Consider the following 263385-nt stretch of genomic DNA (forward strand, 5'->3'; position numbering starts at 1 on the left):
GAATTCTCTTATGTGTAATTCATTGAATTGATGTTAAATGTGCAAATGGAGATGACAGCTGGGTGTTCCAGTGGAACAAATGAAAGGTTTCTTGGAATTCAGGTCTGCTTACGCAGCTTTGGCTGCTAAAACAACATCTAATGATACTAATATTTAAATAGTCATGACTTTGAATAGTCATGGAAATATTTCCACCCATCCTCTTGTATAGTAGCATGCTGCTTTGCTTTCTTACTCAGCAGTCATCCTTAAAACACTCCCACAACCCCTTCATCATGTCTCTTTCATTTCCATTACTTTTCTCCTTCATCTGACTTACGCCCTATCTGCACCTTTTGAAACAAGCTCATACTTTGCTTGTTCACACAAAATGATCTCTGCCACCCTTTTCAATATGCTGGGCAATTACCTGTAAGATAATTTCACAAATGAAAGGAAGGAATGCTGAATGTTACCTCCTTATTGCACAAGATCTTTGGAATGGATGCAAAATTGTGTAGAATGGAAAAGGCACACTGTTAGGTGCCTTAGGGGTGTCTGAGGCACAGACACAGAGCTGGCAAATCTGACCTGGAATGATCCACACCTTTGTGGACTGGGGTAAATTAATTTTGGCATCTAACATTCATTTAGGAACTGAGTCCAAATAATTGTATTGTAAATGATGTTTGAGCATTTTGTTGCAGCAATGTTGTTAACTTCATCTAGCCAAACTATTAAAAAATGGATTTATTCCTTCAGAAAAAAAAAATTAGAAGTGCATTTGAATTTAGGTCTAGATTATCATCATACGTTTTGGTGCTTTGTAGTCGTTGTTCATTGTTCTAAAAATTGAACTCTATTTAACTCTGTATTCTTTCTCCTGGGAACTACCTCTATTTCTGCATTACATTTCTACTTAAGTATGATTCAGTCATTGTCTCTGTGTCACAGCAGTAAGGTATTTCATTTGACTTTTAACCATAAAACTTAACAGACTATGTTAGGATTTTGGAAAATGATTTTATGGTCCTCAGTCCACAGATACAGCATCCCCTTTTTTTTTTTGATCCTAGAAGAAATTGATCAAGTGAAACTAATTGTACTTCTTGGTGACACTACTATAGGGATCAGGAGGACAAACTTCAGAGGTCTTTAGCCAGAGTGTAGAATTTGCATAACAGGTTTACTGTTACAACAGAAATGTGAGCACAGAAATAAAATGAAGTTATGCTTTTCATTTGGTTCCTTTGACATCGACATGTTGAAGATGAAAGAATTTTAAAATAGGAAGTGTATCTTTCATATGAATCAGAAATATGACCAATAGTATTTTGCTGTCACATTCCTATAGTGTGTTCTTCAGAGTGGCGTGTGTTATCAGTGTGCCTTGAAAGGGAGAACCACCCTTTTCAAAAACTGCACTGAATGCAGGCTTAACTCAAAGCATGACAGAGAGCGTATGCTTATGATTGATTTAAATAGGAATGCTTTCCAAAGCAGAATTATATGCTAGGTGGCCCACACTTGCAAAGTTGTAATTTTATATTTAAAGTAAATGTAATAATACTGGCAGCCTTGAGGTTGCTGGGTTGCAGTAGTGACTGGTATTTATACCTGGTTCATTAGCAACCCAGTGAAAAATTTCATGTGACAAAAATCCATTTGGCTAATGAGCCACCTTTTAATTAGGCTCTGAACTTTCAAAAGAATACAGCTTATTTTTTTCCTCAGTAGTGTAATATAACTGCATAAAACACTTGCAAAAGTGGATTGAATGACAGAAATATGTTCTAGTGGATTAAGCAGACCACTTGTTAGATACTTAGACATCTAAGGCTTTGTTTTGCCTGACCAAACTGAGGCCAATCAAAAGATCTAGGTTACATAATGAAGAGTGTTTTCTTTTGTTTTGTAATAGAACACTTTGAGTTCAAGAAAGCCTTTATAAAGCTGCGATGCTTATGGCCTCTTCTGGTTGTTTATACAGTTATTTTGACACACACGTGTTATTGAACATGCACGTACTATCTTGCAGACATTATGCAAACGGCCATACACTAAAAAAATGTCTTTCCCAAAAAGTACTTCAAAGATAATAAAAAGCTGTCTCCAAATTTGACTAATTTTAACATGTAGATGTGTCAGAGTTGAGACTGTGAAATGTTGCTTGTCACTTTGGCAGATACTTGTTAAAATATGAATAAATGCAGACTGTATTAAAAAGAAATGTAGGTGGTAACTAGTAACATTCTAGCTCTTTATATTTTTTTTGCATCATTTCTGCTCTGCAATTTTAAGTTAGCTATAATTAGCCAGTCCTGTACTGAATCACACTGAAAAGTAAAGGAAATTAGTGATGTTGAGAGGTAGTTGTTCTAAAGTAGCCCATATCCTCCTGAGTTCTGAAACCTCCTCCACTGTGCTGTTTGCCTTTCAGTCCCCTCTTTATCCCAAGAGTTAACCAAGTCCTAGTCAGTCTTCATCCCTAGCTGTAAAATCAGTGTTTCTATCCCTGGGGATGCATACCCTAATATCCAGCCTGACCTCTCTGAGGATCAGGAATACTGCTCTAGACAATGAATATCATATCATGATATTTGGGGAGAAGTGCTGTGAAGAACTGTAGAAAGCATTTACTAAGTAGAAAAAGGCAGGTGAACTTAAAGAAAGTAAATAGGAACCCATGCACAAAACCACCTTACAATTTCACTTTATATGTAAAATGAAGCTGGCCATTTTTTCCACCAATGAGAGCTTTGAATCTTGACAGACAGTCCCGTGTAAATGTTTGTTGAAAACTCAATAACTTTCAAAAGAAGCAAATTGGGAATTTTTAGAGAAGAAGTAAGCCCCAAAAACATTATTCTGTGTCATGAGATCTAGTGCTCTCACATTTCCAATATCTTGCAGCTCTCATTCTCTGTCTCAAAAAGTATGTGGTAATACTGGGTCATATATCAGAAAAACGGGATATTTTAAAGAACAAAAATATTGTCTTTAGCCTAGGAGAAAAACCCTAAAGATAACTGACAAGGTGTATGATAGAGATTGTAAAACTGAGTGGCTGAAAAGATTGGATAGGGTTGGATTTTTCTCTCTGTCTTTCCTGTATACCAACCTGAAGTGCTCCAAAGTGTTGACAGTGGAATGAAAATGCTAAAAGTACACCATCTTCTTTGAATGCAGAATTTTCAGTTGGCAAAAGTTTTTAACAGTTGAAGGGAAGTCATTCATGGATGCCACTGTAATTTAATCTTGAGCTCACATGCTATTCATGTAGGGTACATCTCAATACATGTTTACAAAAATACCCAAGATGCCAGGAAAAGCATAAATGTAAAAGAGAAATAGTTTGAACCTTTAATTTATTCAAAAAAAGTTTAAAATACTTTAAGTGATCTATTACCACTTCCACACCCTCGTGTTTTCACAAGTAACAGTGTCTATATAGGTGGCATAATTTATTTTCAGAACTACTGTTCACCTCTCAATTCTTGTGAAATCTGTGAAAGTAAGGAATATTCAACAGCTTTGTAAATGGGAAACACTGTCCAGTGGTTGTGAACTAAATCTGACTTAAAATTTCCTAAGTACCAAGGAAAATGAATAAAGAATTTTAAAAAATTTATTAATTAAGAACAAAGCTGATGGATTGGGTTTTTCAAAACTGATTTATTGTCCAATGTCTAATGCAGTGAGCTTGTGATTAGCTGAAGCAAGTGAAGCTTTGGCATGCCATAAATAAAATAAAAGAGTGGATAATATTAAAAAAAGAAGTCAAGTAGGCCGTTCAGTATTGTCATTTAAGTTTAGAGGTAAGAAGAATACAAGGCAATGTCAGTGACACTCAAATTTTTATACAAGTGCTAACTGGAAATGTGAAAAACACATCTCAGTGCCCCATGAATATGTTTACATTGCTTTCCTCAGGTTTTGGATGAATTGATGCCCATTTGTGAGTCACAGTATGCTACAGTAAAGATAAAACCTATTTAATTCAGAGTTCACTGTGAGTACATACAAAAATTGTATCCTATCCAGAGTCTTTTTCCTTGGCAATAGGACTTGGACATTTGTGAAAACTCAGAAAATTTGCTGGATGGATGATCAACTCCCTTTGCTCAGTCATCCAATTTTCCTAAGACTGTAAAGTTCAGTATATGTCAGTCTGTGCCTGTAAAATTAATTGATTGTGCTTCAAACATCACAAGGATAGTATTTCATTAACAGAAGCATAGCAGGGCTTTGGAGTTTCTGTAAGCTCATGATGCACTAAAAGGCATTTAGAGATACTTGAATTTGAAAAAGGTCAGCTGAATCTTTTGAAAATTTATGTGATGTTGACTGATTTAGGTTCAACATGACCCTGTCAATAGTGACATGGGGTGTACTGATGCCAGACTTAGCAAGAGTGTGAACTAAGGTAATCTTTTTCTGTTTGCTATTGTCCTCATGCTGAGATATTGCCACTCAGAATATTGCCACTCACTCTTTTCCTCTCATAGTAAAGCAGAAAACGTTGCTACAGCACACGTGAAACAACATAGCTGTAGATCTTTGGAACATGAATTATCAAATAATTTTAGATGTCAGACCAACTTCTTTATTTCTTTTATTATTGGATGTAAATATTTATGTGGATGCCTTTGCAGAAGAGGATGGAAATTCCTTAATGACTCAGAACTGTGTGATTCTACAGATACAAATACGGATTTTACTTGTTCTGGATGCAATTTTTCACTTACTAATTTAGAATCACAGAATCAGTTATGTTGAAAAAAAACCCGACTATGAGTCCAACCATTAACCCAGCACTGCCAAGTCCACCACTAAATCATGTCTGTAAGTGCCACATCTACACATTTTTTAAACCTTCCAGGGATGATGACTCAACCACTTTCTTGGGCAGCCCGTGCTGATGCTTAACAACCTTTTCAGTGAAAAATATTTTCCTAATAACCAATCTAAATCTTCCCTGGTACAGCTTCTAGTAATTTTCTCTTGTCCTATTGCTGGTTACTTGTGAGAAGAAGCCCCACCCTGCCAGTACCACCTTTCAGGGAGTTGTAAGGAGCAGAAAGGTCTCCCCTTTTTTTCCCAGGCGAAACGACCCAAATTCCCTCAGCTGCTCCTGACAAGAATTGTACTCCAGACCCTTCACCAGCTTTTTGCCTTTTCCTGGACTCCCTCCAGAGCCTCAATGTCCTTCTTGTTGTGAGGTGCCCAGTACTGAACACAGGGCTTACGGTTCGGTGTCAGTAATGTGGAGTACAGGGGGACAATCACTGCCCTGCTCCTGCTGGCCACACTGTTGCTGATACAGGCCAGGATGCCATTGGCCTTCTTGGCTGCCTGGGCACAGGCTGCATCATGTTCAGGCTGCATCATCATCACTTCATCATGGCTGTCAACCAGTAGGCCAAAATCATTTTCTGCTGGGCAGCTTTCCAGTCACTCTTCTCCAGCCTATAGAGCTGCCTGGGGTTCCTGTGACCCAAGTGCAGGACTGGGCACTTGGCCTTGTTGAACCCCATACCGCTAGTCTCAGCCCATGGATCCAGCCTGTCCAGATCCCTCTGCAGAGCCCTGTTGCCCCTCAGATGATCAACACTCCTGCCCAACTTGGTGTTGCTGTAATCTGTCTGAGAGTGCACTTGATCCCCTCTTCCAGGTTGTTATAAATGTATTTAACAGGACTGGTCCCACTACTGAGCCTGGGAGAGTACCACTGTCACAAGCCATCAGCTGGATGTAATTCCTCCATAATCACTCTGAGCCTGGTCATACAGCCTGTTATTTACCCAGTTATGAGTGCACCCGTCCAAGCCATGGGCTGCCAGTTTTTCCAGGAGAATGCTGTGGGATTCAGTGCCAAAGGCTTTAGTATAGCCTAGGTTGATTCTGCTCATTCACAGAATGTTACCATTCTCACTTGAGGTAATGCATATGTTAAAGCAGTCTGGACAGCATTAGGAATGAGGTTAAAGAGAAAAGGAGACGCTAGCTGTTAAATCCTGACTACATCTCTTAGGTTCTGCTAGACTGGTCATAAAACAGGTGATCCTTTTCCTGTAAAGACTTACGTATTTTATTTTTTAATTAATGTTAAGCAAGGTTGCTGCCTATTTTCCTGGTTTCCTGATTTTCAGTATATTTTGGGCTGTTGTGTGCCTTCCTGTTGGATAAAAGGCAGAAGACTGTCCCACAAAATGCAGTGTTATTCCAAGAGGAGAAGGAAAAGCACAGGCCATGCAGACTGTGTGCATTCTGCTGTTATCACAGTGCAGTCTTTCACTGATGAATCATGGTCTAGTTATAAATAACATGCTCAGTGTTAATTAATTTTGTTGCTGTCGATAATGTCCCTGGTTATACAGGCTGTTCTTTGATTTTTGCTTCTGGCGCTTTTGTATATTTCTATCCATACTTCATTATATCAAATCTTAATATTTGCACTGAAATATTTATGTAATGACATGAATGTAATGTAGATGTGGCTGGCCTAAGTGACCTCTACAAGTAGATGCATTGATGTTAAAGCTTATTTTAGGCAACTTACAAAATTTTGAAGTGGAAGGTAAAAGATGTAAATGATTTAAAATCAATCCTACTATCATTAATTTTTTAATTACCTAATGCCCAAATCAAATCTTTTTGGTGGTGACTTTGCCTTTCTTATGACTAAAAGTGAGAACCAGTGTATAAGGAGAAATATTATAAAAACCACATGAGAAAATATAAAAGTTTTTCGATATGGTTCTTCATTTTCCTTATTACACTAGGTACAGATTTCTAATATTTTCAAAAATGTTTCTTGCAAATTCAAATCTTGCTAGACAAAATAAGGAATAAAAAGTTTAAACATCAGTCTCCTCCTCCACATTCTTTTAGCTAACTGGCAAATATCACAGATGGGAGAACCAGTTGTAAAAAGTCACAGTGAAACACTCCCCATAACAGCAATTTCAGGATTAGGAATGCTTCCGTTTTTGGTAGTTACTTTGGGTGTAATCTATAACAAATATGGTATATGCTCTGATTGCATAGAAATTACTTCAGGTAATGAAGTTGTAAACAGATGTCAACTGATTTTGGAAAATTATCACTATCTATTTTATAGTCCCACAAAATACTTAGCATGTGTTTACATTTTAAGAAAAACATATGTGAATTGTCAGATATTTTAAAGTTTTTTGTAGTATTTAATATTTGTGGCTCACTTGAAATGTTGTATAATTATACATGCTGATTGGCTATTTAACTGTATTTAACTAGATACTTTGAGTATTACCCCCATCTGGAAGTTACTGTGAGCACTGAAGATCTTTGGAATTAAAAATAAGCCTTTCACTAAAAGTTCCTGGCATTGCATCTCAGAACCTTGGCCTGAACATTGATTGTGGCATTTGACTGTGGACATGTGAAGTTTCTTTGGGAATAGTAAAAGATGAAGAGTTTGCACTGAAGTGCCAATTGCTTCCTGTGTTATATCCTCTTGGGGTCTTTGGTATCTTTGGCTCCTTGTTTATTGAGCCAGTTGGGAACACTTGGAGGCCTCTTGCTTGCATCTGAAAGCAAGAGTGGGCTGGCAAGTGACAAGGCAGGTCTTGCTCGTGGCCTGCGCAGTAACTAAACTCGTTAAATTTGAGTATGTGCTAAAGCAGTAGGCTTGTACAGGGCCAAACTGGCTCAGCACCTTTCAGGTCTGTATCCTAATTCAGAAAATATATTCTGTACTTGCTACTAGAGTTCCTGTTCCTCGGGTTTCGCAAGCACATGTTGGATGATACAGCATTGAATCTTGAATATGGTTCTCTCATCTTTCTGCGGATGATCTTGCCTTTTACTTTGTTTTGTTTTTGTTTTGCTTGTTGAGTTGTTTTTTCCCTAATTTAAATTGTTCTAGTTCGTTTACACTAAGTTAGTGATAAGTATTTTTATTTTTTCTGTTAGAGATTGCTCTCTTACAGATTGGAGATTTTTGTCTAGAATAAATAGATTGAGGTGAAGGAGAAAAAGCAGTATAAAGTCTATAAATTACTGTAAATATAAATCCTTAGTATTTAAAACATACATAAATCACATTCAGTGTCAATAAATGAAAATAATAAATGAAAATATATTTTAATACAAACTATTAAAATTTATATAAGGAACTCATAGGATTTGATAGAAATTGCTAACTTTATTAGATTTCTGCTGATTCTGAAGTATTTTTGAAAAGCTTTGAGTGGTATCACAAGCTTTTGTAGTTGATATACTCTGCATTGAGAAGTTGCACAAATGTTTTTTACAAGAAAATAAGTATTTTAGATTTCCTTCATTAGTCTGTGTTTGGTAGTTGCTCAGCCAAGCTTTCTAGGCCAGAGAGCTTTATTTTCACCTTTTTTTGCTGTTCTTTTCTTTTATTGATAGACATTCATGTCAAGTGACATACAGTTTTTCACCTCCTGCAGGAAGATATCCTTCTTCAAGTTCACACTTCAGAATAACAGACTGATTTTTATTTGCTAGCAAGGGAGGGAGGCCTTAATTTTACTTGGCAATAAATCTTTCTGTTAGCAATTGTATGGATTTGAAGCCATTTACACATTTTTTCTCCATTATTAGCTGTACTAAGTTGTACTTGCAAGAAGAAAGAGGACACAAGCAAAAGACATTAAATGGTTGATTGTTTTGGATATTGGCACTTTAGGAGCTTCTAGCTTTCTGAGCACTACAAGGACCTTAATGCCACTGCAGGGTGTTGCTGCTCCAGGGCTTTGTTCCCACACTCACCACTTTAAGAGATTTGATTTAAGGACTAGGCCATTAGATTTAACTTCTTTGTTAGAGCAATATAGCAAGTAGCAGGCTTAACATTTGCTTTTTAAAATCCACAATTTGTCATCATGCAAAAAGAATTTCTATATGTTCTGTGGAAACAGGCAATTTTCATCAAGGATTTCGTTAAACTGCTTATACTGTGAATTGCCCCTACTACAATACAGATTAAATAAACACTATATAAATTAGGGGGAAAGATGACACTTGTCTTCATTCCCAGAGACAGCATTAAGTGTCATTTTCCAGTTTCTCTAGCCTTTCACTATGAGTTTTCCTCATGTAAAAAAGATTTATTCATCTACCTAATGCACAATGTTCACTTTTCTGCACAGGCAGCTACATCTTACGTTCTATCCAATAAAACAGAAAGAACTGTATTGATGCTGAGATTTCAGTCTTCTCTTGGGTCTCAGAGAAAACAGAGCAAACAGGTTTCTTCTATTTGCTTCTTTCCCATTAAGAAAACATGTAAAATTAAAAGGGAGGTAGGAGGACTTCTGTAGCATACCATGAACCCTCTCCTTTTGGTTGATCCCCAAGCCTCCTCCAGGTTTTTAAATCCCCTTTCTACTTCTCTTATTTTTTCCTTACTTATTAATATTCCTTCAACTTCATAGAAGACTTGAACTCCAGAAAATCAAATCTTATTTTCCTCTGTGTCAGCTACATGCATAGGAACACTGAGTGCATAATTTATCTGTTTATACAGAATTAATGTCTTCATATACTAACAGATATGAGGTACTACAGATGGCATGTGGATGGAGCTGTGCAATATCATCTAACCACAGAATCTGAAACTGCTGAGACTGCTTCCAATGCTGTTTTAACTTGAGATTTATTACATTTGTGTATCTAATAACATAAATAAAAGAGGCATTTTTAAGAGGAAAAATCAGAAAGCTTTTACTGCTTAGAAAGGAAAAGGCCAGATCAGAGGGATAGATCATGAAATTTGAGATTCCCACTGCAAAACAAAAAAATTTGGTAGGATCCACATATTTTGTATTTTCATAATTTTAAAAAATATGTTGACTCAGTTTATCTTCATGTTCCACCAATGCTCTTGATAACCGTGGTCAATCCTCATCTATTTGAATAAGGAAGTGTACCAAAGACTCTGTAACATTCTGTGATTTGCTGACTTAAGATCTTGCAAGAGCTAAATCCCTGCAGTAATAACATTGTCTTAAGTCAGTAATACTGTAAACCCTCTAAATGCAGTTCTGATGCTTAGAGTGTTCATTTCTACTGTCAAAATGGTGCCTTTAAATAGGCAACTTCTGAATTAGACTGTTTCAGTTTGGTGGTTCACTTGCTGAAAAACCTATTTGGTCATTTATTTTGTTTGTTAGGGTTTTCTTTGCCTAAAATGTAAGATGCCCAAAACTCTAAAGGTCCACAAAACCTGGCAATCTGAGACTCATTCCCAAATGGTGTACAAATATTTAAATTTTATTCACCTTCTTTGCACTCCTTCCAAGAGGCAAGCAGTGAATACAAGTATGTAATTAACACAATTTCATTAGTCATGCATATAAGAGTACTTATAACATTCAATCAACTAGGCAACAGAATTACATTACAGAGAAATCAACATACAAAGAGACCAAGCATTTTATTTTTATCCTATGTGGTAAAGCAATCTAGAAAGAATGGAGTGTGATTGAAGTATTAATATATAGTGGTCAGGAAACATAACTAAAAGCAATCAGTGTAAACATTGGCCTGAGAGTTGAGTTGTGGTTAAGCAAACCATGTACTGAAGGAAATGGATATCATGACATCTTAATTCCTTGAACTAGCAAAAAAAAAAAAGAAAAAGTTTAAGAAGCTGATTTTTTTTCCCCAAGTTCTTTTTCCCAGACAGCTGAGAAAGCAAAAACAGACAAACAGGTTTTCTATAGAGAGAGTCTGCCCACAGAAACTGTTCCATAGAGTTGTGTATTCCAGAACGGTGACCTAACATAAATGTACTACATGGCATCTAATGTGCCTGCTTGCTAATTTAACAATTTGTGTTTAAAAGACTTTGTATGACAAGAATGGCAATTTGTACAAAAAAAGTCAGATGCAATTACCTTATAATTATATATGTTCAGTATAGGACTAGAGGGCTTAGGAAATCCTGTATGTACCATTTATTGTCACAGTCATGTCTCATGATGAGACCCTGTCTATACCCCTTGAGTTTGAGTGCCTCATCTGTCTTACCTGTGACAATGTAAAAAAGTTGTTTCCTTACACTCACGAAGTCTGCATAGTAAAAATTGCCAAAGAAGCATTAAATATTCAGTATTCCCTTATTTACATTGCTCTGTCTTCCATTCCCTTGGGACAATAGATGGCAGCAAATCTGTATTTGGGCAGTCTTTGTACATACAGTGCACACAGGAGGCACTCCTAAGTGGTATAAACTTTAAAACAGTTTGAATAGCAATCAAACTTTCTTGAAAGCCTTATTTTTTTCAGCAGGAAAAAAAATTATGTCAAATTATTTAGACTGGCTAAAGGGTAAATACGCGTTTTTTAATGGCCTAAATTAAGCCTATGATTCAATGATATATACATGTGTTTGCAAATGCATTTATAAAGTATATATGATATTTTTTTAAAGGCACAATCAGATTACAGTAGTTGATAGTTTTAAAAAGAAAAAGTGTCCTGGATAAATGTAAGTAGCAGTAAAATCCCTCTCTCAGAGCTGACAGAATGGTGAACTTCAGTGCAAAATATGGCTAAACATTTAAGAATTTGCTTAAAATAGAATACTTAGAGGGATGGTTAAAGTTCTCTTTTCATATTCCTCTGTCTGCTGGGTTGCATGGGTCCCTTACCATGGAAGTGGTTGTGTGCTAATGGTGTGTGCAGGTGAGGACTGGATCAGGGAGCAAAGCAATCATCAGCTACTGGCATAAATGCATAGAGAACAGAACATTAAGTAATAATTACACAGAGGGTGGAAAACAGAGGCTTGGTAACAGACTTGGGAGGAGTCTGCCAACAGCAAAAAATACCATAAATTAATATAATGGTGCATAAAATTACATTTGGACAAAAAGTGAATCTCTGCAGCTGAGGGAGGTATTCGTTTTGTTTGTTAGGTTTGTTAACATAATACAAATAATGTCCAATTACCTTAAAAATGGTGATTTTTACTTTCTCCTTTCCACTCACCAGGAACTTCCTGTGTATTTTCCATGTCATAATCATGTAAAGGGGGTTGGCTAGAGGTAACTGGTCTAATTGTTTGGTGCAACAAAAACGAGGTCAAAATTCAACCAATACATTTTATTTAGCTTATTATAGGTGCAATATTTGTATTCAATATTAAAAGAATAATATTTGTATTTCTGATCTTGAAGCTTTCTAAATATCAAAATGACTTAATGAGTAGGTTTTACTTGGGGTAAACTTAATTTTCTTCACAGTGGCTGGTACAGGGCTATGTTTTGGATACATGGTTACTGCATGGTATTTGGTTGCTGACTGAGGTTAAACCACAACAGTTGCATAATGGCATGAGGGCCAACAAATGAAATATTTTATCAAGTGTTTTAAAATAGACAGAAAACCAATGACTCAGAAAGTCAGAAAGCAATTTTCTCATTAGATCCCTGATCTAAAAGATACTACATCTGGACCTGAGAATGTCTTAAAATGTGCTGTCTTCTGTTTGAATATCTTGATACAGTTTAATATATGCAGTGCATAATTTCAAAATGTATAAAGGTATGTGTGATACTCTCTGCAGAAATGATGTATTTTGATAGGATCTCACTCTGAGATTTCATCTGAATAAGATGAAATATGTGTATATTCACTTATACTTTGGATTATTGGCCATTTTATCAAGTACTATACTTTACTATGCTTATTGATACAGGGGGGCACCTAAATTATTTGGAACTGTAAGCTATCAGAAAGTTTGAAAATCATCCTATATTTAAGCAAGCATACAGATTCTGATCCTAGTGCCTCTTTTTAAAATGTCTTTTAAAGTTAGAGAAAAAGGAAATACAACTTTTAAAAATTGAAAAATTGCAAGTGCCATTATTAGAATCAGAGAAGGGCCTGGATTGAACAGGACCATAAAGACCATCAAGTTCCAACCCCCATGTCTGGACAGGGATATCTTTCACCAGGTTCTCAGAGCTCCATCAAATCTGGCCTTAAAGTCTTCCGGGGCTGCTTTTATAATTCTAAGCCATGATATGAAGCCGCCAGGAATTCTGCTAATATCTGAAGTTTCCAGTAAAATGTTCCAAGATGGATGTGTCTGTGTACATGAAAGAGTATATATATAATAGGATATATGTATATATCCTATAGAATGTAAAAAGTGGTTTTATGTATCTCATGTCAGATATTCCACTTCAGAGAACACATTAACTTCATGGAATTCATTGGTTTTCTCCTTGCTAAAGTTGAGGCTACCATGCAGAAACAGACATTTTTGAGGGGGTCTAATAAACCAGCAATGCTGTGAACAGGAGGGACAGTGCTGAGTGGTTGCACAGCATGAAATGCAGGAGTACACCCATGGCTGACAGGTTTTGTTCTTACCTCTCCCATTAAATCTGGCTGTTTGTACCTAAACCATTCCAAAACCAGTCTGACACTATTTTTTAAGCTTACTGGAGAAAGGTAAAATCTTAAGTATCATTTCTGATTGGAAGACCCTGCTTTTTGTGTACCTGGTGTAAGGGACTAAGGGAATTGGCACCATCCCCACTAAAGCTGTGTTCAGCCAATATCTAAAAGCTCATCAAATCAGTTTATGGAGCTTCCTTAGTGTGGTTTTATGCTTCACACCCATCTCTGAAATATGTGTGTCTAATGAGCATATTTAGGATGATCAGTAAGAATGCCTTGGCAGAGGTCGAAACTCAAGCATCTTAAACACAGTCTGTGTCTGTATAAGGGGGAAAGACAAGCAGCCCATTTTTTTTTACGCTAGGTCCGACCTAAAAAATTTAAGGACAAAAAGATTTTTTCTGAGTCAAAACAAAGTTGGTACCCCCATTATACCATTCTGTTGTGCTTTAAACAAACAGGAGAATTTGTACGTGTTGGTAGTGTGTACCAGAGTTTCAAAAAGATACAGAACTTTCTGTATGCAGGGATTATGTGCAGATGCATAGAATTATTTAATTTAATGTAATTTCATTTGGGCCTCCCAGCAGAGTCTGCTTTAAAGGATGACTTCACTGAGCGGCTGACTAGTTTGGATGTGGCAAGCAGAGATGAAGATACGTGGGTTCTGGATTGCAGACTGGGGCAACCAAACTCATTTCCTCATTCAAGTGAGAAGATCAACAGAAGTGTGTTGCATCTGAGCCTGGAACTGAATGTGAGTAGGACTGTATTCATGCTATACTGGATTTCAACAAGCATTTATTATATACAGTTACATTTTTGGTGTGCATTTATTTCAGGTCAGTCTAAAAGCATGTTCCAAAATATCTGACAAACTGCAAAGTTTTGGATGGTATACAGTGTTCCAGATGGTCTGTGAGCCCATATGTCTGTGCAGCTGAGAGCAATTCACATGGAAAATGTTTGAAATTATATAAATTGATTAAGATACATGATGTACTATTTCTAAAATCTGGATGAGTGTTTAGTTTAAATTAGCTGGTTCCTGGAGATGCATTGCAGGAGCAAACTCTGTGTGTGCACCTGTGCACAGATGCATGTGTGTGTGCTCACGTGCATGTGTGCAGCACTGGGAGCCAGGCTGCTGCTTCCCAGAGCTTTGGAGAAGCTGAACTGGCACTGGAGCCAGACTGGCCATGATCTTGACAGGAAAAGTTTCTCAACTTCCTGGGGTATGAAACAATGAAGCTTCAGAGGGCAACTTGAGTTCATCATAAGGTCAGGCCAGCTTAATGTAGCTGGAAATCCTTACAGGCTGCCAGGGTGAGCAGTAAGCAGCCTACAGAGACATGTTTTGGCAGAAGGAAAGGGAACAGAATATAGAAGAAGAAGAAAGAAACATAGGAAGGATTGAATGGTTGGAAGAAGTTGCTTTAAAGACTAGATTGCATAATACATTTTGTGCAAAGAAACACTAAGAAAAATTTGTGTAAGAGTGACATCTATTGGTGGAAATACAAGAATTGACTTAGAAGTACATTTAAAAAGCTTTTTAATGCTTACAATCACCATTGGTATTCTTTTGAGCTTGTTATAAAATTGATTTTTTGTCCTAACTTTCTTTTCTTAAAATAATTATTTAGATTAGTCTTGTATCAGTGGAAAGGTACAGGTTCGTCCTTGTAATAAATTGCTGAGATGAAAACAACAGAACTGAGAGGAACAGTGACATAGCTGTTATGACTGCTATAAATATCTGCTACAACAAGAAGTATATAGTCCTTGAGGATTCTCTGACTGCATTAAAAAGTCCTTGTATAGAGCAGGAGGAGTTACAAATGAAGGCCATTTTAGAACAACATTTTGAGTAAAATAAGAAATATCTGAGATTAGTAAAGTTTGTTTCCACCTTTCTTACTATTTTTAAAGAAATACTTTATTTCTAGAAATCTAAATAATTGCACTATAAAAAATTTAATAATTTCAGTTTCTTGTAGTTGAAAAGGAAGAATATTTTTCCATTATTTTTTAAATACTCAGAACAAAAGTCTTAATTTCTATTTTATAAAGGGTCCTCAACATGGGCTGATGGACTGTTAGGGACCCACTAAGACACTTTATCCTGCAGCTCACTCCCTGTGACTCTCTTTCAGGACAGAATTCTGAGTTGAATTACATAGCCCTTGCATCTCCAAGATTATTTTTCTTCTTCAACATGAGTTCATGGGATTGAAGGAGTTGCCAAAAGAACAATAGTGAGAAGGCTGCTGCAGCAGTTGCTGCCAACAGAATCTCTTTGGACTGCAGCCCTGCTAGAAGTAGCCTGTAAGAAATATAGTGGCCAAAACCAGGCCACATGGGTTGCTCTGGTGACAACAACCCTTGGGTGTTCCCTTCCTCTTCAGGGTGGGACGTTGCACCCAGATATTGTCTTCCCTGTGCACTCATCAGACTGGACAGCAAGACAATTGTGGTAAAAAAACAGCCAGTGTCTGGAGAGCAATTCTGAAGCTAAGATCATGTTCCCAGGAAATAGCATCTAAAATGGACCAATTTATTTATTCTCAGTTGCACTACACCCTGTCATGTTATCTATGGCCCTTTTCTGCTTTTAGAAGAAAACCTTTAGCCTGACTGATCAAAAGTTTGGCACTATTGTTTTAAAATGCAATATATTCATAATAATAACAATATGAAAAAAGCTATTTATTGAAAAACTCTGCTTGCTCTGGATTAGGAGCACCCTAATCAAGGTATGATATAATTGTGTATGTGCATCTGTAGATACAATAGTGTTTGCTTATGGAGTTATAGAGTCATAGAAGGGTTCAGGTTGGAACAGACATTATAAATCATCTAATTACAACTTCCCTGCCATGGGCAGGGACACCTGTCACTAGAGCAGGTTGCACAGGGCCCCATCCAACTTCACCTTGAACACTTCCAGGGATGGAGCATCCAGATCTTCTCTAGGAAGCCTGTTCCAGTGCCTCACCACCATCACAAGCAAAGAATTTCTTCCTAATATCTAATCTAAACCTACTCTCTTTCAGTTTGAAGTCATTATCCCTTGTCCTAGCAATACAGGCCCTTGTAAAAGTCTCTCTCCAGCTTTCTTGTAGCTCCCTTCAGGTACTGAAAGGTGCTGTAATGTCTCCTCAAACCATTATCTTCTCCAAGCTGAACAACCCCAACTCTCTCAGCCTGTTGTCACTGGAGAGGTGCTCCAGCCCTCTAATCATCTTCCTGGCCCTCATCTGGAGTTTCTCCAACAGCTCCATGTCCTTCCTTCTACATTCTGTTCCCTTTCCTTCTGCCAAAACAGCTGGATGCAGCCCTGCAGAGGCTCTCAGCAGAGCAGAGCAGAGGGGCAGAATCCCCTCCCTGGCCCTGCTGCCCACGCTGCTCTGGCTGCAGCCCAGGACACGTTTGGCTCTCTGGGCTGGCAGTGCCCATGGTGCCTCATGTGCAGCCTCTCAGCCAGCAGCACCCCCAAGTCCTTCTCAGCAGGGCTGTCCATCCCCAGCCTGTGTTGATAACAGGGATTGCCCTGAGCCAGGTGCAGCACCTTGCACTTGCTCATGTTTATCCCCATAATATCCCCATTGGCCCACTTCTCCAGCTTGTCCATTACATTGTTGAAAAGATGTTTCTATGTTTATATTAGATGGAAGGCAGTAGATAATCTAGATGAGAGAGAGACAGTGAATGAATTCTACTCTCTACAATCTACACCAGAAGCATGAAAAAAGATCTTGCATTAGGTTTTAAACCTTAGGCGGGGAGAAGATAAAGAGATGTAGAAGGTAATGAAACAAAATAGAAATGAAACCCCACCCTATTTTTATACAGCATTTCATCTCAGATAAAAAGCACATTAGTGAGACATGAAAATGCAGCTAAAATTGCAATTAACAGTTAGTAATTACTTAAGAAATTATGGTAAATTAATGCAACTATGTGGATTTTATTTTATAAAGCTTTTTGTTTAAGCTTTAAACTACTATATCACATTGTAGATGGGGAGTAAAAGGCCTGTTGAAATGAAAAGAAGATGAAAAGAGAGTAACCTATAAAAGGAAAAAGATTAAGAATTCATCTCCATTCTTTGTAACACTAAGTGCTAGCCTTTGTGCCTTAATGTACAAAATCTTCATTAGCTTACTTACACAGTTTATAGTGATCTTCTGTTCCCTGTCTTTTTTACTTGTATGTCTGCTCATATTACCCAGACCCATCAATACATCTTCTTAGAATTTCTGTCTCAGATCTACCACTGCTTTTTCATATGATAGGTTTTACAGGTTAATATTCCATTTATTGATACAGTGTACAGTATGCACTCCTGCAAAATAGTAAACTGAGTTTCTTAATGTGCTTTCTGATTTTATAACTCTATAGCTATTACAGTGCTTTTTCAAATTCTCTGAAGTAGTCCATATCTCAATGTCAATCAGAATTTAGATGAAAATGCTAAAAAACACTTTGCATTTATACAGGTGGATTTATACAGACACCTTCACCAAATGTGTCTGGTGTCCACACATTCTGTTAACATCATGTATTGCTGAATTCTGATAAGAATTATCGTGTCTATATTTCTGTTGCTACATCTAAATTAATTATTAAATTTAAAGCAGTTATGTTGTGATACCCAATTCCATCAAAACTCAGGAAAGCTGCTCACATAATGGTCTAAGTGAGGTAACAAGGCCGAGAATAATGATGAAAATCAAGGCCTTATCATTATTCTTCTATCTTCCCTGCCTCTCCTCTTTTAGAGCATTTAACAGGTAAAAATACTAAGTTTAAAATGAGGTAATCAGCAGGAGAGCAGGAGAGCAGGGGAATGTTCAGACCATTATCAACCTGCACAGTGAAGGTTAGGCTGAGGACAGGGCAGAGGGCAGACTGTGTCAGCTGAACTTCAGATCAGTTCAAGCCACCTGAGCTACAAACAGAGCCTGCTGCTTCCCGTGGCTCTTCTGAAGCCTGATGCAATTGGTCCATATTTGATTCCATGATTATTTTCAAGAAGTTATGCAAACTTTTCTAGATTTGGGGTTCTTAATTTTGAAAAAACAGTAGAATAAATGTTTTCAGTTTAGCAATCTTGCTGTTTTGTAGAATGTCCTTCTGTCCTGTTCATGTTTATCTAGTTTGTTACTACAGTGATCTGAAAAGGCAATCTGAGTAGATAAGGGGTCAGGAAGTGTTGAGCCCTGCCATATGATAGTGGTAGAAATTAGATTACCTTATTCTAGCTTAATGCGTGTTTTCTTCAAAGCCAGTTTTAAAACCTACTCCAGGTGAGCTTTTAGACACCTCAAGAACAGAACTAGAGTGTGTTGTGGGTGTGACTTCTGTCTGTGATGAAATGTAGGTCAAAAAGGGTGTGGACTGTTAAATGTGCTTTAAACTGTAAGGAATGGTTGTCCTTTAGTATAATTAGTGCATCGACTGCCTTGAAAGTTGCTATGACAGGTTTTAAGGGCTTTTCTGAGGCACCACAGAGTTGTCAGTTTTATTAAGTAAAGAGGCTTGTAACATAATTATAACTGATTTTTTCTAAAGATTTTGAAGTTGTTCCTTTAGATGCAGTGTTACAGCCTGTTCAGACCTTCCTTATGAGATAGATCCACCCAGCATTAAAACACTTCTACCAACAAACTGACTCCATCTCATTTTACATCACAATGACTACCTCTTTTTAATATCAGAATTTATAAGGCCACATACTGATGTAGGTATTTTACTCAGAAACACTCTTGAGTAGGTAACCAATATGTATTTCATTGTCAGCTATTCAGTCCCTCAAAAGGCTCTCCACTGGGCTGATCATCAAAATGCAGGAAGAAGGTCTCTACAAAAGCCATATTTTAGGCTGGGAGTTTATGGACTGTGTGGTGAATTTCAGAGACTGGCTGACTCATTCATCACAATGACTTTCAGGTTTTGAGTATTTCTGCAGGCATATATGTGGAGATGAGTTTCCTTGTTAATCCTGGAGCTCAAAAAGCTTGAAAGTTTCCCCACACTTCCTAGAGTTTACTACAAAAAGAGGTACACATAAAGCAGTATTTTCTGCAGGTTTGTGAGATTACCTTTGGTTATATAGAGTATATTTCAGCTTCTGGAATTTTAATTATTCACTGTTCAACTCTGAGATTTCTAGCACCTCAATATATTGTGTTACTTAAGCTTTACACTAAAAGCACCCTTCTTTTCACTTCTAATTTGATCCTGCTCTATTTTGTTGGGATGCTGTTTGGACATAAAGTTTGAGATTCCTGTTTTAAGTCCACTTTTAAACAAAACTTTTTATAAGTCCATTAAAACCTTAAATAGTGGCTGTAATCATCAACCTTCTACTCATAGGATTGTTACAGCTTGGTGACCCTTTTTTATTACAGGGAAGTTTTATTCTAAGTATGGGCTATTGTTAATATAAACAGATGAATAAATATTTTGGCATAATCTGAATCATTAAAAGGTATTATGACCCCAAATAAGCAGGGGCACATAAATAAATAAGCAAGACATAACCATACAATTTATCAGAACAATGAACAATTAATCATGTAGTTGAACATAGAAACAGATGTGCATTTAAATGTAGAAAATTTTGGCCCAGTATTGTCACTTTGCCCCATTTATTTTGCCATTAAAAGGAATATAGAATTGCTTTAGATTTGCCTTGAAGAAATTTTGTCTTGGGGAAAGTCACCAGTGTTGTGGTAGCTTCCTTCCACCTGTTTATAAGTCCTGGAATTTTAAGAATAGGTTGGCATAGGGGGTGGTAAGGACTCTGTCTCTTTCTTTACGTAGAGCTTAATTTTGTGATATTAAGCCTAGAAACCAGGGGAGCCTGTCAGTTGTTTCTGACCTTGGCACCTGATGATTAAGCATAGTGGAGAAGCAAGTCCAGAGCTTGCTAAGGCAATGCCAGGCAACAGGGCAGAAGACATTGCTCCTTTTGAAATCACAGATAAAGATGGGAATGATTTCAATGCCCTTTGTCTATTGGTATGCATGCAACCCTCTAATTGAAAAGGTGTCTGTAAGCTTCATCCAAGCCCTTAGTATTACAATCTGATTTTCAGGAAACCTTGTTCCTGCAGGAGATACCAATGGCTTTTGCTTTTGCTGTTGACAAATGTTATTTGTACAGTCTACATTTTTAAACAGTAAACCAAAAGCTAAATGTGTTGGGATACTTTGTTGTTGCTTGTTGGCTGCAATATTCAGCATTTTAGTAAATGTTTTTTGGTAATCACATACAGCAATGTGATCTGTAGCTAATTTCCCTGCGAAGGACAGCTTTCCCCATGTTGCTTGCTTAAGATTACTCATCACAGCTAAATGTATAACTGTAGAACTACCCTTTAACTTGGGTAAATAAAAAAAAGTAGCGAAACTGGAGACTTGTGATGGAAACCTGCTCCAAATGTTACTGACTTTCTGAATATCAACAGTGCTTCAGAGTATTTTCTATATACTTTCTCCATCTCTATTGATTAAAAAATACATAGTATCCCTGGTAGTTTCAGTCAACGTTGAGTTAGACAGTTTTGTACATTTCAAATGTTCTTGTTCGTTTCAACTAAACAAATCTTACACATAGAGCAGTAAAGTCTGTGAAAATCATCACAGAACATGTCAGCAGAGATTGTTGTGGTTCGGACCCACCCAAGGCTGGTGCCGTGGATGGACAGGGCTGTCCGATTCCTAAACAGTTAATTTGGCCCTGCCGGGCGCTGGCCGCTCTCCCGCCGCCCGGCGCTCCCGGTCCCTGGGCGCGGCCGCAGCCTCTGATAAGTACCTGCGTGCACCTCTCAGCAGGAGCTGTGCAGGGCAAGGACAGTGGTAACATGAAACCAGTCTCGTTGGTTTTTGTTCATGGCCCTGGAGGCTGAAATCTGCATTCCAGATGAAACCTCCAGCAAATCGGAAGAGAGTCTCTTTTTTTCCTACTTTCCTCTGCTTCAAGGGCGCTCACTCGAGTTGGCTCTGCCCGGCCGGGCACTGGGGGCTCTCCAAAGGCTTCAGGAGGGGGCACAGGAAGCTTCAGAGTCCTTAGCTCGGGTTTCCATTTGACATTTTTTGGTGATTATGGATTTACAAAAGAAGTTCTTTGTCCTAGTGGAAAGACTATGCAAAGGAATCCGTCAGGAATTTTCTGCTGAAAACCACCCAGCGCTGGCGCACCGGGACAAGGAAGTAAGGAGCAGCGGCGGCGCGCTCGGCCCGGCGGGACGGCTGCTGTAGCTGCCGGGGGCGCGCAGCCCGTCGGGGTGCGGAGCACCGAGGGACCGCCGGCCGGGCTCCAGCCGAGGTTAGTGCTGGGACAGACCTCTCTCGCGCGAGCGAACAAGCTCCAGACGCCGCCGAGGACTGATTTTTACGGAGGGTCGTTGTGCTGCTCCCTTGGCGGAGCGGGAGCCCCGACGGCGGAAGGAGCGGCGGGGCGGCCCGGCCGGGAGCGCGGGAGGCCGGCGGCCTGCGCGGGCCGGGCCGGGCCGGGCCGCCTGTTGCAGCGCCGGCAGCCGGCCCGCCGGCAGCCTGAATGCGCGCAGTAAGTGTTGGCTCAGCAGTCAGCAGCACTGCTGCGAGCGAACCTATTCTCTACTTCACACAGCATGGAAGAACATAATGGGATGCCTGACTGTAGTCAGCTTTTAGACGTGAAGAACGCAGCAGAAAGCGACTCTAACCCACTCACTACATTTTCTGTGAAAACACTGTTTGGACTTACAACTAAGCTTGAATCTACAGCTCCTACAGAAGAAACAGTGCTTAAAGCATTTCAACCTTTACACAGCAATATAAATACTCACGCTAACACCTGGCATGAGAGGAATGATAATGGATGTAATGAGGACTCAGAAAATCAGCACAGCGTGGATAGTACCAGTGACCAGGCTGACCCAATGTCTGGCATGCAGGCAGGCCTGGAGCTCGACTTAGCTGACCAAAATGAATTACTTCTTCAGCATTTGAGGTTTGTTGAGCCTTCTTTGTCTGAATCTGACAATGATGACAAGGATGTTATTCTCGTACAAGGTACTTTGGTTCATACAACAAGTGACACAGAATCGGACACGGAGAATAAGGACCTAGACACCGATGAGAACAATGCGAGCAAATATGGGCTAAAAAATGCTGCTTTGTCTGCTGAGGCCTTGGACAACAGCAATCAAAATAAGGAAGAGTCAGAATCAGAAGGGCACAGCAACAGTGATGACACTGTGGATACAGACGACATTGAATTACATCCACCATTCTCTAACCAGCTCCCAAAAGAGCTGGATGGTATTCTACAGTATGACTCCAATGGAAAAGACAAAATGTTAATGGATGAGCAATTCACTCATTTGCTTGCTACAGGAGAATGTCCTCAAGAACTTTCAGATGAAGAACAAAGACCTTCCGTTGATAATATATCACTCCAAAAAACAGCACTGGCTGAAAAGACTTTCCAGCTGCCTGCTTTCTTCAGTGGACTACGTGTCAGAAAAAAGGGACTAACCACAGAAGATGGGGAAATTGTTACAGAAATTAAACCAAGGGAGAATGATTTAGCTCTGCTTAAATTACGACAGCCTGTTAAGAAATCCAATATTGCATCAGGTTTGACCATTAAAAAAAAATCATCTGAACCTAAAGCAAATCCCACTTTTCTAGAACAACTCTCGCACTTGTTAAACATAGACGTCTCCAAGAATGAAGATAGAACTGAGGACTCTGCTGAGGGATCTGGGGAGACCGAGGACAGTGATGAAGCTCAAGAGAACAAAGCCTCCAGCAAAAGAGAACCACGATTTCCCTCTGAGGAGATAAAATCAAGCCCTGCTGAATCTGCACTGGATGCCTTTAAAGCCTTATTCACGCGACCTCCCAAGAAAGAAACAACTGCAGATCCTTCAGAGCTGGAAGCCCTGAAACGCAAAATGAGAAATGAAAAAGAGTCCTTGAAAGCTGTATTTGAAAGGTCAAAATCAAAACCTGGGGATGGACCATCAGACAAATCTGTAGGTTGAATTACTTTTTTTTCCTAAGATCTGGAAGTAGAAGGATTAAATATTCTTGTTTAAATATTATTGGTGGGGACTTAAGGTCAAAATGTCAGAATTGCTTCTCTTTTGGAAATCTCAAATTTTGGATTCCCAGCCAAGGAAGTCTTGGGGCTAATTTGTCAGAATTTTTGATCATCTGCAGTTGAAGCAGAATTCAGCCACAACTGATGACAACAGTAAAAGTCTCTCAATTAGAAGTGAGAACTTAACAATCAGTTTCTGATATTAAAAGATCTCTACATGGCAGTTCTCCATATGTTAATTATGGCTTTAAATCATTTTGATGCTGCAGATATTTACTGTAATATTTTTTAAGAGTTTCTGAATCTCGCTCTGTTTTTATTCATTGAGTATTTTATTTTTATAAGTAGTATTTCATTTTACCTGTGGGAATAATTGTATGATAAGAGTTGTTACAAGAAGTTATGGGTGATTTTCAGCTCAAGACATGGAACACGAAGGGTTTTTTTGTCTTGTTTACATGCACATGTTTGGCTTTTCAAATATTGGTAAGCATTTAACCTTATCCGGGTGTAACTTAGTGATTTCAATTAGACAACTCAAGTTTTTGATTAATATAAGTGTTTGCAAGGTTAATGCTCTTAGGCATATGGAGATGTAGTTATTACAGAAAAAAAAATCAATGCAAAGTTTTCATACAATCATAAATGGCTTTGAATATGATTTGAACTCTTTAATTAAATGAGTAACCTTTGGGTTGGCATTCCCCCAACCCAAAGTTCTTACAGCCACATCTCTGGGAGATGTAATCAGCCCAGGAGATTCTTGTTGGCTGAAGGGGGAATTGCTTGAAGGATTATATTTTCAGGATTGTACCTTAAATCTGAAGCTACATGTTAGTTTTCTGGGTTGGTTATACTCTCTTTCAAATTTTAATTCTTACATAATATTAAAAAAAAAAACATGTAAAAATCCTGGTCAACACTTGGGTAAACTGATAATACCAGTTTGTAGTAAATTACCTGTGGGGAGGAGAAAACAGGTATTCATTGGCTGTGGAATGTACAGCAAGGGCAGTCTGAGTGTGCCCTTCCCATCCCTGGCTTGCTCCTTCCTGCTTACACCAGTGGCTGTGCTGGCGTCAGCGTTCCTGTGGCTCTCAGCAAACCTATTTGGGAAGCTGTCATCACACACAGTGAGGGAGGAGGCACAGCAGTCAGCAGGAGTGGCTTTTATAAATGTCTGCTTAATGTCTGCTCTAGTGCAAATGTGTATTTTCCCAGGGCAAAGCCAGAGCCTAGGGGTCTAGCCTTTCCTTGCCCTTGCTCCTGTGGGCCATTTATGAGGCCATTTTCCTACAGGGTTGCACTGTTGTTGCAGTTGTGTCTATGCAATTACTTGTAGTAGCATGTTGAAAATCAGATTACAGAAATATTGGAGATATAAAAAACCACCCAGAAAATCCCTCTAAAAGAGTGCTTCTTTAGTGGGTCATTCCCCCTCCACCCCTTCCCCATTTAAAGAGTTATTTTAGCATTCCAGTTGACAGTGCAGTCCCATTAACAGCTGCAGCATTACTTTGATGTGGCAGTATTACCTGGTATGTGGACTGAGCAATCTGCAGGGGGTGGGGCAGGAATTTCATAAACTAGCTCTGCTTCCAGAAAATTATATTGTCAAATGATGTCTTAGGTGAATTGCTCTAATATTTACTTGTAAGAGGAGCACACTATGGAATATTTAACTCTGGAAGGAAGATATAGGAAAAAACCCTAGTGTTCGTGACCACCTCTGTGGTTCACAAAAGGATAGACAGCTCTCCACAGTGATGTGAACAGTTTCAACAAATCACTGCATATCACATGCATTATACTACTTTCCTCCTCAAAAATATTTTTCTACACTGATTTATTCGTGTCCCTTCCAACCAACTGAGCACTGTTTCAATCAGTAGAATGAGACAAATAATCTTTCTGGAGCACATGTAGAGCTGAGCATGGTAGTTGCTGTTTGGAATCAATTGATACTGCAGAGTTTAATTTTTTCTTGTGTAATTTTAACAGCCTGACCTGAGTCCCTCAGAGCAAGATGACAAGACACCTGGGAGACTCCAGACTGTCTGGCCGCCACCAAAAGCAAATCACGAAGAAGTAAAAGTAGGATTGAAGTACACAGAAGCAGGTAAAACAAAGTGGTGAAGCATTTGCAGAAATTAGTTTCTGACATTTTTAATCTTGTTTTGTACAGAGATGGTGATAAGTCACAGTATTTTCTTATCTGGAGAAACAGACCTTATGTTTCTTATGTGTGGTTTACTGCTATTTGTTAATTCTGCATCTGATTTTTAAATGTGAATGGCTGAATATTGTACAAAATTGCCTGTATAAATTCGTGAGGAAGGAAGTGGGTTTTCTTGGTAAATTTCTAGTGGTATTTTTTTCAAATGAGTGACAGATTGGTGATAGTAGTTGAGTGACTGCCTTTTCTGATGCCTGGGTGCAGGGGGCAGCCACCTGCTGAACTCTGGTCTGGCTGCAGATTTTCTTCAGGTACTGTCCAGAATGAAAACACCATTATTGCAGCATGTGTATGAACAAAGGAGTGCTCATATCCAGCTGGGCCACTTCTGTGGTAGCCACATATATTGTCCTATGCAAGTGTATGAAAGGTTATGTCCAAAGTGCAATGCTAATTATCAGATAAGCTTTTCACAGAAAAATATTTCTTGCGTTTTTTTTGTTATTTAGATATTTACATAACATACTTACAAGGGAGAAAGTGATTATTTTACCCACCAGAACTCTGGTTCAAATTTATATTCTTGAATGTAAAACAGGAAGTCCTTGATATTCAGACATTAACCATAAACTGAGGAATACTCTGAAATATTAAAGTGAAAGCCAATAGGCCATCTCTTTTTCAGGTACCTGGAGATTTTAGAAAATACTACCTAGAAACTATTAAGTGGAACTAAAAAAAAAACTTTTATACCATTTTGCTGTGAGAAATTGTTCAGGGTAATGCTGTGTGGTTCTTTCTAATTCCAGTGGATATCTATCTGATGTATTTGAGAAACAGTACTATTTGTTCTGTCTACTGCTTTTTGTTGTTTAGTTGTTCTCCCTCTTTTTTCAGTTTTCTCTGCATTAATCTTTCTTTATTGTAATGTGGGAATAATAATGGAAGTGTAAAAGTTCTTGGAAGATTGAGAAAACTTGGCTTGACAGAAGCAACATGGTTCTAATATATAGAATTAAATTAAATAGATAGAATTAAATTTATGGTTCATCTGATTGGTCTGAATTTGGGAGTCTATTACTTAGATGACCAGGACAGGTATTCAGCTGTTAGCAAGTTGATGTTACTCTTAGATTTTTATTATAGGCTATATGCTTGCCATATTTTATTTTACCCAAATAAAATTTTTCCGTCTAATGACTGTAATAATCTGTGGCGAAACATATGCTTGAATAAAGAAAACTGAATTAACAAAAGCTCCAGATTCTACTGTTTGTACAGGAATTAGGTCATGCTTTCTTGAAATTTGAATAGGAAAGGCAGACTGGCTTAGAGCCCATGTAAATTGTTACTCTTGTTACTGTGATATTTTGGGTGGTAGTGTCATCAACATGTTGATGGTTTGTTTGCTAAGTCAAATTTTTAAAGACCAGATTCTGTAGTTCATTAGTTGCTCCGGCGTCTGGCAGAGGGATTTGAATGAAAACAAACCGCTGGTGATTCAGCTGGGATGAGATGTAAGCAGTGCTTTTAAAGGAAATAGGCAAAGACTGTGTTTGCATGTTAAGGCTATGTTGAGTCTGCAGTGAAGTTCTAGGTGTGCTGCAGAGATTGGCTGGTTGGTTTCTTTCAGCTACTTAGGGATGCCCAGAAAGCAGTTGTAAGTTGCACATGATGGATCACTTAGGTTGGTTGATCTGAGGACTTGTGCCACTGTTCTAAAGCATTGTGCACAAAAATGAAATTATAGAGTCTCCTACAAGTGGAGCAAGGTGATGTTCATGAGTCGTAGTGATAGAGTTACAGGAATAGGGTTAGTATTCAATGCTGGTCTTATTGCTGGGTTTTGTGGGGTTTTTTATGAATATGAATGTGGCAATACAGCAAAACTTCTAAATTCTCAATCTTCTCTCTGATAGTAATAGGTACCTTTAAAGTGCATGCGTATGCTGGCATTTCCCCTCATGCCCCTTTGCATCCAAAATTCCCTTCCAGCCACCAATACATTAGAAGTGATCTTCTTAAAAATAGGCTATAATGCAAGTTAATCATCTGAATTATTGAAATTGGCTCATCTAAACCAAAAACCCTATTTCTTACCTCAGTGTCTTGTCCTGACTACTGAGATGAAATGAAAATTCTTGATCTCAGAGTTCAAAAATTGTGTTATTAACTTTCAATCAATAATTCCTGTTAGTGCTTTAATTTCTGTGCTTAAGGGTTTCATTTACCAAAACAATAGGAATGTATATGAAAACAATGATAAGAGAATTAATTATGAGGTAAGTATTTATTTAGCACAGCTTTATTTTAGGCTTAGACAAAATATATGTTCGTATCCAAAGATAAATTTGTCAACATTCATCTTTGTACTTCTGACATGGTACACAAATATATACATATATTATGAGGTAGCATATTTGGTTTTTTTCATTTGTCATGATAAAATAGAATTTAAGACTGAAAACTTGAAAGTTGGAATGCAGTAATCTTTTTTTGCAATTCTACACTGTGTCTTTGTTTTACTTTCTTCATCACCATGCACTATGACAACTATGATGGGAAGGTAGGGATATTGAGGGAGAGTATTCCTGTCTTTTTGATCTTTTCTCTCCTCCTTGTCATGTTTTTCCTCATTGTCCTTGTTGCCTAGTGGAAGCAAGAAATTCAGGCTTAATTTGGCCTATGCAGCAGACATCACAATGACTCAGAGCAGCTTGGAGGAGTGGCTAACTCCCTCCTGAGGCTCATAGTCTGGCTTGATGTGTGGGAAAGGAACTGAAAAGCAAAGGGACATAACAAGGAGCACGTGTGTGAGGCTGACTAGGTCTGTTGGGAGTATTAGAAGTGAAAGAAGTTAGGGATAAAACTGAGCATGAGTTTTTTTCATGCATTTGGTAACTGCTTGTGCAGTTATAATATTGTCTCCTGCAGTATCCGAATCTTGAGTTGTTAATTTTGAATTGAATGGATGATGTTGCAATATTTTGGTTTTATTTATGTTTTCCTAATTCTTTAATGCATGTGTTTTCCTAGAGCAAGTGGCTGTGTTGTCAACTGGCTCTCTGTAATTAGCACAAGCTGCTTGCATGGTTCTCTAGAGAAACTGGAACTTCTTTGAAGTGTGTCTAAAATAGCTGAAGTCCAGAAAGTCTGTACTACATTTATGTCCTGGAAGACTAGAAAAAGGGTACTTAAGGTTATAGTTATTCCATGGAAATAATTTCCATCAAAGACATTCCTGTGAATATATTTATGTTCTTAAATTTCTGTTCCTCTGCCTTCATTTTAAGGTTTTTTTTTTGCTTTTCCTCCACAATTCTTGGAGAGACTTCCCCCATTTTTAACCATTAACTCTGACAGAAGGGTAGATAAGTCAGCCATTATGTGTGGTGAAAATATCTAGCCAGACAGAGGAGACAAATTCATGTCTATACTGAAGAAATTGATCTGTGATACTGCATCACATTGAATCCACGTATAATGAATGTCTCAGCTACTGTGTACGACTTGGTCAGCACTTGCAAACACGTGTTCCAGAAAAGGAGTTCAGGCATGGGTTCTGCAGCTCCTGAAACTACTTATGTTTGAAGAACAGTCTCCACATTAAGGTGGCATAGATGTACAGATTCTGTTATTCCTATTAATAATACCATTTTAGTCTTCAGGATCAAACTAGTTCTCTTATATACAACAGAGGGAGTTTAGTCTTTTGCTCAGCAAAACAGAAATGTAAAAAGTAATGAGAGAGAGAAGTATTTGACATTCCTGTGGGCGAAAATGTTTAAAAAGCCATTTGGAAAATCAATTAATTTAGTGAGGTTTTTTCATTTTTTTCATTCAGTGTTTTATTTTAAATTCAAATTGAAAACATTTAAAAAACAAATTTTCTCACAGTCTGTCTGTCCATCATCTTTAAAACTGCAGTGAGGTAATTCTGTCTCCATGGTGCCGCAATTTCTAGAACAGTCTGTGAGGATGTAAGCACAATTTCAAGGTAAATTAGAAAATCAGGAGGTGCCTGATAAAGGTCTTATTAGACAAAAAATACCTGGGTAAACAGTGAATGAAAACAAAATAGTGGCAGAGGATTAATGCTAAGTCTTGAATAAATCAAATCCTTGATCCCCTGTACTCTTAGTTCCCAGCAAGAAAATCACTGTATGGCCATGATGTAGGGCCATATGCCCCAAATGTAGGGAATAACCAGCTTATGTGAGAGAGAGATATAAGGGTTGGAACAAAAGGATGAGAGATAAGAGCATGATTTCTTATCTTCCTTTTACATAGGCTTCCTTTGTGGCCTTGAACAATTTGTCTTTGAGAGAAAGACAATGTTTGATGTCAAGTGTCCTGAAGAAAGTTGTAACAGTGGCTACCAACAGTTGGTTTCATCCTAGGTAAAAAAAAATAAATAGTAATTTAGGTTTATTTCATTTCAGTGTGCTGTTAGTTCTGGGATTCTGTTATAAATTTTACTATAGGGAATTAGATCAAGCAGTAGTATAGCAAACAGGATATTTTGCATTGCTTCAAGGTAGTGCTTTTGTGGTTGATTCACTGATCAATTTGATATGACCTTAGAGTGCATAAAGTTTTTGTAAATTATTTTACTACACTTTACTGCATTATTATTGTGTAGCATGACAGGTGCATGTAATTCAGTGTTTCATGATCAGACAGATACACGTGTGTGTTTTTGAGAAGCTGAGGGTTTTATTACAAGCCAGATTTTGGCAACCATATGGTATTCTAGAGTAACAATGACATTTTTTCCCCTTACTTATGATAGCTAAAGCTATGATTTGATGGATTCAGAAGGTATTGGCTAAGATTTACTTCAAAAATACTAACAAAAAAACCGTGCTCCAAAACAATCAAGCAACAAAAATACCCTTTACTTTTCCCTCCCCACCTCAGCTGACAGTCATTCATACTGTGTCTCTTGAGACAGGAACAACAATATAGGCACCTGTGGAAGATGAATTTTTGTTGTTAAGGCATTTGTGTACAATTTTCAGTCTTTTTTACTACTTTCTGAAATGGCTTCAGGAAACTTTTGGGAACCTTTCCAAGTTACAGTTTATCCATCCGTAAAATTAGGATAAGAATTCTGACCTATTTTTCAAGTCAAATTAAATTCCTTTTCTGTTTATAGGCTCTTAGCATTAGATAGAGATGCAGAATAGGAAAGAATATTGACTTTTCAAACTTAAATCTAAAAAACAAAGCCCAGACCAGCCACACAGTTCCAGAATGGTAACTCTACCTAAGGCCATGGGATAATATGCCCATGCCTTCCCATACACTGAGGATTATATTTTTTCGAGGTGAGAGGGAAGAAGAGTTATGCTCCAGTTTTTCAATAAAAATCGTTGCTTTATTTTTTTTATGCATACTCTCTGTAGAAATGTAGTAATTTTAGGAGACCTATTGTTTTAGAGTCTGGGTGCATGTTTTGCAGCAGGTGCCTAACAAGGACAGGTTTTACAGAATCCAGAGCCATGTCTGGATAGACATACATGTGTAGCCACGGATACAAGCATGCTTGAGATTCACCTACAGAACAGCTTTAGTCCACTTGGATCAGAAAACTGATTTCTAAGTTTAATATTTTCCTAGTGAGAAGATTAATCTCTTGCCTGAATATAATGAAGGCAAATTGTGTGAATTATTTCTTTTACTGTTGTTTTAATTTTGAGATATAGACTGTACTATGCACCTGAGCAATCCAGTTTTGCCAAGACCCAAAAGTCACAGGGTTTTACGAGATGATTCTTGTTATATAATTGAAACACAGTGAAAGAGCCATTGTGTACACAAGAAGAATGACTTTGTATTTTATTTCCATGGTTCTATTTTGAAATATATGAAGCCCTTTGTGTAAAAGAAATGCCTCTGAGTTTTACTGAATTCCCTTTCCTGTTCTTCAGTCTCACTGTTTGCTTGTTGTGATGCTTTCTGAAAATTTGCACCTGCATTTAAAACTGCTGTTTGGATTTTTTTTCAGATAAATTCAATATCAGCCCTGCCAGATTTGCTCCCTCTGCTATGGCACAGACATATACTCTGCAATAAATCTGTTCCTCATGTGTGCTGTTAAAAGAGTTACTTGTTTACCATATTGCATTGGTGAACATGATCCTGTAATAGATTGGTTTTGTAAAAATGAAGCAGGATGTTTATTGAGAAAGAATTCGTGTTGAATGTCCCCAGCAGCAGTACCTGTAGTGTTGCCTTTCTGGGAGGGTGAAATGACAAGCGAAACTATTCATCTCTGCTATCAGGTAAATGAGCTGTAACTGTAACCCCTCACAGCTGAGCAGTGGTCAGGCAGATAAGTTACTCAGGTGACTGCTTTTGAATAGTGCTTTATACTGCTTTGCAATCAGAAAGAGGAGTAACTATTTTCCTCCTTCCCATCACAGACCATAAAGGGGGTGCTGTTTTTCCATAGGAAACTGTTTTTTTGTGGATTCAGTTCTATTATTCTTGGGGAATTCAGTGGCTATTGTTAAGATACTTCAGGTCCTGTGGTAGGCTTACTCTGGTGTTTGTATTATTTAAATATTTGGACCGTATTTGGATACTGGACTATTGGCTTGTTTTGGACTGTTTATTTTTCACAAGTCCCTCTTCATTTGTTTCCTTTCCTCATGTCTGCCATATTTTCACCATACTGGAATCTTTACAGTACTGAGAATTTTTGAAATTTTAGGTTTGGAGGGTTCTTCCTTATCTTAAAAATGAAACAAAAAAAAACCAAAACCAAAACCAAAATTAAGCTCAGGTGAAGGATATCTGCTCATTTTCCACTCTGTGGATTTGGCATCCTTACGTGTTAGGAATTATGGGTCTGTAAAACAGTTCAATTTTACTGTAACTAAAGAAGAGAAGATGGGTAGGAGTAGATAGAATGGGGCTGAGGGAAGGAGGATTAGAATCTTTCAAACAACATGCAGTATTATTTTATCTGATCTTCTATCCCTAAAAAATAGGTAATTTTTTAAATTTCTTTGAGCATAAATAAATTTTAATTTCCTAGTTATAAAAGGATGCTTAAATGCGGCTATGCTTTATAAAAACCAGTCCAAGACGGAACAACTTAGATTTTGAAAGTTTCTTGTGTGTATTTTTATTGAAACAAAAGCCTGAAAATCTGCTGCTGTTTTATGACTGTAGCCTGGGAGAGCCTGGAAAGTTGTATCAATACATCTGTAAAAATAAATGAAAAGTAATTTAACAAGTGTAGCTGTGGTGAGTAGATTCCCTTCTGACACCCGGTGGTTAAAGATGAGAACTACATGGAGAGATAAAGGAGGAAACAAATGCTGTAGTAAAGGGGAGTATTGAAAGTGGGACCAAGGGCTACCAAGGGAGAAAACATTGAGAAACCCTCACTATTCTGAAATTTAATGAATCTGTACAATTATAAGTTAATGATTTTCTTTATACTGCAGGGTGTGGTACAACTCAAGAAAGGTAGATTGCACTCAAGTTTTCTAGCTTTTGTTCTCTAATTACCTTTAAATTGTGTTAACATTATTTTGCATGTTTACACACACCAAGTTTAATATGTATGGCTTTTTACAAAAATGAGTGTACTGACCAGAAGTGGCTATATAGTTCATTTAACTTCAAAGCTTATGCTTTTTACATGAAGTTTTGAGATTATGGTAGAGAAGTTTCCTAAATGGCTGTGTAAATTTTGAGGAGTAACCCATCTACTTGAAATGTGAGTTATGGAGATTTCTGTGGGAAAGGTTTTCATGTAAGATTTTATTTAAAATTATTCAAGTAGGTTAGTTCTTTTATTGCCAAAGAAGAAAAGGTAATTCTTGCATTGCACAGTTGTGAACACAGTAGTATAATACTGAATAATATTTGAATGTGTGTATTTGCTTTTTGCAACAATTTTGAAGAGTGAAAATTTCCCTTTGAAACTTGTGACCCACCCTATCCAGTATTTCTGGGGTTGTAGATTGAATTTTCATGTCACCAGATTGACCAGTGAATGCTTGTATCTTTTCTTTTAGAAATGTTGGTGAAGAATGCAGCACACTCAGTGTTATAAGATTTTCATGAACATGTATTGAGTACATTTATAAACACTGTTGTTGCTTTGTGTGATGATAAAACTGAACATACATAGGCATTTTGATTATGTAGGTTGTCCAAAACATCCAAATTTTATTTCATGTTCAGTTTTCTCTGCATTAGGAAAAGCATGCATGCTTTAGTGTGTATTTTCTTTGCAAAACAGTGAAGCATGTCTCATACTTTACTAATCATGAAGAATATTTTTTTGGTTTATGTTTTATTTCTGCCACCTGGTGGCATATTTTGTCTGTCACATATGTCAGCAATATCAGTCACTACTATTGCACAGTCTAAAACTTTCTTTTTTAAATGCATGTTTTGGAAATGAAAAACAGAATGAGGAATTCTTCAAAGTGTTCCCACCCCAAACTTCTGTCTTCTAATCAGATTGTAAGGAACTAATCTCTTAGAAAAGTCTAAGCTTTCTGATCTGCTTTGGTCTCTTTCCCTTAACACACAACATGAAAATATGATCATGAGTGACCATGGTTGTTATTTCCAATAGTAAGTCTTGAGGAATGAATAAAATCAGCATATGATAATCTGTGTATATATCAAGCTGAGAGCTTTACAGAAATATTTCTAAGTGTATTTGGTTTGTGTGGCCTGTTTTTGGTACTGGGGAGTACTACAGAGGTGGCTTTGTTTTCATGGTGTTGCATGTGACCCATGGTTAACCAAGGGATATTTTATCCATCCATGGGATATTTTTACATGGTAGAAATTTATTTAAGTACTTGCTATTTGATTTTGGTTTTATTTGATAGGCTGAGCTAGTGTTTAGCAACACTTCAGAAATTTGGCAGTTCACAAGCAGTTCATAATTTTTTGCAAGACAAAATAACATAAGGGGGAGCTTCAAATACCAGTTCAGTTATATATTTTTAGTAATGAAATGAAAAGCAGGGGGTGTGCAAGACTACCTGCTAGAACATGAAGCTAATGAGTGTAAAGTACAAGTTCTCTGAATGAAGCTTAAATACCATCTTACTTATGCTTTGTCTCTAGCTCACCTAAAGCTTTACAAGGAGGGACCACCAGGTGGGTGGAACAGTATAATGTTGTCTGTCTCTGTCTACTCTTTGGTGTCTTTTGTTACCATAAAGGTCGTATTTATCTTTCCTTGATGGAATAAAAGTGATAAAGTCTGAGTCTGCTATATCTACCACTGTGAAGAACTAAGAACTTGGTAAGACTACAGAAGTTCTATAAGACATCAGGAACTGTTTTCAGATTTCTATTTCAATGGCTGCCCTCCCACTAAAGTGAGTGGAATTTAGGTTACTTTCTTCTAGTTCTCATATTAGACATGCTGTAATTTGGCAGTAGTTTGTTTGTTTGTTTGTTTTCCTAAAGTCTTTGGAGCAAAGACAGTAGTGAAAATTACATGGTCATAGATCTTAACATTAGAGTTATGGAAAAGTATTTGGACATATACTGATCCTTATTCAGAACAACAGCGCATGTAAGGCTGACAAAGAAATACAGTAAAATCCCATTGACAACCATGTGAGAGTTAATTAAATACTAACTGGTAATGCCATTAGTAATCATAGAATCATAGTATATTGAGGGATTGGAATAGATCTTAAAGATCATCTAGTACCAACACCCCTGCCATGGGCAGGGCTGCCTTCCAGTAATGAATCAGTAGTGTTGCCTTTTGAAGGAAAAGGAGGTTGAATTGTCCTTTAAGAAAAAGAATTCACTATATTAACCTGATATTTGGAAGTTTATTTCACTTAAAACCCCTGCTGTGTCTTTGTTTTCTTACTCGGTTTTATACCCACCAAGAGCAGGACATGCAGAGCATTGGCCTTTTCTGGATTTTAAGGGAAGCTTAAGAAAAACATTTTGAGCAAATACTCATGACTCAGAAGCTCCTTTTAAACAGCTCATTTGAATTATCAGATTATAGAATCATAGAACAGTTTGGGTTGGAAGGGACCTTAAAGATCCTCTAGCTCCAACTCCCCTGTTAGGGCCAGGGACACTTCCCACTAGCCCAGGTAGCTCAGTATCTCATTCAACTGGCCGTATTGCTTTTGCAGTTGTTTGCTGAAGTAACTGGCAATATTGAATAAGGCATGTTTCAAAGCATTTATATTTTTCTGTGTATGTTTATTCATTGGGTAATTTCCTGTTGTCATGCTTTTCATAGAATTACGAAATAGCAACGTACTGACTTAAAACTTTGTTGGGATTAAGATTTGTTTTTGTTTTTCGTTTTTTTTCTTGATCCTTTTTTGTAATTGAGTTAGGAATACTAGATGTTGGTGAGGATTCAGTATGATTATCTTACAAGATTTAAAAACAAACCTTATGACCAGGATAAACTCTTCTTACATTATGTCAGTGAAAAACTACTTCTTAATTCTACCATGAAACACCATTTAGATGATGATGTGAGCAGACATCATATTAGAAGAAATAACTCCGAAGTACTTTGAAGCCTTCCTGTTCCCTTTGAAGTTTCATAATGACAGTCCAATCATGTTTGTCACAGCTACATGGATACTTCGTAGGAAATAAGACAATTTTGCATCAATTAAAGCAACTTGTACTGGAACCTGTTAGAATTTCCCTGCACGTGCCATTAGTGATCTTAGGTTAGGGAAGTTCTGTTGTCTGTATAGACTGACATTAAATGGACTTTTGAGCAGTCTGGTCTGAGACACCTTCCTCCCTCACAGTTCAATTGCAAGCATTTCCTATTTTCCTCATGTCCTAGTTTCACCCAGGACCCCAATGTTATTTGATACCACCTTATATCATTGTTAGGGGTGGGGAGAAAGGGACTCCAGCTTCCAGTCAAAAAAAGCATGGCAGGAGAGGGGAAGCCATGCTCCATTGTTCATTGTCTCAGGATCCAGGGTGAGCATTTTTGCATGTGAATCACCCTCAGTCTTGTATACTTTTGTTATTAATATTGTTGCCATTACTGTTCATTTTCTTATCTCATTGCTGTTTCCAGTAAAGTATTCATATCTCAACCTGTGATCTTCATTTATAACATCTCCAAATCTCAGTGGGAAGTGAGAGGGAAAGGAGGAACAAGATAGCAGTGTGTCATTTGGGGGAGTCTTGGTGGGGGCACTGAACTGGGGAGTGCCATTCCTAAATCTCACTCAAAGTGGGCTCTTCCTCACAGGACTCTGGTGCTGGTGCAGAGTTTTGTAGAAACTCTTAGGTACTTAAAGTTGGAGGCCACTTGTGTTATTTCCTGCCTGCTGGGAAATTTGGCAAGTGGGCAAATTTTATTTGCCTGTCCCATAAAAATCTCATGTTTTTTCCTTCATCCTAATGAAACAAATAAGTAAACAACATCTTAGACTTGTTTGTGAAACAGAAAAAGAAAATCCTAGCACTCATCTCTTCCTGTGTAACTTCTTGAACACAGTTGACAATACTGATCATACAGATAGATGGTTCACATTTTGAAGATCATCTGAATTTGTAAGTAAGAGGATTAGAGGTGTACTTATTTGCAAATTCAATGTGTTTTAAAGAAATCAGCAGAAACTAAACCGTCCATTCAATATCCTTAGCACTTCAGTATTGTAACTCAGCTTTCCCTGTAGAAACCATGGTCCCAAATAGGCTCACAGAAATTACAGGTATGTTGCCTGGAGAGCATGTTTATCCTAAAAGATCAGGAAAAATAATAAAGCTGAGCAGTTGGGGCAATAAATATTGCTCATATTTAGATACCAAAAGCCTATGAATACTAGAATATTCCACTTGTTTAGATACTTGGCTTTTATTATTGTTAAGGGTAGATTCAAGCAGTCCTGTGTTACACATTTTATTTGCAAGATTAGCTTTCAGGGCCAAAATTTTAGAAAATGCACTGCTTCAAAAATTAGCCCAATATATTGAATGTATGTTCCTTTGTTTCAAGTTTTTTGTGTTTAAATTTAAAACTCATGAAGTACACTGACTATTGAAAAGATTGTGCTTTTTGTATAACTTAATCAGGATAAGCTGTTCATTAATGGCAGCTTTCCTGAATTGGACTACTTTTTTCCCTACATGTAAGTTTTGGTATCTGTCAGCTTTCTGGGTTCCAGGTACTTTTTAATTTAAAAGTTGCTATTCAAGAGAACATGAATAAAGCTTCTGGTGCCATACCTATATACCATAGCCCTAATGTTCTCTGTGTATTTGTACAGTTTTCACTCTAGCAGATGTTGGTGTCTATAAGGGTATAGGCATTTGTCCACTGTTTCACAGTGCGTGATACTCTGTTGTTTCACACAGTAGATGTTTGTGATTCTATAACAAACTCCTTGTCTGATGCTGTACAGCTCTTTAAGCTCTTTGTTCACATTGTGTCCATCTTCCTTATTCAACCATTTTGAACTGTTTGGGGTTGCAGCTTCAGTTTTTCCATTGTGCTTCAACAAAAATTATTTATCTGTTCACATACTATGTTTGATGAAATTACAGGACACAGAATTACTTCCTCCTTGCACGTGGTAGCTAGTTAAAACACAATTTTATTTCCTTCTTGCAGTCCATTACTTGTGTAGATGTTAATTCTAGGCTTTAACTGGACTATTTCAAATGTTGTAGTACCTAATGATGAAGAAAATAATGTATGTTCCAGATGGACTGGTTTTAGTCAGTGTTATCTTTATACGATCCATATTGACAATGTACGGTAAAATCATGTAGCAGACTGATAGCAAAGATGACAGGGAAGGAAGGTTATCCTGTTTGCACTGGTTCTGTCTTTGCAATGTTCAATGCTAAGGTAATTTTTTTAAAATCAGATAAAATACAAATTATATTTACTTCTTCCTGCAATTGCACGTAAGCAGAACCAAATATAGCATGACTGGAAGTTATGATACTTTCTAATATTGACTGTATCAACGGGTGGCAGAACAGGATCATAATAATTATGTAGTTCATCACTTCAAAAATCATGGTTTATTTTTTCCCAAGCACCTTATAAGAACGTGCAGTTGAGCAAGGAAATATGAAATATATATGTTACTATCAAAAACCATTTAAAGCTACTCACTAGGAAAAAAGTAAGAGAAAAAACTGTAATAAAAGAATAGAATTGAACTGGAAAAGTAAGACTTGAGACTTTGCAGCTGATGCAAAGTTAGTAGAAGTAGGGAAGACCCAAACACAAATTTAGCATTCTCTCATCAGAATGTTATCTGCTGGCTATGGCAAAACATGCAAGTAAATGGAAATAGATTATATTTTTTTACAATGAATAATTGATTTATTTTTCCAACAACAACATAGAAAAAGGAAATTTTGCATTTTCATGTCTCTATATATCTTTAGTCATCACTGAGTTCTCTATACATTTTCCTATGTACTTTGCCAACTTTCAGATTACTTTCAAAAATGTTTTAGTGAAACATTTTACAATTAAATGATATTATGTTGCTAGCTATCAGCAAATGTAACAAATATTTGTTTAAGGCTTGTTAATGTATTTCTGCTTCATCCCACTATCTTAGAAAAAAATGATCAGTTTTATGAAAGTTTGCCTTAGCTTCAGTGCGTTATACTTATTGATTGCAGGTAGCATCAGGTTCCAAAAATAAAGAGTATGCCCAAGTAGGCAACAGCTTACATGATCTATTACATTTTTCTTGGGATGGCATACTCTGAAAACAAAGGAAAAAGTAGTAAAATAGAAGTAGTAAATAAAAACTGAGACTCCAAGCTGTTTGGAGTGGAATCTGTGCAATGTGATTGTTTACTTTTTAGCTTGAATGCCCTTTGTAAATGAGTGACTTTTAAAATTATTTTCTCAGTAACAAAATCCTAATTTGCATGTGGTAATTTTTTAGGATTGGTGCATTTAGCACTTGCAATCTGATTTGTCTCAAAAGTTCTTAGGAGTAATATTTGCTTAAGGGGAAGATAAATTTATGCTCTACAGCCACTGTCTTCTTGCAGGCACATTGGAGATCAGGCAAGTACAACAGGATATTTGTACAATCAGCCTTCTGTTATGTGTCATAATAAAAGAATTTAAAGCTTCAGCAAATTGACCTTGAGGTGTTTGAGCATGTCCAGGGCAGCAAAACTGATGAAGGATCTGGAATGTAATTCCTATGAGAAGCAGCCGGTGTAGCTGGGGTTGTTTATTCTGGGCTCAGGGGAGATCTATTGCTCATTACCTGCAAGAAAGTAGCAGCCAGGGGTTGGTTTCTTCTCCCAGCCAGCTAGTGATAGGATAAGGTGAAATGGCCTCAAGTTGCACCAGGGGAGGTTCAGTTTGGGTATTAGGAAAGTGTGGTTAAGCACTGAAACAGGTCACCACCCCTGGAGGTATTCAAAAAAATAAGTAGATGTGTCACTTCTTGGTACGGTTCAATGGTCATGGAGATACTTGCTCAAAGGTTGGACTTGATCTTGGAGGTCTTTTCCAACCTTAAGGATTCTTTGATTTTGTGAAAATGCAACCCCCCTGACATTGCACAAACTAGGTAAAGAGTCACCTTGTGACACAAGGATCAGCTTGGACCTATAATGTAGGGTGTAAAAATGAGAGAGCTGGGTATCAGAATCAGTGTGAGCACACATTGAAACACAGAAAGGTCTGACTAAACATCAGGAAATGATTTCTCACTGTGAAGCTGACTGAGAAACTAGCACAGGGTGCCCAGAGAGGATGAGGAGGGTGAAGATTCGTGGAAGAATTTGAAAGCTATTTGGACATGGTCCTGGGTAGCCAGCTCTGGGAGAGGTGGGGGTGCAGACCAGAGGTCCCTTCCAGCCTCAGCCATTCTGTGGTTTGTGATTAGAAGCTTTTCTCCCTGTTGGTCTGGAAGGTCCCTAAGGTAGGGCAGCACCAGGAAGTGGGAGGTGCAGTTCAGCTGCAGCCTTGTGTCTGTGCTAGTGCTGAGACCTGCCCTCAGGTGTTCTTGTGTCTTGGCTCACAAGGCCAAATGAGTTCCAGTGGTTATGTGAGAATCAGGCTGGCTACAGAGCCATATCAGATTTCTTCAACTCTGGCACTGTTAATTTTTAACCTAGACAAATCATCCAGTGATACCTTGGTATTTCTGGATTTTATGTGTAGTCTACATGAATGGTTTTTTTAGTTAAATGGAATTTAAGAATTAAGTAGCTTATAAAGCCTGGTTTATATTTTGTTTCTCCTATAGTTCCTTCTGTTAAAATTTCATTATTGTTTGCTTTGCTGTTTTGATTTTTACCACCCTAAACAGCATTCCAACACCCCTGCATAGTTAAACTTCATTATTCTGTTGCCAGTATGTTAAGGAACTGATTTTTGGAATTGCATGAATGAAATTATTTTTTTTCTAAACAAATTCTTCAACGTTTTAATGATTCTGATTGCCATCTCTGTATACAGGTTGTTTTCTTAAAATGTAAACTATCTGTGTACGATTGTACTAAATTAAGGTGACCTCACAAAACATTGAAAAGGAATGGTCATGAGTTACTTTATATTGTGCAAGGCAATATAATTGTGATGTGATTTGCATTATAATATTTTGTACAGAAAAATAAACATTTGGTTGAGAATTAAAGTACTTTGCTGGGTATCACCTTCTATCCAATAGATAGTTTCTTCTAATTAAAAATAATAAAATTAGAAACTTATGCTGTTGAATGTCAGTTTATATCATCGTAAACAATCTATAGAATCTGTTACAGGATATCAGTTTATGATGCACTTGCTTTTATGCAATAGCTGTGTTTTAAGAAAATAGTTTTTATTATTTATTCTCCTAGCTTAGTACTTTTAAAGCATATTTTTAAGGAATAACAAAATGATAAAAGAATGGCTACTCTCTGTCTTCTGCTTTAGAACAAAGTTTAAACAAAACAATCTCTAGAACTTGTTTCAGAGCTTTCAGCTAGAAGCAATGAAAAACAAGTGCCAGCAATGACATATACTTAATTGTTGTTAAAAAAAATTAAATTCTTGTGCTGTCTTAGATTTCATTCATAGGGGTTCTTCCATCATTCTCTAATTGCGCAAACATTTGTGCCAAGATAAAAAAATAAGCAACAGAGGGTTGGGAATGGGTAGACATGGTGAAAAATCTGCTTCTGGTGCTAGTGCAGGTCTGTGTCATCATAGGTGAATTATGACTCTCTTACCCAAATCTCAAGGAATTTTAATCATTGGGCAACTCCACATAGAAAGTAGATCTTTTGTTAAGATAGATCTGTATCCTTCTGTTAGCTAAACTAAGAACTGATTGTTAGGAGCATTTTCAAAGCCTGTTATTTGCTTCAGTTATCATGTGACCCTAAAGAGCTAACCTTCAAGTTAGGACATTCATAAGGTTCATGCCCTGCGCACTGAGTGCTTAAGGCAGCTCAGGTGCCAGAAGGGTCACAACTTTTTCTGGGGACTTGAGGCAATTGTTTTATATTCTGTTTAGGTGAATGGATATGCAGAGCCTGTATCCACAGGGAATATCAACCAGTCAAAGGAATTAACAGCAGAAAATCTAAAAGTTTGTAGACCTAACCAGTTGTGATTCCAGCAGAGCAGACAGGCAATTCTCTTATGCCTGAAAGCTCTTAAGTAGAGACCTGTTAGAGGGCAAGGAGAAGTTTAGATAGATGCTATAGCTAGCTGGAATCACCAAGGTTTTTCTTTTATGCTGTATAAAATATTGATCCCGTTTCCTTTTGATTTTATGTATCAGTTCAGCTGCTTGATGATAACTTCACCTGTGTTTGGAAAAAATCCACGTATACATGACATGGAAGCTTTACATTAAAAGCTTCCATGTCACGTAGAATTCATGGTGATGATCAAGTTACCTTTTCTTTCCTCTTTCCTTCATGTGCTCTGAAGAGAAAAAGGAAAAAAAAAATAAAGAGCAGATAAGCACTGAAATGTTTTATTTATCTGGTACTTTGGTCCATACTTTGATACTTTAGTGCTATTTTGTTAGTTCTTCTGTTGAATGGGTCACGCAGACTCCTTAGTCTTAGACACCATTGACAATAAAATTTAAATTCTTTGGCCTGTTTTCAAACCTTGTTTAAGTTAGGATTTAGTTGCGGAGGCAGAAGCCAAGCCAGAAAACTGGAAACACGCTTTTGTATAGATTTTGATTTGAAAGCAGATGGAAGTGGGATTTTGGTCATCTAACAACAAACTCCAGTCACTTGTTTAGGAGGGCTGTAGCTTCTGGGCCAGTGTCTTACCAAAGACTCTCTTAAGATCTCTTAAAGCCTTTGACTGGTGCTTTGAAGGAGTTTCTGTTTCTTCATCTGGCCAAATGCAGGCATGGTATGGATTAAGGGGAATCATAGTATTAGTGGTCCTAGAGGTTTTGTAAATCTATGCCATCACTAAACCTGCACGATCAATGCCTGGCCTCCTCATTTTTTCACTGCTGTTTTAAATTTCTCTGGCTTTCAGTTTCATACTCTCAGCCTTTGGATTTTGTTGTATTATTGCTAAATGGCAGAGCTGTCCTGTATGTCATTCACAGGATTCTGTACTTAAACTCTGTGATTGTTCTCCTTATGATAGAATTGAGAGAAAGAATTCTTTGTATGTCACTGTTTGGTACCTTCTGAGGTCTTCATTTGTATTTGTGATTGCTATTTTATCCAGTTTGACTGTGTATAGTGATTGTATGTTTGTCCATTTAAATCACTTTACTTGATGCATGTTGTTTTAGAATTCAGGTGAGGGTGTGTGTATGCATGCATGTGCATGTCATAGTATCCTATCAGTTTCACATTTATTTGCAAAATAAGGCAAAACTATAGTTTCCTTTTGTTATTTCAGTCTGTCATATTTTTTTCCGTATTTTCCCTTCTTAGTGTGGAAGACCTCTGCTTTATGCTCTTCTCTCAGAAGCACCATGGAAAATCTGGTCATGTGGTCTTAGAAAAAAATGCTAATTACTGTGTTCAGATTTTCTTTTCCATCACCACCACAAAAGGTCATTTATTTGAGAGCCTACACCTGCACTCTGGACCCAGTGGTGTTGTATGAAATATTCTATGCTGAAGATGGCCCATTGTTTTCTGACTCTAAGGGAATGTACTTTTTTTATTTCTACAGAGTACCAAGCTGCCATTCTGCATTTGAAGAGGGAACACAAAGAAGAAATTGAAACATTAAAGGTATAGTTTTGTAATTATTATATATTTCCCTGTCTAGTGCATTTTACAGATTTAAGTGGTGCAAATATACACTTTCTATCAAATGTTAAGAATTTAATTCTTTCTTTCAAAAAGTTGTTTTCAGTTGACTGCCAGCTCAGCTAAAATTAATTTTGTTAAAATCTATACCTGCACTCATAAATGATGTCTGAAAGCAGTTTTATTTGTTTCCTCTTTGTAGTTCTCCTTATTGTTGTTCTGTTAAATTCTTCCACCTAACACAGCAATGCAGTATTGGCATTGATGCTTAACTACTTACTCTTTCTCAGTGAAACATTCTTCTATAGAAGCAATTTTCTGTCATTTTAACAGGATAATAAGCATGTGTGAGACTTTCTGAAGTTTAGTATTGAGCACTCTGTATTGATGTCTGCTCTTTTAAAGTGTAAACTTGATCAACTAGTTATCAAAATCAGAAATAACAGTTTAGTATTAGAAGTCACTTTCCCTTGGCTGTGGTAAGTAAAGTGAAATATTAAAATAGAGTGGTTTTATCATAAAAACAGGAATTTAAATGGCAGTATAACTGAATTTGGTGGTCACCCCTAGTTAAAATTACCAGCATCTTCCTTTTCTCACCAGTTATGATATATTCTTAAGTATAGCTGCACTGTGTTCTAATACAGGTTCGCATGCCAAATCATTAGTGGTCATCAATTACAAAACATTCAGTATTTCCTTCATCATCATTAAAATAAATAGAATGGAAAATAAACAGATTTACTAGCATGGCAATTCTGATAATCCAGTACAGTGATACATTAACTGTGTCATTAGGCAGATCACATTGTACAATGCGACGTATTGAAATTTACATTATAAAATTTCAGTGGGAACATAGAATGGGGGAATGAAATGGTGTCATGATTTAATGTTATACTTTGTTGCATTTTATTCTTTAATGGTATAACAGAAAAATACGATGGTAAGTATCCCAACTATAGGAAATTCTTGGGTTAAATCTGATTTTATGCTATGCACTGAAGGAACCTACAGACAGGAATGTCTTTTAAGCAGCTCTTTTGCAAACTAATCCAAATTCCTTATGTGGTGTTTATGAAAAGGTTTGATTATCATACTTTCTCTTCAAAAGGTTAGGAGTAGACCCTTGGTCTTTGTTATTCCTAAAAGGCCTAGAGAAATGTTAAGAATTATGAAGTTTTATGTATGGGAAAGTTCTCAAAATATTACTGAATTGTCCTCTGAAAGTGAAAGTAAGCAACATTATCTAGGTTCTGTTCCTAGAAACCTGTATATAGTGGCTTATAACTGAGTGATACTTTTATTCTTTAGCATTAGAAAGTGCCCTGTACTTTTGTTCTGTTTTTATTGTAGTTTTTTTTTTTTCTTGAGTATGTGAACAGGAATTCCAGATTGTTTTTAATTCTTCAATATTAGTTATCACTGTGTTAATTTCCTATAAACTTTATACAGAATACCCAGAGTGCAGCCAGGGCTTTACTCATTCCACTAGTTTCTGGGAGTTGGTGCTGAATCTATGAGACTGAAGTTTCAGTGAATGCAGCAGTCTTGAAAGATGCGCAACAGTCACTGGGTAGGGAGGGCACATGACTGTACTGTATTTCATTTTGCCATCTTTATGTTATCACCAAAACTTGAAGGATTGTTCCTTTTTTTGATGTCACTTGAATTCAGTTTTTGTCATGTAGTGTATATACTTATTAAGATTATAACATGTATACCACCAAGTCAATTACTTATGAATCTGCACCAGCTCTTCTTGCATGACAATCTGCGCAACACTTAACTCTTGAAGAGTTAATTAATGTATATAATTCAGCTGAATCATCCACATGAATGTCTAATGTCTAAAAGGGTAATGCTATTGCTGCATTCAAAGGACTTCTTGAATTTTTCACTTAATGTTAACAAAATACTGAATAATATAGTTTAAAGACCTGGAACGATTTCTGTTCTGTGCTAAGTGCTTTGCTTTCCCTGCTCTTGCCACTAGATGTCAGCTGAGTCCTTCAGAAGAAGTTCCCAAAAAACGTGTTCATGTTTCATACTTCCTTCTAAACTGAGTGTGGTGACATCCTGCCCACTGTTTATGTATCTGTTTTAGTTTTAGGTCAGAAATTATCTTGCACATTATGAAACTAAATTTAAGTTGCTCAATTGATAAGTCGTAGCTGTCAACACCTTCGTAGTGTTTGTCCAGCAGAACCAAATCTTGAGTACCTAACAACCAACTAAGTAGATGACAACAACATAAATCAAAATAATGTAAATGGACTCCTGACTTGTGAAAGAAAGCAATTTACTTGAAGACAAAATTCTGTCTGCAGTGCTTAATATTTAACCCAACACATAGCTGCACAAGGGTGTGCCGTGCTTTTATTTCCTGTAAGTTAAATTGATAAAATGAGTAAAAATGCAAGCATACATTCAAGCATACTTTTTCCCTGATGTCTCCATGTTGCCTTTAGAACAAACCTACTAAATATCCCTTCATCTTTAGCTATGTGGGAGTTTAAGGCTGTTTTTGAAGATGGAAGAAAAGTCCTTAGCTGTCCTGTAACCCTGTACCCTATGCAGGGATGTTTTTCTCTGACACAGATTGTTAGGCTTCCACCAGCTCACTAGATCTTTTATATATTTCCAAACTGAGAGTATTAGTATCTTCAGGTATTTCTGTTACATAATAGTATTACATAATGCATGTCATATGATATAGTGTAAGAAATATTAATAGGTATTTGATAAAAAATTAGCTATAGCTAGCTTATAAATTGTTCATAAATAAATATTAAAAATTCAGTAAATATCATATAATAAAACCCTGGTTTTACATCTCTTAAAATATCTCATGGCAAATTTTAGAAAGAAGTACCTGTATAGTTGTATCTATCACAGTTATGAATATCTTACTGAAACTTAAGAAATAGTGAATGGCAGTGCAGTTGGTATAAAGCTGCCCGTGGCATTATGAAAGAGCAAGCTGGCCTCATTTAGGGAAGAATGTATCATGAGGTGTTCATAGTGACCTTTGTGGCTTCCATGGTAATGTTTGCATTTTTGCTTTTTTTTGTGAAGGTTCCAAGAGCTGAAATGTAGAAGTGGGTAGAAAGTAATTTCCTTTTCACAGAACTTCCTTAACTTTGAAAACTATTTCATATCATAAATTGAGATTAAAGACTAGTGCCTCAAAGTGTCCCAGAAAACATTGAAAAATGTGGAAGAAAAAGGAATGTGAAAGGAAAAGTCATAGCACCAGTCAAAATTATCTGATAATTTAAAGATAATTTATTTTTATTTTGTTGTGAGACCACAAAGGCATAAAAACATTTAGGGTTTTATTAAGTAGTAAAACTCTAGCTCTATTATGACCATTTCATTCTTTTACAAATTTGTTTTTTCATGTCTAATACTTCCTAAGTTCTTTCATGCCTCTTTGTCTTTTCACCTTCTCATTTGTTTTTCCTTGTGGTCAGTATGCTTCCATTTATGAATGCTTCCATTTTTATTATGACATGAGTACAACAAAAGTTACTGCTTCTCTCTGCAACATTTTGGAATTTTTAATTCAGCTGTGGGAGGGAATGGTGAATAGTGTTAAATGCTCTTTTATGCCAGAATGCTTATCAAAATACCTCTTTATAGAATTGGGTGATCTCAGTTTTATTTTGGCAATTTAAAATGTCTTTTACTTAGATGTCAAAGTAAAATTTAATTTCGGCTTCAGAACATACATCACAAATTGGATGTTTTAACACCAAATCAAAATATCTTACACTATTTTAGTTGGTCTAAATCTTCTTTTTCTATAGGTAGACTATTATAACAGACTGGAATACTTTTGAACAGATTAAATTGAAAGAAATCTGACCTGGATGCTCTTTAGGATTTTTATTATTCCTTTCTGGAGAAAAAGAATTTTCCCCCCACAGTTTTGTTTGTGCATATGTGAATTCTTGCATGGGATAGGAATATCACGATTTGTCAAAGGTCACTATTTTTTGAAATCTGCTATTAGGATATGGGGTCCAATGATTAATAGTGTTGAAAGCTTTAATATGCTACAGTACTTATAAAACCCCAAACTTTTTAATATATTTGGATATATGCTGACTTTGGTAATAAGGTTTTGCTTCAGGATGAGATTGTTGTTTTAACTTTTAAGAGATGAAATGCATCCATAACGTGGCTGGTTGCTTTGAGTGTTCTCTGTTATATTTTTGTATTCCAGCATGCACATACAGAAGAAAATCTGTATCATGTATGCTTCTCTCTCTGCTGGTGCTGCAGCTCAAAGGAGCAGCCAAGGTCAGCAAGGGTTTATTAGTCAGTCTTTCCTAATGAGCTGTTCAGGCTTTTCAGCATTTCCATGTGGTGAACTGATGAAGGTCTCCCAGCTTGTGGTTAATTATTGATACTAATCTTGCCTAACTCGAAATGTTTCAGTCTTTCAACTGCTAAATGTATGGTTGCACCACTGTGTGCATACTGTGTGCCTTTATGAATCTTCTTCTTGGTTACTTCGTCCTCTTGGAGGAATTCTCCCTGTTCACTGCAGAGCCTCTCTGTGATGCAAAAAAGGAAAAAATATCAAGATTTTAAAAAGCATAAAAGTTACGAGAAAAAAGAGACTGAACTTCTGTGAAATTGTATTAAAATACCAATTTCAGAACTCCTAATGCTGCCAGACAATGGCAATTATCTTTGAATTTTGCATTTCCTAAAATAGTAAAATTCCAGCAGGAAAAAAAATTTTCCTGAACTGAAAAATTTGCATAGCCATTGCTATAGAAGGTAAAGTGGCAGACTAGGGAACAAAGGACAGGAGCAATAAAACAGTAACTTTCTACAGCAAACAGCACTAAGTCTCTTTGGAACCACTTGACAATTTCATCTTCATTCAGAAATGAAGCTTGGAATGATTCTTCATGTTGTGTGAAGATATTCCCCAGTTAGTTAATATTTTAAAAATCTGCACATTTCAATTTTAAATCATACTCTATAATAAAATTATTGATGAAATTTTAAGCATTCCTGCTGTGCTCTGATACTTACAGCAAACAAAATTTTCCTATTCTTCTCCTCTATTTGTCATATTTTTGATGCAATGTATGCTTTTCATTATTATTTTCCTTTAACAATATGTTTACATTGATAATATTTTCTTATCAGATAGTTTGAATATCCCAGAAGATTCTTCTTTCATTGTGTTGTGGGTTTTTTTCAGTATGGCCACTTGCCATATTGCCATTCTGTTATTTTCAATGCAATTTCACTGTGAGACTTGGATTGTTTAAACTTCATGTCAGCTGCAGAATGCTGTTAATTCCACATGTTGATCCAAGGATTCTCCTGCTTATTTAAGAAATTACCACAGACCATATTCCCTAGATTGAAAACAGTGAAAATCTCTTTAACTGTATTTCAGCATGTGGACATGGTAGTAGATAGTTAAAATGTGCTTAGAGCAGGACAATTTATAGCATTCGAATGTCAGCAAGAATGAGTTCCTGCTCAAATTTAGACATATTACAAAAAATTCTGCTTAGTTAGGGCTAAAACAAAACTCTTAATATTGCTTATAACCTGCTGCATTTTTCAGAGTTTACAGAAGTTAATTTGTCCCATCACTTTGCCTTGAATAAACATGTTATGTACTCAGGAGAATAAAGCAGAGTACATACTTTGAACAAGAGGACATTTTATTTTCACAGATATTGAAGATCTCTGTAACATAGGAAACAATTGTATACAAGAGAAATTAACTGAAGTGTCATAATGGAATTATAAAAGCCATTAAAAATTAAGTAGTATCTAAATTACCATTTTAGTTTTGAAAACGTGTACCCTATGCTTTCTTGCCAAAATTATCTTCACTTTGAAATTTACTACACCAGATATTTGTTTGAATCTAGTAGTTGTATAGTATTTTTTTTATTAAATGTGTAATATTCTGTTCTTAAAAAATTCCGGCTCTAATATTCCTGATTTTAGCAGGAACAGGGACAGATTTGTCAAGGATGAGCATTTTGCCAATAAGGGAAAATCTGTCTGAAATTGGAGGTTAAATTTTTTAAAATAAAACTATTTTTTCTCATGTTCAGTAAAGACCCGATTTTAGCAGCTTTTGACTTTGCAAATCTGGTGATCACTGATTGCATCTTCTGGTGTTGAAAAAACTTTCAATTGCCATTTCCACAAGGCCACCAAAGTTGTTATAAAATAACACTGGGTCAAAACTAAGTTCCACTGATTAATGGTTAACGCAAGTTACTCTTGATTAGGTGGGGATCACCCTTCAGAGAATGCTTTCAAAATGAAAGTCTGTCTCCTGACCCTCTTATTGATGGTTAGGCAATGAAAGAAAACCCACTGGAAAGCAAAGCAGACAACCAGAGCTGGACATATGTATGGAGATGTGAAAGGTGCAATTTCAGGTAAAAAATAGTGAGTAGAGATACTAGGACTGGCAGTCCTTATAGCATACACTGTACTAGAGGCACTAGACTGGCAAGATGAAGGGCAAAAGAGGTAGCCTGGAAATTAGGTCAGAAAACAGTAGGAGATAGATTGCAAAGACTTTGGTCTGGGCATCACAATACAAGTTTTACTTATATGTGGGCAGTATTCTCCAGAATATGTGTCCTGGAATGAATACAGTCCATTAAGTATTTGATTTTAATTTTGTTGGTCAGTAAGCAATACCCTCCCTTGCTTTATTAGTCAAGATTTGATCTAAATATAAGTAATTTCATTACATTTTTTTCTTACTGTCACAAGTTTTAACTTTAGGATGTTTAAGTATAAACTGGACTTCACAATATATGTTAGCATTGGCATGTAATCTTATTATTCATGGACCTAAGGTTTAACAGATTTATTGGGATGTTTACATTTGCAAAAATGTTCAATCACAGTTCATTTTTAACTTACTTTGCAACTACATGTTGAGTCTCAGAATCTTAAGATAGGTTTTTGTAAAAGAAGATGTATCATTGGTGACTGCTTGAGGAAAACTGACTAAAATGACCTGTGACTCATCTTGCAGCAGGAATTTTGCAGTTCGAACAAGTGTAGAATCTGTTTTTCCAGGTCAGCATTATCAGGCCTTTACTATACTGGTATTGTTTCTCTTTCTGAGGGTCCACACTTTGTTCTTACATACCTTTCAACTTCAGCACACGCAATGCAAAAGCCTTTAAAGCTTGCTGCTTTTCATTATTGATTTTTTAACTTTTGTCTGGAATATCTCCCAACGTGTTCACTGAATGAGGTACTAGTTCTGTCGAAGAGAAAGTTTCTGCATAGCTGCACAACATGGAAGCATTGGTGGAAAGGGATAAAATTAAGATTGTTCTGATTCCTCCCTTTTGAGTAATTGACAAAGGCTGTTTTATCTGAGACTTTTTATTCTGCAATATTTTCTTCAAATTTTATAATTGGAATGTCTAGAATAGTATGGTGAGGCATAATTACTGTGCAGTATATGTTAGTTTAAAATAGGTGTGTCTTTTACACAAATACAGAGTCATTTCCATAATTGATCTTATACTTCTCTTTATCCATGTAGAATCTCTTTTTTTTTTTTTTTTGTTTTGATTGCACATGAGAACACCATTTTGGTAGAGAGACTAATCATCTAAAAATTCTCAAAACTTTCAGACAAAAGTTATGCTCATTATGAAGAATGAAAATTGTTAGTTTGTAAAAGTGTAGTTACTTTTTTTTTCTTCTCATGGCACTATTTGACTGAATAATTCCTGTTGAGAAGTATTCATTGCTGCTCATTTTCTTTCTATAGGTGTGTATTTTTATCTTTGGTTGCTGTTTTCCACGAGCTTTACTAATAATGCTTTTTGCTTCAGCTTTTACTTAATTCAAATAATTGGTTGCAACTTAGCAACATATATCTTTGCTTTCTTATATAGTTACAAAGCTTTGTTATAATGGCTGATCTTGTAGCTTGGTTGCCAAAGAAATTAGCTCTTTATATGGTGAAGCAATGTTGACAGTAAACTCTCCTTTCCATCTCCTCCCCAAAAGAAAAGGAAGAAAAGCAGAGAAAAACAAGGTTGCATTACAATTCTGGCAACATCAGCCACACTAATAAAATCAAATTCAATGTTGGTTTACGACTTTGAATTTATGTGACTGCACAGGATCAAAGGATTTGTATCCCACTGGACTGCAAGGTCTATAGTTCATGGCAAAAAACCTCATCAAAAAGAACATTTTAGTAGTAGGGCTTTTCATTTTAATCAGCCACAGTAATAAAAAAGCTGTTAGGTGTCCAAAAACATTCTCCCAAGATCAGAGACAACTTGCTCTCTACTACAATCAGTTTTCTTATTGGATCCATACTGCCTCTGTAGTTTTTGTCACTGAAACTTCATCTTCAACTTGTTTTCAGCCATTTTTTGCATTGCTTTCACATTTTACATGCCAGATGTAAAATATGCCACATCATCATGTAATTCCCTGGCAATTGAGAAATACTGTGGCTTATCTCAAGTAAATTATCATCAAAACAAATAATTCATATAGCATTTTAATTATCAGTCTATATTTCTACATATTGTATTTTAAAGTATTTTATTTGCAATGTTCAAGGTATTTTTTCCTCATTGCATATAATCTTCTGAACACCACCACAGAGAATAGGTGTCAGTATTTTTGTGTGCATAGTAACTGAGGCTGTCCTAAGACTATGGTAACAGCTGCAAGTGAGAAGTAGAGTAAGATAGTAACTACAAAGTTTCTGATAGGAAGGGAATGTTTGGATTTTGCATGCTAACTGTTCATGGTCCTAGTTCAACAAAAGTTTGAAATTAATTTTTAGCTTATGGTGTGGTTTCATACTTTGATTACCTTTGCCTCAGAGAAATTGCATGCAATATATCATTTACGTTTATTGGCGTGTTGCATTCCTCATTCCATTCTGCAGAATTTAAATGTTTAGCAGAGTTTAACAATATTTAGATATTTTGCCAATTAAATTGTCCACAAAATTAAGTTTTCCTGGAAATTTATAGGTTGGTGTCAATTTAGCTGGGTACCCATTTTTTACATATTATTCAGGATTTATTTTTCCTAGCATAAGCTATCTTGCATTTAGGAGAATCAACACATAGTCACTTTCTATAAGGATTGTTAGCTTTTGAATGGCATGACAGTTAGCTGCTACTTCTTGGCAAATTCTGGTGGGTGTGGTATTCCATTGTCTGGGAATTCACTGCTGCCTGAGATACATGCAGGCTTAAAGTGGGTTTTGTCAGTGAATATTTTCATGGGTTGATTGTTTTTAAAAGCATTCATTCAAATGAGAAACTTTAGTATTGGTGGGAATTTTATAGTTTAGCTACTGAACGTTTAAAATCCACATAAAATGTTAAATTATCCATTGTTAATATTTATTTATTAATAACCTGAAATTTACCCCTTTAAGCATATGTTGCTAACAGTTGGCTGTATTATGTATTATTTCATCTATTTTTTTAGAGTTTTTTATCATTTGTCTCAAGAAATAACATTGTTAAGCAAACGTGCCTGTGGTAAGAAGTTAGTGAATCCAAGGCATTAATAATTTTCTGTTTGATATAAATCAAGAAGAATGTAGATTCCAGTGAGATGTCTCTGTAGGCACAAAGATTCCACAGTAGAGTACATCACTTACTGGGTGGTGAAGTGGACATAATAGGGTTCTTAAATGTGGAGTGTGCTATGGAATACAATGAACATCATTAGAGATGTTTTTCTATGTATTTGGATTCATAATGCTTGCAGGATCTTGAAAGTTTACCAAGAAATTTCAGGGGCACGTCAAGGGCTCTATCTGATTATTTCATTAGAAGTTATGGAGAAGTTATTTACCCTTTTTAATTGGGTTGATCTGAGTAAAGTGGTATGTATGTAGGACAGCTGTAGAAAAAGAACTGGAGATGAGCTGGTGTGAGCTATGTGTTGTATAACAAAGTTCTCCAAGTGATTTAATTTGTGTAATCTTAAATTGTTAGATGGTGGTTCTTAACCATGAAAGGACTGAAGGAAGGATGTGTATATGTGTGGGAAAGAAACAATACCTAGATTAATGTTACTTGACAGAAACATTTACAGAGCAAACACAAGATAATAAGGATGAGGAGCACAAACTTTATGGCATCCTGGAGATAACTCTGTGAAGAGCATGGAGAAGAGCACGGAACATTAATAGATAATGGAAGGTCCACAGAGAGCAGCAAGAGAAGATGCTGGAGCTTAAAAGAATGCAGGACTTTCTGCAGCCCGTAATGAAAGGGGCAGTTTGTATCTTATACAGAATAGTTTCTTAAAATACATAGTCCTGGTCAGCAAATATCTAGAGTGTCCTTGTCTCATAGATGTGCTTTGCATGGCTGTTCATACTCTTTGGGGAGTGATAAAAGTGGAAATGTGTTTGTTACCTTATACTTAGGAGGTCACTGGAAAGTTATCACTAGTGAGAAAGAATCAGAATCCCAGAGTCATAGAATATACTGAGTTGTAGGGACCCATGAGGATCATCGGATTCAGCTCCTGGCCCTGCCTAGAACACCCAAGGGTCATTCCATGTGCCTGATTCAATTCCTGTACCCGCTGTATTCTACTGTCAGCCTTTGGCCAGTTTATTTGTACATATTGAGTTTAGTGGATCTGTAAGGACAATGAGTAGGAAATAGCCAGGGGTTTTGTTTGTTTGTTGTCCCAACTACTTTTGCTTCATTTCCTCTATAAAGCTATATATTTATTATTTTTAAATTGGAAAGAGAATTGGACTCCATATGCATTGGCTACATTAATATTTAGAGATCTGGGATTGTTTGAAAGAGTTCAGTCATTACTTTTTTATTGTGAGGTGTAGGAACAATTCTTACTGTGTGCCCTTGACAGTGATGATATACCATATGTAACTGTTGTTTGTTGAGATATTTGTTAGAGAGGAATTTTCATTTTTATGTAAACTGGCATGGGTTTAACTTTTTTCCCCTGTGGAGAAATCCTTTGCTAAATCTCTGATTGTTGTTAAAATTTAAAACAAATGTATGTTTTTTCAAGGACACAGATTCAACAAACAAGAGCTTCTTTTCTTTTGTAAACACAATAGAAGAATAAAAAAGTGTGAACTCTTCCAAAAACTGAAGATTAAATTACTTAGAATGAACAAAACCAAGTTAGAGGCTCTCTCTGAAAAATTTGCTTTTCCTCTCTTTTCTGTGCACACTACTTGACTGGCCAAAATACTATTAAGAAAAAAAGCTGTAAAGTATTAATATTTAATTGGCAACTCAGTAATTCTTGTCTTTTTTTTCTCTTTTTTTCCTTTTTCCTTTTTTAATATCCTCCTCTCTAGAAAATAGCCATATCTTCTAACTGTATCCCTTGATACTTTGTGTCTTCTTTGTTCCCACTTTTTTTATTTTCATGGCTTGGCATAAGTAACTAATTAGACGTAACAATCACTGTATAAAAGTCAGAGAAGGGAATAAAATCAAGCTCACTTTCTCCTTAATATGTTATTTTTCCACCCTAATTAGAATAAAAACTTGTAAAAGTGTGTGTTTCTCAGTTAAAGAAGAGGTCTGTCTCTGATATACCTAGCACAGCTTTGTTCATTAAATATGTGTCATTTTTACACAGTCACTTTTCAGAGTAGAATTACACTGTAAACACTCGGGGAAAAGTATTAGGCATTGACAGTGAGCATGAACTTGCTAGTTTCAAAGCAAAAGTTATGCATGTTGCTTGTTCTGAACAGTATTTTAGGGAACTTTTTTATGATTTACTGTTAAAATTCTCAGGATTTTTAAACATTTTTGATGCAAATAAGTCTGGACTAATAAGTTAGCAACTGTTTTCTGAATGTAGATGGCTGTAAATTTATATTTTCCTTGTGTTCATACATACAAATTGTTCTACAGCTTTTCATATTAGAGCAGTTCTGTGCCATGGTTAAAAGTTTTTGTTCACATAAAATCACATTATATAAAGCAGTGAAACAACAAAAAATGTACTTCAGTTGATTGCGTTTAATTGACTGTAATTTACTATATTAACCATATGAAATGAGACTGTAATCTTCCTCTCACATATCAGAACACAGTGGAAAGCTGTCACATTGGTATTGAGATTTGTCCTTGTCAATCCACATTTTAATTCTAAAGACATTTAGACAACCTGTTGGTTACATGAATGAGAGGATTTGGTCTTTTTCTTTTGTGATTAATTTATGATTTGTCATCTGATACTTTAATGGTTAATGACAGTATTGTACATGGATTCAATATTTGGAATTTTTCTTCCTTGACCATATGCTTCATCATTTCCTAGGTCCCATGGGACCAAGGCTGAGTTGTTGGCATTGTCAGAAAATATAATTTGCCTCTTTTCTCTGTGTTGTGTCAAGTCACTTAGCAGGTGCAAAAAGGAGGTCACTGGAGACGTACACCAGAGGGATGGGTGTAAAGGGAGAAAACAGGAAGACACTAGACAGCCAATCCAAGCACTCCTGTTGTTTTCCAGGTTACAGTGTATTAGTATTTTTGGATATTTACATAATCCTCTTACATGTATTTTAGTTAAGAGAGGTCTTTATTTTTTTAGGGATGGCTTTTATTTTACCCATTAACAGAAGGAATTTTTTTAGGCAGAGGGTAACACAGGCCTTCTAAACTTAAATATAAATGTCTGTGTTTGAGGGATCTGAGAGTCAGCTGGCATCACTTGCTTGGTGAATTGATTTTACCTAAGGGAAAATGGATCCTGTCCATTTCAATGGAAGATACCAGACAAATCTCGACAAATTAAAGAAACTGATTTGTAAGTACAACTGCACTAGTGAGTCTTGAAAAGCAAAATAGACAAGAACCTTCTTTAGTTAGAATCAGAGGTGCAAAAAAGCCTGCATTTCAAGCAAGAGCAGATTTGGAGGCAAAAGACATTTTATCAAGGAGGATAGACAGAACTGCCTGTTTATTCAGCCTCTTCAAAATGGGTATTGGGTGGAAGCAGAGAGCTATGGAAGAAAGGAAAATGAGGTACATTAGTCAGGAAGGCCAGTTTTAGAATTCAGAATAGAAAAGGGCATTTGACAATACTCAAGCTGAATTACGTCTTGCAAAGGAAATTTAAGGGTTCACTGAAAGTATTTTTCAGCAGTGAAAGCAGAAAGGAACTAAGGAAACAAGGGGAGCATTATCCAGTAAGGGTGAGGTGGAGACAAAAGGCATTGTTGATTTAACATAGAAAATTAAGACCAAATGAGCTGCCCCGAATTTCAATAGCAGTGGTCATGAACACAGGGACAGAATTTCTCTTAAACTGAAAAAACACACAGCTTTTAGTACTGAATAAAGCACAAAGATTACTTCTTTTGCATATGACAATTCTTTTTATCCTAATACAGCATTGACTCAATGAGTCTGTGATGTGCTGTCCTTTGCAGATCTTTTCCCCATAGAATTGCCACACCACTGATCAATCCCTTCTGTGGCTATGTACACTGCAGCCCTCTTTCTTGAATTGCAGCATGTATATTTTCATACTGTTTCCTTGTCTGATAAAATTATTGTGAATTCTGAATTTTGACTGTGTACTTTAGCTTAATAGCATAATATTATTTGCCTATTATTGACAATTAATGCAAGAAAGATTGTGCCAAAGTAAGGAAACTTTTTTCAGTAGCACATTGCTGTGTGAATTAGACTTATGATACTCACAAGGTACTTTCAAATTGATGATTGAAATCTGATTTCAGCACATTAGAGCTTTTTCTTTTAAACTAGCAGTATGAAAAAAAATAGTAATAAGGCTTTATTGAAACATTCATGCTTCAAATATGGTATTTGTAGAAGTAACCTGGCAAAAATATATATCTACTTTCATGGAAATTTAGGCAGCTGTATCAATTCTGTGTGTGTGTACAGGAGAGAGAGTAATATGTCAATGGCTGACTGGCAAGAGTCACTGATACAATGGAAAGCCAGAGAACCTCAATAGACCAGGGCTTGAGGGCTTAATTTGATACTCTCTGAAAAAGCAGATTATTGCTGCAAGAAAATGAAATGGTCAGGGGAATAGAAATACGTTCCTTGCAATAGCTTATTTGGTATTGAATGTAGCTATACAATCCAAATTTCTCAAATGAGTGCTGCTGGGAAGCAAGCAACCAGGCTCCTATACCAGTCAGCAAAGTGGCAAATGCAGTTTTCAAATGAAAAGAAATATATCTAAAGCTTACTGATGAACATCTCCCACATTGTTCTTTGTAGTCTTGCTTTCATTTTAAACAGCAATTTTACAGAAATTTTCTTTGATAGGATTCAAAATCCTCTACCCTTCTTCAGAAATAATGTTCATTCATGTATATAAGCTTTAGTTTCAGCTGCTTTCTATTATCTTCTGCTCCTCCAGCCTTCCTCCCATAACTTCCCTCCATCAAATACCTTGCTTCCTGCTGAAATAGTTCTACATTTCATCTTGCCTAAGATAGTTGTGACCAACTACTGCATTTTGATGATGTTTGCTCTCCATTCGATTTATCATATGACTTTAGAGCATTTTATCTCATTTTAAGAAATATTTTCCAGGAAGCATGCCTTTATTAAGAATATGTATGTATTATTTATGCATGTATATATAAAATAGCACATATGAATATTCATATGCTTGACACTTGTTAAAAGTATTATCATAGCTATATAAGGTAATCTTACTTTGGTGAAGAAGACTTACTTTGAGATGAAAAGTAATTAAAATAAAATTTGTTTCTTATTACTAAATAGAAATATTACTTATTTTTTGTTATTACTAATGCTTAGTGTTTTTAGCTTTAATTCTTGTTTATAGGGTTTTTTCAAGTTACAGAAAATAATTCTGAAAACATGCAAGTTTTATGCTTTTTCTTGCTTTTCATTCTTTCACCTCAAATATCATTTTGACTTTAAACTACCAATTTTGTATTGTAAATTAAAACTGGAGATCTGTATTTGGAGATGCTTATAATACTAACACAGTTGCTTTTATGCCCATTTAAATGTAATAAATAGTTTTGTTAGATACTGTGCTTCTTTTACATTGTGTTTTTAAGGTGGCTTCAGATTTACTGCTGGGAAAATCTTTAACGTTCAAAGTAGATTGTTCTGTGAGGCAGGGTTTGATGTCCAATAGGAGCAAAGCACTATGATAAAAAAACTCCAGTTAAATTCCTTAAGGCAAACTTATTTCATTACCTCATTTATGGATCAGTATGCCAAGTTTAAAAAGAAAGGCAATTTCTTTGGAGCAATTCAAATGGCAGAAAATCTTGTGATAGTTGAATTGAACTAATAATAAAGATGAGTGCCAATAGATTAATAGTAGGAAAAGGAAGAAAGCTAAGTAAATTTATTGTTATAATATTTGTTGTGAGTCATCTATAAAACTAACCAAAATTGGGTTGTTTCCAATGCAGATCTGTTTGATTCTCTCTGTAAGACTTCAAACTTGATTTCCCACCTTTACACTTGCCAGTGTAAAGGAGCATTTTATACCCAGTGTGTTCAGATTGTTTACTTTGGATTTTGTCCTACAAAATTGATTAGAATCCAAACTGATCATACTCCTGTAAGTATGCGTATCTTGTTTGCATATCTAGTCAAACTTCATTTCACAATATAAACCCACAACTATTACATTATATTTTCCATGTTGAGCTACAGCTATGTGACTTGGATGCACATTACTTAATGCTGTAAACTAGTAGCTCTGCCCTAATACTCAAGTTGGAATGGTAAATAGGGAGTTCTGTGTTGCCACTTCTGACAAGCACTTCATGGGAATTTTAAGTGTAAATTCCTGTGCGTGTAGGAATTTGGGAAAATCACAGTTTATTAGCTGTTTCTGTTATGAGGTTGGCTTCCCTTTTGTAGAGGGATCCTGGAAGAACCATGAAAACTCTCTTTCAGGAGTCATTGCCTTGCAAAGAATCATGGTAATATCAGCTGTCTGATTGTATCATGGCATAACAGAAAATAACTTGTAGGGACCTGATAACCTGAAATAGCAGTATTGGATTGTATTGGATTTTTTAAAGGAGGTATTTCTGTGCCAAATGTTTTGTATCTTTCTCATATATAGTAAGAAAAGTGGGTTTTTTTCCTTACTTACTTAGTTATCCAGTGAAATTGTCTTTATTCTCTTGGTTCTAATGTTTATTTTCCTGAATTGTAGATTAAAATATATCTAGAAGAAATGAAATTTTAATCTAATTGCAGAGATAAACTTCAAGAATTTATGTGTACCTCTGTGAATTTTATTGATGATAACACTTAAATAGATTAAGATATTGTTTTATTTAATGTTTTATCTTGAATGAATTTCAATCTCTGTTGTGTTTAATCTATTTTTTACTTCCTAACATGTTATCTCTCTATATATGTTTATATAACATATATATGAAATGAAATAAGCAATAAACTCATGTCATTAAATAGAATAATGTTTGAAAAAGCTACCTTTTTTCTAATATACCATTAATTATTGCATTCAATTAAAAACTGGTAAGTCTGCTTAAAGATAAGGTACAACTTAAAATTTGCCCAAATTGATGTTCTGGATTTTTCCTTACAAAATATATTTTGTTGAAAGACATCCTGCTTACATTTCTTTAAAGATTAGTAATTGTCCAGTTATATGATAGCTTGCAATAGAACCATTTAGAACTGGGAAAGAGAAGTATTTCCCACTTTGATTAAGAACATAGCTCAAATGTGAAGATTTTTAACAAACTACGAAATAAACACTTAAAAAAATATTTGCACTAACGATGTTTTTTTATTGTTGCTCTGCAGTCTCAGTTTGAACTCAGGGTATTCCATATTCGTGGAGAACATGCTGTCTCAACTGCTCAGCTTGAGGAAACCATTGCACATCTGAAGAATGAACTTGATAATAAATTAAACAGAAGAAATGAAAAAGCAAAGGATATTGGTGTTTCTACTGAAGATGATAACCCACCAAAGGCATACCGAAATGTATGTATACAGACTGACAGAGAAACTTTTATAAAGCCTAGTGAAGAAGAAAACAGAGCTGTGAAAAATAACCAAATAGTACCCAAAAAGCTTAATATTTCTTCTTTGACACATAGTATATCTGCCCAAAGTGAAAATAAGGACAATTACAATGTACAGTCATCAGAAAGTGTCTTGTCTTGTCAACCAAAACAAATGCTGCCTCCACCACCACCACCTCCTCCCCTTCCTGATTCTTCACTGTCTGCTGTAGTTCCTCCACCACCACCTTTGCCAATGGGTCCAGCTTCACTGACATCTCAGTTTGGATTGGGTCCACCGCTGCCACCTCCACTTTCTGAAGGCTGTAGGAATTTTCAAGCACCACCACCACCGCCACCCCCACCGCTTCCGGGGCTGGGACCTCCTGTTCCTCCTCCACTGCCTGGATCTGGGTTACCTCCACCCCCTCCACCTCCTGGGCCTGGGTTGTTTTTTAATAGCACTTTATCTTCAAACCAAGGTCCTCGAAAACCTGCCATTGAACCTGGCCGTCCCATGAAGCCTTTGTACTGGACACGAATACAATTGCAAGATAACAGGTAAAATATACTTACTTGGACTTGAGCTGCTGCTTACAGGTCAGTGTAGAGACAGGGAATTTACATAATTCTAGAAAAAAACCTGAATCAGTTCTAGAAGTCTGAAAAAATAAGTTGTTCTAAAATATCATATTTAAATTAAAATTGTATGTATTATAAATGAAAACTTTTTGCATCATAACAAAAGCATGTTTTATTTGGGCTTTTTCTCCTAATAATTCAAGCGCTGAATGGATAACTATAGTGACAGAGTGCTTCCCAGATTTAGCACTAAAGCATAAAAGGGTAGCCAAGAGATTAGAAAGATTTTTTTTATTTTCTTAAAATTAAGTCTGTGTTTGCAGTAGAATTGAAATGTTAAAGTTTGGTCAGATGAGAATTTAGTTTCGTTTTTGTTTTCCAGTCACTTTGTGATCCATTCTCCAGAGAACTATATTGTGTCCTCCTCTGTGATTCCAGTTCTAGAAACTGGAAACAGTTAAACTGGAACCTAACCTCTGTGCATAATTCTGTCAGAGCAGGAAGAATAAAGCATGTGTGTAAATATATGCAGCTAAGCTACCTGCAGCATGAAGTGTCCATTATGGACAAGTCTCAGTACTGATAGAGACCTCTACAGCTTTTAAAAAAATAGATATAAAATTTTGAAAAGAATATCCCCCTTACTGTGATGTAGTGCAGGGATAGAATCCCAGATGTGTTTGAGGGAGGGATGCCATCCAGAGGGACCCTGATATGCTTGAGTAGTGGGACTGCAAACAAGTCCAAGTGCAAGATCTTGTACTGAGCTGGGGCAACTCCCAGTATCAGTAAAATCTGTGATTAGAGGAGGTAGATTTGGGTAGAGTATAAGGAAGAAATTCTTTACTGTGGGAGTGGAGAGGCACTGAAAGGTTTCCAAGAGGAGCTGCAGATTCCTCTTTCCTGAAAGTGTTCAAGCCCAGATTGGATGGGGCCCTGCAGAGGCTGGTCTACTACAAAATACACTGTTTTGTCAATTAGTTTGGAAGGGGTCATTTTGTGAACAGGCATAAATAAACAATTTTTGGCCAGGTTTGTTTGAAATTATCCTACCATCTTTTTTTATGCTACCTGTTTATTTAGCTGACAGGAGAAAAGCAGTTCTCCCAGTCACACTTTCTGAAACAGCATTAGGACCTTACTGCCACAGTTACGCAGCTGCTCTTTTTGGATTTGACTGATACTGACTTTCCTTCCTGTGTTTATTACTGTAATACAGAGCTCATTAGGAGGCATGGATCAAAAAGAATTTTTGGGGGATGCTTAAGTGACACAGACTTTTATTTTAATGAAGAGTTGTTCCTTAATTCAGGTCCCGTATTAATGCAGATAATGAAATTACATTATTATTGGGATCTTAAAGTTCAAACCATTATTATCTGTGTTCAACATTGTTAGCCTAGCAGCAGTTACCAAGATGCTAAATTTAAATATTTTAATAAGCTAAATTATATTACTATAGCCATAATGCATCATAATATGTGCTATACAGTATATACACACAGTATGTTACTTATTATTATATTATTATCGTTACATTATATTATTAATATAATGTTAATTTTTAGAAATTATTATAATTTATTCTGTAACAATGATTTTTATAAATTATGTATTTATTTAAATTTTTTAGTATTATAATATTTTATTTTCAAGTTTTTCTATTATATTTAAACACGTTTGAAGTAAATAACTTCATAGCAATTAAGTGAATTTAAATATGACTTTTATTTTACTTTACAGCTCTGAATTTATTTTGATGAGAAAGTACCATTATTCTGGTGTAATAAAACATTGTAAGATGTCAATATTTTATATAAAATATCTGACAAGAACAAAGAAATTACTGAAATGTCAGTTGTATAGTCTTAGTTTTTCAGAATTAAAAAGAATTGAAATTTTTTAGAATTGAAATATTTTGGAGCAGGAATCTTGAACATTTCGTTTTTACTTTCCCAGTATTTCTTTGGCATAATTGTTTCATAGTGTATAAATAGTTAGTCCATAAATAAACTTTATTGAAATTCTTCCCATTGAATCAATTAAATAAAAGTTTTCTTTCTGAGACAGTGCTGGTTCACCAAGTTTTTGCAAGGTAAGGGATAATTCATAGCATTCTGATGAACTGCTAGTTACCAGATGTAATGGTCCAGCATTTTCCTGGTCTGTATTAGAACTGGAAATTTCTTCAAGGATTTGCTGCTCAGATCAGAACCTGTCCCGGACTTCTGTTTGCAGAGCCAGAAAGAATCCTTCATTCTTCAGTATTGCTAGCACAACTGTCCTGGTGCAGGGACGAAAACTAATATCAGGAAGCATGAAGCTGTGGAGCTCTAAGCATGTCCTGTGACATAGAATATGCTGCGTCAGCAGATGTTAATAAAAAAAAAATGAAAAGTTCCTTATACGTTCATGACAGTAGACAGTTGAGCATTAAGTAGAAAATAAATCCTGAATTTAAGTAAAAAAAATTGGCTCCTTTTGAATTGGTAGGTATTCAGTTTTGTTGCATATTACATCTATGTTTAGTGAAACCAGCCATTTGTATTTTGTAGTGGTTTTCTTCACTTTTTTTTAATTGCAAATAATTTCACTGCCTTTTAGTGACATCTGCTGGAAGATGTGGTCCCACCTTCTACTGATAAACAGACAAGAACACTCAGAAGTTTTGTCCCACATATTTTCCTGAAATTGAATATTTTGAAACAAGGCCCTTTCAGAATTGATGTGCAGTGTTTGTAGCACTACATATTATTTTCCCCTATTCCAGATAAAACTGGAGGATTGTGTAAACAAGCTCCCAGCTGATCCAAAACTAAATCTGGTCTTGGAAGGCAAAAAAAGAAAGATAATCCACATTTAAAATTTGCAGTTGGTTGAATGGAGAAGAATACTGGCTAGTCTCCCAAAATATAAGCCACACAATTACTCTAGTTTCTCTGAACTACAACAAGGATAAATATGAGCATACAACATCTATGGATAACATGAAGTAAATCAGGTCCTATACAAATTTCCCCAAACACACTTAAAATATGCTTGAATAAAGTTTGTTCACTATTTGTTGATATTGTTTATTTTTATAGGTCTAGATAGATTACTGGGAATTTCTCAAAAAAGCTGACATTGGAGTACTTCTAATCCTAGTTGAAGTGGCAGAAATCTCTTGACATGTATTTGCACAAGTTGCCATTGTTGCACCAAGAACGGTGCTATGCGAATGATGCATAGTCTAGCAGGCATGGACTAAGTAGCTCAAACTAATAACTAAAACTCATAGGAAAACTTTTAACTCCTTACAAGAGCAAGGTATAGGAAAGGAATGCTCTGTGTGTTGCTTTGAGTTTAAATCTATCATGGATTTTCATCTATTATGGTTAGATCTATTATCGTTTCTCATAAGGTTTTGAAATTTTATTATTACCTCCCTTTATAGGAAAACTGCTATGCCAACATTATGGGAATCACTGGAAGAACCTGATATACTTGACACTACTGAGTTTGAATATTTATTCTCCAAAGACATCACTCAGGAAAAAAGAAAACCATTATCAGAGACTTATGAAAAAAAAACCAAGGCCAAAAAGGTATTTATTGTTTCTTTGTCTTTTTTTTTTTTTTTTTTTTTTTTTTTTTTTGTGTGTGTGGTACTGTTTAGTCTTTCATTTTGAGAAAACTCCTTTTTAATTTTTGGATTTTTTGTGAATGAGCAAGAAATAAAACTATGGATTGCTGATTCAATCTCAAATCTTTTGCTTGAGAATGCAGGGCTATTATTTACCTTGGAAAATCTTTTACCTTTGCTAATGAAAGTTCCCCATCCTAATGAGGTAGAAAAATACTGTACAGGAGAATAGAATTAAAGTTCTAATTAGTATCTGAAAGTTACAGTATTTTGGCCATTATTTGCCCTTGAGCTGATGTATAATTAATGCCTGTCTTTAGTTACTCCAGCAAACCTCTCTTCCACTGAGATTAATTTTGTTAGAAAAATGAAATTTAAAGCAAAATTTTAAATAAGGAATGCCAAATTTTTTTCAATATAGCTAAGGAGTTGTGTCAGGAAGGGGAAGGACAATCATGTCTTTGATGGCCAAAGCTACGTGCAGTAGCTGTGTCATTGCCATAGCATTTAGACATGATCCATTAGAGAGGCAGCTGGCACTTGCCAATTGGGACATGCAGATGGGAAAAACAAATGCCATTAGTAGTATTTACTGCCAGAAAAATTCTAGACTGAGTAATAATCAATACTATTTTCCTAAACCAGTGTGATTATACATCAGAAACTACTGAAACATTTGTGTTTTAAATTTCTTTGAGTTGACCTGCTGGGAACCACAAGAGGGCACTTTGCATGTGAGCTGTGCTTGCTACCTTCAATTTTATAATTCATAGAGCGTGAAATATGTATACATGTTGGGGCTTTCAGATCTTTCAGAACATCTTTCATCATAAATTCCGTGTATTGTGTCTTAATGTAACAGCTAATGAGAAGTATCAGTAAGGCTGTAGAATTTATAGAACTCAAATTCATGCGATGCAAAAGGTAAATAATATAAAATGGGGCCTGGATGGGGACATGCTGGCATTTGTAAATGCACACCAAAGAAATAATAGTTACAGTCTTTCAAATATTAGACTGACGCTGGGCATGAACATCTCTGTGAAAAATATTTTTATATATTTTACTTGGCAAATGCTTGAAATGAATGTGATATGTAGCAGCAGCTGTATCCATAAATTCAATTAGTTCACATATCTTATGCCTTCTTTCTAATATTTATTTTTACATTTCATTAATTTACCTTTTTTCAGAAAGAATTATGTAATAGGAAATACAGGTTTCTAAAGAACTTTGAAGTATTTAATCACTGTAATTTAATGGGGAATTAATATGCATAAGTAGTTGCCTTTGTATTTCAAAATCTCAGTAATTATGGGAGTATATCTACTTTTCCAAGGGGGTGACAGCAAACCAGGCACAGAATTAGGCCTGTATACTGAAAGATGAAATTATGCTTTTCTCTTTCCTTGCTGCTTTGCAAACTAACTTACTTGTTTGAGCAGCATGATTTTTTAGTGATCTCTCTTGGCTTATCCAAAATTGAATTGGGTAGTACTTACAGAACATATTGTTATAATAATATGCATTATTTCTCATGAGCAACCAGTGTATTCTCATACCAAGACATCCTTTTTATTTCTATCAACGTTTTAATTATTCTGCTTTGGTATTAGAGGCAATAAGATATTTTAATACAATGGGTATTTTACTGAAATTAAAGAAATTAAAAAGGTTCCTTTAAAGTACTGTGGAAACTACAAAAGTAAACCCTCTTAGAAATAAATTCAAAATTACATATATTACTATGTCTTTAGTTTTCAAAACCGATGGGAATGTAATGGTGTCACGAACCATGGGAACTGTAGGATTTTCTGTGAGAATTTACCAAAGTCATGGTCAGTAGTGTGAAATTCCATCATTGGGTCAAATTAAAAATTAAAAATAAATCCACTTTTAGAATTCAAAGAAAATGTTCATTGAGTACAGAAGCATTTTCTTATCTTGTATCCTATCTTTTCACCTTTCTCAGTTAAATGACTCATAGTAGCAGCTGAATGTTTTTACAGACAGTTGGGCCTCTTAGATGGTCCTGTGTTTTTCTTTGTCTCTCTGAAATCCCAGATATGTCCAGTGGGTCAATCTTGGTGGGCTGCAAATGTTACAGTAGTAGAGAGGCATTTTATTTACTTCATTTACTTAGGAGGATTTATTAGTAGATAATAACAGAGAACTCCTGTAGATCAATATAAAATTGTCAGTTTGACTGGTTTCATTTCTGATTTCTTATGCTTCTTTTGGCTCTCAACGTTTCTTGCCTTTTTCCTAACAATTATATCTACTATGGTTTTAGCAGGAATTTTTTCTTTGCTTCAGTACATAAATTTCTGCTTGTCTGATCTTAAAAATGGTACTCGTGTCACATTATAGGAAATTGTATAGTCTGGTAAAAGATGCTTTCTACAGACATTACGAAACACAAATCTTATATGAGGCTCACCATATAGATGTAGTTGACACCATGTCGTTATGTACTTACTTATAAATTCCTTTTTCATGTTCACTAAAAAGGCCTTCAGAGCAAGTTATAGGTACAGTAGTGAAGCTGTAGTTTGTGTTTGAAATAGTTAAGCTGTTTTATTTAGTGATACCTGGTAAGACTGACCCACTCCCTGCACTAACCCTCTTCTCTGCACAAACTATGCCTTATTTCATAGCATCTTACACAAACTAAGTTCAGCTTCTTTGGTTTTGAGGGAAATGACAGACCAATAGATGGTGCAGGTCAGCTTATTAAAATATGATTGTTCAATACTTTGCTCCTTAAATGAGAGTTACATCAGTGCCTCACAGTCAAGTTCCTTTTTCAATTGGAATTAAGATTTTATCTTTTTAATTAGAGGGTAATTGTTTCTCATTTAACTCTTTTGCAATTCCAAATAAAACAATATTACTCAGTTTATTCTCAGAATTATTAGTTTTGTGAAACCAGTTGGAATAATCTGTGTGCTTAGGCTGTGAAATAAATGCTTCTGTGGAAAGCCTATAGAAATTTCAGTTCTGCTCTTACCCATTTTCCCAGTAGTAGACACTGTATGGCAACACAGATTAAAAAATTCACTGTATGCTCTGCTTTCTTTTACTTACAGCTGATAGACACCTGCCATTTTCAGCCAGAAATGTCTAAATGTCCTATATAAGCTGCACCAGGGAGATTTAGGTTGGACATGGAGGAATTTCTTCACAGAAAGGGTGATTAGCCTTAGGAATGGACTCTTCAGGGAGGTGGCAGTCACCATCCCTGGAGGTATTTAAGGAAGCACTGACTGTGGCACTCAGTGCTGTGGTCTGGTTGACGTGGTGGCGTTCAGTCATAGGTTGGATGTCAGAAATCTTTTTCAACCTGATTGATTCTGTGATTAAGATAAATGGAATGGCTGGTCTATTTTCCAGTACCATTTAGCAAGTTATGCTCAGAAAGGAAACTTCTGAGTATATATATGAATATATACATATATATTTATAGTCATATATATTATATAATTACAGTATAATAAAATGTTTCGTAGAATGAATATTTATAATATATCAATAATATTTCAATATATCATCAATAATATTTCTGTTCATGCATATATATACTCACTGTCAAAATAGAAGAATACACTGGGGACTCTGTGGACTTCTCTGCTGGTTGTAGTTACTTTGTATTTTCACTTATTTCTTGAATAGCAAAATGCTAGCTCTGCAGCCACCACCTATTTGTGAGAGGCTTCAAATGTACTGAAATAGATCCTTCACAAGGCTTTCATATGTCTGAGATCTCATCTTACAGACAAAGATAAGCACAAAGCTAATGCAATTAACCACAAGGTTAACACGATTAAGAATATTCAGCTACCTAAAAAAGAAGATGGGGTACAGCTGACTAACTGACTAGTAATAGTTCAGCAGAAAGAGTCTTGGCATTATAGTGGCTCACAAGACGAATATGAATTGTCAAATCATGGTAATACTAAAAATGCAAAGCATAACTCTGATAGATCAAGAAGTATTGCTTGCAAGATGCTACTCAGCCATGTCTCAGTTAAGATCTGTATCTACATTTAGGCACTACAACCGTTCATTAAAAATTTGCTAACTGTAAAGAGTCAAGAAGAGGGAGAATAATGAAAAGTGAAGTAGTCTCTAAGGAAAGAATCAAATTATTATGATTGTTTAGTCTAGAAAGGAGAAGGTTGATTGGGACACACAGTATAAGTGTAATCAAGTGCATGCAGCTGCTGCAAAGAAAAATTATGAAAAGCTTTCTAAGAGCAAGGATGCCGAAGGAATGCAGAAAAATTTTGGCTAGGGAAATTGTGTTTCTGTATTTGCAGATCTTTAGGAAAGTTTGTTTGGAGTGGTACACATATAATTGATAACTATCTTGAAGTGCAGAAATGTTGTCTTGTTGGGCAGAATGACATTTCGAGTGCCTTTTCAACATCTTCATTCTGTTAATCAGTTAAAAGACATAAAGTTCACCTTCTGCCCATTGTCATATGGGTTGAAACAGCTGGCTATACTTTTTTCAAAAATACTTTGATGATTCCCAAATTTGTTGCATTCATGCCAGATAGAAATGGCTTATTGGGTTACACTGATTTCTAGAGGCTTCTGATAAGTGTGTGGGGGAAGAAAGGAATGGAAATTAGGAATCTTAGCAGCAATGGTAATACAACTTAAAGGACTGCATAAAAGGTCATTTTACTTATTTTTAGAAATATAATAATTTATTTTGGAAAAATATAGTTCATTCACTTGATGGTGATACAATGTAAATCCCATATAGGCTAAGCAAAGGTCAGGTGTACCTTTCTAGTACACAAATATATATACATAAGACTGGAATTTTTTTATTGTAATGTTTATCTGGGCTTAGAAGCTCTGCAAACTGGCTCTGGCTGCTCGTGCTTCTTTGATCTTGAAGCCCTTTGGAAAATGTAGCACCTTTGGAAGAACTTTAAGGTTTTTTTCCAATTGTACACCCTCTGAAATAATGCAGGAAACTCTTGTTCTTGCATTTATTTTCTCTGCAAGTATGCAATATTTTATTTAATGTTCTATGTATTATGTAGATAATGATAAAAATTAGTATTCTGAGGCTTTGATATTATGTCTTGACAATGGAATTTGGTTTTTTCTGGTTGGGAGAATTTACTGGCTAGATGAATATATTAGTTATGTCCCAGTATTAGAACAAAATACTGTGCAAGATATATAAACATTAAAAATATAATTATTCTCGCATAAAAATGTTTTTTAATTAAGACTAGATGCATTATAATCTTATATGAAGTAATGTAATGCAGTAAATGTTTGGAGTTGATGTCCATGAAATGGAGATGATTGCTGATGTTCCCAGGGACTCTAGGTAGATAAATAATATACAGAAGGAGTGGGATTTATTTCATAGTTATTTTATATTTCTGAAATGGTTGAATCTGCAGCAGGAAAAGTTCAAATTATTGGAGGAAAACAAAAGTCCCTTAGCTCCTGAATATGAATCAAATAAATCGAAGACGTATTCATTATATATTAACCTAATATTCTGAAATCTTGAAAAAGAGATATTTAAAAAAGATGTATTTGCTGCGATTTTTTCCATGTGTATTTTGTAGCTCTATTGCTAGATTTAGCACATATTTTGACGTTATGTTAGTTTTTCTAATATATTTGAGCACTTGTTAGTAATTTATCCTCAAAAACTCAAGTATTTTCTATACTTTTTCAAGAAACAGGATAGTTGGGTATTTGTGATGCCACTCTGTCTTCATCTTACAAAAAAAAAAGAAGAGCAAATGTCAAGTAATTTGTGTCAGGTGTATGCTCCAAATGAAAGTCCATCAATCATTTTTGGCCCTTTAGTGCAATGATTATAATTTCAAAGACGCAGGAGGACATTAAAGATAATGGCTTTTCTGTTGTCTATTATCTCTAACAGACTTCACATAATTATTAACATGTGTTCTCATTTACGAAGAGTGTCAATATTTTGAGTGAATTGCATTTTTTTAACTGAAAGGGATATGCCTGTCAGCAAGTTTTTTGTCCATCTAACTAAATGAGGAATTACAATTAATAAATTTTGTGTTTCCGCAAGAAGGGCAGATATTGCAGAAAATGTTGGAAGCTTTGCAGGGGTGAAACACAATGACTGTCTTCAGCTGTCTGCATAAGATAATAAACAGTGTTCAAACTTAAGCAGAAGTACTAAAATGCTAGTGCATGTTCATCCGAGGCACTCTCACTTTCTTTTTATATTCTGTTCTGAGAAAAATAATGGCATTCCTTGTTTATCACAAAGCCCTGAAGTCATGTTGAATATAGAAATTATCCACAGGGTGAACATCTACTTTGTGGTTTGTCTAATTTTTGCAGTTCTGATAGGAGTAAAGACATTGAGAAATGTTTCTTACTAGCTCATTCACACCTCCTATTTGAACCTGATATATTGCCATTTGTGTGTACTTTAGAAAAAGGCTAAAAGTAGTGGTGTTTTCAAGCTAATAAAATTGTAAATAGGCTTTAAAAAATATAAAGCTATGGTTCACCCACATTAAGGAAAACATAGTTAAATTTGGCTCTCCCTTGAGTAGGAATATAAGAGATAATGTCTAGTCTTAAGCTTCTGAAATTTCATTGGTAACTCTTGGATTGTTTATGCAGAATGGTTTGAGGGACATACTTTGGCTTCTTGTGCAGAATATTCTTCCTGTGTTTGCACAGAGTTTCAGCAATCCAAACATGGGTCCAGGCTGTTGATTTGCTGTAAAAGTTGGTGAGTGGGAATGGAGGGAAATGCTGTAATGTGCAGGACAGCTTTTTAGCTTATGGCTTTTCTCAATAAATTTAAATATTATGGAAGGAATCCATGCACCACCAGGAGGAAGGATTTAACTTTTAATCACTAAAGTAAACTGAATCTCTTCAGATTTCAGCACCAGTAAGTGTCCTGGTCAGAATGTAGGCATTGCAGTTTGACAGAACAGTAAAGTCTGCTGTACAATATTTAATGAAATAAATTTCTGGCTACATTAGAGGAACACCTTCTAATGGGAATGACAGAATAATTTATTAGTGTATTCAAGCTTTGGTATATCTTCACTTTTTAATTAGATTATAAAGATTTGAAAGATGTAGATGCGACACTTGTGTACAGCAAATGAGCTAACTTAACATTAAAAAATAGGGGAAAAACAGCAAAATCAAGTAATGCTATGGATCAGTGAAATAAAGGAATTATCACCAGCAGTCACAATTTTGTCACTAAGCCAGAAGATGCTGCATCCATTACAACAATGCATTTGTAGTCTGGAGAAGCAACAGGCAGCTGGCAAACCCCACCAGCTGGCACAGCAGCATCAGCTGGCTTGTAGCTGCTTACCTGTCACTGCCAGCTACAAGCAAGTCCCAATATGCTGAGAGGTGAACAGTGATTTGTCTTTTAAAAGCATAGACTAAATAGTTCAACACAGTCTTTACAAACTTTCCTTTTATTTGCCTTATGTTTTTACTGAACTGAAAAAGTGTTGATTTTTTTGTGTCTCCTTTCTATTTGGAATTCACACACATATGTAATTCCCCCTTAGTGACAGAATAACCATCATTTGGGACAAAGTTAGTGTCTTTGAAAATTAATTCTCTGTTTTACTACTGATTATATATTTTAACTGCAAAATCTTTCAAGTTCCACATTGATTCTAAAAATCTATGACAAAATTTCAGTACAATACTTAGCATTGTAACTATGGGTTTGAAGTAGGTTTATGCTTAATGTAAGCTATTCTGTCGTCATGGTCCTCCATTTTTGCTCTCTAATGAATTAATTATTAGCTTTCAGTTACTTGGTTGAAGCTACTTTAGGTAGTCTGCATCTAGCTTGATGCCTGGCAATTGTGACCATGTGTACATTTGGCTAAAATGCAAGTGAATATACAGTCAGTTGCTGTTTCAAATCATTAATCTCTGGTTTAACTTTTAAAATTATATAGGGTTTTCTTTAAGGATTTTCTCACAAATTGTTTAGGGGGGAGGTCTTGCTTAGTGATGTGGGCTAGTTTGATCATATCTTGAGGATATAGTAGCACTTACAAATACTTCAGTGGAATGATTTAAAATGTCATGTTGTCTACAACAGCTGTAGTCTGGAAAGGTTTTGCCTCAAACTAGGCATGTCTAATGGGGTTTATGACAACCTATGAATTTGCCCTGAGCAAGGTCAGCTTGGAGGTCAGTGAATGCTGTACAAATTGCATACTGCTCAAACCTGTAATTATCCCTGTAAGAAGTTAATGTGCTGTGGAGTTCAGCAAATTCATGTAAAGCTTCAGAGATGACCATGATAAACCAGGCAGTTACTTACATTTGCTCAGAAGAATCAGTCAGCAGGATGTGATGCTTCCACAGCGTTCAATTAAGGTAACTTGGAGCAAAATCATCTTGTCTGCTTGTGTACTCACGAGGTAAAGAGCCTGAATATTTTGTCATTTGAACAAAACACCTTCCACGGTATTAATTTCTTAATATCCATCATATGTGCTGTACATATAGGCAGAAAAAAAATCTCAGCATAGATTTTTTCAAATTTTGGCAGAAAATATACAGTATCTACTTTAACATAAATTTATTATTGAGTACCTACAAGAGGGACCTAAAATATCTGTCAGCTCTTTGTTGAAGAGAGCATTTGTTCCAACTTGTGCATATATTATCCAGTTTCAGTACTCTAAATAATTGTAAGAATTCATAAAAATCAGAAGGTTTACTATCTAAATAAGTATTTTCATAGGCAAATATTTGTAAATCACATAAAACACAGGAAACATTTTTATGAGTTAATATAAATTTTGTCAGTTAACTGTCTTTGAGTATCACTAAAAGCATTCTAGCAATCAAGAATAATAATTGTTTTAAGTTCTTACTATGATTAAATATCCAAATATAAGTGCCACCTTTAATTTAAATAATAAAATTAAATTTGGAGAAATATAGATTAAATATTCAAATACTAAAAATATAAATTTTGGAAAAAACATAGCTATTAGTTTTAGTTTTGCATAGGAGTTAGTATTTTTGATAGTTCTTGTACATCAACACTATGAAGTAAGCCATCTGCTTGGATCAGAACATTTTGTATTTTTGAAGAATTTGTGTCTGTATTGCATTTTGTGATGTGCTCCTGTCATATCTTTCTTATGAAATAAATCAAAATCACAAATACCAATATCCCAGACATTGTGGGAAATAAGTTTTTTACATTTGTAACATCTGAGCAACACTGATCCCTTTCTTTATAAGTAATTTCAACCAGCCAAAATAACATAAAGGCTTCTCTTCCTCCTTTCTTCCTCTCCCCCTAAACTCTCATCAGAAAGTATTACAGTCTGAATGTCAGTATATTATACTCTCAAATATCTGTACCCAAATGTGAAAAAAATCCTGAAATCACTGTGGAGTGTCAACAGTGTGGAATAAGCACATTCAGACATGAGCAAAAGAAATACTTTGGGTAGTGCCCAGTGTTCCAGAAGTAGTGCTGAGAGGACATAAAAAGACAATTCTTCAATTCTTCTTGGTCAGAAATTGATTCTTTGCTGAAAAAAATAGACATAAGCCTGTTTACACTGAAATGTAAACTACCAGACAAACTCAGGAACTTGTGGTGTACTCAGTGTCTTTAATAGTTCATATTTGTCATTTAAAGAAAAAGGTGGGGGGAAAGCATATTCCAGAATAAATATTTGATGTGCCTTTTTCTTTTCCTATGTAACAGCATCCTACAAGTAAGAGGTGATGTTCTTTGGTAGAACTGGTGAGAATTCAGTCTTAAAATTCATTTCTTAAAATTCATTGTCAATTCGCAAATTAGCTTCTGTTATAAAAGTGGCTGAATCCTTTCTAGAGTGTTCCCTTGATCTCAGATCATTTTGCATCACCTTTCTAGATTATCAAATTGCTGGATGGAAAGCGATCTCAAACTGTAGGAATTTTAATATCGAGTTTGCACTTGGAGATGAAGGATATTCAACAAGGTAAGTCTTTTTCTCACACTTAATGTATTGTGCATGGATACTTTATCATAGCCCTCCGATATTTTATCATACCCCTCAGTATGTGTATTGAATAGTCTCCTAAACTACCAGAAGAATCATTCTTCCAATATATTCTAGTTTATGTAAAAGTTTCACCTAAAAACTAGAATTAAATTTAGGTACAACTCTTTCTGTACCTTTAGAGTTAGCATAACACTTTCAGTACAGTGTTTCCATATTCCTCCCCTGCAGCTGCCTGCTTTTTCTAAAGCAAGTCGTCCACCAACAGGAATGAAATGGAGGGCTTATGCATAAATCTTTCAGGCTTCAAGCATGCAGTCAGTATTTTTTAATATTTACATTTTGCTTCATTAACAGTATAAGAAGTACATCCCAAACTGATGTTACCATGTAAGAATCAGAAAGAGAATTACTGGATGGCATTTTTCAAAGCATAGGGCTAGTCAGTTGTAAATTCCATTACTGGTAGAAATTATTTGAGTTTGCCAATACAACTGTAGAGAAATACAGATTTTTCAGAACACTGGGGTGATTGAGAGTCTGCTTATGTTCTGGATTTAAAAAGATATTGTTTAAGGATATTGTTTATTTCTTTTTCACATTAAGAAAAGGAAAATATTCACCATTTAAAACAACTGCTGGAACAACTCAAGTTGATGTCTCCTTTTTTGCTATTGTTTTCCCTCCATCACATGCAAATACTGGGTAGGGTGTTGAGATGCTGCTGGCATTGATTATTATTAATTTCAAAAGAGCCTTTGAGCATCTAGCACTTTAAAAGCACAAGGGCTTACAGATGTCTCTTGGGATGCAGAGGAATAAGGAAAAGAAGGAATAAGTTTGTGTCTGCCAGTATTGTGTGAAAGGTATCAGAATGAGATGGAAAAAACCCACTATTACTAAAGGTCTAAATAATTTGCTGGCAGAAGTGTCAGCAGCACAGGGATAGGATAGAAGCTTTATTACAAAAACTGGGTAATATTCTTAAAAATCTTTAGAGACTGGTTTTCTTTTTATTTTCCATGCCATGACATTCTACTAAAATAGAGCATCTCTATCTTTCTCAGTTGTTCACTGTACTTGTGTAGCTTTTGAAATATTCTGGCCAATTTATACCAACTCTGAGAAACCATAATGATCCAAATATCCAGGTATATATCCAATAGCATTTTTAACTTGAGGCAGCAGTGCGCTTTTGAATCACATGTATCAGTTGTCCCCTTGGCTGTGCTTGCATTGCATGGCAGTCTCAGAGTGCACAAACGTGCTTCACAATCAAATTAAATGAGAAGATTTGCTTTAGGGGCATGCCATCAGTCTCCATGTATAGCAGTCTCTAAATTCCCCAGGATAAGATCAGAGATAGTTAGAGCACCCTGAAACATCTATAGTGTGAACTGTTGCTGTCTACACATCCATTTTAAGACTACACTACTTGCAGTTGTAGATGCAGCTAATGTAGTTCTAGAAGTTTAATGAAAACTAGAGTGTTGGTAGAAGAAAGACACCAAAACAAATGCTGTCACTGAAGAAAAGTTTAGTACTCATCGCCCTTTCTTGTCTGAGGTAGCAAATGACTGGCCTGTCACCACATGTGTTGTTCAAGAGAGCAATAGGATATGCTGCCTCTTGCTTATGGAAACAGCTAGGAGCTACCATCAGGATTTGGGAATACCATTAGTAGAACTTCTAAAAAATATACTAACAAGGCAGTCTGACTGATTCTCAGCAAAATCTGTGTTCAGAGACTATCTAGGATGAAAAACCAGTTCACAAAACTCAGGGAAAACATTGTTCTGTAGAGAGGACCTTTAGAAATGTACATTACTCTGAAAACAACATTAGAATTATGCTTGTCTCTCTTTTAATGTCTGTTTATTTCATAGTATTTTGTGTAATTTAAATCTGTGGGCAGTCCTACCTCCCAGCAGACAAATTATTTAAAGACTGCTGTAGTCAATGCACTGGATGGAAAAAATTCATAGTAGGCTAAATGGTGCATGAGAACACCTAACCAAAAAAAGCATGTGGTCATTGGGTCATGAATGTCAACTTTATTTTTTTTTTTTTAAGAGGAGTTGCAAAGAGCTACCTCTAAAAGCTTGCAGATTAAGCACTCATCCCTTTTTTCATGCCAATTTCCATGGCATAATTCAGTACGTGAAAAACAGGGAAAAGTTTATAGCCTTCGACCACTTACAACACAGAATGTAGAAGTCTGAAGCAAAAGAAAGTCAGAAATGAAAAAAAATCTAATTTTTACTTCAAACTTTTATGACCATGTTTGTTGTAAAGTCATGTACAAATTAATGTATGGTCTATGTGTGATGTACTGCTTAGTCTACCTTAGGTAGCAGTTATAGAATGCAGGTAGAGAAATTCTCAGATGAACTGCCCTGTGCATACAGATGCATGCAAAATTGTAGAGAAGACAAAAGAGTAACCACAAGAAAAATTGCATCTTCCTTTAAAATAGTGTGAGATTTCTGCATCCACAGGATTATCCTCTCAAGTCAAAGTACATAGCTTCACAGCATATTCTGTAGAGAACGCAGCAGAGCAAAACAAGCAAGTGATAATATCTGGCATCCAGATGTTTGAGTTTGCATTTGATAATGTGCCAGCCACCACACTTCAGGAGGGGGATCTCCCACACATATTTGTTTAAGAGAATGTCTATCCTTTGCAGATAAATTTATATCCATACTGCTTCTGAGTATGGTCTAAGGACAAGACAGCGTAAAACTAATTAATTATTTTGGGTACTGTTGGTGTTAAATGATGCACAGGGAAAGTTAACATTGTCATGCTGCACCTGTCCTAAGACTCAGCTTTTTGTACAGTGGGAGAGAACAAATCCAGATATTTCAATGTTCTGAGCACTGGTGAATCTGGTAATAAAGTTTTTTGTTAGACCACTATTAATAATACTCATTTCCTGAGCAGAAGAAGCAAGCAGAAAATCTGTCTGACTCAGTATGCTATATAGGATCTGTATATTGAAAAGACAAATAGCAGTAATCAAATTGTGCATAGGTTTGAGATTATTTTTAAGGCTGCTTCTCTACATTTTTTAAAAACATTTATGAAAGGAGATGAGGAATAGCAGATATCACTTGTTAGGTATGCTGTAAGCATCCTCACTTAAAGAAGTAATCTCCATTTCATATCAATCCATTTCTGTCTTCTCCTATTGTTGTTTAGCTGAAATACTACAACTTGAGACAAACTTGTGGATCAACACTATTTATGTGGTTTTGCTGTTGCAATACTACAACTTGCTCTACAGCAAGGTGTTTCAGTTTTGTTTGTAATGGGGATTATAGCTGTATGTGAAAATACTGTGTGGGTCTTTGTCCCAGCTTTTAACAGGGCAATATTCCTCTCACTGAGACAATTCCAAAATAGTAGCTGGCAATAGCAATGCACTGGAAAAGACATAATAATACTCCTTTCTGCAGTGTATGTTGTCTGTACTGGCTTTCCATGGGCTACTGAGATCCTTGTTCAAGAGTTACCTGGCAAAATTGTGTGGCAGCCCAGATGAAAAACTTTTAGTTACAGAAAATAGGATGTAGAAAAAACGTAGATATCTTATGTTCAAAAGAGTGATTATCCCAAATCCCTCCCTACATTCATAGTACCTGCGTATTGCCACTAAAACTGTAGAGCACCAGAAGTTCTTCTTCTTTACATTGGGGAAATATTTCACTGTCAAATATTGCTGGTTGCTGTCAGAGCGCATTACCTAGATGGTCTCCTGGTATATATGCTGGTGTATTTTCCATGATATTAAGTCTTTGAGATGTGGTGGATCACATCAGATGCACAGTTAATAGCTTTTTGCACCCTTTGTGGTAGTAAAGTGCAGTATGTTCCCCCCAGAAGAGCTGCAGAGTTCGCTGCTACATTTACCAAAACCATGGTAGCTGTGCTGTAGCACTACAATGCTGACTGAATATAGCCTGTAGGAAAAAGGGGAGAACTTAACATTTATCCTTAGCATAGAGATTATTTCTAATGCTAAAAGTGAAGCATCTGACTCTTTGCCTTCAACTTTGTGATTTCCCCTTCATTTCAGCATATAGGAGTAAAAATTGGAAGAATGTGAACTGTAGATTAACACAACCAGACTAATGATCAGTCTAATAACCATTCTGATTCAGTATTATATTTCTAGTCATCCTGGGATTGCTCTAATAGGAGCACACAGAAGGTTTATAAATAGGTTTGCATTGTCTTGGTTCAAGTTATGCGTTATGGCACATCTAAACTGTTGTTCCAAAGTTTTGTGACTTTCCCACCTACCCAAAATATTACATGTATGTATTCTATATATTCTGTATACTGTGCATGAAGTATAAAGATAGCTGCATACCCATCTCAGAAGTTGGAAAACTATTTTATTTAAAATAAAATGTTTTTCTCTTTTTTTGGGAAAATTCACAACATATATTTTTGTTAATATGTTTTGGATATCCATTGCATGTGGGTAGGTTAACATTAGTGCCAGAATCTTTTGTTCAAGACTTCTTGCAGGATTCGAGCTTTCTTAGTCTTCTAAGCCTCCGTTGTGCCCACAGTGCTTCTTTTTTACGTATATTTTTTTGGGGTTGCATGGCAATTAATACTGGAGAAAACCTTTAAATAAGTTGGTAACATATCAATTTGTCAGAAGTAAACCAGAGGGATTTGGATATTACAGGGAGATTTGCCAAGTATTTAAGAGTCATTGTCTAATTGACTAGGTCAGTCACAATTTTATTTAAGTTTCCCAATGATGGGCTGCATATTCCCATGAAATCAAGCCTTACTCAACAGAATGCAGTACCTAAAACAACTAAGTACTTCCAAGTCAAATAAATGAAGCTTTGGCAAGCACCTTCTATTTAAATAATGTACTTCTGTTTTATTATTTGGGAGCAGTTAAGGTGATTTCTTCATATTTCATAGTCTAATTGTCACATTAAAATGTTTGATACTGGGGAGTACATGTAAGCTCTGTCAGCAGGACTTAAATCCTGGTTTAGCCAAAATGTGTTCAGTAGGAGTGAGGCTGTAGATCAGATTCTGCCTTAAGACTGTTGGTATTTAAGCTTATTTAGAGGAGGTAAGTATATTTTTCACAATAAACTCTAAGTTCTAAAGTTGTATTTGCACTGCACACATGATGCTTTAAATTCTCAGCTTTTTTTTGCTTTACATTTTTAAATTGATCAGAATATGTGAAAAATCTGTGCAGCAGGGAATCTGTTAGATTCATTTTTTAGAAGTTAGCATGTTAAAAACCTTTGGTATAAGTTTATATTTGAAACAATGCTCTTAGTATGTGAAATGTAGCTGGCAAGTATTTTTATGTGTGCCTGTTAGTTTGAATGCATGATGCTGATCTGTTTTTTGTCCTAGCTGACGGTTATTATATCCTAATGGGTGCAACCTTGCACTAATGATCCTTGTGTGTATAAATTCTTCTTCTTGTGAGCAGACACCATAGACAACATAAAAATGTTTGCCTCAATTTCCCTGCAAAAAAGGATCTCAGAAACCAGACTTGGCCAAGTAACAGATTTTTTAAAGGTAGAGGAACCCAATAAAATTACCAGCTTTTCACAGCATGAGTCTACTTCCTTTTGACATATTGTGAGGTGTAGGTGAAATATTCTAACTGAACTGACAGTGTAAGGAAGACAGCTAACTAGAAAGCCAGATGAAAGTAAAAACCACCAATGATGATTGATATTGTAATAGCTATTTATTATTTTGGAGCCTCTTTTGTGGATTTATGTGATTTCACCTATATTACTTACACTTACGTAAGCAGATATAATGAGATTTAATGCAGTAAATTATCATGGTTAAATTCACTGTATCAGGAAGAGCTTTTTGAAAAACATACCAAGGTTTGTATTAATTTTGGTGAAGTTAATATACATATGATCAAAAGTGGGGTTTGTTTTTCATAGAAAATTTAAAAGCTTTTGTTATTTTAAGTGAAAATCAAAATAATTGCTTTCTTTGATCTAGTCCAGTGGGGTTTTTTTAAGCTGCCGCAATTCAAGCTAATTTGCACAAAATACTGTGAATGTATTTGCGTGTGGCATATTTTAAGAATAAGAATATGAAGACACCTGTGAATTTGGGGATTTCTTCTAGCTTTTCAAAATAAATGCTTTTTTTCAAAAAATGGGCCCATCGTAAATTTGCATGTTTTCATTTTTGTCTTCTGCTCCAAGTGTGTATGGCATAAAATGTATAAAGATGAAATAAAGGAGGTTATGTGGATTTTGGCAATGTGTCTCTATATACATTGACATCCTAAGATGTCCAGCTGTATGGCTTGATTTTTAACAGCAGTTGTCTGTCTGTGCATCCATTGCTAATAATAGCAGTACAGGTTGTATAGAAAGTAAATCAGAAAATATTTTCTGAGTACTTTTATATAATCACGTGCTCTCTCCAAGAGAGATAACTCATGTCAATATCTCTTAGAATTTATTATTATTAATTCTATTAAATATGTGGTTTAGCAGATTGTATTTCATTAGTTTTATCACAAACACTTTTTGTTTTATCATGTCACTTCAAAACAATGCTGATTTGTTAGATCTGATGTTGACTACAGAAACATGGATAACACAATAGAGCATTAAAAATCACTTTATGATTCTGGGGCCTTTTTGCTGACAAATATCTGGCTGAAATATTCAGCTAGTGATGTAACACTTGATATTCTTATTACAGTGAGTTTTTACCAAACTACTTCCTGTCATCGTAATAGATTTGTACATAAAAATTTGACTATCAATTACGTGTTTTGCATTTCAACTCCAATAAGTTGCTTTTTCTAGATAGCTTTGGACATTTCTCCTTGTAAGCAGATTTCAGAATATGTTAAAATAGCATAAAAGTTAAACCGCAAGAGAAAGTTTCTGAACTCAATATGCATATTGTTAATCTTAACAATTAAATATATTGGACTGTGAAACCAGTCTTCCAAGAGATTTTCCATCTTTAGGTTCTTTTGAAATTTTATTGGATGATACAGAAGATAGTGCAACTCTTTGAACTGTTTTGCAGGAGATAAGAGAGAATCTTATAAATTCAAACCTTAAGGAATTTCCTTTAAACAAAGATTTTTGCCAGTCTCAGTGGTTCAGGCTTTACATTTGGTTGCAGTCTTGAGGGTTTTGAATCTTCCAGTAAGACAAAAATGGTTGGAAATACTGGGTATTTTTCATTGATACTGTCTTCTGTGTAATTCTTTACTTCTAACCTAGGTGTAATGTCAACAGATGGAATAATAATTGACAGGCAGAATTTTAAAGCATTCTAAATGTCACTGGACCTTTTAATAAAATTAATTAGCCTGCCACAGAGAAAATTTACTAGCCTGCTGGTTAATTTCACAATGTAAAATCATGGGGTAGGTGGTAGAGCAGGTGAAAGCTTATTACTTTTTAATAATTATTTAAAGATGTGTGCCTTGCCCCTTTCAAGCATGGATTACAAATGCAGCAAGAGCTTTTAAAATCCTCTAAGTTCATAAGCAGCCAAGGATCATTTCAGGAAATATAATACAGTTGAATTAAAAGTTATCAGGTAGTAACTAATAACATCTCACTGGTTATGCCCTTGATTCTTTTGGGATTAATGTTTTCAGTAATATATAAGCATAAGCCATGAGTTTAAGAATTGTGCCTAGTCCCCTTATGAATCTTGAGGAAAAGCTGATTTCAGAAAATTTAAACATCCACAGTTACTTCCATTCCACTGTGCATCTCTCAGCGTACTGGAATTTAACATTAGAGTGTGTTAGAAAGCACCATGAAGCAATCCCATTTAGTTTTCAGAAGAGTTCCAATACCAGTATTCCTATAGCAAGAATTTCCAATACCAATATCAATTGCCTAAATTGTAATGGGATTTGCAAATGTTGGAAGCACCAATTTCATATATTCCAAACACAGTAATATTTGGAACTAAGATAGGAAACATTTTGAGAGTTCCCATTTTTAGTAATGAAGCATGATTAATCACTTAAGAGTATGCTGCATGTGTGTCTGTGTGGTGTTGAGAAGGATTTTTCTGTAAATTGTCATGTAGATAGTTTTCTATTGGATAAAGCTGACTTAAATGTGAACTTGTTGAGGATGACTTAAAAACTGTAGCACAGTCTTTTCTGCTTGCAAATTTATATAGCTTGTAAACTTTGAAAGTTGGTCTACTTCTCTACTTACCAAGATTGCTAGCTCCTAGACAAGCATATCTCATTGATTTCCTGTGCACACAGGGAGACTTAAATATCCTCACTCTCAATTCCTTCCTATCCAGCCTTCTAAGCTAACATAAAATCTGTGCTGTTCGTTGTTTGGTATCAGTTGTCTCATGTTCTTCTGCCTGGGCAGCTGCACAATCAGCTGGCTACTTGACTGGTCACATCTTTGTTGATTATATTGGAGAGAAAAAGTAGAACTCTACTCTCCTGAAACTGAGTTTATAGAACATTCTTGCAGGAGTGCTGTGATTTGACATTAGAACAAAAAAAATTAACTGGAAACATAAATGTCCTGTATCTAGGTTAGAACCCTTTGGTACATTTCACAGGAAAAGAACTGAAGTTTTAATCCAGTGTCTAATTTGTGTTTGTATTCTATACAGCTATATTGTGTGTCGATGACTCTGTAGTAGATCTGGAGACACTGGAAGCCCTATATGAAAATGTAAGTAAAGGTGGGGTAAAAATGTGTTTAATCACCAAAGTATTTTGGATACAGACTTTAGGCTGCTCAGGGATGTAGTGAGTAAGGTCCCCTGAGAAAATGCTTGTGAAGGTTCTGGGGTCCATCAGTGCAGATTATTTTTTCAAATACCATTTTATGAAGGCCACAGGAGCAGGAAATTCCTAAATGTAAGTATTCAAGCAGATGAAGCAGAAGGTTGGCTTATCTGAGCTGGGATCTTTTGGAGCCAAGGCAAGAAAAGAATGTGTATGCCCAGTGAAGGCAAGGTCAGCTGATGTGGGAGGAGTACAGAGATGCTGCTTGCAACTCTGGGGAGAAAATTTGTGCAGCCCAAAGCTCAGTTGGAGTTGAAGTGGACAGAACTGTGGGTGCCATCTGTGTCCTGGGGAGCATCAGGCACAGCATCACAGCCAGGAATGGGAGGGGACTGTCCCCTCTGCTCTGAGCTGGGGTGGTCTCACCTCCAGTGCTGGGGCAGTTCTGAGATCCACAGTATAAAAAATATACAAGATGTTATAGAGCATCGGAAGGAGGGCTATGAAGTTGGTGAAAGACCTTGAAGGCAAGACATACAAGGAGCAGCTGAGGTCACTTGGCCTGTCAGCTTGAAGGAAACAGAGAAGACCTCGTGGCTGCCTGCAGCTTCTTCACAAGGGGAAGAGGGGAAGATCTTCTGTTTGTGGTGACGGTGATAGGATCTAAGGGAATGGCCTGAAGTCATGTCAGGGGACATTTAGGTTAGGTATTAGGAAAAGGTTCTTCACCCTGAGGGTGTTTGGGCACTGGAAGAGACTCCCCAGAGAAGTGGTCATGGAATCAGCCTGATAGAATTTAAGAAGTATTTGGAAAATACTCTTGGGCATGGTAATGTGCCGTAAATGGCATATAAGGCACTGAAGGAATTTATCATAGATCTTAAAGCATCACTCTTTTGCATAGTCTAAATGTTTCTCAGTTAAAAAAACATAATTGCTGGCTTGCAGGCAAACAGGTAAAGTAGTAATTTATTAATTTCTTACTAATTAGTAACTAATTAGTTTATGTTAATTCACTCAGAGAGCACAAAAGGATGAACTGGAGAAAATCAAGCAATATTACCAGACTTCAAAAGAGGAGGAACTGAAGCTTCTGGATAAACCAGAACAGTAAGTTGTTGGGGTTTTTAAATACTTTTTCATTACATAATGTAGTCCTTTGATTATATGTTGAAAGCAGTTTTGATGCATAATTCTTGGTAATTATAAGCTTTTCTAAAACTATAAACTTTGTGTATTTCAAGACATGATAAAAAATTTGCCCTTATCACAAAACTTTTTTCAGACATAGCAGAGTTTACTACATCAACTTTGACCACCAGAACTGATAAAATATGTCACCTTGAATCAGTAAGAATTTTGTTCCCATTCTCACGTTTTTAAGAGGCTTTTCCTTCCCTTAGAGCATTTGTGGCTTAATTAGCATTACATAAAGCAAGGCCTAACTGATTTTGGTTGTTAATTGTTTGAAGAAGCTGCATGAACAGAGGATTTGGGTTGATCCTGTGGTCAAAGACACCTTGGATACTCTGGTCTGATACTTTAGGTTCAGTGTAAACCTAAAAGACTGATGCCACAGTTCTCCTGGAACTGTTGTGGCCAGTGACAACTGTTAGGATGAAAAAGTTAAATGTTGCTCCTTGTGTTGTAATACACCTTAGACTGATGTGAAAGAATCATCAAGAATTTTTGAGCAGAACAGTGAAACTGAATTTTATATTTGTGTAGACATTTGATTTCAGACATTGGCCTATCAGTGTTTTTTTGTCTTCTGCTACTTCACTGCTTTTTTCTTTTGTACTCTTATCCTTTTCAATTCTTCCTTCCCAGAGGCCTCTCTGTTGTCTCTTTTCCTTTTCCATTTTGTCTGTTCTGCTGTCTCTGGTGTAAGAAAGGGTAGGGGGCGGAAGAACTCAAACACAGATGGTATATGATGGTTAATGTCAGAATTAATGCATTTTCATACCTTTTTTTCCCATTAAAATGTAAGTGCTGAAGAACAGATTATTTTTTTTCTTTTGCTCCTTACATGAGGCAGCTAAATATTCACTTGTAACTGCACACTAATATTAGGAGATAAGGCTATTATCTTACTCTTGATGAAGAGAGGCTGTTGTTCTTTAGTAAGTCTTAAGAAGACAAATATCTGTAAAGTTTATATACTAGCTTACTTTTGCATCCCACGTCCATGGTTTTCATTGCCTTGGCTTGGGGCATAAGGATACATTGTGTGACTAGCTGATGTTTTCCAGAGCTTGAATCTTTGGCAGTCTGTTTGCTGTATGTCCAAGTTAAATAAATATGAATGCATTTTGTCTTCTGGAGAATACGAATCTTGTAGAGCTCTAGAGTTATAGGAGGTTGTCTTTTTTGTAACTTATAGTGGAGAGAGGTTAATCTTAATTAAATGCAAAGTCGGATTTATACTATCATTGTTCCATAATTAAGAACTGTAAATGAAGCAGTTATGCCTGGTGGTTCAGAGTGAAATAGTAGTATCAAAGACAAAAGCTATTTTTTTATCAATTATTACTCAATGCTCTTTCTGCAAGTCTTAAGTATCCCATTTTTGCCCTATAGTTAAACTGCATAGGTTAAGAAAAGTAGCTTTTAAAAAGGTAGCTTAAATGGCAAACAATTTGCTTTCTGCACTTCTGTAAATTTTGTTGGACCTTCAAAATAATGTGCTTTCTGAAAACTCAGTAGATCATGTGCCCCTGACTTTGTTGTCTCTGTCAGTCTCTAAGTCAGCCTAACTGCAGAATAGGAGATTTGTTGGAGCTGTGCTTTACTTATTAGCCCCATAAAAGGTTAAAGACAGAAAAGTTCTAAATTTCTGTGTGATTATGCTGTGGGGCATAAGCCTCAGTATTGTCTTTAATGAGAATCAGAACAAAAGTGTACATGAAATAATTTATCAAATGATTGCACGTACTAACAGTTGTCATTCATATAGTGAAACCTTTGAATTGAATTCACTGAAGTCTAAAGGAAACTCTTACATGTTTGGATTACCGGACAGATAAAAAGCTTTAGTGGTATCACTGACGTTCTTCTCCACATGTGATGTTAAATTTGGCACACACTGTAAGGATGACAGCAACATAACAATACCCCCCTAAATTATTCTTCATGATAATAGCTGTTAAAATGCTAATATTAATTGGCATGATAAAGATTTATATGCAAAATTGGCCACAGCTCGAGACTTTCCTAGCAGGATACAGATGCTATAGCTACTTTCCAAGAGACTCCATTTAGTTGTAGTATAATGTCTGTGTAGGCTTCTCCACTGTGAAATAAGTAGTAATGAAGGAAATAGTAACAATATGGTACTGGTTTGAATGTAGTTTGATTCAGGAAGTAGGGAGTGATTTATAATCCCTGTCCCAGTAATGCCACTGGCTTCTCTTTGAAGACAGCTCTGCTTGGACTTCAGTTTAAATCCTGCTGTCATACTTAGAGGCTTGCAGGATTAGATACACCTTTTTCCCAAGAAATCGCTTCTAAATTTTATATTCTTCAAATGCAGATAAATGTCATCTGGAAATTAGTTTACCTCCTTAGACTAATCAGCCTTCCTTGTCCATCTTCTGCAAGAATGTTCTCTTACACTAACACCATAACAATATGCCTGGCTTGAAAGTTCTCTCAAGTCCTTAACTACAAGATTCTGGTAGGCTAAAGGAGTTTTCAAGTAAAAGCATTTTTTTTTTTCACGGTTTCTGAAAGAGAGGAGTACGATCTACCTCATGGAGAGGTACAGCATATTTTCTGTGTTTATTTTAGGCCATCAGAATTGCAGTAATGAGAAACCCATCCAAAAGCCACGTCGCAGCCATGTCATCATTATTTTAAGTAAAAAACCTACTTTTCTCAGAGTAAAATTGAAATAAGGAGGTTTCTTTCTCTTCTAAAGTTTTGTCCATCTGAATTGGTGGTTTATTTGTGACAGTCATAGTTTTCATGCTATGACTTTTTGATTAGTTGCTACATTTGTAGTCACTAAGATTCCTTTTTGTGACAGATTTCAGTTATAAGTGTTCTGTCTGGGTATTTACTTTGAATACTCTGAATTCCAGAAGCTGAAGACATCTTCTTTTTACACTGATGCTCTTTTAACTCTTAGCACAATGACATTGTATTCGATGGTCAGCCATGTGGGAAATAGTTCTCTTTTCACAGGAAGGCAAGAATATGTGTCATTTGACTTTTTAAATTTAAACTTTTTAATTGTATGTATGTTAGAACTTTAATGAAGGAGTTTGGTTTTTCTTTCCTTTGTTTCTCTCACACAAAGTGCAAAATACCCTGTTTTTTTTTCCCTGGCAATACCATTCATTCCCAATAGGAAGCATTTTTATTAGTACCAGCTTGGCATTTCTTTTTTCCCACTTCTTAAGTCTAAGAGCCAAGCTGGGCCTCCCTGATCCTTCTCTCACAATGGGTTTTTTCATCAGGCAAGGAAGAAAAAGAAACAAAAAGAAACAAAAAAATGGTCCAATTAAAACATAGTATTTCACACCAGCCACAGGTGAATTCTGCTAGTTTTTTAAACAGTCACTATGTACTCAGCAAAGCCTAGCATCCATGAGAAACATCTAAAGCAGATTTAAACATACTGGTTTTATTTATTGTGAAAAATAAATAATTTGGAAAAATAAGGTCTATTGGCTTAAATAATTAAAATTAAGTTAAGAATAATTCAAGCTAATAAGTTGAATACTGAATTTCCTGTAATTCAGTGAGGGAGAAAAAAATCTTTACAGCGTTGCATTAAGGGGAATCTGAGGATATCTGTAGACAGGAGATTAGAAGAATGATGCTACAGTGATATTGGAGCAAAAGACAAGCTTGCTTCTGGATTTCAAGAAAGCTTTTGTATCTCTGAAGTCTTGAATTAAAAACCCAAGAGCAAATTATTGTTATTAATATTGTTATTATAATAAATTCTAGAGCTTCTTGTCTAATTAGCCAAGCTCTTTTATTTTAAATTGATGAAAAGGGAGGAATTACTCGTGCTTTGACATGCTCTTATTTTGTGACGTCTGAGCTACAGTTGTTGAATATGCCTCCATTTATTGTTATTTACCAAGAGTTAACAGATGAAAAGCTACAATAGAGTCATGAGGAATATATATATATATATCTGTGAGAACAGATATAGAGCAGATGAAGGCTTAGTAACTTTGCTGAGCAGTGACTGGAGGCAGATATGCTATGCAAGTATTTTAGAGCTAAATACACAGCTAGGTGTGTTCCCATGGAACATGCTGCTATATGATTGAAAGTGTGGTGCAAATTAGAAAAGGAAAATTGATGCTAAGAATCACAAGAAGGCTGTTGGGAGAAATTTTATATTATGAAATAAATTTGTAGGAATATATTGAGTTCTGTATTTCTGTATTTTTAAGGGAAACAAGACTGCATAAGTTGGTATGTAGGTAGCACTATGTAGATTTTCTTTTATTCCAAAAGGATGATTTAAGTTTGAGATTCCTCTGTTTATTACTATGCAGCTATGATAGTTAATGGTTGATATGATACTGATTAATGTCTTGCCTTTTTCTTGACATTAATAAGATTTTTAATGCATTCTTACCATAAAGAATATAACAATTATAAATTCTGACAGATTTGATTCAAAAATGAAAGAATGCATGTATATTTCATGATACTGTAGGCTTTGATCCATTATGTAATCCACTGAGAAGAATTATAAAGATTCATTAATAGTCCTTTTTTCCCCACAGATTTCTGTATGAGTTGTCTCAAATCCCCAACTTTGCAGAGCGAGCTCAGTGTATTATCTTCCAGTCGGTTTTCCTTGAAGGGATAACGTCAGTGCACCGGAAGGTCGATATTGTGACTCGTGTTTCCAAGGTGAGTCCTCATGAAAGCTAAATTAAAACTTAAGTTAATTTTAATTTTGTCTTAGAGTATTTAGGCTTCTTTTTTACCATAAGTGAAGAACTTTGATCTTGCTTACTGGCTTTTTAGGAAATAAATGTAGTAGTAAATTTTTAGTTGCTTAAAAGAAGGAAGAGGGAAGCGAATTGCATGTGATGTCCCGTGGAGTATGTAGAAATTTATTTGTATTTAAATGGTAGATTTTTATTACTTTGCATAATGTAATAGATAATCTCCATAAACTAGGAATTAAATATAAGGCAAGCTTAATACAGGACCTTGCAAAATGCTTTTTATTTGCATAGCACTGTTGATGCCAGTAGATTCTTATCATGTTCATTATCTTATTACTTTCCCTTGGCATCTATTAATTTCTGGTAACCCTGATACAGCATAATTTTTACTATGGGGCAAAGTCTACCTAATATCTACACAATATGAAAGACTAAGGACAAGATTTTTAAATTATAACAAATAAATTATGAAAAGTAGAACAAGGTGAAAATTAGGAGAGAAATTAAATAGTGGCCTAAAGGTCTAACTTCCTAACCAGAGTAGTAGTTAATTTTATTTTTTTTTCTAATTTGAAGATTAGTTCTTGACTTGCTTTGCTTTCACAGAGTACCCATGCTCTACCCCTTTGGATTTCTTTGTAATAGAAATAGTTACTTATTTCCTTCCTTTCCAAAGGGGGTATGAAAAATCAGTGTTGTATGAGATAGGGAAAGCCGTATTGCCTTCAGTTCACTTATGAGGAGTTCACACTGAAACCGATTTATCCAGTGTATAAGTCTACATAGTTAAAAATTATGCCTGTGGCCTCAGATTGTCAACTGACAGATGTCTTTATATGTAACTGAAAATAATTTGCTAGTTCTACACTGTGTTTCTAGAACTGTTTTCTGATCTGAGGCATGTAATTAGTTAGCCCTTAGCTCTCTTATGTCTGGATTAAGTATGGATCCAGGAATGTGAATTTTCAGATCCATGAGAAGCAGACTGGTGACAGCAAAAATAGCACATCCCCATTTAACTGTGCATGATGCAAACTCATGATAAACCACCTCCTTGTGTGTAAGATTTTTTAAGTCTTCTGAGAATGTTTAGAAATCTTCCATTAATCTTTTTGTCATTGACATAGTATTTGATGCCATATAATTTGCTTCATATGGATTACATTAAACATATTTATCTTACAGAGATATAGTGTAAAAATGGTTCTCTTAAAGTTTTGATTATTGCACCAGCTTCAGCTCCCCTTACTTACCAAGGTAAAAACAGACAAGAAAAAAACTTTAGCAAAAATAAAATTAAAAAAATGTTTTATATTTGCAATTAGAATTTTTATGTCAACCAAATTTACAGACCAGTATCCATTTTCCAGGCTTTGCTGAGCATGAAAAGCGTAAAGGAAATTTTGGGCTTGATTCTGGCTTTTGGAAATTATATGAACGGAGGGAATAGGACCCGAGGTCAAGCTGATGGGTTTGGTTTGGAAATACTCCCCAAACTAAAAGATGTCAAAAGCAGAGTAAGTACTTATGTTTGGTTAAAGATAATTTTTCTGAAATGATTTTTTTTTATTGTTTCTTCATCTGATAGGAGTTAATAATTTATTTCTTACCATTCTTCCTTGAAAAAACTAGGTGCTTTGTACAGTTTTCATTCTTTTTTTCTCCTAGCTGTTCACCTCATTCTCTGGAATATGTGTGTGTTTCCTTAATATCTAATTTCTCCTGTTTGGTACTACTAGGATAATTACCTTATCTGAGAACTTCTGTGTGTCTCTTTTATTAGCAGGGACTTAATAGTAGTAGGGTAGAGAAAAGTGAGAGAGCACAGATTGCTAAAGTCTTACACAGTAAATGTCCTCATTCTTTTTTCATGCTCTTAAATGAAGATTGTTCTGTGTAAATGAAAACACTTTAAAAATCAGGTTTAAAATCAAAATATCCGTAATTGTTCATTGTAGTGTATACACTAACAAATTATGTATAAGGGATCAAAGAGATGTCACACCCAACAAGATACTTTCATTATTTTTTTAATTATCAGTTAAATGGATGTGGAATGTGAAATTTGAGTGGCATGCGTGAGAAAATGCTCATAGATGGCAGTAAATTATTTGGTAAAAAATTGAGAAGCACTAGCTGGTTTTTGATTAGTCATGCTAGGATCAAAGTCGGGCTGAAAGGCTAGACACCTTCTGAGATGAGATTACTTTGTTTCTTATTTCAGTAGGGCAGAGCAGGAGGTGTTAGGGAATGTAGGCATTGGGAACACTGCTTGAAGTCATTCTTTGCTAGGACATACTTAGACACCACATGGATACAGGAAGCAGCAAAGAATAGGAGATAATTTTCTGCTGATGTTGGTATAGACTTGGAGTGTGAGGAGAAAACTTTCATGCTCTTCTACTTTTCTTGTGAGACATGCTTTCTTGACTACAAGAGATGTAGACTTTAAGCTTTTGTTCCCTATTATGCTTCATGTACACAGGACTGCATTTGTGAGACAGGAAGTGTCAGCAAAACAGTTTATCTATGGAGCATTTTGTTTTACTTGTTTTACTTTTATCATCATTAACAAAGTGTAGAAACACATTTGATGAATTGCTCAGTGTTTTAATGAAAGCTTTTTCCAAAGGATTTGAGTCCTTTGTCTCCTAAAGATGTTGAGGTGCTGGAGCATGTCCAAAGATAAACAAAACTGATAAAGAGTCTGGAGCACAAGTCTTACAAGGAGCAGCTGAGGAAGCTGGAATAGTTTAGCAGAGGAAAGGAGGCTCAGGTGAAACCTTATCACTCTCTGTAGCTCCCGGAAAGGAGACTGTAACCAGCTGGGGGTTGATGTCCTTTCCTAAGTAACAAACAATAGGATGAGAGGAAGCAGCCTCAAGTTCTTGCACAGGAAGTTTAGTTTGGATATTAGGAAAAATTTCTTCACTGAAAGGGTTATAAGGCGTTGGAACAGGCTGCCCAGAGAGGTGGTGGAATCAACAACCCTGGAGGTGGCACTTAAGAATATAGTTTACTGATGGATTTGGCAGTGCTGGATTTTCAGTTGGACTCAATGATCTTAAAGGTATTTTCTGACTGAAATTATTTCGTGATTCTTCACTGTGATGGTTCAGCTGTTCCATATAACCGCTTTTTCCCAGCCCTACTGCGTGGAGAAGGCACAGTACAAACAGCAGCTTAACTAGAACCAGGCCAAGTTTCCATTACTCAGGCGTTTGTTGGCTGGCTAGCTGCCTTGAAGAAAAATGTAAAACTCAGCTTTGCCTGACTTTTCTCAGTAGAACTGCTAGGCTTAGTGTCACTCTTTTATTTACCTATAAACTTCATAGAGTTTAATAATCTCTGGGACTTTCCAATGTGGCTGAATTTAGCAAGCTCGTTCCAAAATTATGCATTATGAAAAGGAGTAACTGATATAAAAAATAGCTATGAAAGACTTGTTCCTTAGCAAAAGAAGCTAAAAAACCACATTATTTACAGTTTACTGGTAGCCAGAATAAATATGTTATTAGTTTAGATTAGCCTTCAAAATGCATGAAAACTCATAGGGTCCAGGGAGATGTGAAACCTCAGATGTAATTGTTAGTCTGTATTTGAAAAGGAGAAGAATGCAGGGTCTTGTACACTTGAGCATTAAGGTATTCTTCCTTTGTCCTATTATTCCCTTCTCTTGAGTTGCCAGCAAATACATCTTAACTGAGCTGAATTCCATGAGCTAAGGTAAAGAGCCGCTGCTAAATACCTCTTATTTCACATAAAAGTCATTTATTTTCATATGAGCTTAGAAAGTTACTTTTTATAGAGATTTTTTGACCTGTCAGTAATGGCTTCTAAAACTCTTAAACATGCAGGGTGGCTTTTCCTGCATGACAGCAGTGACTTACTTAGTTAAGAATTTTGCTGGTGTATGATACTAATAAAATATAATGTGCTGCAGACTCTCATATAGACAAGGCAGCTCTGTACAGGAAGTCAGACATTGTTCACATACAAATGTTTGTTCTGATACCTGTCAATATAAAATATGAAAACACATCCAAAAAACTTCAAAGGCATTCCAGATATAATTCCCTATATCATGGTTCTTTTATATTGCTGAATGTAATGTATAACTTTTCCTTAGCTCATCTGGCCCATGCTGACCCAATGACATCTAACAAACTAAAATACTGTTTACAGTTGTGCACAGGAACATGGAAATGGTGATTCCATAAAGTGAGAATTAAAATTCATATTTATATGGTAACAGGGCATGAGGGATACTTCTTAGTTGAATGCTATCTGATTTCATACTTAGAATAAAATATGTAAAGTATCTGTGCCTTTTTTGGATCTTTCTTATAGATGATTGAGACTATAGGAATCAAGAAATTCTTTTCACATTATTGTATCTGAGGTGACTGTAATATTTAGTTGATACTATGTTTAAGAGTAGTATTATTGAATAATATTTTTATTTGAGTTAATATTATCATTCTGTAATGCCTTCTGTTATTACATAAAAAGCTTCTCCCATGTATTCTTCTCTGCATGTATTTTTTCTGGTATTTAAAACCAAAATAAACTCTGAATCTAGTAGTGGTACGATGAAGTCGCTGTTGTAAAAGATCAAATTTTTTTGATCAGTAATGCTAAGGCTAAAAAAGTATTGTGAATCCTATTTCTCACAGCAATATAAAATAATAATTCATTTAATTCTAAATAGAGTACATTTTCACACTGAATCAGTGTTAATCACACATTTTTAATTTTTTCTAGGACAATGGTATTAATCTTGTGGATTATGTTGTCATATACTACCTACGCCATTGTGATAAGGTAAAGGATTTGCTCTATCAGCCTCTCCAAAACTTGGTTTCTTTAAGAGATGGTGAAAGGGTTTGTAACAGCTTTATAGAAATCTGAATGTAATACCTCAGATGGGGAAATAAAATCCATTTCTTTTGCTTTCTTATAATAGTTGTGTACCTCAATTGGCATGAAATTTGCTCTAAGTTTCAAGGTAAGACTTGGGAAAATTTGACCTTGGTTGTTGAGAGAACCACTGCAGGCAGTTAGTGGTGACTGATGCAGACTGGACAGGTGGTCTCTCCAGCCCTGCCTTAGTACATCTGGGTGGCTGAAACATTGTAAATTTTCTTCTGATGTCATGATATTGGAAGGCAGAAGCATGATTTCTCTCTCAGGACAAAAAATGCAAGGACAGGTTGGTATTTTAAGATAGGTGGGTCAGCTGATGGGGGTGAAGTTAGGGGTTGAAATGCTGCTGTAAGTTCCATTCTATTGTATATGATACTCCTCTGTACATGCAGTTACATGTATTATATACATTCATTTATTAGATATATTTTTTTGTTGTTTCGTTGGGGTTTTTTTTGTTTTGTTTTTTATTATTGGCAATAGCCAAACTTATTGAGTGGAAAATTTGAACTATTTTATTTTATATGAAAGTGATGCTATTAAATTATTTTAACAATGATTTTCAACAATTTAGGTTTTTTTTTCTCTTCTCTTTCTTTAAATTCTTACATAAGGTTGTTGCATTGATGAGTTAGTAGTCCTCAGATATATAGATCTGTATCAGTATTCTTTCTTTAAGGTTTTTGGCTTTGTTTGTTTCTCTTTCTTTTTTCTTGTGTTTTCTCTCATTGGTATTTTTGTTGGTTTGGGTTTTTTTGGGGTGAACAGGGATTTTTATACTTTCTAAAGAATTTATTAAAATATTTATTTCATTAATTTAGTTTATATTTCTGCAAACTTCCTCCTATGCTGTAATTTTACTTCAGGGAATTTTGTGAAACAAAACAGTGTATCTTCCTTGGGAGTAAATAAACACAGTGTAATTATCATCCATTGCACTTTCTCCACCAAAATGTTTATAATAAAAAAATATTCTTTCCCCATTCACTAAACAATTAGCTCTCCAACCTATGCGTTTTCCTTTATTACAGATTGAAATCCATGCAGGCATATTTCAAACTCAGCAATATATGCTTATACGCAGCTAAGTCATGTTAATACCATTTATACATACTTTACTTCCTAAAATTCCACTGGAGATATTGCTTTGAACCTTATAAAAGTTTTTTGTTGGTTGGTTGCTGGGTCTTTTTTTATTTTGTTTTGTTTTGTATGTGGGGGGGGGTTTCTATTGGCTTTGTTTATTTATTTTACTTCTGATTATTTTTTCTTACTGTGCTAAAAATAAGGTATATACTTAGGGGTTCCATGCAGGCTTTAACCCCTGTTATTTATTTAACCACATAAACGTTCAGCCGTGTATTTTTATCTGTGTGAAGTGCTTCAGGAAATATATGAATAGGGTTTCCAATTTATGCTTATAAAGTGTGTGTGTTTTTAATGAATTGTGAGAGAGTGAAACCACAAACGTTTGGCATAAGATCCCTTCTTGCATTACAATGGGCATTCCTGTTATCTTTTTCTAAGAAACTGCTAATCCCTTATCTAAACCTTTATTAACATAAAATTAACTGAAATGTTCTGTGTTTAATGTTGTTTCAAAGTTTAAATTGAGCACAGTTTGCTTTACAACATCTAAAAGGAAGTTTCAATACTCAGAATGGTCGATATTTAATCTTGAATGAGATGTTGTTTTAGGAAGAATGATTTAAAATATGTGATTTTTGTAATTTTATAACACTGTTGCATAGATGAGAATTTTTTTAAAAGCTACTTATTTCACTTTAAATGCATTCAGTTTTTATAGTGGCTTGTTTGTTTGTTTGTTTAGGAAGCAGGAACAGACAAGAGTATTTTTCCTTTACCAGAACCACAGGATTTTTTCCAGGCCTCCCAAGTTAAATTTGAAGACCTCATAAAAGACTTAAGGAAACTGAGGAGAGATCTAGAAGGTAACTGGGAACTTTCACATTTGTTCTGCTAACAACAAAGTGCCATTTAAAATGTGATCTTTATGAGGTTTTCTTATTGCTAATTAGGTTTATAGTGTTGATTCATTTAGAGGTTTTACACTGTGGCACAAATTACTCACATAAATTAGAAAGAAAAAAAATTTAACTCATGACTTAATAAAAATGAAAGTAGAGATCCTGAAAAGTAATTTTCCCTTTTACAATTGAAAGGCCCCTAAAGAAATCTTTCTGAATATTCCTTCAGTTATATGTGAATTTTTCTCTGGCTTCTCCAGAACTATGTGTTTAACTGTAGATATCTGTTAGCTCCATAACATAAATACTTTCTTCAGTACTTGTATAACAACAATTTAAAAGCTACAAGAAAGAGTTGAATACTATTAATGTAGAAATAAAACACAGCTTGCCAAGGCAGAGCAAAGGGAAATGGAAAGCTCCAGTTCAAAATATTTTCACCCTCGGACATAAAATAAACATTTAAAAATGTTTATTATAAAGTGGGGCTCAGAAACCAAACTCATCTATCAATCAAGGTACTGAGTGGAAATAAAGTAGGAAGGGTTGTGCTCTTAAGTAATTCAAGCAGTTTCTTTTTTATTTTGTGCTGCATGTAATTTTCTAAAATAAATTCAACAAATGATGACTGAATATTTTAAGCCTTTTTCTTGTTATAGGAAAGTTTCTACTTTACTAAGGGAGTTCTGTGTAGAAGATGGAGTTTAAGAAGAGAATCTGCATAAAAACATGTAAAAAGTTTTACATTTAGATTTACACGTTTGCACCAGTCTAGAAGAGTTCTTTTATCATCAGAATTGAACAAGATAATTGTTTTCGAATTTTTTCAATCAAAGGCGCTGAAAACCGTTACAAAATAGTTTATCCTTACAGCTAGGAATTGCTGGATTAGGTCACTGCCATCCTTAGGATAATTTCAAAGGTTAATAGTGGTAGGAAAGTATCAGTTGTTGTTTGTTCGACCCAGGCATAAGTGAGTGCTCTATCTCCTCTCATCGCTTGGCCCTGTAAGCCCCTTGGCCTGCCCTCTTTTGGGCTAGTTTTTGCAGAAACATGATCTGTGTTTGATCTTGTACTTTTTCAGCATGTAGTCCTGCTGTCATACATCTTAGTCGAGCAGGAGCTGCATTGAGGCTGGAGCATTCACATCATATTTGTTCTACATTGCAAAGGCACAAACAGCGAGTAGGAAAAGCTAAGCTCTTTTACTCTTAAAATAAAAACTTCAGCTTTCTTGTAATCACTGATTTCTGTCTTCTAAACCAAATTTTTATAGGTATTTATAGCAAATCTAGAAAAATTGCTATCTTGAGGTTGTTTCCATAATTCTTTGTAAAGGTGTGTGTTAAAGCCAGTCACAGCAATTAGCACACAAAGTTAATGACAGCAAAGATGTGAAACAAAAAAGGTTGTGGAAATGTTTTCAGAATGTTGGTATTTTATCACTTAGAATATGCAACAGACTCTAGCAAGCATTCCTTGTGATTGTTTCTCTTACATTCAAACAAACAATCACTTATATAAGAACTTATCTTTTTTCAAAGATTCCCTTTCAAATTTTTTCTTCAGTTAATGTTCTAGTTAATTTTTAAATCAGAATTTTAATTGAAGAGGTTATAATTTTAACACGTACAACAAAGATTTGATGAGTCTCTGTAGTTTATTGTAGCCATTAAAAAGTTGTGGCTGCTGGCAGAATACCAGTGAAAGTCTAAAGCTGAAACAGATGTGAGTAGCAGAAAGCAAGTCCAGAGAAGCGTCGGGCCCAGCTATCCAGACAGGCGCGGCCCTTCAGATGTAAATAATTTGAACAATATTAACTGGGGCAGCCTGTGTTATAGGGTACATTGGATAGGTTTCACAGTTTGTTGGCTAAGGTAGTCTTGAGCAGATTACCTTGGAAGTGGGATGAGACAAAGGCAATAAATGGGAGAGAGGTTTTCATCGTGTCATTAGGTAATGAACTAATGTTCCTGCTAGTGACTTCCCTTTTTATGAGATTTGTAAGAAATTATTCAAAAAAAGAAGCATATCACTTCTTGCAACTGAAATGGAAATTTTGGTAGTTACTTTTCATATTATTTGTCATTTAGTATTTAAAAATATATTTGACTAGTTTATCAAGGCATTCATTTATGTTTCTAACATGGTTATTAACATAGGAAAGATGGAATTATCATGAGTGTCGAGTCTTATAAACCTCGTGGTATAAGCCTCTAGTTTGAAATACCTAGACACTGTGGAACCAAAAGTTCAAATCTAGATGGAGTACAAACCCTTTCATCCTTTTCAGATAAACAGATTGAGTTCCATACCATTTGCTATTTTTAAATCTTTCAGATTAGACTTTAAAGGTACAAGCTAACTTTACTCTGAAGGGATTAGACTGGAGTTAGACTCAGGAATTCAAAAAGGTTTTTGGAGAACCTTAATCCAACAGGTTTTTAAAACATATTCCAGAACAATCTTTTTAATCTTAGGTGTTTTCAGTTAAAAAGAATGAGAAACGAAAATATGCATTTAACATAGGCTTTAAGGGGAAAAAAGTGAATATTGGATGGTAAGATGAAAATTTTGGAGTTAAATCTGGTTCCACTCTAATATCCAACTAGAAAGAAATTTCTGTAAACTCAGGTTTTCACTCCAGGTCTGTTGGTGTATTTCCAAGGCTTTCAAATATTACATAGTATCATAAGCAAATACATTTATTCATTTAACTCATGCTAGCCTTGCTAGCTTTCCAGTTAATGTAGAGTTATGGAGAGAAACGGTTTTACTTTGCTTCAGTTTGTAAGACTTTTTATTCCTTGTCTAGGGCAGTGAATGATTCCCACATTTTTCTTTTCCTGTGACCAAATATGATTTACCTTCTAATTTTAACAATGTCACTTGGTATTCTTGAAATTGGTATTCTTCTGGAATAAACACAGAATGTTTTAAATACATCATCATAAGAAGATACTCAGAAAGAAAGCCACTTTACCAAAGTTTGATAGACTAGAATAAGTTTTACCATGAATGCTTTTATTAATCTGTGTCTGAAGTTGAACAGTTTTAATTAGTTGCCCTGTAGATTGTTTCCATCTGTCATACTCATTCCTCTTCTTTGTAATACAGTACATAAAATTTTAAAATTTTGTGCTGCCCTGTTCCTCAAAAGAAAGCAATATGAGATGCCTCCTGTAATAGTCTGTGATGTTCATTATAACTTTTTTTTCTATTTTTTACCAATGAAACAGCAAAGGTATTTATTGAACTGTTAAAAATGGAAACCAAGGTAGGCCCATACTAAGGATTTTGAAAAGTCACTTCTTTTTCTCATAATTAATTAAATTTACTATGAGAGAGATTGTAACTTTCTGATTCCCTTGAAAATCCACATACCCTTTACTTTCCCCTCCTTTCATGGCCACCAGTAGAAATAGTGGTTGCAATTTTCATACTAATATTTTTTCAGTACTGTATATAAGTTTTAAATTTTATTAACTTAACTCTCTGTGTGTGTACATATGTACGTGTTTGCAAAGACATATGTGACCAAAAAAATCTAAAATAAAAAGAAGACTTTAAGGATCTGCTATACAATTGTCAGTTTGAGACAGAAGACATGGTTTCATATTGGGCACCTCTTAACCTAGTTGTTGACAGATCTGTACCTTTCATAAGTATGTAACCTCAATTTTTCCCCATTTAAATGGGAGAGCTTCACCAAAACTTAAGTTTATGACAACTCCATTTTATAAAATTGCATAATCCTTATGAAAAGATTAAAAGAGAAGTAAATCTATGCAAGAGAAGTTGAGAAATTACAATGTTGTGTTGGCCATTTTCACACTGGTTTTTATGCAGAAGCATTACAGATATCTTAAAATCTGTAAGATTTTAAGATATCTGTAATGAGAAGAGAAGTGCAGTTTGGTAGGTTGGAATGTACATCTGGAGGTCCTGTGGTGCAGAGCCTTTGAGCAAAAGTAACTTGGTATTTAGATCAGGCTGTACAGGGCCAAAGTCATCTCAGTTTTGAATCTAAGGATGGAAATGGCAGCACCTCTCTGGGCACCTGCTCCAGTGCTTTATTGCCATCTTGAGTACTTTTCTTTATCCCATGTGAGGATTTTCTGTGCTGCAACTTGTGACTATTGCTCAATTTTCTTTAGATGTGCATTCCTGAAAAAGTCTGGCTCTACCTTCTCTCTAGTTTTTCATTAAATAGTTGATATGAAAATCTAGATCTGCAGCCCGCTTTCTCTAAACAGGGCTGAACATACCTGCTTCTCCTACCTCTTCAGGTGCTTCATTTAATTTTCATTCCTAAATGTCATGACAATATAAATAGTTTTTTTCAGGTATTGATATATATTTATATAGTATAAAATATATTCTTGTTCATAGAAACATGTCCAGTGGACTGGATGGCACTAACAAACACCATGCCAGTCATGTCACTCTCTTAACACTGTGTCTCAGCATGGCTGATTAGACCAGACTAAACTGCTGCATCTACACTGCTCTCATTCAGTGCTTCTTCAGGGAGCTGTGTATCACATTTTATTGCAAAGCATGGAAAAGAATTTAGAAAAAAGAAATGGATGGAAGTTGAAAAGGGTCACTCATTTGCCATGCTTTCAGCAACTGCTACTTTAAATAGAGTCAAGGAGGAAACTCCAAAAAGAAAAATAATCAGTTCATGCAGACTAAAACTCTGATTTTCCAAATTTAAAGTACTGAAAAACATCTAGATTTATAAAGGATTAGAAGGGAATATATTTATCAATAGGAAAACATACAAAGGAAGAAAAGTTTTGTTGGTATTATTCAAAAAAGTTAATTTAAAATTCCTAAATGTCTTTTCCCATCAGAGTCCTCAAACTGAGTGAAAAAGTTTTGCAACAAAATGTCCCCCAATTAACTATAGCCTGGTTTTGTTCTAGAGATTAATTGATTTGATGGCTTATCATTTATTTAGGTGGAATTATAGATTTAGTTCATACATAATACAGCCTATGGTAAAGTCTGTTCTGTGGACTAGAGTTTTAGTGAAATTATGATACAGTAATGATCCACAGTGCAAGGATTACAGTGTTGAGGGGTTTTGTCTATTGTTTGACTTGCTTGATAGACAGTAAGTTTACTGGATCACGTCAAGAAAATTCTAAGCATTATACCAATTTTGAGCATTAACTTTGTAAATAATTTGTATAATCAAAAGTTATGTGTTGATAAAGATGATTGCTTATTTATTAGGAGGATAGTATTCCAAAAAGTATCAAACGTACTCTTCTAAAATATTTTCAACCAATTGAAGCCTTAGTCTAATTTAAGTTAAATGTTTTAAGTCAATTTAAAAGAGGGGCTTTTGTCAGAGAAATATCTGTCTAACACACATGTCAAAAAGTCTTCCCAGCAGGAGCAGAGTTGTATGATAATTTACAGGACATACATAATTTAATTCTCATTGTTGGTTATATGTTCTTTAAAATTGTGAAAGTGCAAGCAAACACAAAATTGAACTGGGTGGTGGAACATGAGGAGGCAAATAAGTGCATGTGTTCTTTCTCTGGGCAATAGCATAAAAGAAGCATGTTGTTTTGTATGTGGTTTCACTGTTTTTGCACAGTCCAATATTTACATTATCTGTTTTGAAGCAATGCAAAACTGTGTAAGGAAAAGAGCAAAGCAAATGGCTGTATACAGGAAAGGGGGTTTGGTTTTTTTGCAAGAGTTGGCACTTCTTCATTCTCAGATTTTTCTGATTACTTTTTGAATAGTCTTTTGCCTTAGCAGGATGAAATGTATTTCACTGTGTTTTGATTTAGAAAGATCCAACACAGGCATTTAAAATGCATTTTCTATACCTGCATTGGATTTGATTTTACAATAAAACTAACTTTTTGACAATGTTCCACTGGTAATGTTCATATGTGAATAAATTTAGTATAAATTTTTCTAGGTAGATAATTTCTTAAAATTTCATTAGATTCTTTAGATTTTGATAAAAAGAATAATATGGAATTATTTAAATGGTTTAAGCATTCAAATATATAATAGAGAAGAAAAGCAATTATGTTTTTGAAGACTTTATTCCATGAAAGCAGATGTCTGCATGTGTGCTCAAAGGCACAGGGAGAAGGCTTTCAGTTGGTTAAACAATGGCATGCTGTTAATTTTTTTAGTATATTTTTTCCTTTGGCTGAAGAATTCTCAGAAATTTCTTGTTAAAATCATTCTGCAAATGCTTAGATTCCAAAATGAATCTGGGAAATACCACACTTATGATTTTCTGTGCACTTTTTTGTGTGCCCTTTTAAATAAATAAATAAATACATGTGTGTATGTTAGGCATTAGTTACATAACTATGAAGGATACATCTGGGAGCAGGTAGTGTACATCTGGGAATGGGAGGAATACTGTCCCTATCAATGTGTGTGATGGATAATGAGTTATGTAGTTTGGAGAGTGGTAAATACTGGTGTTGGGAGGAGCTGTGACTTCATGTTTATGGAGCTCATCAGCTTTTCCTCTTTATGGAGGTATGCAGTAAGAGACAGGACAGATTTCTGCTAGAATTGAGACAGTCACTTATCAAAGATTGAAACTGCATTACTTCAGACTGTGGGGTGCTTATTAGTAGTAGTGGGGCTAATAGGCGCTTTGTGAAATGCTAATATTGCTGGTAGTTTATGAATTTACATGATTTTAAATCTAAGCTGAAAGCTCAGCTGAACCAAACTTCACCAACTTGGTGGAAAAATTAATTAGATCCAACTTTATGATCTGTCTTGCACATAAAATCAGAGATCCAGCAATAGAGAGCAAAACAGATCACTTCTCTGGCTTTTACAGTTTCAGCTCATAAGCTGTTTCAGCCATTGGACAATTCTCTTATGTCTGATCCCTTATTCAGTGCAATAAGTGATAAAATGTTTGAAAGGTCTTTTTCTTTCTTAGCATAGTAAAAATCTTAGCTCATCTGATGAAAATATTATTCTTACTTCTTAAAAATATTGTCTCTCTCTCAATTACCCACGCAAGACTCTTCAGTTTCAAAATATTCTCTTTTTTTGTACTGTTCAGAGCGAAGAGAAATGTTTCCGTTTCTGAGCAGATTCTGCTAGCGCACACTTCTACACTCTTGACAGATCTTAATGATGTGTGGAGTTCTGTATGTTTGGATCTTGACACTTAAGAAGTTTCTACCAATCATGTGTACTGGAATCACTTAAAGGAATCTTTCAAAGGCTTGACTGGAAAATTATGAGGCTTTAGTCATTATAATAATTTATATGTACTGTTCTGTCCCTTGCAGTGTGCTTCTCTGCTGAAGGGTGCCCTGAATGTAAACTACTATTTCAGAAGGAGTACATTAAGCAGAGGCTCAGATATGTTGCTATGGTGTGAAAAATATTTAGTTTTACTAGCAGTCTTTTTCATTTTGCTAAATGTATTCCTGGGAAACAATTTTAACAGAAAGGTTTTTAAATGATTTGTATAATATGGTGGTGCCCTTTCACCAAATAAGGAGCTAAAAAAAATTTAGAATAGCTGAAACTAATATAGGCCTGAAAGTTCCTCTGTATGCCATCACTAACTCTAAACGTTCAAAAATGTTGTTGAACTTACAACAAGAAAAGCCCCCTCAAAAGACAAAGGTGGAACATCTGATCAAACTTGTGAGAATTGTCAAGATGTCTGACTCATTCAGAGCAGGTGAACTTTTTAAACTCTTTTGTATGCCACTAATTCAATTATTTCATTTTCCACATCTTAGGACATGTCACTGAAATGTTTTTTCTGTCTCATTTATATGTGACAGCTAGAGCACCTAAACAGATACATGTTTCTGTGTGTCATGAGGAAATGTCTTTCAAAGACTGACTTTTGACTTATCTTCTATCCTCTGGATTATTTTTTTAAGAAAAAGGAATTATTAATTTGTGAAGAAAGAAACTTTATATAGAAGCATTTCTTCTTCTTTATATAGAATATTTCTTCTTTTAAATTAGCTGAAAATATCTTCACAGAACAGTAGCTTTACAAGCAATTAGTAGGTTGGGATGGTGTATTTAGTTTTACATGTTATAACGCTTTTTTGCATTAAATTGTTGACTTTCATTTAAGGCAGTAGAGACTGAGCTTGAGAACAGAGTGCTACCACAGTCTGATGCCCATTTATGCTTTTCTCAGGTAGTTTTGTCTCAGAGAATTTCCCGCTCCACAGCATTTCCATCTCTGCTTTATTCACAGACATCCGTATTAGTCAGCCCTGCTCCGGCTTTGGTGGCAGTGCTTGAACATTTGTGTGTTCCTATTGTTTGTATGTACTGATGATCAATATGGGTCCAAAAGTGCAAATAAAATACTGTCTCTGAAACTTTTCTGAGTCAGTAGCAGCATAGCCTCTTGCAGTTGGAAATTAAAGTTCTTACCACACTCCCACAGAATCAAGATGAATCTGTTGCCTTTTGTACATTATTTAAAATTCTGTCTGAAAAGAAACTTACATGCAAGTTTGTACAGAAATGCAAAAGCTGTAGATAGTGCAAAAGGCATTCACTTAATTCCATGTGAACAGCTCCAGTGAGTAGGTACCTAAGTGCATGTAATAACAGGAGACTGTAACCAGATTCTGCAGTGGTGTCTAATGGGTAAACATGCCTCTGCACCAGTAACTATTTGTTTAGCTTGCAAAGTTGTTTCCAAACAAAAAAGTAATAAAGTAATACCAAAGGAAATAAGTCATGAGAAAATGACATAGCACTTGCTGAATAATATTAATTTATGAAATTTGTCAGAGGTTTATTAGGATTTAATTTGGGCGTGTAGATCCCAGTAGCATAACAGGTTTGTGTGCTGTAAAAGATCATGGATTCTCTCACACAGAAATTTGGGATTATTTAGCCCTACACTGAATTCATTTGCAGTATTATTTCAAATGCTCTTGGAAACAGAAAAGGCAAGGGCTCTAAAAAAGAATTGTCAAATAGTAATCCTTCTGTCAAAGATATGCTTGCGTTGTAGCTGAGTGGAAGAGCGAGCCTGGCAGTGTTACCTGCCATGCTCTGAACAGACAGGAGCAGGGCAACTTCAGCAGCTTTCACAGAGGCATAACTCATAGGGGATAGTGTCACTGACAGGTTTATAGGAATTCATGGTGTTGGTACTTGGTTTTGCTGTCAGACTGATTCCTGTAAATGCTACTGAGGGGTTCTGGTGAGTAAATAGTTAGTAATTTACTGTTATCAGCTTTAAACTATTTCTGGTTTTGCATTTACTTTTAAAATGGTGCTTAAAAAATTCCAAATTGTGTCTGATTGACACAGAAATGCTCTTTACATGAAAGTTTGTTTATGAGCCATGATTCGTTTGACAGATTTACAAGTGTCTGTGGAGTTTTAAGACTATTGCCCAATCGGCATTAAGTGAGAGACATTCTATTTTGTAAATATTTTCACTTATATTGGGGATTTTTAAAGAACTTTTTGAGCCAAGTACTGCATTAAATCTGAAGACAGTGGCAAACTGATAATCAGCAGTTTCCAGCTTTGTTTTAATGTTTTGCTAATGCTTTCCATTTCTGTGGCCAAGATTTGTAGTGGGTGAAGCATGATGTACATCCAACAATTTGTAAGGGCTTTCAAATACTTTTGCACCCTTGTATTTTCCTTTTTTTTTTTTCTGCAATAGCTCATTTAGAAATAAACAATTTTCAAAATAGCATATTACATTCAATTCCACTAACATACAGCTCATACCCAGGAAAAGAACCAAAAATTTATTACATTAGTGGAGAATTTGCATCTGTTTGAACTCAGTAATGCTGAAACAGGTTTTTCATTTTCTCAAATGATTATTTTGGAATGGTGAGAGGAGAATTGTATGTATGGTGTGATAGCTGTCAGCTTCCTCAGAATTCCCTCAGATTCCTCAGAATTTCAGAAAAAGACTTTTTTTTCAGAAAGAAGCTTTTCATTATGTATTTAAAAGACGGAATATGATGTGTTTAAATCACCACTCCATTCTGCCTACTTTCTGGCATACAAACAAATATCCATTAACTCTGCTCTGAATCATTTGAAAGGTTTGTCATGTGCTACCGGATAAAAGACCATAGATTAAAGATGAACTTAGAGTGTAGCCCAGGCCATTTTACACAACCTGCAGTTTGAGTTGTGGAGGGTTGCTAAATTAAAATATAGTCTTGGGTGGGAATGGGTATTTTGCTATAAGAATTGACCAAATGTATTTCTGCTCTCAATTAATTGAAAATCTGTGATTGTTTTCAGTACGTCCTGGTGGTCCTAGGGTTTATAAGCACAATACTACTTGCACAGTAAAATGCATCTATTTTCAACCTTCCCTTGACTTTTTACACTACATTGCAAATTTAAATAATGGGACATTTTAATCACACAGGCTCAACTTCCATTTCGACAGTTTTACATTAAATTTTGTTCAATGGTGGTGGCAATATGGTGTGAATACAGTTCATGCAGTCAAACTGTAAGTTTTTGGTTTAACTTCAAAATAAGTTTCCATCTAAGTGTTGCTTCTTGGAAATGAAAAATTGTAGAATAAAAATCTTGTAGCGGTTTATAAATTCAGTTGCTAAATGGAAAGTAATTTCAGTTTGATTTCTGCCTCTTGTCATCTTTAATGTGGAACACTGGAATGCAATAAGTTTATTAGAAGTTCTAGGCCTGTTAAAATTCATTGGCAAATGAAATTAAGTTTTTCAGAAATTGGCATGGCATTGGTTCTTAAAATAGCAGATAGATTAAATAGTGAACAAATTACACTTATATTTAAGTTCACTTTCTTACATACTTCAGCTAATTCATATCATAGTTTGGGGATGGAATACTCAAGTAATGCTGAATTTCTGCATCTGTTTAATGAAAAATGGTTGAGTATGGGATGCCTGACATTGATTGATTAAAATCAATTCAGATACAAAGGATCCTCCACTCACCACAGAAACAGACTTTAAAGCTTTAAATATACCATCTAGAATTAGTGTGTGAGGCAAGCTGTGTTATTAGCAAGCCCAAGCACACTGCAGGAGTTTTAGAACAAATTCCTTACTAAAGACAAATTCTACTCTTTAAACATATATAGAATTTTTTATTTAGTATGCTTGACTAGTATTTGTATTTCTTATTTTAGTGTAATTGCTGTATTTCTTAGTGCTTATTTATAACCTCTAAAGTAAATTCAGGTGAGTATTTAGAGGTAGGCTCCTATGGTGCTGAAATCTACTTTTGGTACATTTCTTCTGTCATAAATATGTCTCATCTTTTTGTAGCCTCTGAAAAGCAGATGAAGTTAGTTTGCAGAGAGTCTTCTGAGGAACATCTCCAGCCCTTCAAGGAGAAATTAGAGGAATTCTTTCAGAAAGGTAACCACATCTGAAAAAAAATCTTACTGCCGAATAGTGTAGTGGTTTTTAAAGTTATGTGTAATGTAAGCTGCATTAAATATCTGTTTCCTCTGAAAATTCCTGTGGATTATGTTCCTAATGGGCCTAATATATGTTCATATATGTTGATATATGTTATACAGATCTTGGACATCACTTGTCAAAGCTAATCACTCCCTTGATCTCACCCATTTCCCACTGGTTATTTTGTGCTTTGTTCTTTATTATTATTTGTAGGCAAAATGAAAAATATATTAATCACAGATGAAATTTATCAGAGGGAATATAAAGCTTCAAAGACTGAAAAAAGACAAGAGTGAAAGACACTCTTTTAGAGAAAGTCCACATGTATACGTGTCATCTTTTCTCCCTAGTGCAGGCTTATGAACTGACTTATTCATATTTAAAGATTTTTGTCTTGCTTGAGACAGAAATAAATATTTAAGAAGTGATTTACCAGGTTAGAGTCTGGAGGCAGTGGGTGAAAACCAAGGTGCAATTTGGTGCTCAGCTGAGGACAATGTAAATGCAGGTTGCTGTTGAAAACAACAGTCCTGCTCCTTCCTGTTTCTCCTGCTGTGTTCCCCATCACCTGCTTCTGCCAGCACCATTGCTTCTGCAGTTGTGGAAGATATATTCAGGAAGAGATTTCCCCCCTCTCCTTGTAGGAGTACAATCTTCTTGGGTAAACAAAAAAACCCTGTATTTTTGACAGAGATATTAGAATTTTTGAGAATTTAATTGTATTTCTCATAGAAATGGTGAACAATTTAACAATTTTCTATCTGAGAAGTCAGTTAAACTACCTTAATCTGCTCATCCAGACAGAATATTGGTGATCATTCAGATTATTGTAGTAATTTATTAATTAGCTTAATCCTTTTTACGAAGGTTGTCCTAAAGTATTTTTAATAACTTTGTTTCATGAGGCTGTCTTGTGTAAATACTTTAACAATTGAAAACAGGCTGTTTCAAAAGTAGCAGTTAAATTGTACTGGTAAATAAGCTGATATTCTCCTTTGCCGTTCTCCCAGGCCATGGTGCAGTGTACTTGGACAGTATTTAAGCAGCAAATTCCTCGCCACAGAATTTTTAAAACAAAAAATGTAATGGAAATCTTGATGTCACTGCAGGACAGTTTCATTGTCTTTCTAATGCATTTAACTGGAAGTTTTCACTTATGATTTAACAATGATATCAAGATTGAATTAGTACTAAATATAAGTGTATATATACATTTTATATATATATATATGTGTGTGTGTGTGTGTGTTTGTATTTCTACAAACCATTCTCCAGCATGTTTCTTGATCTAGCTTGCCAAAATATTGTAATAATCAATTTTGCCCAGGTCTTGCCAGGACCCTGACCAAATGGTGTCTTCCACAATGGTATCACAGATTCTGTAATTCTTGCTGCACCCTGGATCTCACAAGGACTCTCATGGTCTGTGCACTTGGCAGCTTAGCACCACTCAGCTGTTTGCTTGCTGCCCCTCCATTGGGAGACAAGGAGAGGGTGGAAGGTTGAATGAAAGAAAACTAGTGAATTGAAATACAGACAATTTAATAGGGAAAGCAAAAGCTGTGTGAACAAGCAATGCAAAATATGGAATTCAATCAACTCCTTTCCATCAGTGATCAAGTGTTCAGCCATTTCTTAGGATCATTAAGGCTGGAAAAGACTTCTTAAAAATTATCAAGTCCAGCCATTAACCTACCATTGCCAGTTCTACCACTAAACCATGTCCCTATGCACAACATCTACACTCTTTTTGAACTCTTCCAGGGATGGTTATTCCACTACTCTCCTGGGTAGCCTGGATCAGTACTTGATAACCCTTTCAGTGAAGAAATTTTTCCCAACATCCAGTGTGAACCTCCCCTGATACATCTGTCCTGTCACTACCCTAGAGAAGAGACTGACCCCCTGTGCTCTCTGGGAGTTGCAGAGGGTGATAAGGCCCCTCCTGAGCCTCCCTTTCCCCAGGCTAAACACCCCCAGCTCCCTCAGCTGCTGTTTGTTGGACTTGTGCTCCAGACATTTCCCCAGCTCCGCCGCCCTTCTCTGGACACTCCATCACCTCAAGGTCTCTCCTATGTGAGGGGCCTAAAGCTGAACATGGGATTCAAGGTGTGGCCTCACCAGTGCCAAGTACAGTGTGTTTTATCACTTCCTGAATCCTGTTGGCCACAGTATTTCTAAGTTCCATTTAGAACACACATTTCTAAATTTCACATTACCAGGAAGGCAGTATTTCATCACACATAACCCCTACTTAGGAAGACAAGCATCAAAACTCTGAATTTCTCCCTTGCTTCCTCCTTCTTTTCCCAAATTTATTTCTGAGCATGATGTTATGTGCTATGAGTTATCCCTTTGATTGATTTGGCTTGGCCCCTCCCAACTTCTTGTTCATCCCCAGCCTACTTTCTGTATATCAGCATTAGAAATAGAGAAGGCCTGAATGCTGTGCAGGACTGTTCAGCAACAGCTAAAACATGGATGTGTTATCAATGTTCTTTTGGTCACAAATCCAATTTACAGCACCGTACGAGTTCCTGTGAAGTTAGCTCCACACCAGCCAAAACCAGCAGAAGGAATAGCAAATCATATCAACACAGTCTTAAAAAATAAAGATAACCCAGTACCTGGTTTCTCCTGCAATACTGAGCTACCCTTTTTATCATACTCCACTTTCTTATGCGTGGAATATTATAAAAGTACCCAGTTGATATTGAAAGAAGACTAGTTCTGCTTTAGATAAAATTGCAGTTGAATTGTGCATTATCATTTCAAATAGAAAAACATACTCTTCTAAATATTTTCCCTGTTTATGCCTATTGATGTGAAAAGTGAGGTATATTTATCTCTGTCAGTGTGACAGAAAATTTTATCCTTATGTGTGTGAATAATGTATATTTTTTTAAAAAGAGAGAGAGAGAGAATACATTCCTGCAGCTGTCCTAGGACAGTAAGGTCTATATATTACATTTATTGGGACACTTTTTAGTGAGCTCTTTTGTATACTAGAAGGAGAAAAACCACCTGGATTACTCACTTTTCCACTTTTTCTCATTTTCTCTTGTTCTTCTTTTGCTTTATAATGTTATCCTTTATGGTATCTAATCAGACACACCTAATTTTATATCATTTACTTCTCATCTTTTGACATCTTAATTCTACCTTATTCTGAGATGAATTTTCAGTAGGTTGTCAGATTCTACAATGATTGACTCTGTCAATGATTTTCTGTCAGTTACCTGATTGATTTGAATCTTTATAATGGTGGATGGTACTTTCTGGGGCATTAGAATGGAAATCCTATAGAATTCCACATTAAAGATAGGGAAAAATAACACAGAAATCCATCTTGATTAATGGCACTAGAATAGGCGTTGGACAAATGTCAAGGTCAGAGGTGTCTGCAAACTCAGCCGCTTCTCTGAAATTAGCTGATAATACTGAGCATCCAATAAGCATCTGTTTTCAGTTTTATTTGTTTAAAAACGAGTTGTGGCTGGTTTAGCAAACGTAAGAAAAAATTGTCTGTTATCTTTCTGCCAGCTCACAGCAAGTATTCAAAACTCAGATGCTTTTCTGAAACTTGTGGCTTGAAAATACGGCTGGAACTCATAGATATTGAGGTTTTTCCCACGCGCGCAATTCCCATCATTGCTAGCCAATGTGAAATTGGAAATACTGTAGGGGAAAAAAATCCTGGTTTGCTTATACTGAAGTGTTTACATTTCCTAATTATAATTAATACCAATTAAATCTAATACTTGCTGTGTTGTAACAAAAAACACTGAGAGTGTTATGGAGACTGACATTCTAAAATGCTAGAGGGGATAAACTGTACTTCTGCTGATGTCAGTGCTGGTTTGTATAACTGCATGTAATGTAGCCCAGGGCCTTCAGCAGGGAATTAGGTGCCAGAAGCTTTGGGTTCTATTCCCAGTTTAGCTACTTTATATGTGACGGTAGCAGTTGGTTAATATCCTTTTCAGAGAGTGCCCCTCTTTCCTGATACACAGAATGTTAAATAAAGATTCTTGCTAGGTATTGTAGTGAAAGATAATCTTTTTCAAGTACTTAGTGAATCCCACATTAAAGACATCTTGTGTAAACTGTCTTAATGCTTCACTAGCTGTATTTGATATGCCTATGCTTTTTGGAAAAGGCTTAGATTATTCACAAAGTTGAAATAATCTTTAGTAAATCTAATTGTGTGCAACAATTATATTAGTTATCCTATAGTATGGAGAACTACTGATTATTATAAATTAGTATTCACTTACTGTATTTCCATTGAAATTACCGTGTGGGGTGGTTAAAAATATGTTCATAATTATTTTCCTTTTAAATTGCCATGATATGCAAGGTCTTTGAAAGTATGAAATTATTGTGTGGTCTGGAATGCTCTTTAGTTCATTGAATTCTTGCTCAGAATTTCTTAGAAAAAAACTCCTCTTTTCATATGAAACTATCTCTCACCAAAAAGAAATCAGAATACTTAGATGACTATGAGAAAGATGCAAACTACTCTATTTTGAAAAGGAGAAAAAATTATTTTTGTTACTGCAACTGTGCAGCTCACTAGAAGGGCTATTATTGGGGTTTTCCATGGTGTTTCGTATTCTCCTTGTGCATTCCCTCAAGAATAATACAAATGAGAAAGTAAATGACATACAGGAGTAGGTGACTAATGTTAATTAAATTTATTTCTTATTTTGCCACCTGACTATTTCATCTTGTTTATCCATTCTAGTAAATGTAGAAATAAATAGCACACATTCATGCAGGATCTTGCAAAATATGTTTCCAAATTCTTCTTCATTGGGTCCGGGTCAGAAAGCATGCAAAATCTTTAATCTGGGCTTGGGGTCTCCCTCATTAACTGGAATGTGAAAATGAAGTCTTTATGCTTTGTAGCAGTTAGGGTGGGAAAAGTGTATCTGCTTCTCTGCATTTCTCTAAGAATAAAGCATCTTGATGATGAAGACTCTGCCACTACAGGAATTCATTTAATTTAGAACAGAGTCAGGGAAGTGAGTAGTCTGATGTCGAAACAGAACAATTTTTGAATTTCATTAGTAGTGGAAAGTAAAGCTATTTGGGAAAGGTGCATGATACACTGATGTGACCAAGGTAACAAGCAAGATGGAGAGGGAGTGATTTGTAAAATAGAGTCATCTATTGAGATTAATCCCAAACAAAAAGAAATTGTCCTATCTTTAGAATTCTAGCCTAACATTTGGGAAACATTGGTTAGATTAATTGCTTTGCTACAACTGCTGTGTGTTATATACTACATAAAAGGTCAACATTGTGCTATCTATGGGACTATGCAATAGAAAAACAGTCATAGACCAAACTAGTCACCACAGCATTATGTCAGGAGCTAGTGAGTTTTTCAGACAAACTTAGCAACCATATGGAAACAGTCCACAAATCCACTTTTAACTGCTGAGTGATTTCATCTTAATAATTTTAGCCAGGCTGCAGTAGCTACCTGGGCATGCATCCAGTCCAATGCACTTTCAAATGGATTTCTGGTATAGAACAGGAATTTTGAGCCACATTTACTTATCTGCCTGTTGATGTGCACCACAGAGGATTATTGAGGTAGTCCATTGAGAAAGAAGATAATAAATAAATTCTATTAAGAAGGCCATGAAGGCTGGACCTGAGTTGAGGCTGTTCAGCCAGGAGAAGAGAAAGCTCTGGGGACACCTTATAGCATCTAAATCTGCCTTCCAGTATCTAAATCTAGAGCTGGAGAGGGACTTCTCATGAAGATATGTAGAGAGAGGACAAGGGAGAATGGCTTGAAACTGAAAAAAAATGTAAGTTTAGATTAGAAAATAAGAGAGAAATTCTTCACAGTAAGGTTGGTGAGGCACAGGAACAATTTGCCCAGAGAAACTGTGATTTGCCCCATTCCTGGAAGTGTTCAAGGCCAGGTTGGATGGGGCTCTGAGCACTTGGTTTACTTGTTCCAACCAGCCCATGGAAGTAGAGTTGGAACTAGATGTCCTTTAGGGTCCCATCCAACCCAAACCATTCTATGAGTCTATGGTAAAAGATGGCAGCTGGCCAACTTTGAGTTTCTTGTTCATCATTTCCTACTAGTTCCTCAATATGTAAATTTTCTCTCCAAGATGTTGTTCTTGTGCTATACATGGTGAATTCAGGTGCTCATACATAGTGAATTATCTTCTCATCTAGTAGCATCTATTGTATTAACCCTGGAAAAGCAACCTTTTATTAGTTTATAGCCCTGTACGTATTTTGGGTGTAGGAGGATAATATAATAGTTTTATATTATTTTTTTATTTATATAAAAAGTATTTCCACTCAAAATTGCTGCTTTTCTCTCAAAGCAGTCTATGAAGTATAAAGCAAGATGTTAATGTCATTTAGCAGTAGTGAATCAGAAGTCAAGAACATTCCAAGGCACCATTTTTCCAAGATAAAATAATACTTGTTTTTTCTCTCTTACTATCATCAGGACATAGCTTTATACATCTTACTACAGTCAAAGATTAGGAAGAAAATTGCATTGTCACTTATTTTCTTTCATAGTGTGACAATATTATATTGTTTTTAAGACAGATACAGAGATGATCTTTTAAGTTGTTACTCAAAGCACCTACCTGGTAAAGCTTGTCTGTAATGACATCCCAAAATATCAGAAACCTCTGGGAACTATTTAAAATTCTTGATTCTCTGTAATAAAACTACAGCTTTTCTCTCCAAAAACATTAACAGAAAGAAATAGAAGTATTCTAAAATTGTATATGAAGTTATCACATATTTGTCTTCCCACTTGTGTTGTATTCCTCTGCTCTAAAATACGTCAGATTACAGATTATGGTGCTTGTGTTGCATTTTATTTGTTAAGATCTTGAATGTTTTAATGCTGAACAAGTGAAGTAAGAAAATCAAGAATCATTTTTAAGAACACTGTTACATTTCAGTAACAGCTGTCTGTTAAAATACCATATGTAAACAACAGCAGAAGAGCAATAGCACTTGCAAGGATCTTACAATTGACCAGATTTTTCTTACCTGCAAGTATGAAGCTGCTTCTGTCAGCTAAAAATTTTATCTCTGAACAGATAACCATTCCTACAAAGTACAAGACTCTTCCAGATTGTGTGACTATCCACTCTGCATATCAAATACTGCTCCTTCCTCTTGTGAATAAAATGTCCAGATATGAAGACTTTTAACTTCAAAGCTTTATTTCTGTTCTACTTATTGTAACTTCTTTTTCATTTCATTTGTTTTCACTGAGATGTTTTATTATCTCTGCCACACATATGCATTTCTCACATTAAACAGAGTGGGAGGATATTTATGTCCAGTGTCAAACATGAAAAATATGTCATACTTCCTTGCAGTGATAATGTTTGCTTAAAACTTTTTATGCTTCCCAGCAATGACATTACAGACTAGGCAAAGTTTGTGTTCGGATCTGGAACGCTGTTTCATATGCCAGGAGCAGAATTACTTTAATCTTTCAAACTTTGTGATAGACATAACTGTTTTCATCACTCAAAAGATTGTCATACTTAAACAGATGAAAGAGTGATTTACATAAATTGGCATGAGTCTGCAAAGCACAGAACCTTACTGCTGGGTACTCTGAGATTATATAGTTACACAATAGCCCCAGTCCATAAGACACCAAATAAGTTGTCCTGGAATGTGATTGCATCCATATGCCTCCTAAGTAATGCAGTATTGACAATGAACTGATTCAAAGAACAAGAATTTACTCTGAAGTGAGTATTTTCTCCCACACTGCTAGAAGAACTATCAACTTCAAAGTCCTGAAAATTGGTGTTAATTACAGCTATGACTTTTCAGGAAACTTTCAATTTATTATTTTTGAAGCAGATGTACATCAAATTACTATAGCCGGTTTCACTATATCACTTCTTACTATACAGATTGGAAGATTATTGTGTATTATGAATGTAATTTAGAAGAACTGGTAATTGAAAATGCAATGGTCGTCTCCTCTGAGAAAACAAGGAGGAAATCTCCTATAGAAAACAGTTCCTTCCAACTTCCTTTCAATTTGATTGTGGTATACTGAATTACCATGGCTGTTACAAAGTCACTGGCATGACATGATAGAGAAGGATTAATGGCAGCTAAGTGACGTAATGAATGTTAGTGTTAATACCCTTGATTTAATACAAAATTATTATGTATATGATAGTTATAAAATCTATTCCTAGAATTACTGATGCCTTTACTATAACCACTATCAGCTATCTGGAGTTCAACATCCTCTTTAAATTCTCATTGTAACCTCTATTTGCTGTTAAAATCCACTGTATTTCTTCCATTCTCTTTATCATAGGCTTAAGAGGTAAACAGAACTGTAGGTTATATATGCTGGCTTTGCATAGAGAGCCTATTAGGCTCTTCTTTTTGTCCAGCTGGGTTTTTTCACTATACTCTTAGGAATCTCCTGCTTGATCTCCTATTTATCTTTTTTCCTTTTGTGTCTTCAGGTTCTGATATTCAAAGTCAGAATTGAACAGATAGAATTTAAATCTTGTCAAAGCTTTGTCAAAGGAAATGAAGATGTTCACTGATTCATTACTTTAGATTATATAACTTATGAGCAGTTGTTTACATACATGGAAGATACTGCTGCAAGGAAAGAGCAGAGCCAAGAATTGGAAAGGATTGGATAGAAGAGATTCATGCACTTAAATAATGAAAAGCCCAAACACACTTGGTCTCAAGAGACCCCAGTCTCTCAACCTCACACTGGTCACTCTTACCTTGTGTTTGTCCCCTGTGCTCTGTAATTTCACACCATTAAGCCTGGAAAAGCCCTTCAGTGCACCATATCATACAAACTGATTATGAAAGTAGCATGCTTAATCTGGTATGCAGTTATGTGGAATTTCTCTGTAGACTTCTGTAATTTTGGTATGTTAATACTTTTTCTCAGTCATTTTTTGGACCTGTGCAAGCACATGAATATCCTGTTTTAATGCTTTCCAGCATGATTGATAAAAAATACTAGACACTGAACATTTCATCAAGAAATTGAAGCTCTCTGTGTTAGGTTCTTTTATGGTGTGAGCTCTGATTTCCTTTTTAAGCAATAAGAACAGGTAAAACTTGCAGTCTTGTTGAACAGGATGGACCATTGTTTTGAGAACAGAAATATTAATCACAATGTTCATAGGGCAGTTATCAGAAATTTCAAGCTAGTTAAAGGACATAGCACCAGGTTGCTACTAAGCTCTCAAAATAGAGGAATGACAGAGTAAAACCATATGGATAGTACAGTATTGTGAGATTACAGCTGTGATTAAAGACAGACAGACTTCTCCAAAATGTAAAAAAAGGGTCTGATTTCAGGTCGTCATTCAACCCTTCCTGTAACTTCTCTGATGCTTCTGTATCTAAATACTTCAGATGCCAGGGCAAGATATTTTAAAAGTTACCTTTGCCCTGTGAAGAGCCTTTACCGTGCTTTTGAACACCTTGAGGTGGAGATATCAGAAGTTTTATTTCTCTTAAGAGATGTATGTATGAAATTGATTAGAACAGTACTTCTTTCATGGCATATAAATCAATTCAAACTTTTTAGCATCAGAATTTTTCAGCTATCTAAACATTGTTCCAAGTGAACCATTTTGAAAGTGTCAAAAAATAGCTTTTAAGTACTTCAGCTTCTGAACTGACTTCAGGATATAACTGTTTGTACAAAGCATGTGTATGAAGTCCTGGGAATGTCTTGCAGTCTGAAATGTCCCTCCACAAAGTGTTGCCATCTCTGGAACAGAATGTGGGATTACAGAGGTTGCTGGTGCCCCAGGACAGGCAGGGATACCTGACTAGACACAACAGGGTATCTTCTCTGGCCAAGCAGAAATCTTCAAACATTAAAAAGTATCATGCTAAAAGGAAAAAAAACCTGCTCTATAAAATGTGTTTAGTTTGATTATCTATGGAGTTATCAGTACAGTTTATCAGTAAATCCTAGAGTGTGTTTCCTTAACTTCAGTTTTACACAAAGGGCTTGACCCACCATCGACTTGAAGTGGAATTGGATAGGGCATATGTTAAAGATTATTAAGCTTTATGCTTCAGGAATTCTTTCCTTACATGTATTTGGGCAGCTCCTAGACCAGAGAATCTCCAGGTTTAATGAGGAGAGCTAATTCTATGATGTCTATTTGAAATAATGGTAGGGGAACTTTGACTATGCTCCCTTGACTGTTCTTTCTTTTAAATTCCAGTCATTTTTCATTGTAATGGAATTTGATACAGGTTTGGTTTCATCATGAATGAAGTAAATTTTCTCAGGATTTAAAATTTCTTTCCAAATTTCTGATTTTTTTTTAAAGTAAGTTGTCCTTTTAAATACTTGATGTAAAGAAGATTCTGTGGTTATAGATGCAGTGAACCAAATTCCAGTGTATGTTATTACTTTCACCTACATGTGATTTATTAACTTTTAAATTTTTTTTAATTAATTTAAATTTTAAAACTTTCTTGTTCTAACAGAGACAAAAACTAAGAGAAATTAAGCTTATTATGACTGTTTAATTACAACATAAGAATTTGGATGCAAATTATTCATGTTAATTATCTTTCTCAGAAATAGTGCTTGTGTGGCTCAATAGACAATATCAAATCAAAATGGAAGTTAAATAAAACTTTAACTATGACTACAATTATTGAGTAACAGCCATTTCTAAAAGATAGGAGGTATCTCATAAACACAGAGGTAATAATAAAGGCCTAGAGGTACAGCAAGCACAAAGTCTGCAGTGATGTGCTGAGCTGGTGCACTCACATTCCCTGGTCTTGTTATCCAATACTTATGTCCTCTTCTTTCCTTTTATATGAGAATCAACATATACATATTAAAATATTTCCATACACTGCAGGGAAAAATTCTGTGCTCCCAGCACAGAGTCAATAGAAAATAAGCAAGCTGTAAAACACCAAAATAGATCAGGTAGATGCAGCAATAACTCTTGTTATTTTCCCAGTCTTAAATTAGGCTGAGATTTATTTTTTTATATACACTCTCATTTTTCTCATCATGGTTGTATCTGAGTACTTTCAAAGAATGAATCAAATGACCTGACTAATGTGTCACACATGCTTTACTTTTCCCAAGATCTCCCCATAAGGAGAATAGTAGGTTTCCAGGTTTTTATTTAGAAATAGAGAGATCCTATTTTTAAATACAGTCTTCTAAGTGTTTATCACAGAGAAGACAAGCTCAGAAAAATATCAGTGCCTTGTATTTGAATGCAGTTTGGTGTTTCTTGTTTCTTCATCATTAAAAAGAATCCTAACAAAATACTTTTAATGTTAGTATCCTGTATTTTATTTGTGGTAAGGAGAAATACTCCAGGTCCAAGTTTGCCTCTTTTTTACATTTTATTTCAAATTAAAGGCTTTTCAAACTAATATCTAGATAAATTTTCCTACATAAATTGAAGTTCTAGAAAATCTTCGAGTTAAAAAAAAAGAATTAATGCATTGTAAGTAGGAAACAATTTGACAAATATTTGTTGTTTCATAGAGGAAATTACAATATTTTTGTTTAAGAAAGTATTGAGCCTATAAGTATTTTTAACTAATTGCCATAACTATTTGTTTAGAATTTACATATTTCAACAGAAAGAATTTTTCTATTGTTGTTCTCTTTAATTAGAAGTAATAAGACACCCATGCCTTTTCATAAAAGCATATGTGGTTTGAGAGGAATATATTTTCTTCATTTTTGTTCTTGTTTAATTCTACCTATTTGAACACCATGTTCCTCAAGCTGAATCCTAGTGTTTTACACTAAATATGAATCTTTCTAAACAGTACTGCTGCTGGTTAAAAATGTAGAATTTTATTGAAAGATTTTTACTTTCTTGTTTAATGCATACAAATTTTTTTCTTAAACAAAATCCTGCTAGGTGTTCTTCCAATTCAGTCTTGATTCAGGTGTTGAGAAGACTGAATTAAACTAAAGAGGCCAAACTACATCAGATTTAGTTATATTAATAGATAAATGTGGGTAAGTTTGCTGTATATCTCCTTATAATTAATCTATAGTTTAAGAAGACATTTTCAGAGAAAGGGGTGTTTATTTGACACATTTCACATCATTAAAATGCAGTTACAGATTCTAAAAAAATAGGAAAAATCTACCTTAATAATTTCATCTTGCTTTTAAATGTGAATATCCAATATCAATACTTAGGTTTAATTTGATTTTCATTTTTATTTTATTTACTCTCAAATATGGGTAGCTTTGTATTTGAAAATCTATAGTCTATAAGGCTAAGCAAAAAGGGAAAAGTGATTGTCATACTTACAAGCAACACATTTTTAGAAGGTCAAACTGATTCAATTCATTCTCAATAATGTAGTTTTTCTGCTCATGCTTTTTATTGACAGCCTTTGTTTCTTAAAGAAACTTCATTGCTATTTTTCTGTTTAAAGAGAAACATAGCAAAGAAACAGATGTGTCCCATATAAAATATGCAATAAATCTTGTCTCACAAATTCTTTGCTCTGAACTTTCTGACAGAAACTGTCAAATATCCACTTTAATTCTAGTATAAAATGTTCACTTTGTGTCATGGCGCCAACCACCATATGCTGGAATAAAGTCAGTAAGCAGCAATAAAAAAAGGCAACGTATGCACCTTTGAAACAGTACAAGCAATCAAGAGTGAGAAAGGTCTATATAAATCTGTGGAGAATTAATCTCAGCTTTGCCACTATCCTGCTGTGCATTTACAATGAGACTTTGCTCCCGACCACCAGAAGTGGCCAGCTTTGCAGAGGAGTGTACCCTAATGAGGGGAAAACGCAGGCAAACAAAGCAGCGCTTTTAACCCCCACCCCCGAGGTTTGGATCACCTAGAAGAGCGTGTCCTAGTGTGTTCAAACGTGTGGGGCCACGGCACATCACGGGTTCCTGTACTTTAGCTGATCATGTGAAACCAATCTTGACTGAGCCCAATCAGCAGAAATAACTCGAGCTTCATAAATCGCTGTTATCATTCCACAGAAGGAGGCTTTGCTATGGATTTTCTCTCTTCAGACTTTTCAGGCCACAGATTTCACACAGCTTTTCTGAAATTAGTTTAATTATATTTGTATAATTATTCATGCTTTACCAAACTGATTAGCAGTTGGTTCACTATCAATTAATTTTTTTCCTCAATAGTACTCTTTTTTTTTTTGAGATGACCTACTTCTTATTGGCTTTCAGTAATCATTCAACTATTTAAAAATATGGTCCTTGGTAGATTGTAGTTACAGATAATCTGGATAGTTAGTTTTCCCAGACGCAGAACAGATTGGATTTAACCTTGTTCTGTTTGAAAGGATTAGAACTAATTGTTCAGTTCCGTAAACTCTTTAGCTACATGTAGTCAGAGATTAATCTTGGAATTAAAACACCACTTTACAGGTGTTTATTAGAAAGAAAGTAAAATTAGAAAATGTATCTTTCTAGTGCTGAGTATTACCATGCTTTAAAAAATAGTTATTATCTGGATCACCAAAGTGTGGGAGAATGTGAGATTAATGTCTTGGTTACATTTTAAGAGAATGGAGTTTCAAATAATTTAATTGAATGAATTAAATTGAAAAATGCAATGCTAACTCTTCTTTTGTAATTAATGCCTCCAGAAAAAAGGAAAATAAGATTAGGGTTAGTCCTAGTTTTAATTAAAAAATTACTCTTTTGTATGATAGCTAATTTTTGTTTAGTTTAAAAATCTTCTTTCACAAAATAGAATAGAAGCATCATACCAAGAAACATACATTTTAAGAAATAAAAAAATTTATGAAAATAAATATAACTTTTTTTTTCTTCATGGTTAGCTTTAATGTTCTGGTAAAATGACCTTCAACACTTTGTTCTGGCACATTTATAGACAGCATTATCACTTTAAAAAGAAAACATAATTTCCTAGGTTTTTTATTACCTATGATAATAAACACTTTCTTGAATGTGTTGCTTGAGCATGTTCTGCTGGTATTGTGTGTCTCTCTGTGTGTGCAAGTGTCTGTAATTCATTATGTTTTCATAACATTAAAAATACTGAATCTAATATTTAACAATTTCTATATGGTAAACATTAATTTTTTTCTTGATGCATACCTAATATACAGATTGACAACTTATATTCCTGGTAACTTGTGGGATATTTATTTGTTAAAAAGCTTTTCAAGACTGCTCAGAGACTCTTTGTGCTGTAAGAACATTTATACATTCACATCATTGGATGTGGGTTTCTTAGTTACAAAAAAACTTTTGCACCACTGCAGAAGAAAATAAACTTGTGAGAACTCTTTCAGGGAAGGGTGATTAAGACCTCATGGCAGCAAGTGTTCTGAAGATTGTTTTGAAAGGATTTAAGATGTCTATACCAGTATTTAAACTGTCTAAAAAAAATGGCATAGCTAAATTCCATGTTAAAAATGTGATATATTTTCATTTAAAGAAGAGATAAAAGAAACAAGGCTCATATGATCACACTGCTTTTTGATTATTCCCCTGCCAATAATTTTTAATGCATTGTCCAATTTTTACCAAATGTGACAAGGTCAAAATTGGTTAGAGATCCTGAGATATTAAGCTCTTAAAATCTCAATAAAAATACGTGGCTAAATAGACAAGAGTGACCCTATTAGCCTTCCAGGGAGAGCAAGGCTGTACCATGAACTCACCCCTTAATTAAACATTAATGAATCCATCTGGGAACTAGCTGAAGTACAGACCCACAGTAGACCCAAGTTTCATTGATTCCATTCTCCCAGAGCTTCTTGTTTAACTGAAAGCTTAGAGGAAAAATCTCTCCATGGGCATGGGACTGTTTTATGTCAGGATTTTTTGCATTGTGATAGAAAACTGTATTAGTCATACAGTCAAATACTTCCATAGAATTCCCAGGCTGTCTGTTCAATTCCATGAGTTTATAAAGCCTACCAATTAGAAATCAGTAACTGGCTAAAGACAGTTCATCAAGTAATACATATTAGAAAATTATTTGCTAGGAAGTTGTGTATAGAACATAATTTTTTTTTCACTATTTCTGAAATGCAGCATTTTTATAAGGCAAAAAAACACCAGCATGAGAATGGTGGACTGTAGTCATTGGAAATAATTTGCATTCATATTCAAATTTGAAATTTAATACAGTTCAACAAAAAAAACCCAGAAAATGTTTTACACTGGAGTATTCTCTCATGTTTGCTATGTTTATACATGGAATTAACTAAGTAATAAGAATTATTTTGTTTAGAACTAAATTAAAAGTAATACTGTTTTCCAAAATACAGAGTTGTATTAGAAGTAGCTCAATATAAAAATAAAGAAGTAGGAGAAAATTCAGGTTTTATGTATAGCTCTAGACAGATAGATGTTTCCCGAGAATATCTCTTCCTAGATCAGGATACACAACTCCTTTAGAATTTTTGAAGCATCATAATTTGTGAAAAATTTAAGATTATTCAGAAAACTTGCTCAATAATTAGAATTAAAAGTATAAATATCTGAAATTGCAGAATTATTTTTTACTGTGAGTACCTAATTTCTGAGGACTTCTATACCCTCTGCTGCTAAATTCTTTATTATATAATATGTTTTCAAAAAGTAAAACTCTTCTAAAGTTAGGTTCAATCTGTATGAAATGAAAAACTTCATCCTAGTGGCATATGACACTAGAGTAGAAAATTATTTTCCATGTCTTTAACAATTCCAAGGCCCCAGTTTTCATACTAAGCACCCAGACTCACACTTGTTAGTCATACCATGTTTTTAAAAAGCAATATATTTCCAGGGTTTCAAAATTTTAAAAAATTAAGACAATCCATTTTCTGAATCTACATTCTTTTGCATTCATATGTGGATTTTTGTTAATACTTGTTTATTTGCACTTGACATTTTTAAATTTGTTAGAAAGATACTGATGATTTTATTTCCATTCCTTTAAAATTAGCATTTCAAGAAAGCAGATTCTGGCAGTGTCAGGTATTAAAATACAATTTCACATGTTATATAATATAAACTATTTTATAACATTTCTAATGTATTCTATTCTTGGCCTTTTATGTAGAGCCCAATCTTTTTCTAGACAGTGAGATTACACTAAGAATAAAAAGATTAAATGGGTGTTGATGATACTTATGAACACTTTAATGAATTGTTAGCTACATGCTGTTGGCTTTGCTATCATCAGCAAGAACAATAAAGCTTCATACTGCATTGAAAACTACAGATTGTTTAACATGCTGGACATTGAAAGTTGGACACCTTTACAAGTTGTTGGACACCTTTGCTATAATTTTTTTAAAAAGCACTATAGTCTCGATTGTTATGTATTTAAACAGCCAAATTATCTAATTTGTCTAAACCTCAGGATTCATCTCCATGGCTGTGTGATTACTCTCCATGGCTGTGTGCTGTTGTACTGGGTCCAGCTGGGATGGAGTTAATATTCTTCGTATCAGCTGGTGTGGGATGTGGTTTGGGTTTGTGGCTAAAACAGTGTTGATAGTACAGAAGTGTTTTGGCTATTGTTGAGCAGTACTTGCACATTGTCAGGGTGTTCTCTTTGTCCCATTCTGTCCCCTCAGTGATAGGCATGGGTGGGCAAGAATTGGAAGGGGTCACAACCTGGATGGCTGACTCAAACTCTGCATTCCATGCATGTAATGTCATGGTCAGCAATGAAGAAGGAGAGGAAAGGATTTTGGGAGAGGTAGTATTGCTCCAAAAATGGTGAGGCATCACTCTGCCCTTGCATTGCTTCAGTTTTTTCTTCCCCTTTTCTTCATGTATTGAACTGTGTTTATGTTGACCCATACGTTTTTTCTCACTTTTGCTCTTCCTGTTGTCTCCTCTGTCTGCCTGAGGGGGAAGGGGGAAAAGTGAGTGAGTGGTTGTGGGGTGCATAGCTACTGGCCACAGTTAACCCATAGTGATTCTAACATAGCAGCCCTTGGGAAGGGATTGAGATTCTTTGCGGTAGTTCTTTGCAGCTCAGAGAAATGCCATGTACTAGCAAGGCCATCCTTACGAAAATTTTGTTTTCCATCATGCTACTTTTAGGTCAATATGGCTTGAGTCAAGCATTTCCTAAAAATTAAATCTGTTCAAAAATTTTCCATGTTAACAGATCTATTGAAATCAAAACCAAAGAAGGCTTATTTCATCCTGCTCTAATCCTGCTGGTCGTAGTACAGCCATAGTGCAGTGTGCTAGTAGTTTGAACACATCAAGAATTTTGTTCAGAAACAGAAAAACTGTATAACTGCAGAGCTTTTGATGATCCTCTGTAGTCGTTTTGCCCACCTAGGACACCTTTGAGGTTTTTCTTCCACTCTCCAAAATCCCTGATTACACAGGTTAATTAAACAATTTCTCGTGCATGACAGTTGTACTTGAGGGTAGAAATAGATCTACTACACTTCTAGCCTGGGAGCCTTCTGGGTTCAACTTCTGATACCCAAGTATATCACCAGTGATAATATCTAAGAGATTTGGATCTGTTTTCAAGTGGTGATAATGCTTTCAAAGCATGGGTCACGCTTTACAAAGACTGCGAAAACAAGGTCAATTGTCACTTGTTCTCCTAACTTGATAATGTCATAGAATGTGACTTTCCTCACCTTGGGAAAAGATAACCTCTTGGGGGGTATACTGTGTTTCTAGGATGGGGTTCATGTTTTGGCTACATTTCAACATGCCTACCTAAGAGGTTTTAGTTTTGACTAATGAGGAAGGTGGGTTCCCGTGAGACTAGAAATGTCATAATAACCTTTTGTCACTGTTTTAACAGTCTCTGTCCAGGATGTATAAAGCTCCAAGAGGAATGTCAGTAGGGGTTTTGTTTTGGTTCATTGGTTGGTTTTGTTGTTTACTTTTAAGGTTGAGTTTTGGTTGAGGGTTTTTTTTTTTTGTCTACGTCTTACTATAAATTCTGTCTTAACCTTAACTGTGATTGATTGGAAGACATGAGTCAGAAAAGGCATATGTCCCTCCTCAAGGGAAAAAAAAAAAATCAAATACCTTGTTTTAGGGTGGTGTTTTTTCCTATGCAGAAAACACTGTAATTTACAAAGCAGTCTCCTAAAGTTCTTAAAGCATGTATTTTCGAATCACAGAAACTTGGCCTTGAAATATAAAATTAAGAGTTCTGATATCTCCACCCTAAAGGGTAGTTGTTACAGTTTTCTTGTAATTGTGGAAATTTTCACTGCTCCAAAATGCTTTAAAAAATTGTAAAAACTTTATGCATCAGATCTTTCAATTAGGAAAGTAGTAAAATACTGAAAAAACAAAAGGAAAGCTGTAATGTGTCCAACTAAATCAATACACTTGAGTGAGTTATCATTCTTAAGTGCATTCATATATTTAAGGTCTGAGAGAAATACCAGAAAATTTGTTTAGTCAGACTCAATGACTAGACTTTTTCACTAGAGGGGCAGAATTAACTGAGAGATTTTTGTGTAGTTGTGGCTACTCATTTTTCTTTGTCTTTTTCCATCTTTCCCTGCACTTTTCTTAGTGCATCATCATTCTCTTGTTGCCTCTGTTAGTTACTGACCTTCTCAATTTTCAGTCTGTACTGGTATCCAGCATTTTCTTTCCTTTGCTCTTTAGAGATCTGTTTCACAGTAGCCTGATGCATGAAGAGTATTGGCTCTGTTGTAACTGGAAGCTGATGTGCATACATTAGACCTGTTAAAAAAATATTTTCTGGTAATTTCTCATTTTTTATATAGAGTATTTTATGTACTCTTCCATCCTCAAAAAGTAGAATATTTAGAAAGAATAAATTGGAGAGTTTTTTTACCATTTCACTCTAATACTACTTCATTTTTTAAACTGTTAGAGGATCATGAATCTTCATGTTGACATCTGCATTTCAGTAAAAGGAAGTCATCACAAATATGTGATTCATAAGGCAAATTCATTAGATCATCCATCTCATGTATTCAAAGATGTGTGAAGGCCCAAACGGTATTTTAGTCCTTTTTTCCCTATTAAATATTGGAGTCCATTTGCTGTGGAGCTTCCTGTTTAGTTTCCTCCTAATGGAAATTAGTTTACAAGCACCAAAACCTACCTGCAAACCAAAACAATGCTCATTAAATGGGGAATACTGAGGAAATTTGCTTCAAAAGCATCCTAATCAAAAAGCTCATGCCATTAGACACCATATTGCAGTGTTCACTGCAGTCAGGTTTTCTCTGATACAAGAGGGATATCAGGTGTCCATTTCAAAACAAACAAAATGTGCTGCAAATAGTGGGCTATAGGGCACTTGCCACAGCAGGTCTGGAAGTTAAAAAGCTTCTAAAAGCTTGAGCACAGAATGAGCAGGTTCTTGAAGAAGAATCCACTCAAGCTTACGTTACAATGCCATTCATGCAGGAAACATTTTGGATGAGCTACAGAATCTCAGAGGCAGAGAGTTCACTTAGGAAAGTGTGTTTGTCCTGGTCCATAATTCTAACTGAGCACCTGTCTCAGTGCCTGCCGGGGGCAGGATAATTAGGCTGGATGAATCCCCGTGCCAGTCTGATATGGCTGCTAATGTAGTCTTAACTTGATGAAACTGAAATCAAACACGTGGTCTAAGGGTGGAAGGATTACATCATTCCACTTCTGCAAAAAGCAAATCCTATGCAAGCAAATATGGTGTTGCTAGAGAAATTAAAAAAAAAAAAAAATAGGTTCTTTCACTTATGTAATTCATATGAATTGTCTTCAGTAACTCCACAAATTAGATAAGGATTGGTATCTTGACTATGGGGCTTTGAAGGCTCTCCTGAGGAAATTACATTGTTTCATGGAAACCTATACTGACAGCATTGATTGTGGATTGATTGTGGTAGTCACTGCAGGTTCTGGAGGGGGAGAAAAAGAGCGGGATATTTCAGATTTTGAGTGGAAAATTTGTTAGAAATTTTATGGACAATAAGAGAATTGCTCTAGTTTCTTGTCTTGCACATTGTAGAATTTGTTACATGGAGTTGTTAATTTATTTTTTTAACAAGTCTCAACATATAAATTTCAAATAAATGCTTTTAAACAATTCCTGGGTGGACATATTTACAGTTAAAAATACAGAAAATACTGTTTGCCGTATAATACAGCTATTTTCTTCCTTCCTGTTTTGCCTTTTATTGGTATACAAACACTGTTATATTAATGTAGACTCTGTGTGTTTCTTCCTAAAAGTCACACTTTTTTTTTTTACTTTGTATAAAAAATTTAAACTTCTTTCCACTATCTTTCCTTATCCTGTTCTTGCAGGATTAAAAACAGTAAACCCGGTCTTGCCACCTAGCTATAAATATATAAACATATTGTCCTTGTTAGTTATTGTGTTTCATGTGTAGGGACCTGAAGATACTGTTTCTGTTGTAGCTGGGAATGTAGCTATATTGGGAAATTTGCCGTACTTAATCTTCCATCTCTTCAAAAACCAAGAAGAAATTATTAATGTAATAATGAATTGTACAATTTTATACATAGTTCAGCTTGTGTAATTAATTTTATATCATTATGAATCAGTAGAATGCCAACCTGTGTTTTCTACTTTTAATGGTATAAAATTAAAATAATGAATTAAGTATATTGGGTTAACTTTAGGCAAATTTTGGGACCTTGAGGTGAATGGGATAAATCAGAGCTGCCCTATATATTTCACTTGCAGCTGTCTTGAACCTAATCATATAGAATTAATTGCTTTCCCTGCAAAGGGCACACAACATTGTTTCTGGCCATTGGCCACATTGAAATAATAGGAACAAATATCTCCAACACACTTACCCACGGCAGGGAAATGTATGAGTTGAGGTTAACTTGTTTTGTTAACAGCAGACGTGCTGAAGCAATCAAGTTTTATTTTCCTTTTAAACTATCATAGTAAAAACCTCTTTGTCAGTCGCTTTATAATGAAATGGAGTTGTTCAAGACCGGTTTCTCAATGGCCTTGTCTGTGAACTCAAGTTTGTAACTGTATTTCAGCCAGGCACTCCTGTGGACTGAGATGCAAAAAGATAAAGTTCTTTATCTTTGTATAAAAAATTGTCTGAATTCTGTTTATATTAACGTTACCATTTACAGGATTTTTTTAATATGGAGCAGGAATGACTTTTCAACAGTAGCATTATTTTATATAGGTGGTATTCTGCTGCAGCTGAAGTTGCTCTTCTGTATTAAGAAGACTTGATCAACAAAAACTAATGGTTTTGCTTTGAGTATCCAGGTCAGGAAACCTTTCCAGTAGTCGAGAATGTGTATCTTTTGAAAATCAAATCCTTTTAAGTAGTTCATGTGAGCATTCTGTAATAGAGGGGCTCAGATTCACTACCCATATTTCAAATTCTTGCCTGATTTTTCAAAAAAAATCATGTACATGCCATACATTTAAAACCTACTACATGTGTTTTCACTTTCCAGCTTCCAGAACAAAATGTGATAGCTCTAAGGAGCAGTTTATGCTATGTTTGGTACCTGTTCAATTGCAGTTGAACTTCCAGTCATTTATTGTGAAGAAACACATTTAAATTTATAAGTTCTGACCTGCAACAATAAAGAAACAAACACAAAATATTTTCTTTTCAAAAAAATCTGAAAGTAAAGTTTAATTATTTACATTTTATTCAAATTATGCCTAACACTATATATTATTATATGGATTTTAAATTACTTTCCAATTTCAATACATTTTATTGGTACAGAAGAAACATTCATTGTATACAAGAAATATGTAAAAATTGAAAATTGGCAAGTGTTTCCTACTTTTGTTATGCTTACTATACAAACTGTGCAGTTTTGAAAAGAAGAAATATTTAATCTGTGGGGTTTCTAAAACAGTAAGACAGTTATTTATACCTTTAAAATGTTTCTTATTGGCAGCTAAAGAAGAACGGAAAAAGGAAGAGAACAGTTTGGAACATGCTCAAAAATGGTAAGATTTTTGCTAGTGTTCTTTAACAATTTATTTTGATCAAAGATATTATTGAACTTAGGAATTACATTAAATAGCAAAAAGTATCTGTATTTCATAGAAGTAATATGTTTCCTGAAAAACTCTTACATAATCTTCCAGGAAAAACTTAATTTGTGTTTTTATCCAAACAGTGTACTGTGTTTGAGGTTTTTATAATTATCAGCATTGAACTGAATAAGGCTTTTATAGAAAAGATAAATAACTGATTAACTACTTTAGAACATAAAAATGTATTTCATCATCACTGGACATTATGAGCACTTAGAATACAGCACTCGCTCGCCTAAGAAGCCATTGAAATCCCAGTGTTTTTATTGCTTGAATATTTGTGCCTCACTTAGGCCAAAAGAGTCAAAGTATGGAAAAAGTGAGATTGATTTATAGATTGATAGTAAAATATTCAATAAGTTAATGTTACTAATACATTTTGTTTACCGAATTGTAGTTTTGTGAGAGTGAAACATCCATCTTAGCTATCGACCTTCAAGAAATAAACTGGAGTAAATTAATTTTTTGCTTCCCATCAATATTTTTTCTTCCTGGTCACTGAAGGCAGACCTGTGGTAGTTTGGATTTTAATTGTACTTTTCACAGACTGTACTCACTCCACCCTAGACACCTCAGTTAGTTTTCCTAGGCAGTCAGGAAGAGGGAGATAAGGGGCACTTCCCAAATGCAGTTCAAGTCTTAGGTGAGCTGCTCCCATCTGCTTGCAGAAGATACCTAAATATTGGCTGAACAACTGGCTGATGGCAGCTGGGGCTTTACCTCCTCATTTCAAGTCTCTGACTGACTCTACTTAGCTGCAAACCTAACTTCCTTGGCACAAGGCTCCTTCCTATCCTACCTGCTTTGTAGCCTTTCTGGAGTAGAATGGACTCTCCAGGGTGTGGAGCTGCACCCAGTTTGTAGCTGTTATAGGGAATTAGTTGTCCAACACAGAGTCTGGAGTTTTTAATTGCTAACTGAATATTCAGTATTTTAAATTGCTACTTTAGAAAGGCAGAAAGTAGCCCAGGAAGCCAGATTAAAGTGGATGAAAGCAAAGGAGTGCTAATGGGGGCTGATGAAGAAAGGAAGAGAGGATGCAAAGTGTCAGGATGAAGGCAGAGAAAGACGTTGCAGGATTTCAGGATCCCACCTCTGTATGCTCCAGCAGGGATGGTGAAGGGCTCTGTTAGGTAGAAGAATGCACAATGTACCTGGGGCTGCTGTTACATGAAGCAAACCTGAGGAGAGTCTCTGTTCTTGCTGCTCTTGGTGAAGCTATCCCAGTGAAAGAGCTGTGAACAGCTGAGGAGTACTTGGCCCAAGCGAATGTAATGCACATGACGTTGCCCAGTACCATAAATGATTTTAACCACGTAATTATGTCTAAGGTATTTTAGTACTTTTAGAGTTTGAAAACAAAAAGGTTTGGCACAGATATTTAAAGTGGTATTTGGTTTATTTGTTTGTTTATTTATTTTTCTGTTTCTCCTCCTAGTGTCACTGCAAGATCCATTACCTCCAAGTGTTATGGCCTTACATACACATATTTCTTTCCGATTGTTTAAATATGGAACATCAGTTAACTTGAAATATAGTTAAATTTTTAATGAAAAACCTAGCAAGAAATGTAAAAGGTTAAGGTTATCACATATGAGGATTAAAAAAACCTATTATTTTAATAGCTTACCTTGAACAGTATGGGATATTGCGCAGCATGGTTTCTATCTTTAAAGTCTCAAAAAAAAAAAAAACCCAGAGCATATTGGCTCATGTGGATAAAATCCAAGGTTCTTTGTGAAGTACCTGGAGCGTATATTCCTTTATTTTGGATAATATCTGTAGTTTTTGATGAATACTTTATATCCTTCAAAACAAACTAAAGAGCTGTAATTTCAAACTAAGTCAAAAAATCTTGGGCCTAACCTTGTATTTCTATATGAAAACATGAAATGCAAGTATAAATGAAGAAAGATGCCAAAGCTGCATCCATCGTTCATGTAACAAGTTGAATGGCTGGAGACTCCTTACAGGTCTTCAAAATTATTTATTTTATTTTCAAGATTTACACCTCCTGTGTTTAGATTAAGAACCTATTTGCAACTCTGAAGAAGAATATAGCTTTCTTCTGATTAAATAAAATTATTATTCCAGGAAATATTACTTATTTTAAAATATGTTGTTACCGTTTCTTTTAAATTTTAGCATTATTTTTAATTAATATCACCAAATGTTTCAGGATTGTTGCATCTACTTTGCAGAGAAAAGGGATTCAACTTTAACAAAAGTGAACATACTTTTATTTATATAAGTACCTAGTTATGTGAGTTGTTCCATTTTATGTTTACAAAGCAATGTCATAAAGGTTAAAAATGCACAGTTAAAATGCTTTTGGAACTACTGTCTGTAATAAAAGAATACTTCGAAAATGTCCAGCTGTATAGCAATTCAGTAACAGCCACATTATAAAATCTTTTTTAAAGTATTCAAATGCTGGCAGTGTATTTTTGTAAAATTAATTGTTTATTGACACATGTGGAAGGAGATTATTTTCAGTAAAACTTTTGCAGAATTACTATTGGCACTGTCTGTGGCTTGGTTGTTGCCACTCCCCTTTCTCCCTAAATACTAGAAGACTATCTTCAGTCAAACCTAGAGATTTTTTCCTGACTTGGTGTGTGGCTCTTCCAGAGTCGTTCAGTAAAGATAAATGGGAGAATAGGATCTTCATGAAGTGCAGCAGAATAAAATAAATATATTACAGCATTTCCTGTAAGGCAAGAAGTTAAGCTTTTCTCATTATAACTGAACACCCATGATTTGCCAGTGTGACCATCTCTGTGGTGACTCGTGCATCTGTAAGTTACCCTCCTAGAAAAGAGGTGGGTGTTGGAAGGTTAGTTATACTTAGTGAGAATTGCTGCTGTGATTTCCAAGGCTAAGGAGAAGTTATGGTAATTGCCAACCTTGACTACTGAATCAGAGAAACTGTTTCCCCAGTGGGCTTATGTGTTGACTGGTTTCTTTTCTTTCCCCCTGCCTTGCAGCTTTGAAGAAACAGTGGGATACTTTGGGATAAAGCCAAAGCCTGGTGAGAAGGAGATCACACCAAACTACGTTTTCACGGTGTGGTACGAATTCTGCAGTGACTTCAAGACCATTTGGAAACGAGAGAGCAAAAGCATTTCCAAGGAACGGTAAGGTTCTAATAAAGTCATTAATACCATTTTAGATGTCTGGGAAACTGCTGCTTCTCAAACCCAACAAATTATACTCCTATATTTCACAGGCGTCATTGTTTTCTTTCAGATCTAATGGACATCAAGGAAAGATTATTCCCTCAGGGTGCGTAGGAAAATTCACCAAAGGCATGCTGTCCCCACAAAAAGATAAACACATATAATCTGATAAATTACACTTTTGTAACCCCTTCCAATTACTAGCTAGTAAAATGAAAGGAGAGCTGTGCTAATTTATAACAGATTGCTTCTCTGTGCATTTTCATGTTGAACTAGCCTAAATGAGGCGATATTGCTGTCGCAGACAGTACAGACAAATAAAAGTGAATGCTTTTCCAGTTAATATACTGCACTTGCATCAAAGAGAAGCCCCAGAGATTCAGGCCACACTTAGCACAGTGTCGAAGCCCCACACTGAATTTACAGCACTACTTCTGAGTTTTGGTGTCCTGCTGAGGACATCAAACTGCTTGCCGCTAGATCTCACAACAGTCTCCTGATTTTATTAGTTAGAGTAAAACAACCCAAAAACCTAAAACCTTCAATTATTTTCTTGGTTTTTGTAAAGAAACTTTAAGTCTTTTACACAAAAAAAAAAAAAAAAGCAATTCTACTACAATCTCATCACGCTCAGCATGTTGCAATTCATTTGTAAAGACCTAGAGTGGTGATGTAGTCATTCTTTGGAAAAGAACGGAGCAATTACTTTCAGCATGAAATTTAAATCCAGATGTTTATACCAAATTAACAAAGAGGTAGATTAAAATGTCTTTAAAAGAACAAGCAAAAGTAGAACACTCATTTACACTTATATTTTCCATTTTGCTTCAAATCAGTGGAGCTTTCAGTTCCTATAAAGTAGGTTTTTTGAAGGACTAGATGTAGAAGTTATGAATTCTTGATTTATCAACCTTATCACCATTGTTTTATAGATCTTACAGTTTTAAAACATGTGAAAGTTGTAGCTTTTTGTATCATTTATTGATTGATTTTTTTTTTTTGAAACTGACAAATGCAAACATTTACAAAGAATCTTTTATTTCTTTGTATCTAAATCAATATGCAAATTTGGTTTACATGTTAAAAACTGCATAAAATAAAAAAACCCAAGCATATTGCTATGGTCATGATAGAGATCATCTCAGGGATATATTTTCTGCTGAATCATGACTTATTTTTGTTCCAAAAGCAGTTAGGAGGAATAGAAGTTAACTGCCCGAGAAAAAAAACTCCAGACCATGCAGACCTTTCTTTTTTATGTAATTAGCACCTTGCTAATGGTACACAATGATCCTTTCAAGTAAATCGATTTGAAGTGTTAACAATACATAGCTTCTTAACTATCTTAATACAATAATCAAATAATCTTTGTAAGTAGACTGCTATATTGTGTGCTTTCATACTTAAGTGAGGTGACAGTTTCTTGTGGTTTAATAGCTGGATCAATCAAATCTACAAATAAAACCAGAGAACAAATATATCACCAGTTCCTCTGACAGATGCCTTTATTCCTGTTCCAGGTAAAGCAATACCAGTAGAATGCAGAGCAGCAGTTACTGTAATACTTCTAGGTGCTGACACTTTCTGGGTCATATAGACTGTTCTTCAAAGTTCACTTCGAATTATTTTTACGAAGTTTGATTAGTCTCAAAAGGACAGTTCATTGCCCTTTACATTCAAATTTGGGGGATTCATCAAGATGATGAGCTGTTAAAATGGGGAGCCTCGTGTAAATAGTCAATTAGAATGACAGAAGAGCTATTTTCACCATTTTTAATTGTTCTGTAGTGCACTACTGAAAAGAAGGACATAGTGAAATCAATAGATTAGAATGGTGGAAAAGCTTTTTTCATCACCTGAAAATGTCTTGTAAAGTCTTAATCATTTAAGGGTCCTGTTTAACGAAGTATGAAACTAACAATTGATGAACTGCTGTCCAAACCAGTTTGAAAGCAAGGGAAGAATCATTGTACACACTGGTAACTAAAAACCTTAGAATGACAGGAATGGACAGCTGTCTTCCTTAACTAGCTAATTAATTGGATGCACTATTTGTTGTGCATTTTTAAAGATTGCAATTCAATTTAAAAAAAGGAAAGAGAACATTTTTATTATGAACCCTTATTTTGTTTTGAAGGAAGTTTTAAAGAGGAAGAAACATCAATGTAAGTCAGTAATTGCAAATGTAAGTTCTGAAACAGGCATTGATATCATTATGTGAACATATTTCCTATTCCACCTTTCAAATTTCAGGAGCTGAAGAAACGCAATATAAAATGCATAGGAATTAGCTAATTAATTACATTTAAATAGGAACGTTAATAGTGGATTGTAATTTGTGTTTCAATAAATATGACGCATAAAAAATTGATTATAATGTACAGAATGATCATTAATAAAAGGAATGATTAAAATTTATTAGGTTAAACTTAATACTAGTAAAAATAGTTCAAAAGATCTATGATTCCAAAATTAAAATTTTATATCCCAAACTTACTCCATTGCATTGTATAACAGACATCTTTAAAATCTTTGAGTTTCAGGAAAAAAGAGTGCTGTCTTTAACTAAATGACAGTCTCAGCTGCAAAGAGCCTGTTTTGTCTAAAGCTGCTTGGCTGCCAAATGTAAGACAACTGTAGGAATCTAATGAGATTTCAATGACACTTTATCTTAAAGTAGAGGAAACACTTCAACTGAGCTGCCCTGCATTTAACCTCACCATGAAAATAAATTAGCTGCCTGCAAAATATAATTGAGTCATTGTCTCTTTCCTGGACAAAATTTGCACATAATTTGGGAATGCAAGATGGAGTTACAGATAAATAAAAAACTATGATATGATATGATTTGATATGATATATGATATCTAAATGACTATAGGGATAAAATGAAAACAATTTTCCAAACCATATATCTGATAGGAATAGGATGACAGTTTACTTTCCCTTCAATACCAGAATTCAAGTACAATGAAATAAAATTTACTTTGACAATCACATCATCTGTGACAAACAGCTGAATGTAAGTGCACCTAATGTTGGAAACTTTTTTTGGTGCTGTTTTGAATCAAAATCCTGTGGTTGACAGTTTTATAATTTACATCGTGTATGCATTCAGGTACATCAACTGCTTTTATGCTTTTTCTGTGTATGAAATTTTGAGATGATAACTGAATTGAAGACTAAAAAATTGGAGTTTTTGGCAATAAAGTACTTAGAGCAAGGTGGATTGCAGTTATTTCCACTGTCACCTCCTTTTCTTAAAGTACTAATTTTACTTGCAGTGGGCATGTCTATGAATTCAGAACCGAAACAAATACATATTTATAACAACTTAAATCCATTATACATATTAAATTATATTTTAAGAGGATGTCCTAGACAAGTCTGAAATAAGGAAAAAGTATAAATACAGAAGAAATACTAGTAGTTTGCAGTGAGTTTCATCACAAACTGTGATTATGTTTTGCAAAATAAATGTGACAAAGATTACAATAATATGTTTATGCCTGTTACCCTTCAAATATGAAATAATTAAAACAGAAAAGAATTGTTGCTCTTAATTTAACTCAACTCACTGCTGACTCTTGCAAGGATAAGATTGCTACAATGGTTACTGTACTGGATGAAGTAATCTCTTTCAGATTGAATCTGCATATAAATAAGCCAGAATTCAAAAATCAAAAACAGAACCAAAATTTGTCTCAATAGCTGGAGAAGACATGATCACTATTTAATGGACAGAATTATATATTTCATCTTGAAAACAGAAATACTTTGTCACAAGATGTCACAGATGATAAAAGCTTGCATTGCTTCTAAATGGTGGCAACACAAAATTATATTTGCAAAATCTATGAAGGACTTACACATTAAGAGAGTTCCCAGCTGCAAAAGCATTCTGCTGATTATCACTAGGCTTTAGCTGTCTTTATATAGTCCTAAATATTTGCCAGTGGCCATCTCAGATGAAGTATATCTTTGTTCTTTAGCCCTTGTCTTCCTATTGGTTTTTCTTATGCATCAACTTTCCTAAAAGAAAAAAAAATTTTTAAATCTTATTCCTTATTGCTACAGAGATGAAATTTTTCACTTACTTTGTAGATAACTTTGTATATATAAACCACTGTCAGTACATCCAGATAAAAAGAAACATATCAAACATTGGCAATTTGAGGTTTAATGACAAAATCCACTGACAACATACATTTTACTGTATTTTACTAATTTAGTTAGTGAACAATTAGTTTAAATGCAATCTAAGGATTTGATCAGTAATGGCCAAGTTCTTTCTGGAAGATTTAGGCCTGAAGGTTTGATGGGAAGTTGTGTTGTACAACACAGTAATAGAAGTGGCTACGTTTAAACTTCATAATCTGGCATAAGACTTCTAATTTTAAAGCCAGTCAGGTACTCTGTAAAACCATCTGCCAGGCCAGGTACTACACAAACACCTGTCTTCTAAAATTTTGATACTGAAATCTAACCTGTTATATTTCACGGGCTAACATTTTTCAGGAAATGGAGCTATGACTTGAGTTTAGTTTATGAGCTGCATACAGAAATAGGACTGAGAGTAGAAAGGCATTTAACACATGAAAGGAATGTGAGCTGTGGGGATTTCTCACTGTCCTAAGGGAAGTCACTGTTCAGCTGTGTTAAGGGTCTGGACTGGGTATGCAGCTTGGCTCTAGATTGAACAGTTGATGTTGACTGTAGCTACCTCCGCTTGTTCATTTCCGCCCATATCTGAAATTTTGTTTGCACAACTTTTCCCTATGCCAAAGCAGTTTTATGGGAGATTTTTAAAGTTCTAGTCATGGGAAGCTCAGGTGACACAGAACTGTCATTCCAAGTTATTTCCTAACCCTCAGCTATCCACATAACCCACCAGCTGCATGAAAGGAGCTGTAGAAGCGAAAAGAATGGATTTTCCAGATTATTGAGAAGCTGAGAGAGAACCAGATAATTTGGTCTCTGTTGTTGCACAATAACAGAGCCAGAACATGAATATGTGAACAGCAATTGCTTCATTTACAAGGGATTCTGGTTTTCCTAACTGGGAAGCTTCAGAGGATGGAGTGTGCCGTCTGTCTGACTTGAGTGGAAAGCAGAGGTGAAAATGATAATCAGTTTATCTACTTAGTCCCTGGCTTGGTAATATCTTTTCCTGTAAGGAAAAAATGTATTTTCCTGAGCTTACAAAGGAAACTTCTTTATAATAAACACAGCCTTATGTTTAGATCAGGTTTCTGCATCCCGAGGTACAGAATGAAAATAGTTTTGAACAAAAATAATGTCTTTATTTTTCACTCATCACTTCTAATTTGAGGCTTGGCTTTCATCCACTTTACAGGGGAAGACACCACCTGCCACATAGAGTCAGGAAAAAGCCAATTACATTCCCATAGATTATAGTAAGGATACATGTGCAGTATTGGAGTCATGGTTCTCATATTTAAAAATACATAGTTTTGTTAAATGTTTAATTCAATATTTTTCTGTATTGTGTGCTAATGTGCAGTACCACTCAGTTTGACACCATATCTTCTTTATTAATTAAGGTGCATTGACTTCTTTTGATCACAGTTGCAGGAGAATAACTTTTCTTTTGAACACATCCATGTTGCAGCTCATCAGATTTGAAGGCTTAAGTGCACTGCATTCCGTAATGTTTTGGCCTCATAACTGCTTGCTCAGTTAGCCATGGGCCAGCTTGGAAGGGACCACAGTGGCTCCCCTGGTCCAGCCTCCCTGCTCAAGCAGGGCCATCCTGGAGCACATGGCACAGCATTGTGTCCAGACAGCTCTTGAATATCTCCAGTGAGGAAGACTCCACAGCCTCTCTGGGCAACGTGTTCCAGTGCTCAGTCACCCTTGTGTTGTGGTTCAGCTACTCTGTCATCCCTTCGGGTCTCTCTGTCCTCTCCAGTGCTCTCTGTCTGAAACTCTCCTTGTCACTGTGACCTGTAGATTGTGGCTCTCCATCTCAGGGCTTGATTCTGTTTCAGCACCCTCATTGTAAAAACCTTCTTCCTTGTACCTAATCTGAATTGGCTTTTTCATTTAAAACTATTACCCCTTTTCCTTTTGCAATAGGCCCTGCTGAAAGTTTTGCTCCATCTTTCATTCTATTTTTAAACATCACTATTTCCTAGAAATAGTGAAAATATGCCATCTAATACAGAGCTAGGTGTGTATCTAGTGGCAGGCATAATCTTCTCTTTTTAAATCTAAAAGTTTGTAATCCCTATAATTCTACCTTTGGGTGAAAGTGTGGACTCAAGACATTTGAAAACTATTTGAAAACACTTCTAGAACCAAGGAGAATATGAGCAGATAGAAAATGTGCTCAAAATAGTGAAGAGTTTAGAAGCTGATCACTTGGTGTGATTCTCATGAGAAGAAAACCATCTTGAAATTCATCATCATCTTTGCATAAATGTTGTAGCTGTGAGGAATAGCATGCTGTCCACGGGGTGCAGTCATCCTGCATTAAGAAGTGGACTGTGCAGATTAACAAAAATAAAGGGATGGAATGGTCTGTTGTCACATAATTGTTTACATGTAGAAACAGGGAACACTAATTAAGTTCTAAAAATACACCAGCTGTGTTTAAAAAATGTACAGAATACGAATCTATAAAATATAATAAATAGTAAATTTAGTTGAAAGTAGTGTAACTGTTTTCTCCTCTTCTTAAGCACTTGAAAGTGAGACAACACCAGGAATTATCCTGTACATGCTTCTAAAATAACGTTAAGAAATTTTTTGTTTCCAGCACTGATAACATTTCCAGCATTGATAAAGACAGTAATGGACATATTAATGTGTTGTGTGTTTTAAAAAGAATCCAGCTTGCTGCTAGTGCTACAACAAGGAAGTACACATCAGTAATTGCAGCTATAATCCACTTTTCTTTTTGCTTTTCTTCCAAAATTCCTCAAAAATTGAGTGTGTCAAAAGTGATTTGAACTGGACAGGGTATTTTAAATGCTTTTTGACTGGCCATAGCAATTATTTCTGCCAGTGGAAAAAGTTAAATAGGAGAAGAAAGTAGAATTTTTCAGTTTGAGAGTGCCAAGAATTGTGTTGCTTCTAGTAAAAGACTGACTTGGTGTACATTACTAAAATTGATTTACTGAGTTCTCCTTGCTTGTAAAAATTCACTCCTGACCTCTGTCTTCTTGCATTTTGCATATAGAATTTAAAGTAGTTGAATGTACCATCAGTATTATAGAGGCACTTAGCACTGGGCAGATCCTCTATTAGGAGTGCCAAGAATTTTATTTCCTTTTTATCACTGTTTAGCACATAATTTCCTATGCACTTTCCAGTCTGTACAAGGAGAATCAAGTCCCTTCTTCTTTAGTTCTCTGTTTCTCCTCTTCCTCCCGATTAAACTTCTCATTGGTTCTTCTTGTTAAATCCCCACAGAAGGAAGGGTTCTGTATGCAAGACCCGGAGAGTAAAAGGCAAGCAGCAGAGGAATCAGATGTGTTCTTCTTCTCCCTTATCTCTACAGTACTTTTGGCAGACTAGTCTGTTGCTGTACACAAGACAGCTTTAACTGCCCTGAGATAAGAACCTCTTGTACCTCCTATTGCCACATCAGTGAGGCTGGTCAGTCAGTTCCATCCAAAGCAACACAGAAAACATTAACAAAAAAACTGGCAGATGCTTTCATTTCAAGGTTTTCAGAGGAAATGTAATGTATAGCCTGGCAAATGGCCTGCTAAAATAGCATATTCTGTGTGTACAACAGATTAAGCCAGCTAGCTCTTTTTTTTTTTTTTTTTCAGAGGAGGATCTTTTTGCCTTGATAGCACAGCTTTTTTGGTGGGAAAGATACTCCATAAAATCCAGATCCTGCAAGAAGAGAGAAATCATTTTTCCTATGACATTTTCAAGGAGCAATACAGACAGGCTGTCCTTTTGCTTTTGATTTTCTCCATTTGAAAATGTACTTTGATTTACTTTTGGTAGTTTATTAAGTGCCTTAAAACAGAAGTAGTGTTTGTTGGGCTAATGTGCCCAAAGAAAAGTTACTGGTGAGGCTTCTTACAAAGTATATATCAAGCAGAGCCAGAATACCTTTCATTTCATCAAATCTAATGACTCCTTTTCTCTGTTTCAGAATTAAAGTGGCTCAGCAATCAGTGAGCAAGTTAACTGCAGAGAAGAAAGTTGAAACGAAGAAAATCAATCCTACAGCTAGCCTGGTATGATGTGTTTTCAGTATGACATTCCAAAGGGGTTTTGTGACACCGTTCTTGTCATTCAAAATGATGGCTGGTTTCTGCTGTTGTTGGAGAGCGTAGTAGTTTTAGTTTGAATGCAGCAGAGTGATTTTCTTCACAAGGAGAAATGTTAAAGCTTATGCCCTTTGGTAGTCAACAGCTATGTTTAACATTTAGTTCAATTGTGCCTAAGCATGGCTCTGCTATTTTAGATAACAAAAAGAGCTGCTTTTGTGCTTTCTTCTTCCCTTCCACTGTAGTCTCTTGTATTTTCTTCCATGCTTCCAAGTGCAGAAGCTCACTAGATATATTTGTCCAATGGCTGGAGTGTCTGGTTTTTTCAAAACCTTAAAAATCTTGTTTTCTCTGCGGAATAGTGGTAGAAGGGATTAAATCCCCATTTTTTCTTTATTGTACACCAGTGTTTTTGATACAACACAGTAAGAGAGCTGATAATTTGCATTGTATATAATTCCTTTTTTTATCTGTGTGCAAGGCATATAGGTTAGACAAGCATTTCTCAAACTCTAGAAGGCAAGAGAAGGGAAGAAAATGTACATGAAGGAATCAGGGTATTATTTGCATTCCCAGCAGAGCATATCAGTTGCAGATCAGGCAGCAGAGATATGAATGACTGCACTTGCCTGGAAAGAGGTCATTAAACGAGATCATCTAGCTAATGCTAAATTAGAGCCCTTATGTCAGCAGAAGCCATTCCAGACAGGAGCAGGTATTAGAGTCACATGAATTTGTAATGTATCTCGTTTTCTCTAGCTGCAGTGGTCATCACAGATGTGCATTTTTAAAGGTACACAGTATTTGACAAGTATGTAGTGAAAGCAAACTCAATAAGTAATGTGTTTCAAAGTTTTAAACCTTCTTTGAGTGCTCCAAGCATTTTTTAATTAAAGAAAACTGAAACTGACTTACTTCTTCATCCTCTAGACCAAAAGCTCATGGGAACTTGAGAGGAGATGGAAAATTATAGACAAGAATTAAAATAAAACTCTTTTTTTTTTTCTTTAACAGAAAGAAAGACTACGTCAGAAGGAAGCCAGTGTGACTGCCAACTGAAGGAAGATGAATGAAAACAGTGCAGGGATTTCATACATTGCCTGATGCTTTACTACACCAATGGCCCAGGAAGCACCTTATGTTAGATACTGAATTCTGCTTTGCTGATCTGTCCCAAGACAATCCATTAAAGACTTTTGAGTTCCTTCAGAGGGGTTTGTATGTTCAGTGGAGGGAATTCTAAGAAGGTCTTTACGTGGGAAGTCAGGTTTTTTTTCTGTAACTGTTCTTTACATTGCTTAAAATGCATCTTGTTGTCAATGGTTTATTAAAATATTCTGTGTATAATGTATTAATATGGAAGAGCTAAAATGAGCATTTTGGATGCTGAGTTAAGTAATGACTAACAACCTGTAGGTTATTTACAGGGCTTTATGTAGATGAGAGCAAATATGCCATTGAGTTCACAAAGGTCTATTGCAGCATACTTTTTGTTACTTCAGCAGTAACTGAGGTAAGATTGACTGATTCTAAATAATTTTACAGTGACTAACTATTGGATGCATCTTTCTAAAACTGATTAAATATAAGTATAGATTCATGCTGTATTTTACTATGAATATTTTTATAGAAGCTTCAGCTTATGCCATTCATTGAAATGGGAGTAATATTTTGCACATAAAAAGGAATATTCAAATTCTTTAGTTTTGTGATTGATGGCATAACAGATTTATTATTTTTATGGTTTTAATCTAACATTTCCTAAATTTTGAGCTTCGAAAGAAAAGATTATAAAATGTATATTTTTATTTCAATATATATTGCAAATAACAATTCCATAAAGTGATGAGTTTATAGGTAATTTTTCATTAAGATACAATAATATCTCTCCATGAAGTTAGGCATTTGCCATTAAACATTTGACTTTTAATTCCATTGAAAGCTTTCTTTTTAACAGCAATTATCTCACTCTAAAATACATTATGCAGCCTGCTCTTGTTCCTCTGTATTTGTATGAAGAATGTGTCAAGCATACCTACATATTTATATATATATATATATGGTTTTTATATGTGTGTGTATATGTGTATATATATATCTATATCTATATATATATATATATACACACATAATATAATAAGTAAAACTTCAGAAAGAATTAACAGGGTCTTGCTGTCCTCCTGTAACATTACAACCATTGCCATAAAGTGGCAGAGCCTAAAAATAACCCTACTGAATATCCACCATTAAATGAAGATTTTTATTGCATTTTAAGGATTTGGATTCTTAGGAGGAGAAATCTCGAAGCAGAAGTTAATTTAAGGTAAAAGAGAAAAGTGATTCTGCTTGCTGTCCACAAGAGAGAAAATGAGTTTATGATAATGGTGTATGAAGTTGGTTACAAAGAGAAATTGGGTGAAGCAAAGAGGTGCAAAAAGCTAGTAGGGGAAAAGCATTAGTCCTTTGCTTTGAAACTGGAAAGAATATGCATGAGACAGACATCAGTTATCATACAGCAAATTCCATAGAGACTGAGATCAAACCTAGGCAAAGTCCCCCCTAGCAGTGTACATTTGTTTTAAGAAAAATAGCAGTTTTGGAGACATTCATAAATTAACTTAGGATTTCAGTGCAGATTTCTTAAATTAGTGTCCCTCTCATTCCTGCATAAATGAAAACAAAAGACTCAAGAGTCTCTTGTATGTTTGGGAGTTTAGACCTGCTACAGATATACTCAAGATATGTAAGCATGATTCTTATGAAAGCAGTCAACAACATGCCAGCAGAAATAATCTGATTTGTATTCTGGCTAGTCCCATTGCAGAGAAAAAGAAAATTCCAAAGATTTAAGTTTCCTGTCTTCCACTAACTAGGTGACATACATTTCTTTTCAACACTATTAGTGATAAATAAGAGGAGCAATAATGCCTATAAAAGCCAAAGAACAATAGCAAGCAAGGCAATTCTGATAAGTCTTTAAGCAAACAGTGTTTATTTTTTATATAGTTTTCTATCTATCATGAAGATAGTGTATATTGCCATTTGACCTGACTGAGAGTTTTTTCAATGAAATTAATTACTTGAAGTATTATTCAGCAAGAGCAGCACTGTTTGTGAAAATTGATGGTCTTAATAATTCCCATTAAAAGTATATTGTGGAAAAAAAGGTTTTAACTTATTGAAATATCCTGTTTCAAAATTTCTAAATGTGAATTTTCATTTTTCAGTTCAAATTTACTTCATTTTGAAATGTTGAAAAATGTATATAAAAAGGGATTAAAATTAAAAATATTCATTTAAAGCATTCCTTGATCAGACTTATAATTCTTTTATCAAATTAGCAATTTGCCAGGGTTTTGAGAGTTAATGCTATTTTTTAGAAGATTCAAAAACTTATGTAGCACAGGGACCTTGTCTCTTTCTAATTTTCAGTTGTATTGATTTTCCTCTCGAGTCTGAGTTTCTGATTCCAGTTTAACCCATGACTTAAATCCTCTACTACTAATTGAACTATTTTTAAATGAAAAGAAGAATTCACCTAGATTATTTAATTCATTGTCTTAATGAAGACTGTAAGACTTCTGGATGGCATTCATCAGGTAAATATCACACTTTCTCCCCCAGTGATACCCACAAGTGTCTTCAGGCAGTGATTGAAGCCACAGTAGCTGGCTTTAACTAAAATTGTGTATTAGAGAGGAGATATTTACAGATATGTCTACATAAGCTGTTTATTTCTGAAATATTTAGACACTTCAGGCATAACAAATGTGCATCAACCACCACTCATCTTTGGGGTCACCAAAGGTCACCAAGCATTATGTTTTAAGCTTTAAGCCTTAGTTTGATGCCTCACATTACCTTGAGCTTCCTAGTTTGGGGAGAATAAAAGGACAGAAGGAGAAAAGAAGGAAACTACAAAGATGGAATGGAACAGAAGTCTGTGTTACATGTCTACATTGCTGTCAAGGAAGTAAAGAGTGGACTCAGTTAAGCCAAGCAGCAATAGCCAGACAGTTACAATTTTCTGGTCTGTTTAACTTAAAATACGTCAACACTTCACAGAAGTCACTTCTGTGACTGCAAAGTAGATGTGGCTTAAGAGGGAGAATTTTCTGTTGTGTTTTGGTTTCATTTCTTCTGTTACTGCCAAGCTTCTCAAAGGCTGTAAAGCATAGGAGTATTAAAACCCACATTACTCATTAGGTGCTTATTACCCACAATGACAATATACAGTACTGATTTATAAATCAAATTATTAGGAAGAATTCAGTGTAGAATGAGTAGATAATAAACTGCAAAGTGCTCTTTACATTATTTACAACATTATCACTTGTTGATTTTAAAATGGATGACCTTTTAGTGTCTTTGAGGTCTGAAAAATCCTTTTTTCATTAGGTTTTTATCTAACTATGAGAGCTACCCACGTGTTTTGCCATCATTAACACCTGCAATTGTTTTGCCTTGTGTTTTATCATAGCATTGTAAATGTATATATTGAATATTAAACTTTTATATTTAACTTAGAATTTTTTGCATCAAAACAGAAACTATGAACTTCAGTTTCTGTATAGAAATATTTCTATTTCAAATTATTAATAATTAACATTTGTTTGATGCATCTTACTGCATTAAGGTAGAAAATTTATATGCTCTGAAATTAAACACTGTTTTGGAGATTCCCAGGCTAGGTCTGAGAAAACTGGCATTTTGGATTGCACAGTGAGAAATTCCAGAATCCTAGAAACCCTAGTTCCTTAGTAGTCAAAGGTTTGAGCATCTGCAAGAGACTTTACCTTGGGTACAGTTAACATGGTGCCAGATTTAAATAACTGTCTCTATTTTAGATATGGCCTGCTAATATCATTACTAAATATTTCCACTGCTAAATAGGGTTTAAACCATAAGAATTTTATGCAACTGTTTTGGAGCTCTAAAGTTCAGAATTTGTGCAAGCAAAATTGGTAGACCTCATCAAAAATACTTGGCTTTGCAAGTTTTTTTTTTCAAAATGCCTGCAAGACCTTTTCTTACTTGTTTTTATAAACAATTCTCTCAATTTAAAAGTATTCCTAACAACATTACAAAATTTTTTTTCCACTTGGTGAAAATGAGGTATACTTAAACAGTACCATCTTAGGAAATTTTGCAAGCTTCAACTGTATTTAAATTTTTATTTGATACATCATAGAATTCAAGCTTTTAAATTAGGACCTGTTAGTAATATTTAAGCACTGGATATAAAAGATTGTATAATGTAAGAACCAATGAAGTAAAAATGCTGAACTGATGAATAACTTAGAGGCAGAGTGCTCCACCTTCCTGGGAGGACATTATCAAGTGACATTTTCCCTAATGTGGAACAGCACTGCATTTCCTGTAATCTCCTTCTGCCAGGTGTCATCTCAGACTAAACTAAAGGTTGCACCTTTTTTTTTCATTAGCTGTTTCTGGTTAATTTCATTTCATACTTTTTCACCTCAATTTCACCTTCAATAAGCTAATATTGAGTAAATAAGAAGCCTTTTTATACAGGCTGATAGTGCTTATATATGCATGCAGGTTTACTTATGTGTGTATTCCTCTGGCCCGCATTGTAAAAAATATCCATAGGGAACACCATGGGGTCATGGGACTGGATAAAATCTTTTAGAATACTGTTAGGAAAACTGTACTGAACTGTCCCAGTGTGGGACATGATTTCTTTTCTGTGGTATGATCTGCCTACAAGGGTTTTGGAGTCCTGGGAGCTTTTGAAGGATGGAGAAAGCTGTTTCAGGGCATCTTTGCTTTATCCATCAGTTTCCAGCAGCTTGTTTCTCAGGAGCTACACTGCAGAATTCCCTGAGCATAGAGTGCCTGGGGGACTCCTGGAAGGGAGACTGGAAAATAATCTCAATGGTTGATTTTCAAAAGGGAAAGAGATCATACCTATATTTCTAGATTAAGATAAAAGCTAGAAGACTCTTCCAAAATAGCAAAAGTTTTGTAGAGTTGTATGTATCCGCTCATTAAGTTCTACAGATTTCAGAAATGCTGCATTCATGTATATGAACATCATCCTGTGCCTATATACTGATCATATGATTATTTGATATGAACAAAATCACTTTTATTGTCTTACTCTTGTGCTTTGACCAGTAGAATATTGACTAAAAAGCTGTTAAAAGAGCAATCCATCAACAGAGTCCTGACAGACAGCTGTGTTTCAGTTTTCCCAGTGCTGTCCTGGCAAGAACATTGATATTTTCCTAGAGGTAAGATGAGTTTAGCTGCCATGACATCTGCCTTCTCAGCCTCTCTTAATCATAAGCTGGTACTTGTATCATAGGGCCAAGTGATGGGGCCAGAGTCTGTCATCACTGATGACTGCAGCCTTCATTGCAATTAGAAGTTTACTGTGGCACAAAATAATACTAAGAATGTTAGGATGATTTTATGATTGACATTGAACCATAATGTATTTGGTCAGCTCAAAGACCTGAAGAGTACTGACAGGCTGAGATTTGTGTACTATATTGGTACTGATGAATGGCATCACTATGGAAATTCAAGTGACTGTAGAAAGAGGACCTGTTACATCTGTTGACTGGTTGATAATTTTCTTTAATTTTTTTAATCTTCCACAAGATGATTTTTCAATCTCTGAAATATGCATTTGAGTACTTTATATAGTACATTTTCTCTCTGACTTCTCCTAGAGGGGCCAAGCTTGTAGTTTAGCACTTTTACTGTCTCATTTGGCATGTTGTAAATACATTCCATTGTTGTTAAATAAATCCTGAGCAGCTATCCACAAACAGGATGTTATAGAAACTGCAGAAACTGGGTACCAATCTAAGATTATGGCACTGCTTCCCACAGCTTGGAGCATCAGTTGTCAGCATATTAACATAGATGCTGTATAGCCCCTGATACTTCTTAGGTGTAAAGTAGTTTTAGGGGTGTATTGCCAATAGTAGCTAATCACTATAAACTGGAAAAAAGCCATGTTCTTATTTTTTTTTCTATTGATTAGGATGATTTTTTGTGGTGTGGGTATCTTCTAGATTTTATATGGGAGCATACCATTTTGTAATTAATCAAAGCAGAACAAGCTCACAGTTCTATTCTAGACTTTTTTTCATATCTGACAGGAAGGTGAATAAATAAAACTGATTTAATTCCAGATAAAAATAATACTTTTTTCTCATTCTATTAATTTTTAGAGTTTGTGTTACAGTCCAGTATGTTTTAGAAGGGCTGTAAAGAGTGAAAGCATTGCAGTGCCATTGAAACAACAATATTAACCTCACTATATCTTCCTTGTGGATTTTCTTTTGAACTCAAGTATTTGCTTGGGTTTGTTTGGGCTTTGTTTAATTAAAAGATTACGTTATATCAGACAATCAAGCCAGCTTTTCTTGGATAAGTTTCTAAGGGGGCCTGAGTGCTACTGTGGTCAAGTGAAATAATCTGTGTGTGCTCATCAGGCATGTAGCCTGAACAACACACTTTCATCTCCATATAGCTCAGAAAAGGGAGAGACTTGAGAGGGAAATTGAACAGATTTTTTGGGGCCAAGTTCAGAAAAGCTATGTCAAATGAAATGTGCTTGTCATATTGCAGTGGTTTTGAAACCAGTGATACCTGTTGCAAAGGAAGGCTCATGCTCCTTGTCAGATGGGACTGGATAAGGACGTTGCACAGAGAGTTGATAAAAGCAGTTTCTTGTAGGTGCTTTCAGCAAAGCTGTGAATGCCCAGATGATGACTGACTGCATGTTCCCCAGGAATAACAGAGCTGTATACTTTAAGAAATACAGATATATAATGACACAGATATATATTTTGGTGGAGGGTATATCAGCCTCAAGAACAAAAGCTGCCCCTGCCAGTGTACTTAGCTACTGCTCACTGTATTAAAAGCTCTTTCACATTTGTAAGCTAAGAAAGCAAAAATGGAAAAATAATATGACATGAAAAATCAAGACCTGACCACTGGAAAGTGTTTTCAGTAGGATTATAGTATGATTTTCAACCTCCCTTTAGCTATTTGGGTTCTTTTTCCTTTCCAATCATTCTGAGTTAAATATTTGCACTGTTGAACATTATTATTGTTGGTATGCTTCCCTCTCTTCTCTCCATATGATACAAAATCATCAAAAGAGAGGCCTCTTTGGCTGCTTAACTTCTCTTTGAAGATGTAGCAAAATGGTAAAATCTCTTGCAATGCTGATAGTGTTCTATGTGTACCTAGCAAGTTTCACAGACATAATAGCATTTAGGCCTCTGATGTCCATGTGGGATTTGCTTTAATAAAATCAGAGCTTTGATTGAATGTTTGCAATTACAGTCAGCAATTATATATTTGCTGTCCTTTGAATTGAAATCAACTTTGCATTTATCATCCTACAATATGTAAAGCAAAAATAATGGAACATTAATGTGGTTTAGCTTTTTTTGGTTTTCAGAATTAAACTCCTTGGAATAGTTCCTGATTAAATATGTTACAAATGTCTTAAAAGAATAAGTTAAATAGATTCAGGTGCTTTTTCCCTGCTCCATGTTGTAATTATATATATGTGTGTGTGTGTGTGTGTGTGTGTGTGTGTGTGTGTTTCTACTGTGTATCTGAAAGTATAATTTTCTCAAAAACCAACATGTGCTACGAATGACTTTGTAAAAGTTATTGTAGTGGTATGGAGTATTTATTTTTAAACTAAATTCTTAAGGAGACATTGACTGTAAATAAAAGACTATATTTTCCTCCTCAGTATTTTTGATAATTTTTTCAATTTTCTTTTTTGTATTCCAAATGTGTTATTGGGATACTGTAGGTTTCTCTGTTTGAAAAATTCTGCGTAAATAACTTCTTTTATTTGCAACACTTTACTGATGCAGTTAATATCCCAGGTTCAGTGTGCTTGTTAAAAAAGGCATTATTTCTCATATCTGCAAAGAATTTGAATATCTACCTTTCTGAAGTCAATGTCTTGACGGTATTTTTGGGGGGTGAATCTGAAACAATTTGCACACATCTGAAGATGAAGATTTTCTTTAGTTCTCATCCTACTTTTGGCAACTCTTCACATTTCCAGATGCATAATATTGAAAAGCTTTTCAGTAACTCAGATCATACTAACAAAAAATCATAATAAAATAGAATCACAGTGTTTTCTATCATCCATGTCTCCAAACATTAATATTTGTATCCTGTTTTTTAGGGGAAGAAAAAAAACTATGAATTTAATTATAATTTTGTCTAGATTTTACTGTTACTTGTATAACTATATTGATAGTGTAGGAAACCTTACTGTCATTAATGGGGTTTTTTTTTCCAGTTTTCCTGCAGCCAGAACAGAAAACAATTACAGTTTCAGTAGAAAATTTTGCTGTGATTTCATTCAGCAACTAATCATTTTGGGGACTACAGGAACTGGAAGCATCTTCAGCAGGATGCTCAGCAACTCTTGAAAGACAGATTTGTTTTAGGCAATTTTGAGTAGGATTTTAGCTTCACACATCACATAAATTTAAAACCAGAAGACTGTGATTTGGTTTTAGATTTTTCTGGAAACATTATTAATGTATATGTTTGAAAATCCTTATCCTTAGTCAAGCAGAGGTTGGAGTGATCATGTCAAGAGAAATTAAGAGCAAATATATTCTATGACTGACCCTGAAAATCACAACAGGTTAAAAGAGGGAGTGGAGAAACTCGGCAAATCTACAGCAGCATGATCAATGGATTTTGGGTTGAAAAATCTGCATTTTTCATCATGGTTTGACTGGAAAAGACAAGTATCTAAGGATTTCAGCTACGTAGATGAATTGAAGATACATGGCAAAAAAACAATCACCAAGGTGCAGACATTAACCAAATATGAAGAACTGTTTGCAATCAATTTTGTAGAAGGGACATGTAGGAATTGCACCAGACCAACCTGGTCTAGTGGGCACATGGCAGGGGGGCTGGAATCTGATCCTCTTTAAGGTCATTTCCAACCCAAACCATTCTGTGAGTCCATAAAGGCATACCAGATGCCACAATGATGAGCATGTTAGAAATAGCAAGATAAACACTGAATAGTTAAGTAGTATGTAATTAGTTACGTCATCCTAATTAAAAGTAGCTGAGCAAAGCAATCCAGCTTATAGACAGTTCTCTGTTCCTTCTCATATTATTTGCAGTCCAATTTCATGATCCTCTAAAAAAAAATTGATGTGCTGCTGAAAAGATGGACTTCATAAGCATTTTTGTTTGGAATCCTGATAAGCCAGGATGTCAGATGACAGATGGTTTATTCACCTGAACAGTTAGCTTCATTCATTAAGAACCTGAATTCAGTCCTTGGGTCCAAAAGAAGTGCTGGAGCCTGAAGTTCTTGAACTTTCTTTATGCTTCTTTGATTGCAGGATGTTTTTAGCAACACAACACCTAGCTGAAAAGCAGTATTTGCCATACAGTTGTGCCTGTGTTATTCTGAGATAAAAATACCACATGCAGGGAAGAAAATATATCAGATAAAGTGAATTTCTTTTTGAAAATAATAACATACATGTTGAACAGAAGTCCAAATTTGTAAGGCCAATCCTGAAGGTCTAAAATAAATGCTACTCTTCTGAGCACACAAAGTTCTCATCAGACATAAATCTTATTTTCTATGATGCAGTATTATTTATTATTTGCTAATGTATTTCAGCTCTGGGGCTGTTGACAATGTTACTTTATACATACAGAAATAATTTGTGATACAATGATTTAAAATCCTATAAAGCAAACTGCTGCCTCTAATTAAATGGCAGATTAGAGCTATGCAATTAAATAATTTGAGAGATTGTTTCATGTCTGTAAATATCACAGCCATTTATCCAGGGGTCAAATCTAGAAATAAAAGCAGGCAGTTTTTAAATTGCTTTATATAAATATGCAGGTACATATATAGGCATATGTATATTTTTTAAAAATATGAATGCATATATATCTCTAAGAGAAGCTGTTCTGTTGATATGGCAAAAGAAGTTGATCCAGTCATAGATCTAATATCTGTATTTCAGCAATCTACAATGAAATTTTCATACATGAGTTGTTTAGGAAAGGACACCTAATGCAAAATCAACGCTAAAAGCTGGATAACTGTAGTTATTGAAATAATTTAAAAGCAAATGAGCATTTGAGATGTGTTGGTCAAAAAACTAATCAAAGCAGACTGGGGACTTCTATGTGTAACCTCTTTCATGAGACAAATCCCAAGGCCCTTTACAAAATAATGAAATTAGCAATGCAAATATTGATGAATACAGTAGGTCAAACAAAGCAGTCCTTGCTCTTGAGAGTGCCGCTACTGTTAAGTCAACAAACCAAGGGCTTCCAGATGCAAAAAAAGTGCAAGCCTCAAAGCCAGGCATGCTAGGTTTTTGGTAAGGATCAAAAAAAGTGTTGAAAACAGTTTGCAAGTCTTGGTTTTGGTTTCTATATAATTGTTACATTTGATTGTGTCCATTTGCTCTAGGGCTTTTTGCTTCTTAGGGACAATCTTTGACACGTTCATGAACATGCCAAATCTTTCCTGTAGGATAATAAATGAACAGGTGTATGGGCTTCAGAAGTTCCTGGGTTGCATATAGGTCATTTACTATACAGACTGGTGCTTGAAGAAATGCTGTTCTTATAAAGGCAGTTCCCAGACACTTGGGAAAAGTTAGGGGTTTTCAAGTTTGGTCCTACAGTACTGTTTTATCTGTGCCTGAAAGGAGAAACTAAAGCTCCACAGATCACAACTGAAGACAGGCTCAAAAGAAATGAGTGGTGATTTAACTTTTACAACTTATTCTTTCTGAGTGAAACTTGTTTAGGCATGCTGGGCCTTCATGAAAACCCTCTGCAGCTTCTTAAAAAGAATGTGAGGGGTGAGTGAGGAATAATATTTTCAGTCACAGTGTGTTATAAGACTTCTAAGACTTCTTTCTTTTTTTTTTTCCTTTTGCATTGTTTCCTCTTTGTAAATTTTTCTTCCTCTCTCTCCCTCCCTGTTTAAGAAACCATTGCTAGTTTCAATTGCATTTATCCAGCTCCAATATTTGTTCATTACTAATAATAAGATTTATTCAAGCTGCAAATTCCAAGACTGAAATGATTAAGCCATTTGAAATTGCTCCAATAATTGATCTCTAAATTTCTCTGCCATATTTTTGGTCATACTTGTAAGTATGTTAGTACTTACAAGTTTTCATTTCAGATTCAATTAGTCACAGAGTCAGGCACAAAACTGCACTCTATGATTCATAACTAATCAAGACAGTGTAAATCAACCATTGAGAACTTTATAAATACATAAGTAGCTGAGCAGTAAAACTTGAAATCAACTTGTTACAAAAAGCTTAACCCGCAAATGGCCATACACAGTTGAGCTCCAAGAAACCATGTGTGTGAGTCAAGGGAAGCATTTTTAAATTCTGAGGTCGGTATTTTTTCTTTTGCTTCTCTTATTAACCTCAAAAATGGAAACATTGTGATGTTTTAGTTTTCTTTGCCACTCTTGCAGCATCTGTAGCAGTATTTTTGGCTATTGATTGACTGTAAATCAGATCAGTGTGCTAATGCCCCTTTTTTTTCACTTTGAGAATCTTTGATTTCCGCTGAAGTGTTTATGAAGGCTGACAGTGCTCATTTTATATGTGATTCACAGCAACCATAGCAATCCTGTCTTTGAGAAGTGCAGTGGTGCAATGCAAATGTCCTGAAAAGGCTATGCATTCATGATAAGGTTTTAATTATGGATCACATTGCTACCCTTAGGGTCTGAAGTTCAGTGCTATTAAAGATTTGAAAGATTTTTTAATTGCTCAGAATTTTAAATCAAAGCTCAATGTGAAATATATTCTCTGATTCTAAAAAAATATTTCCTAAGAATGAGTAACAAACAAGGCCAAGGCCAGAATTTTGTTCTCTCTTCCAGATTCAAATTCATTATCAGAAACTTCCATACAATGATCTTCCCCACCACACCCCTTGGATGATACATTCCAACACTCCAAAAGGGTGATGCAGATCTAAGATGGGTTTCTGAGACTGCTTCATGCACACACTTCTGAAGTTGTATTTATTGCTTATATACAGGAGTATTTTTTGGAGGTTTTCACAATATCACAAGAGTACTTCTTTGCTCTCTGTTTGCTGAAACTGCCACAGAAAGCAAGCTATGGGACTATATGCTATGTCTCTGCAAAAAAAACATCTTGAGATTTTAAAAGAGGTTTCCCATCTCTTCTCATCTTAAGTATATTCTAAGATATCAAACCAAGTCTACTTGCAAGCCTATTGACAAATCATGACATTAATAAAAAACATGAAGGGAAAACAGTTTCCAAGTTCACATACTTAAAAAGAGAGCAAGTTACATGTGAATCTAAAGATCCTATTCAAAGTTGGGAAGTTGATTGGGATATTTTCCAAAAGTAAGAATTAGTGTAAACTTGGATCACATTGTGATGCGTGTTCTTTCCTTGGAACAGCATTAAACAGCTGAGAATCAGTCACCTTACTTCAGCAGAGTTTTTGAGAGAATGGGGGTGAAGACAATATTAATTTTTAAGTAATGTGAGCACAAGAAATCTGATGCCCATCTGCCCTTTTTGCTCCTGGGATTATTTTGACCTAATTCCCAAGGCATCTTTCTGAAAGTGTATCCTTTGGACTAAAAAAACAAAAGGCAAAACCCACTCTCTTGGACCCTACTGTTTTAGTTCCCTGTATGAATCTTCTGGTTTGATTTAGGAATGTGCTGCTTGGTTCCCATGTGCATTGTTGTTGTAGTATTTACTTTGGAAGGAAAAGTGAGTATACGGTTCACGCCTTAACCTTGTCAAGCTTTCCCCTTACCAACTTGAACTGACACCATACAAATTCTGAAAGGAAAGGCCACAGCCAAAATTAATCATAAACATTAACCATAAAATATTACTCTTGACCCTACCAAGGGGCAGACCTCTAGGAATAACATCCTGCTCCTTAAGAAAATAACATCCCGCTCCAACCGAGAGGTGCAGCCGATCTCGTCTGTGCATGACGGACATGCTGACCTGTGCCTCGGGGTGTAACATCCGATCCCAGCTCACAGGGTCATGTGCACTCCAGGCCTTACCTTATGGAAGTCAAACACTGCCCTACACACAGGCTTTGGCACTTGTGTCCTCTGCATGAAACCAGTCCTGTCTGAGGCTGTGCTGTAAGGTTTCATGCAAAGACAAACAGATGAGGCTGAAGCTGGAAAATTTAAAGCTGCCACCCCAACTTCCAGGCTATTTTGACCTGAATGAATGCCGCAGGTATACACTTCTCATCATCACCAACAATGAACCCTGAGGGAAGGCTACAGTCTAGCCTTTGTAGCATTTCATTTGAATAGACCCTATGACTAGTTAATTCCTAGAGACACAAGCCATAGGTTATTGGAGAACCCATTTCTCTAGCTATTGGGCAGTATGCTGTTCATCAGCAAATTGAATTATTGAAGCCTCTGAAATCCAAAAAACTCCAGAACCAAGACTAGTTAATATTGCCAAAGAAATAATAAATCAAAGAAAAACATACTTATTATAAGTCACTGGAGATGAAACATTGCCTAAATCAAGCAGGACTTGCAATATTGAATGGAACATTCCCTAAATATCATTAAAATATCTGGCATGTAATAATAAATCAGGTTACTTCCCAGCAGATGCTGGTTGTTCTGACATTGATAGGGAGAGATTTTAGCAGCAAGCTGTTGAACTTGTCAAGGGTGCCCCACAGACGTACTTCTGATCCTGCAGGCCTCCCTTAATTCAATCCCTTGCCGGCTAAATAAGATGTAAGTACCCCACTTTCCAGGGGTTTCCCTTAGCATAAACCCCTTCAGTGTCACCTCAACAAGTGATTTTGGTCTGCCTTTTCCCAGCATGTCAGCCCTAGATAGAAATCGAGCTGCTGTTGGGATTAACAGGTTAAAGAGAACTGGTGAGGCAAAGTGACATCATCCTAAATTGGTGCACTTAGACTCATTACAGAAGATTAAAAGATTTCCCTGGTAACACTCATTTGTCCCTGTGGGAGAAAGTGGGGTTTGTTTCACCTGTACTAATCAAAGAATAAATTCCAAGCATTGGCAATGACATTATTACTTGTAACAAATTCATGAGATAAAAACTTCTTTGGGATTTTTATGCCAACCTGAAGTGTAGTTATGTCCCTGTGAATGAATTTGACAGATTTGATAGAGATGGTAGAGATTGTTGCTGTGTTATCTGCTGGATAAATGCCTTGAAGTGAATATTTTCACAGGAATTGATCTGTGCTTGATTTGTACTTGCACAGTCTATTTATAGCTAACAAATATAAGATGGCTCGCTTCTGACAACACAGTACAAACTGAGTACACTCCTCCTTTCACACTAATGCCAATATATCTCTCCTGTTATTAATAAGCTATTTAGACACATTCTGACAGCAGACTAGACCTCATCTTTGAGATCAGTACCTGACACTCATATTTCTTTGCTCTTGCCCTCTGTTTCTTTTCACCATCCATCACACTGACTCTTACTTCCTATCCTCTCCTGTGAAATAGACACAACCTTCGTTTTTCATCAACAGTAAAACAGATCAAGGTGGTTTCATGTGTTGGTAAAGATAAATGTCAAGACTAAAATCTTTCCTTGTGTGCCTTCCATTAAATTTCACTGTGTAGCATTTGTACACTTTTCAGCTATGATGCACAAAAGCCAGTGGTGCAAAAGATTTTCAGTCTCATAACATCATGCCTCTATAGAAAACTTGTGTCCTTTTAGGTAATCAGTGCTTATGCATTGAAATTAATTACCATTAAAACCTCCCTGTGTTTTGTGACTTTCTTGTCCAGTCATTTCAAATGGCTCCTTCTCAAATGGCACAGGTTGTATATCTTGTCAAGGAGAGGACTGGCAAAATGTGCTTTGGAAATATGCAAACAGTATTTCAATGTAATAGTGATAAATAAAGATGTTTTTTCCTCTGTAGTCATAGCAATTGTAAGGAAGAAAAGACGTGAAGATGCATTTGAACAATTCTCATGGGAAGAGTCTTTTGTTTTACCCAGCTTCTCTCCTGAGGTGAGTTAATTGCAAGTCTTCTCACTTAGCTTATGTGATAGAAAGAGATGAACTTTTTTTGTGCATCTGTGTGTAATGTTTTATCCCTGGTAATGAACTAAAATATTTGATTCTGAAGGAAGGAGTTTTTCTTTTGGGTTACAAAGGAGTTTGTTACAAGAACTGAACTTAGTTGTGCAGGAGTAGGGAGCCTGCTGACTTCTGATCAAGACTGACAGCTTAAGAAAACCTGCCAGGGTAGCTGTTCTCTCTGTTGGCTGAGCAATGGCATTTTCATCACCAGACAAAGTTCAGTATTTCTTTCAGAGAAAAACTGACACTGACTTTTTGAACTTTCAGACTACTGAGCTGAGCAGAGTGAAACCAATTGTTGAGACATCATGCATGGATCTAAGGGACCAGTGGGTATGAACTATGCTAGAGAATCATGATAAGACATTCTGCATGCTTTTTTTTGCTGTTTCCTTTTAACCATTGTTCTTGCTCTGCTGTTTGTCCTGAGTCTTACTTACTTTTCACCATTTCTCAGGAGCAGTGAATACATAAGATATCGTGGGAGAAACCTGAGACCACTTAAAAAGCAGCTCTAAGATGAGTTCAACTCACATTCTCAGAGCAATGTTCTCCTTGAATGGGAAGATCCAGATCAAAGGCAAGTTGGACACTTCTGGGATGTTATGGTACTTCAGAATCTTTCACTGGTGTTCATTCAGCAGCAGCTCTCCTTTCAGAAATCGTATTTTGTACAAAAAGAACACTAAAAGCAACTCAATGGTGAAATTAGAGATCTATATAGATTACACTCCCAATGCAAAGGAACGGATTAGCTTAACTTTCAACTCCTGCTGCTTAATGTTGATTTAATATATTGTCTTGACTTTTAATAAGGTTATTGAAAGATAAAAGCATATAAGGAGCTGTGCCACAGATGCGACTGTCAGAACTTCATACGCAAAATAAAAAGAGACATTATAATAAAATGAAAATTGAATGTTGCTTGTATAAAATCTGGCTTTGTTTTGATGCATAAAAAAGCAAACACTGTTCCATACTGAGGTTTTCAAGAATGTCTTAAGTACACAATGCTTCTGATGCCACCCCAGTTGCCTATATATAGATCTGTCTTGTGTAAAGAATTTAAAAAGCATTAGAATAGAGAAATCAAAGAGACAATAAATTTTAAACCAATCTTATTGTCTGCAGCCTAAAGTGTTATTAAGATCAAAGTGGAGCAAACATCTGGCATTTGCCTTTCTGCAAAAATTAGATCAAATTACCTACCATAGGATTTAGATCCATTCAATAAGTTCTTGCCATTGTACACATAGTTTTCTCTCTCCTTTTTATTTGCTAAATCTAACTTAACACCCAAATTCTAGTCTCCTCATTCATTTGAAGTTGAAACAAATTAACAACAAAAATGGAAATCACATCCCTCATGAACATCTGTTTTCGAAGGAACATTCAAGGTCCTTCAGATCCTAAAGAGAGAAGTTCAGCAAGACTTCATCCATTCAGGGTAATTGTCTAGAAATAAACTTAACTGAATACACAAAACTCTGTCCCCATCCTTAAAAAAAGAAATTCTTCATGACTACTCTTCTAACTAGTGTCATTGTAGTCACTCCTAAAGTGTGTTATTAAGAATCTTGGCAGAGTACTCAATAGTTTTATGTATGATCTTATCCAATATACATTTTTCAGACTTCTAAATATATCTAATACATGGCTTGGCTTTTACACTTTTGTTTAGAGAAGTATGTTTATGTTACATCTATATAGCATGATTTTTTAATTCTCTGTATAGAACAATAGACTAATACAAAGCTAAGATTGAGAGTACATCTCTTAAATACAGAATTTAATGTGTCCTTACACCTCAAAAACTGAATTACAAAAATTTAAATAAAAGAAAATATTGCCTGCAAATTCATAATTATATGAATCAAAAATCTCAATAGTGCTCGGTTGTGATGCCATATGATAAAATCATGATTAATGAATTTGAGTATTCTGACCCGTATGAGCTGTAAATTACACATTGGTTCTTTCCAATTGCTTTAAGCAGAAAACTTATTGATATTACTAGGCAGAAAGGTAAGACATAGCTCTCAAATATTCTGGAGAGAGAGATTTTTAAACCTCTGTTCCTTTTTGCTCTTGTAATATGAACTGGAATATTACTTTTTTTCCACAATGCATTCTTTAAAAAAAGAAATGCAAATGTGGCAAGTTCCAATTTTCTTTGCAGAACTTTTATTGTGAGTCAGTGTAATTTTTCCATTTGATCCATCCCGAAGCTATGTGATCTACATCTGTACCACAGCGAGGAGTTATTGCTTATCACAGCCTAGAATTTTGGGGGGTTTTAATGCAATCTGAAATAATCTTTTTTTACATCAGTATAGACTTTCTCATATCTTGCTCCTTGATCTTTCAAAAAAAAGTGGATTCTGAATTTCATTTTCAAAACTTTTAGAAAATAATAGAAAAGTGAGCAAATGACAGTTAAAATTTCTGTACTCCTCCACCCAGACCCATGAAAGCTTGAGGAAGAATTCAGGCAGCCAGAAGCCACACATTGAGACAAGGCGCTTTAAGTCATCAGCTACATTCCCAGGCAGGCAGTGCACATAGGCATCAGATGTTTTTGTATAGATGCATTACGAGGTAGCATCAAAAATCTGAACTGGGACTCTCTGTGATACTGTGCATTGCTGGGAATTTCTGGTTTCAATCTCAGCTGATAAAAAAAAAATAAATTGGATGGTTATTAAAAATATGAACCACTGTTTTGGCTAAATACAAATACATGTTAAATTTTCACTCCCTTAAAATTTAAATGATGCAGCTCTCCCCTTTGGTTAGTGCATTGCAACCATCCGGGTAAGCAGGACAGCTCAGAAAAAATTTTGGATGTTCTTCTGCCAAAATTAACTGTTGTATTTCAGTAACTAACAAAGTGGTTTTGGGGGCAGGTTTGAGTTATATGGAGTGAATAAGATCTAGGCATTTTTCACTTGGTTGTTCTCCTTCAGGAAACCTTTTAGAACTAAAACCTGTAGGTTTACATCTACAGTGGAAAAGGAACATCAGCCCCAAGGGTACAGCTCTAATTCTCCTTTCTGCTTTTTCTGTTTGGGTTGGGTTTTTTCTGTTTTGGCAGTGGGTTTTAGTCTGTTTGGGGTTTTTTGTCACTCAGGAGAAGGTCAATGACCAGGTGGAGTTACCCCACCATTTTTGCAAAGGCCAGGTGCCCGTTGCCAGGCTGGCGGAGCAGAGGCGCGGTGCCCGCGGCGCACATGTGCGGCTCAGATGGGAGCGCGCCTGGCAGAGCCAGCGCTCCGCTCCCGGTGCTCGGAGTCACACACTGCGAGCTCCCAGCAGCACATGGCTGACAGAGACACCAGAAACCCCTCACACACCCAGCCCAGCCCACTGGGCACAGAGAAAAGGAGGTCTCTGCTCTGTCTGCATCCCTGACAGCAGAGCAAGGTGTGTGAATTCTCTCTCTCTTGCCTTCTTTTGGTCTGTGTAACTAACTATAAAGCACATGGGAGGTTATCTTCAATTCAAAACTGGTAAGTAGGACAAATATAAACTATAATTAAATTATATGTTACTATATAATTACTAAGACCAGGGTACCATGGAGTACTAGAAAGCTAAGTCCAGGAGGTTTTCCTCTGGTTTAAATATTTAAATAAAGATAGATATGCACAACTTCTCAAGGAAACATTCTGCTCAACTGTGCCCATACCTCAGACAAGAAAAAGTCAATTACCTTCCAAAAAAAAAAGATTCTTAGCTGATTTTATTATATTTCCAGCAAGTTTTAGAAGCACGACAAAGCTAGATGTGAAGGAAGACTAAACCAAAAGGGTGGAAAGTTTGAACAAATATGTTCTCCCTGGCCTCAGTCCTTCCTCAGCCCTGGCCTTGCACATGTGCTGCCAGCAGTGACTTTTTTTATAATTTTTTTGCATCTCCTTTGCATCTCTTTTTTTATAATTCTTTTGCATCTCCTCTGTCCCTATTTGCAGCTTGTAATATGCTGTATTGTAAAGGTGTCCCTTACTCTTTTTTTCTAGAAGTGGGACTAAACTGCCAGCTAAACACCAAAGTGAGATAAGGCACAAGGCAGGCAGGCCAACTCCAGCTTTAACTCTACAACAATTCAAGGCTGATTTATATTTTCAACTGTCACTCTATGGTTTACAAGGGGAAAAGTGTGAGCAAAGATTGAGATTTTCCTTCTATAAATTGTGGAAGGGTGAGGGGCAAGTGACAGATCTTATTTAAAAGCCTTATTGAAGTAGCCGTGTTGAATGACGGTGCCGTTGCTTGTCTCTATGTCTTATTGTCATAATGTAAAGCCTTTTATAATTAGAAGAAACCACAGAAGTCAGGATAAAGTACAACAGATCCAGAAAGAGCTGGAAACTTGAGGAAGGGGGGGAAAAAAACTAAACCAAAAAACCCACAAAAAACCAAAAAACAAACAACAATAGACACAGGCTGGAGAAGATATTTTATTTATTTGTTACTAGTAGTTAAAATGACGTATAAAATGCTGGGAAGAAAAAAACCTCCAACTCTATTCAGTTACAAAATAATTAAAACTTCATTTTAAACCAAGTTTTGCTTTGTGAGACCGAGCATGAAAATACTGCAGCCTTAGGTTATATAGTCCATTGTTTTTAGAATAAAGCAGACATTTAAATACATATTGTGGTTGATATTAAATATCTCATATAATTGTAAGTTAGCAGAACTTTCTTACTCTCAGGCAATAACTAGCAATTCATATGGGTGAGGGGGATCTGTCTCAAAGGGACTTCCATCATGATCTATGCACAGGCAGTTTTAGAACATAAAGATTTGGAATATTTTTATCAATTTTCCTTGAGAATTCTAGACAAAACTTAAAGGAGTTTCTGAAGCTATGCTTAACAGCTAAGGGGTTAGGGACATAGCAGCCTCTGTCAAAGAAAATGTGAATTTTGCTGTCAATTTTACATGAAGAAAAAATCATTCATAAGGTGTTCCCATTTCTTGAACAAAAACCCAAGCTAGTACAAAATTTCCAGCAATGACTGAGGTTGGCCCTTTTCCCTGGGAAAAAAAAAAATTAAAAAAACAATTTAAATGAAAATATTCCCTACCTATTATCAGTGAAAGAGAATTTGTATTAATAATAACATTAAATATCCTTATCTTTCTGTTTAACTATTCACATTCCACACAGTGGAAACCTACCTCCTATAATTCCAGATTTTAAAACTGGATTTTAAAATCCATGAAAATGTGTCAAACTGCTGAGTGAGAGTATACCAAATGAAATGCATTTTAATAATACAAATAAATGGGTTGTAATCATTTAATTTTACAAACACAGACCTCACAGCAGTGGATTTTAGAACAAAAATGGACAAGCTGTAGAGATGCAGGATATCACCAATAAATGTATGATGCATTACATAACAGGTGGGAAAATTGATAAAATGAGGCCACATAGAATGCACCTGTGACATGCCACTCATATCTTTCCCTCTGGGCATGTTACTGGGGGCAGAATTGTCCTCCTTAATATTCTATGGCAAGAAATCATGTCAAAATAATCACCTTGTGGCTGAGAGAGGCATCTGATGGGAGAGAGCAGAGTTATACTGATAGTGAATCCTACAGAATATTGCTGCTGAGTGGGGAAACTGAGTCCTGGACCCTCCAAGACCCATCACACAGTAAGTGTGGACCTTCGAGTGCTCAGGATAGCAAGGACAACATGCATGGATGGGCTGCCTCTCTGGTCCAATCCCAGGACACACCTCATTAAAATAACTTTTTTGTAGGAACTTCTGTGTTCTTGCCAAACTTTACTGCCCTGATATATTTTAAATTCCTAAGCCTGAAGGAAAGAAAAGACAAGATAACCTCACAGGTGAGAGTCATCGAGCTGTTGGAAGTAGGGTGTCCCCTTTTAGTTTTTTCCCCCCAGATGAGAGGGGCAGTCAGCCCTAAGTGTTCAGGAAATTCTCTTTACTTACTCCAAATCCAGTTTAAATGCAAGTCTGTGGTAAAAGATATAAAAAGAGGATCATTGCTGGCAAAGTTCTGCATCTCTGTTTCAACAAACTGCATGCCTGTGGCAAAGCTAAAATAACAATAACAATGCAATGTTTACTAGTCATGAATGTCGTGTCTTTTGTCTCTTGTGTGGTTATTGCATTTTCAGTCACATGATGCTTGTTTTAATTTCTGCTCTGCTCTTTATGTACTAAATTACTGCCATTCTGTACTTGATCTTGGTTAGCAGGATTTTTGTGCTGTGGTTATGTATGTGTGTGAAAAAGAAGAGTTTGGTTACACACAATGAAGTAGGCACATTCACTGCATGTATGTATAGATACCACTGCCTAAAAGATACTGCATATACATATATATGTAGATATGAAGAATAACTGATATCAGAAATAAAAGACATCAAATGGATCTAGTGGCATAAGAATGGGTTCTGTTTGGTTTGGAGAGCCATCAGAATTCAGAAGTATATTTATAGCCTGGTATATAGTTTCTTTTTAATTTATGCAATATATGACTAGGTATATAAATTAAAGCAAAACGTAAACAGAAGACAATATCTCTTCCTCTGTGTTTTCTTATTTATGTACCTTTCCTTTTTCTACTTCATTTTGTATTCTCCCTGTCTACTTGCTTTGACCTTTTGCTTTCTAAGTTGCTGTAGATCTGTTTCCCATCCACCTATATTGACTTTTCAGCACTCCCACATCCCCCCATTGTTCTCCAGACATGGATTTTGGATTGCAGCTATTTTTTTGAAGAAGCGTGTTACAAACTCTCAACACAGCTTCTATTTTCAGTGATGGCTGTGCTACACTTTAAATTGCTCTTTGTCTATTTCTTATATAAGAATAGATTCGTGCTTTGAAATATATTGTCCTCTTGCTTTGATGTTTCACGTAATACAGTAAAAGCAAATAGCACAAAGGTGAACATTCGCAAAAGCCACAGCTCCACTTTCCCAGCAAGCGGCAAAATTGTGAATATACACATGAATTAGGAAATCTAATTCATGACTATGGGTAATTAGGGGTTTTTTAATGTCTCAAACGCTGTTTTTGTTTGTTGGTTTGGTTTGGTTTGTTTTTTTTGTAGTGAACATTCATGCATTTGCTCATCCATATCTCCATTTTCTCCCTTACACACACACACGTGCCCTTTCCTTACATGAATTTTTTCTTTCTTTTTGGGGGGTTTTGCTTGTTTTAGGTAATTCACTAGGTCCCTTTCAGTTTTGCCCAGCCTTGAAGGTAGGCTAGTTCATGCCGCTCACTCTCACAACGGCGGTGACTGCATACAGTCAGAGTGCAATTGCTACTTTTTCTTCATTTAGTCCAAGTCAATAGATATACACCGGCACTCCTTAACTCGGGTGATTCTTTTTTTCTTCCTTGGGGGCTGAAGCTCGGGGCAATTGAGTGTAACAGTCATAGTGGTAAATTTCTTGGGCTTGCAGAAGGAGCAAGACTGGAAGGAGCCTTCTTCTTTACGGACGTGCCTGGGGATGTAGAAGGAATTGCACTGGCCATAGCAGAACCTGTTGATGATGGTGCGGCTGTTGCAGCCCTCCTCGTGGATAGTTTGTTTGAGGGGCTGGGTTTTGCACCAGTCCCGCTTCAGGTACTTGCGCTCGGTGATGTGCAGCGCCTCCTGGCTGGACTCCAGCACCTCCTCGGCAGGCATCGAGGTGCCCTTCCCTCGCTCTCGTTGCCTGGAGCCTGACTGCTGCTGTGTCTGCATCTGCTCCGAATCATTGGGCTGATCCTTGACAGGAGGAGGGATAGCACCCTGAGATCCACGATTCCGCTTTCTCCCTTCGGCTGCTGGCAGCAGTAACCCCATCAGGAGAAACAGGGCACCGATGGCACACAGCGTGCGGACCATCCTGCAGGAAGGAAGGTGAGGAAATAAAGCAGAGTTGTGGATTTCAGATATCAACAGAAGCCAGGTGTGCACTAAATTTTTAGCTCCATAAAAAAAATGTGTGCCCACACACTTATAAAACATAAGAATTCAAGCCTGTACCAGCTGGAAAGCTGTTCCCAAATTACCAAGTGATAAAAGCTTTCAAATAGAGTGATTGAAAGTAAGCCCAAACAGAATTTTGTTTGTGTGTCCTCCATCTTTATCCAGCTTTTTTCTCCAAGTGCATTACCCTAGTTCTCACTCCCTTCTTATAGCTCACTAACATACAGGAAGATTGCTCCTTACTTACAACGGTGGAAGAACAAATTTTATACTACACAAGGATTCATTTACATGATACAGCTATCTGCAATACCAGAGGGCTCAAGTCTTTGTCTCAGCAGATGTAGTCTAGATTTCTTTTTCCTAATCAGACTCAGAAACTTTATACAGCTCCTTGAATAAGGTACATCCAGTATATAATGTAAATGTTGTATACACCTGCAGCCTGTTTTACAGCTTCCCAACCTCTGCCACACTGCGCCTCCAAAGGGGTCCAATGTATCTGAGTGCAATGATGCTTAAGCTGAGAGATGTGCAACAAGTGAGGCAACAAACATAAAAGAATATTTAGGTACACGTTAAAAGAGATGTGTCATATAATTTCAAACTACATCCTCTCACACATTGTGCTGAATTCTTGATTAAAGTAATACAGATGCAATCACAGTACTGAGAATTTTTCAGATCTCTAAATTTTATTCATTTTACACAGAATGGTGTTGTTGGAGGACAGAATTTTGTAAATGACATTAGATATCACAGAGTGTGTGCATATAAAAAAAGACCACTTCGGGAAGTGCAGTTAAGTTGAGATGATCAGGTCCTTCAAAACCGTATGGCTGCCCCAAACCTAATTATTGTGTAGGAATAACTTTCCTACTTATACTTTCCTCCCTTATTCCACCATTTCTGTTGCTTCCCAAATCTGAGTTCTTGAAGCTGTTCCATCAGCTTAAAACACCAACCAGCACAGAAGAAGCTCATCAGTGTCACACTTCCCCCTTCCAGAAGCACCATGGTCCCCAAGTTTTTCTGAAAGGAGCTATGGGTAGCAAGACAGTCAGGTGAGGTAATAAGTCTCTGAGGGACACTCTCCATGTGGAAGCATGGAGGAAGGCACCAGAAATGAGCAACTAATTGTGAAAAAACCACTGTAAAACACTAAAATTGTGAAGAGGCACAGGCATTTAAAAGGAAAAGGACTGTGAAAAAAAAATGCTGAGGAAGTCATTGTTTTCTACCTGCTTGGAGTGCTGCAGTTATATCCCTTGTTTGACTTGCTTTATTAGTATGGAAAAAAATACCATTTAAATTGAAGAATCCTTCTTGTGTTACTCCCGAGAAACATGTGAAACCATGGGCACTGTCCTGGACGGCTTCATCCGCTCTGCTGAGACCACACAACTAGGCAGGAAAGCAGCCAAATGCCAGCGCTGTGAGGGCCACCTAGAGACTCAGCAGAGGCTCAGGGTAAGTCCTGTTTGCTGTAAAAAATAACTGCTAATTTCTCAGTTATCAGGTCTTCCCAGTCACACTGGGAAAATAAACGTTGTGCTGTTCAAACAGCCTTTCTCATCAAAGGGATTGAGAGAGGAATTCCTGAAGTAGGAAAGTGTCATAGGGGGTTCTACGACATTCAGGGAGTTGCTTGTGGATCTAAAATTTTTATTGTGTGTCAGCAGATTTCTAGAGCACCTAGAGTTCCCGATGTATCACAGATGTACACATTCATTTCAGCAATCTAGGTGCCAGCATGTCCTGTGTTTGGCAGTCAAGGAAGGGGTGTAAGAGTGATACAGTTGGTGACTCCAACAGACAATGTGGAAGGGCTGCTGTTAGTATCTAAATGAAATATGGTATGGAGCGCACAATTTTAATAACCTTAAGACTTTGACATAGACAAAAATAAGTTGGGAATTCCAATTAAGGAATAACGCAGCATAATTTCAAGTGTCAGCCTGGACTTCACATTTGCTGCTTTTCCTCATCTCTATTACAACCTGAATATTGTTTAGACACGCTTAGTTTTAATTTTTTCTTAAAAATAAGTTTTCAGAGAATTATTAACTATTGCTTATTCTGTTAAGAGATCAGAATGATTTCTTCCAAAACTATTCCTATTTCTCTGGTGACTGTCTAGTCACCACTATTTTAATATGCACTTTATTTACTCAACATGGTGCCAGTCTTAAAAGAAAAAAAAAAGAAAAGTTATTGCATGAAGTTGAAAATAGATTGCTAGGTTGTAAGCAGTGCCAGAAAACTTCAGGTGTTTATTTTATTTAGTGTCCCACAATTTGGATGAGGTTCCACCAACATGCATATTCCTGGATTACTTTTATTTTTAAAACTGATTAGCTACACATTGTTTTCTTTCTTTTTTTTTTTCCACCACAGATGGCACAGCAAGGTCTAGTCCTACAAAAATGAGGTGTATTCTGGGATGGGAATCTGGGGAGAGTTTCATAGTAATATATACTATTGTAAGGTCTGTGGCCCAGATTCATGCAACTTTATGAAGCACAGGCTTATCCCTAAGGAAATGCAAGCATGTGTTTCAGTGTAATCCTAAACTGGGAAGAGGTAATTTTTCACTGGGTTGGTTTCCAGCCTTAAAGGTGGAAGCTGCATTACATGCCCATAAAAGAAATTGTATCTCAAATGAAAATTAGCCACTCAGCAGAAACATTTGTTATGGTCACTTCCGAAACACACATCTAAAAGTAATCCAGAAATGTAGGGATAAATACAGGTTAAATTCAGAAGAGGCTGTGTGAACAGCAGCTAAGCAGGATGGTTTTTTAATAACTGATTAAAATTTATTTTAAAATTAAGATTTTAATTTTTAAAATTAAAACCATAAAGGAAAATGAGGTGGTAAGGCTCAGGAAGGAAAATGCAGTATGGGCACCCTGCAGCACCTCTGGTGCCAGGGCAATCAATGCTTCTGCTTATGAGAGAAGATGATACCTTGGCTTGCATTAGGAAGTGAAGTGGTTCATCTCTCTATGAGTTAGCAGTTGTGAATGTTTCTTTAACAGGGTTTTTTACTGAAGGAAGTAAAACAGAGAAGAGGACAGTAGGAGTAGCTAAAATCAGCATTACCATACCAAAAGTTTTACTGAAAAGAAATATCTCCTGAAGTAAATGCTTTTTCTCCTCATTACAGTCATAATTCTGCAGAAGTTGTAGCTCTGCAGCTGTGAGAATCAGGCTGTAAAGCTTATATTCCATGTTTCTGCAAAATTTTCATTACTTGATACCAATTGGCTGTTACACTGGCATAACAAGAAATCCTTTGGAGAATTCATTTGAGAATCCTTTGAACAAAGAGATGACCACAACCAAAATTATCAATTCCCTCGTTTCATTCAGATCCAGAGAGATATGACAGAATTATTATTTCTTTTTTTAAAGTAACACAATACTACAAAACTCTATTCTTTCCATATTCCACTGCTGAGTTCCACTTTTCATCATCTGTAAGCTCTTAGTCCTAAAGCCAAAAGAAGTTTTATTGCTGACTTCAAACAGGAGCAGAATTTGGCCCTAACACTCATATCACTTCATATGTGGTTTATCTAGAGCCTGAGATCTCATCATCTAAAACAGATTAAGAAACGTGTGGATTAATACTAGCAACTATTGAAAGAGAAATGTAAATGCTTTCAGGTTTACTATTTCATACAATTCGTTTGTAATTTTTTTTCATTTATACATTTTCTGCTATGAATTAAGGATCTCCACATGTCAGTTCATAGACAGAATTTCCCTATGAGTTCCTAGGCAGAGTCAGAAAGTTACTAATGACATTTTTAGCTCAACACAACTTGTTTAAAAGATCTGGATGGAAAGCTGGTTGAAATACCCAGCAAAATTGTCACAGATCTTAACAGGCCTGTAACCTCATCTGTAAACCCCTTTTATTAGCAAAATATTATGAAGAGCCATGGACTCCTGTGCTTCACAAGAAACATGAAAAATAATCTGATGAAGAACTAAAAACAACCCAACCAACAATTATTCGGGGGACTTGAGATACAAGCCAAAGAAAGACACAAAACACAATCCCTTTGACTACTGGGAAAATAGAAGTGGTTTATGTCCCGAAGGATCAGAATAATTTTATGCCTTGCATATTACGTCCGAATTACAGAAACACTCTTATGTAATGTTTTCATAGTTCATAGATCTGCATTTTTAAATATTAAAAAAGCATAGTAATGGCAGTTCCCAGAAAACTGCATTTTTTTCTGAAATCAAGACAGCAAAACTAACATCTGTGTTTCATAGAATTTGGATATATTTACATTTCAGAAAATTTCTTCTTGAGAGTCATAGAGATGGGAGGTTTTGAGACATATAAGGAGTGTAGGCAGCAATTTTAAAGCAAACAAACAAACAAACAAACAAACACACCAACCAACCAACCCTTGAAACCTTGAGAATTCCCCGTTTAAGAAACTATTTTTCTGCAGGACATCCTATGGGACTCCCGGGATGCTGAACATCATGGTGGCCATGGCTGGTACCAAACCCGGGTTTGCCTCGCCTTTAGAGGCTCACGCAGCCTGACAGCTCCCAGCTTCCCAGCGCCGAACTCCCTGCGGACACATTTCCTCAGGGAGCCCTACAACAACAGGGAGAGCTTTGCTTCTCTCTCTGCGCTGCCGTGCGTGCTGAAAAGGAGTGTCTTCAGCAGAAGTTACGCATTTCTGGGTAGCACTGCCGACAGAAAAAACGCCAAATGCTTTAGCACAGCTTGGCACTGAAGGCTGAAGAAGAGCGGAGAGCTACGGCCATCGGTGCCTTTGTCACTCACACAGGGCCACAGCGCACGCTGGCTGGTTATTCCCGGTGTGCCGGGCTCACAGAGGAGCGGGGCAGGAGCAGAGCGCTCCTGCAGCCCTCGGGTCGCGGGCAGGGCTCAGAGGCAGCTGAGGCTGGGGAGCCACTGGCACTGCACCCAGAGGTGGCCGCTCGCAAAGCGCCTGATAAACCCGGCGTCTGTCAGCAGCAGGGAGAGCCAAAGGCGCGCTGGTGCCCCAGAGCCCCGGCTGCGCAAAGGGAGGTTGTGTCTCAGCCCTGGTGACCGAAACGGGATTCGCTTGCCATTCTTTCGCCGAGAGGAGCCACAAATGGGACACCAGGAGTGAGGCCGCAGCTGATGGCCGGGGAGGGACTCTGCGGTACACCTTGCCGGCCCCGCACCCTGCCGGCCCCGCACCCTGCCGGCCCCCGCACCCGGCCGGCCCCGCACCCTGCCGCACCGCCCAAGCCGAGGAGGTAACACGGAGAGCCTGGCTGGGCCGCGGGGATCGCCGGCTGCCGGCAGGGCGGGGAGACCGCAGGCTTGGTTTGGCTTGGCATGGCCGGGAGCGACTCGGCCCGGCTCCCCGAGGGCGGGGACGCTGCTGGCGGCGGCAGGCGACACCGACGGCTCTTCCCACGGGGCACGGCCGCCGTCTAGATTAACCCAACGGAGGACGAACTCGCTGAAGGGACGGCCAAGCCCACGGGGGATCGTATTGAAAGAGACGGGGCAAGCAAGCAGGCTTGCCCTTCAGAAGGGAAAGCCCTGCGCCGCTGGCCCCGGGCCGGGAGGAGCGCGGCCGGGCCCAGGGGCTGCCAGCGCCGTGAGGGCAGCGCGGACCGACGGGCGCACGGAGCCGTCGGCTCGACAAAACTCCCGCGGCTCCGAGTCAGGTGGGAGGGCTGGGCGGAGAGGCGGCCGAGGGCGCCGAGGGCGCCGCGTTCCGCCCGCTGCGCTCCCGCCCGCCCGGGGCTGCGCGGGGCAGGACGCGGGGCGCTGCCCACGGGCGGGCGCTGCCCACGGGTGCGGAGGCTGCGCTCCGCGGCACCCGGCTCCCCGGCACACACCGAGTCTCCCGCACGGCACGCACCCCGCCCCGGGAGCTCCTGAGGTACCCGGAGCACGCTCCTCCGAGGAGCGGAGGTTTGCAAAGGCGGGCCAGGAGAGAGCCGGGGCCTGAGCGGCCTCGTAGAGGGCAGCTCGGCGGGACGAGATGGGATGGGGCTGGCACCTGGGGATCTGCCCCCGCCCCGCTCCGTGCAGAGGCCGGGCCGGGATTTTTCCGTGTCTCGGGTGGGCGCCGAATCCAATTTGTCGGGAGTGATGCTGTAGGCGGAGATGAGAGGCAGAGCTAACGGGGCTTTTGCAGTCCCCGTGCTTGTGAGGCGAAAGAGATGTGACGGTGCCCTAATCCCCAGCGCTGCGGCGGAAAGCTCGGTGCGCCTCGCTCCCGCGGACGGGAGGGACGGGCGTCACCCCCTGCAAAACCGAGACGCCCTGGAGTTTTGCTAGACACCGGTGAACAGCTCCTTCCCTTGCCCCTTTCTGAAGGTAGGATAGAGGGCACAGATAACAGATAACACTGTGCCTCCCACAGACACTGGCCGAACTCGCCAGTGCCGGACCCGTTCGCGTCCCAGCTCACCTGCGCGGCGGCGGGGCTCGGCGGGGCTCGGCTCGGCTCGGCTCGGCGGCTCCTCGGCGCGGACTGGGGTTCTGCGGGGCTCTGAGCGATGGGTCACTCGGTGGAGCGGGTGGCGTGGGAGCCCGAAGCTGCCCGGGAGTCCATAGAGAGAGAGAACGTCGGGTCCTGCCTACAAATTGCAGCAGCGCCGAGCTGTCTCCCATTTAAATGTCTGCCAGCTGAGATCTGCTCTCCAAGCCCCTCCAGATCATTGGACAAGCGCCTCCAAAGCCCGTGTTATCCGCCCCTTTTAACACTTCCATAAACTTCCACCAGGGAAAGCTTTCAGTCATCCAGATAAACACTCGACTACTTTCCTGTCTTCAGAGAATCGGTGCTAAAGGTCACCACCCCAAGGAATTGTTCCTGGAATGCACAGAAAATTCACATTTTCCATCCCCATTAAAGTATGACAGTTAAGAAGAATTAAGCCCTACCCCCCTCCCACCGCCTCCGCCGCCTTTCCGCGCACGCTGGGCGCTCCCTGCCCATGGGCCGGCCGGGCGAGCGGTCCGGCTGCGGGGAGCCCCTGACCGGCCTGCCTTGGCCGGGGGAGGCAGCCGCCTCTGCAGCCCTCCCTCTTGCAAACTGGCTTTCTGGGGTTCTGCAGTATGCCGGGAATTTCGCAGCTTTGGAGGAAAAAGCCTCTGTGGCAATGTGCGCAGGGGTGTAAAACCGTGGCTCCCGATCCGCAGCCCCGCGCTCATGGCTCTGTGTCACGGAGGGTTTGGGTTTTTTTGGGGGCGGAAGGGGGGGATTTGGTTTTGTTTTTGTTTTTAACTTTGTCCCGTCGCTGTCTCTCGGAGGGCGGGGGCTGCTCAAGCCTCCCGAGAGGGGCAAGGACGGCGGAGCAGCGGCGCGTCCCGCCGAGGCGGAGCGCGGAGCCGGCGGGAGCGGCCCGGCCGTCGGGGCAGCGCCGCCGCGCAGAGGCAGCCCCGCGGGTCCGGGGGCCGCCCGAAAGGAGGCTGAAACCGCGGGGGCTGAGCGCTTTAGGGACCCAGCCCGTCCCAGCAGCAGCCGGGAACATCTCCGTGCGCTGCGGCTGCCCGAAGGCGCGCCCCGAATCTGCAGACAGCGTCGGGCTGGGGGCACCGAGGGGCAGAGCCTCGGAGGGCGGACAGAGCCCGCAGCCAAGCCTGCGCTTCCTCCAGTGCTAGCCGGCCCCCATCCTCCAAGCGCTCCGGTGCCGGTGTCTGGCGAGGCTACCCACAGACATTACGGGCAGGAGCAGCCTCTGAGCCACGGCCTGACTTTTGGGCTTGCTAATTAAACGGAGACGTGTGTCAGCTGCCGCCTCCAGCTGCGGGCATCACGCCGCAGAAAAAGCGCTGGGCAAAGCTCTGCCATGGACATGAGCGCTGCAGGTGGTGCCGGTAGGTCTGGGCTCTCCTGGCTGCTGAGCACGAGTTACTGCCCGTGAATCAAACCTGCCCTTCTCTGTCACCAGCAGTCAGCAGCCGCCTTGGACCTCAGACAGGCCCCGATCTCACCTAAGAGGTAGTTTTACTTGCAGAAGGGGAAGACGAATCAAAACGAAAGGATTTGCTACATTAGGGGTGCCAGAGCTAGGCAAGACGCCAAGTTTCTGACTTTGACAGTACTTAGCGGTAGCTTGCTTTTTGCTGAGACCGAGACTTGGCTTCCCTTAGAGCCTGAGTGCTTAGCAAGGTAGTAAATTAGGCCCGTTACAATAATTCACACACATTTAGTGACAACTTGTTAAAAAACCCATCACTTCACAGGGCAAGTCACCATAGCGCAGTGGTAGGTGGCAGCACGAGAGAGAAAATGAGTCGGTGTGCAGGAGCCACTGAAATTGGAAGACAAGGGGGGAAGGATAACTGGCAAGGAATTACAGCAAAGGACATCTATGTGGGTAGAAGGAGAGGCCTAGAGAATTTGTATTATTTTGTTTGGGGTTTTTTTTACTCATAAAAGTGCTATTGTTTGTATTTTATTTTATTTGTTTTTAAGTAATTGGTGTCCCTCCTTCGTGATTCCAAAGGAAAGGTCACCAGTACCACCTCTCAGTATGTTGAGACTTTGTGCTCTTTTCCATTTCCTTCTGTGGAGCAGTTGAATTGAATTGAAGGGGTCGATCCTGCTCTGTGTCTCACTCTGCCCCGCGCTGCCCCTGCCCAGGCACAGCCGCGCTGCTGCAGGAGGAGCTCTCTGCTCTTTGATCTGAGCTCCTCTTGGTGCCCACGACGGCACTGCTGCAGGCAGGCTGCCTCTCTGCTGGGTATTTCTGGTTTGTCGTTTACATGCCACTCTGGCATTGCCTTTCCTAGGTGACATTTCTGGGCAGCAATTGCAGGGCAGGTATTATGCCCACTTAATGCCTTACTGCATTCAGGGATCTAGCCAGAGATCCCTGGTGATTGGAAAATATTGTAGCTCTCACTCTGACTTAAAGCACGCTAGGAAACACTTTAGGAAGCAGGTCCTGATAAAGAAGTTGTGTTCCCCCCTCAAGATCCATCTTCCTTTTCTTGCAGCTGAATATCCTATACCATATCTTCTTACCTGGTTTCTTCCTCTTAGCATGATCTGCAGTGTTCCAAGTATGCACTAGCACCTTGGGCCAAGCAAGACAAGTGTTCAGATTTCTTTGACAGTTGGAAAGTAGAATTATTTCTGCAAGTATTTGCTTGCTCATTCACAAAAATACAAAAAATAAATATGGGTACCAACAAGATAAATAATTGCAGCTGCATCTGGACTGAATGAAAGTAGAAAAATTTTTTAAATATTTTTTAAAAAGATGTTTAAAAAATGTTATGTCTATTTGTTTGAGATTGAGGGAGGCAGGGGGAAATACGTCTTTTCCCCTCATCATTCTTTCAGGTATCTGGAATAATTTCCAGCTTGGAAGTGTTCTTTATTTCTGCTGGAATCCTTAACAAAACATTCCATGGGTTTGCTCCAAAGCTTCAGCTGTGCTGGTTACATCCCAACCAAAGACTGGTTAAAAAAGCACCCAGTGCTGAAAGGGAAATACTTCTTCCTACTACCATACTCAGACTTGAATTCTGTCAATTCTCATCAGGGCTTCTAATTGGAGCTGGAATAATCATGGGGAAATGTTGTTTAATTATTTAGTATTAAAGAGGCCTATGGAAATGTGCAGGTTTTTGTGGTATAGGTATAGGTTTGAGATGAAGAGCTTTAATGTCATTGGATGGTAGTGGTGTGTACTGTGAGCCTGACAATACAACTACCTGCTTGCTCTTGTTTTGCTTGGCTTTTTTTTTTTTTTTTTTTTTTTTTTTTTTTTTTTTTTTTAATTTCCTCTCTCATTTCTTGCTGGTATTCACTGTGTGAGTTGTTCTTTGTTTCAATGGAACAGTAAGAATTGTGTAAGCTTAAAGGAAGTGCTGTACTTAATTCTTGCAGAGAAATATGTTATTGGGCTGAGCTCCTGTGTGCTACTGCTAACTTTGGGTGCTACTCAAAGTATCCTCACTGCCAGGACAGCTGGCACCTTATTGAAAGCCTTTGCAGAGAAGCCAAAACTCACAGGGGCCAGAGCCGTTTCTTGAATAAATTGGAATAGCTTTTAATGACTCAGGGAGATGTAAGTGACCCATGACAGCTGAGATCCTGGTTTTAATACACCTGGCAAGCCAGTATCTCTCACTTCTAGATGTGTTCCTCCAGGTCAGAAGTAAGGCAGGCTGTCCAACAGAGACAGGGCACATCTGAGCTGCTTTGCTTGGTATTTTTGAACTCCTCTGTTAAGGAGAGAAAGGAGCTTGGTTTGTCTCACCAACACAGCAGTAACTTTTCTAGCTGAGCTGTGACGAGTCTAGAACAAGCCCTGGCTGGGCTCTTGCCGAGTTACTGGTGGTGTACACTGCTGCCTTCCTGACTTGGTGAATGAGATCAGCAGTGTCTCAGAAGTGGTTCATGACTTGGGGCCAAAGCAAGGTATTGGTAGTGTGTTGTGTGGGCCCCTCGTGGAAGTGTCCATCCTTACATTCCTGCTGAGGTGTGTGAGATTCTCTGCTGTATATGGGAAGAACACTCCTTGTTTTGTCATTGGAAAGAACTGACATTCAAAGAATCCAGTTTCCTGTGGATTTTAGACATATCCAAAAGTGATGGATAAAAACCTTCATCGTAAACCAGCAAATAAAATGGGGTTTTTTGCTTGTTATTTCAAACCTAAGAAGGCAAACAACAATAGCTGGCATGAGGTGAGGGAAAGAGATGTGCATGTTGGTTTCAAGATGGTATACTGACATAGCAGGCCTGGTATTCTTGTGCAGGTACTCTCCTGTTTATTCCATTGCAGATGATTATATGAAAAAATGCTCTAATTTAAGTAGCATTGTGCTTCGTATCAAGCCTTATAAAGTAGTACCAGAAAAAAGCTGAGGGTATTCTGAGTTGAGTAAAATTTTTCTTAAAATGTACTGGAAAATCAAGTTTAAGACCATGCTTCACATTGGCAAGATTTTGTTTAATTAAGGAATTTTAATCTCTCTCTTATTTGAGTTTTAGAATTAATGTCTATATGATGGAGATTGGAAAATATTGTACTTACTGAAAAAGCAGTATTTTATATTTATGTTGACAGAACATCAACTTTTTAACATATAGATTTCCATCAGCTGAATGCAAGAAAATTAATTAGGGAAAAGTTCTTATTTTGGGGCAAGATTTTTTTTTTTTTTGAAAATGAAGTATTTTAGGGTTTTTTACTTTCAAAATATTGCTTGATCTAGGAATAATTTGAAAATCTTCATAAATAGGACATTAGAAATCAAACGAATAAATGAGTTCAAGAGAAAATCTTTAAGCATCTAAGTAATTCAAAAGTCTTGGGTTCTGCTCTGAAAAGTATGATGTCCTGGTATGTTTGAAAATATTTCTTGTGTGGCATATACTGCATGTAGAGTCAGGTTGTGGGCTTGTAATGATGTCCGCACCTAGGAGCCATGGTCACCCACCAGCATTCCACTCAGCTATGTGATGCAGACAGAGAACAAAAAATATGTTTTCTGGCCTCAAAACACCTACATACATAATACAATCCATATGTGACTATTTTTCAAAAGCTGTTTAGAAAAGCTTATTTTATTAGGATGAAGTTTGATTGCTGAACAAATATAAACTTTTATGCCAAATGAAAAAATATCATATGTCAAGCTAAACTTTTCAAACTCTTTTTCACAATTTTTTGATGCATCTTATGTACTTGATGACTATAAAAGAATTTGCCAAGAAAATGAAAGTCATAAAATCCCTCTGCCCTCGTGCATTTGCTTTTCTTTTTCTTTTGTCTCCTGAAGCTGTAGGAGGTGTTTGCTGACATGCATTGCTTTCAGGGCACTTCTGGAGCAAGATGACGCGAGAAATGACTCAGCTAAGCAAACTGAGTTTGTATGAACATCAGAAGCCCTTACAGTGTGAAGCTGTAACTGGGAATTATGAAAAGAGGCATCTGAGGAGCTCAATGTGTTATTTGCATACATATTTCACTATATGACAGCTATGAAATATAGTTATGCTGCAAAACTGAAAAGCTCCTTTCCCGAACCTTACTGCATCCCAACACCTCAGACAGATTTCACACACTTTTAACACACGAACAGATATCTCGTGCACAGTTCTGGCAAAATAGTGCCTTGTACTTGTTTCTTGCTGTGATGCAGGGCAGCTTGCTGTGTGCCCACCTGTGTTCCAGGGTGATACCTGTGGGGGACTCTGTGCAACACCGCGGAGCACACACACAGTGCCACTCTCGAGGGTGAGGTGGGCACCAGGGAGGCAAGAGATCTCTCCAGGCTTTTTTCCTGACTCTGCCACTTGTGTCTGTAGTGAAACAAAAAAAGAGTAAGAGAGACAGGAAAGCTATTTTATTATGTAAGAAGATTTGCAAGGCGTTTATTTTGGTTTGTTTTGTTGTGGGTTGGTTTGGTTTTGGTTTTTTATTCCATTGCCCTCCTTTCAGAATTGAAATCTTATCTGTTCTTTTTGCTTTTCCTGGCAATAGCCATGTAAAAACAGAATACCAGAAAAAATAAGGAGCTGTGCAGGAATGAAAGAACTGAAGCTTTTTTTTTTGTCTGATTTTTGTTTGAAACAACAACTTAGAATTTCTGCATTTTCTAGCTGAAATCCAGTGTCACAAATAAAAAAAGGCTGCCATATTAGAGGAAGGAAAGAACTCTGTTTAACAGTTGTACTGCTGCAGCATCAGTTGCTGCACTTCTCAGAGAGAATACTAATAATGGAGGGGGGAAGAAACAAAACTCTTCCTCACTGCCATTTTTATTTAGATAGTCTCTCTGTCAAGAACAGGTATGAGGGACAAGTTCACCCCCCCTACCTTCATCCTTTACTTTATTTCAATCACACCAATTTTCTCTTGACTCCATTTCCCCACCTATAAAACTGCAGTAGGGAACAGAGTTTTCAAAGGAAGAATTTTGGCCTAAGTCCTTAAAGCTGATTGGGTACCAAACTTGTGAAATTAGCAATTTATAAGAGGAGTTGAAAGCTCAACATAATCTGGAAAGATGAAACATACCTTTTTTAACTTTCACAGCTTTGTGTCAATGTGCTTGAATACATCCATTTTGAAATTTCTAAATACTTTTAATAGGGAAGAAGGCCTTTTAACTTCTCTAGTTCTCCCCAATAAAAAAAAAAAAAAAGGATATTTCCAGTGAATATGCCAAGTTTTCACTGTCGTAGAGAAAAAAAAAGTTTAAAGGCAGAAAAAGAATTGTTTAACCAGTTGCCTTTTCCTAAAAGAACTGCTGGTTGATGTATATCATATTTTTCCTATATACATAAATGCAAACTGATAGTTAAGTGCTTTGGTAAGAAAGGTGGATTTGTGCACATACTTCATTTTTTTGCTGAAATTAGATTCGGACCTGAATCCTGCAGGGGCTTGCCAGATGCTTGACTTTGTTTTCAGTGGAACTATTCAGAGTGTATTATGTGAAGCACACACAACAATCCAAGAGACTTCAGTCAGGTGAGCCTTGCTAAAAGAAATTATTTATATATAGCGCTTTCCCCTGTTAAAGAACTTTCTAGTTAGGGTGCATATTAAAATGCTAAACTTTATGGACTTCAGGATTAGAAATACAATAATCACAACACACAAAAATAGTCTATTTTTTAAATCTGTATGGTTACCAAAAATTTACTCTTTCAAAAATTGCCAAAAAAAAAAAAAAATCACTTCTGGGAAACTACACACATGAGCCTAAGGCCAAATCTTTTTTTTTATATTTCCAACTGCTCTGTTTTGCTTCTTCTGTTTCCTTGTCAGAAGGATCCTGTTTAGCTTGTTTGGCTGAGGGCAGTTGGGTATTTATTCATTGATCTCTCATTTCTTGCATTATCTTGAATTCTAATTAGAGTTTTTTTGAGTCCTGTTACTTAACCCTCCAAACATAGCTCCAGCAGACATCACTCTTCCTTTCTGTAGAGCTGTTCAGAAGGAGCTGTCATCTTACATTCTGGGGCTGACCACACTGCCCAGCAGTTCTCCTCTAGCTGCTTTCATTGGCAGTTTGATTGAATGATTGTTTCTCCCGCTCACAACATGTGATTCAAAGTGCCTGAAAAAGTGTTAAGTCACTTGATGTTAGGACAGATTCTGTAAATAGGACTGGGAGCAGTCCTCTAGGTGTTTGTAATTAATCAGGCTCCAAACACTTGGAGCTTTTGGATGCACTTGTAAAAAGTCTAAAAAATGTAAACAGTTTTCTTTCCCCTCCCCAGGAAGTCTTAATGCACTAAAGACGTAAGCGAAGAAGTGAAATTGCCAGTGATCAAATCAATTACACTTCAGATCAGACTGTGGCAGGGCTTTTTGGTTCGCAACCAGATGAAACTAGACTTCTTGTGAAGGAGGTATTATTATTTCTTGTCAGGGTTTCAGAATGAACGTAGGAATTCACAGTAAAAGAAATTACTTTTTTTTTTTTTTAATATACTAGAACACTTAGAGGAAAGACTCCTTGGGAGCTGATGTCTCTAAAAGTTTTGATACACTAAAAAAATTAATCTTAGCCATTTCTTATTCTTCTGATCTGAAAAAAGAGACAACATAAATGAACAGGATATTCTCCTGTGCTGCAAGGCAAAGAAGAAACCCTAATTATTAATATAATAAGTTCTTGGATTCAGGGTTTATGGGTTCTTTTGGCTGTGCCTTTCTTATAGGCTGAAGTTTTTACATTAAGAAAGCTATGATGTAAAAACTTACAAGAGACAAAGTACAGTGGTTTTTATCTTGATGCATTTAGCAATTGAGATAAATCCAGATGAGGGCACAGGCTATCTGGAGGCAGAAAGTGTTTTTTTATCCTGTGGAGATCAGACAGCTTGTTTAGAAAGCCTCTGTGGATTAGGAGGGGAGGTGACTGCTGTAATCAGATGTAACAAAAGCACCTTTCCAGGAGAAAAAAACCCCCAAGATAACCAAATGTGATTTGTTTGTTCCTAATTTAGAGAAGTACTTTGTAAAACCAAGTACTTCTACGGCTTAGTCTTTGCAATCAAATTATTTGTTTGATTTGGAGTTCAGATTCCTCTTGCTTTGAGTACACTGCCACCAGGTTATGAAAAACCCTTCAGTACTTGGACATGCACATTTTAATAGGGCAAATTCCACCTGAAACCACCTTGAAGAGAATTAGTCATGCTGGTGTGGATAAAAAGATTGTGCCTTAACCTCAGTGCTGAAAATGCTTATAATATGGCATGTCTTATTGTAAGGACATGTGATGTTAGGAGCACTAACAGGGTCCTGTGGGCTCACTGGAGCTCTTGGTCAGCAAATCCTATACATTACAATGATTGCAAGATTAAATTTGTCACTGGAATGCTAGTAGTGAGTAAGGAAGTGGAGTTTTTAAATGCTTCCTTTTCAACAGATGCAAAATGATCTAAAGATACTTTTGAAGTTACTAGAATAAAGAATGCACAGTCCAGCAAATGAACTCTTGTTAGTTTCCAAGCCTTGCCAAATGTGACATTCTTCCAAGAATTTGGGTAGCAGCTAAATACATCTTTCCTGAAGCAAAAAACCAATACATAAAAAGTGAGTGAAAGGAGGCTGGTGGTGTTTCAGTAATCAGAAAAGAGAAGGTGTCTGTCTGCTCACTGGAGGTGTTCAAACCAGCCCCTCCAGAGGTGCAGCCTCTTAGCCATGAGAGCCTGTTTGTGTGAGACCTGAACCTCCCCTGCTGAAACTGTTCAACAATCCAGAAAACAATTAAATCAAGACAAACAGCCAGAATTAGCCATCTGCTCAGGAGGATGGGGGTGGGTGGTTGGCTTGGTTTTGCCATCGCTCAGACTACTCTTGTATTTTTTTCAGGTGTCTGCCCAGCTACCCAAACACTCCTTGAGGACTGGCTAGAGCCCAGTTACCCCATCCTTCCTTGTGCTCAGCCTGTCATAAGAACCACTGGGGTGGCAAATCTGTGTTCATTTTTGGTTGCCTTCTCTGGTGTTATTCGAGTTTTGATTCTTTTGCCATAACTCTTACAGACACTTTTCAGTTTTTTTAATTAAACTGTCTATGTCTGCTGTGGTATTTTGTGCAATGCCTGGTCCTGTAGGCATGTGTGAGATGAGCAGTTGCCAGGCTTGCTCCCTCAGGGAATATAGGGGAAGAATTGCCAAGTCTGTGGATTCAGGCTGGGTTTAGGACTGAGATAGGTGTAGAGCTGTGCAGGTTCACTGAGTCTCAAACAGTCCTAGGCATGTATAGAAGTAGGAGTTCAGGCACCTGAGGTCGATGATTTCAGGAAAGCATAGCTGTGCATAGGCTTTAGCTGCCCGAGGAATCAGGAAAGAGAGGCAGGGATTGAGGAGCATGTGCTGGGGCTTTGGTGTTTGCACTGGACACAAGTCCAACTGTGGGTGCTTAGGCCTTTACTGCAGCCAGCACTTCTTTGCAACTGTTCACCCTTCTTTTAATTGGAAATTATTCTCAGTTTTGTAAACCTCCCAATCAAGAACCTCCAGATGCACAACAGGATAGACACAAAGTGTTTTTTACAAGCAGCTGATATTTTAAGATAGGTTTATGAGGGCCTTATCTTCAACTTTGTGGATAGTTCTTGTTCTTTTAAAGGCTTAAAGGTTGCTGCTGAGAATGTAAAAACACAGCAGAAAATAGTCAGTGTGGTTAGAAATTAGAAAATAGTCTCAGCTACTAATTAATGTATTTTTAACTGAAAGAAATGTATATCATTATGGCACATATTGCTTGCCTGCTGGATAACTTCATACTCAAGACACTACCTGAAAGGAGCCTTCCAAGACACCACAACTTCAGAGCAGTAGCCACCAGAAAGGCTGCAGCAAAGCTGGAGACACTGTGGGATTAGCAGGATGAAGCTATTAAGAGTCAGAAGCAGGACGTACTTTTCTTTTTTACCTGTGCACACATACATTACCCAGGCATGCAGAGTCCTGTGTCAGCTCAGTCGTGGGGTTGGGGAATTCAGCCAATAGCCAGGGTCTGTGCATGAACTACAACAGCCGTGCTTGTCTGTTAGAACATTGACTTTTAAAGAATTTACTTAAATTCTTCTTTTCAAAAAAAAAATTTGATCAATGGTTTATGCAGCATTAAAAATAGGTTTCTTCAAGTGCCTTAACACAGCTTTCAAGTCCATAAATCTTAACAGCCGTTGCACTACTCATTGGAATCAAAGTTTTGCAATTCTCTTAGTCACTGTTTGCACCGTTAAGAAAGGGAAAAAATAGCCAATGACGAATTATGAGTGCTTCTCTGTATGGACTACCCTGCTCTTTCATGAGACTGTTTTGTCCATTTAGAAATATAAAATGCCACATTGTGGTATTTTGTATTTCCATTGTAGAAAGGTGTTCTCTGTTGAGTTGAGGAATCAGAACCGCATAATTTCAGACACTTTTAGAGAACTTTGGGGCATTAGAATATAGATATTGCACTGAAATAACTGCTAGGGCTTGGGGGGGTTTTGTGTCTCTCAGAATAAAGAATTAGTTAAAAGATGTCTGAATTCAGCATCAAAGCCATATGCACCTTTGCCATATGCACCTTTTGTGATCTACCAAAATGCCCAGACCCAAAAATCACTGTCATCTGTAACGGAGATCTTCAGTGCTTCCCAGGAAAGTAACGCTGTCATATGGTGGTTAGGCTCAGAACAAAGATCTGGAGTAAAAGGAGTCAGTGTTTATGCATTTAATGCTCTCTAGCTGAATGACACTGGTTAGGGAAGGAGGGAGAGTTTGAGACTAGTAACAAGAAGCACATTACTTTTTTTCTGGGCTTCCTCCTCTGCCTCACTCAGTTTACCAAGAAATTCAGCCACTGACTCACACCACTGTTTTTCTTGAAGAATAGAGTAGGATGAAGAAACAGTAATTAAATGTAAAAGACAACCATGCATTGCATTAGGAGCTGCATTCTGTGTGTTTTGGTAACAGGCACTACAGAGGAAAATGAAAAAGAGGTGATTCAGGTCTACCTAATCTTTAAAGTCTGAAACTATTCTCAATTCCTACCATGTGTACCTCTGCCCCACATACAAATACAGACCTCATTAATAAAATGGGATTTTTTAAAGCTCTTTAAGTTCCATTTGATAATGCTACTGCCATGACACTCGTATTTAATGTTTGTTATGCTCCCATGTGTTGAACACATGGTTAGCAGCTCTCCCAACCATCAGGACTCACGTAATCTCAGCAAAGCAGTCATCATCATAAATAAAGCAAGCATGACAACTGAAACTACATGTTTGCTTCTCATGGTGAACTAGGATGGCAAACTGGAGCTCAATGCCATTCTTCACCTAACAGCAAAATGCTTGAGCATGGTAGACCTAGACCGTGAGTGTACTTGGAAAAAACATTTCATTTTCTTGTATTTGAAAATCTTGGCTTAGTTCCCAGTCTTATAGTAGTCAGCTGCATTGGTGAGTGATGGGGATCTTCATGATGGCAATTCCACATCCTTTGCCTACAATCGTTTTCAGTTTTTATTTAGTTTGCATGTAAGCAGATCACTGTCAGTGGCTGAGCCCTTCAAGGGAACTTGATCTTTGCTCATGGTTGGAATTTGCCATTGACCCTAGGCATGACAAACTGACAGACATTTTAAGGGACACAGTAACTTCTTTATTTTAAAAGTATGCTTCTTGAGATAATTCCTGAATATGATTCTTTTTAAAGAGTATTGAAGGTAATTGCATGCCTTTAAACAAAAATGAATTTTTAAGTGTATGCATATGTATTCATATGGCAGTGGAGTCAACATTTTCTGTTGGGTTCTTGTTGTTGCTGTCTTCTCTTGAGGGCATATCATCACATTGACATCCTATTTGTATCAAGCATAGAAGAAATATAATTCAATCTAATTGTCAGTTCTGTTAACCTGAAATGTTGGATTCAGGTGTCTCAAAATTGGAGATAATGTCCTCTCCCTGATAGCCTTGATAGCTTCTGGCTTAGATGGAGAGGTGCCTTAAATCCTACAGATAGTGACACTTGGCTAGTAAAATAGTGAACATACTCATCTCCTTTGTGGATCGCGTGGAACTGTCCTTTCCTTGGACATCTTAAATTTTCATGGGATTGTGGTAGCATCCTCTGAATCTCTCTACCTTGCCTTTCTCTTTCCATAAATCTGGGTGTGTGACTTCAGAAAACTGAAAAGTTGTCTTTAAGGTCTCTGTCCTACAGATCCAGGCATTGTCTATTTACATTAAAAAAAAAAAGTAATTGCATAAAAATTGTATCACATTACAAGCTGAGGTGAGAACTGAGCTTACCAGGAAACAGGCCAGGAGATTCCAAGTTTGTTTTGGGTTAATGTTGTTATGGGCTTTTCAAAAAAATTTAAATGTTCAAAAATTAGTTTTTTGTACACCATGAAAATGAAAACAAAGCCTTTTCAACACTTCCACAGAGCTACTCTTTAGAGCCTGATTTGAAGGCAAGTCTCCTCTTCATCGTGAAAAAGCTGCTGTCTGCTTCCCTAACTACAGACATTTGGAAACAAAGGGGCTTGAGTGTTACTCTGTTGACAACAAAGCCAAAAACCTGAAGGACTCGGCAGTCACCTTTCTGCCTGTGCCCTTCCTCAGTTTAAGAGATAAGATGGGCTTCATCACATTTTGATAAAATAAGCTTCAGGCCAGCTTTAAATGCAGTCCTGGAAGTGACTCTCAGAACTCAGACATCAGAGAAGTAGTACCCAGCTTCTTTGGATTGCCCTGAGCTGCTGCAGAGATAGCAGCATGGTTTCAGTGCATTTGGTGAATGAAAATGTGCCAGTAACTAGAAGTATATCATGATTTCCCCTCCTTAACAATTCACTAAGCATATTTATATTACTTTCTTCTGTGGGTTAACATCATTATAGTCTTTACTAATGAGTTTATTATCAGACTGTATTGTTTTGAAAAGTGTATTGTGTGTGTGTATGCATATGCGCCCCCAGAGTAAGTTTTGTGTCACAAATCAAATATTCTCATCAGTTACACAGTGCTTGTTTTAAACTAGAGTAATGAATATTTCTTTACCAGACAAAATCAATGTTTCAGGGCAATACTTTTATTTTGTATAGCTTCCTTCTAGGACATTGTGTCTCTAATGCATTAGAGGTAATTAACACACTTGCAAATTTTAAAATACTCTAAAAGGTTTTAATTTGATGAAAATTCTAAACAATAGTACCAATATACATGCTCCTTAATTGACATGCATCATAAAGGTAAAAGGGCAATTACACCTGTGCAGCTATTTACATTCTTGTAAATATTGGTTTGGTGAACTCTGAGTGATAGTTGGTATCTTTGTTCATTTGTTCATTGATTCTGAAAGACCAGCACTGTAATTATTCTGTTTAAAAAACTACATATAGATGTTTGGACTCTAATTGGAACAGTAGGCGGGACAAGGATTTTTGCATGTCTTTTTTTTTTTTTTTTTTAAATCAGTATGGGACTAGCCAGTACCAAAAGACAGCTCTGCCATAAAGCTGGAATTAGAGTAATGAAATTCATTATCGTGGTGCAATAGCTATATTTTATTAAAATTTCACAATAGCACTTCTGAGTCTTCCTGGTGATGCACTCAAGCTGCCTGATGAACTCAGCAGACAGCTGCTCACCACCACACACTTGACTTGCTCCAGGAGACAATTCCTGTAAGACACATTGTTTTGTGTAAAGATTTTTACTTTGTTCTTTGCTTGTATTTAAGGACAAAACCAGGTCTGAATTGTGATTTTTTGCTTTGCCTGCACTGCGCAGGTCTGTCATACACAGGAGGGCAGCTTCTCTTGGTGGCATGCAGGCAGCCTGCCCGGTATCCCTGTTCTGGCCAGTCTGCACTGCTGGATTTCACATTCCCACACAGGGTTGGAGTGACCTCGAGTGCTTCACAGAATTACATGTGGGATTATTGATACTATTAAGCAAGCAAGGCTTCTTTGCCCTTCCCTTTTCAAGCTCCCTATTTACTGTACACACTTCCTTTTATTATGCTTAAAAATGAAATAAATTAAATAAAAATGAAATAAACTGCCATCATGGTTGTTTCATTTTTGTGATTCAAATGGGTTTTACCGGAGCTATAAGGACAGAATGTAACTCAGATTGCTTCAGAAGTATCGATGGAACAGTCAAGGATGTGAAGAAACACCAATTTCTTAGGAATGGCAGTGTGGCCTCCAAATGCCTGGAAGCCTTGCAGCTCCACCAGTGGCTGGCAGCAGGGTTGGGTGGAAGGAATGACCATTTCACACACTCTGGGCCACTGGGCATCAGTAAGTTTTAATGTCAGATTTAGGCTATTATACATATAGACTCTTTGTTGGTTTTGGATCAATCTTTGTAGATTTGCAGCTTTCAATACCTGTTGAAGACTGAGCAGGAGTGCAGATAGAAAGAGTAAGGTCCAGAGGCAGAGAATCCGAGTTCTGTCACAGGGACAGCTAGATTGCTCCCATCCTGTTCCAGCCACTGGAAGCCAAAGGAGCTCTGTGACTCATCGAAATTCCTCATGCCTGTGTCTTGTGTGAGTATAAACCCCACTTTATGACATACTATTCATTTTTCTCTTCAAGATTTTTTTTAAAAGGAAATATGATGAAAGGCATGATAGTCCATTCCAAAATTTTGCAATCTACCCATATTTGGCTTGAAAGGCCCAGTTCTCTACATATATAATTTATTACAAATAACTAAGAGGTGGGACAAGAAAAGCAAATGCCAACAACAGTAATACTTGAGCCATCCTGTTAACTTTAATTTTATATAGCTAGGAACCTTAATTTCTTGTTTATTTTTTTTTCTTTTTTCTAAGAGGTCATCATTATTTCCCTGTTATCTTTCTGTAGGATTGGAAAGGAAACTACTTTTTTTTTTCCTCACCATTTCCCTCATATTATTTGTAATATCAGCTGTAAACTAATGCTATTTTCCCTAATTCTAGTGCTCTATTCACATGGCTTGAAATAGTCAGGTGTGTTCTCATCTTTCAGAAAGGGAGAACTCTAGAATATAAAGTTCTTCAATCTCCTAGGGGCAAGAAGGCAATTTAAGCTTCCCAGAACAAATTCAAGAGCTATGATAGATACAAGTGGCATTAGAGTAGCATATTTTTTCAGAAGATCAACTTTAATGACCTTCATATCCTGGATTTAGATTCAGAGGTTGTTGACACAACCTTATTAACACAGACAAATGTCTCCATCTTTACTTATAATTTAACAACACTGTAATGCACAAATGCTGCAGTTACTGAGACAAAGGACAGCAGGGGAGATTAATTTTCACATAACAGTTCCACAGTTCCATTGATAAGGAGGGAAGATGTTCAAGTGTTCAGCAAAGCTCTGGGCATGGAATGATTAAAACTAACAGAAAAATATTTCAGTAAATACAGTTAAAAAGCAGTTCTTTAATTCTTAAATTTGCACAGCAATAACAGACAAACGAGCCTCTGAAATATTTTGGAAAATGTCACTTTGCAAACCTTGTAGATTGCTTAAATGTTTATTAAAATGGACCAAAAGCCAAAATTCCCTGCGTAAAATAAATACTTTGCCTTTGCTAAGTAACAATATTTGTGAACAAAACATAAAACTATAATTTTCATGTGTCAAACACAGTAACATTTAAGATTAAATGTTGGAGTCAGACTTGGCATTTTTTTTCATCTTCCTATTTACAAGTTTCTCATTAAGACCATTTACCTCACATTAGCTATCAAAAATGACTAACATTTTTAAAGTTTGCTCCATGACTAAAATAAAAACAACAGAAATATCCTTTTACCATAACTTAACAAAAAGCAGAACCATACTTTTATCATCTAGGAGAACATGCTGTTATAAATACAGCTGTTTTTAATCTACAATTATATAAATAATAAGCATGCTGCCATTCACAAGGATTTTAATAGTTGATTATATATAAGCAATATAATGATCTAGAGGAGGATGGCATGAGTTTTTATCTTTCATTTTTATTGTACTTATTTAGGACTTTTGTCTTCATCTGAGAATTGTGGAACAGACTTCTTTGCTACAACATTATCCAGTCGCTGTCCTTGCAGATAGGGGTTCACACTCTGAAAAAGTTTAAAATTATTTAAACTTATTAGAAACAGAGAAACAGATAAAAGGTAACTAGGATTAGTGAACATATTTATGAATATGTAGTGAACAGATATTTACAGATGTGGGGGAAATTGCTTTGCCAGGGATTAGATCTAAAAGTCAACCAATGTTTTGTTTCTATTTTTTTTTTCTTTTTTCCGCAATAATTTAATTCAATCCACTGAAAGGAATACAAGTGAAGGGGGCCTTTCAGGAATATAGAGCAATCTCAATTAAACACTGCCTTTTTGCTCCACTCCTCCTTTCCTCAGCTCAGCAGAGAAGCACCAGCAGCTCTAACTCCCTAATTCTTGAGGCAGGACAGAACTTGTTGGAGAAGTACAGGTAAGCTTTAGCTTGAATCACCAGCCCCTGATGGCCATTGTGCTGGGATACAAATTAGAGACCACAATTCCAGTCTGACCAAAGCCTCTTGCTCAGCCTGTCTCCTCTCCAGGAAACCCCTCCTCGCTTCCTCTCTTGATGCTGAGATAAAAAGCTGCTGGCAAAGAAGCAGAGCCAAACAAGGTTCTGGCATGGAAAATGGCTCTCGTAGCACTGCCAGAAGAAGGGAATGCTGGAAAGAAGATTCCTGGAGAGGGCTGAACTTCACTTTGCACCATGCAAGCAGCACAATGTGAGGCTGAAGATGAACAGATCCTGTCTCAAAACCGCTTGGATATCGTAGATGGAGTAACATAGAAATGCTTGAATTTTATCTATACCAATGGAGTAAAATGTATTCACTGTATTTGCAAAGTGACGAGCAGTTCAGTGCAGCTTCAGTATAAAGTATCATTTACACCTGCTTTCTGGTTTGTTACAGTGTCAGTGTAAGCAAAATTCAAGTGTATATTGTCTTCTTCACACAGATACAGGGAAAAATTCTAGCATGAAGGCTTTCTGATGCTAATAAAAACTTTTTGCCTAAGGACAAACTTCAGAGGAATGAAAATTTTACAGTATCTCCTGATTTTTGTCAGGCTGACTGTGTGTCACAGGAATTACTTTTCTTGAGACATTTCTGTGCTTCTTTCACCAAAACTTAGGAATTAAAAAAAAAAAAAAAAAAGCATTCATAATGGGCATGAAATACTTATTTTCAGCTATCTGAAGTACTTGTCAAATCTCTGGAAAACATGGGGTTTGTCTGTCTTCAATTTAGGCCCTTAGGTTTCTCCAGATTTGTGGATGCTCTCATTAATACTTAGTCATAGCACAGAGCAGCACTTTTGCTTTACTTCTGTTAGGTTTGGGTGTTTTGCCTGCTGCAAGTGAAAACAGAAAAATATTAAGAACCAGAAATGAATGTGGAAAAATCTTTGAAAATAAACTAACTCCAATGCTTTAAATTGTTAGAAATAAGACATATGTAAATGATTTGTTTGTGTTTGTTTAAAGAAGTTCTGTTTAATGTTAATTTAGTGAAATTCAACCATTGCATAAACTTCTAAGAATTATCTGAAGATTCCTAGGAAGATTAATTGGTTTTTTTTGTTTTTTTTTTTTTTGGAATGGTACTTGCTTGCTACTTTTTGAAATAAAGTTGAAGAGAATGAGACTACATAAAATTTTGAATCCTTCTTCACCAACAAAAGAAAACACAAAATATAATGCAAAATACTTTGGCTGATTTGACTAAAATATGTTTAATCCCATGCAGCTGTGCAGAATTGAAAGTAAGGCAAGCTCCCGAGCACCTTTGTAGACAGCTCTGAGCCCACAGCAAATCAGTGATCACAGAAATGGTCCTGACACTTCTGGACAGGGCTGACTGCAAGCACAGGCACTTAAAAAAGGGGAGAGCTGCTGGTTAAAATTAGACGTCAGTGCAAACCTCCTTGTCTTGCAGTGGAAGTGCTGCAGGGAGACGAGCACAGCAGCACGCGGTGAACGCAAGCCTTTGCTGCAGACACCGCTGTGTGCATGCACGCTGGCACGTGTGCCTGCAGAGGCACGCAGAAATACAGGAATATACACACGTGCTCAGAAGATGTGGTTTTCTACACTCCAGTGGTGCCTCTGTGACTGTTTCACTACAGCCCTGGATAGACACAGCAGGGTCACTACACACACTGTTACACAGGACTTGTTTTAACCTCAGATGGGCACATTCAAAATCAATTTGTTGCCAGATCCCAAAACTGTGTCTGTGCAGAAAGGCAGGGAGGAGTGGCAGGGAGCACAAAAGGCAGGAAGGGAATTCTTCTTGGTTTCTAGAAAAACACACTCTCCTGCTGATAGTTCTAGGTTACTCTTCTGCTGATAAAGTGGAGATTCTGAATTGTTCATTAAATCATTAGTAATTATTACAGTATTACCCTAAAATAATTTAAATTATATTGATTCTATTAAATTCTAATGAATTTAGTATTAAGTGACATGTAGGTGCTAGGAAAATCAGTCTTGATTATTTCATAAATCTGTAAAGCAATTCACCTTCAAAACTCTGGGCTACCCCTGGCCATGTAGCTGCCAAGTGTCTCCAGCTAGTGCTTCTTTTGTATCAAATTCAGTCAGCTCACAGAAAGAAAATGTTCTTGTTTTCTTTTTTTTCACCTCATGTATATGTTGCATGAATTCTACTTTAACATGCTGTTCTAGCTATTAATAAATATTCTACTGAATTATTTCCAGAGTAAATTCTACTTAAAAATTAAAGTCAGGTGACTACCTTTTTTTTACTTTTCAACTAACAAACTCAAAAATCAAATGTAAGCATGAAGCAAGTACTAAGCTCAGGTCAGCTTTAATAGATGATTATATATAAGCAATATAATGATCTAGAGGCGGATGGCATGAGTTTTTATCTTTCATTTTTATTGTACTTATTTAGGACTTTTGTCTTCATCTGAAAATTGTGGAATAGACTTCTTTGCAGATCATTAACTTATGGTTGAAGTACCAGCTGCCAGTGATGTCTGAATCAGGAAAAAAATCAACTCATCTTCTCCCTTTCTAGCAGAGACTTAAAATTTGAGTTATTAAATAAATAAATCATCTTTGCTTATGCTTGTTATTTTAAACTATATTTACTTCATTTACAATATAAACTGTGCTGTCATATTTTGAAAAGCTACTTTCTGGCAGAGAGCTAGACCTTTTCTTTTTGTAAAAATAATACACAGCAGCAAAGCTGAAGATGCCGACTCTTACTGAAAGTGGGTTTTTTTTAATTAAAGAAAGGCTGCACTACCAAAAAAGAGAGAGTATGAGGCAGACTGTGCAGAATCTCTCTGTGTGGGTTGCCTTCCTTGTTACAGGAGCAGAACAGTGAGAACCTTTTCATCTTTGTCTTTCAAGCAAGGGACACAGACATGGGAGTTTCATCTGGGGTAGATCAGATAAAGAACCACCTCTAGTGTTATTTACACCCAAAAATATATTCACACACACAGATAGTGGTAATTAAATTTACTAATATTTTTAGTGGGAATTTTCAAATTCTGAGATTATTTTAGAGATCTTGAAATAATTTTAAATGGTTTTAAGCAAATAGGATCTGTTTTAAAAGACAGACAATACAAGGTTTTATAATGTTCTACACTTGAGTGTATCTTCTGAAAGCAAGAGTCTGTTTTGAGAAATAAGGCTTGTGCCCAGTGCACAGTCCTTAGCTGGCTATAGCAGTTTATCACAGAGAGTTCCTGACACATAATCTAAAGTATAATACAAATGCATTAGACTACCTCTTCATTTCAGCAATATGGTTTTAATTTTTATTAGGTCTCTAGATTATATAGGGGCTATGAAATATTCAGATAGTTACCCTCTTTCTTCTTTTTGGACCACCATTGATTTTCTCAAAGAGTAAATTCTTGTTCTGAAAAGGAAAAAAAAAACCAACACAGCCATCAAATCCATTACACTCTTCTTTTAAAATACTACTTCTGCTATGAAATACTATCAAGTCTAGAGGAGTGTGTAGTTTTATGGGAGAAATAAACCACAAATAAATATCTGTGTATTCCTACTAAGATTCACAGTTCGTCAGGAGCAGTCACAGCCTTACCAACAATTTAAAAGCCAGTAATTTTCCACTATGTTATGCCCTGTGTTCAGGCAATAAGGGCTTCAAGTATGTGCAGAACAGTCTGGATGTTCCCTATTGTGTGATACATGGTATAATTTTTTTTTTTTTTTTTTTTTAAGAAAACGCAGAAGGAAAAAGAAAAAATAAGAATGTGAGGGAGAAGAAGCAGGAGTGCTGCCTCTGGTATATCTTTATATACATTTGAGGTGACACAAGAACAGGAGCAAAAAAATTTGCTTTACAAGGGATTTTCTAATTCCTTTTAAAAACAGAAATAGGCGTCATTCCTACTGTTTTGTTGTCTTTGCTTATTCCCTTCCAGATATCAACACTTCCTAGTGCAAAGTTCTGCTGAAAGGAGTTCAGCGCCAACTCTTCCTTTGTTTAAGCAGTGCCCTCAATAAAGCTTCTAAAAACCATTGGGTCTATAACATTTTTAATGGCAAACCTTTTAAAAACTGCCAGAAACATCTTGGCAGAAGAGAAAGTTATGATGATGAGAAAAGAAAATGAAAAACAAAACAACAAAAAAAAACCCCCTCTGACCATAGTTTACATAAGTGCATCCACATATTGTTGTATTTCTTATAAGTAGTGAATTCTAATAAAGTCTGGAATAACACACACATGTTCAACACATTTTGTTTCAATTCTATGTTATGAAGAAAACCAAAACCAAACCCTAACCTGAAAACGGAAGGAGAGAAGAATTACATGTATAAAAGCAGAAGACTATATAAACAAGGCCATTAATTCTGCTATAAACAACTGACCCAACATTGATTATATAAATAGAAAGTGTAACTCTAGCACGAGACAAATTCACCAAACACGTCTAACTCTCTCTGCAGCCTTGATACGAGAAAAAACAAACATCTTCAAGTGTTACAATGAAATCTGCCAAAATTGTCTGTTTTGTACTTCTTGTGTTCATTAAACCTCAGATTCACAAGGCCTATCTCTTGTCCAACCTCAGTTATTTTGTCTAAGCTGTTCCAAAAGGGAACAGAGATGAAGTTGGCCAAGGGGAACATTCTTGGCTACACATTTATGCGAGCTCACTTCAGGAAAACTTAAATTTAACATTTTAAGGAAACTCAAGGATGTATGAATTATTCTCCTTAGGAAACAAAGCACCATCAAAGCTTCTCTTTCTAAAGTATTTGACCTTGTACTTTCATGAGAGGAAAAAGGGTGTTTCTGAAATAAAAATAATTTCATGGACTACTGGAGCTAGCATTTCTGTCATTCTGAAAAATTTCTTACAATTGAACTATCCCTGGTCTAGGAAACCATATTTTGTTTAGTCTGTTTGAGAAAATGTTTTAAGACCCTAAGTACTGCTGCAGCATTATGTGGAGTACAAAGCAAATATGGTTGTGGAGCATGAGCTAAGAACATACTTGTATGATAATAGCAATCCTGAAAATATGTTCCACTGCGTAATGGCCTGACCTCATCAGCCACCTAAATCTGCCCATGAAGTGCTCATCCTTCACTGAGAGGTTGTGAAGGATGAAGGCACAGACTTTTCTTCAGTTAAAGATACACCTCATGTAGACACATGCTGCATGTGATTTTCTACTTTTCCCTCACTCCTGGAGCTTCCTTTGTTTCCTCTTGGCTACTTGGATTAGAGTACCACATGCTGGGATTTGGGTGGAAAAAAATCAGAAGTTAAAATGCTTTAAATCAACCAAATATGTAAGAGGTTTTTACATTTTAATGCAAATTGTATAGTGTAAATTATCTTTGTGCAAGTGTTTCTGGATGCCAACAACACTTCTTCAAACTATCCAAAAAGCCAACCTGCAAGATGCAAGAAAGTCACACAGAAAGTGTGTATGTCCTATAAGGAAGAGCCTGAACTGGGGGAAAAAACTCTGAAATCTTAGAAACTATAGTTGTACACAAGGATAGAAAAATGCAAAAGTCACTCATCCTACAATTTCCACTGTCCCCTTTGTGTTTTCCCCATATGAGGAGAGGGGAGGAGAGTACAAGCCATGGATCTCACTCTATAAACAGAGTCTGTTCCTGAGACATCTCATTGGCCAACATATTGATATATGGGGAGCTGTCCCAAAGACAGAAAAATTCTTCCCACTCCTAACCCAGTATATATTTATTATGATTTATATATTTGTATCTGCAGATGTATTAGCAGTGTTTACACATAATATTTAGCATCTCCATAACCATGTACTTTGCTGCATGAGACAGCTTCTAGACTGGCTTGACCCTTATAAAATGTGTGTTTTTCACAGGACACTGCAGAGGTCCCACAGCTCTGCAAGCGTGACAGTGTACCACCAAAACAACCCAACCAACCTGTTTCTGTCCCAGGAGGACAAACAGGTCCTTTTTTTATGACCTGCTAATGGAATCTGGGTTTTTCTGTGGTTACACCAAGGAACGCGTGTTGGCTCACGGGGAGCTGTAGCACTTCCTCAAGCACACAGTGGTAGGAAAAGGCTGGGGAGAGGCTCCCCAGGAGCTGGGAGCACATGCCAGCCCCCATGGGCCCAGCAGACACAGGCTGCAGGAGCTGCAGCTGGTGCTGACAGCCTGGTGCCCACTCAGCTGGCAGGAGCTGCTGGAGACACAGTCTGTGAGCACACAGCCACCACTGCCCCTGGCCCCGGGCTCTTCAAGAGGAGAAGCAGGAGCAAACTGTGGTGGGCAGAGGGAATTTTAGGCACTGGGGGCAGTGGGAGGGTGAGGATGCACAGCTACCCACTAGGCAGCCCACTGCCAGCTGTGCTGGTCATTTACAACTCACTGCAGACAACAGTGAGTGCCCTAAAAGATCTGATCTACTTCAGCTCTGCTTTATAAGCAAATGGCTAATTTTTAGAGTGTTTACCTGATTTTTCCAGAGAATTAAAAATAAAAAGTCCAGCCACAAAAAGATATCACTGTATTTATATTTTTACCATTTGGCAATATGTAATTAGGAGATGACCAGGGTTGTTCTCCTGGATCTCAGCAGAATATTTGCTCATGTGCATTACCAGCTGTTTCATAGCTAATTAAAAAGATCTGGACTTGGCTAAGCTGCAGCTAAATATGATTACTGTTTAGTACCCAGAAGTGTTTTAATCCATACACGAGCAGCTTTTTCTCCTGAATTAGTAGTGATGGATGGAGACACAAAAAAGCCCAGGATTCACTAATGATTTACTATCGTTTATTAAGTATATATGTTGCTGATGACAACACATTATGTATGCTTGATTCTGAAATATTACTATAGGACAAAGATTTACAGAAGTGCCTTTGTAGTCTTCAGAATGGTATTATGAAAGTAAAGTACTCATGAATAATAAGAAAACTAACAGCCTTATCTGGCATAAATAAGAACGTTCACCATCTGGTGTTTTTTAAATGAAAACCTTTGATGGTAATTACTTAGAATGCAACAAGTTTCCAAAATTTGGATTTTTGGCATGATTCTCTCCAGAAATTTAGCACTCACATAAGTAATTAAGACTATAAATCTTATACTGGTTTGATTATGAAGATGAATCATTGTCTCAAAATTACAGCAAGAGAAGAGACTGCCAAACATGTCCATTTATCGATGTATGCTTACAGAGCACTGGTTTCGTGCAATCTGAAGTGTTATAACAATGTAAAATGAGATTTCATTATTTGCTCTACAAGCATAAATTATGATCATTGTTATTGTTTTCCTGGCGCCTGAAAATGGATTTGGGATTGGACATTTTAACTGATGTAATCCAAGATTAAGTGGCAGAGCTTTCTTTGGAGCCTCTGGCCTGCAGAAACAGTCTAGCTGCAGTTATTAAAGTCCTTGTATGCTCGGAGCAAGATTCTTGCCCTTAGTGTAGCTCACTGTGTTTATTACATGTGATGTGTCAAATAGGTATTCAATATAATACAGTGCATAACCTGACTAGAGGAAGAAGCAGCATCAAGTCCTCCAAAACCTTTAAGGTGAGGAGGATTTCTTAAGGCAAATTGTCATCCTAGATTTTTTAAGCTGTTTTAAGCTGCTGAACTCCATCTATCTGTATTTTCTTTCTATTTCTTATATATGTAGCTGAACAGTGAATAGTCACTGAACCTGCATATTCCTTCAGATTAAGGCCATCTTATGTTTTGAAATCTTAAAATCTGCACTAATTTTGGCTGCATGTTCACTGTAATTTGAAATGTGGTTTTTTGCACTTATCAAGCTGTCATGCTTTGGGACAGGTAATAGAACAAGGATTTCTGCTTTCTGTTTTTCTGGGGTGTTTATCAATCACAAGCACAATTTCTGTTTTTCAGGCCAAGTTCACCTTTTTCAAGAAGTTTCCCTCAGGGTGATAACTTTTCCAGCATTAAGGACAATATTGTCCTCATGGTTTCATAGTGTCCCACACAGCAAACATTACCCAGTTTCACATGCAACAAAAATAAGCAAGAAGCATGTACTCACCCACTTGCCCCTGTTGGGATAGTCATGCTCTGGATCAAAAAGGTGTTGGTGCAGCTGGTATTCCCTGCTGAACTCTGCTGTGTCTGGGGTGTTTTCCAGACACCCATCATCAACTGCAAAAGAAAGCACGGAGTGCTCAGTAGCTTTGAAACACACAATATGTGCCACATTAGTCAGCAAACTTCTTAAATGCAATCATGCAATTAAAAAAACATAAAGAACTGGATGACTGGAAAATACCAGGGTTTTTTTTTCTTTTGAAACAAATTTTTCAGAATGTATTTATTTTTAAAAATTCCTCACAACTTAATGAAAACTGAAGGAGTTTATTTTCCAAGCTCTTTCCCTCCTTTATGTTTTTCTTTTAATTATTGCACTTGATTTTAACTAGAATTGCATCCTGTTCTGATTCAGAAGAGATATTCTTTTCCCTTTTAAATGCTCACAAATCATTTTAGAAATTGGTAAGGCAATACTTTTGAAAGTCATGGTAAAACAGTGCTGTGAGCAAAGACAGAATTTCTTTCACTGAGTAGCTAGCTCTTCCTAGGGCTCCATTTCTGGTTTGCTACTTTGTTCAAACTGGCTGAAAATAATTTCTGCATCATAAGACCTCATAAAAATGCTATGTAGGAGAAGTTTTATGATGAAAAAATTTCTGTAGATTGGTAACTAATCTAATTGGTCCAGAAACTGCCTATAACCATAATGGATGGTTTTGTGGGCAGTGTCACATCAAGATTATATCCTTTTAAAAATCAACTTAGGGTCTTTTTACCAAAGTAAGTCATCTTTAGCTGACACAAAGGTTCAGTAACTTGAGGCCAGAGTAGCTTTTTGGATAGAGTCTGCTCCTGGAGCTCCCACTGCTCAGCCAGCACGGGGAGCTTGCAGTCCAAGTTCCTCTCAGACATACCCAAGGAGATCCTACCAGCCAGGGCATGATGCTGGGCATCCAAACAGCTGCAGCTGCCAGAGCAAGGCACTCCAGAGCACACACCTGTGGACTTTCCCTTCTGTCCTTGTGCGTCATCATGTAAAAAGATCTGCAGATAGATTGTCTTTTTCCCTCAGATGTGGGTAAAGCCTTGACTTAAGACTGAGTTGATTCAATGACCTGAGGAGGTTATTCTGAGTTCAACAGATCCAGCTTTCTCTCTTTTCTCATTGGGACCGGTAAAAAATAAAACTGCCAATAGAAAACAGGGGAAAACTCTTCATACTGGCTAAGTAACTCAGAAATTATTAAAACATCTAGAAATCATTTCAGTCTCATCAGGGGCAAGGTTATATCAAGAGAGAAACAGGTGACAACAGAAGTGTGGTAGACCTCAGAGCATTTGTGTCTTTTGGTAGAAAACACAAAGGGCAGGTGGACACATGGGTGTCCTCTATGACTGCTAATCCAAAGTCTTCCACTCAGCTGCTCCAGGCTTATGCATTCCTGCTGTGGAATGTGCATATGTAGACAGTAACTGGAAAAATTGTTTTCCATTAAGCAAATTCACAGACCTGATTGAGGAAGGCCTCTGGTAATTTGTATGCATAATACAGTCACCACTTGAATTTCCATTTAAGGCTCTGAAAAACATTTTACTCTAATCCTAGCAGATACTATCTTCACTCACAGCATACCTATGACAGAGCCATTTATCTGAGCAGGCAGCACTTCCCTGCAAATCCCCCCTGTTCAGATCTGATTCTATTAACTTAGCTAACAACTTTTATTTCACCTAAGACAAAAAAATTGGAGGGATCTTCAAAGGCATTTCCCTGGATGCTATGTTTTTAATTTATGTATCTAATCATGAGCAGAAGTCTAATGGGCAAGTACGGAAGACAGAAAGTCCATGTGTGTGCTTGTGTGTGTGAGAAAACCTAAACCCATCATTTGCAACTTGTCAGACAACAAATTGGAAGATGAGGTATTATTCCAGAAGAGATGAAGGCATCATCACCAAATGGGCAGTAATAGGAAACAGTAAGGGAGGACTATTTGAAATGTTGTCAAATTTTTGAATGAAATGCAAAAACACTTCACAGTGAAAAAACTTTTATAACAAATATTACTTTCTTATTAATTCTAAGATAGCTAGAACATTTTAAATAAGAATACTGACAGCTGTTCTGCATAATCCAAATAATATAAAAGAAGACTAAACAGAAAACATTTTGAAAGGATCTCTTAGCTGACAAATAAAAAATCAGAGCTCTCATTCCCAGTTCCAGGTCCCAAGGCAGCCAAAGGGTGTTTTACTACTGCTTTCAGTCCTGGAAGCCATTCCTTGGCTCAAGCAAGAGGAAGGGGACCCATTCTCTCAGGGTATGTGTGCATCGTGCACACGCAGGGCTGTTTCAGTGGCCCTTGGGCAGCAGCCCCCAGGCTCGGTGCCGGCGCAGTGTCAGCCTGGGGACAGACGGACAGACAGACAGACGGACAGACAGACGGACAGACAGACGGACGGACAGCCAGCCCGCGAGTGCCGGCCCCGCTCTGCTCTGGAGGCTGCGCTGCCCAGCCAGCCCTGCCGCTCCCCTCTTCTGGCACAGATGAGCTGCAAAGCTGCATGGATTGGAGCCGAGGGATCTTAAATATTGACTCATGGTCTGGGTTGGAGATCAGGGCAGACAGTTTCATTCCTCTTGGCACAATGAAAGCCTCTAAAATAAGGGTAAATCTCATCTGTACAGAGTAACTTTTTTCAGGGGCCAGCTTAAAAATGAACTCCTTTGGGAACATGATGCTCTCATAAATCTCACTATCTTCTACTCTGAGATCAAGATGATTTCTTCCACCTTCTCCAGTGTCATACAGCAATACAGGATATGCACATATTTTTAAGAAAAGATTAAAAATAAAAAGCTCATCTGAAACAGTAAAACACCCAATTTCTTAACAGTTCTTGTCCTGGGGCATAGAATGAAAAAAACCCTCATTTCTGATGACAGGCTGTACAGTGCTGAAAGACAGGATGATGTACAGTGAAGCCAGAGGTACAAAGGGCAGAGCTGAATTACCTGTTTTTCCAATAGGGCAGGGATTTGGAGGGTCAGGATATCCTTGATCTTCACTGAAATCCTTTGGTACATTGTCTCCTGTCAGCTCAGCCACGATGTTTGGGATATTGCCATAAGGACCCAAGTGCTGGAGACCCTCATGAGCACCACCTAGCAAAGACAATTTATGCACAGTCGTTTCACAAGATTAAAGTCTAAGTGCTGTAGCTGGCGCAAGTAATCTACAATTCAAAATATAATATCTCTCTCTCTACATATATAATTGTTTTAGAGACAAATCCAAGTTTAGATTTCAAGTATCTCTTTTAGAAACATAACTACGTGACCTAAATCCAGTAACTTAGATAATTAAAAATGAAACTAGGAAACACATATTATTAGTCTTACGGTTGTTTTTTTCCTTAACTATGAAAATTTTAGGCAAGAAAATAGACATCATGAAACCTGATATATCTAAAGCACAATTATCTTCAGTCATTGATACTATTACTGTTCATCATGGCAACTAACAATAGGAGATATCAGCATCATGGCAGGAAGACAATGCCAATGATGCTGTAGAAAGAAACACTACCTGCACAGCCTAGAGATACATTAATAAATTAAGTCACAAGAGGGCTTAAGATATTAAGGTCCTTAGGCACCCAGGGCATTCTAGCAAATTTGGTTGTGTACATCTAGAAAAAATATTATTAAATGAAACCAATTCTTAAATGTAAATTTGCATTTCCTGTTGTAATGATGAAAAGTGATGAAGAGTCCCTGTTGTTGATGGGAACTCTTGCTCACATATACCTCCACAGTAGTCAGTGTGTTACAAAGCATCCCAGGCAGTGACTTCACGCTTTTGCATACAAGATTTTCCCCGTGGGACCCAGAGCAGCATCACTGCAGGGTTACAGCAGCAGAGTGCAGCAGGTTTGTAAGCCAGTGGCAGAGGACACAGCGCTGGGCCTGCTGTGCTTGGGCACCTGCACCCAACACTGCTGCGCTGTGCCCACCTCGCACACACCTCAGTGGGTGCCTGCCTTTGACAAGCAGGGCCTGCCACTGAGGATTTGGGAACCAAGCTCAGGCCACGCTCTCTATGCCTCTCTACAAATAATTATCTGTCCCAGATCTTTTATGCATGCCTTACTGGCCAAATGCATCCACAGACTAAACCCCAGCTGCTTGTGGAGTTTTTTTAAAATACTATTGTACACTATTCTTTTGAATTTCAGACATAATACGTTAGTTTCAAGCATGTTCTTTCTCCCTGAAAAAGACATCTACCACACACACTGCAGCAATGGAGTTGGTTGTGTGACAGCAAAGTATTTTTTTTTAAGCCCTATATAATGAGGGATAACAACATACAGTCAACATATAAATTCTACTAACAATGAATTGAGAGAAAAAGGAATTTGAACAATTGGAAAATATGAGTTAAAGAATGAATGCAGACACAACTGCTTGGGTAAATAGCAAAATCACCATAGTATCACCAAATAGTCTTATTTCAAATTTATTTATTTTTCATAGATCCAGAAGATGTGCATAAAGCCTCTGAACATGAAAGTTGCTCCAAAAGAATCATTCAAGTACTCCTGTCCCAAATTACGAATAAATATTACCAGCCTAAATCATCTTTTATATAGCCAAACATTGTGAGCTAACTTAATCACTTGCAAAAATTGCTAACAGAAGGCACTCTTAATACAAAATTCAAATTTTGTATTCATTTCTACATTTAGAAATGGCAGTTGAAGCAAATTTTGCAAATTGATTTTGCAAATGACCAGTTGGATGTTGGCATTATAGCAAAGAAAATTAGTCTATAAGCACATATATTGCCATTTTATTTGCACAATGGACTAAAATCTAATCAATGTGCTAATTTTCCCCCTCAAGGACAAGTCTCTTATTCTGTAATGCAGTGTTGCAGAAAAGATATGTAACAAAACATAAAACCACCCCTATAAAAAAAACTGCATCTCTGTTATATGGGAATTTGGCATGTAGCTGCCACGAGACCTGGTACTAAAACCAGAACAGCACTATCCCCACTGTGAGCTTTATAACACCTTTAGTCCACAGCCCACACAAAAATCACACTCATAACACAATAATGCTGTGGTGATGAGGTTAAAAAAACCTATAACATACATTTAACCTAATGTAATTTAATATAATGTCTAATATATAGCATAAAATACTTCTTTTGTCCTGAGTTCCTCCACATGAAGATTGATTACATGTATGTACTTAAAAGCACCAGGTTATGATTCTGCTGTAACCTGCGGGAGCACGCAGTCAATACGTGTTTGAACGTCCTGTGCATAATGGGGCTCACTATGGGACAATCCATCAGACAGAAGCCTATCTGTGCTTGCATGTGGTGCAGACCTCTTGGCACCAAAGCTCCATCCATAAAGAAAACAGAGGTACTTAGCAGGCTCCAGTGTGCTATATATACATGTAAGTTTAAACCGACTGCCAAGAATTCCCTTGACTGAGTACAAACCAATCTTTTTATATTAATATAAAGGATTGTTTCCTTCAGGTATAAATGTCCACGATCATTTGAGGGTTTTTCCTCTCTTTCCAAAAGAGCTGCAGACAACAGCACCTGCTCTGGTGCCATAATTTAGCATACTTGAGTGATTTAATAGCATCAGCAGAGCTCATGTCTTATAAACTCTGATAAATAGTACACTCAGCAAAGACTGCAATAATAAAAATGAAATTATATGAATATATGAGGTTGGGGTACTATTACAGTAACTCTCATTAGTTGCATTAGTTTTGGTATTATAAAATTTCTGATTTAAAGAAACATATTAGGATTAAATACACTGCAGCTACCAAGTCAAAATATTGGAATACAAACATATACAGTCAGATGTATATAAAAAATAGCAGAAGATCAGTTTCTTGAACCTTGAGGCAGAGCCTGAAAGAAAAAGACAAGGCAACTCAATACCAAGAAACTTTTCATAATTTCCTATCCAGAGGAATCATGAGAGATATTTTTGTTAAATTATTCAAACTTGGACTACCAAAAATCCAGAGTAGTACAGACAATACCCTTGTACTGAGGAAGGATGAGCTAGATAAATCTGTGCTTTTTTCCATGTCTCCTTACTTAGATGAACAGGCTTTTCTTTGTTGCATACTAACATAGAAAACACTCCAAAACAATCAGCTCCCTTTCATGTGCAGGATTTTTGTGAGCATTTATTATTAGGTATTTCACATTCCTACAGGATAAACTAGAGGTTTAGATCTCTTGGGCTAAGATCAGCATTGTCCTAAGTAAGCTTTGAATTTCATTTAAAATATATGCATATATGTAGTCATCTAGCACTAGTCTTGAACTGCTGCAGGGTGGTAAACAAAAAAAAAAGAATAATGCCCCTACCATTATTATAATTCTGGAAAAGTATTTGATCAGCTGATTTCAGTTAGAGATCCTTGGAATGATTACAAGTTTAAAGTGCATACATTTCAGCTCATTTCTTTGTAAGAGCAGTAGAGTCCCACCCATGAAGACAACACAACCACTCACTCCATTCCTGGAGGACAAAAAAAAAAACAAAAGGAAAAAGAAACATGAAGAGCAACTAATTTCTTCCAGGTATCGAATATTTCCCTGATCCAACACATCCAATGGAAATGCTGTTAGTCCACTGAAGTTTTAGCTGCTGCTGCTACCCATCTACTGGTTGAGCAAAGCACTGAGAACAAATCTGTGGAGAGCAATCCTCCATGTCAAACACAAACAGGCAGTGCTGTCCCCCAGACCCCAGAAGAGTCAGTTTAACAAAGTCAATGAGAATGGATTTTCAAGAGTGAAAAATTTTTGCAGAATATTTAAAGAGAAACAAGAGGACAAATTTGCCTTTTAGTCTCATTGAAACCATTTCCCATGTCACAGTGAAGAAAGAGTTTTCCCAATCACAAATTCAGAAAAGAGGTAGTCTGGCCAATCTTAGCACAGAGATATGAAATAGGAAGGACAATAAGCATGTGTTTGAGTAAATAAATCCCAAATCCAAGTTAAAGCCCTTTCCTTAGCAAGTCATACTAGGTGCCTCAGAGTGTCCAAGCCCCTCACAGATTCACAGGGGCTCTTCTCCCTGAGCAAAAATCACATCTCTTATCTCAACCTGTACAAACTCCAAGCACACTTGAGCTGCAAGGGAAGCCTGATACAGCTTTTCTCATTTGCCCAAGGTTCCCAAGGGAGAAAACACATATTAATCAGAAATGTAATACCATACTTCCTGCTTTGCAAAATCTTTTGTTAATCTGGACTATTTGTTCCTATCTCAAAAAAAATCTTCAAGATTGTTTACAATGTCTCCTCAACACATCAGAAATACATCTTTTTCCTATGGGAAGTGACAGCTTCCCATAATGTCTTGCACTTTCATCCCCAGTCACCTTGCTGTATCTACATTTGTTGTGTCATTGTCACGTTCAAAAGGAACATCTCCCCGGTGGAAGGCAGGTTTGACAGAATGCTCCCCAGTGCTCTTACTTGTTAAACTGGGACACCACCCACAAACTTGCTTTTTCTTTTATTATCTGCAGGACCATCATCATGTAAACTCTCAAAAGATCCTGAATGCAGAAAATGCATTTACATTTTCCCTACCCTTTCTGACACTTCAAAGGGCTTTAAAGGCCCAATGCTGTAATTATAATTCTGCTAGCTTCATCCTAGAGAGTCCGATCCTGCTTGCTGAAATTGATTAAGCAAAGGAAGTGAGAAGAACTGAAAAAATTATAAATGATCACATTTTGTCTATTCCACAGAAGCTGCTAAATAAGAGAATAGGGAAGGAGAAAAAGCATAGGAGAACAAAGAATGGAAAAATGCAAACCTAGCCAACTTCCTTAACCATTCAAGAGCATGCCTCGAGAAACACAAAAACACTACAGCTATACATGCTCAGGCATTCCAGACTTGGCTTGTCTTCTCCTTAATGACACAAAGTTTCTTAAAACTATAAAGACTAATTTTCTATTTCTCTGCAGAGGGGCATTTTTTTCTAAAGCCTTAAGCACACAAATCGTACAATTACTGACCTTGCTTTCAGCAAAGAATTCAGTTTTATCCAATATTTAAATTACAAACAGTACAAATATTTAAGATATTAAAGGCTCTTATTGTGAAATAGGACCAAAATAATGCCCATGCCTCTCACAATAAATTTATAACAGTAGCTTATATGTCATTATTATTCAAATTGTATACACAACAAAAAAAATCCAGCAGCCACTTGCTGACAAAGCAAAAAAAAAGAGAAAACTGTTATGTCTGCCTTGGTTGAACAGTCCTCTGATGGGCTACATTAAGTTGTCCTTCAGCTGAGCAGTGGCTCTTGCACTTCAGCACATGAATAAGCTGACACACAGTGTCACACACACAGTGCATCGTGCAGCACATAGACAGGGGCCCCTCTGCCACCCTGCCTTGCAGCCCCCACACACCAGCAGAGTGAGAAAAAATGAAACAAAGCCAGCAAACTGCACCCTCCTGTCACTGCCACAGCACAACCTCACTACTGACCACGTGTGCAGCGTGTGGTTCTGGGAAACACAGCAGTGAAAGGAAAACAGTGACCTCCTTTATCCCATGAGGGATGGGACATTATTTCAATCCTATAAATGCAAATGTGCCAGTGAAAGACTTTATTCACTAGCACGTTATTCACTTGAGACCAGTTGCACGAGAAGTCCAAATGCTCCATCAGTGTCAACGCATTCAGAGAAAAAGACTCTTTTCACTCCTGTAACGTGAAGCCTGGATGCACCAGAAGTATCCAGAACATCCATGGTTTTGTCTCTACTGCACCACTGAACATCACAACATTTTCATGTTCATTTCCCCACTCATATCCATTCCATTCCATTCCATTCCATTCCATTCCATTCCATTCCATTCCCCATGCAGATTGCTCAAAGCCCCAGCTCGTTCAACAGCAGGTTTAGAACCTTCCCATGCCTGTCTGCCAGCTGCTACAAGGCAGATTTCCCAATGCCTCAAATGTCCTCCTTGTGAGCATTCCCAGTGCAGAGCTGGAGGGCTCCAGCCTCTGCCCTGGTGAGCCAGCATTAGCCCAGAACTCCAAAAGCAGAGGCCTTGCCATGCAAAGCCACCCCAGTCAAGATGGGGCTTCTCTTGCCCTTGGATGGAAGCACTGGCACCCAATGAAGATGCGATGGAGTGGGAGATGAAGATCCCTGTGGATAAGACCAGGCCCAGTGCTGTTCTTTGCTGCTGCAAAGGGGGCTCAGACCAGCTGACCTGATGGGCTAAAGCACCCCAAGGGGAAGGACCAGCTCCTGCAGCTGACAACATTCTTCTTCTCACTCATCCCTGCTGCTGAGTGCATACACCATGGCAAGCACAGGGAGAAGAGCTCTGGAAACCTTCGGAGAGTGCCAGAGATCCTACCTCCTGGCACAACACCAAAATCAAGAGGAGGAGACTCCTCTTTTCTAGATTTCGAAAATATCTCTTCATAGAACCAAATAATCTCTTCATAGGACCAAGTAAACTTAAAAGTATTTTCTTAATGCAAGTTAATTTAAAATTCAGGTGGGAGCATGGGAGCAGCTGATTTTGCGAAAAAATGTAGAAAGGTACAAATCCTGGCATGCTCACAGAATCACAGAATATGTAGAGTTGGAAGGGACCCACAGGGATCATCAAGTCCAACTCCTCACTCTGCACAGCACCATCCCCAGGAGTCACACCCTGTGCCTGAGTGCATTGTTCAGAAGCTTCTGGAACTCTCTCAGGTCTGGGGCTGTGACCACTTCCGGGGGAGCCTGTTCCAGTGCCCCAACACCCTCTGGATGAAGAACCTTTCCCTAATATCCAGCCTATTGAAATTACCATTACCTTGGGCCCTGTCACTGCTCACCATAGAGGAAAAATCAGTGCCTGTCCCTCCTCTTCCCCTCATGAGGAAGCTGTAACTGCAGTGAGGTCCCCCCTCTGTCTCCTCATGAGAGACAAGCAGAGAAAAAAATCTTTAAACACAAGGGATCATCATAATTTGGCCAACCTTCACTGACAGACCTTTTTAAAATACTTTGGGACCATATTCCAATGGTAGACGGAATTTTATAGATTCACATTACATTTCTCTATACCTTCTGCCAGTAGTAGAAAATACAGTTACTATAAAGCATCAGACAATACAGAAGCTATCATGTTCCCTCTCCTCTTCAGGTTTCTTACCTCTCCTACTGGACTTTTCCCTCCACTAACATGTACAAAAAAATCATTGTGGCTACAAATCCCATTCTAATTGATTAATTATCTTTAGGTAGATGACAAGCTACTTAACTCTAAATCCCTACAGACCTGCCATCTATCCTTCCCAGAAGCTGCTTGAGATGGGACTCATTGTCCTTTGGTGGCATCTTTTAAAGATGACTTTCTGACTAGCAGCAGGAGTCTGTACCACATAACAGGGGTTAGTAGGAGGTTTTAAGAGCTGGAGTCACTTCATCTTCTTGGTTCCTCAGCAGAGGAATGTGATGTCTGCACACTCTCCTGCAATCACAAGAGGAGGATGTTTCAAGAGAAGGTTTCAAAGCCTCAAATCTAAATGGGTTCCTCAGTCGTATCCACCTGCAAATAACAGATCTAGAGAGAAATGGGGATTAATTCTCTTTTCTTCTTTTGTTCTCCATTGACTGACTTCTCTGACAAGCATACTGGATTTGAGAATTTCCCCTGCACGTGCCCAGCCACACTGAGAACACAGGAGCAGCCCTGCACCCCTCCTGCAGCTCTGGGCCATCGAGGAAGGGCAGCTCTCAAAGTTCACTGGTGGCAGAGCTCACAGGGCTAACACCACTGCCCTTGCTGGATCCTGCCCTTGCTCCTCAGGAGGCAAAGCTGGGAAACACATTGAGGTGACCTGGTGTGACCTCCTGGCAGCAGCACAAACACCAGCTTGGCTTTTCTATTCACTGCTGCTCATGGCTTATGAATTCATATGGAATCAAGGATATTACTGGCCAAATTTCAAAGATTTTTCCTTAATAAAAATAAAGTCACACCACCTCATCATTTTCCTGTTTGTGGAGTTAGAGGTATAAACATTTTGTGTGCAGTTTCTTCACAGACCTGTGCCATATCACTCAGATAAAGAGAATTCACTGCAAGTCACTACTGTCATTTGGCACCATCATTACCTTTTAAACTCAGAAATCAGCATTCTAAGGCACCACTCTTATGACATGCATCACTGCCCGATACTCAAATTCTGGTTACACTTAACACTACAATTTTTTTAACAAAATGCAAAGAAAATAGGTATTTTTAGTCAAATCTATACAAATCTAAATATTTACATATTGTTGTGTAAAAACCTATAGGTTTGCCACTTCAATTTAATCTTAAAAGTTTGAGATGTCCTTATGAAATTTTGAAATAATATTTTCTGGGCTAATTAGATTTTAAAAAGCCCAACAAAAACAACACACACACAGACCAAAACCCACAACAACAAACAAATCAGCCTTTCTGGCTGTGGGAGGTCTGCCCCAGCTCAGCCCTGAGCAGCTGCCCCTCATTCCAGCACTGCTCCCCCCGGATGCTGGCACAGGCTCTGGCACAGAGCACAAAAACTGCAGCAAAGAGCTGCAGCCACCACACTGCTGGGTTTGCTGAGCCCCAGATATGGCACAATTACTACCTGCAGTCACCCAAGGAAGTCCAAATATATTGGGGCATAAGCACAGCACATGTTAACCTGAAAGTGAATGAGTGCAAAGGTCAGTTCTGCACCGGTTTCATGAGGGAATTCATCAGCAAAAGTTTTTGTAACTTTCTAATACAAAGATTTTAATGCTCTTGTAGGAAACAAGTACCTGTCTTGCAATACTCTTATTTACTAATAAGAAAACCTTTACTTGTCTTATTAGTAAAATGCAAACAGAATAGACACTATTAACATGCATGAGTAATGTGCATAATTTTATGGACAGCAGGCTTGCTGTAGAGTGATATTTGTACAGGGGCTGTGCTGACAAGCCACTGATTACCAGTTGTTAGTAGACATATTTGCATAATGTTCCAGAGTCTCTTGAATTTTATCATCTCAATCTGACAAACAGTAATTACATTTTCCTAAAACAATAAACATACTCATTTCCTTTCAAAACAATCAAATAAACCCCAGCCTGTTTCCAGTAGCTATGAGGAGTCTCTGCAGGAGAATCAAAAGCCTCCCTGAGAGGCATTGTATTCTTAAAACTTCTTTATACCTGCAAACAATCACGATTTAAGAGACATCATTTAATGCAGCCACTGAAGTTGACAGCCTTTTCTGCAGACTGAAGACTTCAGGCTCTGGGCTGTCATGCCAGCACCTTTACCAACAATCATTCTGTTTGGGTAGTTTTAAGAAATAAAAACAACTAAATCAAACAAAAACAAACAAACCACACAAGAGGCTTTCTGTTGTACTGAATTTATGGTAGGCAATGATATTTGCAAAAGCAAAATGGGACTTCCCATTTCCAATTATGAAGCTGAGTGCTATAAACTGCTCAAGATGAGCTACTGGTGCCCCCATGTGTTTAAGTGAGATTTTTACTGTTGTCCTATGCAGGGTGTAATAGGCCTGAAATTTACATTATATGCTTATTCCCTTCCAGTCCTCAGAAAAAAGGAAAACAACTGAAAATCAAACAGTAACAAAAAAAACCCCAAACCCCGCAAACAAACAAAAAACCCCAAAACTTTAAATACTGGCACAAAATTGTAAGCATGCAAGGAAAGAAAAAAAAAGTGTGGTCTCTTACTTCATAAATGCCCTACCAGACAGAAAAATTAACTTCTGTGTTTTTTGAAATGTTGTATGCATTTTTTATTTTATTCTTTTGTTCTCTTTTAAGATAGATGCAGCCCCTTTCTCATCTGTAGAAACCTTGAATATAGCCCAGTAAGGCTTACATATCTTTTAGTGATAAGCTGAGAAATAAGTACAGAAACACAGCTAATAAAAATCCCTATTTTGATTTTCTATGTTTTCCAGTCTTTTTTATAGATGCTGCTAAGTGACAAAAAGCCAGGTGTTTATAGATTCCAACTTAAGAAAAGGCAGAATTTTCTTTCAATTAACAAGCTGTAATATTTTTTTTTAATCCATCAACAAGAAAGATGTATTTTTTTTAATCTGTCAACAGGAAAATTATCTGATCAGTTCAAAAAGAGAGCATATGCTACTAAATGCATTTTCTGAAGAGTGTCCTTTTTTTAGTTTCACTTTTACAGAAATTTTATGGTTAAATACGGTTAAATATCCATAGTAGGCTTGAGAAAAAAAAAAAGAGTCATCCTCATCTGAGCAAGAGGGTAAAGTTAAATATGATAAAGCTACTGGATTTATCATCTTTTAGTTTTACTCTATGACATACACAGATGGATTTTTTATTAAAAAAAAAAAAGGAGAAATAGAAAACATTTGTCCAACCTGATGTTTGTGGAAGACTGTACAGACAACTGGAAAACCAGCATTACTTCAATCTAACAAACACTAGAAAACTTTTGATACTTATACAAAGAGATGCATCATCTGATTTTGCTACCACTGTAATTAGAAAGTAACATCAAACAGATGAGATTAAATATTTGCCAGAGATTCAGATTTGCTTATGTTTTCTAAGGTTTCTCTTTTTAAAAAAATGTCTAGAGAAAAAAGGCAAATAGAAATTAAAATTACTCACTTCTACCGTCCATCCCAATTTCTCTATGTGTGAACATTCATAAAGGAGAGAAGGTACAGACCAAATTATGATCTTTAAACTTAGTCTCTGTTATTTAAGTTTGCAGAAAAATGTGTGTCCATCAAAGTTTCTTAGAAAAAAATATATATACACTTAGGTCTGCAGTTATCTGTAGATAGCCTGTAGATCAGAATGAGGCTAAATAGAGAACAGAGACTTAGGATGTGTGGAGTCTTACTGCACTGTCAGACTGATTTAATTCTGAGAGGAAGGTTGAGGGGTTCTACCCTGTTTTGATATTCACACATAAACAATAATATTTGGAATTTCATACCTTCAACCTCTTGCTGTCATGCCAAAATAAAATCTGGTTTGTTCTGGTAAAATAGCAACACACTGAAACATTATGCCAACATCCTAACATTTCAGCCAGATATTTCCAATTATTTACACAGCCATAAAAGACTGATTCCAAGGAAAACTTACACAGTGTGAGATCAGAGTACTGGCCAAAAAAAATAAAGCTGAGCCCAGAGCATTCATCCCTGCAATGTGGTTTTGAGGTGCTACTAGTGGACACAGGGAGAGGAGCACCCCCAGTGTAAGGTTTATCCCTTTCTCTCACATGGCACCACAAACACTTGATCTCTTCTGGTTTGCAAATGTTTCTAAAAATCCATGGAATTTGGACTCTACAGGTAATATTTGTTTCATGACAAAAATATTTGTAATATATGTATACATAATATTCAGGAATAATTTAGCAAACCAATTGTTTTGAGGACAATGCCAAGACAACATAACTTTTTCTGCAAAGCCTGTACATTAAAAAACCCCTCTACTTCTACCAAAACCATTACATTAAGGAAGGTGTAAGATGGATAGTGATTTTAAAACAAAGATCAAGCAACAACATGATGAAGACATCTATGACTTTAGCTCAGGATATTTTCTGTATCTATAAAAATATTAATTATTACCAAAGCATACTAAAAAAAAATAATCAGAACTCTAAATAGAAATTAAGTACCTTCAATGCTCTGTGGACCAACAAGATTGGTAGCCTGGTGTGCTGGATATTCTACCCGGGGTCTGGCAATGCCCAACTGCTCCATAACCCCATGGAGCAGCCTCTGAATATCTGCTTCAGTAACCCTGTCAGGTGTCCTGGGGCTGTGGCTAAAAGCTGAAGCCAATCCAAATGCCAGCAGAAACACCATGTTGCAAAGCAAGGTAGACACCATAGTGGCAGCCACTTTCATCCTGTCAAAAAGAAAGGAGTTTGATTATAAATTATAGTAGGGGGGAAAAGACGCAATACATGTGGTGGAGATAACACCTGATCCTACTACTGGACTTTACTACCTCAGGCTCTAGGGCACTCCAGCCAGCTGGAAACTGGGTGGGGGGAGCCAGGGAGGGAATAGGGTAGATAAGTTCTTCTCTTCTAAAAGAAATATGAAGCAGCAAACTGCAATATCAATTTGCTGATTTGCATTTTCCCATAACATTAATTAATAGTCATTGCTAACAAAACGAATCCACTTTTTCATTTGACAAGAATACATCATCCGCTCCACCATCCACCCGTCCACCCCCTCCCTGTTTACTATGCTATTTATAAAGCTCTGGTCTAAAAGCCAAGAACTCTTCATTCCAGGAATTGTGTTTTCCAGGCTCTATTCTTTCATTGCCTGGAAAATCAATAATAAGAGACTGCCGAACAACCTGGATGTATTTGGTTTGCACCTTAAGACAAAGGCTTCCGATGTCGTATGCACCGTCTTTCCCAGCTGAAGCAAATATGTTTGTTTCCTTGAATCTCTTTCACTAAATGGCAGCACAGTGTAGTTTAATTAGGAAAAAAACCCAACAAAACCAACAACAAAAAAAGCCCACAACAAGCAAGTACCGCTTACGGTCCTCTGATAGGCTGAATTTTAATCAGAATGTTTGTTTTCTTAAAGCTCCTTTCCCCGTCACATCAGAGTCTAACTGAAATGCATCGCTTCCAGTCCCCTGGATAAACAAACCCCCCGAGTTCCCCTTTTATTCCTTAACACACGCACAGCCGCCTGATTTCTTCACGCCAGACGTTTAAAGATGCTCCAGTGCTCCAGCCTCCGGCGCAAGGCACCTGGAAACGTTTTTGAGGCAAAAATGGCTGAAAACCCCCACGCTGGGAACATTCCCCGCTCCGCCGGTGCGCGGCTCCCCCGCCGCACCACGCTCCTCCCGCAGCCCTCCCGCTCCATGGCCGCGGGAGCCGCCGCTGCGGGGGGAAAATCCCCGCCGACCCCCGCGCCCCGGACAGCCGGGCCGGGATCCCCTCCCCTCTGGCGGCCCGGTAGCGGCTCGGAGCCGCCGGACCGGAGCGCCCCGCTCACCTCCCGCTCCCAGCGCGGCTCTGCGGGGGCGGCGGCTCCGCGGCCGCGCATCCTCCGTGCGCAGCCACGGCCGGGAGGGAGCTGCCCGCGGTGCCGCCGCGACCGAGCGCTGCTTTGTGCCACAGACACACAAAGCTCGGGGGGTATTAAAAACCTCCCTTCTTAACCTAACGGTCTAAAAATGAAACTGAAGGGTTTTGATGTATTAATGGTGACAGAAATAAGATATTGCATATTCCCGGGAGAGTATCCATCTTCCTGCTGTGATTTCTGTCTCTAGAATAACATGATCAGTGGTTTATTACAGGGTGATAGTGTTACCTAACTGCAGGTTTGCAGGGCAGCAACACAGCAACCATCTCCAAGGACTTGGAGGTAAACAGCTCCAGATTAAGCAAATATAGACACATCATCCAGAGCGGAGGTTACCAAAAAGAAAACTACGAAAGTATCTTGCTAAATGGAGTCTCTCATCTAACCCAGCTTGGCAAAAGAGTAGCTTCTAAAGGTTGTTTTATGTATCACACCTTCACTGTTATTGAGGGGAATGCATCACATCCCAGTTTAATATAGCTATCCACAGAAAAACTGAATTATACCCCATAAACCACAACATTCCATGGAATACACTTGCACGTGTAGATTTTTTTTTTTTTTTTTTTTTTTTTTTTTTTGACTGGTCTCTGGTACATTATGCAAGGTATAACTTGCAGGATTTAGCAGTAGGGCCTTCCAGTTGGCATCTAGTTTCTTTCTGCAAAATATAATCAACTTCATATAAAGGGCTGTATGTCCAAACTGTTCTGCAAAACTTCTAAAAACAGAATTTAAACTTTAAGATTTTTTTTTCTGCTACAGCTTTGTCAGGGCCCTGCCAAATTCCCCCTAAGCCAAGTTTAGATGTTTCAAGACTAGCTTGCATGGGTGATCAAAAGTAGCTTACTGCACCACATAGGATAATATTAATATGTACCAAATATTTTGAGTGCTAATACAGTTTTGACAATCACAAGTCCTAGTCTTCTAAACAAAAATCAGTGTGACACCTCACTATTACAGGAGTCAGACCTCATTTTCTTCCTGACACTGCCTTTATCTCCTTCTGTCCTATTTCCAGCTCCTGCCTCCTTGCCATGACAGCTGGAAGTTGTTTTGCTGATCCTTACTTACCTTAGTGAGATGATTTGAACCCTGGTGCTCTGGTGCCTGCTCAGCCTATTGAGGGATGTGCCAGGGGGTAGGGGCACGTTGCCAGGAGAAGCAGCCTCCTCTTTGGATGGTGGTGAGCTGCCTTATTCACTCCTTTACTTCATGAAACTGAAGCTTCCCATTCTTTAGCACACCACCAAGCAATCTGGTTAAGATCTTTGCATGGCTGGCTGCCTCGTATTAGATTGTACAGCAATGTAGCAAGAGTGAGGCAGGAGTTTTCCACAGATCGAGCTGACCCAATTCAACTTGCAAGTTGGTGGATACATGGGGAAGGAGACAGGGAAACAAACTTTTCTTTTGACTATTTTGACTAACATAGCCTTTCAAGAAGTTCAGAAAGCCACTGCTGATAAGCTATGCTGCATCATGCCTTTTGCTAGTTGTGAGAAGTACCAATATGTAGCAAAGATGAAGAAAAAGGACAGCCAGAACAGATTTACTTCTGGCTTCAGTATTTACAGACTTACTAATTTTGGTGTCTACAGTCTGCATATAACAGCATAATCAGACTTTCCAAGTCATTATAGAAGAACAAACTCAGAAAAGGGAAAAAAACAATGGTTTTATTAAAACCAAAAGTATCCAGTGCTTCAGCTGTAACATTTTGCCAATAAGCAATTCACACATATAAAAAGCTAATGAACGGTTTCAAGTGTTTACTCAAATAATTTTACAACTGATGACAGACAAACAGTTTTCATTCCAAAAGATGTAAACATTTGCTTGTGCAAATCAACCTTTAACACGCTATGGCTTCTTACATTCGTCTCTTGCAACACTTTCAGCATCTAAACTCGGCTTCTGCACCACTTAGTTAACATAATTCTACAGCTCTAAAAATAAGTTAAAACTCCCCTCTCATATTAAGATAAACAATTTTATTATTCATAACTGAAAATACTTGGTACCTACTGCAGAACACAACACTGGATTAAGTTTTAAGACTTTTCAATTCTTGAATAAATTGCACATTTATTTTCCATGTGTTCTAATAATTCTCCAGTGTGTGTGCATGCATGGATTGCATTTTGACATTTACCTACTAAACAAGTAAAATACACTCCCAATTTACTCCAACCAAAAAAACCCCACATTGTGTCAAAACAAACAGAGCTCACACGAGGTCCAACTTAGTAGTATCAAGGGGTGCTCCAGTACACTTAAAACTAAAAAAGTACATAAATTTAACTACTAATACTCAGCATCAAAACACTTCCTTTTATATGTCTGTTTAATTTGTTTTAAATATTTGAGAAATTGTTTTTGAACTTGATACTTAATCTAAATACTGCAAGAAGTTTTGGAAGATGCAGCATATTTTTAGATGCTGAGATAATCAAAACCTGAGATCTAACACAAACATTTGTGTTAGATTATTTACAGATTAACAGATTATTTTTGTTTTATAAGTCAAATTCATTTAGTTGAACTGACTAGCATTTACAGAAGTTTCAGTAAATGAAGAAAACCTCAATATGAAAAAAATTGCTATTCATACATCTTCACAACTCATTCATTTAAAACAAATGAAATATTACAAATAAAAAGAACTAGGAAAATAAGATACAGATTTAGATTTTTCCAAAGGTTAACCAAGTTACAAAGAATCCATTTAGCCATCACATTTGATCTTATAAGTCTACTGGCTTTGCAGTTGGTAGCAGTCTTACTTCAGATATTGGATTCTTTGGAGAGCCTCTGTAACGAGCTCTTTCTTTTCCTGAAGCACTTCTTGCAATCACAGATTTTCCCGGGACAGCACCTGGAACACTTATATTTGCATTAACTTTCAAACTGGATTTAACCATTTCATGATTGGTTAGATCTTCTAGAACAGACTTTGATGGATGAACAGTTGCTTTTTGTTCATGGATTCCAACAGTTCTGAGAGAAACATCAGCCTTGTCTGGTGGATTTAATGGCTTGTAACATGATTTAGATGCTAAGTCTAGCTGCTTACAAGCTACAGAAACTTGGTCACGTGTGCTTTCACTCCTGCGTGGCAAAAGCATGGAATTCTTTGAGGGCTTTTCTGTGCAGGGGAATAAGGCAGAATCATAGCTCAAAGATTTAACAAGTGGTGAACCAACACCACTTGATTTAACCGTGTGAGAGCTTACAGATTGTCTGTTAGCCTCCAAAAGGGAATTAATTCTTCTTACAGACTGTCTAACTGGAGTACGTTGAAACTTGAGGGGTGGATTTGTTTTGCTTGCGGAATTTGAATCATGTAATGAAAGCTGGTTGAACCACTGTATGTGATCAGAAACCTTCCCATGGTCAGAAACAGTTGATGTTTTAGTTAAAACTTTACCCGAATTTTCAGCTTTCAAGTATTGGTTGCTCATTTCATTTTGTGATTTAGGCAACTGTGAAGTAGGCAGCTGTCCTGCCAAAGAAGGTTTAGCAGTACCCTCTTCCAAATTACAGCACTTCACCGTACAGTTTTCAGCTGTTTCTGAGTGTACTAATTGTATTTCCTCTTTTCTTCCAGAGAAATCTGATTTGTGTAAGTCATCTTTTGTTGAACTGTTCTCAACAGTAAACTTATCTTCCTTGGCTAGTGCTTGAGGCATAGGAAGTTCTTTTACTTTATCTGGTTTCAGGACCTGAAGTTCAACCTCAATAGAAGTTTTGAAGTTTCTTTTCTCCAAAGCATCAATTTCCTCTTTTTTAAATTGCTGTTTATCAGCAGCAGAAGATGGATTAAATGGGTGCAACAGCTCTCTGGATTTTACATTTGCTAGATTTTCAGAAATTTCTTCCACTAACAATTCTTTGGCAGAACTGAGCCCTGAGGGACATGGAGTTTCATTTAATATTTCACTTGCTACAACTGAGAGGGATGATTTCTTATCACCTAACAAATTGTGAAGAATACTCCCAGATGCAGAGAAGGCTTGCTTAACTTTCAGTAATGTTTCTGTAGTTGAATTTCTTTCATCTTCACACAGCACAAGTTCCAAGTTGTTGTCTTGTTTGCTTACAGTTGCAGATTTGAATTCATCTGGAATAACTGGTGGCTTTCCAAATATCAAAACAGATTCTGAAGAGCTGGTTCCCATTTCAGAGTGTCCAGGCAGAATTTGCTCATTCTTGCTGATCACCTGAGAATCCGTAAGAGCAGGACTGTTCCATGACATTTGGTGAACTACTTTATTGTGACATTTTGGAGTTAGCAAGTTTTCTTCTGACTTGCTTACATTCCTTGAACCTTAAAATATATACCACAGCATTTAGGAATAATTTATCGTGATTTTAATAACTATAGACAAAATTCCTACTGAAAAATAATTATCAAAGCAGCATTGAATTTAAAGATGTTATTATGCTCTTAAACTTCAGAAATGTAAAAAAAAGTTATAATATAAAGTGAAATAGTGTATCGCCTCTTGTTTAACTAAGAGAGATACTAAGATACATTAGAAACACAAGCTTGTTCTAAATCAATTATTTTTCCCAATTAACATATAAGTCACTTCTGACTTAGCTAGAAGCATACTTTTAATCCAATTGCTTTTATACTTTTATCCCTAAAGTTGCTTTTGCAAAGTAGAAATAGTTTTCCCCATCTAATATATGTGGTTAGGCAATCACCTTTCTTAGGGAATTTTTCATTGACATATGGGCTGAAGAGTACGTCTCTTCTTGCACATTCTGTTCTGCCTTCCAAACCTTGCTGACTTGCAAGACGCCTTCCAATATTTTCTGATCTATTGCCAGCTGCACATCCTGATACAATATTCTTGAACAAACAAAAAGTGTTAATTGCTTTATATAAACTTGTAATTTGAAATCTCATTTACAGACGAAACTTCAGGAAACCACTACCCAAATCAGCCACAGCAGCCTTTTCTTGGCCATACTTCCTCTCTGCAGACTCAGGAGGGGAACAGCCTCCCTTGCAGTCAGGCAGACTCAATCACACTGTGAACAGTGACTGAGCACAGGCTCTGCCAGGTCAGACACTCAGAACTGAGACACACTGATCACAAGCGTGGGGGGTTGATCCCAACAAGCAGGCAAGCTCCCATCCATCCACTTGCTCATTTTCCCCATTCCCCAACAGGATGAGGGAGAGAATTGGAAAGATGAAAAGGGACACACAAACACCACAGACAAAAAAACCCAAACCCACACAGGATGCAAAGGTCATCACTTACAACAGTCAGGCCAGTTCTCAGTAAGCCTCTGAGCAGTGGCTACTTTCCACAAATTATCCCCATCCCATTTTTACTGGTGAGCTTCACATTACATGGCAAGGAATTGCTCCTAGGTCAATTCAGGGCAGCTGCTCCCTCCCTCAGTGTCTTGCCCCATGCCAGTCAAACACAGTACAAGCTGATCTGTTACTGCTACGCAAATAAACCTCAAGCTTCTTGTACTTGACAGCAAGCAGGTTCAATTAACACTGGGATCCCTCCATTACTAAATACATCCTTCCTGCTCCTGAAAAGCAATGCCCCAGACTGTGAATTAAAACCTACAGTCTAATGAGAGGACTGGGGACTTACCACTTCTCTGTTGCTTTTCCCCAAACCAAATTTCAAGCGTAAAGACCTACGAACCATTTCTTTTCGGCTTATTTTTGGAGAAAAACAACCTGTCTTTCCTGATTCAGCCCTGGAGGGACACAAGGGAAGAAGGGGCATAAACTCTTTAGGGGGACAAAGAAAACACCCTAACATTTATTCACAGTTATTTCCTTCTGTTTTACTTATTTTATTGCCTTCTTGCCCACCTTTCTTTAATAGGCACAGAAAGCTACAATAACAGATCTTATTTTATTTTGAGCTCAATTTCACATCATCAGAAGATCTAGTGGTTATAAGACTACTATAAAAATTTACCAAACCCAATATTTTTAGAGACAGATTGAGGTCATTATTCAAGGGGTATAGACACACCTTTCCAATTTATCTTTAGGTTTTGAGAGTTAATTACCTGTATAGTTTTTTGCTCGCAAGTCTTTTACTTCTTCTATTCCCTGTACTGGACACATGATTTTCACCCATGGTTGAAGGAGACAGTGAGGTTTGTGATGAATCAAGACACACACAAGGACTTGCTTCAAACTGAACTACAGGGACAAAATTGTATTTATATGGACTTAAAATAGTCATATTTTTTTCAGATAAAGACTTACAAGTTAACACAATAAAGAACAGGTTTTTAAACAGGACAAAATTTTTGCCTATTTTGTAGAGTGCTGGCTTGAAATTACTTGGATTTCCACCTTAAAATTAAACAAAGCTGTTGCTCATAGCATCCATAAAAGTGGTGGAATGCAATTAATTGCAGGCTACAGATATCACTACCTCAAATAAGTTTCCACACTATTATCATCAGATCAGTTCCTCAAATTTAAGAGCTCACAAAGAAAAATTAGACTTAGCCTCATTATTATTTGAAGTGTGCATTATTATTTGAACTGCTATCTTATAAAATATCATTGCTTTTGTTTGCTTATCCATAGAAACATGGAGAACATGAAATAATTTAATAAAAAAAGCACTAAGCTTTATAACACTCATTGGATGGCGGGGGGAATCAAGCAAAACAGCCAATCTAGAAATATCCTTTCACTCTAACTTCAGCTGGCAGAACATTAAAGAATGAAATAAAATAAAACAGGATTCTCAGAAAAGCTTGATTGTTGGAAGCACTCTAGTAGAATAAAGTGGTACTAAAGCATTGGTAAACAAAAGTAAAATTTTCTCTAGAGGTTTGAGATGTAGCATCTAGAGGAAAAACAAGAGGTGATGGGACATAAGAAAGAAGCTTTATAAAAGCAACAACTACATTTCTCATAGAGCTATGATCAGCTATTTAAGCATTTAGGAGACAAAAGGCTACAACTTCCAAAAGGTTGGAAGCATAGGCAGTCTTCATGGATTTGTGCACCAAGAAAGAAAAGTATAACCTGAGTGATGATAGAGAGTAAAAAAGATAAAAGGACATCAGGATTGCAAGTATGAGAGATTAACAGAACAAAAAAACAAGCAAGAGAATTTGGCTTTTGCTCAGTCTATCTAACATGAGTTACCAATGAACATAAACATACACTATTTACCAAGATGGGGAAGTAGCGCAAGGAACACTTCAGCAATGAGCATCAATGACTGTGTAACAAGAACAAATGGCTCCACTCTTAAATTAAGAGCCAACATGCACTTCAAGCAGCAAAGAAAAAGTAACAGCACTGTACCTGATGCTGGTGTTGAGCTGCTGTTAAATATGCTACTTGGTAAAAACTCAAATGCAAAATTGTGCTTAAAAGAGCGTCTCTTCTTGCTGGACAAGCCCTGAGAGCAATCAGTTGGAAGTTTCCTCTTGGTACTTGGAGTAAGAACCACCGGAGTTGCTGATGAAAGGACTGAAATTAAGAAAATCAAATTTGCAGTAATAGCTTAAAAGTTGGAGAGTTTAGTAAATAGTTGTTTTGGGTTTTTTAACTCTGAAAAAAGCTTAGCCAAAGTGCATGCATTTTGAACATGCAAAGCAATCAGTATAGCTTAGGGTTGGATTTTTCATTTTGTTGGGTTTTTTGCAAGTTTAGAGTACCAGACAGGAAAATCCAAACCCACAGATCAATAAAACAATATAGGCATTAGGAGGAAGTAAATGTATAGTCATCTGCCGAAAGCTTTAGAGACAGTAAGTGTGAAAGAACTTTAGTCCTGGCAGATTCATTACAGGGATGATTAAATGCTGCACTACTGCACTGAGGCCATAGTAGTTTATTAGCTAAAAAGCACAATTTTGGTTGGGCAATCCCCACAGAGCTAAACCACACAGCCCACTACTGCAGTGATTGTAGCTGCTCCAAGAATTACAGTAAATGCAGTATCCTCAATAAATATGTAACTATATTCCATTTTAAACAATTTAAATTTAGTCACTTGCCTTCAACTGAGTTCTAATTCTTTAGTTAAAATATTATTGAATATAGTTAACAAATCCAGAAGATACTGCATGGGCTTTACTCAGTACAAATACACCAGTACCTACCGCTGCTGTCTTGTTGAGGTGTAGTGGAGGGGGTTCTGTTAGATTTAAATTTATTCAATGCTCCACTAACAATATCTGAAATGCAAGACACACCAAGCAATCAAATTTAAATGTGAAGCCTGTCTTGCTCTATTTTCAACTCACACTTAACTCATTTATTTTTTTTTTCATGGAGAAAGTGAATCAGTTTAAATGTTGTTTTATGTACAGAATATCATAACCCAGATCTTCCCACCAACACAGTTTTTATTGCTTTCACAATAGCTGAAAAATCTATTTTCCTTAAAATAAAAATTATTTTAAAAAACCAAACAAAAAACCCAACAAACAAACAGAGTAGAGAAGTACAACACACAAAAAAACCATGCCATGGCATAACATACAGTCATACAGTCTTAATTTCAACTACTGTAAGGTTACATGAGCTAAATAAATACTTATGTTTTTACAGCAATACATAAAAGATCCCTTTGCAGTGGATTTGAATGAAGTCAAGCATACATGTTCCATAGTATTTCCTCTAAGAGAGTGCAGAACTAAGAATGGACCATTTGATTGCCCATATCTAGCAAAAAACCCAACTCAACCCTGTTGAAAGCTGAAAAACCTCACTCAAAATCCCAGATCCATGATACCAGAGCACACAGTATCCAACAATACCCAATTCAGATTTACACTTCAAAACACAAATTAGCTTTGATTCAAAAACACATCTGCCATTTGCATCTCTACTTTCTCATGACCTGACTTCTCTAAGTATCCATTAAAGTACCATTTCAAAATTAGCAACAACAAACCAACCCTATAGCCTTCTGCAACAGGATCTGAAGTTGACTCAACAAAAAGCCAAAATATTAATTTGGCTATACAAATCCAAAATAGCTTCTTTAGTAGACAACAGAAGAAAACTCTGAGTAAATATACAATAACATGATTACTGAAGTCTTATATACATTTTTCAAATCAAACCCAACCAGTTTTGAAGACATCTGTTCTGCCTGTGGAAGAAGCAAGTGCTTAGGGTCAGACTACCTGAAGTCTAAATTCTGGTTTTGGCTTTCAAAGTTCCACAAAACATACCTACCCCCAACACTTCGGTGCCTCCTCCTCTTACATTCACCGGGAGATTCATTTTCACTGTCCTCATGGCCCCACAGTGAGGGAGTAGATTGAAAGACATCAACACCCAACATGGAAGGAATCTTTTCCAAGATAAATTCTGGTACTTGTCCTGGAATAGTTAAGAAATACTTTTTTTTAATGATTCTTAAAAGTAGAAAAGAAAAGCTGCACACACAGGTTGGCACACTGCCACAGGTTGATAAGCATTTATCACCTTACCGATTTCCGCCGCGTGGTCAATAAGTGTTTCCACAACAGCAGCTTGCAAGCGAATTTTTTTCTCTGTACTACTGGAAATCTTTTCATTTTCATTCGAATGCAAGAGGTTGGGAGCAAAAATCACTGCCAGATTACTGCTATCCATTCTGTTTTCATTGGATCTTAACAAGAAAAGGTTTTTTAAATTCAAATTATTAGATAATATAAACAGTGGAGAAAGAAAAGATCAAATAAGACAAATGCAGTTAAAAAAATAAAAATGGACTCATTCCCCGGAGTGCTTATACAACAAGATTAATGTATAGATTTATGCCTTCCAAGCCAGATAATTGAACAACTATGTTACTGAAAAGAAGTTCTAGATCCCTCTCAATTTTCGGGAATGCACGGTATCAAATTATGGTAATTCTGCTGAACAAAGTTTGAATAAAGTCAAGTCTCCAGTTAATTAAGTTTTCAGAAAGAAAACCTTGGATTTATGAAATAAAAGACTATGACTGAATTACATAAATATCTGCACATATGAAAGTTTAAAATGGCAAACCACTCACAGAAAGTTACAGCACTTGCCTGGACAGAGAAGCAGTTAAGGGAATTCAGAGCTGTTTGCAAGCACAGCCTTTTCACTGACCTTAAGGACACAGCTCTCAGAAAGTTGAAAAAGTATCTCAAAGCTGCAATTGTTCTGTCAGCCATCAAACAGGACAGCAACACGGTTGCAGTTTTCTTCTCATTTCCAAGCTGCTGAGCTTTGCATAGGCCTTCCTGCAGGTGAGGTGGAAGGATGGGTTCTGGCAGCTCTCTAAAGAACTGTTTGAGAAGCCCTGCAACATCACATGGCAGTGCAGCTGACAGGCAGTTTTCACCTTGATTCAGTTTGCTCTGAAATTTTTCATAAGAAACACGATTTAAAGTCTTCAGCATATTGTCAGATTTCTAAATTTGGGCAGTAATGCTCTAGCCCTTGTCACAACAGACAGCCATATCTTCCACACTGTTACTTTCAGCCTTCTCATGTTTTACTCAACTACATTATTGACAATGAGACACAGGCAAGGTTGTCAGACCATATGTATTAATTTAGAGGCTTCCCATCCTCCCTCCACCAGGAGAACATTCCTATAAAAGTATGCTCATAGCATCCAGTGTGCACAAATTCTAATGTGTTTGTTTGGTCCCAAACTATTCTCATCACCTGGAAGGCAAAATATTTAAAAGGCAAAAAAAGGTGAAGCCTGCCAGCTTCTGGACTAGATCTCCTATCATTTCTAAAGCAGGCAATGTTACCAATCTACTTCCAGTATCAGAACTTGAATGTGACTGAAAAGAGTCCAAAAATTAGAACATGCCCAAGTGAAAATGCAGCTTATTAAGAAAAAAAGAGCAGCTTTAGAGAATACCTTTAAAGCTTTTAAGCGAACAAGAGATCCAGACTTTCTGAAGAGTCCCTCAGTATGAACATGTTCTTCCAAATATTCACACGTATCGACGAGAAAGCTGAGAAAAGAACAGTAACAGTTCTGTGCTCAGAATAAAGCCTGGGGTTTTTCCACAAAAACTATTTCATCATTTTTTGTTAAACATAGTATATAGAATAATTTCCCCAAATGACAAGAGTATAAAGAAATACAACTGAATAAGAGTTCTGAATTCCCTGTCTAACTTCTGCATCCCTCCTTTTCCATGTGGAGCTATTCTTACAACCCCCAGAAGCTCTAGCAGGCATGGAACAAATATTACATTCTTTCTTCTGACAAGGGTTCAATACCATAAAGAGAGCAAAATAAGCACAAAATCTAAAAGCACACTGTTATTTTACCTTGGAATATAACCATATTCTGGCACAAGTGATTGTGGCAATGCATGAAAAGATATTCCAAAGATTTTACCCTGAAATACAAAATTCAAATAATGTCACTCAGAAGTTGAAATAATTATCAACCATATGTTGCAAAGAAGCACACATTCCACAAGTAGACATAAGGGTAGTTAAGACAAAAAACAAAGTCTTTCAGATGAGACAGTAAGAGGTATTGTCTGGAAAAGCACTGTTATCTCCACAGATCTAAAACTGATTCTAGTGGCAGGTAACACCCTAGATGATTGTGAAAGAGTAGAAAGCATTTCTGCAGTATGTTTTACACTTCTTATTTTACAATAAGTTAGTTTTCTTATAAGATTCACAAATCAGTAAGGATATTAACCAGATTGCTTGGGAATCTCACCTTAGTTTTTCAAATTGACTATATCCTATTTTTCTTAAAAATCAACACAAGAGAATTAAAATAACTTTTTTTAAAATAAATTTTTCCTCATCTCAGACACTCAAGATTGCTCTTTTAGGAAGGATTCAATTCAACAGAACAATCTAGACAACTGTTCAGTACCTCATATTTAGTACTTGTTCTTAAAAATCTGGTCTCTACTGCCTTATAGCAAGACATTGGAGTATGTTACATATTAGAAAATGAGTAAAGCTCATCAGTCATTACTACTGATGTTCACCCACAGCATCAACAACTTCTACATCCTAGAACTTCACTTTATTTGCTTATGTTTACAGAACATGCAAGCCAGTCGCTCTCCCAACCAGAAGAGGACTGGGATTATGCCCAACTTGTTCTTAGAGCTGAATGCAAACTGTTAGTCATTCATAGCTGAAACTCAACTGCTGTCCATGTCAGGAAAACAGTTAATCAGTAACTAACCCATTGGACCCAATCTAATCTGTCCCACAGAAAACAAACAGAACAGAGTCAGGAAAGAGAAGCAACACATCTGTCATTGTGTTCCAGGCTGCTACCAAAGCTACAAACACAAAATTAATTCCAAGAGAACATTTTTTCTGTATGTACAAGATTACATACTAGAAAATTCCAGTGGTTTGGAATTCAGCATTTAGAATTCCTAACTGACATGCTCACTTCACTAGGTTTTGTTTGAAATATCAGAAGTTGTGATTTAATTGCTTCTTAATAAATAATAAAGCTAATAAAATTATGTCTGTTCCCTTGTAACAGAAATAAGAAGCAATTGGCAAAACAAATGCTATTCTCTAGCTTTTTCTACCTTGCTCAGTAGTTAACTATGCATTTTCTTCCTTGCATACAATTTAAGCACTACAGACAGCAACAAAGACATCTTTTATCAAGACATACATAGATTGCTCACAGTTCTTATTATCTTCCCTTCAAATGGAAAAGGAAAGAAGAGTCTATAACCATGTTTGATACTGACAAGGGGAAGAAAACTAATTCTAACTTCACCCTTGCTTTCTCACTTTCCAAACAACCCACCTCAAGCCAGTCTTCCCAACTTCTTTAATTTTTATTGACCAAGGATTACTGCAGCATTGCATATTGTCTTCTCAGCCTTACAGAAAGCTCAGCCTGAGGATGTTTAGCTCTGTGCCATATCAGTTGCACAGTGATCTCGTTTAGGACTTGACCATGGTCCACATTTTATAAATTAATGAGTTTACCAGAAGATCAGTATTCTCTAATGGAACTCAGTGCTGGTATCAATTATAATAGTCAGTTTTATAAAACAATCATGAGACAGAAAACCTTCCTTCATCAAATTCAAACGTGATATTTAAGGTCACGGGAGAGATTTCATTCCTGGGCCACTGGCAAAGCAAGGCAAGAGCTGTCTGTGCCAAATTACTTAGTCATGCTTTATACTAAGAAACTATGCAAATAAAGCCCTTCAAAAAATCCAAAAATCTAAGAAATCAAGTAGAAGACACACAGCTTTTAGAAACAACACCGCAGCTATATTCCGAGAAATAACACAATTACTAAGATTTGAATTCCGTGGTGAGTGACATCAGTCACAGTGAAGCACAAAAAGCTCTCGCACGGACCAGAGGCGACCGTGAGTGTTCCAGCGGCCAGCCAGCCGGCGGACAAAAGAGGAACCCAGCGCCTTCGCCATCTGGCTGCCGAACTGCCGGGGGCGGGGGCAGCCCCGCACGGAGCCGCTGCCTTCCCGAGCCATAACACGGCTCTATGATGGCCCCCGGGGCACGCTGCAGGAAAGGGGGAAAGCTCTTTTCCCATTGCAGGAGGCGATGCCCTTTGGGGGCTGGCAGAAGCCGCTGCATTACGGGAACGGCACTGCTGCCGGAAGCAGCGCTCCCGGGCCAGGAGCAGCCCCTGGATCCGCCGGAGCTCCGGCTCTGCCCGGCCCGGGAAGCGGAGCCCTGCAGCTCCCCCGCCCCGCTCACCTCCGCCGCTGCAGCTCCCGGCGCCTTGGCCGCCGTCAGGCAGCTCCCGCTCTTCACCTTGATCCCGTACGAAGCTCGGAGCTCCTCCAGCACCGCCAGCTGCACCAGCCTCCGCCTCTGCTCCGCCATCCCTGCGCCCCCCGCCCTATCTCTCCCCAGCCCGGCCCCTCAGACCCCGGCGGGCGCCATGGCGGCCGCGCTCACCGCCCGGCTCAAACCCAGCGCGCGGCCCCGCCCGCGCCTCTCATTGGGCCGCTCGCCGTTCGAAATCAGGCCCCCGCCGCCCAACGGCCACGCAGGGCTGCCCGCCGCGCCTGCCTCCGTGCGCCGCCTCGGAGCCTACACAGCCAAGGCTCCGCGCGCCGCTCGCCGGCGATCGCAATGCATGCCTAAGGGCCAGGAGGGGCGGGGCAGTCGGAACGCTCTCAGCCGTCTGTCCCCACGTCTGCCTCAGCCCTCCATCCCCACAGCGGCTTCATCCCTCCGTCCACCCCACATCTGCCTCAGCCCTCCGTCCCCACAGCGGCTTCATCCCTCCGTCCCCCCCACATCTGCCTCAGCCCTCCATCCCCACAGCGGCTTCATCCCTCCGTCCCTACATCTGCCTCAGCCCTCCATCCCCATAGTGGCTTCAGCCCTCCGTCCCCACCGAGGCTTCATCCGTCCGTCCCCACATCTGCCTCAGCCCACACGCGTGCTCGCCCCTTGCCCCCACAAGTGTCCGGCGGTGCCGAGTTTGGGGATGGTTCAGTTGGATGGTCACTTGGAAACAAGTGTCTCTTTCTCCAAAAATAAGCTTCAAATAAGAACAGCTGCTCACCGCAGTTTGGGGGATAAACTGTAAAGGAAAAGCTGGAAAGCTTATTCTTGGTAGGGTGGTTTTTTTCTGACTACACAGAAAGACTACGATTGGACTTCCACAGCACCTGATGGCCAGGGAGTGTCAGGTGTCAGCACCGAGAGAATCTCGAGGTTCTTCCCATCTGCTCCCGTCATTGTCTTTGCTTTCCCCTGCATTACGTGGGCTCTGTGCAGGTCTGCCCGAGGTGATCCATTACTTCCATCGTTTTCTACTGGCAAAGCCACACTCCACACTTTAAGTGACTCGTGAACCATTAGCACCAAGTTTGGCTTTTATTTGCTACGTTTGGGTTCCCTTGCCCGTTCCGTACAGTGAACTCAGACACCTCCTGCAGCAGAGTCATTCTGGGCTTTGCACCCTGCTATTATAGGAAGAACTGCTTCCTTTTTTTGGTGTGTTTTGGATTGTTTTTTTGGGGGGGTTTTGCTTGCTGGTTTTTTCCTATTCCAAAGTAACTCTTCAAGTGCCAACAGTACTACAGTTAACCAAATGCAGTCTTTCTGTGTAGTCAGAAAAAAGCACTGTACAAAAAATAAGCTTTCCAGCTTTTTCTTTACAAGTGTTCTGTTACTAGCTCTAAAGTGAGTCTTACTTCACTGAGAGAAAGACTAAGATTACCACAAAGCTTAGACAGAGAATGATAATAAGCTCATTACAGGGCTCTGAGCAGTTAGGGACACAAAAGCTAGAGAATAACAAGAGAATAGCTAGAATTTTTCCAAATGTCAGTGAAATGTAAACCCTCTTACAAATTATATAGAAGAAAGACTTAGCAGCAGTAATAAAAAACAGATTGGATACAAATTTTCTTAAGTAAACCCCCATGATTTTGATTATGGATGTCAAAATCATGTAATTGTACAAAAGTAATATTCCTCTAAATGTGGTTTTAGTGTAACCTTACTGTAAGTATTATTATCTGTCCTGGCATTGAAACATCCTGGCATTAAAATGGCATGAAAATACAAAGTTTCAACCCTAAAATATCGCTAAATTTCTCTAAATATGAGAAAAATTAAAGTAATCAAGTGAATAGCTACCATAAAATTTAATTTAAACAATCTCTATTCCAACTTAGTATTTTGTAGTACTGGTGAATTACACAAGGGGGAGCTGTGACTGGATAAATATATCAGAACTTTTCATATTGAGTATTTTCTGTTCAGTATTCACTTAAGAAGAAAGAGGTTGTGATAGTATGTACTGCATTATTTTTACTAAAAAAAAAGTGGTGTGGGTAATTTTTTTACCTTTTGCAGGAGATATTTAAAGTGACAGTATTATCTGAATTTTGTTAATGCCATTTGTCAAATATTTAAATATTCTTTCTCTGACTATTTTGGCATGTTTCTGTTTTATTTGCAGGTAGAGGCTGGAGCAGGAAAAAGTGCTTTGCAAATAAGAACTGTAGTTTTGCAACCAGTTGTAGCATCCCAACTCAAATCTATAAGACCCATTTGAAATGGAGTTAGGGAAAATAACCAGCTATTTGGCATTGTCCTGCATGACTGTGTGGTGCTTGTATCCCCAGTTGTCCATTCTGCTTATGCTAGATGTGAATTCTGTGCTTTTAAAGTAGATCTGAGAGCAAAGGGGGGAGAAGGAGAAGTGGTGGGATGACTGTTTAAAAACATAAAAGCAGGAGCTTCAGCTCGCTCTCTCCATGTGTGTTGTCTGCAGCACGGACAGTGAGAGAGAAACAGGGCGTTTTTCTTTGGTTTTCACTGCTTTTCCCCATTAGTTGCAGCAAGGAAAGTTTTCCCAAGACTGTGTCTTTTTTCCTGGAGCTGTTCAAACCTGCTCTGGACTGAAACCCCAGAAAAACACTGCGAGCTCATGCCTGTGGCCCACAGGGGCCCAGGACACGGCAATTCCCAGCGCAGGAGGGACTGATAACAGACTGGGTGAGCAGAGCTGCAGCCCACAACAAGGACTTCCTGAATTTGCCATCTCTTCAGAACAAGGAGAGGTTCCATTGTTTAATGTTATTCATTTTTCCATGTTTGTGAGTACTTTGCTTGTTAAATAAACAGTTTTCTCCACTTTTCTCCAAGGAAATCTTTCCCAAACCACTAGGGGGAGGGGCCACTTGAATTTGCCTTCTAGAGGAGACCACTTCAGAAATTTCCTCCCAAAAATTTGGCCTAAACCAGGACAGGCATCTTCCCTCATCCTCCCCCTGCCCCAAATTGTCTCAGAATTGACATGCCAAGCTTCTGGAATTTTAAATAGTTGTAATTTTATGCAGCTGTTAGTGAAGTCCTGTCCTGGGTGAAGTAAATTACATCATTCTCTTTCATCATCAGGTGGGCCAGTCTTACACTCCTTTTTGCTTGTTAAACATTAATGTTTGCATCCACACACAGACAATTTTTTCATTATTCATATATAGGTATATGTTTACATTTTAGAAAAAAAACCCAAAACCCGAGCATCTACATTTAGTGTGGTATTTTGTGAATTTTGGAAGTTACTACAGAAATTATATGTTTGAAAGAGAAGTTAAATGCATACTAATAATCTCATTTCTCTGAATAACCACTCAGAAGAGTTAGTGGTCAAATCAACCAGAAAATCAGCCAGAGGAAGCAAAACCAAAGAGCAGGGTAACATGAGGAGTATGAAAAACAGACCTTACTCCAAAGTGCCCCCTCCCTGAACAAACTCAGAACTCAGTGAGAGGAAGTGTAAGTATCCCATGTTCTAGCAGTACAAGCACTTCTTTTGTCTTACTTCTTCAACAGACAAGTTGAGGGAAGAAAGACCATAAGGGCCAATTATGAAAAGTAAAGACCACGTGAGGAGAAAGCCAGGCTGTAGAATTCAGTAGAAACTCTGAGAAGTAGCTGCACAAAGGAGGTTCAATCACTGATGTCCTCAGAGTCTGACTGTTAGTACACTTCATTCTGAACATCCTTACTCGTTCTTGTCTCTCCTGGCTTTCTCTCTTAATGAGGAATTATTTACTCCATGACCCAGTTGTCGTCTTTTCATGTTGTTCAGCCTGCATTTATGTTAGCATTCCTTGGAAAAGTCTGTAACTGTTATGAAATGTGTAAAAGATGGATTTAAACCTCTCCTCCAGCTGATAATAAAGCAAGAACCTGAAACTCCATTTTATTGTTTACCCAGTCCTATAGACCTACTTTCAGAAGTAAGTAACATATCAGATCATTGGAGCAAGGTTTGGTCTTGCTAGTCTTTCTATTTCTTTTCTGGTTTCAGACAACCTTCAATATGAGGTAAAATAGAAAGAAAAGTGCCTCTTCTCCTGGCATATCATTTGGCTAGGTTCATATTTTAGATGTCTCAAGAACATAGAAATCAAAGAACAGGAAGTTTAGATATTCCAGTCCTGGGTGGAAGGTGAGGGGGGTTTAAAGTTGCTCTGTTGGGCTTGTGTCCGCAGTGGGATCTCAGGAGGAATGCAGCTGCCCAAGTCTCCTATGAAGCACCCAGTGCTTTAGTCAGATAGGCCATAGCATGTCTGAAGTAGGAGATGTGCTGAAGCCTTTAGAAGTTTAACTCCAGGCCCAAACTTGGTGGTTTTTCTCTTCTGACTTTTGATCTCTCCCTTTTCATCAGTGTGGGAAGGAGAGATGGTAAAGCAAGCAGTGTATGGGAAATTAAAATGAGAACAAAAATCTGTCCAAATTATGCAACAAGGATGATTATGCTATAAAATTGCTCTTCAAATGTGGCTGTCATTGAGAGGTATTAAGATTTCAACAGTTATTTTCTTGATGAAGACTTAATTTCTTGCATAAAAAGGTTTTTAAGCTTAAAGCAATGCCTACACAATTAACGTCCTTTGGTTTTTTGAGTGTTTGAAGAGTGCTAAAGAATTTAAATGTTACAAGAGTATTGTTCATCACTACACATCAGTACTATCAAAGTACTGTCACAATAGCCTTAGAATTTTAACAAATTACAAATGTAATGCATTGCTAGGTAGGATGATCACTAGATCATTTTGCAATGGAATGTGTGTAGTTTTAGGAATCAGTGCAGGCTTGAGGGTTGTGCTGCTTTATCTAGGGCTAGAGCTGGGTTAGGCAAAACAGTAACTAAATTTCTTTTGCCAATTCAGAAGAGAACTTTACTGGAAAACAGAGAACAGAAGCTGCAGATTCCCTTGCTTTAATTCTGTTCTCCGTTTCTCTTATGCAATGGGGTTTTCATGTGTGCAATGAGGCAGAAATAACTGTTTAAATATTCCAACAGGGAGAGTATTTGAAGAAATAAAATCCGTACATAAAATTGTTCAGTTTCACAGACTGTACAGTGAGGTACATGTCACTGGAGGGCTCTTCTGTGCATGTCTAAGTACATTCCGTGGCCCAGGAACAGCAACCTGGTGTGTGGTTTTGAGCTAATTTACCTTGAAGAGCATACACACAGTTTCCTTTCTTAGTTCGCCCCCTATTCATACTATAGGCATCAGTTACACAATTTTTCATTGTGGGGTTGTAATGATACCCCAGTGACCATCTTTGGAGTTGCTTTCATCTAATTTCTTTATATAAATTCACTTGTTTTTCTTTCCTACTGGAAGAAAGATAATTGCATAGGAGAAGGAATTTTCACTGTTATTTTTGTTACATCTTTTTTTCCCCTTCCCTTTCTTTTAACACATTTAAATTACAAATGTGCCTGCTGGACTTAGCATTTTAGCCTCCCTATGTTAGGTGCTAAGTGTATCCAATAAGAAAATAGGATCTATTAGGAAAAGCTTGGAATCCAAGCAAGCAAGACAGTGGGGGTATTATTAGGTAGAAGAGGCATAGGCCAATGATTTGGCTTGTCTAGGAAGATCAATTGCTAAACTAAATATCTAATCCAGGTCTCCTGGAATTTTTCCATTAACCACATACTGACCCCTTTTTTCCTGAAGCATCAGTAATTGTAACTGAGTAGAAGTGGTACTGTGTGACTTAGACATAAATTACTCCTATAAGGCCTGATCCTGTTACCTTTATATTAAGTACAAAGACCTCTAATGGCTATGGAGTCCAAATCAGCAGAGAACATATCTTCAAATACGCTCACACAAAATATTCAGCCCATGCACCATGTACATTTTCAGGAGCAGGGGTTGTAGTAAATATGAAGTAAATATGGGGTTAGTAAATATGAAGTAAAATCAGATGTCAATTTAGACAGTGGCAGCTGTTTAAGAGACCACAATATAACTTCTTTACCACCCATTTTTGGATCTGAATTCATCTACTGACAAACTTTTAGAGAAAACCAGACGCAAACATGCAGCATTAGTATAGCTGGCAGTAGCATGGTTGTGGGAGTTTATTTCAAGCATGGCTTAAAGAAAAAGGCCAAGAAGGCATAAAGTTGAGAGAACAGTAAAAGGTAGTTGCGAAGCAGTTCCAAAAGCAGTTCCCAGGCTGATTACTATAAACAATTAGGCTCTCTCATGTATCACTTTATAAACAATAAGGTTCTCAGGCAGTCTTCCCATAACAAGCAAAACACCCTCTCTGGGAAAAGATGGCACCCTGGGAACAGATATGGAAGTTTTGGGAACCTTTCATATCACAGTGGGAACACTGGTTCTGTTTTTAATAAACAATTATAGGTATTGTAAAACAAAAGGAGTGGTTAGAGTTTTCTCTGTTAGCCTATTGTGAACCTGGATTTTGGAATATGCATGAAGTTAATTAACACTGTTATTTAAAGTGACTGATCGATCAATAAATCGGAGTTCGATGCATTAAAGGATGGTCGTCTCCCCTTCACTTCAACACATGGTCACATTTATTACTCCTATTTTCATTAGAGTTACTTTTACAAAAAGCACTGACATCTCGCTGTCACAAGGGATGTATGTAAATGTAGTTTTGAAACAACCATGTTACTTACAGAGCCACAATTCTGAAAACTCTTACACATATAGATACCTTTCTATTATTTGTGGGTGGATCTTTATCTGTTGTACAGGCTTGGCAGAGAAGCTCGGGCCAGCTCTCTGTGTGGGACTGTGTGAGCTGGATCTCTGCAGGGCAGGTATGCCTGGTGTGGGCACTTGTGTCCCAGGCTCTGCTGGGGCACCGGTTCTGCTACTCAGGGGCCCCCGGCTCTGCAGCCTCCCGTGCTGACACACCTGTGTACAGCTTCATTGTGTGAGTCTGCAGGCTTTGGAAACTGCCTGCACTTCCCAGCTAAGTGCTGTTCAGTGGCTAATCTTTTCTTTATTACATCTCATCATACGTTCTTCTAGCTTTATTGCCTAAATATTACATTATGTTTATTTTAGCTGTGTTATCTCCCTCTTCACCTTAGGTAAATGGTAACTGAAAGTTTTAGTGCAACATAGTCAGCAAAATAAACTTGAAATTTCATGTATGAAAACTGTTTCTTTTAAAATATTAGACTTGTTTGCTCATCTATTACTTTCAATTATTTCAGAAAACTGAAAAAGGCTAAATACATTAAGAATGAGAAGGCAACAACTCAGAACAAAAAAGAACAGAAAAGCTTAATGAGACAGCTAATGAAATATGCACATAGAACCTACTGGTGTATACTTAAATTTCTTCCATTCTTTGTGATCTCTGGAATATTGCACCATTTTTATAATGATATTTCCAAATAGTTCAAATTTTCAAATTGCAATGCTGGACTTTTCCCGCTCTTTAATCCACTAGGAAAAGCAATTCTAATTTTATATATATAGCTATTTTTATACATGTTATTTTAATAATTTTTTTATTTTTAGCTACTTACTTTCTCTCTAAAAATATACGTAAGATCAGCACTCATCTAGGAAATACAGAAATTCTTTTTTTTTAATCTCATGACTACTGATCAGTTTAGATTCTTACTGCATTGAAAACAATTACCTGCCTTTCACTTGAAGGCATTCATGCTGGTGTCAAGATGTGTCAAGATCTTTTGCTGTGCCACCTCCACTGAAAGGCTGTCAAGGTGAAAACACTATGTGTCATCCTAGCTTCCCACGCTACATCCAATTTTAATTTACTCTTAAGTTACCACAGTATCTTCTGAGCCTGTATTCTATCAAGTAAATGGTTATAATCCATATTTCCTTCAAAAAAAAAAAAGAAATAATAAAAAAGGAATACAACAAAGTAACTAAATACTGCACTTTTTGTATTGTGGTATTTGTTTTTGGCAGAAGGAGGTAGAGAAAAGGGGAGCAAGACATTTCCAACAGAAACAGGCTATAAATTACAAATGCTCTTGGAAAAAAATTTTGTCAGGAATGGAAGACTGGCATCCACCATCTCCAGCGTCACAGCTGTAGAACTGCTGTAGGAATTTTTCTTTTACCAGTCAGATACTTATTTAAATAACCTACATTGTGTAATTCTCAGTGAAGCAAAACTTCCCCTCTTCATGTTCATGGTTTAGACCCAGTCGGCAACAAAGCACCACACAGCCACTCTCTCACTTCCCCTTCGCCCCACTGATGGGATGGGGAGGAGAATCAGGAAAGAAAAGAGAACAGAACTCAGGGGCTGATATAAGAACAGTTTCTAATTGAAACAAAGGAATAATAATAATAATAGGAAATGAAAGGGAGAGAAGGAGGTAAAACAAGAAAGACAAGTGCTGACAATACAATCTCTCACCACGTGTTGACCAATGCTCAGCCCATTCCTGGATCACAACTGACCCCCTTCCAGGTAACTCCATCCAGTTTATATATTGGGTGTAGCTTTTTACATTACAGAATCTCTTTGGGCAGCTGTCCCAGCCATGCTCCCTCCCAGCTTTCGTGTGCCTCCTCACCGACAGGGGATGGGACACTGAAAAGTCCAGAATCACAGAATGTGCTGAGTTGGAAGGGACCCACAGGGATCATCAAGTCCAACTGCTGTCCCTGCACAGCACCATCCTCAGGAATCACTCCATGTGCCTAAGAGAATTGTACAAAAGTTTCTTGAGCTCTGTCAGGCTCAGTGCTGTGACCACTTCCCTGGGAAGCCCATTCTAGTGACCAGCCACCCTGTGGGGAAAGGTTTCCCTAATATCCAACATAAACTTCCCCTGACACAACTTCAGGCTATTCCCTCGGGTCCTGTCACTGTCACCACAGAGAAGAGATCAGTGCCTGCCCTTCCTCTCATGAGGAAGTTGTAGACTGCAGTGAGGTCCCCTCTCAGGGATCCTCTCCAGGCTGAAGTGACATGAGCCATATGGCTGTCCTTTAAGGCCCTGCACCACCTTTGTTGACCTCCCCTGGATTCTCTCTAACAGCTTAATGTCTTTCTTATATTGCAGTGACCAAATCTGCAGATAGGACTCAAGGTGAGGACACACCAGTGCAGAGCAGAGTGGGAAGTCCTTGACTTAGGGTAAGTATGACTTATCAACAACCAAAATATCAGTGTTTTATTCACATTATTCTCCTACTGAATCCAAAACACAGCTCTGCATGAGCTACTGAGAATAAAAATGAGCTTTACCCCAGCTGAAACCAGGACAAGAGAAAGCAAAGTAGTTAGCATATTACTGCATAAGCATACTATTTCTTCTGTTTGGTGTCAATCATTCATAAATATACAAATACTCAAGACAGAATTAAAATATATAGATTGAAAAAAACCTCAATGTTGGAAGGTGAAGAAATTGTCATTAGTAGTTCCTACTACATTCATTTATTTATAGCTTTATGAGTAATTTTCATGTAGTGAAACTACTTAACTCTGCCCATCAACTGCACAAAAATATCTGTTTAAAAACGTACAAAGATCAGACAATTCCTATGTTGATTATCTTAGCTGCAGAAAAACCACCACCCCTGAAGCTGACTTCCTGCTTAAGAAACCATATGCTGATTGCAAAACAAAAGGCACCTCTGGAGAGGTCCTTGGCTTTCAGCAGTTAGTGCAGTACAGCGTATCTGATGCTGAGCAACTTGTAAATGTTCAGCATGCTCTTTGTTGAAGACAGTCTGGTTGATGTATGCTGCTAATACTGCTGGGTGAGGTGATAGAGCATGTAAGAAAACAAGCTGCATCCTTTCCTGTCAAACTGTTCAGTTTCAGCTGCTCCAAAGAGTAGGCATTTGGGTAAAGAGTAGGCAGCTGCTTTTTCTGGTTTTTTTAGTCAGCTGTCATCTTGACCAAGACACTTTCCACCTGCCGCTTTTTGAAAAAAATAAAATCCTTCCCACTCTTTTCAAGTCAGTTACTGAGATTCAAACCTGTGACACCAGGCTAACATCTGTTGTCATTACATAGCAAGGTTCTACTGTTACTATATTGTATGGGCTCCATATTGCTGGAGTTTTGCACCTCCTTGATGTTTCTTGTAGGTAGCTCCTCTGGGCACTGACTCTTCCTTGCCTTCACAGTAGCCAACTGACTCCAGTTTCCACCAATCTACTCTTTTATAACACTCCTCTTATTGGCTACAGGTGTGACCTGTTAACATCAGACCTGCTCCTAATCTTTAGTAATTGGTTCAGCTGCAACTCTTCAGGGGATAAGATTACATTCTATACCACCTTCATTTACCCACACTGTAGCCCCCTACAAATGTCTGCTACAAGACTGAATATGAAAAGAACAATACGAAGAAACCAACAGGTAACTTGTGGTCCTTAACAAATTGGTTTTGTGTGGTTTGGGTTTTCTTAAACTAAAATAGATTATTTGGGCTTTTTCTTCATTTTCCATTGATGGTGGCTCCTAGTTTTCTACTCATTTCTCCAAGATATATTTTCAGTGTATTTAATGTCCAGTTTAAGCTCAAAGCTTCCCATAATTAAAATTAATTAATGAAAATATTTTAGACTTTAAAACCTTAAAAGTACATGCTTAGAAAACAACTTTGTTATGTGAGTTTCTGAAAGTATGTAGGTAATATTGTGTTCAGTGCTTCTGGACCTCTGGGACATACGATAGAATGTCCTTAAACCCAGACCTTTTAACTGTCCACACAAAAGGGCTCCAAATGCAACCCCCAGGAATTTTGCATCGTGCCAGGGCTGTAAGGCAGTCGTGTTGCCAAGTTGCCTCCCTCTCCTCCTCATGATGTGCTTGAAACCTGTCTGTGTGTGCAGGGTTTGAGCACGGGAAGCCAAGCAAAGTTATCTCTGTGGCTTGCTGGTCCTGGCTTTCCACCTATTTGCACTTCCTGCACCTCTGAAATACAGTCCCATGTTGGAGGGACATGGCTTCTGCATGGGACAGGGTAGCTCTGTCGGCTTTACATGGCCAGCTGAGGGATAGGGTAGAAGGATAAGGTGCACACAGGAGAGAATAACAGGAGTTACAGGGCTTCAGGTGCTGGAAATGATCCCCCCCGGCAGCTGTCACAGAATTATATCATCACAGAATGGCTGAGGCTGGAAGGGACCACTGGAGATCATCTACTCCAACCTCCTGTAGGGTCCCTTATTCAGGATTGTTCCTGTTGTTCAGGATTGTGTCCAGGTAGGTGTTGAATATCTCCAGTGAGAGAGACCACAACTCTCCTGGTAATCTGTTCCAGTGCTCAGTCACCTGCACAGTAAAGAAGTAATTTCTCATGTTCAGGTGGAACTTCCTGTGCCTCTTGTCCAATTACTTGGCAGCATCCAGAAGAGCCTGGCTCCATCCCCTTGACATTGACCCTTCAGGTACTGTACTTCAGGTACAGATATATTGACAGCATCGCCTCTCATTCTTCTCCAGGATAAACAGGCCCAGCTCCCTCAGCTGCTCCTCATAAGTGACCTTTTCCAGTCCCCTCATCATCTTTGTTGCCCTTCTGGACCTGCTCCAGGAGCTCCCTGTCTCTCTTGTCCTGAGGAGCCCAGCACTGGACACAGCACTCCAGGTGAGGCTCTCCAGGGCTGGGCAGAGGGGCAGGATCCCCTCCCTCAACCTGCTGGCCATGCTCTTCCTAATGCAGCCCAGGATCCCATTGGCCTTCTTGGCCACCAGGACACACTGCTTGCAGGCTCACGTGTCAGCACAGTCAGACTGTTACAGTTTAACTTCTGCTACTGAGACCTGAGCCCGTAAGTTAAAACTTGGCTGGAATAGTATTTAATATTTAAAAGAATTGAATATTTAGAATAATTAAATATTTAATATTTAAAAGAAGGGCCATAATGTTTTAGGAGCTGTTTGAATTTAAATGCCATTTTGACTGATAATCTCAAATTATGTGGGACATGATGCATAGCAATAGTCAGAACCAAGAATAACTGTTGTAGCCACTAAGAAGCACTCCAGAGACCTGGATTTTCCCATCAAGTGCAGGTAAAGTTGTAACAGTGACTGCTACTTTTGAAAACAAGGTCCGGTTGTAGATTTAAAGTTTTAAATGCTCTGATTTCACTAACTTAAAGGTTTTCAAAACTCCTGTCTGTGGATATGAAAACATTTCTCATCCATTGTTATCATGACTCCCTCTATTTCTGTATTTTTATGGATTATGAGCCTAATTAATTTGTAAATCATCAGCAACACCATTAAAATCCTTCTGGCTTTGTAGCATCCTGAGAAACAGCATCCTATTAAAACCAGCTTGCAACTTGAATAGCTGCTTGTCTCTATTTTAGCTAACTACCACTGAAAATGTAAGACCGAGAAGGTTTTCTTTGTTTTGCTGTGTATTATTTGCTAAAAAATCATATATATCAAGACTTGTCAGATACACTTTAGTCAAGTGGGTCCTTCTGATTATGCTGTACTTTATGCAACAAGAGGAGAAACAAGCATTAAAATTACATGAGGTAAAACCACAGAGATAAAAGACAGGGAAGTGATTTTATTTCTAGCTTGTTTTTCAGATTATCTAGATAATAACTCAGTTGATTTCCTCAAAAACCAGTTAATTTCCTCAAATATAGGTGCTTGTACTGAACTTGCCTATGTGCCTCTTCAATAGCATTTAATGCCAAGACAGACACATGATTATGTAATATTATAAAATATCACATAACTGTCAGGAAAACAAATTTCACTCATCATCAGGAATGTAGTTCACATCTCTGTCTAAATAAATTTCCATACAGAGCAACACCCTCTGTGCACAATTGTGTTATGCAATGCACAGGGGGTGTTGCTCTGCATGGAAATTTATTATTATTCTTTCTTGTTCCCTAATGGAAATGAACTCCTAGGTTCAGAGCTTGGAAAGGAATGAAATTTCCATCCTGTGACATTTCTCTGAAACCACTCTCTGTTTGTATCTCTTTCTGTGCTGGTAATGGAATCCCACACAGAGCTAGTCTATACTAATGGTTTTACTTGCTCCCAGCACCCCTTATGACTAAGTGCAAAACCCTCTCTTCTACCTCACCACCAACCCCATCCCCCCCCCTCCATGAACCACAAGTCTAACAAGAGAACCAAATCTTTCTCTTCTAAGGTGTTCTTCATAGTGGAACTAATTATATACAAAGACATGAACACTTCCTTTGAGGGGTAACAGTCATCAGGTCCGTCCATGTGCTCAAAACTGCTGCACAAGTATGTGTACCTAAGTGAGCTGTGAGTTCCTCGCAGTATTTTTACAACCTGAGGGCTGGAAGGCAGCAGATGATAAACTTGTAAAAATCTGTGTACATATTCTATTACTTTGTAATGTCCCATATTGTACAATGCCACCCAGTGTTGCCAAAGAGCCCACTCTCAGAAATGTCATAATTTCAGGCAATATTTGAGAAGTTTACAATATGAGAGTTCTTGTTCTACAAACTCTTAACCAAGATGAAAATTTACCTGTTTTTTCAGTTGGAAGTGAATTAATATGTGTCAACACAGTGCAATCCCTCTTCTAGGCAAGGGATTCTTCTGCTCTGTGTCTGTCACTCCTGTGCAATTAGTTTGGGAAATTTTCAATTAGCCTGTGCTGAAAACACAGCACTGGCATATTGTTCCAGGGAGATGTACCATAAACTTGGCATAAGACAATATAGACAGAAATTTCTCTTGAAATATAAATGAAAAATGTTCATAATTCACACAGTTATCCTCTCCCCTCCCCCTCCCAAAAAACCCCCCAAAACCAAAAAACCAAACCAACCCAAACCTCTTTTCAAAGAGAAAAAAGCATCCAACAAAAAGCACCAATGTCTCAGAATTTTGGGTGGAGTTCAACTCGTTCCTAACTGACAGCTTTCTGATCTTGTGGCCACTGGTACTGACATACCTTTCTCTCTGATTTCTAGCGTTTGCTTCCAAGTCAAACAAGATTTTGCTGGGTTTGCTCAATGTGGCATGGCCAACACAGTTGCAGCATCTGGTTCCTATGTTGTTTATCCAAATTTGTTCCACGCTTTCTCATCAAGGTGAAGATGAGATGAAGACATAATCGACCAAAAGGACATGATACTCACTCTATTCAGTGACTTGGACAAGTCTTGTGAAGAACAAAGCAGTCTTTAATCTCACCAGTAACATGTCACCTGGACAAAAAACACGCAAATTTTAAGAAACAAATGAGATTCTTTCCTTTGTGCGGGCCAGGTACTTGTAAAATATCAAATCTAATCTATCCAATGAGGTACATATGGTCTCCAGTATGACCTGCATTCTAGTTATTTGTGTAAATAACTTGTTTCCTTCAGTAAAATAGGAGTTGTTGGTCCCCTGGCAAATATTCTGAGCAGCCTAAAAACAGCAATTCAAAACACAAATCAGAACTGAGAAAAATAAACTAGGAACCTACTCTTTATGTTTGTATTTCTGCATGCTTTGGCACATTTTGTTAGTATTTGTTTACAGATTCAAATATTCTCAAATGTTCACAATGAAAAATGATACAAAATTAAAATGTGGTAATGTCTGGAAATACCTTCAAAATGCCGCCTCAATTTTAAAAACATTTCTTTTCTAGCAGTTAATTGATATTGTATCTATTAACATTTGAGTTAATAATGTCCGTATTGACAATCATACTAACTCTGGATTACACACTTCCCAAGTTTACTATTTGAATTTATTCCTCAATGACTAATGCAAATAATTATAGCTATACGTTAGCCTACTTGTTACATGTTAAGCTGATGGTATAGGAGATAGGAACTAGACCAAAACTAAACAAATGGTGGTATGCTATACATAAAGCATATGCCTGATTTGATATTTCTGGTAGTTGAATTTTCCAAAGAGCCTACAGGAAGGAAGAGCCTAATGGGCCCTTTAATTTTAAATGTGCCCTGCTGTTTGTGTTTTGCATCACCCTTTCTATGCTGAAATGCTGGATGACTGGCTGAAGTTCTGCTCCTGATCACTTACTAGAGAAGGCATTTCAAAAAGGAAGGATGTGCATCACAATCACAAAATTAATCCAGATTTCAGACAGCAGTTTGTAACAATTTGGATTCAGGTTCAGAATGACACTGTGCATTTCAGGCCACTTTAAACTTTCAATATCTAAAAATTAACTAAATGGTATGTTGTCAGGGAAGCCATTTTTAGCATCAAGGAGAAATACAAGGATATCTATTTAAAGATTTAACAAGGTTAAATAGAGAAGAACACTGTTAAAAACAGCCTTAAAAAGTCATCAATCTCAGTGGTAAATGGTCTAAGTTATTCAATGTAAAAATAGCTCATTAAAGAGATACAACCAAGCACCATTCTTTTGGCAACAAATGTTTCCATTTAATTAAAATGTTCTGTTACTTTCAAAGCCACACAGTTTCTAGTGGTTTTATTGAAATGTATTAAATGGTTGATCCATTGAACTAATTTTATCTGTATATATTTTTTCAGGCAACAATAACCAGACATTTACTATATTTGCAATATCTGAATAAAAAATGTTATTTTCCATTGACAATAGTATTTAGAGAGGCTTTCCTTTGGTAAAACTTTGAAAAATTGCTTTAACTAAGGACAAGACACCTCACAAGCAAATTTTACCCATTTTTGAGCATTCTATTACTTTCAAAATTATTCTTTTCTATATAGCCATGCCTGATTATTTTCCATATGCTACTGTCTTCTTTTTAAAAGCTCTTTCTCTAATGGCCTTTGATGTTTCTTTACAGAATTTATTGCTCTTTTTCTCTCTTTTTATTTTAGTTCCAACACATACTCAGGCTGTAAAAGGAACATCCATTTAAGATCTCCTCAGAGCCTAAGGATATGTATTTTTCTTTGGGTCAATGCTGAGTGACATAGATTCTTCTTTAATCAAGAATTACAAATTTCAGAAACACTGGTAATAACATCTAAAACTTTATGTACTTATCTGTAGTAATCTCTGAAAATTGCTTCTTTCTATAGTGGAAATTGTCTCTTGAATACATAATTAAATATTGAATGCAGGGCAACTAAGGCTCTCACTAAAAGGGCTTTTTTTCTATTACCTACATATGCATTCAATTTTCCTCTTGAGGGTAAAATAGGAGAATAAATAGGAGAATACATAACCTAGTCTGTTCTCATCTTAGTTTCTGACACCCTGTAGGAAAATAATATTTAGGGCTGTGCATTATCTCATGCATTCAGCAAAAGATGTGTTTGATTGGTTATGGTCCACAGCCCTGGTCTTTCATCTGAATGCTTGTGTATACAGAGGTGTGGTAATCAGAATGCAGATGATCAGTCATCAGTAGGCTAGAATTTAAGGCTAATTTTTAAACTGAATTTTAGAATTATAAGTGCTATTTGTATTCTTGGGTGGCTAAGTTTAAAGTAATCCCTGTATCATGGAGATTACAAGGTACAGAGTTAAATTCTTAAAGAAAATAAATAAATTCTACTCTGAGAGGAGAGTGAGAGCATGGAAGAGAAAATAGTGAAACAAAAGCAGTATTTCTAATAGGATAAATTTTGCATTAGGTGAGCAAGTCTTGGCAGCTTTTTCAATAACAGGTAGTTTTGTCTTCTCTACACAGAAATTTACTCCTTTCTTTCCCTTAACTAATTTGTTCCATGAGTTAAATATAACTCTCCATTGTCGAATTTATTTTAAAGCTATCTAGTCTGATTTGTTGGGTATTACATGCCATACAAACATGAAAGTAGAGTGTATCTATTGAAGAAATGTAATTTTCACTTGCTTTTCACACCTAAAAGAAGCATGTAAAAAAGAAAGATGTGCTTTTACTCTAATTAGTTCATTCGCTAAAATGGCCAATTTTATACCTTCTCTTTGAAAGAAATGGTATCAAAAAATGACCCTTTTGGTTAAAGCATATGGCTGGTGAGTTTGCTAGAGTAATGTAACATGAAATGCATGAAAAACATATGAATTCTGGCTCAAATCCAAGAGCTCAATGAACATCTGAAAGAAAACTTCTCAAATGCGCATGTGCAACCTGCAGCACCTTAGTGTGAGAAAAGTTCAGGTTTGACAGTTCAGGAATTCTGACTAAACAGAAACTACTTGCACATGACTGAGAAAGAAAGTTGAAGAAGAAACTGGTATTTGGTAATGAGCTTAATGCTCTCATTTTGTCAAATTTTACAAAATCACAACCTGTCAGGCACAAAGATTTCTCAGAAGCCCATTCTGAAGGCACCTACCAGCTCACAGTTTTTAGAAGCACTTGTACAAGCAGTGTCAAAATCAAAGTAGAGCATGTAAAGACAGGGTAAAACCACAGCTCAAAAACAATATTCCTGACTTTTTTTTTATAAGATGGTAAGTGCAATGCTTATAGGGTTAGCATTTTTAAGTGTTTTAATCCTTATGATTTTCCATACTAAGAAATTATTTTTTTCTTGTTTTTAACTAGCAAACTGCAAATATTTGGGCTGAAATTCTTCAAGCTACTGTTTGCTGCTAGCTAGGTATTTCTGTACATTTCAGCTACCAAGAGAGAACAACCTTTGAGAGTAAAATTGAGCAAAAATACATCATGTGGTCTATGTTCTAGACCTGTGTAGCCTGAAAAGATTAAATAATAGAATCAACTTCTAATCAATCTAGTCAGACATTTTTAAATTCTCCAAGGTGATGTTGTGAATTTTCTTGCCCCGATTAAATCTTGTTTCATCTGGTAATTAACTGGTAACTCTTTTGTCTCCCCAAGCAGTGGTCAGACATCTAGTGTCCAACGCCGACGTGCTCTGCGAGTCATTGCTCTATGAGGATTTATTCATACTGATAAGTGCTGGGCTCAATGGTGGTGCATGACCCCCCTTCTAGGTTAAGCCAGAGCACCAATGTGAGTCATTCTGTGAACTGGAGGGCTTGAATGATTTATGTTAAAAATAAGAAAACATGCGCAAACAAGGCATATCAGTTGTCTGATGTTGTTCCATAGTCAGGTATGAGGCAGGGGACGTGGAGCACAGCACTGCAGTCATGGCTGTCCAGGCACAGCAAAGACAGCAGTGCCTTGGGCTGGCATTACCACTGAAACCCTGTGGAGTGGAAATAGAGCCAGTGGGGGCTTATCCTCTAACGAGGCTCAGGCAGACAATTACAGTGACTGATCAGAGCAGCAATCAAATTACACTAAATCAGCCTAGTTAAGTCTTTTGCACGGCTTGTATCTCAGCATCATTTCAGTTTCAGCCCTTAGCAGTCACTTTGAGACAAAGCATTGCTTCAAAAAAATCTCTCTTTGATAGGGACAAATCGGGTGAAAAGAAATATGGTATTTTGCTACAGCTTGAACTAGTGTTATAGAACATATTGGAGGATTTTGTATCAAATTGCCTCTTCCATACAGTTATGCAATCTAAGTATCATTCAAGACACAGAAAAAATAAGGTATCTATGATCTGACTTTTAGCAGAGCTGAGTGTCCTCAGCAGAAGTTTATGATAAGTATGATTTTAATATAAATTTCTAAATATTTGGAAAACAAGATTATAGATATTTTACATGGGACGTGCAACATGATTTGACTTAACTCTCTGCATTTTATTCTTACACTTTGGTTTTCTTTATCACAACATGAACAGGTTTTCTTTCAATTTTTACTAAATTTAGTTATTAATATCAGACATTGTAAAATGGAAGCTAGTTTCTGTATTCAGTGCAGACTGCAATAAACTGTAAATAAGTCATTGAGCAGTATACTGCAGGAAATGGGAAATTCCTTATAGGACCATACAACTATCAGACCTAATTTATGTTATAGGTTGCTAAACCTAAGATGCAATTGCAGACTACTACATAATTTAATTCTTTTCCTATATGCTCCAAATTAATCTTAATGATTACTGAATTGCTTGCCCACAGTAGGAAAAATTATAACCCATTCATCTCTAGATTCTACTGACCATTTTGCCAGAAATTTCTAATGCTTAGTCTGCATCGTAGAAAATTTCTGTTTTCCTGCTAATGTTTTTTTTTGGTTTTTTTTTACAATGAAATGTCATATATTCAGCTAAATGAACAAGGATTTATGACAGGTTGGACTAGAGCAGAGAAATGGCATACCTCCTTCCATAACATTTGTTTCACTCTGAAATCATCTTTCTGGAGCTTGGATGCCTAGAGCTATTGCACATGAGATACTCCTGCTCCTGCCCATCAAATAACCCAACTGCTTTCCAGTACTGCTGTGGCCAGTGTCACCTGGTGCACTTCTCTCCTACAGCCATTTCACACCAGTGACTCATGAATCATTCTGAGATCAACCTCTGTGTCCCACCACAGCTGTTTCCCGCCAGTAAGCTCACAAATGAACAGAAACTCTCAGTATTAGTCCCAAAGAATGCTTGTGCTTGACAGTAGTTAATTTTATCCCTTGTGTATGGCTCCAGTTCTTACAGCCACCCAGGTCTTCCTGGGCACTGCAGCTGCCTTCTGTGTTAGTGAGACTCACGTTATGCTGTCAGCAAACTCCATTATCACACTCCTGTATCTCCCAACTGAACTGTTTAATGAAATGACAAAGCAAGTGTTGTTTGAAGACTGACCCTCTAACAGCTCCAGCAATAACACCACATAACAGCACTTTCCCTTTCAATGCCACTTTCCCCCCTCACAATACTGGCCTCTCAATAATTAGCACTTGGCATAATTTATTTATTAATCAGTGCCGAGCACTGATTATCATGTGCACTGAAGGTACATCAGGCAGGAGTCCTGCAGGAAAAATATGTTCTTATTTAGGCACACACTGTCTATTGATGCATGCTTACCTAATGAACAAAATGACCATTTATATAAATCTAGGGGTTTTTTATAATCAGTAAAGGAATATTAGTCTACTGTACTAACAATAGTTGAATGTGAAAAAGCTGAGGCAGACAATGAGAATCTCTTTTTTTTGCTATTTTAGGGCAAAATATTTTGTTTCATAAATGATGAAAATTTTTTTGAAGTTTCATTTTGAAAAATCAAGCCTGAACTAAATTAAAAAAAATAAATTGAAAAGACGAAATGTTTCCAGTGCTACATAGAATAAATGAATAAAATCACAATGAAGTATTTTTTGTGAATCCATACTAAGAAAAATGTTTGGCTAGAAGAAATAAATATTTTGGACTGACGTAGAAGGAATGTACCTTCTGGGTTTTTTTTATTTTGCAACAGAACCGAAAAAGGTAATTCATTTAATCAACCTCTGGTTTTACAGAAAGCATGAGCTCTGGTGTTCTCCATATACCAACCCATTACTTTGCAGTTTTAATGTTCTTTTCCCACAGGTCATTTAGGGTACAAATTAAAATTAAATACTAGTGTGGCAAAGATAGCTCTGGTCCTAAAGCGCAGATGTTTTCATGAGCACAAATTCTGGATTTGGAGGAAATAATAAAATAATGGAGGAGTGGTGGCACCAGGAAATCTCCCCAGTCTCTGCCAGGAAGCAGTTAATGCAGGAACAAACCCAGTGCCAATGTGTATAAACAAGCCTGTACTTCTGTGATGAAGACATAGAAGCATGTGTCAAAATCTAAATGCATATTTGAGGTGATTTCTTTGGTTGGTCCTCAGAAAAAGCTAGGAGGAGCATGAAGCAAAGATAAATAACCAGTTAAAGACAAGTAATAATGTTGACAGGCATTGACAGTGGGGGAAAAAACAAGCCAAGTTTCTTAGGTGACTACTCTTTCACATTCATATGGCAAAAATAAAAAGTTGTTTACTGAAATGGAAAAAAAAGTCATATGTGTCTCTTAGACATCACGTGCAATACAACTAAATATTTATTTAAAGGCATAAAATGCCATGCTGTTTTGCCTAATTAGTGGCAGAAATACTTATTGAATAAACAAATTCTACAAATTTGATCATTATATACTTTAAAAAATCCATTGCTAAGAGGTACTTTATATGTCAGAGTGATCACATGTAGCCTAGCAACCAGGATGTTATTGAAATTCTACATAGAAGTGCATGACTCATTTTTAGATATGATGTAAGTGTAATGATGAATGTTTAACAAATGGCAGAATCAGTAAGATATGAGCTAGATTTTATAAATGTGCAAAGCTTAGTAATTTTTTTTCATAAATTTGCTGATAAGAAAGGATAGATATCTGTGGGGTTTTTTTCCATAAGAATGTTAAATAATATTTTCTGTGCAGGTTATTTCCCATATTCATCATTTGAAGATTTTTAAACATCAACTTCACTTATCTCAGGTGTAAGGATTTGTCCTGAAAACATACATCATATCACTCTTATCCTGCCCAAGACCCGAAGAAGAGTCTTCTCTGCTTCATGTACAGATTTGTGGGTATAAGTGTCATGCATCCAACTGACAGAAACCATCTCTCTAGGATATTTTATATGCCTTTCCTGACACCAGTTTCCTTCTACTTCAGCTCTTTGGTGAGGCATTATCCATTTTCTAAGAACAGACTGTTCTGTAGTTAGTGCACAAAACTTGTACAATGTGCTGCTTCAAAGACCACATGACACTTGAAAAAAAAAAGTGGAAATAGTATTAATACCCAAAGTGATTTTTTTTTTACATTTAAGGGATCTGAAGGGGTCCTGTTTCATGGTAGTACTGTTGCATTCATCACAAGCCTGGACTTCAGCTCTTTGGGATTCTTTCCTAAGCAGCAGTCTAAGTAAAAAAAAGTCAATGAAGTCTGCAAGTACACACGATGAAAATGCAAGATTCAAGGCCGAAAGGAAGGGGAATTGATTCACTCTAGAACGACAGTTCTCACATTCCTAGCACAGAAAACATATTTGCTTCTCATTATTCCATGTCTTAAACCTCAGTTTAACTGTAATCATTACTCCTCTGTTCCGTGCTAATTTGCATGCAGCATCACTTAATACCAGCTTAGAGGAATTGTTTAGTGATTGGCTGTTAATTGACATTGTGTATGCTAGCCCTATCTCATTTTCAAAGCTTTTTTCTTGAATTCCAATTATGAATCAGGAACAGCTTTTGATTAGTTATCAATCAGATAGGAAAAATTATCAGAAGTTTTTGAATATTGGAAATTCCTAAAAATAGTGCATGAAAGAGAAATTTGCCTTTGCAAACACTGTACAGAAGAAAGAGACCTTAAAGTAATTGGAGGAAGAAGTTGACTCTGTCAATATAAAACTTGTTTCTGGTTTAACATAAACTGAGAATGATGGACATCTAATCCAAACTAAGCTAAAGTTTCACTGACTGTCATAACTTGCACAGGCTCGATGGGATCATTGCTGTAATAGTCCAAAGCACAGCACACATTTCTCATGCAAAATCAGACTACAACAGTTATGGTCATATCAATAAGAGCTTTTTAACAGTTCAGAACCCTTATTTAGAGATGTTACACCTAAGGCACAAATCCATAGTTTTAGTCTGTGCTGAAAGAAAAGCAGAGGTAAACAGTATCTCAGAGAAGCAGTGCGAATGAAAACCTCTCCTTTTTTTCTGCTAGAACTGGGTGCCGGGTGTGGTATGCCCTTACTACTTTATCATAGAACCCATCCCTTGATCTGTTTGTAGTAAGGTAATGAGTAAGCTAGGCTTGTGTAGTTCTTTTGAACTGAAAAAAATATTTTCTCAATGTAGTTTCTAATCTCAATTTAGGAAAAATAAAAAGACTGTAATCCTTCCTTCCTAGGATCCTGGCATATGCTAAATAGTCAAATAAATGATTGCTTAAGAGAAGAATCCTCAGGAAGGGTGCTTAAGAGGAGAAGAAACTAGTAATTTAGATTAGTTCTTCATAAGAAGCAGCCTATTTGTATTTTTTTCTTTAAATTATCCAGAAAAAGTTGTACAAGCTTAAATTTGGCTAGTTGATACACAATTCCCCTTAAATCTGCAGAAAGATTTCAGAAAGTTAGCTGTGAACAGCTCTATTTTTTTGTGTTTTGGTGACTGAATATTGTTTCTGTTTTGGTTAATTATACAATAAAGAACAAAAGGAATGTTGCATGGGCATCAGCATGCTAAGTACTGTAAAGACATGGACAAAGTGCTTGTTCCTGCTTGACCATACTGTTTCTAAACAGGCAAAAAGGGAAATGAGATGAGGGAGATGAGAATTTGACCAAAATTACACAACTGACTAATAGCAAACAAAGGATTTCCTGCATTTAAGCCCGATAAGCAGGGAACGAAGCTGCTTTTTACACATACAGCTTACAGGGGAAACTAAATACTCAGGTTGTTTCACTTGCTAGAATGTGGATATTATGCTGAATTAGGAGAAACAGTTTTGATTTCTCTGTTTTGTGTCTTTTTTCAGTCTGGTTTGCTAAGGAAATGAAACTTGTGCAATCACCATGGGTGTGTATGAGTGGCTGCACACGTCCTGGTAGTGCCTTTTGAACCTGTTGGCAAACTGTTGCAAATTGGTACAGTAAAAGTAATGTACAGACAAAGTATTGGTCTCACAGATAACATAATTCCAAAGTCTTGGTCTCAAAGGTAATGTTATACAAATGGTGTGAAAATAGGGGTACAGTTGTAGGTGCCATCCTGATAGCAGGAAAATTCATGTGACAGAAATCATACTACTTTAGTTTTGATATAAACAGAACCATGCACTTTCTTCAGTTATGTTTTAGAGTCTTCCTCTGTATTCAAATCTAAATAAAAGCCCAACAACAAAATGAAACCTCATAAAACAATGCAATATTATGAACTGAAGCTTAAAGGAAGAAATTACCTAGAATAACTGCTCATGGAAGGATGGTATCAGATTTCCAGATTTTCCTTCACAGAGTAGAACTGGTGGCAGCAGAGAGCTTCACTGCTGTACTTCAAGGAAGAAAGAGGAAACATGAAAATAGGGATGAAGCTATGTTCATGATGGAGAATATTTATGTTAGTGATCTCAGATGCCATAATGAGGCAAGAGCTAATTAAAAATATCAGTATAGACAAGGCCTCACTGGGGCTCAAGGAAGGCAATGATTGAAGTTCTAACATTAGACAATTCCATTTGAGCACGTGTCTTGTGCTGGAACTTGCTTCTTTACAATCACTGCTCCCTGTCCTGCTGTTGAGATCCCCTGCCAGGAGGGTGTGATGGAAACTGAAGAGCCAGTGCATATGTTTCACTTGAGTACTCCAGAGCAGGTCAGAAATTTTATTTCCCCTTTCAAAACAAGGGTTCCAGTAAAATTCAGTTCCACTTGCCTCACTGTGAGCAGCCTTCAACCAAACCAAAGCACACAATTTCCATTGTGTCATACATGTTCATTCAGCATGAGAATAAAACGCAGTGAGAGACCAATTACATGGGATGGGCTAGGGAACATTTTTATTCTTGTTGCTATAGTAATGAATACAGCTAGTTGTGCAATCACTGTGATTGCACATTTTAAGACGGTGGTACTTTCAAACAGTAGCAATACAATTGCAATGTGAAAAGTGATGTAATCAAGGAAAGATGGAAGCATAAGGCAACAGAATACCTAAGACATGTTTATTGGATTTTGATGAAATATTTTAAAGACGAAGTCTGGCTTAGTTAAGATACTTGCATCAGCTTCTTACATTAAAATCAGCATTTTGCCTTTCCACAGCTTTCTTTTTCTTAGCCATGAAACACAGAGTTGGCTAACAGTTCTGAGCACTAACAAGACACTTTAGGTGCTTGGCCATGGAACAGAATCCAGAACCCAAAGCTACTCAGATTGACCACAGACTGCATTCTGAGCTGGGAGCAAATGAACACAATTAATGGTCATTCTTTCTGATAGATTATATCCTAAAACATCATTTGAGGTGCAGAAGAGGTCATCATTGGAAGGAGACATTTCCTTTAATATGAGATTATGGAATTTTCTCTGAAGACATATTCCCTTCAAAGGGCAAGGAACTTAACAGTCTGGTTTTGTAACGTATTTAAATTCAAGGGTTCAGATACTGGGAGCCCTAATAGAGATGCTCTCACTCATAGAGAATGCTCTGACACTCATTATAGCATTCTATGGGATGCCTAAGTCCAATTATTTCCTCTCTCTGTAAAAATTCAAATCTTATCCTAATGTCTTAAATGCCAGGCTATAGGGTAGGATGCTCTCACTCTCCTATTCAATAACTAAAACCCTTTGTCTGCACACAACAAAAATGAAAATGGGGAGTGCACACAACAAACATGAACACTACCAACTACCAGAACACTTCCTTGGAAGAGGAGATTTGAGCAACATATCCAGAGGAACAAATAGGCAATGGATTTTGATTACTGGGGGCTTACCAGCCTGACCAGAAACAGAGCTTAGATGCCACCAGATTGAGGAAGCAGCTATGTCAGAATATTAAGAATTTTAACTTGGGTCTAAAGATTTTGAAAGACAAAACACTCTATGGAATAAGGTATCAATCCTGCTGAACAGTTGTTATTTAATAAAATGGCCATGTTGGTAGTTCCTTAATTACCCCAGGTTCTGTGTCACTAACTATACTAAAATTGTCAGAATATCAGAACTTACCACCATATGGCCATGGACAATAAAATAAATTAACAAAGATTTAGCTAAGTTAAACAGCTTCAAGTTAGAAGATTCCTTCAAACAATTTTTCAAACTATGAAAAATATCGAAAGAATAAAGCTTACAAAAAAGCATAGTGTTTGATCACTCAAAAGGTTGCTCAAGGACTTTGTATACTGGGAATGTTTTGCTGTTTTTCAAATATATTCCATAAACCAACTGTAAAGAGCTTTTAGTTATTGCTTTTTAAAATAATTTGTCTTGTGAGAGCCAGAGACAGGATATAAAGAAATAAAAAAGGAAAAGGAGGTATTTGCACAAAAGGTAAACAAAAATTTTTAAAATACTCAAAACAATGTGTTCCTATCTATACATAAATGCACAAAAATGAGAAAGAAAAGGCTCATGATTGAGATAGGCTTGTTAAACAGCTGGAGTGACTTCCTGAATTTCCTCTTATCCCTGATGTTTCCACTGAGATTAGAGTTCAAGGAACGGGAAAATAAGGTAAATGAAGAAAGTAGTTGAGGCCTACAACCAATGCCTGCAAAGGTGTCTGCAAAGTAATTCATACTGTATGTAAGTAAATACAGGCAATTAAAATAAAGGCAAATAAAAGCAAATACAGGCAAATAATACACAAAAACAAAAGAAAAAAATTCAAATAACTCTCCAGTTTTGTATGGTATACCTCAGCATGTTCTGCAATCTACACAGGTCCAAAGGAACAACTTCCTATGGAAGCATGTCAAATATTAAAATTATGTCTGCTTCTCTGAACATCACCACAATGATTAGTACAGCAAAATCTTGGAACTTTGTATGAAAATGAGACGGTCTAGCACACCTACCCAGTTGCCTGTCTTCTAGTGGTGATGAACAATGTTGTAAAGTCAGTATGGCATGTGCATGCTTCCCACTGGGTGCCTGAGGAATCACCAAACTAGGTTAAAGAGGTATAAGCTTGTGAAACCCAAACAGCAATTACCCCTACAGTGTGCTACTATCTATTTTTTGCCACTTATCCTGCACAAAAAGCCAAGGGGTCTACAGACCTATTCTGATTAAAAGTTTGAATTCTTTTTCATTGTCGCAACCTCAGACTGAGACAAAAGAACTTAACTTTCTTATCTGAATACAAATACTTTGCACCATTTAAAGTAGTGATTTGAATATTGATAGAATCTGACCCATCCATCTAAGCGCAATTTCTTTCTTGCCATTGTTCTACTAGGGAACTAGAAATTAAATTTTTTGTCTACAGTCTTAAATAGTATTCTGTAATTGATGCTGAGAATAATAATGTGTGGCATGCTCTTAAAGGCAGCATAAACCAATCTGCATTATGAACACTAGTTCAGTTACTCTGACTCATTAGTCACACAGTTTACTGGCAATGTTTTTCCCTCCTCTTTGTTTTCTGAACTTCTGAAGATAATACTAAGTTTAAATACAAATTTTATAATGTGTTTGTATTTGACAAAAAAGTAGCACACTTTTTTTAACCTGTGAGTCATCCTGAGCAAACATTAGCAGATCTTCCTTTCAAAATTCCAAAGAAGTGATAAAATAGGACAGGTAGATAGGTAGAGAACACACACAAATGATCACTCTTCAGACAGAAGAAGAAACTCTAACTTTCACTGCTGTATTGTTTTCAAGTTGTCATAAGACTTCGCTGTTCATGTTTATACCACAGGATTTAAGAAGCTTTCAGAAGTTTGTCCTGGTTTCAGCTGGGATAGAGAAAGGTACTATCACGTTTTTCACTGATGATTGAAGGAGAAAAATAAAAAGCTGCAAATGAACAATTTTGAAAGACAATTGAGGCTACAAAAAGCTTCAGATACTTTGCATAACCCTCTTGTAGACTGACAAGCAGAAATATGAGCGCAGAAAGTTTCTGGCATGTCTTGACAATTGTGCATTGTTTTCCAAGGTAGATATTCAGAGACACCTGTAATTAGAGACTAAGTTCCTGAACCTAACAATGCTTGGGCTAGGGCTTTACAAGGACCCCTTAAAAAGGAGCTCTTAATAAATAGGGATGTATCTTAAACAAGATTAATTTTCAGCATATGAATTTTCAGCTCCCTGTTTGGCATTTTGCAATAAGAATGCATTTAGATGTGAATACACTGAATTTGCAGAATTGCTGTCTAAATACCTTCAAAAAATTCAATTATTTATATGCTACTGAACACTGATAGTGGTGTATATTCACCATTACAGTTTGTTCAGTGCTGCTACATCTACTCTCCCTGATTAAAACTGAAGCCAGCAATTGATAGGGCATCTAATCCAGTAAAATGGCAGTAATACTTAACAATATTGCTATTCTGAGCAGTCCTTTAAAACAGGAAACAATACACATTGCTTTAAAGTTGAAAAGGTAAGGAGTTATAAGACGGGGAAAAGGAAAGGATTTGAGGAGTTCAGAAAAATTTGCATCATTTTAGGTCTAAATAATTGACATTGCCCTCTATTCATGTCACATCTGGCCACCATGGACCACCAATATCCATTTTTGGAGAGAAAAATTACTTAAAATTGTCTTTATTGCATTAATTTTCCTAATCCTGTTCCCAACAGCATTTATTTCAAATCATCTATTAAAGCTACGAAACTGAGGAGCAGGTTTTACATTCCCTTCCTCTAAGTTTGATGGTGTTGACAAAAGAGTGTTAAGTATTTTCCTGTGAAGGGTCTGAGAACAGTTTTGCTCCCCCACCTCTTCAAGGTATTTTCACCATAACTGTAAGACCTATAGAGACTGACCAGTGTATTGCCCTATCCTGATGATATTCTTCAGGGACCACACAGAAGTTCAATAAAGTACGGTGAATGGTAACAAGTTTTGTAAACAGGTTTGAAAAAACCCACAGGATTTTTTCTAAAAAGCTCCAAATATATTATGAAGTATCAGCTCTCTTCAATTTAAAAAGGCATCAATTAAATTACTCAGTCTATCACTCTTCCTTCTGGGTCGGTGGAAAAAAGAGCCTCCAGGTCTAGCCATAAGTATAGAAAGTTGCTGAGAACAAAAGAACACATGAGGGAAAAACGGAGTCTTGAAGAGCTTAATCTTTCTCTTCATGCACACACAGGGCTGTTAAATTTACTGTTTGCAGCTCACACCAAGACTACCTTTTCCTTTTAAATAAGGAAACTCACTGTTAGTTCTTGTAGCAATAACAGCAGAAGAGAGCCAGCCCTTGGCAGCCACTGTTACCTGTAACCACATTCTTAGCTCAGTTCTGCTTCCTTCTGATCCTGCAGAACCATGGGCTCGCTGAATTGCTGCAACGGGTTTGAGGGAAGATGCTCTTCCTTCCCCATTATCTCTCTTTCTTCAATGAGCATACTAGAGAAACAGAGAGAGGAGCAAGCAAAACCTGGTGAGAAGAGCAAAGAACTTTTCCTTTAAAGTGATGGAACAGGAGAGTCCCTCAGTAGAGAAGAATGGGGCTTGTCTACGTGGCATATCATGTCCAATTACATTTTCAGCATTCAATTCGGTGCTTAGTTCAAATCAGCACAACCTTGCATTCCAAGGTGAACTCCCTTGGAAAAGATTCCTGCCCTGCAGATGAAGTCAGAAAGGGCAGAGAAACACCACTTACCACACCCACGTCCTGTGAAACCCCTATGACTACTGCTTACTTCTTCTCACCTCACAGTCAGCAGGAGCTGTCACTCCTAATTGTTCACACGACCCCTGAGTTTGTCACTGCAAGTGATGAGGACAAAATTATTATCACTGACCTTGAACACTGCAGCAGCAAAATCAAATTTTGTCCACTCACTTTGGATATTTTGAAGGAGCTCCACCAGAAACAAAGCACATGGAAACCATGTCTACATTTCTTTCCAATTTGAAGGACCAGTGTAATTTTAGGAAAAAATTAAGTAAGCATTATATTAAAAAAACCAAACCCCAACACTTCTGAGAGCCCAACTTTCATCCTGTTATACTTTCAAAGGGACTGTTATATCCACAACAATTTAACTGTGAAACCAATTGAAAAATGTTTAAACAATACACTTAGTGTATTTCTAGAGCATGATGTCTGGCCTCTCGCTGCTGACCAAGAAATATCCTGTAAAGGAAGTAGCTAATCACTGTCTCCTTGGAAAATGTTTACAAAGGGGGTTTGGGGTGATATTATCTACATCCTGTTTAAGTAGCTATTTTGTTCTCTTAAATCAGATGGTGAACCAAAAAGAAGCATTCTTAGTAGTATTGTTATGCTTTTCCTTTCTGTATCTTGAGTTTCTAGACAGTTATTTCAAGGGTACCAGCTGTTTTTCACCTTATCTATCCATACTTTATACACATCTGTTTTAAGAAATAAGGTGTTTTGTGCTATTTTTATCAAAATCAGTAGGTAAACTGTATGTACAAGTAAGCAACTAAATCAAATCTGACCAAATATGTTTATTCTGAAAGATCATAAAGGAAAGAAAGCTACTTTGCTATGGGCTACAGGAGAGAAATAGAAGTTATGATGACAATGCTGTTGGACTCAGTTATAGTAAATAAAAACTTTTGTCTTTTGCTGATGCCAGAATGATTTTATTGATACAGAATACAGATTTCAGTTTGCAATATCATGACCTTTCACTGCATATTGCCCCAGTCTGTGCTGCTTCTGAAATTCAAGGTAGGCAGATGATCCTATAGGCAGATGATCAATGTTTACTGTAATTCAGCATTCTCCTAAATAGAAAAATATCAAAATCTTGAATCAATAGCAAGGCTGGGGAATTGAGCCTAACAGCCACATAAATCAGTGTGAATCTACTCGGAAGAATGCCACCGGTTAGTAGCATTTCCTAACCCACCAGACCTCTTGATATTTTTACCTATTATCAAGATACATCTTAATTGCTTTTTCTAAATTTTACTAGAAGAATTCATTTTAATCCACTTTTGTTTAAAATTTTTTTGATTAAAAGCAGCAACAAAATCTCAGTTTCAATTATACATGGCTGATAGCACAAGACTGTTGCCAATCAGTGGCTTGCACATTAGCTGTACATCCACCTAATGATAAACTTAGGCATAGTTCTTAAAGCAGATGTTAGACTCCCTGCTGACTTTTAAGTCTGTGAGGGAGCCCAGAGTGCACACAGAAGGAACATCTAAGTTATTAAAAATTAGAAATATCTAAATTTTACTGTGCTAGCTCACTTCATATTGTAAGATTTATCCAAACAGAAGAAAAAGGGAAGAGGAATTTGGTCATTTTGGGGATATTTGCCTCTGCCCAGAATCCCAATCAGAGTACTGATGACACTGGAGTAGTATATGCACTACCTGATGCATTTATTCCTTTATCAGTCTCAAAGTTCCTGGACTGAATGAGAAAAGCTCTAATTTGGGTTGCAAAACCATGTGCTCATGTGCATTCCTGGAATATATGAACACTTTCACAAGCACATATGCAATTCTTTTCAGAGTATATTACCAAGCAATTGGATAAATATTTACGAACACAGCTGCATATATAAAAAAAAGATTTTATCACTCATTGTTGTGAAGGACAATGAGAGGGTTTTTTTCTATTTAAAAAAGGGGAGCAGATGCACAAGGAAAGGGCCGCAGAAGTTGTACTACTCAAAATGACACTCTGAGGACTTTTTTTTTACAAAAACTAATCAGCATTACTTAGTCCTTTGCATGATTGAAGAACACGGTTTTTATTTAATTTTCACTACTGACTGCTCAGATTTCTGCAATTCCTGCAGGTAAAAGAATGACCAGTCAGCACCTGAAGAATACAGCAAATAAATGTGTAGAAAGCTCTTTTGGCATCGTCACTTAAAGAGCAAGAACACTCTAGAGCCCATAGAAGATGCACAAGAAGTTTCTACTTATTTCAGTCATGAGACAATATTTTTACTTCTCTAATCCTCATTCCCTAGTGACAACAAGCCATCTAACTTCTGTAATTAAAGCAGTTGAAAATGCCAACTCCCACCAGTATTCCTCTTTGTTTGCCCCCACTACATATCCATACTATTATTTAAATGGAAGCAGAGATGCTGTGAAAGAAATGATACCTTGTTTTATAGTTAAAGGTAATATTGACACCCATACACATGAGATATAAATTTTGAAGTTCACAAGGGGCCTCTCTACATGGTTATACTGTCATAACAGCAATGGCTTAAAAAACACAGTCAAGACAAAGTTTTTAGGGATAGATAATGCCTTTTATTAGAACCCATAATATAGGCAAAACCACACAGATTTCCAGATGTTGCTGGTTTTTAAGTTCAGTAAATTTTAGATTTCAACATGACCTCCTGTAATACTACTGCATTCAGTCTGGGAGGTCTGGATAGACCAGACCAACTAGATACACGCCCAGTAAAAAGCATTTTAAATGGTCAGGCTCAGGGAGCAGGTGTTTTACTGTAGCTGGAGACCAGCAGTGAGCAGTGCTGGGGGAGCTGGTGCAGTGCTCTCTCCTCTAGTTGATGCAGGCAGCATTAAATTGGGATGACAGTTCAGTACACCTGGGGCCAGGGCTGCCATCCTGAGAGGCCCAGGCAGGCTGAAGGAATGGACTGACCAAGGACAAATGCACAGTCCTGCACCTAGGAAGGAAGAGACTGCACCAATGTAGGCTGGGTCCTGGCAAGTGGGGAAGCAGCACTGCTGGGAAGGAGGTGGAGGCTTTGCCAGGCAGGGGCAGCACATGAGCCAGCAGTGTGCCCTGACAGCAGAGAGGGCCAGCAGCAGCCCGGGCTGTACTCACAGAGCCAGCAGAGAGGGAGAAGTGATTCACCACCACTAGATGGATCCAGTTCTGGGCATCCCAGCACAAGGAGGACATCGACAAACTGGATTGCCTTCACCAGAGGGCCACAGAGCACTTGTCCTGAGAGGACATGCTAAAGGAACTGGCCTTTTCAGCTTGGAGAAGAGATGGCTACAGGGGAGATGCAAGAGCCGATTGACTACTGAGAATGCTCCCTCAATAAGGTTTTCACAGCAGTGCTTAGCAGAAGTATGAGAGACAACAAATAAATCAAAACAAACTTAGTAATTAGATGTGGAGATTATTTAATTTTCCAGTTTTTTTTAACCATGAGGTCAGTCAAATGTTCTAACAGGCTGATCAGAGAAGCTGTGCAGTCTTCAGACTTGGAGGCTTTCAAGATCTAGCTAAATAAAGCCTTGAGCAACCAACAGCTGGTCATGCTTTGAGCAGAAGGCTGGACCTGAGGTCCCTTCCTAAGTCAGACATTGTGTGATTCTGAGACTCTCTACAGAAATTCTTGTTAAATCTACTCAAAATTTTGTAGCTTTTTAATTGTGCCAGTTGGTCTGATAAAAGTTATTGCCTTTACCCACAAGCTATGTGTTGCCTATAGTTTCCAAGACTAAGACTCACAGATATTCCATAAAGTGGCAGCATGTTTACACCCAAACGGGTCATTACCAGGACTGGACTCATTCAATCCACCCCACAGACCTTTGGCATTTGAAGTGAACAAAGTTATTCACAGTAGCTGTAACCACCAGCCTGAGTGTTCACTGAGAATGCTGGGGAATCCATGGCTGGCAAATAACTCAAAAAGTGCTCTGGCAAAATTAGAAACCAGCAAGTCCAAGTATTCCATGCTCTACTCTAGATTCTGGCAGTTTTTCTAAGCTTTTTCTTTTCTGCTTTCATGAATTCTGTTTGTGTCTCTCACCTTGTTCAACTAAAGGCTGACTGCTGGATGTTAATGTTTAACTGAAGCAAACTTTACAGAAGAAATGCCAGTATAGAATAGCGAGAGAATTCTCAAGGTCTGATAACCTCAATGGGGTTATCAGACCAAAATCTGCACTTACCCTGCAACTTTCCAAAAATGGAAATATTTGATAAATTGGTGAATGTACCCAAAGCCTAGATCATGGTGATCAAAAGGGATAACCCAGGCTTGAAACAAGCACTAGAACCACTCTACTAGCTACAACAGAAATCAACACTCACACCAACAAACTGTTTTAAGAGTTTTAAAATCTACAAACTTTAATTATAACAGAGAACTACATTTAGATGATATCTTAAACAGGGCAGACACTACAGGACAGCCACACCTTTGTCATATCACAGCTCAGATGGAAGCTTTTCATGTGCAATTGCTGGTAGGCTCTCACTGAGGACAATTTGTTAAATCCAATGACTCTGATTACTACCTAGTTTACATAAGAATTTGCAATCTTGACTTTTCATACAGTGACTCTTCTAAGGTTTCTATTTTCTGTTCTTCCCAATTATGTTAGCAAGCTTTTCTCCTTTTCTGGAACTGCTTCCTACGCTATATTATCTGGCTTGCCTCCCTAATGTTGTCTACTGACCCTGCCACATACCAGATGTTCTGTCAGTGCCAAGGACCCTTCTCATTCATGATCCCACACCACAAGGACGCTGAAGAGCTTTCAGAATGAGGCTGTGCTTTTACAATCATCTATGTTAAATAGATCTAAGTAAATGCTACTGGGAAAATGTATCGTCTCGCTCTCATGCACTGTTTGGTTGTGGCAACAGTTGAGCTAATATGAGTGGGTGGTGAAATGATTTAAATAATTAGTACTGTATGAAAGAACATCTATAATTTTTATTTAGGTTGTCTTAGTTTATTTTTTCCCTGGATTTTGTGTTCAACCCGCTGTATGTAGCACATGCACCACTAGTTGGCCCATTCTAAAGAGCAGGTATAGACCCAGGAAAAATAGCAAACTGAATAAGCTTAAAATAGATTTGAAATCACAGCTTTCAGAAAATTACTTTTACTCTGATTCAAGGCCAAGCTATGTTTTTCGTCTTGCAGTAATTTGGAGGGGAAAAGGTGTATCTTGACGAACAACTAAACTCCAAAGATCCAGCTTGAGCTGAGGCAGTAAGAGGGTTCTTTCACTTGATTCTGATGGTAAAATCCAATTTATAAGTTATTATTGTGGCAAAATCTTCCAGGAATCTGAGCACATCAGTACCAAAATATCTAGCTGGTCATGTTCCCTTGGGAGCAATATGGTCTGTCTTAGGCATAAGCATCTTGTAACTGCTAGCATGGTGGCTTAGTATCATGTTATACTTTAACTACTGAGTGGAGCTCTGGGAATAGAAGAAATGTCTTGCTTTTCCATAGAGCATATCTCTGATCCTCTGAGAACAAACCAAGCATGAATCTACTTTACACTAGGAGACCATTTCATCAGAAGGTCACATTCAGGGGTCAGTATGTCAGAGCCGCTGTCTGGGCACATAAACGGAATATTTGTATGAGATTGTGTACTGTAAGATTTACTTATGGATTACTTTCAGGCCACAAAGCTAGAACGTACTCTTTCTGTCTAACCTCAATCTCTCCATCTATTTGTGTGTGTATGTATGCATGCATGTGAACTTCTTAAGAAAAATGTGTTAAAGAAAAAGCAAAGATGGCTGGGATGTACTTCTCTGAAGTACAATTCAGCCAGGAGATTGGCTTACCAACACAACTGCCACAGAGGATGATATGTGACTTTGGATATATATTAATATATTTGGGTTTCTTAAACCATGATGGACTCCAAGCTCTATGCTAGGAATGACCTTACAACTTAAAAGAATGGCACCTACTGAATGTGATTGCCAGGAATATGTAGGGTTTTTCCTTTTACCTGAAATTCTTCAGCAAAGCAAAAGTCAAGTTGCCCCAGTCCCTGTTGTGATAATGGTATTTATCACTGCCTCTGAGAAAAGCCAATGAGCAAAACTGTAATTTTGGAAACCTGAAATGTGCCCAGATTGTTGGCAGAAAATTACTTTAAATATCTGAACCTTGTCAGTTTGTCTTAAAATTAAAGAACCATTTTATGAAATCTGTCTGAATCTTGGTGTGAGGCACATTGACATTATGACGACTAAGTAATGTTTAAAAACATAAACTGAGCTCTAAAACAATGACAGTGCAGCATCTCTGGGACCCTGTATTTTGTACTGCTCTGTTGAGCATATTTCTCAGAAAAAGACCATTTGGGTAAATTTCGGTTACAAGATATAGGATGACTTTGCCCTTTCAGATTTCTCGCCTGGCCATTTGTTCTCAGAAGCAGAAAAGTTGACAACATTGAGTTGGAAGAGCACTCACAAACTCCTAATCGTGATACAAGAACCTTGAAAACCACTGGGGTCCCTCTCCTTGCTCTGCAGTTAAACTGGAGGGACAGCATAAGGAGCCGGATAAGCCTTTAAAATGGCAATCATGAACGTGGGCACCTGAGCACGGCACAGAGGCTCGCCTGGTGGGCCAGCCGCT

The 263385-nt window shown here is 37.1% G+C and overlaps 4 protein-coding genes across 6 annotated transcripts; 1 reads left to right on the forward strand and 3 right to left on the reverse strand.

Annotated features, from left to right (window-relative positions):
- The first annotated feature begins 21276 nt into the window (after positions 1-21276).
- FMN1 (formin 1) lies at positions 21277-145058 on the forward strand. Its single transcript, XM_059473848.1, has 17 exons — positions 21277-23438; positions 25508-25625; positions 43831-43892; positions 60752-61515; positions 64973-65123; positions 75090-75177; positions 83857-83918; positions 84996-85084; positions 89728-89857; positions 91269-91415; positions 94663-94722; positions 96656-96776; positions 108116-108208; positions 130179-130230; positions 133308-133457; positions 141637-141721; positions 142769-145058. Exons 1-17 carry the CDS (start codon positions 22047-22049, stop codon positions 142811-142813), a joined length of 3609 nt encoding a protein of 1202 aa, XP_059329831.1. The 5' UTR covers positions 21277-22046; the 3' UTR covers positions 142814-145058.
- Positions 145059-162382: 17324 nt separating this feature from the next.
- Positions 162383-165828, reverse strand: GREM1 (gremlin 1, DAN family BMP antagonist). The gene has a single exon (XM_059474379.1). It carries the CDS (start codon positions 165826-165828, stop codon positions 165274-165276), a length of 555 nt encoding a protein of 184 aa, XP_059330362.1. The 3' UTR covers positions 162383-165273.
- A 20241-nt stretch (positions 165829-186069) lies between these two features.
- On the reverse strand, positions 186070-213838 carry SCG5 (secretogranin V). Of its 2 annotated transcripts, XM_059473729.1 has the most exons (7): positions 213680-213730; positions 213362-213429; positions 212323-212555; positions 200550-200699; positions 197532-197644; positions 192821-192874; positions 186070-189023 (listed from the first exon to the last, which is right to left on the reverse strand). In XM_059473729.1, exons 1-7 carry the CDS (start codon positions 213728-213730, stop codon positions 188928-188930), a joined length of 765 nt encoding a protein of 254 aa, XP_059329712.1. In that variant the 3' UTR covers positions 186070-188927. The 2 variants fall into 2 exon arrangements, with proteins under 2 accessions (XP_059329712.1, XP_059329713.1); XM_059473730.1 differs by lacking the exon at positions 213362-213429 and having other exon boundaries at positions 213680-213838.
- Positions 213839-215433: 1595 nt separating this feature from the next.
- On the reverse strand, positions 215434-227600 carry ARHGAP11A (Rho GTPase activating protein 11A). Of its 2 annotated transcripts, XM_059473727.1 has the most exons (12): positions 227472-227600; positions 225063-225133; positions 224644-224740; positions 223875-224125; positions 223244-223404; positions 222987-223133; positions 221903-221977; positions 221100-221267; positions 219836-219971; positions 219406-219514; positions 218489-218636; positions 215434-218105 (listed from the first exon to the last, which is right to left on the reverse strand). In XM_059473727.1, the coding sequence occupies exons 1-12, from the start codon at positions 227598-227600 to the stop codon at positions 216523-216525; spliced, it is 3075 nt and encodes a 1024-aa protein (XP_059329710.1). In that variant the 3' UTR covers positions 215434-216522. The 2 variants fall into 2 exon arrangements, with proteins under 2 accessions (XP_059329710.1, XP_059329711.1); XM_059473728.1 differs by lacking the exon at positions 221903-221977.
- Between the last annotated feature and the right edge of the window lie 35785 nt (positions 227601-263385).

The sequence above is a fragment of the Ammospiza nelsoni genome, chromosome 6 (assembly GCF_027579445.1).
Source record: "Ammospiza nelsoni isolate bAmmNel1 chromosome 6, bAmmNel1.pri, whole genome shotgun sequence".
Taxonomy (NCBI): Eukaryota; Metazoa; Chordata; class Aves; order Passeriformes; family Passerellidae; genus Ammospiza; species Ammospiza nelsoni.

Coding starts and splice junctions, on each gene's coding strand:
- SCG5 (XM_059473729.1), bottom strand. CDS start 213,730: ATGCGCGGCCGCGGAGCCGCCGCCCCCGCAGAGCCGCGCTGGGAGCGG. Junction 212,556..213,361: donor CGTGAAGAAATCAGGCGGCT/GTGCGTGTGTTA, acceptor TCTTTTTGACAG/GATGAAAGTGGCTGCCACTA. Junction 189,024..192,820: donor GTCCAAAAAGAAGAAAGAGG/GTAACTATCTGA, acceptor AAACTTTTTCAG/AGTGTGAACCCCTATCTGCA.
- ARHGAP11A (XM_059473727.1), bottom strand. CDS start 227,600: ATGGCGGAGCAGAGGCGGAGGCTGGTGCAGCTGGCGGTGCTGGAGGAG. Junction 225,134..227,471: donor CGGGAGCTGCAGCGGCGGAG/GTGAGCGGGGCG, acceptor TTTGTATTTCAG/GGTAAAATCTTTGGAATATC. Junction 218,637..219,405: donor GGAAAAGCAACAGAGAAGTG/GTAAGTCCCCAG, acceptor TGTTTGTTCAAG/AATATTGTATCAGGATGTGC.
- FMN1 (XM_059473848.1), top strand. CDS start 22,047: ATGGAAGAACATAATGGGATGCCTGACTGTAGTCAGCTTTTAGACGTG. Junction 83,919..84,995: donor TGGAAGCCCTATATGAAAAT/GTAAGTAAAGGT, acceptor TAATTCACTCAG/AGAGCACAAAAGGATGAACT. Junction 85,085..89,727: donor CTTCTGGATAAACCAGAACA/GTAAGTTGTTGG, acceptor TTTTCCCCACAG/ATTTCTGTATGAGTTGTCTC.
- GREM1 (XM_059474379.1), bottom strand. CDS start 165,828: ATGGTCCGCACGCTGTGTGCCATCGGTGCCCTGTTTCTCCTGATGGGG.